At 46.4% G+C, this 233,165-nt stretch overlaps 5 protein-coding genes and 2 long non-coding RNA genes across 19 annotated transcripts; 4 read left to right on the plus strand and 3 right to left on the minus strand.

Annotated features, from left to right (window-relative positions):
• The first annotated feature begins 78,257 nt into the window (after positions 1-78,257).
• LOC310712433 lies at positions 78,258-82,133 on the plus strand. The gene is made up of 2 exons (XR_014528886.1): positions 78,258-80,770; positions 80,999-82,133. It is a non-coding gene; the product is annotated as an uncharacterized lncRNA (long non-coding RNA).
• Positions 78,907-109,945, minus strand: LOC310712380 (sialic acid-binding Ig-like lectin 13). Of its 8 annotated transcripts, XR_014528867.1 has the most exons (12): positions 109,838-109,912; positions 107,163-107,259; positions 104,255-104,370; positions 103,565-103,942; positions 101,593-101,877; positions 100,171-100,218; positions 98,195-98,452; positions 96,104-96,400; positions 91,822-91,921; positions 83,631-83,662; positions 82,310-82,400; positions 78,907-80,461 (listed from the first exon to the last, which is right to left on the minus strand). XR_014528867.1 is itself a non-coding variant. In XM_083515353.1 (11 exons), the coding sequence occupies exons 2-11, from the start codon at positions 107,204-107,206 to the stop codon at positions 80,258-80,260; spliced, it is 1,821 nt and encodes a 606-aa protein (XP_083371479.1). In that variant the 5' UTR covers positions 107,207-107,259; positions 109,838-109,912; the 3' UTR covers positions 78,907-80,257. The 8 variants fall into 8 exon arrangements, 6 of the variants coding, with proteins under 6 accessions (XP_083371479.1, XP_083371483.1, XP_083371480.1 ...); XR_014528866.1 differs by lacking the exon at positions 107,163-107,259 and having other exon boundaries at positions 109,838-109,945; XM_083515353.1 differs by lacking the exon at positions 83,631-83,662.
• Positions 109,946-121,577: 11,632 nt separating this feature from the next.
• LOC310711079 (sialic acid-binding Ig-like lectin 5) lies at positions 121,578-146,310 on the minus strand. Of its 6 annotated transcripts, XM_083512550.1 has the most exons (14): positions 146,274-146,306; positions 142,991-143,043; positions 137,977-138,060; positions 134,159-134,308; positions 132,365-132,778; positions 129,462-129,770; positions 129,299-129,340; positions 128,239-128,490; positions 125,886-125,951; positions 125,511-125,762; positions 124,500-124,808; positions 123,991-124,081; positions 123,135-123,273; positions 121,578-122,961 (listed from the first exon to the last, which is right to left on the minus strand). In XM_083512550.1, the coding sequence occupies exons 4-14, from the start codon at positions 134,238-134,240 to the stop codon at positions 122,764-122,766; spliced, it is 2,154 nt and encodes a 717-aa protein (XP_083368676.1). In that variant the 5' UTR covers positions 134,241-134,308; positions 137,977-138,060; positions 142,991-143,043; positions 146,274-146,306; the 3' UTR covers positions 121,578-122,763. The 6 variants fall into 6 exon arrangements, with proteins under 6 accessions (XP_083368676.1, XP_083368673.1, XP_083368674.1 ...); XM_083512547.1 differs by lacking the exon at positions 142,991-143,043 and having other exon boundaries at positions 146,274-146,310; XM_083512548.1 differs by lacking the exons at positions 142,991-143,043; positions 146,274-146,306 and adding an exon at positions 138,533-138,652 and having other exon boundaries at positions 137,977-138,063.
• Positions 146,311-157,810: 11,500 nt separating this feature from the next.
• Positions 157,811-181,693, plus strand: PPP2R1A (protein phosphatase 2 scaffold subunit Aalpha). The gene is made up of 15 exons (XM_083511343.1): positions 157,811-158,303; positions 162,478-162,568; positions 163,007-163,107; positions 164,123-164,355; positions 164,482-164,629; positions 164,713-164,868; positions 165,192-165,306; positions 166,191-166,261; positions 167,001-167,135; positions 168,122-168,295; positions 168,601-168,661; positions 170,548-170,702; positions 178,486-178,628; positions 178,831-178,922; positions 180,215-181,693. Exons 1-15 carry the CDS (start codon positions 158,151-158,153, stop codon positions 180,229-180,231), a joined length of 1,845 nt encoding a protein of 614 aa, XP_083367469.1. The 5' UTR covers positions 157,811-158,150; the 3' UTR covers positions 180,232-181,693.
• Positions 181,694-185,081: 3,388 nt separating this feature from the next.
• On the plus strand, positions 185,082-191,209 carry LOC310712432. Its single transcript, XR_014528885.1, has 2 exons — positions 185,082-190,199; positions 190,232-191,209. It is a non-coding gene; the product is annotated as an uncharacterized lncRNA (long non-coding RNA).
• On the minus strand, positions 189,454-201,299 carry LOC310712410 (chemerin-like receptor 1). Its single transcript, XM_083515445.1, has 2 exons — positions 200,935-201,299; positions 189,454-192,688 (listed from the first exon to the last, which is right to left on the minus strand). Exon 2 carries the CDS (start codon positions 192,682-192,684, stop codon positions 191,722-191,724), a length of 963 nt encoding a protein of 320 aa, XP_083371571.1. The 5' UTR covers positions 192,685-192,688; positions 200,935-201,299; the 3' UTR covers positions 189,454-191,721.
• A 9,935-nt stretch (positions 201,300-211,234) lies between these two features.
• LOC310712416 (sialic acid-binding Ig-like lectin 14) lies at positions 211,235-222,352 on the plus strand. Its single transcript, XM_083515459.1, has 4 exons — positions 211,235-211,456; positions 212,752-213,165; positions 219,940-220,021; positions 221,988-222,352. Exons 1-4 carry the CDS (start codon positions 211,288-211,290, stop codon positions 222,052-222,054), a joined length of 732 nt encoding a protein of 243 aa, XP_083371585.1. The 5' UTR covers positions 211,235-211,287; the 3' UTR covers positions 222,055-222,352.
• Positions 222,353-233,165: the final 10,813 nt, after the last annotated feature.

Below are 233,165 nucleotides of genomic sequence, written 5' to 3' on the forward strand. Positions count from 1 at the left end.
ACAGGGTGCCTTCACACCACCCCCTTAGAGCACAGTGAAGTTATTTCCAGTGCATTCCACAACACTCCCCCACCCACAGCGGGTCACATCAGCACGGCTTCCTTACAGTAGAATTCATTTCTGTTTGTGCACTCACTAGTGGGTGTTGGCAAAGTGAGGTTGCCTTTGCCCTGTGCAAAGATGTTCACACTTTGGTTAGAGGTGAATCGGGAGCAGCTTAAGGACTTCAGTCGGTGTGAAGCCGGTTTGAGAAACAAGCGAGGCGTCAAGCAGTAATGTAGTGCAAGACGCATATGCATTTTGGATAACATCCTGTGAATGAGGATTAAAAATCCAGCACTGGATAATAAACAGAAGTGTGATCAGAGCCAGTGGCGTAGCGTGGGTTGTCAGCACCCGGGGCAAGGCAAGTAATTTGTGCCCTCTAACCCGTGGATTTGTGCCCCCTAACCCTAACCCCCAGATGTTGTGCCCGGTGCGTCCGGGGCCCCCCTGCATGCCCCACGCTACGCCACTGATCAGAGCCACAGGTTTTTTTGGGGGGGAGGGGCTTTAAGGCAGCAAGATGTAGAAAAGGGGAGTCTCCACAAGTGTAACTTGTCAGAGGGAGAACATGCCAAAGACCAGGAAGCAGCGTTGGCAGTTGCCAAGGCTGGGCTAAAAACAGTCAGACTCCCAATTGCTTATGTATTGCCCAGTGGAGAAGCTTGTGGGTGGGGATTTTAACCAGGAAAATGGTGCAGCAGGGAAAGGGTTAACCTCACTGACTTTAGGTCAGGTTGTCCCCCCCTCCCCTTCTGCAATGTAATAATTCCTGTTCCTGTTTCCCTTATGGCTTTAAGTGCTATTATAATACCCTGTAAACATGTTTTCTAGAATGTATGTACACTGCCCCCCCCTCATGTGGTGTAATAATTTGTCATTGTTTTCATTGTCTTTTAAGATGCCATTTTAATGATATGTCAACATGTTTGCAAACAGTGATGTGTAGCCATAGAATGAATGTATCCCACCCTAGAACTTTTTCTCTTCTGCCCTCCCCTTTATTTCCCCCTCTCCCTCTATGTCAGGTCTTTTAGACAAGGGATGGGGAACCTGTTTTTTTGGGGGGGGGAGGCGGGGACACAGATCCTTATCTCTCCTTACCCCTGCTAGTCACCCACCTTTAAATCACAACATGTCATGATGACATCAGATGACTGATAGTTGGCAGTCCCGCCCACCTGTCAAAGTTGACCCATGGAGGTGATTGGGGTCTGCCACAGGGATCATCCTACCAAAGCAGCACCCAGCAGGATTGAACCCTCCACTCAACCAACTGCTGAGTTGGGTGTTCAATCCTGGGGGCTTCAGGGAACACGCTATAGCCAAGCAGACCCTAGCAGGGTTGAACCCTGCCCATCACCTGGCATCATGCAGTGGCATCAGCTGATGGGCAGGCGAATGTGGTTTGGAGGGAAACAACTTGGACCCCCTGGCAGGCCAGGATTTGTTCATGGACCATGGGCTCCCCACCCATATTTTAGATGATAAGCATTCAGGGATTCATGCTTCTCTCTCTCTAGCCAAAAGAGGAGATACGATGTGTTGTTCAGTCATTTAGTTGTGTCCGACTCTTTGTGACCCCATGGACCAGAGCACGCCAGGCACTCCTGTCCTCCACTGCCTCCCGCAGTTTGATCAAACTCATGCTGGTAGCTTCAAGAACACCATCCAACCATCTCATTCTCTGTCATCCCCTTCTCCTTGTGCCCTCCATCTTTCCCAACATCAGGGTCTTTTCCAGGGAGTCTTCTCTTCTCATGAGGTGGCCTAAGTATTGGAGCCTCAGCTTCAGGATCTGTCCTTCCAGTGAGCGCTCAGGGCTGATTCCCTTTAGAATGGAGAGGTTTGATCTTCTTGCAGTCCATGGGACTCTCAAGAGTCTCCTCCAACACCATAATTCAAAAGCATCAATTCTTCGGCGATCAGCCTTCTTTATGGTCCAGCTCCCACTTCCATGCATCACTACTGGGAAAACCATAGCTTTAGCTATACGGACCTTGGAGATGCAATAGCCATATTCAAATATCTCAAGGGCTGCAAATGGAAGAGGGAACAAGTTTGTTTTCTCCTGCTCTGGAGGGTAGGACTCCAACCAATGGCTTCAAGTTACAAGAAAGGAGATTCCGACTACACATCAGGAAAAACTTTCTGACAGTAAGAGCTGTTTGACAGTGGAATGGAACAGCAGTGCCGACTTGGCCCAGTGTCTGTGGGCACCATGCAGCGTGCCTGGCCCTGGCACTGAAATTTGTGGGTGCCCCATCCCTTCATAGGGAATTTTGTGGGTGCTTGGGCACCCAGAGCCCCAGGGAATAGGCACCTATGCTTAGGAGGTTGTGGACTCTCCTTCCTTGGAGGCTTTGAAGCAGAGGTTGGGTGGCCATCTGCCATGGATGCTTTTAGTGGGGATTCCTGAATTGCAGGGGGTTAGACTAGATGACCCTAGCGGTCCCTTCAAGCTCTACAATTACAGTGGTACCTCGGGTTAAGAACTTAATTCGTTCTGGAGGTCTGTTCTTAACCTGAAACTGTTCTTAACCTGAGGTACCACTTTAGCTAATGGGGCCTCCTGCTGTCACCATGCCGCCGCCGCCCAATTTCTGTTCTCATCCTGAAGCAAAGTTCTTAACCTGAGGTACTATTTCTGGGTTAGCAGAGTCTGTAACTGAGGTGTCTGTAACCTGAAGTGTCTGTAACCTGAGGTACCACTGTATATGATTCTATTATCTCTCTCTCTCCCTCTCTCTCTCACACACACACACACAGAGAGAGAGACAGAGAGAGCGAGAGAGAGCTCCTTTAGGCTCTTTCTGGGGAAAATTGAGATACAAATTTAATAAATCACCACCCTCTTCTTCTCCAATATGGGTATAATTTCACTGAAGAGCAGGTAGCATCATTCAAATGCATAAATACAAAGGCATGGTCCTCTTCCAAATGGAAACCCCAACTGTGGGAGATCCTTAGCCGCAACATTTATCTCACAGTAAGGAGTCCAAGTTGCAATCCCGGAAGCAAGGAATGCCACTCAGACTCTTGGGGAAATATTTCCTCCATTGCAAGGCATCTCCGTAGCATGCAGTTCTCCGCTGCTGCCTGCCAAAGCAGGGATGTGGACATTGTGGCCCTCCAGGTGTCATCGGGTTCCACGTGTCATCACACCCAGCCAGCATGGCCAATGCTCAGTGATGATGGGAGTTGTAGTCTAGCAGCACCCAGAGGGCCACAAGTTAGCCACCCTTGGTGCCAAGAGATCTCTGCCCCTGAGCAACCAGCTAGGCTGTCAGAAAGGCAATTTAAACAGGCCAGCAGAAGAGGGAACACAAGCACAAAGAAAGATTATTTGAGATTGCTACCTTAAAATTGAGGGGGGGAACCCTCCACCCCCTATCTTTAGATTTCTGCTGCCCAGAAATTTACCGGGTGAAGCTTTCCCTCTGCTCCTTTCCAGACTGGTAAAAGCTTTGCCCTACTGAACTTGCATGTGCCTGTCTGCTGCGAAAGCCACAAGTGCAGGCTCACAGTCAAAACTGGGGCAGAGTCAAGTCTATTCCCCCCTCCCCGCTCCTCCTTAAGGAGGAGAGGCAGCCTTGACCTCCCAGTTCAAGGCTGCAGGCCACTGGGGACGGGGTCAGCAGTGCCTGTAATGAGGGCGCCCCCTAGTGGGCCGGAGACTCTCAGTACAATATCACCGTTCCAGAAATGCTGATGTTGGTGAGCTAGTGATGGATGCTAATTACCAGGGGTTTAATTGCTCCTCTTTACACCATTAGCTACGAACCACTCAGCTTCTGGGATAGGGAGAGGATCATTAATATGAGCGATTCCCAGGGAGCTGGGTTGGAAAGAGTGTGGCGGGGAGAGCTCCTCTCTCTCTCTCTCTCTCTCTCTCTCTCTCTCTCTCTCTCTCATCTTTCCGCTTCATTCAGTCCATCTATCTACAGTGTTCACGATGCCCATTTTGTGCTTCCTGCTCTTTCAGCGGCACTGCCAACTCCCCCCCCCATGCACTAGGGAAGTGTTGTGCAATGGTTAGAGCACTGGACTAGGACATTAAATGGTTAGAGCACTGGACTAGGATTAAATGAGGAGGGGGAAATCATTTATTTGCCACCTTGACCTCCTTGGAGATAAAGGTGGATGTAATGTACTGAGTTGAATAGGATCCAAACTGCAGCAGTCTGATTGGTCCTAGAACAATAGGATTCAGAATGCAGCAGTCTGATTGGTCCTAGAACAATAGGATTCAGAATGCAGCAGTCTGATTGGTCCTAGAACAATAGGATTCAGAATACAGCAGTCTGTGAGGCCTCACAGAGGCAATTTGATGAACATAAGCTGTTGCCCTTTATGATCGAATCTAGAGAAAGCCAGATTTGGTGGGATGGAGCCCTGCTTGGATTGGAGAAGGAAAGTTGGATAGATCCTCTTATGCAGGGATGCTCGGGCCTTTGGGATCTGGATTTGGGTCAGGGGGAGAGTGGCGCTCTGAAATATCTTTTGGACTTTAGTTCTGACTATGGAGAATGGGCTGACCTGTCGAGAAGGAATAAAGACATTGTTAGGTTGGAGTTTCCCCGAGATCTACTCCTCAGTGCCAAAGGAAGGAAATTAAGAACAAGATCAGCAGAAGATAAAGTAAAGTATGCCCAAGCCCAGATGGCTCAGTTGGTTAGAGCATGGTGCTGATAACACCAAGGTAGCAGGTTTGATCCCCATATGGGACAGCTGCGTATTCCTGTATTGCAGGGAGTTGGACTAGATGATCCTAGTGGTCCCTTCCAACTCTACAATTCTATGATTCTATGAAAGTGCATGTATAAATATGAAGAAGACCTGCAGAAGGGACATGGAAGAGAGTTAAGAGCCTCGGACAGAAGGTCACCAGGTTGATGGACTATATGGTATTGATAGAAAGGACTGACAGAATCCGAGACCAGGGAGAAGAGACGGTGGAAGAAGATTGAAAAAAGTTTATATATTTTTTTTTAATTTAGAGAAATGTTGCAAAATTAATGAGTGTTAGAAAAATGTTGGAATGAAATTATATGGCTTTAGTAGAAATGTTATAAGGAGTTAAGTATAAATAAGTTTTAGGGTTTTTATGGTAAGATAAGGTTAAAATAAAATAAGATAATTAAATGACAGAAAACAGTGAAAGATGGAAAGGATTTGCTGTAATAATTAATAACTAGAACACAAAAAGGGAGGTGTGAGGAGGTCGATGAAACAAGTTAATGAAAGATAAAGATATGGAAATATTGGATGTGTTTTTAACTGTTTTTGCTTTTGCTTTTGTTTTGATGTATTGTGTCTTTTGCTTTTTTATATGTATTGTAATGTATTGATTTGTATTGTTTATTTTTTCCCTTTATTTTTTACTTTTTTTACTTTTTTCTTTAATTCTTAAACTTTTAATAAACATTGTTTTTTAAAAAAACCAGAATACAGCAGTCTGATTGGTCCTAGAACAATAGGATCCAGAATGCAGCAGTCTGATTGTTCCGCAGGAGCCACCCAATCCAACTCCAGCTGGAAATGAATCCGCAACCTGATTGGCCTACAGGAGAATCCCAGAAATAGCCAATCACGTGGGGCCCATTGTGTAAATAATGTATATAAAGCAGACAGTTCGGGAAAACTTACATTCCTCACTACTATGAGCTGAATAAAGAGCTTGAAATCCACACTTGGCTCCGAGTATATTTCAGTGGAATAGAAATTTAACAAAGAAATATAAATCAATCTTAGCAGCTATGGGAGAGGAGGAATCCTTCACTTGCTCAAGTCCTGGGGATGGGGTCAGACAGGGGAGGCCTCAGTCTGAATCCCCCCCTCAGCCATCAGACCCACTGGGTGGCTTTGTGCTAGTAATAGCCTTTCTCCCCAACCCACCTCACAGGGTTGTTGTGAAGTGGGAAGAGAATCAGCACATGCTACTTAAGTTCTTTAGAAGAAAGAGGCAGGGGTGTAAAGTGAATGGGTGGATTTCTGCCTGCGATACAGTAGTGGCACAGGAGCCCTGGCAGAAAATCAGTTGGCAACCAGGCTTCACCTGAACTCAGAAGTTAATCTGAGCCCAGGGATCAGGAAGTTTAGTCTCGGAAAGGGAACATTTCACCTATGAGATCCTTCCGTCTCAGAATCCTCCACATTTCTCGTCGACATATTAGATCTGTCCACGACATTATTCTTAAAAGGCATGCAATGCAAACCTAGGCATGCTTACCCAGTCATAACTCTCATCAAGTTTAATTATTTAGAGCGTTTGTACCCGGCTCTTCTGCCAAAAAGGCTCCCGGAGCGGCGTACATACAGTCAATATAAAGACCAACTTTGTCCAAAGACTTGCAATCTTAAAATAAATCCAGCACACAAGGGGAAAGGGAAGAGGAAAATCAAAACTCAGGCACCAATTTAGAGAAAGGCACATGAAAATGCTGATGAATTTTCAGAGAGACTTTTAAAAAATTGATTCAGAAATAGGAAGAACTGAGTTTAAGAAGGGGAATGTGAAGGCAAAACTACATCAGTGCATATGGAACGCATTCGATGCACACCTAAGACACGACGTTTCCCTCCAAAGATTCATGGGAATTGTAGCGCCCCCTGTCAAGGAGCTACATTTCCCATCACCTTTAACAAACTACAGCAGCTTCTTGCAAAGTTGCCAATCCTAGGAGCATCGCTCGACGGCTGCAGAATCGAGTGAGGACGCAGTATCAAGGGACGACTCGGTGCATGTGTAAAAGACATCACAGATCAAGCATTACAGCTAGGATTTTCGTCCTACTCGGTGTCACCTCAAAGGCATTGCTTTTCACTCAAGCCGGCTCACACATTCAGCTATCAACTGTCAAGAGCTGGCTAGATGTACTTACCGTATTTTTTGCACCATAACACTCACTTTTTTCCTCCTAGAAAGTAAGGGGAAATGTCTGTGCGTGTTATGGAGCGAATGCCTGCGGGTGGCGGGGGGGATCTGCTGCAGTTGTGAGCAGAGAATCCATGGTTCCCCTTCCTTCCCTCCTCCGTGGTTACAAAGCATGGATCCACATGGATCCTCAGGATTTTTGCATTGGGCTACTCCAAACTCACTGTCAGATCACATGTCTGTGGCCACAGCATGAACCACAAAAATCATTCACCCACTGTTTCGTTTAGAATATTTTTTTCTTGTTTTCCTCCTCTAAAAATTACGTGCGTGTTATGGTCTGGTGCGTGTTATAGAGCGAAAAATACGGTACTTATGTTCAGCTACCCGCATCCCTTTCTACCAAAAGCTCTCCTGTCCCAAGGCCCTATTTGAGTTCTTCTTTCTCCTCCTCCCTCCCTCACCTTCCCTTCGAGTGTTCCTTTAAAAGGAACATGAGAATAACCTGCTGGATCAAGCCAATGGCTCCTTTGGTCTAGTATCCTGTTCTCCAAGTACCGGCGCAAGGTACCAGCGCAACAGCAGCGGGAGGCCCCATTAGCTAAAGTGGTTATATAGTTATATAGTTATAATAGGTTAAGATTATAGAGTAAAGACAAATGAAAGAGGGTAAGGATTTGCTGAAAGGACTTTGTAAACAGGAATACAAAAGGGGAGGTGTGAGGAGGTCAAGGAAATAAGCAAATGAACTTAAAGATATTGAAAAAATGGATTATTTCTTTTTAAGATATTTTTCTTTCTTTTTTCTCTTTTTTATTTTTTTTAACTACCGGTTTTTGGGGTTTCTTTTTTGGTAACTTTCTTGTTAGCTCTTGTTCTTTTTTCTTTTTTGTACGTGTAATAGTTGGTTTAAAAAATAAACCTTATGTTTTGTATGTTTTGTGTAAAATCTTAATAAATATTTTATAAAAAAATATAAATAAATAAAGTGGTGCTTTAGGTTAAGAACAGTTTCAGGTTAAGAATGCACCTCCAGAACGAATTAAGTCTTTAACCCGAGGTACCACTGTACTGTAAAAAAAGAGAGATAGAGAGGACTGGATAAATTCATGGAGGCTGCCAAAGACTACCACCTACAATGCCTGTGTCCTACCTCCACGGTTGGAATGATGCTTCTGAATGTCAGTTGCAGGAAAACACTGGAGGAGGTAGAGCTCTTGTGCTCTGGTCCTGCTTGAGGGTTCCCAACAGGCCGTGCTTTCCCCCCCAAGAAAAATAGGTGCCAGAACTCAACACGAAATTGTTACAGTAAGTTACCGGGCATCTCAGGGCAGCCCTGAACAGATGCCGGTTTGACAGCAGCTGGATTCACCTCCCGTTGAGGTGCTAAAAACCATAGCAAGCTGTCTCCCTAGCTGGTTTGGGGCAGGTCAAATAAATGTGCCCCCGCCTCCTTCGTTCTCTTAGATTTAGGAGGGTGGCTAGGGCATCTCAGAAGCCCCGTACGCAAACAAGTGGGCTTTCAACAGTAGAAGCCTGGCTGGAAAGCTTAAAACCTGCCACCGCTACTTGGGAGATGAAGAAAAGGAAATATGAATTGGCCCTGCCCTGAACAATTGTGGCTAGGAGCTGGGTGGAGTCACGAATCTTTGAAAAAGTGTAGACTCACACACAATGACCAGCTTCCGTTTCGACTTAAAATGTTTGTTTGGGGCTTCTCGGAGTACATAAAGGCTGTTATGTACTGAAGTTCTCACCCTGGGCCAGCAGGGGGATACTGTAGATAGTTATGCAAATAAGGGGTCAAAAATGACGTTCAGTGATTGGATAGTTTTAGAAAATTGTTAGTTACGTTGTACTGGAGCTCTATATAAGCAGGCTGACTGAACCCTTCAGTTCAGTTCTGTTCTGGCCTGTGAATAAACAAGAGCTGTTTGAAGAATCGCTGTGTCGTCTGATATGTTCATCCACAACTTAACAAAGGCAAGAAGCGGCTCAGGACCACAATACCTCAAGGACTGCCTCTTTCCATATGAACCTACCTGGACCCTGAGATCATCTTCTGAGGACCTCCTTCGTGTGACTCCTCCTTGAGAGGTCCAGAGGGTGGCAACATCAGAACAGGCCTTCTCTGCTGTGGCTCCCCATCTGCAGAATGCTCTCCCCAGGGAAGTTTACCTGGCGCCTTCATTATACACCTTTAGGCACCAGGCAAAAACGTTCCTTTTTAACCAGGCCTTTGGTTGACATCCTATACCCTTTTAAAATGTGGCTCTTTTCTGAGGGGGTGTGTGTTATTGAGTTGTTTTTATTCTGATTATACAGCGGTACCTCGGGTTACATATGCTTCAGGTTATATACGCTCCAGGTTACAGACTCTGCTAACCCAGAAAGAGTACCTCAGGTTAAGAACTTTGCTTCAGGATGAGAACAGAAATCGTGCTCCAGCGGCACGGCAGCAGCAGGAGGCCCCATTAGCTAAAGTGGTGCTTCAGGTTAAGAACAGTTTCAGGTTAAGAACGGACCTCCAGAACGAATTAAGTACTTAACCTGAGGTACCACTGTATATGTTGTGATCTTTTCTGTGAACTGCCCTGAGACCTCTGGGTATAGGGTGGTGTATAAACTCAATAAATAAAATAATAATAACAATAACAACAACAACAATAATAATAAAGAAGCAGGTAGGAGGGGGTGCCGGCCCACAATGTGGCCCACCTGAGAAATGCCAGAACTGTGCTCCATGTTCCTTTTTAACCAGGCCTTTGGTTGATCTATTTGACATCCTATACCCTTTTAAAATGTGGCTCTTTTCTGGGGGGGGGGTGTTATTGAGTTTTTATTCTGATTATATATGTTGTGATCTTTTCTGTGAACTACCCTGAGACCTCCGGGTATAGGGTGGTAAAATAAAATAAAATAAAATAAAATAAAATAAAATAAAATAAATAAAATAAAATAAAATAAAATAAAATAATAATTAAAAAAAACAAGCAGGCCGGAGGGGGTGCTGGCCCACAATGTTGCCCACCTGAGAGATGCCAGAACTACCCTCCAGCATGCTCCAGCTGAAAAAAAAGCACTGCCCGCAGGCATCTGGTTGGCCAGTGTGTTAAAAGGATGCTGGGCTAAATGGGAGATTGGCCTCATCCAGCAGGCTCTTTGCACATTGTTGTGTGCTCTCCGTCTTTCTTGCTGTGGGGTCTTTAAAGAGACAGGCACTAACTCCGAGTGACAACTACTACCCTACCCCACCTCTGCTAAATCCTGGCTCACTTCTGTAGCTGGTAGGCATCTAGGAATCCTGCCCCCACTTGGCAGCCTTTCCGCCTGCTGGAAAAAGGCCCCAGAGATGAAGCTTCCAATCCCCCATACGCTAATCACCAAACAGCTGCAGCCGACGCAGCGGGTCAAGGAGTCAAATTCCGCAGTTAGATTTAATAAAGGGGTTGGGGAATTTTATGACTGCTAATAACATCTGTTGCTATAGCAATGAGGCTAATGATAGGGACGTGGTAATCGAATTTCACGCTTCGAGGCTAGATGGGGGCCATTGGGCTGATCTATTGGGGCAAAGGCAGGAGGACCAGGTTAGGTGGGCCCATTGGTCTGGCATGAAGCACCCGAGTGGGTCTGGAAGAGACGGCAGGACCGCCGAGACAGCGAGGAGAGAAAGCATCTTCTGAGATACGCTGCTGGCTCGCTATGCTCACCTTTATGGCAAAAAGAAAAGGTTTAGTGGCGCCGGGCTATAACTCTTGGGTTATTGCTCTTTTCCTTACTCTATTTTGGTGGCAAATCCTGAGCTAAGCAGCCCTTGCAAGAACTCAGCTGCCAGCAAACTAGCAGCCCTGGTTTAGAAAAGGCTTCTCATCACTAATTAAGGGCCTTTCCACAGCATAAATTGCAGGGGTGTGTGTGTCCTGATTGGCCAGGATGAGAGTAAGCCTAGAAATCTCACTATTTGCCCTTGCCTGGTCAACAAGCCCATTGCCCTCTCCTCCCAAAGCTCCTGGCTTCAGATCTAAATCCTTCAACTGATTGCTGGGATTGTCTCTCCTGTTTCACATAACAGTTATGCCTGCTAACAAGCTGTGAAGAAGATGTACCAGCTAGAATGGCCAGAATGGTTGTGCTCTGCCTCCACGGCTGGAAGCAGTAATGCTTCTGAATCATCAGTTGCTGGAAACCACAGGAGGGGAGAGGGCTCTTGGGCTCGGGTCCCACTTGAGGGTTACCCACATGCATCTGGGTGGCCAGTGTGAGAACAGGATACAGGAGGGGTGACCCACTGGCCTGGCCCTGCAAGTTCTCCGAAGAAGAAGAAGAAGAAGAAGAAGAAGAAGAAGAAGAAGAAGAAGAAGGAGGAGGAAGAAGAGTTTGGATTTGATATCCCACTTTACCACTACCCTAAGGAGTCTCAAATAGGAACGCGGGTGGCGCTATGGGTTAAACCACAGAGGACTTGCCGATCAGAAGGTCGGTGGTTCGAATCCCCGCGACGGGGTGAGCTCCCGTTGCTCAGTCCCTGCTCCTGCCAAGCTAGCAGTTCGAAAGCACGTCAAAGTGCAAGTAGATAAATAGGTACCGCTCCGGCGGGAAGGTCAACAGCATTTCCATGCACTGCTCTGGTTCGCCAGAAGCGGCTTAGTCATGCTGGCCACATGACCCGGAAGCTGTACACCGGCTCCCTCGGCCAGTAAAGCGAGATGAGCGCCGCAACCCCAGAGTCGGCCATGACTGGACCTAATGGTCAGGGGTCCCTTTACCTTTAAGGAGTCTCAAAGCAGCTAACATTCTCCTTTCCCTTCCTCCCCCACAACAAACACTCTGTGAGGTGAGTGAGGCTGAGCGACTTCAGAGAAGTGTAACTAGCCCAAGGTCACCCAGCAGCTGCATGTGGAGGAGTGGAGACACGAACTCGGTTCCCCAGATTACGAGTCTGTCACTCTTAACCAGTACACCACACTGGCTCTTATGTTCTTAAGGGCACTTGCCACCTCCCTAAGATTTCATCAGACACCACCAGCACATCATGAAGTTTGGCGAATCCTCGCCGTGATCAACTCCCACCTGGAAACCTATGTCCCCACTGTGGAAGGACGTGTGGATCCAGAGTTAGCCTCCACAGTCACTTATGGGTGCATTTTAATCATCTGTGAAACATTTTATCATATGTGGTGGGAATGCAAATGCATTAAAAAAATATTGGGAATGAATTGGAAAAAAATGTTTAAAATGAATTTTGTCAAACACCCTGAAGCCTTTTTGTTAGGTATCTCGAATCAAGAGCTACCAAAAGAAAAATGGAGATTATTTATGTACACTACAACAGCGGAAAGAATCTTGATTGCACAATATTGGAAGGCGGAAGAAATACCATCAAAGGAACAATGGCAAGAAAAGCTGATGAACTATGCAGAATTGGCTAAGCTAACAGACAAACTACAAGAGGACAAAAAAAAAGGACTTCAAAGGAGTCTGGGAACCATTTACAGTTTTTGCAGAAACAACAGAACGGGACTGGATTGACTGGCAGGATTTGAATAAACTTTCACAACTTCATTTGAGTAACAGATATTTTAGAGAAATAATGAGGGATTTTATTTTTGTGTAGAAGAAGCAGGATACAATAAATAAAACTAAATAACTCAGCAGAGGGGGAGTTGAGGGATGTCCAAAGGAAGGGAGGGAGAATAATTGTAAATAACACGATGAATGAGATTTGTATCATTATAAAATTTAATAAATATTTTCTAAAAAAACCAAACTTATGGGTGCACTGTTAAGACCGTGTTCATGGAAGATATCTTACTCAGCTACAAGTAATCGCCAAAGAGAAGAGAAGAGAGGAGGAGGAGGAGGAGGAGGAGGAGGTTATCCTGTGCCAATGAGGACTAGAAGGTTGCCTCTTCGGAAGAGAGAGAAGGAGAAATCTGGGATTCGCAGGCAGCTGATTTCTGTGCCTAGTGCTACATTCTGTTTTTCCTGCAGCTCCGCAAGAACACTGCCCTTGACAATTGGTTTGGCAGATACGTGCATGAACAGATCCAAGCGGCCAGCACCATGAATGAATGCTGTCTACTAATGATGATCTCTGGCACACAGCCAGGGGGGTGGTAGCGAAGGAGACTAGCCCTACAGTGAGGAATCTTCTGCTCAAAGCAGGGTAACTGGCACAACCGTGTTCCAGATCTCTGTGTGCACACCACGCGTGCAGATGGCAGAATCCGCTGGATGGATGGGTTTATTTTTAACACAGGGTTCTTTGGAATCATGCAAGACTGGACTGCATTTTTCTCTCACTCCCCTGTCCCCTCTGCCCCCACTGAGTTCCCTTGCTTGGCACCAAACCTTCCCCCTATTCCTTGCTATAATAAATGCCTTTTGGCTAAATTGTATCATTTACCCGCTGGAGCAATCTGGGATTCGCATATCTCCGTTCCTTCCCCCAACTCCTGCCCACCCCTGACCGCCTGCCCGCACATCCTAATTTCAATTTAACTGTTGACTTCTTAGGAAATAACTCAGCTGCTGTCTTGCCAAATTTGTCGCCTCTGCTGTTTATATATTATTTGTTTATATTAATGTTTTTGAGGCTGCCTCGCCACCCAAGGGCCTTCAAAGTGGCTGACGAGCTGAAAACACAATGGAACACGAGATCAAGAGATATTAACGCAGAAATAGACAGCGGCGAGACTTGAGCCGCAGCAAAGCCACCTCCAGCTCTGGTGGCTTGGCCCTTCCTGGTCCCTTGGCAGGAGCGACGCCCTCCAAGAACGACCTTGAAGCTGGGCTCAGTGTGCCCTGAAGGTCTTGCACCCTCCATGCTGCTGGGAAGATGAGCCTGAAAGGGCCTCTCCCACTGGCTCTGCTGGCAGAAAGCAGGGAAATGTTATTGTTAAGACTTGGCATCACTGCACAGTGCTTTTGAGGGTCAAAACAACTCACAATTTCCTTAGGAATACAGGAATATACTCAGAATATACTCAATCACAGAATCATAGAACTGTAGAACAGGAATCACAACTAAGGAATCCCAGACAGACAGACAGACAGATCAACCATTGTTTCATGTAACCCATTAATGACTACACTGACTGGCAGCAGCTCTCCAGGGATCCAGGCAAAGGTCTCTCCTAGTCCTGCCTGGAAATGCCAGAATTTGAACCTGGGACCTTCTGTGTGTGAAGCAGGTATTCTGCCACTGAGCCACAGCCCTTCTTGCAATTTGGCTTGCAACAACTCTGCGAGGTAGGTCTGTATTGTACTCTTGCAGGTGGGAGGCTGAGGAGGGGGTGTTTGACAGTAACTTTTTCCAGCCTGCTTTCTCTGCATGCGTAACATTTTTGGGCACAAGTGCCAGTGGTATGTAGGGCAGAGATGAAAGTGGGTGTGGCTAGAGGCAAAACTGGGTGGAGCAACGAATGTGACGCTTAACCTTCGGACAGCTGGCACTGAGCCTGCCACAGGGTCTTTTCAGTGGTGGCTCCCCATTTGCAGAATGCATGACTGTCTTCATCATTAACATTCAGGAGGGATTTTTTTAAAAATGTCCCTGTTTACTCATAAATTTGATGGCTGAAGAATACTGCTCCTTACAACCCCAAAGTCACTGGATGAAATAATGTTTTTTTTAATGGTCACTGCCTTTTGAATGCTTTTGTCTCTGTTTTTATAATGTTTTGGTGTTTTTGAATGCTTTTTTAAAAAAGATTCCTCTCACAGAGCTCGAATTCCCAGAGCTCCCCCATGAAGAGGGATTGCCTGTCAAACCACCCTGAGAGCTGTAGATCTGGAAGGCAAATAGGGGTCTCCTAATGACTTTCAGCACCCTTAACAAACTACAATTCCCAGGATTCTTTGGGGGAAGTCATGTGCTTTCGATGTATGGCATGCAGGCAACCACAATGACCAAATGCTTCGTATGGGAAGCTTGCAAGCAATACCTAAGTGCAATCGAAGTTCTCTCCCCACTTTCAATTCTCGAAACATCCACAGATATTCTCCAGGGTCTCAAAGAGGGGTCTTTCACATGTCACCTGATTATTCTAACTGGCAATGCCAAGGATTGAACCTGGAGCTTTCTAAGTGCAGAATGTGTGGTCCCTTGGGGAGATAAAGTGATGGGGAAAAGCATCTCCTGCTAAATTGATTTCTGCCAGGTTCCTGTTAGAGGCACGGGAGCGTGAAAACGAAAGCAGCGGCTGGCAACCTCATTGGTATGGCTTGCTAGCCATTTGCTGTAGACGTCCAACAGGCAACAGTGGCTGTCAAATTATGCAGACTGCTCACGGGTTGTGGCCAAGGACCCCAGCTCTCACCAGTGCCTGCCTGCCTGCCTGCCCAATGGTCAGGGCTGATGGGCGTTGTAGTCCAATAGCATCAGGACACCATTTGGTTGAGGGAAGGCTATAGCATGGCAGACAAACCAGGGTTGCATCTGGCACTGGCTGCCCCTGCCATGCAGCAGTGCCCTCTGGGTAGGGGACTCTGTTGCTCCCATGCCATTTATTTGCTAAACAAATGGTAAATACTAGTGGCGGTTGCGGCAGACATTTAATTAGGGATTCATTAAGTCCATTGTATTGGAGGAGAAAATCCATAGCAACACTCCAGGAGGAGACGGCAGGAGTTCTGGCTGATTCCCCCTCCCACATGTAAACACAAAAGCATCACATCCTCTATCCCATCTCTGATTGGACCATGTGATCTACTTACCCCACCTGCTGCCAGGACCCCCCAAACTGATGGCATTTAATGCTCACAAACAAACAAACAAACAGGAATGCTTGCTGCTGTCAGTATGCCTTCCTCATTGTGCCACTCACATGGGTGATTTCTTGGAGTGAATGGGGCAGCTGGCCAACTCAGTGCACTATCATAAGCAACTGACGGGGTGGGGTGGGGAATGTAGGGTTGCCATATTTCAAAAAATAAAAACCAGGACACCTCGAAAGTTGTTGAACTTTTTGAGGAATGCCCCTAAATTATTGAGCTTTTCAAAAGAAAAACCTCAAAGTTGATATTTTCTAAGACAAACCCCAAAGTTGTTGAGCGGGGGGAAAAAACAGCATTTTTACGATTGACTTGCCTAAGATCCAGAACAAAGTGCTGCCTTTCGGAAATTCCCACACCCACACACCTGGACATCAATTCGGCCTTTGAAATGTATGGCTGCCCTAGGATGTATGGCAGCCCTAGGAAATGACTTATCAGAGAGCTGTGTAATCATGATTTTTGGCCTCACTCCTCTGTGTTTCTTAGATTCTTCACTTAAACAAGTAAAAAGAAAAAGAGAGGGATAAGGTGGTCTGACTTTTTAAAAGGGCAACATGCTAACGAGCATGTCCAGAGTGCCTTTGCACTGTTATCTACTATATCTGTCTGTCTGTCTATGGGAATATTTCTATACAAACTCATCATGAAATATCAAGGTAGGGTATGCCGCTAAAACTTAAGGCATCATTTTGAAAATAAATAATCGCCAAAGCGACTGGCTAATCAAAAATCAAGTCATTTACAAAGGCCCATCAGCACAGAAACATCTTCAAGAGACGTCTGAAAGTGACAACGGAGGATGTCTGTTGAATCTCTGCTGGATGCGTGTTCCACAGAATGAGACCACCTTCTAGTTGAGGTTGGTTGAGTCTCTGTAACACTTGGAGCAACTAACAATAATCCTCAGAGTGATGGAGCTCGGATATAAGGACTCAAGCGGTTATTAAGGTCTCCCAGTGCCCAAGACGATCAGGGCTTCGCATATCAACACAAGGAAATTGAACCTGGACCAGCTAACGGAGGTGTTTCCTGCTGTCGGCCACCTGCCCCCATCAGCAGTCTCGGCACTGCGTTGTGCACCAGCTGCAGCTTCTGGGCCAGGCCCAAGGGCATAGAGCGCATTGCAGTCATTCAGGCTCAAGGTCACCAATGCATGGACTACAGTGACCAAGTGATCTCTATCCCAATATGGCCATAGCTGGCATAGTAGTAGCCAAGTGGGAGGACAATGAAGGTGCTGTATAGAAGCACCACAGCTCTCTTCGAAAGAAAGAAAGAAAGAAAGAAAGAAAGAAAGAAAGAAAGAAAGAAAAAAGAAAGAAAGAAAGAAAAAATGCATTTCTCTCTTCATAACTGGTAAGGAAGATGAAATCATAACCATATGGAAATGTTAGTTCAGACAGCCCTTGGGGTTATATACCCCATGTTCCCTGTCCAATAGTACAGGTAAAGTTAAGGACCCCTGGATGGTTAAGTCCAGTCAAAGGCGACTATGGAGTTGGGGCGATCATCTCGCTTTCAGGCCGAGGGAGCTGGCATTTGTCCACAGACAGCTTTCTGAACCATGTGGCCAGCATGACTAAACCGCTTCTGGTGCAACGGGACACTGTGATGGAAACCACAGTGCACGGAAATGCTGTTTACCTTCCCGCCCCAGCAGTACCTATTTATCTACTTGCGCTGGTGTGATCCCGAACTGCAAGGTTGGCAGGAGCTGGGACAGAGCAACGGGAGCTCACTCCGTCGTGGGGATTCGAACCACCGACCTTCTGATTGGAAAGCCCAAGAGGCTCAGTGGTTTAGACCACAGCGCCACCCGCAATAGTACAACACTATGAAGAAGCTGTGTTTTGCCTTAAGATTGCTGATAGTAATTTTAAACACCAGGAAGAATTTTCTGACAGTAGTGGAACAGAACCCCTCAGAAGGTGGTGGGTTCTCCTTCCATGGAAATTTTAAAGCAGAGGTAGGAGGGCCTTCTGTCATGAATGCTTTAGTTGCGATTCCTGCATTGCAGAAGACTGGACTAGAGTTGGTCCCTTCCAACTCTACAATTCTATGATGCTAGGAGAAAGGGTGGTGTTGAACATATGCTTTGCCAACAAGTGCAATGGTCACAGGTCAGCCCACAAACTTTGAGGGTGAGATGCATTAGACCAGGGGTCAGAAAACTTTTTCAGCAGGGGGCCGGTCCACTGTCCCTGAGACCTTGTGAAGGACTGGACTATATTTTGGGAAGGGGGAAATGAATTCCTATGCTCCCCTTGCTCAGTCCCTGCTCCTGCCAACCTAGCAGTTCAAAAGCACGTCAAAGTACAAGTAGATAAATAGGTACCACTCCGGCGGGAAGGTAAACGGTGTTTTCGTGCGCTGCTCTGGTTCACCAGAAGTGGCTTAGTCATGCTGGCCACATGACCCAGAAGCTATACGCCGGCTACCTCGGCCAATAAAGCGAGATGAGCGCTGCAACCCCAGAGTCGGCCACGACTGGACCTAATGGTCAGGGGTCCCTCTACCTTTATCACTAGGTTGGGCTTGTGTTCTACTCAACACAGGACTACCCTCTATTTTAAAAGGATGTCAGGGGGTAGTCCTCTGTTTAAAGCTGTCCTTTACTGGAGGGCTGTCTATTTCAAACCTGGCTTAAAGATAAGAAACCATAAAAAGGGAGATCAGGACCCTGGACAGCAGATTGAGTAGACACATGAATCACCTGGTGCAGAGGTCAGCAAACTTTTTCAGCAGGGGGCCGGTCCACTGTCCCTCAGACCTTGTGGGGGGCTGGACTATATTTTGGAGGGGGAAATGAATAAATTCCTATGCCCCACAAATAACCCAGAGATGCATTTTAAATAAAAGCACACTTATGTAAAAAAACCGCTGATTCCCACACCGTCCTAAAGCCAGATTAAGAAGGTGATTGGGCCGCACCCGGCGCCCGGGCCTTAGTTTGCCTAACCATGCATTAGACCGTAAGAAAAGCCCAGTTGGATCAGGGATGGTGGTGGAAGCTGTGGTCCCGCAGTGTCTCGATGGCCAAAGTTTCAACATCCTGGAGACAGGCCTTTGGTCTGATGCGCCCAAGCTATTCTTATGTTCTTATGCTATTCTAAACACACTGCTTTAGAATGATTAGAAGGGCGCCTTGGAGGAAAAACTAAGAGAAGAGACAAGCTTAAAAGCATCATCAAAGATATCTATCACTGGGTTTCATGTGTGGATTTAAAATGCCTGCCCCTCCCTCCTTGCCCCCTGAGGTAGGTTTTCTAAACCTCATTTCCAACAAGATTCAATAGGGGCAAAAAAAGGCTTTCAACAAGATTTGTAATCAGGGTTATAGTTTCAAAAGAAGAGGGAGCGCTCCCTCCTCCCCCTTATTTTTTATTATTATTAATAATAATATTTTGAAGGGGAGTTTCTGATGATTGTTTCTTTGAATTCTGGAGTATAGAAACAGAATCTGCAAAAGAAAGGGAGGGAGAATATAATGAGCCTCGCCGAGTCCTCCTCATTATGCAGTACAAGAGCTCAACCACTTCATTAAACTCGTGCCATACATAGTAATGAAGGTCTTAAGTGGCGTCATGGATGGTGAGCCCAAGATGGTTAACAGGTACAAAGAAGCCATCTCGTACTCAGTCGGCCCAGATGGGAAGAGGAGAGATACTGACGGTAAAAAGGAGGGGGGGGCAGGAAAGTGAAAAAGGAAAGCTCTCTGTGTGTGTGTTGGAATGAAGGTGAAACTTGGAAGCTGGCGGTAAGATAGACAGCTCCTCCTATTCCCATCAGACCCACCCCTTAATTCCACACACCCCACAACATTTTAAATTGTTTTATCTCATGGTGGTAGACTCTGAAGTCCAAAATAAAGTGAGCACAATTGTAAACACACAATCCACCTTTGAAAGAACACAAAAACTTACAGAGGTGGGTTTGGGTTTGGGGGCAGAGATGACAGCTTGAGCAGGAGATTGGGGGTCCAATGATGCTCATGGGACGCTGGGAGCAACCAGCCTGCTCATTTGGAGGAGGAAGAGGCTTTCTATCTTGGTTTTGGCCTGACAATTATTCTCATATTTTTATTTTGAAACCATGCATATGGTTTTCACGGAGAAAGCACAAGAAACCAGATTCTTTGGTTTTGCCATTTCTATCTGATCTTGAGCATAGGGTAACTGCTGGTCCCCCAAAGTGGAAATGTAGTTTTCAGGTAAGGATGCCCGCATCTGTCATTTTTGAGGTGTGCCTTTCAATTTCCCATTTTTCCAGTCTCAAATTCAGTTCAGCACATTTCTGCATGAGTTTGCATTTTTTTGTGGAAAAAGAAAAAAAGTCCTCACAAAAATTCATCGGCATGCTAGTGCACATTCCTCCTAATACGCATTTTTGTGCAAACCGATTTCTCCTAATTGAATGTTGTTTTTGTATGGTTACTTTCACTAATACATGTTTTATTATTTCTTAAAAATGCATCCCATCCCATAATATATGCATATTTGTTAGTATTATCTGGGTGAGAAAGTATATATTGCAAAATTCAGGGAGGTGCAAATTTCAAAGGATAGCTGCATTTTGCTTTGCGAATGGTTTCAGGAAATGCAGATTCGGTGGGTTTCCATCAAAGGGTGAACCGAGTTGAGTTTCCCCTCCATTTGCATCTCTGGAGGCCTCGGTCCAGAGCTTCTGCCCTGATCAATTCCACAGTTTAATGGTGCTGGCAGGTAGGAAAAAGAGAGGAGAGAGCAAAATCTTCCAGTGCACAGATTAAGGATTGGAATTTAATGGTTTAACTAGATTAAACAGATGAAGAGATTAACAGGGTTAGATTAGAAGGATCATTTTAAACACATTAATGTATAAGATTAAGTGCTATCAATTAGCTTGATCCGTCTAAAGGCTAGCAGAGAGGAAGGTGGGTGGATGGGATCAAAGGGGATGAAGAATTAGGATAAACGGTAATAGCTGCACAGGTTAAGTCAATGTTTATTTATTTTCCAGCCCACTCCTGCGGCCCACCGTGTGCCTTTAACTTCTCCTTCTTCAGCTGCACCTAGACTGAGGGTTTATCCACGCTCTGGGGCAGAAAAAAAGTGCTCCGATATGGAGTTTTAAAGCGCAGGCCTATGTCTGGAAACCGAGGGCCAAAAGGTAAATGTAGATAAGCCCTCAGACCTACGCAGAAGTCATAGGGCCACAGGAAGTTGCCTTGCCCTGAGTCCATCTACCTCAGTGTTGTCTGCACTGCCATTGAAATTCTACTCAGTATTGATCCAGAGTAGATTCCAATGTATACCGTATTTTTTGCTCTATAAGACGCACCTAGTTTTTTGAAGAGGAAAACAAGAAAAAAAATATTCTGAATCCCAGAAGCCAGGACAGCAAGCGGGATCACTACATACCGATCCTGCTGGCTGTCCTGGCTTATGGGATAGCCCCACGCCGCCTCTCCCGGGCAACGGGATGAGGGCTCCCCTTGCCCAGGAGAGGCGGCGCACGGCTAAGGCTCCCCTAAGAGCCGTGCTCCCTTTAAATAGCTTCCCTCCTTGGGGAAAAGCCCCCACACATGCTCCACACAGCTCTTTAAAGGGAGCACTGAGCAGAGCCTCCCGCCTGCATTCGCTCCATAAGACGCACACACATTCCCCCTTACTTTTTAGGAAGGGGAAAGTGTGTCTTATAGAGCGAAAAATACGGTAGTTAGCAGAGTAGAAACTTAAACACGTTGCAGGATTCCCAGAAAACAGACCAGAGGCATTTCATCCATCAGAGCTTTACTGCTGCTGAAGGCAAATGAGCATAATGGTCACAAATTCAATACATTCAGGATTGGCACTGTCCATAAGAAATCCAGCTGCAGCAGACTTACCTTAAGCATAACAAACTTATAATAAGACTAAAACCTTAACACTTATATATGGAATACCACACCTGAAAGAAGAGAAAACCCCGGCTCCTTCTGGCCCTACTATTAAAATCAGCACGACCTTGACAGAAAGAGATAACAGAACCAGTTCAGCCAGCTGTACTCAGCTTCTCTGAAGGGATAACCCAAACATCATGAACCTTCTGCTTGTTTCCTTCACAAAGAGAAGCTTCCAGAACCCTCCTGAACGAAGTAGAATAGGAAATATCTCTACACATCAGATCAATACTTTCTGTACAGTGGTGCCCCGCAAGACGAATACCTCGCAAGACAGAAAACTCGCTAGACGAAAGAGTTTTCCGTTTTGGAGGTGCTTCGCAAAACGAATCTCCTATGGGCTTGTTTCGCAAGACGACAATGTCTTGCGAGTTCCTGCTGGTATTTTTTCCCTTCCCCCCCCTTTCCTAAGCAGCTAAGCCCCTTATCAGCTGATCCGATCAGCAGATAAGCTGCTAAAAGCAGCTAATAGCGCTAAGCCGCTTATCAGCTGATCCGATCAGCAGATAAGCCGCTAAAAGCCTCTAAAAGCCGCTAATAGCGCTAATCCGCTAATCCTTCAATGGACTTGCTTCGCAAGACAAAAAAAACCGCTAGACTAAGAGAATCACAGAATGGATTCTTTTTGTCTTGCGAGGCACCACTGTACTAGGAAATGCAACTGACCGCAGCATTCCAGTCAGGAGCCGTTCCCTGTCCTATTTGGGCACTGCTGGGAACTGAATCTGGGACTTTCTGCATGAACGGTAGCTGCAATATCGCTGAGCTACAGCTCTTCCCTTCTACCTTAAGAGGTTCAGCTCTTTCACTGCAGGTGTGACCTTCAGAAATACAGTCTGGCTATGCACGCCTTCCAACTTTTTCTGATGCAAAACCGGGATGCGCTCCCAGGCGACTCATGAGATCTGTGCCTCACTTTCCACCCCCCCCCCCAAAAAAAGGTACGGGGGGGGCAAGATCTTGCACAGTGCCCCAAAAGGAAAGTGCAGTGTGAGAGTGCATGAGAGCATGGCGACCAAGACGGCCGCTGAGATCTCATGAGAAAAAATGGGATGTCTCATCCCCCCCCCCCCCCGGGCATTTAGAAGGCATAGGTACATTTGCTCAGAGGTGCTCTTTCCTTTGTGACTTTGCCACTTCTTTCTAGGATCGATTCTTAGCATACCACGCAACCATTAAAAGCCCAGGAGAACAGGATGGACTTTTTCTAGTATATAAAAGATACAGTGGTACCTTGGTTCTCAAACTTAATCCGTTCCAGAACTCCGTTCCAAAACCAAAGCGGTCCAAAAGCAAGGCACAGTTTCCCATAGAAAGTAATGCAAAATAGATTAATCCATTCCAGACTTTTAAAAACAACCCCTAAAATAGCAATTATAAAATGATTTTTACTATCTAACGAGACCATTGATCCCTAAAATGAAAGCAATAAACAATGTACAGTGGTACCTCGGGTTACAAACGCTTCAGGTTACAGACTCCGCTAACCCTGAAATAGTACCTCTGGTTAAAAACTTTGCTTCAGAATGAGAACAGAAATTGTGTGGCGGTGGCGCAGCGGTAGCAGGAGGCCCCATTAGCTAAAGTGGTGCCTCAAGTTAAGAACAGTTTCAGGTTAAGAACGGACCTCCAGAACGAATTAAATTCTTAACCCGAGGTACCACTGTACTGCAGTCACACAATCAATCAATCAATCAATCAATAGCTGATCTGAGTTCCACACAGACACACACACACACACACACACACAGGAGCCGCAAAAACAAAAACGCAAAATAAATAGCAAAAGCAGACAGACCTCAGCGTAACACTTAAAATGGAAGTGTGGCACTCAAATAGGAAGTGTAAAACTCAAAACGGAGCACGTTTGGCTTCCAAAAAAAGTTTGAAAACCGGAACACTTACTTCCAGGTTTGCAGTGTTTGGGTTCCAAGTTCTTTGAGTACCAATGTACCTCTGTAATGGCAAAGGTGTCTGGAGCACATATCTAGGAAGAGGATGCTATTTTGGGGGGTCCTCCCCAACTGCTACCTGGCAGTGTCAATTCTGTCAGGTTGTAGAGCAGAGGGAAAGCAGGGCTCACCTCTGCTGTGAGACCAGATGCCTTTGGCTTTCCCTGGTTTAATGTATGCCAGGGGGCACTGTGTTTCAGGTTAATGCTGTTGGGGCCTCTTGAGTTCCTGCAGTTGGCACATTGCAGAGCACCAGTGTGCACTTTCGTTTCCCGTTTTTGTTTTGCAGTAATAAAGGACGGTTGCGCTTAGAAGGCCTGCTTCTTCCTGATACGCATTCTTGGGACCCCAAAACAACACCAGAATCTCAATGAAGTGGACCAGCATTGTGACTCAGTATCAGTTTCAGTTTCCTACGTCCCCAATTTGGGAGAAAAGGCCAGTCAGAGAACTGGAACGGAAAGAGAAATGGGAGCAGAATTTTGTCCCAGGCCTGGAGCAGATGTCCTTCCAGTGAATAGGACTGTTGTTTGCTGTTGCTCTTCAGTCTGCAAATGATTCTATTTATTAAGATTTTTATTAGATCTTCATAGCTTTAACCAATTAATTTCAAACTTCAAATTTGTTATGCATTTCTCTTATAATTTGACTTCCCACCTTCCTCTCCATGCTGTTTTATACCCATCTGTTTTGTATACTGCATAATATTGCACATTTCACCTGATAAATATTCCTCTATTACATCACATTTCATTTAATATATATTCCTCTGTTTCATATATTAAATTTCAAATCCTGCCCGTGATTTCATTTGATTCTGATATTTTTGCGAATCATCCAAAAAAGGCTTGAACTCTTCTACATATTGTCCGTCATGTTGATCTCTTATGCAAACGACTCATAATCAATTACTTTCTCCCAATTTGCATTGTGTTCCCTCTGCACTGAAGCAAACAGTGTGGATTAACGTAAGAATAACACTGTTAATAATGTAATTAGTTTATGTAAAAACTCAACCGCTGCAGGTGGCAAGAAAAATGGCATAGTTCCCCTCACCAAACACAAAAAGGCAAACTGCAGCAGAATGGAAACAGCGCTGTGTGTGTGTGTGTGTGTGAGAGAGAGAGAGAGAGAGAGAGAGAGAGTGATTAGGACGGATCAGAATGAAAATTGCTGCAAGGATCTGGCTAGAGAGACAAAACAAATTCCCCACCCCTGTGCTAAACAAGGAAGGTTCTTCCATAACCGTATCGCTCTGGCAGTTTAAGTCATGGTCCCTACCCAGGAAAAAGTCCCAGAGTTGCAATCACTCTGCTGCATTTTGCCTCCACTGGTTGGAGGTTGAGGTCTGCTGAGCGCAGGCTGGACCTTCTCAAAACTGAACTGGAGGATGCAAATTCCCCCTTCTCCCCACCTTTAGCACTGCCCCAAGGAATTTGTGCAACTGGAGTGCTTATTCCCACCTGTGTTAGACCTTGCGCCAGTCGTTCCCTCCATCTCTGTCCTCTGTCCGCGTACGTGTGTGTGTGTGTGTGTGTGTGTGTGTGTGTGTGTCTGGCTGCCATAGGAAATCAATTGGCCAGTTTACTGTCTGGTCGATTCCCAAGTGGTTTCTAGGTTACTTGGGCCATATTGACGCAGCCAGTGCAGCTCTCGGATCAATGGGAAGCCATCAGTGTTGCCTTCATGTCCTTGAAAGAACTGAGCGGCCCGGGCACAGAGAACTTCTGAACCAGGAAGGCCCACTTTGCAGCACCTCCCTTGAGCCGAACAGAGAAGATAAAGATGTGGGGAAGGCCCTGTTTACAGTGTTGACTCCTCATAGCTGTGCCGAGATTATTAGTGCTAATAACTGGCCCATCTGTGGATTGAATGGGGGAGTTCAATAGGGCAACTGATCCCAGAATTCCAAATTAAGTCATCAGTTGTAGAGTTGGAAGGGACCCCAAGGGTCATCTAGTCCAACCCCCTGCAATGCAGGAGTCTCAGCTAAAGCATCCATGACAGGTGGCCATCCAACCTCTGCTTCAAAACCTCCAAACCACCTCTAATGGGAGTCCACCACCTCTAATGGGAGTTCATTCCACTGTCAAATAGCTCTTACTGTCAACAAGTTCTTCCCAATGTTTAGTCAGAATCTCCTTGCTTGTAACTTGAATCCTTTGGACTGAGTCTACCTTTGGGAGCAGGAGAAAACATGCTTGTTCCATCCTCCACGTGACAGCTCTTTAAATGCCTGGGCAAGCAGGAATGTTTTCAAATTCCTCCTTGGAAGTTAACAATGGAGACAGGCGCACCTCACTAAGGATGGCATTCTACAACCAGGGGACTACCACTGAAAAGGCCCTGTCATTGTTTCCCAGTATGTTTCCAAGCACAATTCAAAGTGTTGGTGCTGACCGTTAAAGCCCTAAACAGCCTCAGCCCAGTATACCTGAAGGAACATCTCCACCCCCATCATTCAGCCTGGACACTGCGATCCAGCTCTGAGGGCCTTCTGGCGATTCTCTCACTGCAAGAAGTGAGGTTACAGGGAACCAGGCAGAAGGCCTTCTCGGTAGTGGCGCCTGCTCTGTGGAACACCCTCCCACTAGATGTCAAAGAAACATACAACTATCTGACTTTTAGAAGACATCTGAAGGCAGCCCTCTTTAGGGAAGTTTTTAATTTTTAGTGTTTTATCATGTCTTTAATATTCTGTTGGGAACTACCCAGAGTGGCTGGGGAAACCCAGCCAGATAGGTGGGGTATAAATAATAAATTATTATCATTATTATGGGCCAACACCAGCTGGGCAGCCCTTAGTGGTGACACTGTCACCTACTTGTCAATTGTAGGATCAAAGATGGATGGTATCATCGCAGCTTCACAGCACACCAACATCCCAAACTCCATCCATAGCACACAGACCATCTTGCCAATCCCTTGCCCTCAGTAAAGCTGTTTCTCAGCAAGTTGCTTAACCTTTCTCACAAAATCGGCACTGTTTATCAACATCCTATTGCTGACTGCCCTCTGTGACACCATGGCAGCTCAGCCAACAGCTTGGAATGAGCAGCTTGATAAGAGGCAAATGTAACCTTACTCAAAGGCAGATCTAGGGGAACATGACCCGGTCAGTCACACCAGGTGTGGAGCTTCTGAGGTGCTACAGCAGACCCGGAACTATGAGGTCCAAGGGCACACGCACACAACACCACTGAAATTTGAGGCGCCAAGGTCCACCACTGCCTTACTCTTAAAACAGTTGCATTTCAAATTATGAGGTGTTTGTTCACCTCCAGTATTCAAATTTGAAGTTTCAACGAAAATTTCACACACACACCCCACCGCCCAAAAAAGCACTGGAGAATCTGGGAAGCTCTCCTAAATCTTGAATCGCTTGCAAATAATTAGCTGTGACTCTAACTTTCTTAGAGTGTGGAAATAAAGGACAAGTGCAGCTGTTGAAGTTGCACTCATAATGTTCTCCCGGTGTGCTGCAGTGCGAATGAAGACCAGCCCCTTCTCAGGTGATCCACACTGATCAGCTGTGGAATGGAGAAGGGACAAGTTTCATTTCTATCCTGGTGTGTAGGGAGCTCAGTGACGTAAGGAGGGTGATGGCTTTCTGTGCTCTAGGGAGAGTGCTGGGGGCCAGATTTACAGCCAAGTGAGTCATATTAGACTGGAGGTTCTCTATCCCTGTCATCAATGATCTCCTTGAGGTAAGATGGTAGTTTAAGATAGCAGACCGTCCAAGTGTCCCTATTTTTTAGGGACAGTCCTGGATTTGCAGAAGCCATCCCAGTTTCTGATTTGATCCTGGAAGGTCCCGCTTTTCCTTAGGACATCCTAATTTTCATTGGAGAAATGTTGGAGGGTATGGAATAGGACATCCCTATTTTCATTGGAGAAATGTTGGAGGGGACACCTCTATTTTCATTGCCAAATTTTTGGGGTCTGGTGGGCCAGATTAGACTCACAGGCCAGACCCCCTCTGTAGTCGTATCTCATCCCTGTGAGTTAGCCTAAAAATGGATAAGGAATAGCTAGAATTGAGAGAATAGGGTTTTATGAGTCACTGTTGTAGGCCCAGCCTATATCGAACATACAATGGAGCCCTTTGACTCACTTCCCGCTGGTGCGTGAAAGAAGGAAAAAAGGGGCGGAGGGGGGGAAGAACGGTGCCTGTCAAAAATGATGCATCTCTGCTGCGGTCTAGTTCTCTGTCTCTCAAACCACAGGCGCTGATATTCTCATTGATTTTCATGCTTCCCTCCCACTTGCCAACCCACAGGCTGCAGGAGGAATCCTTCATGCCGCCTTGTCCGCAGGAGAACCGCTCCCACTCAGAACGGAGACTTCCGAGGTGAAATATGGCGAGTCATTATCCTGGGTATTAGAGCCATACACACAGCTCATCACCTCTCCTCATCCCCTTTCCCTCTGACTATCACAAATCTGAGATCTGTCTGTTCTGTCTACAAGCGTTAGAACATACCAAGAGGCCTGCTGGCTCAGGCCAAGGGTCCATCAAATCCACCGTTTGGTTTCCACACTGATCAACCACATGCCTCTGGAAAGTTTGAAGGCAGCAACGACGGCAATGGTTTTGCTCTTGCTTTTGCTCTTAAGAATGTAAGAAGAGTCTCTGTCATGGGCCAGGAGTCAGCTTCACCTGCTGAACAGCAGCCTTGATTGTAGAAAGCCTGAAAGCTGTTGACAAGAAAGAGGAAATCATAAAATTATCACTTTAAAAAATGTCCAACCGTAATTTAAAACATATGGAATGTTAAAACCACAATAGTATAGACTAAAACAAGTTAAAGTGCCTACAAACCTTCATCAAAGATCACAAGGTAGTTGGCAACATTAAAAACAGAAAACAACTATTATTATTATTATTATTATTATTATTATTATTATTATTATTAACCCATCTGGCTGGGTTTCCCCAGCCAATCTGGGCGACTCCCAACAGAATATTAAAAACACGATAAAACACTAAAAATTAAAAACTTCCCTAAACAGGGCTGCCATCAAACGTCTTCTAAAAGTCTAATAGTTGTTTATTTCCTTGACATCTAATGGGAGGGTGTTCCACAGGGTGGGCACCACTACCAAGGAGGCCCTCTGCCTGGTTCCCTGTAACCTCAGTTCTTGCAGTGAGGGAACTACCAGAAGACCCTTGGAGCTGGACCTCAGCGTCTGGGCTGGACAATGGGGGTGGAGACGCTCCTTGAGGTATTATGGGCCGAGGCTGTTTAGGGCTTTAAAGATCAGCACCAACACTGAATTGTGCTCGGAAACATATTGGGAGCCAATGTAGGTCTTTCAGGACCGGTGTTATATGGTCTTGGCTGCCACAACAGGTCACCATTGAATCCCCACCACAACCCAATTTCAATAACATAGCAGTTTGAGAAGTAGGAAAATTGAATTCCAAGAGTGCCGGCCCTACCTTAAGGCAGAGTGAGGTGGCTGCCTCAGGTGACAGATGCTGGCGGGTGAGAAGCTGTGGTGAGATATTGGGAGGACAGCAGGCTCAACAGAGTGCTTTAAAAGTATGGTGTGCTGGTGGCCCAAATTGAAACTCCCTCCCACTGAACATTAGACAGGCACTGTCTCTTTTGCCCACTCACCCACGTTGAGCAAAATATTCCTGCATTGCAGGGGATTGAACCAGCTGGCCTGTATGGTCCCCTCCAACTCTACAAAGACTTTCCTCTCCCAAGAAGCCCTTTCTGTTGAGCTCTTTCCTAGCCTGCATCTCTGTATTGGAATCATTTTTCTGATTCCACTTCATCACGTGTTGTTTGCCACCCTGGGCTCCTTTGGAAGAGTGGGATATAAATTTAATAAATAATACTGATGTGAACAAGGGGCTGCAAATGTGATTCCAAATGCAGCTCAAGGCCGAGATGACACACACAACTCCACTTATCGATAATCCACACAGAGGCGGAGCTAGCTGCTGTGCACCCGGGGGTGAGGCCATAGGGGCGGGGCAAGTGTCCCAGAGGGGTGGGGTCAGCCACCCATGGGGGGTGGAGCAAGCCACCCATGGCGGGCTGCTTCCTGGGTGGGGGGAAGGGAGCTGCGCCACTTTGCCAGCAGCCTTCCTCGCTTTCCTCTTCCTTTTGACAGCTCGTGGGAGGCTTTTCCGCCCCCTGGGAGCAGCCCGGGAGCGGGGGGGGGGGAATGGCATGCTGCCCGCCCACGACTCCCAAGCTCCCCCCGAGCTGTCAAACGAAGGAAGAAGGGGGAAGGCCGCCGGCAAGGCGACACAGCTTCTCCCCTTCCCCCATGGCTCAGGGTAGGCTTAAGAGTAGTGGGCAGGTGGTGTGCCGAATGTCACCCCCCTCAGTGATGATACCCAGGGCAAACCGCCACCCCTGCCCCCCTCTCTTCCTCCATCCCTGAATTCCCACACAGTCCCATTCGAACCTAAAGCAAAAGGGAAGCCAGGGCAAAGAGAAGCCAGTTCTTCCTCGCACAGTGAGTCCAGGGCTGAACCACAAACTGTTCCCTGGTGATCCTGGTCTTCCTCCAGCCTCACACTTTCTTTGCTCCCCACCCCGCCATAACTAATTCTGTGCCTGTTTGCCCCTCCTCCCTCCCTCCCTCCCTCCCTCTGGTCCTGAGCAAATGCTTCTTTGGCCCATCAATATCAATGCATGGATCCGATTGCAACATTACTTAAACCTTGGAGGAAAAATAATTTCAAGGATAAATTATTAATTTGTATCGAACTTGCAGTAATTGTCCTATTAAGTCTAACAAAGCCATATGTTTGGTTGGGGTATTTATTCAAGGCCGTAATCCCCATCGACGTCCTCAATTCTAATTAACGGACGTTTAGCAAACAGGTTCCATAATTGATATACCCCCACCCAAATCGATCACCTTTGTAGAATCCTCCCCCTTCCTTCCACCCCTCTCCATCTGTGTCCCTAACGGCCACTTGGAAGGATAACAATTCATTTTCTTTCTTTCTTTCCTTTTTTTTTTTTAAACAACAACACTAGTTTGCTTTTCACCTGGTTCAAAATGCAGATGCCTTTGGCGTAGGACAGCCAGTTGCAAAGGAAGTTACGGCTTCTGAATTGCATTTAAGGGGGGATTTAAGCAGATGCAGGTTTTTGTCTTGATTTTTAAACTCCTAAACTTCCATGAGTTTTGTCCATGTTTGCATCTGAATCATAGAATTATAGAGTTGGAAGGGACTCCAAAGGTCATCTAGTCCAAGCCCGCGTCGGAAACATGCTGGGAGCCAACGTAGGTCTTTCAGGACCTGTGTTATATGGTCTCAGCTAGGGCTGGGCGATATCTGGCTTTAAACATTGTGATATATCATCAGCTAAACATCACAATGTACAGTGGTACCTCTGGTTACGTACTTAATTCATTCCAGAGGTCCGTTCTTAACCTGAAACTGTTCTTAACCTGAAGCACCACATTAGCTAATGGGGCCTCCTGCTGCCATTGCGCCGCCGCTGCACAATTTCTGTTCCCATCCTGAAGCAAAGTTCTTAACCTGAGGTACTATTTCTGGGTTAGCAGAGTCTGTAACCTGAAGCATATGTAACCTGAGGTACCACTGTACCAATATATCATGATGTCTGAAATAAGGGTGTAACTATGTAAAGGCAAACGGGGTAATGTTCTGGCAACTGCTACTACTTAGGGGTCTAAAACCAATCCATTTTTACTTACCTTTAACATATTGTTACATCTGTTACAGTGCAGAGCAACAGGCGCAGCAGGAATCATGAGAAAAACATGGACAGCTTCACGGTTTTTCAACATATCACAATTTTTTTGCATATTGTCATATATCATGATATCTTGCCATGTCAAATATTATGAAACCGTTATCACAACGTGGACTTCAAACCAATTTTGGATTATATATTGATGCACTGCCCAGCCCTAGTTCCGGCAACCGTATACATTTCAGCAATCCTAAAGTTTGAGAGTCAGTAGCACAGATGTGGTCAAAGTTGTTGTAAACATCCCCATTGAAGAAGATAACTGTGGTGAACCAGACCACGTTGCTGGTTGCGAAGGGGTCCACATAACAGTTCAAGCTTCATTGCCCCCAAAATGTAGGTCCTAGGATGACTCTTGGTTGTCTGAATGGAGAACAGGAAAGGGTATGTGAGTGTCCACAGAAACTAGCCTGCTGTACAATGATTTGCATTTGTTGCTCTGCCCACTTTTGCCGCTAGCCCTGCCCATGTCAGGGACTGGGTAGAGGAGGAATGGTGGAGACCGCCTCCCCAGCCTGACCCTTCCAGAGGAGAAGAAGACACTTCAGAATTACAACAGGGGTTTGAGGGAGGTCACAGCTCAGAGGAAGATGAGAGGGAAAGTTGGGAAATAATGGGAGAGGAGGAGACAGAGCCGGAGCAGTTGGCTGACATGTTATCACTAGAAAGCATTCCAGACCCACCATCTCCCAGAACCCAGCGAGCCTTAAAAGTAGGAGAGCAAAGACCTCGGAGACAGGTGGCCCTGAGCAGCCACCGTAGGGATGGTGGTGCTGTTGGCAAATGAGAGAAGGAGAGTGGAGATTTACTCAGGACAACACCATTATTCCAAAAGGCTTCATTCCCAAGCCTCTCTCTGTAAATATTGAATAAAAAGCAGACGGTAAGGACTTTTCCTTGTTGTCAGGCGACTGCCATCGCAACAGGGGAGGGAGGCAGGGGGATACAGAGAGTCCCTGATGCTTCTGTGGAGCAACCCCTCATTGAGCGGAGGGGGAAGGGGGTAGCCAGGCGAGGGGAGGGCTCAAAGATGCTACTGAGAGCCCAGTGCCTCACCCAGCCCAGCTGGCCAGGAGACAGACATGCCGTTTCCGTTGCCCAGCTTGCACAGAGGGGTGAAACGTAAGGAGGGGAGGCAGAGATTTGGGGTGTCTAAGTTCTTATGTTGGGGAAGAAACCGGAAGGGGCCACTCCCGGAATCTGCAAGTGACTAAGACGGACATGAGCTTTGTGTTTCTGCACTGTAAATAGTTTTGCACCAATAAAACCTGTAAAAGACAGGTCGGAGTCCTGCCTGGTTACTCATGAGCAACCACCACCAGCACCTGACACTTGTCTTATCCATTCCTGGCAACCTGACATGGGGATTGGTTCCTCTGCCCCTGACAGCCCACCATGTGGCCCCCAGGAGTTTGATCAGAAGGGAATTCGGCCCTCGGACAGAAGAAGAGTCCCTCATTCCTGTTCTAGAATATGCCCACAATCCTTTTCAAGGAGTTGTGGTTGCTCAGGGCTGCCCTCGAGAGATGCTAATGCAGAAAAAGCGGTCTCTGGAAGCATGTAGATTTGAAAGCCCCCTGCCTTCTTAGCCACCAGACTCTACATCCTTCAGGTGAACTAACGTGACCGGGAGTGATGGTAGTCTGAGCAGAAAACAGAAGCAGAGTAGTTACCGCAGAAGTACCATTCAAATAGAATTGGTTGTAACGACCCTGCAAAAATACGACCACTCAGGCACTTCTCCTCCTGCTGTTTGTAATAGCTGGTCAGTCCGTCCCCAGTGCTAAGTATTTATTGGAGTGTGTGTGTTTTTATTGCTTGGAAGATGCTGCAGGAGAAGGTCAGAGGTTTACGATGTGGTGATGAAGAAGTTATTATGGAGCTTGCAAGCTAATATTAGCTGAAAATTATCTGGAGTTAATAAACACAGCTTTTAGATATACAAACTCCTGTCAGACGCGGTCAGATCCCGAGGTGCAGAGTGCAAGTGGCAGGATTGGAAGAAGAGAGCGAAGCGGTTGCTTTGGAGCATACCTGCTCCTTGCTTTCTTCTCTCTGTGCAATTATTTCCCTTCTCATACAGAAACTAAGAACAAAAATAAGAAACCAACATGGCGGACTGTTCATGGAAAAATGGAAGCCCCCTCTTTCTTTGGAAGATCTGAAGAAATATCATAATCCGGTGAAATCACAAGCAGTTTTTGAAACAGGAGCAGTGGAAGAAAAATGATAATGTTTGACATAGAAGAAAATGTCTTAGGGGAAATGTTTGTTAGAATGCAGCATGCAGATGGGATGGGATCAAGAACAATATGGAAGGAAGGGCGGGATGTCAAAGTTGAAAGAGAAACGTATAACAGATTTAAAAGCTGGGATTTATATGTAAAGATTTTAAAGTCCGATAAAACATTTGACGCAAACAAAATGCATTGCCCATGCCCAGGTATTATCTCTGGCCCCACCCACCACTAGACCCAGCCCCCAGAAGGGCTAGCCACAAGGTTCCCTCACTGCGAGAAGTGAGGTTACAGGGAACCAGGCAGAGGGCCTTCTTGGTAGTGGCACCCGCCCTGTGGAACGCCCTCCCATCAATTGTCAAAGAGATAAACAACTACCTTACATTTAGAAGACATCTGAAGGCAGGCTTGTATCAAAAAGTTTTTAATGTTTGATGTTTTATTGTGTTTTTAATATCCTGTTGGAAGCCGCCCAGAGCCAGATGGGTGGGGTATAAGTAATAAATAATAATAATAAATTATTATTATGAATTATTACTAGGGCTCAGAAAGTTTCCCGCCCAATGTGGAAAGAACTTCTGTTTTAGCAGAAGATCAAAAATACACAGCCCTTCATGAATCAGGAAAGGGTTTGCATGGAAACCTGCCTGATGGAGCAGGAATTAACCCCCCCCCCTTTGTCAGCTGATGAGTGAGGGTTAAATCCTGCTCACTTCAGTTGTGCTTCTTTGCTGGGAATAGCAGCATGCAACAATGGAGCATTTAGGCCTTCCCTCGTGATGTCACGAGTGATGTCGGCTGAAGGGTAGGTGAGCACGATTTGGGGGAAATGGCCTCAGGGGCCAACTTGGATCCCTGGTGGGCAGGCAGGAGGTTTGCCGCTTTAAAGCACAGTCCCTCTTCCTCATCTAGTCAGTTCGCTTTGGTGGAGCACCACCCCAGAAGCATGAGTAATTCAAGAATAAAACTCAGCACCTCTTGAGGAATACTTAGCTCTGCACCAACATTGGCTCCCAATTCTGTGGAACAGGAATGGCAACGCCAAGGCAGGTTGATGTGTTGCTACAAAGGTGAACAGGGCAAATATGGCAAGGGACGCTTGCACACCCAAAGGGCTGTGGGAGGAGGAGGAGGAGGAGAAGGAGAAAGGGAAGAGTGTCAGGGATTCACAGGCTCACACAAAGGGCAAGCTGCGATGATAGAGGGGAGACAGCCGTAACGCAGAGTCACAACTGTATTAACCTCCAAGCCAGCGATTGCTTGTGACCTGCGCCCTCCCCACGTCAGGGTGCTGGTTCCGCTCCCCCGCCCCAGCCACCGTTCCCATGCAGCTGAATCTTTGTCTCTTCAAGGTTCAACCTAACCCCAAATATTTCTATTATATTCATATTGAGAGGGGAGCAATATAGATAAAACCTCTGACCAAAATTATGTTGTTATGGCAACACCTCAGGCCTAAACCTCTCCGCGCAGCCTGGGAAATATTGTCCAATACATCATGCACCAGGAGACCTGACAGGAAGAAAATTGTCCTTAACCAGCGCCTGTCGGGGTGATTTATAATGTGTTAATTTCCCCGTGACAATAGGGTATTTAACTTCATTTGCTACCAAGTTCCCCCCACATTGTCCCCCCTGGCTAACAGGGGAGATTGTCGGCTTCACCTCTTTGGGGCAAGTTCCTTCTCTTGCTCCCCTCCCCAATTAAAAAAAACAACTATATTTTTCCATACTTGGTTTAATTTAATAATGGGGGAACGGGAGGTCTTTAAGCAGCATTGTGCTGGGCTTACCACATGGCCTCAGCTGCCCCTTTGCCAGGCCCATTGCTGCGATCACTCTATCACTGCCTCAAACCTTCCAGATAGATAGAACATGGGTAGCCCAAGTGATGCTCTCCAGATGATGAGGACTACAACTCCCATGATCCCTGATCATTGGCTGGGGATGATGGGAGTTGTAGTCCACAACAGCTGGAGGGCACTATCTAGATAGATAGATAGACAGATAGACAGACAGACAGATAGATGGATTAGATAGATAGATAGATAGATAGATAGATAGATAGATAGATAGATAGATGATAGATAGATGATAGATAGATAGATAGATAGATAGATAGATAGATAGATAGATGATAGATAGATAGATAGATAGATAGATAGATGATAGATGATAGATGATAGATGATAGATGATAGATGATAGATGATAGATAGATAGATAGATAGATGATAGATAGATAGATAGATAGATAGATAGATAGATAGATAGATAGATGATAGATAGAGATAGATAGATGATAGATAGATAGACAGATTAGATAGATGATAGATAGATAGATAGATAGATAGATAGATAGATAGATAGATAGATAGATAGATGATAGATAGATAGATAGATTATAGATGATAGATAGATAGATGATAGATATAGATAGATAGATAGATAGATAGATAGATAGATAGATAGATAGATAGATGATAGATAGATAGATAGATAGATAGATGATAGATAGATGATAGAGCTTGATGAGCTTAGTTTCTTTGGTTGAAAGCACTGAACACTGATAGTGTCCTTGTAATATCTGTTTAAAGCAGGGATAGGGAATCTGTGGCTCTTCAGATGTTGTTGTGCTCCAGCTCCCACCAGTTCCAGACAGCATAGGCAGTGGTCAGGAACAATAAGGTAAAGGGACCCCTGACCATTAGGTCCAGTCGTGACCGACTCTGGGGTTGCGGCGCTCATCAGCTTATTGGCCAAGGGAGCCTGCGTACAGCTTCCGGGTCATGTGGCCAGCATGACTAAGGCGCTTCTGGCGAACCAGAGCAGCACATGGAAACGCCGTTTACCTTCCTGCCGGAGCGGTACCTATTTATCTACTCACACTTTGACTTGCTTTTGAACTGCTAGGTTATCAGGAGCAGGGACCGAGCAACGGGAGCTCACCCCGTCGCGAGGATTCGAACCGCCAACCTTCTGATCGGCAAGTCCTAGCAACAATACCCCATCCTTTATTTGACAAAGGTACAGGCAGAGGAAAAGTGGAGATTAAGAGGTCCTTCCTCCTACGAGAGAGAGAGAGAGAGAGAGAGAGAGAGAGAGAGAGAGAAGGGCCCACAGAGGTCTTCCTTGGTGCCTACAGAATCCCTTGCCTCCCACCCCCCCAAAAAATGCATTGAAAGAAGCATTCTATTGCAGCCAGTGGAGCAGCTTGCAGCAAGTGCCTAGTTGCCGTACGGGTGTGTGTGAGAGAGTTAGAGAGAGAGAGATCCCACCTTTCAAGGTTATGCCATTTTAGCTAAGGACTGACAAAGCCTGTCAATTTCAGCTTCTCTCAGGGTCTCATTTTTACAATATGAAATTCAGTTTGACAGGTTTCCACATCAGGTAGGGCTGCAATACTTCAAAAAGTAAAAGCCAGGATACCCCGAAAGTTGTTCGGCTTTTTTTTAGACTAACCCTGAAGTTGTAGAACTTTTTTTTTAACAAAAACACAAAAACCTCACGATTTTTCGATTGACTTGCCTAAGATCCAGGGCAAAGTGCCGCCTTCTGGAAATCCTCCCCCCTCCCCGACATCAATTCAGCCTTTGAAATCCCGGTAATCAGGAAGACCCAGCTGCACAAATACAAGATGAGAGACACCTGGCTTACCAGTAGCGCATGTGAAAAGGATAATAGGGGTCTTAGTGGACCACAAGCTTTGCGTGAGTCAGCAGAGTGATGCAGCAACAAACAAAATCGAATGCTATTCTAGGCTGCATCAATAGAAGTATAGTGTCCTGATCAAGGGAAGTAATAGTTGGCATAGAGCTCCACAAAATTCAGATACAGTGGTACCTCGGGTTACATACACTTCAGGTTACAGACTCCGCTAACCCAGAAATTGTGCTTCAGGTTAAGAACTTTGCTTCAGGATGAGAACAGAAATCGTGCTTCAGGTTAAGAACTTTGCTTCAGCATGAGAACAGAAATCGTGCTTCAGCGGCGTGGCAGCAGCAGGAGGCCCCATTAGCTAAAGTGGTGCTTCAGGTTAAGAACAGTTTCAGGTTAAGTACGGACCTCCAGAACAAATTAAGTGCTTAACCCGAGGTACCACTGTAGGTACAAATGCCAGCAGGACAGCTGTTTCCCTTTCTGGTTTGTTGCAGGAAGTGCAAATTAGTTTCACATAAAAATACGAACCTAACCAAATTTCTTCCCAGTCCCTCTCAACTCCCAACTCTTTTGCCATCTGTTGCTTTGTCCAATCTGTTCTCACTCTCAGCCATCTTACATTTTACACCTGCCCCCTTCCTGGGGAGGTCGCCTTCTCCAAGCTCTGATGGCTACAGAACTGCAACAGGGAGGTTCCTCATCTGTGAGGCAACCATCTCATAAAAACACCTTGATGAACCAACTGACTATGCTGGACAATCAACCAGCAAACGTGCCTAACAAAGGAGGTGGGACAAGACCTCTCACAACAAAGGGAAGTTTCCAAAATTCCATCCTATTCTCTCAACATCCTAGTCCTGCTTGGGCATTTATCATACTCACCAACATTTCTCCAATGAAAATAGGGACATCCCCTTCCATAATGATAATTTTACTATTTATACCCCACACATCTTATTGGGTTGCCCCAGCCACTCTGGGCAGCTTCCAACATACAGTGGTACCTCTGCTTATGAACTTAATTTGTTCCGGTGGTCCGTTCTTAACCTGAAACCATTCTTAATCAGAGGTACCACTTTAGCTAATGGGGCCTCCCGCTGCCGCCACGCTACTGCCGCCGCTCAATTTTCGTTCTCATCCTGAGGTAAAGTTCTTAACCCAAGGTACTACTTCCAGGTTAGCAGAGTCTGTAACCCGAAGTGTTTGTAACCTGAGGTGTTTGTAACCCAAGGTACCACTGTATATAAAAACATAATAAAACATTAAACATTTTTTAAAAACCAAAAAACCAAAAAACCCCACTTCCCTATACAGAATTGCCTTCAGACAGCTTGGGGGGTCAGATAACTCCATACCCTCCAACATTTTTCCAGTGAAAATAGGGACATCCTAAGGAAAAGTGGAACATTCCAAGATCAAATCAGAAACCAGGATGGCTTCTCTAAATCAGGGATATCTGTGGAGAATAGGGACACTTGGAGGGTCTGATTTATACTCATGCATATTGCTGGCTCTGCCCATCTCATGCATACAGTGGTACCTCAGGTTGAGAACTTACCGTATTTTTTGCACCATAACACTCACTTTTTTCCTCCTAAAAAGTAAGGGGAAATGTCTGTGCGTGTTATGAGAGCCAGTGTGGTGTAGTCACGTAAGAGCAGTAGTCACGTAATCTGGGAAACCGGGTTCGCGTCTCCGCTCCTCCACATGCAGCTGCTGGGTGACCTTGGGCCAGTCACACTTCTGTGAAGTCTCTCAGCCCCACTCACCTCACAGAGTGTTTGTTGTGGGGGAGGAAGGGAAAGGAGAATGTTAGCCGCTTTGAGACTCCTGAAGGGGAGTGAAAGGCGGGATATCAAATCCAAACTCTTCTTCTTCTTCTTCTTATGGAGGGGATGCCTACGGGTGGCATGCCTACGGATTTTCCTCCTCTAAAAACTACGTGCATGTTATGGTCGGGTGCGTGTTATAGAGCGAAAAATACTGTAATTCGTTCTGGAGGTCCGTTCTTAACCTGAAACTGTTATTAACCTGAAGTACCACTTTAGCTAATGGGGCCTCCTGCTGCCACGTTGCGGGAGCACGATTTCTGTTCTCATCCTGAAGCAAAGTTCTTAACCCGAGCTACTATTTCTAGGTTAGTGGAGTCTGTAACCTGAAGCGTCTGTAACCCGAGGTACCACTGTATTGACTCCTTACTTAATTTAGTATCCTGCAGCAGTGCTATTTTCCTAGAAAAAGAAATGGCAATGGCACTCACCTGAGGTGAGTGCTGGTACTGAGTCCTGGCTGGGGAAAAACAACCCTGCCCTGCGCAATCAAGGCCCTTCTGTGGCCTCCAGCAACTAGTAAGGAGGAAGACAGACTAAAAATGGTAGAGCTGCCCCTCATTTGCCCCAATGCACTAGCCAATACTGCATAGAACTGTTAGGAAAAGATAGAGTGGGCTTCTGAACAACACACCTCCCACCACAGCGCCAACCCCCAGGCTTAGTTTCTCCTATATAACTGAAATGCTGCTGTGTATTTTCTTTGGGGGAAAGTCGAGGGAGCTGCAGTTGGGGGAAAATAATAATAATAATAATAATAATAATAATAATAATAATAATAATAATATTTATACCCCGCCCCATCTGGCTGGGTTTCCCCAGCCACTCTGGACGGCTTCCAACAAAAGATTAAAAATACATTAAAGCACCAGTCATTAAAGAGAAAAGTTGCAGCGGGTCGAAAACCTGCCCTGTTCCTTGTTTATTTGTTTATTTAAAACCTGTACGTCGTCTTTCCACTTATTTCATTAACCAAAAGAGCATTCTTAAAAAGCGCTGAGCAACAGATGAAATAAAAGCATGCCAATACACAATCATGAAAGAAAACATGTAGCATTAAAATCCATTCCAGCTGTCATCAAACCAAAGTAAGAAGAACAAAGTGAGCAAACTAGGCACAGTTGCAGAAAAGGCTCTATTCCCAGTTGCCTGCCCGGAAAATTACCTCTGATCTTGGAGGTAGCATGTAACAGCTTGGAATCAATTTAGTTGAAGGATCGCCTTTCCCCACACATGCCCACTCAACCACTTTGATCAGCAGAACTGGCACTTTTGCCAGCAGCACGTACTGTCTGTTCCATACTTGGAAGGGATCCATCTTCCAGGATGGCAGCTCCTAAACTTTGAAACTCCCTGCCCATTGATAATGGACTTTTTCTATCTTATTTTTGGTGCCCGACAACAAAACTTTAGGCTAACTTTTTTTAAGTCTGCTTTTATTTGTCGTTTTAATGTATATGTTATGTTTAACGTTAACACTTTAGCGGTCTGGATGATAAAACAGTATATGAATCCTGTTAAGCAAAGAAACAAAGAATCTTCATTGCCAAAAGATGGTCTTATTCTCCATTCATTTGTCTAATCCCCCTTTAAAGCTATCCAGCTCGGAGGTCATCCCTGCTTCTTGTGGCAGTGAGTTCCACTGTTTAACTAGGCTGTTCCACTGTTTAGCTTTCCTTCATCCATCCTGTATAAAAATGCATTATATCAGGAAATGCTTTATATCGGTGGGGGTGGGGTGGGTGAGGAGACACTTTGCAAAGCTGTGTTTGGTAGGCAGAATTGCATTTAAAAATGCATGTAGTAAGAGAAATCTGCCCTAAAATGCTTACGAATTTCCATGAGGACTCTTGACTCGTGATGTGGAAATGTGGAGAACTTAACTGCAGCCTGCAAATATGAGAAAGCGTGTTCTCCTTCATGGAGAGCATGGGTTGCAGTGGGGTTAATGGATGACCACCATTGTGATTGGGCCCCTCTGGTTGCTGGGGGGAGTTTGATGTTGCCAAATTTGATTGACAGCCTTAGTTTATATATTCCCTGCACATTGAGCTTCCTCTTTTCGCTGCGCGCATCGGATCACCCGCCCACCCTCCCTAATTTAGGGCTTTTGCGTTTGACCTTGCTATGCCTGTCATGGGGCCGTCTGCTTTGGGGGCAGGGGCCTGGTAGGAATTTTGTCCATTTGGCTGATTGGCTGGCGCCATTTGTTTTTTGCCTACTGCGCAGCAAATCGTCACAACTTGTAAGGTTGCAGTTAGGCATTGGTTAAAAAATTGGTTGGTGGAGGGGCAAGGATTGGCTGTGCCTGCCCCTCCAATGCTGCTGCTGCAAGGGAATTCCATTAAAGGAATCCAGGGGCTCACCATGCTTTTGTCCGCACCCCTGTCAAGGGGACTAGGGCCACGCAAGAGCCCCTGGGAGCATTTGGGGAGAGGTGAGGGTCTGGTACCCAACTCCATTTACTCCCCATAAAATGTTTTCCCTTACTGACTTTGCAGGCTTGCGGATGTCGGTTCTGTCCCTGGGCGGGGAAAGATAGTCGCAACCAATGCCTAAGCAACCACTCACATTTTGTATTTTAATAAAGTTGTGGCCTTAAACAAAATTACGGTGTGAAGTGTGAATTTATTAGGGGTGGCTTGGAGACCTCGACACGCAAGCTGAAATTGTCAGATTCTCCCATCATTAATCTAGAGAACATTCAAATGATCTCTCCCAAGCCTATGTTTTTTAACATTTTAACTCAGCTTCCGACACGCTGCATTCTACTTCTCCCTCCTGTGGCGCAATGGGTCAGTGTGCCTTGCTGTTAACCAGAAGGTTGAGGGTTCGAGCCCACACAGGGATGGCTGTGGGCAGGATTCTTGCATTGCAGGGGGGGGTAGGACAAGAAAACCCCTGGGTTCCTTCCAGTTCTATGATTCTATGTATAATTCACCTCTTCCCTGTCTGGGGAAACTGGGTCTTTGGGCATGTGTGTGTGCCCTCTTTATATGGATTTAAGGTTTTTGAGCTTGCAAAGATTCAAATAAAAAGTCAGGGTGGGGGGGTGGAATGGGGGAAGGGTGTGTTTTGTGTGTGTGCATGCGAATGAGGCGATGGGGAGATACCACTTTGGAAAGCGACGTGGTCGTCAAGGCGTGTCGAGGTCAGGATTAGCGGCTGCCAGCTTTTCAAGTTGGGCTTTCTGTGCCAGCCGGCTCCCCTCTCCTGCTGGGAAGGACGAGGACAGAGGGGCAAAGGGGAGGGTTCTGGCCAGCATCCAAGGCCTGTGGCTTCTGATGATAAGGAAATGGGGCGGAGGGAGGGAGATGCTGCTCAGCTGCCACTGGAACAGAGGCCAGAAGCAAAGCTAGGCATATATAACCAATTTGGTGCCAGCCTGGAGTTACAGCAACAAAATGAAGGGGGTGCAAGGGGGAGGGGGGTACGTGATCCTTTTCCAAAAGCAAAGTAAGAGCTCTGAGGATCCCCAGAGCAAATCTGCTCTTTTTCTTTCTCTTCCCTGCCCAGCCGTGCTCCCTGAACTGCTTTATTTTCTGTGTCTGCATCTTGTCACGTGGGCTGAGATTTACCGCCACTTTTTTGTGGTAGAGCTGCTGCCCTTGAATGGCAAAGCTGGGATTCAACAGGTCCCCCTCTTCTAACATCGATCATACCCTCCAACATTTCCCCAATGAAAAAACGAACATCCTATTCTATTATAATAATTTTATTATTTATAACACAACCATCTGACTTGGTTGCTGCAGCCACCCTGGGCAGATTCTGTTATGTACTGAAGTTCTCACCCTGGGCCAGCAGGGGGATACTGTAGATAGTTTTCACTCAGGTCCACATATGCAAATAAGGAATTGAAAGTGACGTTCAATGATTAGCTAGTTACAGAAAGTTGTTACTGTTGCATTGTAGTGGAGCTCCATATAAGCAGGCTGGATGAACCCTTCAGTTCAGTTCAGTTCTGTTCTGGGTCTGTGAATAAACAAGAGCTGTTTGAAGAATCGCTGTGTTGTCTTGACATGTTCACCTACAACTTAACAGACTCCCATACACACACACACACACACACACACACACACACAATAAAACTACACAGGGTTGCCTTCAGATGTCTTCTAAAGGTTGTATAGTTACTTATTCCCTTGGCTTGGTGGGGGTCACATAACTCCATACCCTCCAACATTTCTCCAATGAAAATAGGGACGTCCTAAGGTAAAGCGGGACATTCCAGGATCAAATAAAAAACTGGGATGACTTCTGTAAATCCAGGACTGTCCCACTTGGAGGGTCTGTGATACCACTTCAACCTCTCCCAAAGAATCCTGGGAGCTGTAGTTTGTTAAGCGTGTTGAGAATAAGTTAGGAGACCCCTACTCCCGTCATAGAACTACAATTTCCCAGAGTTCTCTAGGAAAAGGAATAGATTGTTAGTCCAGTCAGGAATTGTAGTTGTGTGAGGGAATTTTGTTGTTGTTGTTTAGTCGTTTAGTCGTGTCCGACTCTTCATGACCCCATGGACCAGAGCACGCCAGGCACTCCTGTCTTCCACTGCCTCCCGTAGTTTGGTCAAACACATGCTGGTAGCTTTGCGAACACTATCCAACCATCTCGTCCTCTGTCGTCCCCTTCTCCTTGTGCCCTCCATCTTTCCCAACATCAGGGTCTTTTCCAGGGAGTCTTCTCTTCTCATGAGGTGGCCAAAGTATTGGAGCCTCAGCTTCAGGATCTGTCCTTCCAGTGAGCACTCAGGGCTGATTTCCTTCAGAATGGAGAGGTTTGATCTTCTTGCAGTCCATGGGTTTCTCAACAGTCTGCTCCAGCACCATAATTCAAAAGCATCAATTCTTTGGCAATCAGCCTTCTTTATGGTCCAGCTCTCACTTCCATACATCTCTACTGGGAAAACCATAGCTTTTACTATATGGACCTTTGTTGGCAAGGTGATATCTCTGCTTTTTAAGATGCTGTCTAGGTTTGTCATTGCTTTTCTCCCAAGAAGCAGGCGTCTTTTAATTTCGTGGCTGCTGTCACCATCTGCAGTGATCATGGAACCCAAGAAAGTAAAATCTCTGACTGACTGCCTCCTAACAGCTCTCGCCACCCTTAACAAGCAACAGTTCCCATAATTCTTTGGGGGAAGCCCTGATATTCCAGGATCAAATCAGAAATTGGAACGGCTTCTGTAAATCCAAGATTGTCCCTGGTAAATAGGGATGCTTGAAGGGACTGCTATCTGAATCCCTGAGGAGCTGTTCCCAGTCAATGTCAGCTAATGACCTCTTGTGTCTCTCCGGGGCTGAAAATACACCTATTTACCCTGGCATTCAACACCTGAGATGTGTGCTTGCAGGACCCACTCTGTTCCTGTCATCTGTTTAAACTCCTTTTGATTCTGTGTTTTAAATTGCTGTAACCCTCCATGTGACTTGCTGTGGAAAGGTGGGCAATATGTTTAATAATAAGAATAGCATCAGCCTGTTTTATATCAGTGAGGCCTCTCTACAGGGGGAGCCGCAGCTTAGGGCTACAGCCAGACCCTCCAAGTGTCCCTGTTTTCCAGGGACAGTCCCGAATTTACAGAAGCTGACTCAATCTCAGAAGGTTCCACTTTCCCCCAGGATGTCCCTGTTTTCTTGCAAAGTATTGGAAGACACAAGATCTACCCACCCTGGAAGAATGGCAGATGAAGGTGATTGACTACATGGAATTGGCAGAAATGACTGGCAGAATCCGAGACCAGGGAGAAGAGTCGGTGAAAGAAGACTGGAAGAAATTCAAAGACTACTTACAGAAACATTGTAAAATTAATGAATGTTAGAAGGATGTTGGATAGAAACTAAGCGGTTTCCAGCTGTAATGCTTTAAGAGATATGGGGGAAAAAAGAGGTTTCACAAATGGGTAAAAGTTTAATGGTAAGGATTTGCTGAACTAACAAATCGAACTGGAATACAAAGAAGGGAGGTATGAGGAGGTCCGTGGAAATAAGTGTATGGAAGTTATGTTATTGAAAATTAATGTGTGTTTTTAACTGTTTTTTATTTTGTATGTTTATTTTTCTTTTTTCTTGTTATATCTTAAAAACTTTTAATAAATATCTTTTTTTTAAAAAAAGGACGTCCCTGTTTTCATGAGAGAAATGTTGGAGTGCCTGCCATTCCCAACCCTACCTGGAAATGCCAGCGAATGAACCTGGGGCCTTCTTCATGCAAATCATGTGCTCTCCCACCAATCTGCGGTCTCTGTGTGCTGCGACATCTGCCTGCATCGGAAAACAAAGGCACGGTCGTTTCAGAACCGTTGCTTTTGCTCCAGTGCGGATGTCTGCAAGCTTAATCGAAGTGTTTCAATTATATCAGTTAATAGGATCAATTGACAAAGCCGGTGACAGTCCTGGTAAATACTGGGAGCCATTCTTCCTAGCCCACGTGCAATCTCATTACAGCAACAGTAGAAAAGGCAATTGAGCTTCGCCTGTGCAAATTCCTATTAAAATATATAAACAACCCTTAACCATACATATGTAAGATCATACCCGTAGCACTCTATAAGTTAATTAACCTGGAATAACTAACATCCTCTGCTTCAATCCACATAACCGCTAATGTAGATGAGAATCACCATAAGAACGCAAATTGAAAAGTGGGGCGGGGAAGGGAATGCACCCTATATTTCCCACCCCGATTGGGAGTGTGACAAGCTGCTTAAAGGGTGTTAAGGGGTAACTAATCTGCATTGCGTGATCTTCTTGCATGTCCCCCCCCCCCAACCTCCTTTCAGAAATATCCTTGCTGCAGCGCTCCACTAGTTAACCCTGATGGAAATTAATTCCCCACTAGTTTGTCAGTTGGCTTCACTCACACTTCATTTTGTTGGGTCTAAATTGGATGATCCATCACCGCTCCAAAGAGACATGTTCCTTTCCCCGCCGTTAAGCAAAGCACAGAGTAGAAGCGTCATTAAACTATAACTTATTCCGGGCTTTAAAAAGATCGCAGGGAGCATGAAAAGGGGCTCTCTGATCCGTGGAAAGGCAGCGTTCCCTAATGGTCACAGCAGGGATCTTCTGAGCCGGGTCTCCTGGGGACCATCAGTAGCTTTGGAAGGGGAGCAGCCCCCCTGAGCTCTCGTAAAAGGATGCCGGAGGGAGAGAGAGATGGAGGACAATTTATTTCAATCCATATTTTAGTTCGCGGTTCGCGAGATCAGAACCGAGTTAACCATCAGGCGCTCTCTGGTTCATAAAACGAGGACCAAACCACACGTTTTGCAGAAAAGATGCATAGTTTCAGGGGAAGCGCATAGGAAGGCATACAAAAGTGTGCATTTTAAAAGGGGAATGGTTAGAAAATGTATATTTGGGGGGAAATATGGTTTTTTGTGAATGCGGTTTATTTAAAAATAATAAAATGCAGGAAAAGGGATGCGATAGACGTATGAGTGAACACATGTGAAACTGACACAGAATGGAAAGAGGACTGTACCTCTGACATAAAGTATATATCTCTCATAAATAGCATACCCTTCAACATTTCTCTGATGAAAATCCTATATAATAATAATAATAATAATAATAATAATAATAATAATAATATCACTATTTACACCCTACTCATCTGACTGTGTTGCCCCAGTCACTCTGGGCAGCTTCCAACATATATAAAAACATAATAAAACATTAAACTTTTTTTTTAAAAAAAAACTTCCCTAACTGCCTTCAGATGGCAGTTTTCCAATGAAAACAGGGACATCCTACCATACCCGCCAACATTTCTCTGATGAAAATAGGGATGGCCTAAGGAAAAGCGGGAAATTCCGGAATTAAATCAGAAACTTGGATGGCTTCTGTAAATCCAGGACTGGAAAACAGGGACATGTGGAGGGTCTGAAATAGGCCCCAGGTTAAGTCCCTTGTATCTGTGCAAAAAAGGCCTGGGAAGACCTCTGCCGGAGACTTTGCAGAGCCACTGCCCATCATATTAAGTGGTACTGAGCCTGACCAATCGGCTGATTCAGCACAAGACAGATTCATAGCATATGTAGCCAGGATCACTAGCTTAGATTACTTTTTTAAAAAGCATCAAAGGCAATTGCAAGACAGAGCAGCCTTGCCCAGTGGCTATTAGCATCCAAGAGCCTCTATGTTCAGAGGGAGTGTCCAACTAGAATATTAAAAACCCTCTGGATCACCCCCACAAAGATAAACAGCTTTGTTTACTTGAGCCAAGCAAAAGACTAGTGGCATCCGCCCCACTCGAAGAGCAGAAGGGGATTTGGGATAGGGTCTACTTGGCCCACTTTCAAAGCCAGCCTATTGCCTCATTTTGCACCCACAAGGATGCCTTTTCATTTTCCCTTCCTGAAAAGCAAGCTGAGATTTCGCACCCGACACCAGTACCGAGTTCTGTGCTTGGGAGAAGTTGTGCTGCGCAAGTGTGGCAATGAGGATCCTTGCTGCAAAGGGTGCTCTGCGAATGTCGTGTCAGAATCCAGGCTCTGGACCCCACGACGGTGCACACACACATATTTGGAGGCCGAGGGAGAATCTGTGCCGCCTGGCTGAAAACACAAGAAAGCTGCAAGGAGATGCCAGATTGTAAATTCTTCGCCTCCATCTCCTCCCCACCTAATCAATACCTGCTCTTTTTGCCAGAACAACTGAGCTAAAGGAAAGAATCGTAGCTAATGGAGGACAGCGCTTCAGAACTTGCCGCAAGGCCTTTTGATGGCTTGGCATCCGTTCAACCCTGGCTTTTAAGGACACCAGGTGACCCCTTAGGAAGACCTGGCTCCTGGTTCAGGGGTGACGGGCTCCCTGATGGAGATACCTGCAGGAGTGGGGAACCTATACTGAGGGTGCCGACTGCTTCCTGTTTAGCACCGCTAAGGGTTTGCAGGATTTGAACCCTGCTCTCCCAGATCCAGTAGTGATGTATAGAAGTGAGAGCTGGACCATAAAGAAGGCCGAAGAATTGATGCTTTTGAATTATGGTGCTGGAGGAGACTCTTGAGAGTCCCATGGACTGCAAGAAGATCAAACCTATCCATTCTGAAGGAAATCAGCCCTGAGTGCTCACTGGAAGGACAGATCCTGAAGCTGAGACTCCAATATTTTGGCCACTTCATGAGAAGAGAAGACTCCCTGGAAAAGACCCTGATGTTGGGAAAGATGGAGGGCACAAGGAGAAAGGGATGACAGAGGACAAGATGGTTGGATAGTGTTCTCGAAGCTACCAGCATGAGTTTGACCAAACTGTGGGAGGCAGTGGAAGACAGGCGTGCCTGGTGTGCTCTGGTCCATGGGGTCACGAAGAGTCGGATACGACTAATCGACTAAATAACAACTCCTAGATCCAAGTCCAGCACTCTAACCACTGAGCCACCCTTGTCTTTCTACTGCCTTGAGGTGGAGGAGCAGGCTCCTACCCAGACCTGGCCCTGCTGTGCATCGGGGAGAAGGAACCAACTTCAGGAGGGTACCATGATGAAGACAGTAGATTATGGCAGGATCTTATGTCAGATCGATTCAGCTGGACTTCTTAAAAGCGGGGGCAATTTAAGGCTTTGCTTCAGGCACCGTAATGTCTTGGGCTGACCCCTACAAGTCCCAATAGCCAATCCCTGCTGTGGGTAAGGGTGTCACCTTTTAAATCAGCCCTGGTCCTCTTTAAAATCATTGAATTGTAGAGTTAGAAAGGACCACAAGGGTCAGATAGTCCAATCTCCTTCAGTGCAGAAATATTTTGCCCAACGTGGGACTCGAACCCACAACCCTGAGGTTAAGAGTCTCATGCTCTCCCAACTGCCTTTAGCAGAGGTAAGTCAGGCACATCTCTAGATGGTGAGGCCTTTCCTGCCAAGGAGCTCAGCTGTCTCAAAAGCTGAGGGCTTAATTCCTGTTAAGTTGTGGATCACTCCTTCACTTGTGTGATGGATAAGTGTGGATAGGTCATGTCACTTACACGCCACCTTCTAAGTGCCTGATAAGTTGTGGTTTAGTCCTTCCCTCTGTGTGGACAGGTGCCAGTCACTTAAGTGATGGATAAGTGTGGGTAAGCAACATCACTTTGCAGAGAAGTGATATCGCTTACATTTCGCCAGCAAAGTGCCTGCTAAGTTGCGGTTTACTCCTTCTCTCGATTAAGGCGACGCCGGTTATGACGTCATTTGCGACTTCATTGTGTGCATAAATGACCTCACATATGTTTCACCTACTAAATGCTTTTTAAATTGTGGCTTTCTCTTTGCCTCAATCCATCTGAGTGGGTAAATAACATCGTGTAGTTTAGTCACTAGGCGGCACAGGATTTGGTTGCATTTATTTTTTTTTTTTTTTTTTTTAAAAAAATTTTTATTGGGTTTTCAGATTTTAATAAACATACAAACATAAAAAGACACAATAAAACACGTATAATTTCATAAATTTACTTTCATTCCCTTCTTTCCTTGACTTCCCCACACCCCCCTTTCCACCTTCCAATTTCCTTAATTGTCTCAGCAAATTATTTTCTCCCGTCTCTTAAATGTTATTCTTATCTTTTCTTAAAATTTGTTACTTTTTCTTGGCCCAATTTTGCTTATCCAGCTTTATACATTAAATACTTTCTCTAGAGTCGGCCTAAATTCTCTCCCACAAATTCCCTCCTTAAAATGTTAAACCAAAAATCTTATATTCCCATTCTAAATCTCAGATATTCACTACTCTACTCTCCCCTCCCCCCTTCCCCGGTTTCCGTCCCTTCCCAAACCAATGTCCTTAAAGATAAAAAACCATTTTAGCCCGGATTTCTCACATCCGAGGCCCTTAAGCCCCAGTTAGTCTCTCTCCACCAGCTTTGTTGACAGTCCATTTTGTTGGCCTTCTCTTCTCGAGGGGGTTCTGCCATCCACCCCTCGTATTTCCTTCTTTCCAAATCAACCAAGAGCAGTTTCTGGCCAGGATCAATCAGTCTCCCATACTCCAACCTAAAGAAGAAGTCCCAATCATAAATGACTGTTTTTTTATAATCCAATATTCGAGTTATTCCAGGGGCTTCTTCCTTTATCTTTCTCTCCTTCTGCAGATTTGTAATCCACTGGTCATCTTCTTTACTTCCCTTGTTTCCAAAGGTTGCAGGCTCTTGGTTGGTTTTTTCCACTTGCATTTCCTCTCCTCTCTCTTCTTCTTTTTCCCCCAGCTCCAAAGTTATCTTTTCTTCTGCAGCTGCAGAGTTTTTTTCCATCCACTTTGTGTCATCAGCAGAGTTGTTTAGTTCAAGATTGAAGGTCATCAATTGTTCAGTCATAAGAGAACTGTGCTCTTGTAGAGTTCCCACAAGACAAAACATTCTTTCTATCTCCGCCCATACTTTTCCTTCTGCAGCCATTGCAATGACTTTAATTCCCTCCAGGGGGGTTTCTATCTTTTCCAACAGTCTGTTACTTTGTTGTTCACAGTCACCTTGTTTCCAATCAGTTAACTTTTAATGTAACACTTTTAATCCAAAAAGATATTATTAACACAGTTCCAATCTTTAGTCTCCCGTTTGACAGCTCTTTTGACAGCTGTCAAACTCCTTGTTCATTTTCTCGGGCTCACGCACAGGGCACTTCCCGGGTCTAGGGGGGGGGGTCAACCCAGAAAGAAAAGCCTCTGAAATTTCTCTCTCTTCCTCTCCAGCACAAATACTTCTTGATCCAATTTGTGAAAGTTGTCTATTTAAACACCAACGTCTTTTCCGACCTAGTGGTCTCTCTTTGCTTTAGATCCTTTAGTGGGGGGGGGAGTGTGGACTTCCTTTTTAACACGTCCCCCCGATCGTACTTAAATTCAAAAATAAAATCTTTTAGTGCCGAAATTTCCTCTACTCACGGGTTGCATTTTCCAGTCCAATTTCAGAAAGAAAGATAGCGCTCTTCGGTCCTGGCTCGCGGCTTCGCTCCGCCGAGGTAGCGATGGACTCTCAGCACCACGCCGCTCCCCAGTCCACTCCGCAGCCTTTAAAAAGGCTCTTCGCGGGTTGGGGAGGGCGCTTAAGGTGCCCACCGAGTCACGAAGTCCGCAGGCTTCCGCGCCTGCGGTTTTTAAGGGTCCCCGTGTCGCCGGCACGGCAAGACCCGTCCTCGACGGAGCCGACTCCCTCCGGAGCTCGGAGGAAATCCGCCATTACCCGTTCGCGCTATCCCGGAAGTCAGGATTTGGTTGCATTTAGGTGGAGTCAGAAGTTTCTTTCTTTCTTTCTTTCTTTCTTTCTTTCTTTCTTTCTTTCTGGAAAGATGTAAAGGCTCTTGTCTAGCTTCCTGATTGGTATGACCCAGTGGCATAGCGTGGGGGGTGCCAGGGGTGCCGGCCGCACCGGGCGCAACATCTGGGGGGGGGCGCGCTCGCTGCCTCCGGAGTCGCCGAAGAGCCTCGGGCGCAGGCTGTAGCGGAGCCGCATGTCTCGCGGAACCGACGAGCTGTGCGCGCGTCCGGGCTGAAGGCGCCCGGTAGGCAGCGGCTCTCAGCGCTCGCCGCGGAGGATGCGCCAGGCAGCCCCTCCTCACAGCCCCGCCTCCGCCGCTGCTGCTGCAGCTGCTGGGCCGTTGCATTTTCCTCGCCTCTCTGCCCCCCTCCTCCTCCAGGCAAGCGGCGTCGTTTGGGCGGCAGCGCCAGCGGCAACTCGCAGGTTAGGGGTTGGGGGGGCGCAAATTACTTGCCTTGCCCCGGGTGCTGACAACTCACGCTACGCCGCTGGTATGACCTGATTGGTATGAGCTTTCAAAGGCTTTCCCAATCCTTCTAAAATTTTATGGGAGGGGGGTTATTGCTTTATTTTGTTTTTGTTTGTTTGTTTATTTCTTTTGTGCTTTTATCTTGTATTTTTATCTTATGAACCACCCTGAGATCTTTGGAGGAAGGGTGGTATACTACTTCTTCTTCCTCCTCCTCCTCCTCCTCCTCCTCCTCCTCTTCTTCTTCTTCTTCTTTATATGGCCATGACTGCACCAACCTTTCCAGCACCAAACGCACATTAACCATTGAAAGACAGACATACATTCAGGAATCATTCCTGGAGCCCTAACTGACCAATCTGTGTTTGTTTATTTATATTCAGTGGAATCTGTACACTTCACAAACTATGCATTAAAATTTAAGCCAGAATTTCAAAGCAAATTGGCTCCAAAAAGCAAATTGAAAATAGAAATAAAACCAGCAGTACAAACATTATAAAATAAACTTGCACCTTAAAATACATGCCAGCTTTACATGTCTAGGTAAGCAATACAGCAAAGGTCAATGGGCAAGGAGTTGCAGAGTGCAACTGCTTACCAATCATGTCTTCCCTAAAAGAGGGCACGTGTTGCGGTGAGACCTGGAGACTGACCTCCTGGTTGTGGGTGGGTCTATTGGATAGCCGATTGGTAGGTCCCTTATTGCTGGGCTTAATCTGGCCAATGAGGTGCAGTCTAAACGGATCAAGGGACCTATCTATACCTATACACGTGACCCAGAGCTTCCTCTTTTGGCTCATGCATCAGAACACCTACCCACCTCTCCCTATTTTTAGGGCATTTTGCAATTGACCTTGCTATGTGTGTTGTCTGTTGTTGGGACAGGGGCACGGTAGCAATTTTCCCCACTTGGTTGATTGGCTGTTGACATTTGGGTAGCAAATCGTCACAGCTTGTAAGGTTGCGGATAGGCACTGGTTCAGGTGATAGGGATGGGAGAACGGTCTCGCCATCCCTATGTGAAGGGTTTTCCTTTAAAGGAATCCAGGGACTCAGCTTGGTTTGGTCAACCCCCGAGAGAGGCTTGTGCCCCTGCCTGAGTCTAGGGGAGCATCTGGGGAGTGAACAGAGTCTGTTCCAGGGCTTTTCACCTACCTCAGGTGTTCACCCTTGGCTGACCTATGCTGGTGCCCTGGGTCAGCGCTACCTGCAAGGGTGCCGGGAGCTAGTTGAACTAGAGCCTATGCAACTACTCACTTTTCTGTAATCAATAAAGTTGTGGCCTAAATTCTGCCCAAAACCAAAACTAAAATTTGAGTCAAATGTGTGTTTATTTAGGGGGGAGGTCTCTGGGTCTGAACATGCCATACAATGACATGTATATCTGCAGTACAGGTTTAAATGGTGAAAACAGAAGTTTCATTGGCAGCGAGATCTCAAAACCCCACTGAGCATCTGAGGATTTCTTGGTGGAAACCTTGTCACTTGGGTTACTTCCACACTCGCTTGGAACACCCATCCTTTTTTGAACTCACCTTTTACAAAGAATCCAGGCATCATTACCAGCCCATTGCATTTCAGTCTTTCTCGTGTGGTTCACCTCTCTCTTTTCAGACTCCGTGCTTTTCTGTTTAACGTGGACTAGCAAACTGCTGCTTTTCGGTGCTTCGGCACATTAAATGAGAAGCTTTCTTCTATTGGAGTCTGCCTTTAATTACGTCCTGTTCAGCACAAGTAAGCGATTACTAGTGAAATAATCCCTTAACTGACTGTTAGTTCTTGTTTTCTCCTCGCCATTGTGGCGGTGGTGAGGAGAGTGTTATTAAGCGATTGCTCTCATTCATTCCCACTCCTCCTTTTTCAAATCGAGAAATGGAGCTATTTTGCAACTACAGAACAGAAAAATGGTGAGAGACAAGTAGCTAAATTCCCACCCGCCCCCCTCAAAGGGAGCAAGAGATAAGTAAATTAAAGTTTGGCTAAGGACCCCTGGCCATGATGAACAGGAAACAATTAAAGGCAGATGCTGCAGGGAGGTTGCAATTAAAGATGATGAGGACGTTTGCTTAAACAGAAAGTGCTTCTGCGGAAAGGTTTCAGTAGGATCGTGGCCGGAGGATGAGCATTACTAGAAAATATAACGATACATTAAGCGCAGTGTGGAACCATCATTTTAATTCCGTTTCTGGCTAATTGTGGGAAAGCAATGCTTTAGCAGCATTAAAAGCAGCTCGTGGGGAAGTAATATTTGTAAGGTAGAAACTGCCCCCCCATCGCAATGCCGCCATCCCCAGTTTCTTACACACAAGTGGTTACTGTTGTCCCATGATGCAATAATAATACAATAATAATAATGTTTTATTTATACCCCGCCCATCTGGCTTGGTTTTCCCAGCCACTCTGGGCGGCTCTCAACAGAATATTAAAAACACGATCAAACATTAAAAACTTCCCTGATGTCTTCTAAATTCAGATAGTTGGTTCTTTCCTTGACCTCTGTGAGGGAACTGCCAGAAGGCCCTTGGAGGTGGATGTCAGTGTCAGAGTTGGAGCAATAAGGGTGGAGACGCTCCTTCAGGTATACTTGGCCAAGGCCATTTGGGCTTTAAAGGTCAGCACCAACACTTTGAATTGTGCTCAGAAACGTACTGGGAGCCAATGTAGGTCTTTCAAGACTGGTGTTATATGGTCTCAGCGGCCACTCCCAGTCACCAGTCTAGCTGCAGCATTCTGGATTAGTTATAGTTTCCGGGTCACCTTCAAAGGTAGCCCCACGTAGAGCACATTGCTGTAGTCCAAGCGGGAGATAACCAGAGCATGCACCACTCTGGTGACACAGTCCACAAGCAGGTAGGGTCTCAGCCTATGTACCAGATGGAGCTGATAGACAGCTGACCTGGACACAGAATTGACCTGCACCTCCATGGACAGCTGTGAGTCCAAAATGACTCCCAGATGCTGCACCTGGTCCTTCAGGGGCACAGTTACCCCATTCAGGACCAAGGAGGCCTACACACCAGCCCACCCCCTGTCCCCCAAAAACACTACTTCTGCAAGCCAATGCTGTTAGGTATCCATGTGGATCAGGGATGATCATGTGACTCTTCCCTCACCTCTGTCCACATGATAAGCATCCTACCCAGAAGTAGACTGTGGACTAGGTGAATAGACACTCTTGATTGCTGGGTAGCACAACCTTAAAGTGGTGATATTCACACATACATTCCCCAACAGCTGGGGAGTACACCATGGTGCCTTATTACCTGTGATCCAGCCCCATTTGCACAAATCTGCATACATTTGCATATATTAACTTATATGGAGGTTTAAAAATAATTACTAGAACTTCATGGAAGGCAAGCCAATTAATGCCATATCCAAAATCAAATACCCCAATAAATTTTTCAATTAATTTGCACCCAACCCTGATCACTCAGATCAGTTCAATTAATTTTCCTCCATTACCTCTAATTAATTTCCCACCCAGATGATCCAGTTCCTGCTGCAAAATCACTTTCTCTTCCGGTACCCCCATTCATTAACCATCAAATTATTGCCATCCCACATCTTCAAAAAAATTAATTAATTAAGTTAAAAATAAGGTACACCTCATGATTCTTTTCAGGTGCTGGAGGGAGGAGGAATTTTTTACTAAGGAATAAAATTTGCCAGCAATGGTATCTCTTCTTTAAAAAGAAAGAAAGTATTTAGGGTACCTCCAGAATACCAGTATCTCACAGAAGAAATTCAAACACGTCAAAAAGTGTGGATAACTTTAAATGAACATTATATAAATTCATTGATGAAAGGGCTATCCATGGCTACTAGATCTACTCTGGCTCCATGGTTGGGGCAGTAATCACAGACTTGTAGAGTTGGAAGGGACCCCAAGGGTCATCTAGTCCAACCCCCTGCAATGCAGAAATCTCAACTAAGGCACCCATGACAGAAGGTCATCCAATCTCTGCTTTAAAAGCTTTTCTGGGGTTTTTTCTTCTTATGGTCCTTTGTTCTCCCATATAACTGAAGAGCTACTGTGCTTTTCTTTGGAGGATAGTCAAAGGCACTACATTTGAGGGGCAAAGTTGCACAGAGCCCCAAACTTGGCCTGTTTCGTATTTAAAACCTCTGCATCGTCCTTTCTTTTTGCTTTTTCAAAAGGTTTTTATTTATACTTTTCAAGTTTATACATTTCATTAGTTTTCCAGTCAATTTAACATTTCAAAGTTTGACTTCCTTCCCCTTCTTTCTGCAGTTCCTTAAATGTATTTTTTTAATATCTTCTGCATATCCAAATTCATTTAATTTGCTCCTTTAATTATCTACAGTGGTACCTCTGGTTGTGAATGGGATCCGTTCCCCAGGCCCGTTCGCAACATGAAAAGAGCGCAACATGCAGTGGCGCGTCTGCACACGCACAGATTGCGATTCACCGCTTCTGCACATGCGTGTGACATCATTTTGTGATTCTGCGCATGGGCGAATGGTGAATCCCAGAAGTAACCCTTTCTGGCACTTCCTGGTCGCTGCGGGACATAACCTAAAAGAACGTAACATGAATTGGACGTAACATGAGGTATGACTGTACTTCAAGTATATACTCTTATGAAACAGCAGATTATTACAATAATCCTGCTAAAGTTTTTATCTGTTTGCAATTTATCTGTAAATATTCAATAAACCATTTCCATTCTTTTATAAAAAGTTTGTTATCTTGATTTCTTATTTTTCCGGTAAGTTTCGCCATTTCTGCATGTTCCTTAAGTTTTGTATCCATTCTTCCTTCACATAAAAAAGCAACACGATGGCCAGAAACAATAACAATATGAAAAACTTTATGGAATAATTCAAAACATCAAAGCTAACAAACTGAAGTCTCTGAAAGTCCTTAAATGAATCACAGTGCCAGACTTTACCTGGCGGAGAGCAAGCTGTGAAGCTTTGTACAGTAGGACCTCAGGTTAAGAACTTAATTCGTTCTGGAGGTCCGTTCTCAACCTGAAAATGTTCTTAACCTGAGGTACCACTTTAGCTAATGATGCCTCCCGCTGCTGCACGATTTCTGTTCTCATCCTAAAGCAAAGCTCTTAACCAGAGGTACTATTTCTGGGTTAGCGGAGTCTGTAACCTGAAGCATCTGTAACCTGAGGTACCACTGTATAATCAGCAAATGCCCAATTTTGATGTCCAACTCTGAACTCTGCTGAACAGTGTTTCCGGATAACAACTACTGTTTCGTTGAATTCTTCAACAGCCAATTAGTTCAACACTTGTAAGTAGAAAGATATGTCGTTTCTTCATTAACCAATCTTTTTTCGAATAGATATAATGAAAAAGACTCTGGAACAGTGCTCATGCGATTATGTGGCCACTGTGAGAACAGAATGCTAGACTAGATGGGATATGGACCTGATCTAGCACAGCTTTTCTTATGTTCAGAACTTCAGGTTTGTGGAATTAAAGGGAACGAAAGCACTCTGGCACCCTAGCACAAGAATTCCACTTAAAAACAAACAAACAAACCCAGTCTTTTTGCAATGAGGAAAGTGAAAGGGAAATGCGTTTTTAAAAATACCCAACAGTGAAAGGAAACATCTAATATATCAACAGAGGCTTGGGTTAATAACATCTGGAGCACTGCTCTATCAGAACGCTTCACATACCATCAACAACTAATCAAAGGCATCGCAAAAAAGAAGAAGATACCTTTGACACAATTTGGTCTCCTTTTTTCTCTTTCGATGAAGAAGAACAGATTCTTTTAATGACATCCTCATCACAGAGGTGTGTGCGGAAGGGATATATACCGGTAAGTAAACCAGATCGGTAGCTGGGTTCCTATTGAGGATATTTAGCATGCCAACATGACAGTGATGAAGGGTAGACGACTGGAGGGATCATTCTGTGATATTATGGCAGTGGGCAAAGCTGCATGGTAACTTTTGAATAAATGTGCTTTAATATTAAGGGGGGGGATAAAATGTGCAGTGAACAAATGATGAATGAGAAGACGTGAATACCCCCCGCGAGCAAATCAGGATGGGTGCAGGATTGGTGCTCATTGTCATATATCCACAAATCTGAGGAATGAATGCTCAGTTAAGACTCACCATCGCACAAGTTCTGAACAAGTAAATCAGGATGAATGCTCAACAAACAGGCTTCCTTACTTAAACCGCAAGGTGCGCTGGCAGCTGAGCAGCTGCCATTAACGCGCCACAAAGTGAAACCACAAATATCCCCGGGAAGAGGAAACGTTTGCGCTTCCTTTTCTTTTACAGAGACCTTTTAAAGAGAGAAGGAATGGCTCTCTTTTTTTCTGCACAGTGTCATCCCTTGCGAAGTAAATGGAAGCGACATCGGCTCCCTCCTTTCACCTTGGCACTGGCAATCCCAGTTTGCAACGAGCCACGCGCAACAGCGGCCGTGGGAGCCCAGCTGCCACTTGCTGGAAAGGAGTGGCACAGCCCACCACTATGAGGCGAAGGTTTCCATGCCTGCAGTTGTTTTGCCACACTGTGTGTTTAAAGCACTACAATACCACTTTTAGCAGCCACAGCTTCCCCCAAAGAACCCTGGGAATCGTAGTTCGTTAAAGTTGTTAGGAGACCCCCTGTTTTCACAGAGCTGCAATTCCCAGAGTTCTCTGTGAAGTGAGATTGATCGTTCAACAACCCTGGGCTGGACTGGACTGGCATATGTGAACAGAGGTAAAGCCAGTCAGGCAATGGTTGTCAACATTTTTGGCCTGTTGGCACATTCATCTTTTGTTGGAAGCAGCCCAGAGTGGCAGGGGAAACCCAGCCAGATGGGTGGGGTATAAATAATAAATTATTAGTAGTATTAGTACAGTGGTACCTCAGGTTACAAACACTTAGGGTTACAAACGCTTCAGGTTACAGATTCCACTAACCCGGAAGTAGTACCTCAGGTTAAGAACTTTACGTCAGGATGAGAACAGAAATTGCGCGGCGGCGGCAGCGGGAGGCCCCATTAGCTAAAGTGGTACCTCAGGTTAAGAAAAGTTTCAGTTTAAGAACGGACCTCCGGAACGAATTAAGTTCTTAACCAGAGGTACCACTGTATTAGTATTAGTATTTTCACAAACAAGAGTTTGCTTGGCCCTGTGATTGTGGGTGCCCGGAGCTGTGGGTGCCATGCACTGTGCATGGCCATGGCACCAAAATTCGTCGGTGCCCGGCCTCCTCATGGGGAATTTTGTGGGTCCTCAGGCACCCAGGACCCCAGGGAGTTGGCACCTATGTTTCCAGACCAGAGAAATGGTTGTTGGCGTCACAGGTGTGCCAAAACTCTCCCCTTCCTAGCAGCGGGGCTTTTTTCAGCCAGAACTCACTGGAACTCAGTTCCAGCACCTCTCAGGTGGGTGCCATTGCCATTATAAAAGAACAAGGGAAGCGTTCGTGGTGAGTTCTGACAGCCAATGGGAAGATGTACATGCCTACTGCATGCCAGAAGGAGCGCTGGTAATAGCATTTGCACATGCATTCACACACACTCCAGCCAACTGCGGCGTCTGCGGGACCGTGAACCGGCCCATGCCACAAAAACTTTGCCGACCCCTGCTTTAGAGGATATTTCTTTTGGGGGATGCTGGTGAATGTAGCCGCAGCAAAAACGCAAGTGCCTTGCAAAGCACAGGACAGATTTTATCTGCCCTGAAATAGCACTGTTAAGCACCTGCCACATTATTTCCCTCCCCCACCCGAGGCACATGTTTTTTCATATCCGAAGGATCACTGAAATACCAGGCCTCTGCCTCATCCCTTTCGGAGGCAGATGCTTCTCAGTGGTCGGTGACCGATTTCTGTACAAACACTTTTAAGATGTTATGATTATTTTTCCTGTTCGGAGGCCAAATTGACCATTTAAAAAATTAACTCCGCTGCTACCTTTTCCTGTGTTGAAACCCTTTTCATTACACCCTGGAAAATGGATCTTAATTGGATTAGGCACTCATTTGTCAACTAATTAATTGGCTTTCAGAGATACCTGGAGCCATTTCACTTGAAAAGATGGCTATGAATGCAGACAAGAGCTTTTTTTTCTTATGGCGCAATTATCCCATGGTGTGTGGGTGTAACAGAGAGGGGTGGTGGTAAAGAGAAGCAGAACTATTCATTCTTGGGAAAATTTCATACGCTGCCTTGCAACGTACTTACAATATTTCAGACATGACTATACCGTAGCTCAAGAAGGCGGAAGCTCAGGCCTGATGTCCAAAAGGCGGCCCTCTAGAACTCTATTTGTGGCCCCCAGAACTCTCCCCAGGACACACTGGCCCTTCCTACACACTCTGAATGTTTTTTGCCTGGCTGGCATGTGTCCTTGAACTCTGTCCATGCCTCTCGCTTGCCCTGGACTCAACCTCCTGTAAACCCCAAAGAGAAGAACCAATGGTCTTACGTTCTTGCAAGTATTCCAATTGAAAAACAGCCTTTACCAAAGGTGTCATGGGCTTTGAAAACACTCAAACTCAGGACAAAAGGGGGAAATGAGCTAAGAGGAAGGCATGTTTGGCAAACCCTCACCATGATCAACTCCCACCCACAAACCTATGTCCCCAATGTGGAAGGATGTGTGGATCCAGAATTGGCCTCCACAGTCACTTATGGACCAACTGTTAAAACTGTGTTTATGGAAGCAGAGGTGTAGCAAAGTGTTGTTGTTTAGTCATTTAGTTGTGTAACTCTTCATGACCCCATGGACCAGAGCACGCCAGGCACTCCTGTCTTCCACTGCCTCCCGCAGTTTGGTCAAACTCATGCTGGTAGCTTCGAGAACACTGTCCAACCATCTCGTCCTCTGTCATCCCCTTCTCCTTGTGCCCTCCATCTTTCCCAACATCAGGGTCTTTTCCAGGGAGTCTTCTCTTCTCATGAGGTGGCCAAAGTATTGGAGCCTCAGCTTCACAATCTGTCCTTCCAGTGAGCACTCAGGGCTGATTTCCTTCAGAATGGATAGGTTTGATCTTCTTGCAGTCCATGGGACTCTCAAGAGTCTCCTCCAGCACCGTAATTCAAAAGTATCAATTCTTTGGTGGTCAGCCTTCTTTATGGTCCAGTTCTCACTTCCATACATCACTACTGGGACGACCATAGCTTTAACTATACAGATCTTTGTCGGCAAGGTGATGTCTCTGGGGTTTTCCCCCCAGTGCGAAAAAATGCTTGTCAACCCCCCATTGCAATTATTTTTGGGAATGTTACCCAGAGTTGTTGACCTTTTTTTAGGGAGGGTTGGCCGTGAAACAGATACGTCCGCAGATCACACAAATCCACAGGTTGGCCTCCACGGTCACTTAGGGACTAGTACAACAATCTTACTAGGTTACGAGTGATCGCTAAAGAAGAAGAATCCGTAGAAGATCAGCACGGCAGAGAAAGGGTTGCTCTGCTGTTCCTTTCTATGCAAAGAAAGTGGTTTGAGAGAGTTTGGGGGATAGAGGGCCCCTGGGACGGCCCACCTCTGATGGTTTACTGCTTTGCTGCCAACTCACCCCCCCTCGACTAAATTTTCCTGGATGGCACCCAAGGAAAGACAGAACTCGCAAGGGGAGAGAGTGGAACTAATGAGGGTGGCGTGATGGTGCTAATGGCTCTTTTGCAGCCGCCTTCCTGCCTCCATCATCCCTCCTTTGCTTCTGCCTGGACCGTAGCAGCTGGAATAACTTGCAGACAGCTGTGGGAGACTTCCCAGCAATGACTGAGTGATGGAGCGGGGAAGAAACCTTTTGTTGTCAATTGTGTTTCCTGGAAACTGTAGATGAAGACCCAGACTGGCTGCCAAGCTTTTGGTTCTAAGGTGCTGAGTGCCTCTGGGGCACACCAGAGCCTTGCCTGTAAACCACATGTTCTGCAGACAGGCACGTGCACCCCCCTGGCTGTGGTTCTGAGGTTAAGGTTACCTGCTTGTTTTTCGGAGTGGGGAGCGTTTTGTGTATGCTCAGAGGCACTCTTTGTCTTCTTGTTTCAGAGTTTATCTATTCCAGTTTTTATTTATTTCATAAAATCTCCATGCTACATGATTGTTTTTTATACATATATTTTAAAAACTAACCACATCAAAGCTGTTTATGGGGGTGGGTGGGAAATAAAACCCTGAAATTATCAGTTTAAAAAGCAGTTAAAAATGAATTAAACCAGATTAAGTTTAAACCAGATTAAAGACCACGTCAACATGTCTGGGTAGGCAACTTAAGTTCAGTTATCCACATTTACTCATCCGTTTGCCTCCCCCCCCCTTTTTTTAGTCCTCATGGAAATTCATCATCATCTTGTATGCAATTCTGCCTCATACACACATTTCTGAAAAGCAGTCCCTTCCCCCACTATAATGCATTCTTCCACATTGCCTTTAATGAACATATGCAATTGTTTTGCACACATTTCTCTTTAATGTACATGTTTTCGTAAACATAATTTGGCCGGCGAACCGCATTGCAAAATTCGGAAATTTGTGGCTTTCGAAGTGCTTTGGTTCGTGTGTTGCTTTGGGAAGTACAAATTAGGTGAATTCGCATTTACATGTCGACTGAACAAAATTTCTTCCTTATCCATGTTCATACATCAGGATTAAGGCACACTGGCAACTACTGCCTTGCTGTGTTGCCTACTCAGACTGGTAACCACTTTCCAGGGTGTCAGGCAAACGTTGCCCCCCCCCCCATCGTCTACCTGGTTCTTTTAACTGGCGATATCAGGGATTGATCCCTTCTGAATGCAAGCCTAAACCAACAATCCAATGTGGTCCACTGCAGTGGAGGAGATCAGGATCTGCTGTCTGAATCCAATTTCCCTCTCATAGTATAATGGTGTGTGTGTGTGTTGCCTTTTCGTTTTAAATGGAAAGTTACCTTAAAGACTTCTGTCCCTGCTGTCCCTGAGCTTAAGGCGACCTATAAACAATTTAAAATAGCATGCACAACTTGGAAAGGAAAGTGAGCTGCAGATTTGAAGGAGAGGGAGCCACTGGGGTGGGGGTGGTGGCCCCCTCAAATATGGTGGTGAAGATGCAAAAAAGGGAGGCTGTGAATTCCCGGCTCCCTCGAGGGTACCCCGCTCCCCCACTGCCTGAACGGTCAGCTTCCATTTCTTTAAAGTAAGCCTTTAGTCCTTTCGATTGCCTAGCTATAAGGAGGAAAAATCTAAAGGAAAGCGATCAGGCGGCCTTCCATCCAATAGCTCGCTGAGAAGTAATTAAATGACTTTGAACGTATTAGGCTACCTGTATTTATGCTCTGCCGGCTCGACAATTATTCCCTGCCCCCCCCCCCAGGCCTCATCGCCACGTCTCTCTTTACAGGCCCACCCAAAGACTTAGGACTAGCCCTGGACTTGTCTTTTGTACACACATACAGAAAAGGGGGAAAGCGTTCCTGTTTCAAGGTCAGTTTTATCGCCTGTGATATTTCTTAGGGGGTCAGTTGGTTGCGGAGCAGAAGGGTGAGTGGGTCCATATAACATTTTCTCCTTGCTCTGCCTGTTCTGCTCTCTCGAGTATCCCTCCGTAACCCTTGCCTGCCCAAGGCCTCCGACGTCCCTCCCTCCCCGCCACCGCGGGCTGTCGCTTCTCTATGCCCCCTTCCCCAGCCCTTAAACGCTTTGCCATTCCCCCATAACCTCACAATGATTAGTGCCTCATTTGCATTCCATTTGCATAATTAGCACCGTGGCGATTACAAAGCAGATTACAGGGCAATTTCCAAAGGAAAATAAAAATTTAGAACCAATAAGGCACACAGCAGCCGGAGAATTTAATTGGCAAGTGAGAAGTGAGGTCTAGTGGTTAAGTGCTTGCACACCGGGGGGGGGGGGGAGGCTGGCAGCAGCAGCAGCGGAAGAAGAGATGGGAGTTGGGATCCCTGGCTTTCTAGAAGGAGAGTGAGGGCTAGCGGTTAGAGAGAGGTGCATGTCTTTGCTCTGCTGACTCTTACTATGGAGGAGGGGGAGAGAAAGGATGTTTTGGTTAAGTTCCTCCAAACAACCTTGGAGGTTTTTAAGCAGAGGTTGGGTGGCTATCTGTCACGGATGCTCTAGCTGAGATTCCTGCATTGCAGGGGGTTGGACTAGATGACCCCTGGTGTCCCTTCCAACACTCCAATTCTATGATTCCATGAACCTGTTCACTCAGCATCTCCCTCGATTTCCTTGCTCAAACCTTATGTGGTGGTTAGGCTACGGCCATTGAGCCTTTGTTGTGATTTCTTTGCTGGGCAGCACTATGACTACCAGCATTCATCCTACATTCACTCTGAATTGCTTTACAGTGGTACCTTGGATTACATACGCTTCAGGTTACATACGCTTCAGGTTACAGACTCCGCTAACCCAGAAGTAGTACCTCAGGTTAAGAACTTTGCTTCAGGATGAGAACAGAAATCTTGCAGCGGCAGCACAGCGGCAGCAGGAGGCCCCATTAGCTAAAGTGGTGCTTCAGGTTAAGAACAGTTTCAGCTTAAGAACGGATCTCCAGAACAAATTAAGTACTTAACCCGAGGTACCACTGTACTGGGTGTCCACACGTCTTCCAGTTAATCATCCACCCATCCCACACTTTTCAGGGGATTTCCCCATCGCTTTCCAAACAGCAAAAAGCCGTGCATGTATTTGTGTGTGTGTGAATCAAGTGGGTAAAACCACTTCAGTTCTGCAAAACCAAAGGCATGCAATGTGCTTGAATCCCACCTGCAAAATGCTGCGAGGTTGGAGACACCCAATGGAACGCTTGCCAATGCTAGCCTACTGCTTTCCGGAACCTTCTTCTGAGCCGTGGAGAACCTTTTCTCTAGAGTCGGCCTTCGTTCCAACCCTCACTCCAGACATGCTGTATCAACTTGTTGTGCCCATTCTGATGGAGCTTTGGTGGGCTGATTTCTGAACCCAGGAATCACAGAGATAAAAGGGGGAATCAGAAAACCAGCCTGGTCAACTCTAGGTCTCAAAGGAGAATATTCCATAGACATAATGCCATACTCTTTCCAGAAGGGTTGCCAATATACCAGTTCTTTACTGGTCTAGCAGGTAGGAAACAGGAAGCTAAGGAAAATCATTGGACCACCTAGCTCATTACTGTCTGCAGTGACTAATAGTGACTCTCTAGGAGACATTCCCAACCCTATTGGGATATGCTGGGGATTAAACCAGAGACTTTTTGAATACAAAGCAGACACTCCACTGCTGAGCTACAGCCCCTGTAAAACCACGTTCTTCAGGAATACCCAGGAATACTGATATCTAAGAAGCCAGTAAACCCCAGGTTCTGCTGTGACCCAGCTAGATTCTACCATAGTCTCATTCCTGACCTGCCTGATTCTGGGGAATCCAGAGATTAAGCTCTTGAGTGCAACGTCTCAAACCACAGCCTTGGTTCAAGAGTTTCTGGAAGCCCCGATCCAGATGTTGTTGAACTACAAGCCGCATCCATGGCCATTAGCCATGCTGGCGAGGGATGTGGATGTTGTGGTGCAAGAACATCTGGAGGGCATCACACCAGCTTTTTTGCATTAACACATCTGTAGAGATGCAAATTTAGGAAGGCGTTCTATCATTTCAATCGAAATACAGTGCATCTCACCATCATGGGGAAGACAGTGCCCAGGTGACTTGTGTGTCTTCTCGGTCTGCTGCTCAGGTGCTTATTTTTGATGGAGTTTGGCAAATACATTGCAGCGGAATGCTGAAAGAAAGCGTCTGGCGAGGCAGCTGGTTGAAAGGATAAAGAAAACTTGAGGTGCATGACTCATGGCAAACAAAGCCGTTCTGAGAACATGCTTAATATGCGGCCAGAAATGGAGTCAAGGGGTTAACACGCCTTGCTCTGTCCTTAACCAGCTTGAGCTAACTAACTTGATGAAAAAGCAAGACGCACAGCCTAAAAGGAAGTGATCTACTCTATCAGGAGGTAAAGGTAAAGGACCCCTGGACGGTTAAGTCCAGTCCAAGACAACTATGGGGTTGCGGCGCTCATCTCGCTTTAAGGCCGAGGGAGCTGGCGTTTGTCTGCAGACAGCTTTCCGGGTCATGTGGCCATCATGACTAAACCACCTCTGGCACAACGGGACACCATGAGAGTGCCAGAGCACATGGAAAAACCATTTTCCTTCCCGCCGCAGTGGTATCTATTTATCTACTTGCACTGGTATACTTTCAAACTGCTAGGTTGGCAGGAGCTCGGACAGAGCAATGGGAGCTCATCCCATCAAGGGGATTCGAACAGCCAGCCTTCTGATAGGCAAGCCCAAGAGGCTCAGTGGTTTAGACCACAGCGCCACCTGCATCCCACTTTATCAGGAAGAAGAGAAGGAACCAGTGAGGAGGAGGAACAGGTTGCCTTTCTCTCTATCGCCTCCAACTGGTTCAAATAACGTATTGCAAGTCTTGTTACTTTACTCACAACAGCACCCCCTTCTTAGGGTTCCGCCCGCCATCTTTAAACCAGACTTGGACCAGGAAGTCCTTCAGACAGAAAATGTATTCAAACAGGGGACAGTCCTCTGTAAAATAGGACGCATGGCCACCCTAAATGGATGGGAGTTGTACAAAGTCGGTTGGTGTTTGCTCCATACCCAAGATGAAGAATTGTGTGAGGGTGGCATTCCATCATTTCAGTTTAACAGCCTCAAGGTCTGCCTGTCTGCTTGTCCGTCTGTCTGTCTGTCGGTCGGTCTATCTATCTTTACTCATCTAAGTCTCTCAATCTAATGAAGCTATTCTAATCTAATCATGTCTAATCCAGCACTCCCCCGCTCTTATCTTTTCTACCTAAATGATAGCCCTGCAGATTGCCAGCAAAGGATAAAACAGATACAGACTGATAAAAGTTCACAAATGCAGATAGCGAAGACAAGCAGACCGGCTTTAGGTGTCTCCCTAGTGATCAAGGCAGCCTGGACTGAGACAAGAAGCAGAGAGGGCCCCCCCTTTTTTTTGGTGGGCTAGGGGTTGACATGGAAGAGGGATGATTAACAAGGCACAGAAAGTCTGGGAATGATGGAACCAGCTTGCTGTGAAATTGGTGTCGAAGGTTGGGAAATAAAGAGAGGCCGGCTGATGGGTTGGCAGGAAGGAGAGAGGATCAGTGGAGGCTGGTCCACATTTGGGGCAGACGGGGCAGTGTCCCACCAACCTCACTCTGTTCTCACACAGCCCCCAACTGCCTGCCTTCCTACTTGCAACCAGTCGGGGGGGGGTGACCCTGCCTGTCACCTTCCTCTTCCTCCCTTTTGGTGTTGCCCTTGTAGATGCCGGCCAGGAGAATGATATGGGACAAAACGGGAACTTTGCTGTCACTGCCTGTCATTGACTCTAGCGCCACCTACTGTTGGGCTCCCTGCTTTTTGCCCTATCAGTTTCATTGTGCACCGCTGAAGAAGATGTACCCACGGTCAGGCACTCATTACCTGGCTGGGAAAGCAGAGGGGTGTGTGTCTTTGCACCTCTCTGTCTTTGCAAGGGATGTCTGGCATTTGGCAAACGCCCACCTGACTTCCAAAGGAGTGATGCCCACCATGCAGAAGGAGGCAGAGGGCAGAAGTGGCTGGCTGGCAGGCTGGCTGGCTGGGGCGGAATTGCTATTGTAGTTCCCCAGCGATGTGCCTTTCAAACTGATGTTGCACAAAACCCCCGTCTCTGAGCAGTGAGGGCTAACAGTGGTTCCAGCGCTTACCCAGAGTCTGTTTTCCTTGGGCAGAAGCTCAGCAGAGACTGTGGTGTCTTTAGGATATATGGTTTTATGTACACATATATCCAACCTGAGTACAGGATGGAGGGGCTCACAGCATCAGCCCTACAACAGATCTCGCCTCCTCCATAAGGTTCCCAGGAAGATCCCCAAGCCATAGCTTTGAGTTGCAGATAAGCCTCTCTGTCCTCAGCTCCTAGCATCAACCCAAAACTCTCTCTCTCACAGTCCTCCTTGGCCTATTTTTCTCCCTTGCAGGATGACACAGCATCCAACCAAATGAGCTGGCAATAGTCCTCCCCACTCAATTTGTCTCTATGGCAACAGGGCAACCTCTTTGGACATGTAAATGGCAGCACTTCACTAACCAGCTAAGGCATTTACCTGAACAAAGGAACTGGTTCAGCAGGATTGCGCTTATAGATTCTAACCTCGCAGGGTCACAGGTTTGGAAGAGACCCTTGGGCATCATCCAGACTGACCCCCAAATCTATAACACTGCATTCCAAAGCGTCCTTACCAGGATGTAAATCCTACTGAACTGATGGGATTTTCTTATTGGCAGTAAATCTGCTTATCACCAGGCTATACATGCCTCGTTGAGGTTTGTGTACAATGTGGTGCTAAGTAATCACCCAATCAGTGCAAGGATTTATGCTTGTGTAATGGGAATTCCTTTACCTCCACTCCCCATGCATGCTTCCAAAATCTGCTCTGGATTGTTGGGGGGGGGTTACCAGAACAGATTTAGAGATGATGCGAGTGGGAGAGGTAGGGGAATCCTGTTGCACACGGCTAAGTCCTTGCACTGAAGGGATGGTCACTTAGTGCCACATTGGGGACTCAGCTACATTAGCCAAAAAACATGTGTTATAATCATGCGTTATAAACATGCAGCACCAGATGGCGCTGTAGAGCACAAAACTTTTCTATGCGAATTTACACAGTGTTTTTCTTTGGTTATAACAATTTAATTTATGATTTATTTATAGCGGGTTCCCCCCCCCCCTCCGTGTGCAGATCCACCTTGGGTCCAAGCCTGAAGCTAGAATATACTATTGAACTCTGATATTGCCTCTTTCTTGTTGAAGCGGAGTAGAAGGTGCACACAGAAGCAAGCCTACTGTACTAAAGTGAAATTAGCATTATTGTGCCCACTTTTGTTTCTGGCCTCACCCACAACTGTCATACAGCCCCCAGAAGTTTCCCTAGAACAGAATGCGGCCCTCAGGGTGAAAAAATGGTTCAAAAACACCTGTGCTTCCAGGCTGATAGGCTCACCTGCAGAGTCCAGGTGTGGCACAGATTCTCACTGCCAGTGTCACTTGCGACACCCATGTCACAAGACTCTGGCCACCCAGCAGGGAAAGGCAGCCAAATTTGCAACCAGCTGGAGTAAAAAAGACTCCCAGTAAAAAATTATTATTATTATTACTGCTACTACTACTATTATTTACTTATACCCCGCTAATCTGGCCTGGTCTGCCCAGCCACTCTTTGCGGCTCCCAACAGAATATTAAAAACATGATAAAACATTAAAAACTTCCCTAAACAGGGCTGCCTTCAGATGTATTCTAAAAGTCAGTTGTTTATTTCCTTGACATCTGATGGGAGGGCATTCCACAGGGCAGGTGCCACTACTGAGAAGGCCCTCTGCCTGGTTCCCTGTAGCTTTGTTTCTCGCAATGAGGGAACCGCCAGAAGGCCCTCGGAGCTGGACCTCAGTGTCCATGCTGAACGGTGCGGATGGAGACGCTCTTTCAGGTATACTGGGCCGAGGCCGTTTAGGGCTTTAAAGGTCAGCACCGACACTTTGAATAGTGCTTGGAAACATTCTGGGAGCCAATGTCTGTCTTTCAGGACCAGTGTTATATGGTCTCAGCAGCCACTCCCAGTCACCAGTTTAGCTGCTGCATTCTAGATTAGTTGCAGTTTCCAGGTCACCTTCAAAGGTGGCCCCATGTAGAGCGCATTACAGTTGTCCAGGTGGGAGACAACTAGAGCATGCACCACTCTGGCGAGACAGTCCACAGGCAGGTAGGGTCTCATCCTGTGTACCAGATGGAGCTGGTAAACAGCTGCCCTGGACATAGAATTAACCTGCGCCTCCATGGACAGCTGTGAGTCCAAAATGACTCCCAGGCTGTGCACCTGGTCCTTCAGGGGCACAGTTACCCCATTCAGGACCAAGGAGGCCTACACACCTGCCTGCCCCCTGTCCCCCCAAAACAGTACTTCTGTCTGTTTAAAACCAGTCATTGAGCCGGTGGCTGGGTGCTGCTATATTATAAAGGAGTGCTGCATTGTTTGGTATTGCCAGATCTTAAAATTCACCCCTTTGGTTGTCTGTCTCTGCGGAAAAAGCAGGCCGATACAGATTTTCCAGTTTACTATTGTGTTAGGAGGCAGTCAAACGCACGCTGCGACTACGGCTCCCCGGAGGCTAGTTCCGGGGACTTCACAGAGGGCTAATAAATTTGCCAGTGACGCGCTTTTGATTTTGTTTGGGGAATGGAGGAGGGGATCCCGAGCGAGTCGTACATCAGCGTTAATGCCTTCATGAATAAGTGATCAAATAAAAAAAGGGAGAGGAAAGAATCACCCTGAGAACTGTAGTGGCCGTTGGATAAAACTGTTCTCCCCAGAGAGATGGCATTCCCCCCGGAGTGACAAGAAGGAAGAAACACTGGGGAACGGAAGAACAGGAGTGGAAGACTTCAGGTAGCTGGGTGCCGGGCTCTCTGAAACACAGAAGCAGGAGAAATTCAGAGCCAGAGTCTGGATTTGGAGGCAGTGGTGCAGAGGCAGTTTGGGGACTGTCATCTCCCGTCACCTGAGACTAAGGGATGGAAGAGGCATTCGTTAGGAAATTCACACTTCCCCAAAAACAACAGATGCAACCCAAATGCAGCTCTGCTAGGAAATTTCCACTTATCCCACTTGCGTAATGCAGTTCTTCGACCAAAGGACATATAAAATATGTATACTGCTGAAAAGCGGCTGCAAAATAACATACAGAAATCTATGTTGCTTGCAGAAAAATGCGTAGACTTTGAAAAGTTGTGCACAAAAGAGTGTACAATGGGATAAATGCATGCAAAGAAAAGGTGTATGGATATTTGTGCATATATGCCTGCCTGCATAGATATCTGATTGTGTATATATATGTGTGTAAAAAGGTAAAGGGACCCCTGACCTTTAGGTCCAGTCGCGGACGACTCTGGGGTTGCGGCGCTCATCTCGCTTTATTGGCTGAGGGAGCCAGCGTACAGCTTCCGGTTCTTGCGGCCAGCATGACTAAGCTGCTTCTGGCGAACCAGAGCAGTGCACGGAAACGCCGTTTACCTTCCCGCCGGAGCGGTACCTATTTATCTACTTGCACTTTGACATGCTTTCGAACTGCTAGGTTGGCAGGAGCAGGGACTGAGCAATGGGAGCTCACCCCATCACGGGGATTCGAACCGCTGACCTTCTGATCGGCAAGTCCTAAGCTTTGTGGTTTAACCCACAGCGCCACCCATGTCCCACCTATATATGTGTGTGTGTATATATATTTATATATGCGGAAATGGAGTATTCCAAGAAACTCAAGGTAGCATACATGGTTCTTCATCTCCTCATTTGATCCACACGACCCTGTGAGGTAGGATAGGTTGAGAGGCAGAGGCTGGCCCAAGGTTACCCACCCAAGTGAGCTTCATAGCCGAGTAGGGATTTGATCCAGCAGCCCTCAACACAGCCTCTGAGAGCAGCTCTGTCAGCTCAGGCAGGGAGACTGATGGCAAGCGAAGCGGGCGGTAAACCAGCGGAATCCCTAATCTGTTCGAATTGCTTAAGGCCAAGAATGCACAAGCCAAACAAATTCCCCCTTCAACCCTTTGATCTTCAATGGAGGAAGTTCAAACTTTCATTGAAGAATCAGTGAGCAACAGCTACACAGGCAGCACTTTGAGCTGGTGCAGCAGCAGGCCGCCGTAGGGCCAGAACTAAGACCCAGGCTGATGCTGAAGTTGGGTACCTGATGAGGTCCACACCTCAGCAAGAGGCCTCCTTCCAACCAGCAGAAACCCATTACATATACCCTCCAACATTTCTTTGATGAAAATAGGGACATCCCATTCCATAATGATAATTTTACTGTTTATACCCCACACATCTTACTGGGTTGCCCCAGCTACTCTAGGCAGCTTCCAACATATATAAAAACATCATAAAACATCAAACATTAAACAAAACTTCCCTAGAAAGGATTGACTTCAGATGGCTCGGGGGTCAGATAACTCCACAACTTCCAAGATTTCTCCAATGAAAATAGGGACCTCCTAAGGAAAAGTGTTGCTCGGTCCCAGCTCCTGCCATCCTAGCAGTTCGAAAGCACGTCAAAGTGCAAGTAGATAAATAGATACCACTCTGGTGGGAAGGTAAACGGCATTTCTGTGCACTGCTCTGTTTTGCCAGAAGCGGCTTAGTCATGCTGGCCACATGACCCGGAAGCTGTACGCCGGCTCCCTCGGCTAGTAAAGCGAGATGAGCGCTGCAACCCCAGAGTCGACCACAACTGGACCTAATGGTCAGGGGTCCCTTTACCTTTACATAAGGAAGAGTGGGACATTCCGAGATCAAATCAGAAACCGGGACGGCTTCTCTAAATCAGGGACGTCTCTGGAAAATAGGAACACTTGGATCTGATTAGACGGTTGCCTTTCCTCTTTGGCTTTCCTATCTTCATCCTAGGAGATTCTTCAGGAGGTGGGCTTGTGTGTGTCAAGCCACTGTTAAAAGCACGGGAACAGTTAAAAACTGTTAAAAAAATAATAATAAGTAGGTTCACAGGCCATTTGTGATTACAGAATCACACTTTGCAGACGATCAGAGGCACTCTTGTCCATTAGCACTTTCCATGTTTCAGAGAATGGCTGGCGTTCCAAACTGGTTCAGCAAACTGAATGCACATTAGCAGAAAAATGCAGTTAAGGTGTCCCTGGCCTTCACATAAATAAATACCTAGACAGAAGTCAGGCCCTGAAGCATGTTCTGTGTCTGGAGCACAGATCCCCAGGCAATTCCTGACCCCTGCCACAGAATGTTCTCCCACATGCTCTCTGTATGAAAGATTCATGCATTGGCAGACATGCTTGAGGCACACAGGAGAGAGAGAGAGAGAGAGGGAGAGGGAGAGAGAGACAGACCTGGCAGCAGTCACTACAGCTGAGCTCAAAGCATCATAGGCTGGTGAATAGTGCCACCTGCTGGGGCCTCCTGGCCTTGCATCAATGAAGTGTAAAAATGGGTGTAATGGTGGTGGAAAGAGAAGCCAATCTGCAGTTTGTGATGTTCTTAAAATGGAGTGAAGGGGCTGCTGTGCAGACTTACAGGACGATCCTGCGCATGTTTGTTCTGAAGGAAGCCTTGCTGTGTACAATGAGGCTTCCTCCCAGGGAAGTGTACTTCGGACGGAAGCCTAAGGCAGCAACTCTCAACACAATTACCTGGCAGTAAGCCCCACTGAACACAAGGAGACTTACGTAACTTCTGAGCAAAGAAGAACGGGCTTGCACTGTTAGAGTGCAATCTGATATATATATATATATATATATATATATATATATATATATATATGTGTGTGTGTGTGTGTGTGTGTGTGTGTGTGTGTGTCTGCTCTATATTTTCCTTAATCTAAGGCACTTCTGTATGTTACTCTCCCTAATATATGCAGCGCTAGGCACACTTTTGGCACACACCACTTGGCTGGAAAACTGCATAGCAAAATTCAGAGAAGTGTGAATATCAAAGGAAGGCTTCGTTTCAGGCCGCATATTGTTTCAGGAAGTGCAAATGAGATAGATTCACCTTTAAATCAAACCAAATCAAATACTCCCTGATCCCCAGCGAGGCACATTCCCAGGTAAGTGGGTATAGACTTTCAGTTTGTTCTTAATTAAGCACATCTTGCTGCAAAAAGATCTCAGGTTGCGGTACCCAGGGCTGCAGGAAGAGAGAAATGCTTTGAACATACAAGTTATTCACTTAAAAAGCTGGTGCGATTGAAGGTGCCATCATTTTATTACCAACTCTTGGCAACAAAAGTGGATTAAATGTTCTACTGGCACTCTCCAAGGTTTGCCTTTACACCTTACGTTTTTGTTAAATATTTTATATGCATGTCTAAATTAGGAGTTTTCAAATATGTTCATTGTGCAAGTGAGCAGCTTGCCTACTGAGTGCCTACTACAGGTGATGTGGTTTAACTTTCTTCCCCACAACTCTTCCTATCCACAGGTGGTAGTAGTAGTAGTAGTAGTAGTAATAATAATAATAATAATAATAATAATAATAATAATAAATAATTTTATTTATGCCCTGCCCTCCCCAGCCAAGACTGGGTTCAGGGCGGCTAACACCCGATAGAAAAACAAATTGACTGAAATACCACTTAAAAACAAGATTAAAATACAACATTAAAACATTAAAATACAGCCTCATTTCAATGAAAACTCAAATCAAAAACTTTTTGGGGGATGGAAACGTCAAGTCTTCACCAAGGCTAACTATCCAGACTAGTCCTTGCACCTTAAACCTCTTGCCACTTGTAAGTAGAGGTGTGTTGTTTTTTGGTCCACTCTGTGTTCTTTGCATGCAGCGCCGCTTCCATTCCACTGCAGTTCATCTTCTGCCAAAAAGCCACGTTATTCATTTTGCGGTCCACTGTGACATAATCACATAACATATGTTGTTGTTGCATTATTTCCCCCCATACGTTTCCATGCAAAGGAAACACAATGTGATCGGGAAAGGATGCACGATCTATTAAGTATCAATTGCGGACTGAAAGCAACAGCAGCGAATGCCAGTTGCAGTCAGAAGATTGATTGCCATTCTGGACATAGGGCTGATAAGTAAACTTCAGCAATTTCTGCTCCTGTTTCCATTAAAATTCTCTGTAGGCTAGGCTATTAAAGGCAAGTGGAGCTCTGGTGTTGTGGCAACAACAGTCCGTCAGTCTTAGTCCTAGATAAGGGTAGTACTTCTGTCCCAGTTGCACCCAGTGGTCCACCTAGTCCAGCAACCTGTGGGAAACTCGCAAGAAGAACCCGAGTGCAAGAAACCATTCCCCTTTTGTGGTTTCCAGTAACTGGTATTCAGAAGCATTTCTGACTCCAGCCATGGAGGCAGAGTGTAGCCATCAAGGTCAGTAGCCACTGGTAGCTTTTCCCTCCATGAAGTTTCTTTTAAAGCCATCCTAATTGGTGGCCACTGCTGCTTCAAGTGGGAGGGAGTTCCATCGTTCAACAATGCATGAAAAAGTATTGTATCTGTCCTGACTCTGCTAATGTTCCATTGGATGCCCCTGAGTTCAAGTGCTCACAAAGAGGTGGCATCTGAAGGGTTGCAGGTTCTCTATAAGAATGTAAGCTATACATTTGTTGAGTCTCTGCGTGCATCTGGTAACCCTGCGAAACAGCCCTGGCTTGAATGAAGTTATGGGCAATGAGCATTCACACATGCACCTTTCCCTTTGCAGTTCAATGACCCCTTGCATTCCCCTGAAGCACCGCAGAGAGAGCCTCCAGAGAAAATGACCACACATCCATACTAGGGCCAGGGCCTTTTCAGTACTGGCCCCGACTTGGTGGAACGCTCTGTCACAAGAGACTAGGGCCCTGCGGGACTTGACATCTTTCCACAGGGCCTGCAAGACAGAGCTGTTCCACCTGGCCTTTGCTTTGGACTCAGTCTGACCCTTATGTTTCCCCTCCCCTTATGGTTTTGATCTATGGGCTACTTTTAAAATGAGGCTGCATTTTAAATTGCATTTTAACCTGCATTTTAAATTGGTGGGGTTTTTTTCCTAGTATGATTTTGCTGTAATTTTACTGGTGTTAGCCGCCCTGAGCCCGGCTCTGGCCATGGAGGGCGGGGTATAAATAAAAATAAAAATTATTATTATTATTATTATTATTATTATTATTATTATTATACCAGAGACATGGAAGGTCCCTAGTAAATGGTAGAGCACTGAAGTGGCCCATCCTTTTTTATTGCCCAAGATAACATGGGAAGGTCCTGGCCCCACCACCAAAGTCTCTCTTACTTGTGTTTTCGGCGGCACCAGCAAAACAGCGGCTGGGGGTTCAGTCAAGAACCTGCAAGTGCACAAGCTCTCTTGAGATTTCAGTGAGATCTTGAGAGTTCTTGCTGGGAACCATTGGCAGAGGTGGCAGGGCCTGCTGGGTGCCCACAGGGGTGCTGCCAACCACCCAAGTGTCCCTATTTTCCAGGGACGGTCCCGGATTTACAGAAACCGTCCCAATTTCTGATTTGACCCTGGAATGTCCCGCTTTTCCTTAGGATATCCCTGTTTTGATTGGAGAAATGGTGGAGGGTATGGAGTTACATGACCCTCCGAGCCAAGGAGATAAGTAACTATACAGCCTTTAGAAGACACCTGAAGGTAGCCCCGTATAAGGAACTTTTTACAAGTTTAAAGTTTTATTATGTTTCTATATATGTTGTAAGCTGCTCAGAGTGGCTGGGGCAACCCAGACAGATAGGCGGGATATTATAATTATTATTAAATAGGATGGTTATGTAAGCTTTCAGAATGTTTAGAATTACCCAAATGGACAGATATAATAAGACAAAAACCAAAAAGTGACGTGAAAAAGGAATGGGAGTACCTAAACGAATACCTTAAAAGCCAAGGTTTGAGGACAGAAATCTGGCTGAGCCTGGAATAACCTTGTGAAGTGAAAGGGTAAGAAAGAGGGATTTATATCTAGATGCTAGGATAGAGATGATTAGAAAAACAGGAAGATACAATGAGAGGTTAAGGAGGTGCTGTGGGATTGGTGGAAGTCAATGTTTGTTTTCCTTTTTAGTGTTTATATTATTAATTTGTAAGATTTGGATTTGTTTTTCATAAGCTTGTTTTTGTGTTTTGTGTATTGTTATTTTCCATTTTGTTGTTGTTGTTGTTGTTGTTGTGTGGAAAATACTAATAAAATTTACTATTTTTTTAAAAAAAGGATGTCCCTATTTTCATCGAAGAAATGTTGGAGGGGACGGTGCTGTGTCTTGGGGTTCTGCCACCTGAGGTGGCTACCTCAGTCTGTCTCATGGGTGAGCCCCTCCCTTTTAGAGCACATGCTATAGCATGTGTGATAGGAATTTTGAGGTCTTAGATATATGTTAAATGTTCATAAGTGTACCAACCAAGCACGTACATAGATCAGCACAGGAAGGCCGACCTGGAACCATTTTTTATTCCCAAACTGACAAAATGTTTTCTCTGCAAGGTCAAGGAAAATGGAAAAGCCTCCCCATTGTCTTTTCCTTCTCAAATCCTGTCTTAAGGGTATGTCTCTGTTTGAATAGGGTGTGAGCCGGTGACCTGGCCCAGGAACTAAATATTTATCATTACAAAAGACTGGCCAGGCTCCCCAGGCAATCCAATCTAGTAAGCAGGGTATCCAATCAAGTAACCTGCCAGACAGGAGATAAACAACGACAGGAGAAAAACAATATTCAAATTTCTGTTTTAGATGGCCTTTTCTGTGATGTAGGTATGATGTATCTGAGGGGTGGTCTTGGGTTACACCCATTCTGTGATGTATGTATGATGTTTCTGGGGGTGGTCTTGATCTACAGGGTGGCAATTTCAAAAGTCTTTATAAGGCCTTGCACTCCATTGTTCTGGGTTTCTGGCTTCCTCCTCCCTCCTGCATGTGAGGGGAGCACCCTGTTGCAACAGATCAATAAAGATCAAGCTTACTAGCTGCTTTGCTTCTCAATATTCTCTGGTTGGCCTCTGTTATTTTCTCCTACCAATAGAGAACCTAACGCAAGGACTCTATATGGGCTCTTGGATACCCCATAAGGGAAAAGGGCATTTTTTGTTTACAACAGCATGCATGCAGGCATTCCTAACCCCTGACATCTTTAATGATGAAAGACAACTCTGCCTGAGTCCCTAGAAAGTTGCTGCCAGTTTTAATAGATGGACCCATGACCTGCTTCCAAAATGAATAAATATCCAGGTTTGCTTAGGCTGCGTCATTTGCACTGCTTTTATCCTTGGACGGTGTCATCCCTGTCCCTTTCCGGCCAGCTGATGTCACTGTTGCCGTGTGATTTCTCGCACTGACTCATCCTCCTCACACCTTTCCAACAAAGAAAGCTCCTCTCTGCGGATCTTGCAACCGCACTGGCACCATGACATCGCACAGCCAGCAGGCCTGCCTGCAAAATGCACACCACCAGCTGGTTCGACAGTGAGTGGCTATTTATTTATAGAGGAGGCAACGGTCTCATTCTTGCGGCCAGAGGATTGCGCAGCTTGGTTCGTGCCGGGCGGCAAGCGGCGGAAAGGGCCATTGGAAGCTGCACCGTCGCAAAGCATTCCAATACACATTGACAGGTGGAGAGAAGGCTTTATTACTCTCTCCCCAGCACTCACTTTTCTTCCAAAGAAGGCAGGGCAAGATATTTCTCCTTCATTCATTTTGTACTCTCCGTGTCCTGCAATTTCTGAATCATCGTCGGCATCCTTTTTTTATGCTTTGTTTTGCAGGATTTTTTTTAAAAAAACAGCAGGACTATAATCAGTGCTTCTCTGCCCAGGGTATGCAGTACTGGCACTGAATTTTGTTGTTGTTAAAAAGTGTGATACAGTGGCACCTCGGGTTACAGACGCTTCAGGTTACAGGCGCTTCAGGTTACAGACTTCGCTAACCCAGAAATAGTACCTGGGGTTAAGAACTTTGCTTCAGGATGAGAACAGAAATCGCATGGTGGCAGCGGGAGGCCCCATTAGCTAAAGTGGTACCTCAGGTTAAGAACAGTTTCAGGTTAAGAACGGACCTCCAGAACGAATTAAGTTCTTAACCCGAGGTACCACTGTATTTACTGTTACAACTTCATGGTGAGTACCTGCCCCTATTGTTCCAGAAATAAAGCACTGATTATAATGCATTGTTTACAAAACGAGAACACACCTTTTAATCGGAATCGTGCCAACAATGCAGTTAAAGAGTGTGTGTTTATGCTTGTAGCTGGAAAAGACAATTTTTTACTAGGGGCAAGTAAAAAATAAATAAACCAGAAACTAGTCGTACTGTTGGCACAATGCAATCTTTACAGGCATCCAAATGGCCTTGAGGAGGATGTTATTCCCACGCAGGAAGTTATCCTGGGATTCATCTATTAAACCGCAGGGGGTTTGTGGACAAGGCAGCCCCAGCCACATCTTTACCTGCCCATCCCATGCCTGAAGGCAGGCTGAGGTCCCCGTAATGGACTGGCCTCCACTGTATTCCAGCCTGCAAAAGTCAAGACTGCCCCAGAGGCAGCTCTGGCTTTCCATAGGCGATTGGACAAGTGGTTATTTATGAGTCTGTAGTAAATGGCATTTTGTGATATGGCTGGTTGTTTCTTTCTTTAATGGAAAACAACAACACTGGGACTCTAAGGATTCCATTTCAAAGCCTGCAGCAGGCTACAAATCAATGCCTGCACAAAGGCACATGCTGTGAGATGTCACTCTTTGGTTGACTGGCAGGCGGAGCTGCAAGACTTTGTTGATTTTATTCGTTCATTTCGCAATATTTATATGCCGCTCGAATGTCGCAAACCCTCAAAACGGTTTACATAAAGAACAAAATAATAAGATTATTAGCAAATGAAGACAGCTAGAAACAGCTATCCTAAATAAAATATCCTCTCTTGTCCGCATCCTTAGGAGTCTTCAACTAGCTACCACGGTGTTGCAGCCTTAATTCCTGCAATGCCATTCCTATAGAATGAATAACACATATTCAGCCTGAGACCTTATTTCTGAAACACACAGCTGAAATCGAAAAGGCTGCGCTCAGAAGTCCTCTGCGTGCACACAAATTTTTGAAGAGCGCCTGCTCTGCATTGAGGGTTCAACCCTGACATCTCCAGATAGGGACTGCCCACCGCCCAAAACCTTGGAGTTCTGCTACCAGCCAGTGTAGACAGTTCCGAGCTTAATGGACAGATGGCTTGACACAGTAGAAAACATCTTCCTATGTTTTGATGAGACACGAGTGAGGTGGTGTAGAGACCTTGCTCAGGCTCTCACCTCTGCTTTTAGCAAGTTTGACACCCATTGAAAATCAGGGGGTGGAGCTTTTTGCAGGAGAGGGCTCAACTAAGCCTGCAAAGCTCCCTTAAAATAAATGCTCTTTGCTCCAATTGGCCAGAGCTGTTCCAATACATTTTGCTGTTGAGGTATAGGACAAGATGGTACCCCCCGCTTTCTATACAAAGGAACTGCCCAGAGTGGCAGTTGAATCTTACTTCAATACTGGCAAACAGCTAGGAGGCTGCCCCTGCTGCTCCTCAACATTTGCTGCCTGAGCCAACCTTACTCTGCCTAATGTTCAGGCCGGCCTTACTGACAAGAGGTGGTTTCTAAGGATCACAGGTGGGCATCATCTCCCACCCCTGAAGCCTCAGAACCTTTGGCTGGAAGGTTGTACCCAGGGCTTTGCGCATGAAAAGCATGTGCTGTGCCACAAAGCTACAGGCCCCTTTCCCGCTTCCTTCACTTGCTGCAGATCACGTTTCAGAGTAAACAATGGACAGCCTATGCTTCCCCCAAAGGGAGTATAGAGAAATGGACAAGAGCAGGAAGGGTAATTGACACATGCACACTATGAGGAAGGGGTTTCTTCGGAGGGCAGACAGCAGATCAGAACCAGGAGGTGACCTCCTTTGTTCGCAGTGTCAACTAGACTTGAGAAATCCTCTTCAATCTGCCTCTCTGGCTCCTCTTTCAACATCTGCAGACTAGACCTTCTTGATTTCAGCATAATCTGATTTGGATTCTTCTGAAGTGGGTTCTGGTAAACATTTCAGTTCACCAAAGTTGAGAGATGCGTAATGCAACTCTTCGGGGTCGTTGGAGATTTGGTCGGGGTATTCATCAAACTTCTCTTGATCTTCTGGAACGTCCTTGCCTTCGTCTGGATTAGGGACCGTGAGGCTGTTACGCTGTTGGTGAAAAACAACAAGCAAACATTATGCAAAACCCAGGATTGAGCTACTTTAAAGCTTATCCGTAACCTGGACTGCGAAACTTAAGAACAAACAGGTTCTCCCTCCCCCAAATCTTGAGCACGTTCTTCCTTCTTTGCTTTATTTCTAAACTTAAAAGGCCCTCAAAGCTTTTTGCTTTTAAATTAGAAACAAACAAAACTCAGGTTTAATCTCTGTGAATGAATGAAGGGATGCATGGTTATCTGAGGCCATGGAGATGTGCACAAGCCCCATTCCCAGTGTCCTCATGTCTGCCTTTGCTCAGTAATTATTAATTATTATTATTATTATTATTATTATTATTATTATTATTATTATTTATTATTTATTCCCTGCCCATCTGGCTGGGCCTCCCCAGCCACTCTGGGCGGCTTCCATAAAAACCAAAAATACAGTAAAATATCACACGTTAAAAACTTCCCTGAACAGGGCTGCCTTAAGATGTCTTCTGAATGTCAGGTAGTTGTTTATCGCTTTGACATCTGCTGGAAGGGATTTTCCTCATATTGCGCCAGGAACCTATAAACCTTTCCTTGAACACAAGTGGAATGATTTCTGTCCGGAGTTGGGAACTTTTTTTCCACCCAAGGGACACATGCCTTGTGGGAAGCCCTTTGGGGGCAGCATCCCAGTGGCGGGAGTGTAAAAAATCTGTGTAACCATTCTCCAGCCCAACAAGCAAGGTGAAAATTCACAGTTCAAGGAAACATCCCAGGCAGGAAAACTCACTACAGGAGGGTGTAGAGCTGTGAGAGGCATGAGCTGGGTCAATGGGGTCTGGGCAGAGTTCCAGGGGCGGAGGAAGGGGGTGCGGTGGGGGCGGGTTGCCCCAGGTGTCACCACTGGGGGGTGACAAAATGCCGGGTGGCACTCACTGTGGGGCCTGCAGCACACCCGAGCCACATGTCTCACCTGGGAGTGACGCAATGGCTTGGACACCATCAGGCTGCCCCAAATGGTCTGCCCACTGCCTCCCCCCCCCCAGCTGTAGGGCGGCTGAGTGGGAGGAGGCAGGCAGACTCCTCGATAGACCCGCGGAGCGTCCTGCCCTGGCTTGCCCCTCCCCATGGGCGGCTGGCCCCACCCCTGGATGCAGGCCACACACACCGCCCCGGGCGCCCAATCGGCTTGCTCCGCCACTGCAGAGTCCCAAGGGGCTTGGAGGGCCACAATCAGCTTTCAAGACTGAGGTTTCTCTCCCTGCAACGTGCAATCTGATAAAGCAGGGTCCCCCATTGTTCAAGGGATTCAACTGCAAATGTGGCATGAAGCCTTGCAACATTGTGTGGGAATCCCTTGCAGATAACCACAGCACCTGGAGACAGGCGGTCAGGTTGTATATTCACAGCAGTGACCAACAGTAATGACCGCTGGGAGGAGTACAGAGAGAAGAAATGCTGTGCGTTGCATCTGCAGCAGCAAACAACCAGACGCCTTCATCTGCCCCAGCTGCAGCAAAACATGTCTCTCCCCTATCGGTCCCTACAGCCACAGCAGGCACTGTAACTCTCCCAATGGTTTGACTTCACCCTCAAAGGCTTATTCTTTCATCATCTCCTGAGACAGACGGATGCCAACCGAAACTCCCTATGGAGGTCTTCTCTATGCAGCACAAGGAAGGTCAGGGATTGAGCAGGGACAGGGGATGTGTACATAAAAATGATGACTTGGGGGAGTGAGGCTGGCATTTGCCACCGCCACCACCACCCTCCACCCTGCCTGAACACAACTTTGGACTGCATGCTATCAATGTGCTGATGTGGACTTTTTAAACGTGACAGCTGAGAGGCAGGTGCTACAGACCTTGACATCTGGGGAAAGCTCGCTGTGGACGTGAGTCAAGGGCTTTGCGATAGATTCTGAGGCAGTCAAAGGTTTTCTGTCCTTTGGGTACCTGCAGAGAGAAATTTCATCCCCTTTTCATTTAACTGACCTCACGCCACCTCCAGTTGGCTCATGCCACTCCTCAATCCATTTCCCTTTTTCTTTTTAATGTCCAGAACATGCACACAACAGGGACAGGAGTGCTGAATCTTAGCATCGGCTTAAGCTGCAGTGGTGTAAGTTGGTGGAGGCTGGTCTCTTAGGGCAATCCCAGTCAGCCCCCACTTGCCTGCCTTCTTACTTACAAACCTGGCACCAGCCACCACTGGTGGAAGTCAAAACTTGCAATGCTTAGTGTACACAGATGAGAAACTCCAATTTCTTCCCTTGTTACAGGAGCTGTTCCAGACACTCACCATCTGCATTCATACAGCAGTTCATTCTATTTCCCCAGAATTTCCCCAACCATTAATTTTTGCATTATATTCGAGCTCCCACACGATGTGTAAGCCACTCCCAGAATGTAGCCGACTATAGCACAAGTTTAGCGCTCATTTCTCAGTTATTTGCAGAAACATATTTTTTTGCACAAGCAAAAAACACAAAAACAAGCTCTAGACTTTTGCTATATTCTGCTATATTTCTAGAGGTGATACACACAAGCGTAATGTGGAAATTAGCAGGGAAATGTTGGGAGAGCAGAATAGACTGCCATGTGAATGCAGCCACCATCTCCCCAAGGAAATGATCTCATGTCTCTTTTAAGTGCTGTACAAGCCCTAAACTCTGACACCATGCCTGCTATTCCTCATATTCCAAAGGAGATGGGGAACCCTAAAATAAATAAAAAAGAAGGAAAAAAAGTAAGAGTTATACAGGCCAGCAAAGGCCAGGGTGAGGAAAACACAAATATCAATGAGATGGCTTGGCCCCAAATTGTGGGAGAGAGATAAGGCAATGCTGGAATCAAGGCTATGTACATCACAATCTGGTTCTATGCATGTTATTCAGTAGTGAGCTCAGATTTTAAAGCAATCACAGAATCATAGTAGTGGAAAGTGTGTTCTGGATCGCAGCCAGAAAGAGGCAGACAGAAAATCCTGACATCATAAACAAAGAGCTGGAGGAGATGAGGAGAGATGTTACGTGTATATAGAAGCAAAATTTGGAAAGTTTTGATTCGGCTACAAAAGTAGGTGAGATTGTAAGTGACCAAGAAGATTAAAAGGTGGTTAGAAGAGAACAATGATGAATTAGACAACAGGGTGTGAGAGAGAGATGTTCCAGTCAAGAGGCTTACCTGAAGTGGATGGAGAAAATTTAGCAGAAGACCTGGAAAAGATTATTGGCTAGTTTAGTGGGAAGCCTTGTGAATGAGCAACACTGCTTTAAGCAGCTCTGAGAATTAACAGTGTATATTCTTATAAACATGAGGTGCCCTGGTTTGGTTTCAGAACCACAATTCCAAAGATGCTGCTATGCAAACAAAATGGAATAATCCCAAACGGCTAGTCCCTGGTGCAGACATACAAAGCACCTGCCTATCTCTTTGACTGGGGATTACTTTGAGATAAGAGAGAAAGTGGGGGAAATTCTTAACAGATAAAGTAACCAAAGGAAACAAGTACAGTGGTACCTTGGTTCTCAAATGTAATCCGTTCAGGGAGTCCGTTCAACTCCCCAAACGGTTCGAAAACCAAGGCGCGGCTTCCGATTGGCTGCAGGAACTTCCTGCACTCAGTCGGAAGCCGTGGAAGCCATGTTGGACGTTCAGCTTCCGAAAAACATTCGCACACTGGAACACTCACTTCCGGGTTTGCAGCTTTCAGCAGCTAATTTGTTCGGGAGCCAAGCCATTTGACTACCAAGGTATACGGATAACACTTTGAGCTTCTGTTTTGATAGAAATGGTTTTATTGGGGGGGAGGGGGATTAATTGAAAACTTTGCAGTGATTTCCTGGAATTGTTTGAAAGATTATTCATGGGTATGCTCTGTGTTCAGATAAATAAGACAAACAAGACAGAACAGCAAATGCTGCGCTAGTAATCCTCCCACTGATAGAGGAAAATCATTTGCAGTCATGTAGTATATTATTTTCTTCTACTTTCTTCTATGGGGACAGATCTACTCTCTTACCCCAGGCACATTGCCTGAATGCAAACATGACCGAAGTCTATTTTGACCCTAGGACATGCACTGTCATAGTCCTTAGTCCTTTGGTCCAGTAGGGAGAAGAGGAGAGACAGCTTGGGGACTTGCCTGCACCTCTGTACACCGCCGGAAGATGGAGGAGCAGGACTCTGTTATGCCTCCCCGTATTTCTCCATGCTTGGGCCCATGATACAACTTCTTTGCACCTGTTGTATAATTCACCCTCCTGCTCCTTGCTGCAGTTTTCTTGTCTCCATTAGTTACAAGTGTGATCACATGCAGAGGAGGCTGCTCTGCGAGGGCAAATGGGGCACTGCCCCACAGCCTCAGTCTGATCTGAGCCAGGGCCCCACTACCACCTGCCTTCTTACTTACAAACCAGTCCATTGGCAGCCAGCTTCCTCCTCCTTGAGGGACGCGGGTGGCGCTGTGGTCTAAACCACAGAGCCTAGGGCTTGCTGATCAGAAGGTCAGCGGTTCGAATCCCCGTGACGGGGTGAGTTCCCATTGTTTGGTCCCTGCTCCTGCCAACCTAGCAGTTCGAAAGCACGTCAAAGTGCAAGTAGATAAATAGGTACCGCTCCGGCGGGAAGGTAAACGGCGTTTCTGTGCACTGCTCTGGTTCACCAGAAGCGGCTTAGTCATGCTGGCCACATGACCAGCTTTACACCAGCTCCCTCAGCCAGTAAAGCAAGTTGAGCGCTGCAACCCCAGAGTCGTCTGCGACTGTGCCAAACGGTCAGGGGTCCCTTTACCCCCCCTTCCTCCTCCTTACTCAGTGCTGCCTTTGTAGAACTCATCGGGACAAAAGTAGAATTAGTTGGCTCCTCCCACCCAGGGCTCTGGCTCCGCCTTTTTGTTGGGCTCCCTGCCTGCCCCCCTACTGGTTTCATTGGGCACCAGGCACCACTGATTAAATGCATTCTAAAAACACTAAATGGATTTAATTGGGGCATGGAGATTTCAGTTCTATTTGGGATTTGATTGGTTTATTTATTTTGCTAGAACCACAATGTTTAATACTAGAGGTGTTACTAGGACCACAAGACCAGTGGCGTAGCGTGGCTTGTCAGCACCCGGGGCAAGGCAAGTAATTTGCGCCCCCTAACCCGTGGATTTGCGCCCCCTAACCCGTGGATTTGTGCCCCCTAACCCTAACCCCCAGATGTTGCGCCCGGTGCGGCCGGCCCCCCTGCACCCCCCACGCTACGCCACTGCTTCCTGGCAGTTTTATTCTCTTGGCAAACCGCTTTTGTAGCTGTCAAGCGGTTTATAAATTTTAGGATTTTTTTTTTTAAAGGGCATTTTCAGAAAAAGCTGCTCGTGGCTCTCAGCTGTTCCCTCTCAGCTGCTCGCTCCTAGTTTGTGGGAGGGTGGATTTAAGGCGTGACGCGGGGGGGGGGGGTTGCGTGCGAAGAAGGGCAACCTCTCCCCACTCCGCCGCTTTGCTCCACCCTGGCAGGCAGGCTGGCAGGCTGGCTACACGCGACGCGCTCGGAGAGGGCCTCCGGATCGTCCCCCGGGCTGGGCAAGGGCTCGTTCTCACGCAGCGGCTGTTGCGCAGCCTCGCCGCCGCCGCCGCCCTTGCTAATTCGCGTGCGGGGAAAAGCCGCCGGCAGCCCTGGGAGCGCCTCCCTCCGTGCCTTCACACGCAGCTGTGCCAGCCCAGCAGGCGGCTCCCATCCTCCCCGAGCCCCGGCCGGGCTAGCGGGGGTTGTGAGCCACCTGCAGGGAGCCGGGGGTCCTAGCAGGCTCCCTCGGAAGGTGGAGCGGGGCCCTCCTTCGCTGGAGGTTGGATGGCCAGCTGCGAGGAATTCTTAGCAGGCTCGCTCCACCTCCTCCTCCTCCCGACTTTGCAAGGAATTAGCAGGCTCGCTCCACCTCCTCCTCCTCCCGACTTTGCTGCTGCTGCTGCTCGGCTTTTTTCCTCTACCGACGGCACGCTGTGCCTTGCTGCTGCTGCTGCGCAGCTTTTTTCCTCTAACAACGGCGCGCTGTGCCTTGGAGAGGTTCCCGCTTCCTTGAGGGGGGCCGGCCAAACGCACCCCCCAAAATGTTGCGCCCGGTGCGGCTGGCACCCCTGGCACCCCCCACGCTACGCCACTGCACAAGACACAGCAACTGAAGCCTTGTGTAAGTAGTTGCTTCAAATGGGGCAATATAGAATTAACAAACAGGGTGCCTCTGAGCGCATGCAGATTCCAATAACATGTCTTCAGCACCGGCACCAATCTTACAGTCCAGCTACACAAGAATCCATTCCAGGTTTTCCTCTCAGGCTTTCTTCATCCCAGCAGTTTAATTTGCAACTTGATGGTGGCTAGGGCTGCCTTTTTATTGTTACAGTAATTAAAATAACTGGCAGTCTGAAAACCCTGGTGATCTACTGCAAATCACCCAGAGATTTACTAGAAGATCCTGATTTACTTTCTGACTTCTCCTGGGTTGTTACATAACACGATAGAATTTCTCTCCCTCTCGAAAGGTATGCAAGGAAAGTAAGACTACGTTAATAATTCAGGAAATGCATATTGATTTAGGCTGAAGGCACCAGAATTCATTACAAAATTAAAATCGAGGGAGACATTTTCATCTCCAGTTACTACTGTGTCAAACAATCTGCATGCGGGGGAAACAAGCCAACTTGGATTTTTGCAATGTAAAATATGTTGCAGTCTATCAATATATTGACAAGGAAGGGAGAATCTTGATGATGGAGGATTTATTCCTGAGCGAAACTAATGCTTCTGTGGGCTCACGCACCAAATTACAAACAGGGGAGAAAGAGGGAGGGAGGTTTGGAAAACGAGGTCGATATTTTATTAGACTTCATAGAAGGAGACACTTTGATAGGTCAAGAAATGAAGAGTGTTATGGGTCACTTATGTTGGCAGATTGGGTCAGAGTAATGTTTATAACACTTCATGCTTCTAAAGTGTTTCATAAAGGTGTACAATGTTTCTTAAGCAAGCGATGCCTAGAAGACTCCGACTTTATAGACATTAGGCTTGCTGCTCTAAAATCCTATGATTCTAAAAATTGGAGGAAGCATCTAGTAGAGCAGATGCAGAAGGTCCCTGGTTCAGTCTCTAGATTAGCCTTCTTCAACCTGGTGCCCTCCAGAAGCTGGTGCCCATCAGAAGCTGCTTTCGACCAAGTCAGAAACATTGGTCAGTCAGTATCACCTACACTGACTGGCAGCAGCTATTCAGGGTTCCAGGCCAGGAGTTTCCCAACCTGGAGATGCCAGAGATTGAACCTTCACTACTGAGCTGTAATTCCTCTCCAACAAGTCCCTCATCCTCCAGCCAACTTGTTCAAGGGTCAGGGATGATGGGGGCTGAAAGCAAACAACATAAAGAGGGCATCAAGTTGAGGAAAGCTGCCCTAGGCCCTCCAGCTTTTTTTTAAAAATGGAACACCGTGATCAGTGCCAGAGCGCACTGAAATGCCGTTTAACTTCCCACCGCAGCGGCACCTATTTATCTACTTGCACTGGCGTGCTTTTGAACTGCTAGGTTGACAGGAGCTGGGACAAAGCAACAGGAGCTTACCCCGTCGCAGGGATTCAAACCACCGACCTTCTGATCGGCATGCCCAAGAGCAGACATAGGCAAACTCGGCCCTCCCATCATCCCTAGCTAACAGGACCAGTAGTCAGGGATGATGGGAGTTGTAGTCCCAAAATATCTGGAGGGTCGAGTTTGCCTATGCCTGCCCAAGAGTCTCAGTGGTTTAGGCCACAGCACCACCCGCCCTTCTTGTCAGAATATAATACGAGACTAAATAGGTCAGTGGCAAAGTTTGGACAATCAAATCCTGACTCAATAAGCCAAGAAATGCAATGAGTTGCATGCAGTCCCTTTGCCCTCATTTTGTTGCCCTCCCTTACAGAACATAAGAAGAGCTCTGCAGGATCAGGCCCATCATCCCAGCATCTTGTTCTTACAGTGGCTGACTGGATGCCTATGGAAAGTCCACAAGCAGGATCCAAGCACAAGAGCACAATCCCACTCCTGTGGTCTGCAGTGGAAGTAGAACAGGAGAGGGGGTGATCAGCTAACCATGGTTCCCGTGACTTCTGCACCAGGAAACCATGGTTAATGGCTTCCAAACAACCAGGGTATGTAGCCATGGGTGAAAAGTTGACTTATGAAACCAATCTTGTTTCAGTTCCCCCAGTTTGGACTTAACAGAAAGCTGTAGTTCATGCTTCTTGCATTCTCCCTCGGCCTGTGCTGAACACAAAGAGATAAAGAAGAACTCTGCTGGATCAGACCAAAGACCCAGCTAGTCCAGAATCCTGTTCTCACAATGGCCAGCCTAATGCTTTTGGGACGCCTGCAAGCAAGACTTGAGCACAACCACCCTCCCCTCCCTTGTGATAGCCAGCAACTAGTATTCAGAGACATTCTGTCTCCAAGAGCAGAAGAGTTCTGAGTCAGGATATGATTGCATAAACCAGGTTGAGCAGTAAGGCAGATTTCATACGTCTGATTTCTTCCCCACATAAGAAATAGCTTTTGCCAGCTTCCCAATAGATGCCTCAGTATATAAACCGACTGCAACACATTTAACTTGATCAATTATAAATAAGAGCAACTTTGCTCGAGGAAATTAAATAATTTGTTACTGTCAGACAACGAGGTTGCGTACTGATGAACTAAGGGGATTTTTCAGACTTAATAATACTCCCGAGAAGAATAAACTAACTGTATGAGAAACTAATAAAGCCTATATGTGGAGGGATTCATAACAGTTTCTTCATACTTGAATTAAAGGAGAAAGAGGCAGAGGGAGGGAGGAATATATTAGCGAGACTGAGATGTCGCAAACGGCGGATAGACAAAAGAGGAAGAGGTCGGCTTCCATAGGAAATACAAAGGATGTTTGTGCAACTAATCTTAAAGATGCGTCGTTGATGGGCTAAAAAGTTGAAACGGGTCAATAAAAACAGTATAGGTAACATCTGAATGTGCATTTTTGTACCTCTTTAGGCTGCTTTGGTATTGTGCAACCCCTCAGTCTGCTGACCCCCCAAAATTTTTTGAAGCAGGGATGCACTTAATCTTGGGAGCACACCTGCTTGACATGGTGGAAGTCGGTAAAAACAGCACACCTAGAGCAGGCCTCTCAGCCTCATGTCATGCCTTTGCACCTCCAACCCCCTGCTGGCTGCTTTCCCCAAGGTGGTTTATTTTATTTGAGTCCCTAGGGGAGGCAGAGCGGCTGGCTGGAGTTGGCATTTGGGTTGGCTTGAATGCTCAGAAAGCCGCCTCAGGGCTTTCATTGAGGGCTGATCCACCCTTCCTCTTGCCCCGCTGCTTTCTCCTGGAGAAGCCTGTTCCCAATCAGAGCAAACATCATTTGGGGTTTTCTCCGGATTGATGTTTGCTCCGATTGAGCACTAGAGAGTGGGTTTTCCCTGGGAAAGAAGTGGGGCAAGGGGAAAAACTGCTCTGACCCGCGCTATCTAGGCATGGGATGAGCAGAAGTGTGCATGAGTCCAAAGTGTTGTGATTAAGGCAACAACGCTTGCAATAAATTGCCTGAACCAGTGAGGGGCAGTAGGCAGAAAGGTAATGAAGAGCTCATCCACACTTCCAGTTGTCTTGTGCCAAAAATCATGGCATAGGTCCAGGAGGTTTTGCCTTTGCCCTGACACCTTCCCCCAGAAAACCTGTTCTTTAGTGCTGAATCGGAACAAACAGCAATCTGCAGAAAACCTGATTGCCATTTGTTCCTATTCAGCGCTAAGCCACGGGTTTTCTCCTGGGGAATGCAACAGGGCAAACAGAGGTGTGGATGAGCCCTTAGTCTTCCCTCGGTGATTCCTTCTTAAATAACAACCTGCAGATTGTGTTTTCTCCATCAGGCTTTACTTCCTTCCTCCTGCTTCTTCAATCAGTTACCATTCGTGTTAGCCCTTCCTTTGGTTAGGGTTGCCACATTTCAAAAAGTGAAAATCTGGACACAGAAATTGTTGAGCTTTTTTGGCAAAGTCCTGAACTTCTCTCATCCTCTTTTAAAACCATCTAAGCAAGAAGGAGGAGAAAGAGAGAGAAAGCCAACCAGCTTTCTCCCCCCTCCATGTCTAATTTTATGGGGGGGAAACCCCATTCACAGGGAAGGGGTGTCTGTGGCCCTCCCAATGTTTCTCTCATGGCCAGTGGTCAGGGGTGATGGGAAGGGGTATCCAATATCTTATGGAGGTTAATAATAATAGTAGTAATAATTTATTATTTATACCCCACCCATCTGGCTGAGTTTCCCCAGCCACTCTGTTGTGTAGTCCCGGCGGCCACTCCCAGTCACCAGTCTAGCTGCCGCATTCTGGTTTAATTGCAGTTTCTGGGTCACCTTCAAAGGTAGCCCCAGGTTCCCGTATGTTCCCGAATGCTATGCTTCCCATGTGCTTCAGTATAGCGCAAACTCTTTGCACGAGGGGTTGGGAACCTCATATTTAAACCCAGCCAGATGGGTGGGGTAGTATTAGTATTAGTATTAGTATTAGTATTAGTATTAGTATTATTTCATGCTCCCTTATGGGCAGTTCTTCGGAGGCCACATACCAGTACAAAAAAAGCACATTTATATATTCCGCGTATTGCTTTTATTGACTAACATTTTGCCCCGTCTTTAAATATGCCCAAATGCCTAACAAAGGCTAGCAAACCCAACTAATGAAAAGCCAAGGAAATAATAACAAAACTGTAATAACAGAATGTATTCCATGCACACACCCTAATCCAGGGATGGGGAATAGAGCAGCTGCTGGCTCCGGGACCAGATACCTGCCTAATCTGGGCTATTTTACATGCTTCTTGACCACCTGGGCTGAGAGCTCACTCCCCTCCCCACCTGTGCACCCCAATGGCCAGGATCGCTGCAAAACCCTGACAATTCCCAGGCTTCAAATCAGCGGACTGATTGCTGGACAATAGCCATTTGCCAGCAACAGCGGCACTTGCTAGGGTGACACCAAGCGGCTGTGTCATGCCTGATCAGTCCCCCGGAGGAAAGATGAGTGTCTGGAAAGCTCTGCAGAGTAGGCCAGCACAGCACGCAGTTTTTTGCAAGCCAAAAAGCACCACCGCCATCCACCTTCCATGAAGGTGCAAGGCGGTGATTGGCTTGGAATCTGCTCAGCCACAACACTGGTGATGACGTTTCAATGTACTGCCAACGACAGCATTGGGCCCTCTCTCCTGCAGAACATAATACCGAAAAAAATATTCACTCCAGGTGGAGCCTTTCTCTCCATCAACATCCAGCACAAAAGAGACTCCCGCTCTCCTCAAGTACTATGGAAACAGACAGGCGCTAACTGTTACTTACCTTCTGGAAATCAGAACGACAATAACGATCAGCATGACGACAGCCAACATGACGAGGGCACCCATTACGCCACTGATTAGGTTCCTTTTCAGAGAGTCTCCTGTTGGTTCAGAGGAGAACAAGTCTGGTGAAGCCACAGAGAACCAGCTTCTCCATTCCCACCCACACCACAACTCCACCCAATGTTTGAAGTGACTCCATTCTGTTTGTCCCAAAGAGCCAAGAGAACCCAGGGCTATCGATAGGCAGAATGAGGCCAGTGCCCCAGGCAGAAAATGCTAAGGACATCAAAAGAGTATTTCTGGGTCAGGACAATTGCCCAGTCAGGATCCTGTTCTCACATTGGCCACCCAGATACCTCTGGGAATCTGGGAAAGAGAACCTGAGCACAAAAGCACTTTCGCCTCCTGTGGCTTCCAGCAACTGGTATTGAAAAGGATTGCTGCAGCCATGGCAGGAAATGCTAATGCTAATAATAATAATAATAATAATAATATCTTTATTGTCATTGCCCCCTTCGGGGACAACGAAATTACTTGACTGCTCCATAAAAACACTAATTAAACAATACAGTATAATACAGCAAGTGAGATTAGATGACTTTCAAAGTCCGGGCTTCCCATTCAGGGCCGAGATCGCTCTGGAGAAGAAGCTGTTCTTAAGACGGCTCGTTCTTGTCTTCATCGTCCTGTATCTCCGTCCCGACGGCAAGAGCTCGAAGAGACAGTGACCAGGATGCGATGGATCTTTTACTATGTCCAGTGCCTTCCTATGGCACCTTGTGGCATAAATCTGCTCTAAGGTGGAGAGTGGGCAGCCAATAATGCTCTCTGCTGCCTTAACAACCCTGCACAACCCCATCCTGTCCTGGGTAGTACAGCTTCCGTACCACACACATAAGCCATAAGTGAGCACGCTCTCAATGGCACAGTGATAGAAGGCAAGCAGCAGTTTCTCAGAAAGTACAGTCTCTGCTGCGCCTTCTTCACAAGCCCCCTTGTGTTGACACTCCAGGACAGATCCTCTTGTAATTCAATGCCCATGAGGAAGGAAGGCAGTGTGGTAACCAGCAGCCAGAGACGTAGCAAGGTCAGATGATACCCAGTGCAAAAATTTACCCAGTGAGCTTTTTTTAGGGATGGTACCCTAAAGTTGTTGACCTTTTTTTAGGGAGGGTTGGTCGTGAAACAGATACACCCGTAGATTGTGCAAATCCGACCGATGATCACATTTTAAATGCATCTGTGTCAGCACCACCCACAAAAACCCAACCACCCATAGGCGATCGCAGGGGTCAGCAACCTTTTTCAGTCCACCATCCCTCAGACCATGTGGTGGGCCGGAGTATATTTTTTTTTGGGGGGGGGACGAATTCCTATGCCCCACAAATAACCTAGAGATGCATTTTAAATGAAAGGACACATTCTACTCATGTAAAAACCCGCTGATTCCCAGACCGTCCACTGGCTGGATTGAGAAGGCAAGTGGGCCGCATCCGGCCCCCGGGTCTTAGGTTGCCTACCCCTGGGTGATCACATTAAACTGTCCACCAGGGATGCGAGCGCTGTCTGCTGGAGGGTGTGGATGCTACCTGCGGGAATGTGCCAGTCTGATCGTCAGGCATATTTGCACAATCAGCAGGCGAATTTTCACAACAACAATTGCACCAATCATGAAAATCCGCCCATCGGGGGTGTGAGTGCCACCACGACGATCCGCCTGGGTGGATTTTGTCTCACACACACCCAGGCATGGGTGGACCACACCCCCACACACTCCTTGCGATGCCCCTGCCAGCAGCGGCTGGTGCCCATCAAATCAATGAACCCAACAGTGGGGGTTGCCAGAACCAATGACAGGCAGAACCATTTGAGTGTCCATAAAGAAGCAGGTAGGCAGGGAATAGCTGAGAGCAGGTTGAGCTTGTTGGGGCTATGCGGAAGAGGCCCCATGAAACAGCCTCCACTGGCTAATGGAGTCCCCTAGAGCGGTACCTATTTATCTACTTGACGTGCTTTCGAACTGCTAGGTTGGCAGGAGCAGGGACCGAGCAATGGGAGCTCACCCCGTTGCGGAGATTCGAACTGCCGACCTTCTGATTGGCAAATCCTAGGCTCTGTGGTTTAACCCACAGCGCCACCCGCGTCCCTGTAGTAGTAGTAGTAATATATTCTTTATACCCCGCCCATCTGGCTGGGTTTCCCCAGCCACTCTGGGTGGCTCTCAACAGAATATTAAAAACACGATAAAACATCAAACATTAAAAACTTCCCTAAACAGGGAAAAGTTTCAACTGCATCTGTATGAGGAGTAAACCCTACACAGATAGAGAGTGGAGTCCTTATTGCCCTGAAATTGTATTGCCTTGAAGTTGCCCATGAAGCAACAGACTGGACTGATGTGCAAGTCACTGGATCCATCTTCCCAACTATGGTGAGATGTATTGTATTTTATTTAAATCACAGAGCCCCTCTAAATTTGCAGATAGGCATGGAAATTTACATATATGAATTTTATGCAAATATGCCCTCTTTTGCAGAGATGCGCTTCTTCATTCTTGGTTAATGCATCTGTGCCCACCCCAACTTTGGGGCTCACGCCTCTTCCAGTGAAATTCTACACATGCCTACTCAGAAGCAGGTGCCATTGAGTTCATACGAAGGAAGCGGGTGTCATAGAATTGTAGCATGGGGAGGGACCCCAACGGTCATCTAGTCCAACCCCCTGCTATGCAGGAAACCCAAATAAGCATCAGATCGCAATTTGGGCCGCCACTCCATTGCAACAGCTCTCCTAAAGCAGCATCCACCCCATGCATCTCCATCTTCCAGTGATCCGTCTAGCATTAAATGAGCGGTAATTGCCAGCATTATCCCCCATTAAAATAGCACTTAAAATCATTGTGATGATTTTAAAAGATCGAAGGCATTATCTCTTCAATTAAAAAATAAATACATGGAAGTACTGGCGATAATCTCTCCCCCTCCCCCCTCCCCCGGCTATTAGAAGAAAATAATAAACTTTTAATACTTCAGTACTAAATTATTCTAATGGCAATCATTTATCTCTAAAATTAAAGTTATTAACACAGATACACTTAATAAAAACCGCACTTGGGCTTGCCTGCAGGCCAGACGCCAAAAGCGCTTTGGGAGATTGGGTCATAAAAGCCTCATTTTGAAGCACATGACAAGCTGGGTCTTCATTTCAGCCAGGGATCAGCCCCTAGGAGCTGCTTTCAAGGCCACAGGGTGTGAGTAAAGAAATGGGTGCCTCTGAACATGTGCAGAGTGCATTTCCCAGCCCACTGAGACAGAGGTGGGGAAAAGGTAAGCTTCCAGGCCAGTCATCGCAGCTGCCAAGCAATCCCAAAGCATGAGGCCTCTCTTTGCCGCTCAGAATTGAAATAAGGTACTATCACCCTGTCTTTAAGACACAGTTGGATCCTGTCTTCATGCTCTGGCTGGCTTCTTTGGGGTGGGGCAACCAAAAGCTAACCTTAGTTCAATCACTCTGTCATTCTATGGAAGGATTGCAGGGGCAACCAGACCTACTGTTTTGGGACAGGGATCTGAGCACATACTGGAAATGTAGATTTGCACAATTAAAACATGTTAAAGAGCTCTGGTGCCCCAATGCAACAAACCCACTTTTTAAACAATGGACTACTTTTTGCAGTTGGGAAATTGATAGTGAAATGCACCCAACAGAGTGGGGCGGATAAACGTTTAACAGAAAGCCGTGTCGATGCCCCACATGAAAATCAGGACTAAGGCTTGTTGTCCTATCAGTGCCCCATAAACAAACAAGAGCAAATGCTCAATAAAAACTGGGTGTAGTTTAACTACTGTGTTAACTTTCTGCAAGCAAATCAGGATTAATGCTATATAAACAGTTCATCTGTAGCAGCCCTGTGTCCTCAATCTATTACCATCCTGAGAAATGCCGGAACTCAGTTCCGGTAAGTTCCGGATGAAAAAAAGCCCCGAATGTTTGTTAAGACTCACACATTACTGCAGAATTCTGCAGCGGTCTTGACTATCTGAAAAGTATTCAATAAATATGGTGTTCCTCCAAAAGTTGGGGTTTAAGTGCAGCATCACTTGGCAATCCTGTATGTAGTTTGTGAGTGTGCCTAGGGCTGCCATACGACCAGGATTTCAAAGGCTTTCGGGGTGTCCTGGTTTTTACTTTTTGAAATATGGCAACCCTAAGTGTGGCTGCTATCTAAAGCAGGGCTCTAGGTAACTCTATTGGACTGATCTGCATCCCAGAGACTTACCTGAACTAGCCACAAAGAACTTCAAGGGAATCTGTCCGCCGGGGTTGGTTCCAAGGCAGACAATATGCTGCTCTCCATCCAAGTCCCCTGTCAAGTACAGAGTGCTGGTGGCTTCTTCCGTTTTATTCCAGTAAGTGACCTTCATGGTCTCATCTGAGGAGTTCCCCTCCAAGTTCTTCCCATTCACTTGCCACTGAATTCTAGATGCAGGATAGGAACAGATGGAACAGTTGCACTGGAATCCATTGTCATCCCTCCAGCATCGGGAATTATTCTGTTCACATGGCCTGGGGCTGTCTGGAAAAGGATGAAACAGAATGATCAGTGTCAGGATCTTGTGCCAGCCCTTATTCTAGTTTCCTCTTGCTCCAAGAAGGCCAGACTATTACAGTGGTACCTCAGGTTAAGTACTTAATTCGTTCCGGAGGTCTGTTCTTAACCTGAAACTGTTCTTAACCTGAAGCACCACTTTAGCTAATGGGGCCTCCTTCTGCAGCCACGCCGCCAGAGCACAATTTCTGTTCTCATCCTGAAGCAAAGTTCTTAACCTGAAGCACTATTTCTGGGTTAGCAGAGTCTGTAACCTGAAGCGTATGTAACCTGAGGTACCACTGTAGTTCCAACAACATCCCAATCGTCTTTTGGCTCTGTATACCATGTTGGCTATCCTCTCTACACTGTAGCAGTGGGTATGGCTCTCAGGAAAAACCTGGGGATCCACTTTATGAATGCAAAGCATGCGCTCTAACAGTGAAGATGGATTTGAGTTTGTTAGTGTCTCTGGTAACTTCTCTCTCTTACGTCATGGATGTTGGCAAACTGGATTTTTGAAAGGCAGAAATAACATTAGAATTGGAGTTGTCAGAGGTGCACTAGGGAAACTGCCTTTTAATGCTCAGGAACTTTGAAAAGCCTTTGTTGTATTATGGATTTTTATATTATGGATGGATGTTCTGTATTATTTTATCAATACTATTGCTTAATACAAGCTTGCCATGGCCTTTGACTCGAACAATAAACTTATGAACTTGAGCCATCCATTTCCTGGACCCATCTCGATATGGTTTCTGGACCAGATACATCACTCTGGCTGCATTTGTGGCCCTAGCAGCTTTTTTCCTTTTTCACTTTGAGATCAAGAGAGGCAAATTCCCTCTGCTAGGCCAGTAATTCCCAAAATGTGACCAGGAAAGCAAAATCAGATCTGTGAGCCCTGTGATTTTTCTGTGTGGTGGGAATAGAGAGCCTCTGGGCTAATCCACACTTACTCTTGTCCTTCTGCTTTCCCCTGGGGGAAAGAGCTCTTTACCACACAATTGGAGCAAATGGCAATTTGGGTTTTCTCTGAACTGACCTTTGCTCCGATTTAGCACTAAAGAATGGGTTTTCCCTGGAAAGGAGAGGGCCAAGGGAAAACCACTCACATGCCCTTCAAGTGTTGCAATTTCCCCTTGACATCCCACAATTACAGAAGCCATCCCAGCTTCCGATTTGATCCTGGATTGTCCCATTCCCACCCCCTCTAGTGCTGCCCCCAAGCTCCGGAAGGAGGGTGAGTCGTTGCTTGCAGCGGGCACTTGTAGCGGTGTTGTGCTCTGATGAGAGTCATCTGGCTCCTGCAAGAGCATGGCACCCAAAGATGCTCCTGTGCGAACCAGCTAGCTTGCGTGGCAGTGCAGCATCAAAAGACACACGTACTGATTTTCATGGGAGAGTGTGCACTCAGACCTGTCCCTACAAAGCATGAGTCAAGTGGAAAACCACTCAGACCCATGTATTCTAAGCACGAGACAAGAGGGAGTGTGGACAAGCCGTATGTGTCTAACCAAGGCCTGTATGAAGTCTGTGTGAGAAAAACCCCAATAGCATTAGTCATGCAGGAAGAGGTTTCCTGGTGCAACCTGATATCTTTTGCAGCAATATACCTAGCTAATTCCCCATATTTGCCACAACAATGGCCCGTTGTAGCAAGGAGTTCCAGAGTCATCCCCAACATTCCCAATAATATCCTCTACAGTGTCTGCATCTCCTTGGAAGGTTTTATCTCTCAGCAACACCCCACTGCATGAACCCCAGTTTTGTCTTCCTTACATGCTACATAGAGCTGGAAGGTGGCATCAGTCTCGCCCTCTGTGTTCGATGCACGGCATTTGTATCCCTGTTTGTCTGCTATCTTCACATTTGAAATTGTCAGGATATTGGTGCCGGAGGATTGCCAACCAGTGGTCTTTTGTGATTTAGTCACCCAGGCCGCATTGGCTGAGGGGTTGCTCTTTATCTCGCAGAACAACGTGATGGAGTCACCTTCCTGGACTTCGATATGGGAAGCAACTGTGAAGTTTCTCCGACCTGCAAGATTCCAAACAGGACAGTGGGATGCCACAGCGGTTATCAAGCTTCTGGTCTGGCCGCCCTCCCATCCCAGACAAAGAAAACAGTTCTTATCCAACCACCTCCAGATGCAACACAAAATAAAGAGATGGCAGCTTGCTTGTCAGAGGAGGACAATGTTTCAAATAATGGTTGGGCTGCCAAATCTTCTAAATCCCCATTTTGCAGACAGGAAACAAAGGCTGGGTGTTTGCAGCGCCCAATGACAAACAAAGGATCCATGGTAAAAGTGAGAGTCGAATTATTTTTTAAAAAATTCAGTTCCCACTTTTCACTATCTAGGTCCCAAAGTGGTTCACGAAATAAAAAGCATACAATATTTACACCATCTAAAACATAAACTGAACATGAGGGATTGAAACATCAGGAGATTGAAACATCACAGCAACATTCATGGAGCAAAGCCTACTGGGGAAAAAACCATTTGAACCAGGCACCTGAAATATAACAGGGATGATGCCTATCTGGTTTCCACAGGGAGGAAGTTCTGATGAGCTGGGCCCACAAAACTGAAGACACGATTCCTCATTAACATGAGTGGTGCTCAGGTCTCTTTTTCTGAGGAACTCCCCGGAACTCAGTTCCGGCACCTCTCAGGTGGGCACCATTGCCATTCTAAGAGAATGTTCATGGTGAGTTCTGGCACCTCTTTTTCTAGGAAAATGGCACTGGTGGTGCTTCTGATCCATGTGGGAGCAGTAATGCTGCTCCCCAAGGTGGTCTCAGTGATTGACTAGGGACATATGCCTGCCTTGGGGCAAAGCATCACTCTCCTTTGCTCCTCAAGTGTAACATCTTATTTACTGGGCAGTGTTTACTTTCAAGGCATGCAACCAAAGGTGGATTTAGGTGAGCGTGATCAGTGCAGTTGTACTGAGCACTGAGCTTCCAGGGGACCACAGTAGGTGATGCAGCTATGGCATCCACGTGAAGGTGAGAGGCGGAGTGGTGGGTCGGATTTTGGCACACAGAACACCGAAATTTGAGATGCCAAGGTCTGCCACTGGCAGAACCTTATTGTCAGGGACTGGGCAGAGGATGAGGAGTTGTGGAGATTGCCTCCAGGGAGGAGGAAGAGGAAGACAGTATAGATTTACAACAGGGGTTTGAGGGAGGTCGCAGCTCAGAGGCAGATGAGGGGGAAAGTTGGGAAATAATGGGAGAGGAGGAGGCAGAGCCGCAGCAGCAGCTGGCTGATACATTATCACTAGAAAGCATTCCAGACCCACCATCTCCCAGAACCCGGCAAGCCTTGAAAGTAGGAGAGCAAAGAGCTTGAAGACAGAGGGCATGTAGCAGCAGCCATAGAGGAGGTGATGATGATGACAAATGAGGAAGTGGGAGAGAAGTGGGGTGGAGATTCATTTGGGACAATGTCATTATCCAAGATGCTGGGTTCTAGAGCCTCACTCTGTAAAGATTGAAATAAAAAAGGACTGCAAGAAACTTTTCCTCGTCTTTGTACTTTCCTGGGCAACCAGCCAACAGCCGCTGACAGCATCCTTACACTTATCCATGGAAGAATCCATGTTTTAAAAACAAGCAAAATCCACACACAAATAGACTCACATACATTTAGTGCTGCTTGCTCCAAGGAACTGTGGCTACCATGGCTTAGGCAGCCATCTTTATTTTCATGGTCTGTATAATGGCTAACAAATACGTAAAATACTTACTTTCACCAGGACGTTCAAGTATCCCACTGAACCACAGCACCGGTGGGTCTGTAAAAGGCAAGCACAAGCCCTGTGAGGAAGTGGCCCTGTCAAGTGGGAATTTAGCAAAGGCTGGGAGAGATTCTAATCCTAGGATATTGCATTCACAGGTATCTTTCTCTCTAAGTACTTTTGGGGGCCACATCCAACCTGCTTCACCTGCCCACCCAGTCAAGGTTTTGCCACTTTGTCCTCTGATCATCATTGCACAGAGATGGAGAACCTGATGCCTTCCAGATGTCACACTGCACTTCCCATCATTCCTAAGCATCTGCCATGCTGGCTGGGGCTGATGGGAGTTGTAGTCAACCTGGGTGGGGTGGTGGTTCCCCTCTCTGCAACAGATGACCAACACCAGTTAGAATCATAGAGTCTTAGAGTTGGAAGGGGACCCAAGGGTCATATGGGCCAAGCCCCTGCAATGCAGGAATCTCAGCTGAATCATCTGTGATAGATGGCCATCCATTGCCATTTTCCTGTCCGGTACTTTGCATATGGATGGCATTGCTGGTTTAGAAGACCAAAAAAGTGACCTTCTCCAGCATTCTGTTCCTTCCAGCTGGAGGTTATGGTGAGCCTTGCCATATAAAGTGGGGTACTTCTAATCCCCCCCAAAAAATGTGTCATAGGCACTATAGAGGAGGCATGGGGATCCTGTGGCCTTCCAGATTTTTATGGACTCTATCTCCCACCATTCCTCACCACTGGTCATGCTGGTTGGGGCTAAAGGGAGACAGATGCCACCAACATCTGGGGGGCTGCAGGTTGCCCATACCTGTGGCAAAGCCAGCCCTGATGGCAATGTTGTGTCTTCCTGCATTTTTCAGCATCAGTAGTTTTCTACTGCAGAATGCTCCATGCCCGCCCTACTGAACTCAAGTTGCTCTACCCCACATTTGCAGCACATTGATCCGATGGAGACCACACTGTTTCCAGGCAATAGCCAGTTGCTGTTCCACCAAGTAATGGACACAGGAGGAGCTAGCCTCAAATGACAAACTGAGATACACGCTAACGCTTTGTGCTTCTCTAGCCTTGCCTCAGATTGTCTGCTTCATAGTTTTGCCTTGAATTAGCTCGTGACTGTAATTAACTCATAGTTAAGCACACTGGGCTGTCTCGGGTGGCCTCACTCTTCTTGAAACATAACAAGAGGAAGAGGTCCCCCACAAAAGAGATGCCCAGGGGCAAAAGCCAGACAACGGACCTGCCCTCAGAGGCAAGAGAGTGAGTGCCATGGCTCACAACTCTTCTAGGCAAAATTGAGTTAGAGTTTCCTTAACAAGTCTTTTCCCCAAGTCGTTTCAGTTCCAGCTCAGCTAGATTAGAAATTTAGTGTTTAAAACGGCAGCAGCAACAGCAACAACACCCAGAGTCACTCACAGTTGACCTCCAACTGGATCCTCTCCTCTGTTTGCACAGGATGGGTCCCTTGGTTGTAGCTGGCATTGCAGATGAGATTCTGGCCATGGTCTGCAATTGAGGGTATGAAGGTACTGTAAACCTTGATTTCATTTGTCAGCTTGCTTGTGGTCCTCGATGTGTTGACTACAGAAACGCCTCCCCAGGTGAGGTCCACCTCCGAAGAACAACTTCCTGGGGTTGTACAACTGATATTCACTGGATGTCCTGCCCGAAGCTTTCCTGGTATCTGTATTTCAGGTTTCTCTGAATTTATGGAGAGAAAGATGCATAAGTATATAGCGACCTCAACCAGCCTTATATTTGTGATGGCCATTGGCGTCACTTCAGAAAAAGAGATAATGGGTTTCTGATAATTTGTTGTTGCTCTTTAAAGCCATGATCCTTTGCTATATTAGTTCTGTCGGAGACTTGACATGCATCCTTATCGGCACAGCTCTGGAATTCAGAGCACCTTTATAGCAATGCAGAGTATTTTGAGCAAGAAAAGGGGCATGGAAATGGGGACTGATAAGTGATGAGTGGGGAAAGGAGCTTTGCTAATTCCATGGGCAGAAGAATGGGCTGAGGGATGCACCAACATGGAGAGTCGGTCTTTTTTCAGTGAGCATTTGAGCTCATCCACACTTGCGTTTTCCCCACCACTTTCTCCCAGGAAAACCCATTATTTAGCACTGATTCAGAACAAATGGCAAGCAGGTTGCCCCCAGATTGCCCTTTGTTCTGATTTAATGCAGAAGAGCATGCTTTCTGGGGCGGAGTGGTGGGGTCAAGGCAAAGCCACTCAGAGTCCTCCTAGAAAATATGGAACAAGCAGAAAACCACTCAGATACATGCTTTCCAGGCATGGGAAAGACAGAAGTGGGTGTGAGCTCTCTGTTCCATTTCATTTTCATTTTTAATTAATATACTTTCTACATTACTATACGCAAGGCAGTTTACAAGCTGAAGAAACAACAAAGTAGACAGCCAAGATCACACACCTAATAATCTGATCCAATGGGAAAAAAGTCATAATAAGAACATAACTTTAAAACTAACAACTTTTATTAGGGTTGCCATATTTCAGGAAGTGAAACTTTGTCAAAATTGTTGAGCTATTTTTAAGAAAATTCAACAAAATATACACTTCGGACACAGCTTGCCATACATCCAGATTTTCCCAGATGTTCCAGTGATTTCCACCTGGGCACTGTTTCCGATGACCAAATCCTGGACGTATGGCAACTCTAACTTATATCAAATAAAGCAATATTCCATGATCCATTAGAATACAGTGGTACCTCAGAAGTTGAACAGAATCCGTTCCGGAAGTCTGTTCGACTTCCAAAACGTTCAGAAGCTGCATCGGACGTTCAGGTTCCAAAGAACGTTTGCAAACCAGAACACTCACTTCCAGGTTTGCGGCATTTGGGAGCCAAAACGTCCGAGTCACAAGGCATTCCAGAACCAAGGTACAACTGTATAAGAGCAAACAATGCTCAGAATCTCAAGGGCTTTTTCCAGTACTCTGGAAGAAATACAGAAAATTCTTGCAAAGTCAAGTGTTTTCCCAAGCTGTCTTAACGGGTTAGATTAATTGGGGGGTTTTAAGCACAGGTAGATGTGTTGGTTCATACACAGCAGATTTTAATTTTCTGGTGCTTCTCTCTCAGCATAGGTGATACCAATGCTTGCAGAGAGGAGCACAGCGCTGGGCCACACTGGGGGTGCCAGACACCTTTGCACCCGACAAGTGCCAGTTTGTCTGGCTGGGCTCCCCCTGCATGAATGGGCAGGCACTACAGCCTTGCTTGGCTCTGAGACAGGGCAAGGTCGCTCTGCCATGTTGGCGGTGAGGGCAAGAGTGCTGAGACAGGTTCCTTCACCCAAAGGCTCAGGGGCAGAGAGACATACAGACAGCAGAGAGCCGGGCATCCTTCCAGCCACTCACCTGCCACTTTCACTAATGTAGGTAAATCTGAGTAGCTAAATCTTATTGTGCCTTTCTGTATTCTGAAATAGTATGCTCTTTCATCGGAGCTTTTGCGGGCATCGTTGATGGTGAGGGAACAGTCTCCTTGTTCCAAGTCCCCCGACAGAAGGAAGCGATTGAGAGCGAAAGGTTCTATATATTTATTCCTATCATTGGTGGCCACTGCATAATCGGAAGCTCTGCTGCCTACAGTATACCAATATCCATGCAATTCAACACCACTGGTGTCAGTCGATGCTGGGTAAGTGAATTTGCAGGGGATGACGACACAGAACCCCTCCTGTACTCTCACTTCAGGAGGGACCGTCAGGTTGAACCCTGGAAGGCACTGAGCACCTGTGTGGAGGAGACAATAAGAAACTCCATCAGCCTATTCCAGAACACCCACTCCTCCCTGTCCCCCATTACTGGAAAAGACTGGATATTTCAGGGTGTAGACTCTGGGTTCATCCACATTTCCACTTGCCCTGCTCCTTCTCCACTCTTTAGTGCTAAATGGGAGCAAACATCAATCCAGATAAAACTCAAATTGCCATATGCTCCAATTGAGCGCTAAAGAGCAGTTTTTCCTGGCAAGCAGACTAGAGGAAGCATGGATGAGCCCCCTGCATTGTCCCCATAGCTCTGCCCTTTCAGTCTTCTCTTTACCTTCCCATTGCAGGCAGGTTGAAAGCAGTCCGAAAATGAAGGCTCCAAGGGGATAACTCATCTTGTGTCTCCTTCCAAAAGCTCTTTGTCCCTCTGCTGGAAAGGAGCCCAAGAAACTGAAAGAACAAGCAGGAAAAGTGAGTTCAGAAAGAATGGGTCTGCTTTCGAATAATTTGGGAACTATGCCACTCTCCGCCTGTTTTAATGATTTTATTTCTAGATAGAAAAATATAAAGCCCTTAATGATGATGATGATGATATCTAAGGAGTGTGGAGAAAGTAATATAACATAGTTATCAACATTACACAGATGGTGTGAGCAAAAAGTTAAAAACGAAGATGTGTAACTTATAATTATGAGTCTGGATAGACTTGCTGCAACAACAAAGGTTTTAGTGGGCATCTAATACCAGAAGTTGCCAGCCCTAAGTAAGAGCTTTTGGACAGTGGAATAGACTTCTCTGGAGAGGTTGTAGACTCTCTATCCTTGGAGGTCTCTAAGCAGAAGTCAGATGGCCATCTGTCCTGAATGCTTTAGTCAAGATTCCTGCATTGCAGGGGGTTGGACTAGATGACCCTCAGGGTCCCTTCCAACTCTAGTATTTTATGATTCTATCAGGCAAGGAGTGCCAAAGCCTAGGTGCTGCCACACTGAAGTATTGACTCCTTTATTTGAAAGATTTAAATCACCCATAAGTGCATTTGATACACAACACACAAATAACTTGTCCGGTTCGTATGTCAGAAGACAATGAGGAGTATATATTTTTCAGAGCTCCTCCAGACATCCTCCCCCCCCCCCCCCCCCGTGCATTTATGATTATTTGTGCTCATTGTGCTCTCTGGAAAAGTCACACGTGATCCCATTTTCGTATAATATTTTTTTTTAGTTTTCAATTACAATAACCCAATAAAAGCCTCATTGGCAACCCAGTCCGTTAGATGAGGGATAAATTACAGAAGTATTATTATTATTATTATTATTATTATTATTATTATTATTATTATTATTACAGTGGTACCTTGGTTCTCAAACGCCTTGATACTCAAACACCTTGGTTCTGGTTTTCAAATGTTTTTTGGAAGTTGAATATCCAATGTGGCTGTCGGCTACTGTTTCTGGGGCACCTTCACCAATCAGAAGCTGTGCCTTGGTTTTCGATCATTTTGGAAGTCAAACTGTCTTCCGGAACAGATTAAGTTTGGCGCTTTTGTTTTTGCTATTTATTTTGTGTTTTTGTTTTTGAGGCTTTTTCAATTAATTTGTTTTTATGACTGTGTGGAACCCAGTTCAGCTACTGATTGATTAATTGTATGTGGAAATGGATAAAAACCCCCCATCCAAACAATGACTGTCAACAGTGCAGGTAAGAAAAAAAAGTAATTTTAATTTTTATCATCTACAAGACTGTCTTATTTATTTTATACTATAGTACATTGATTATTGCTTTCATTTTATGGATTAATGGTCTCATTAGATCATAAAATTCATGTTAAATTTCTGTTTTAGGGGTTGTTTCTAAAAGTCTGGAACGGATTAATCCATTTTGCATTACTTTCTATGGGAAAGCACACCTTGGTTTTAGAATGCTTTGGTTTTGGAATGGATTTCCAGAACAGATTAATTTTGAGAACCAAGGTACCACTGTATTATTATTATTATTATTATTATTATTATTTACAAAGTCACAAAGCAGGCTGCCACTATTAGATGCCCCTGGGAGTCAGATGAAGGAATGTCAACATTCCTAGTCACTGGGCACTTGCAGATGGGCTGTCTGTGTGCATCATATTTGGTTGTTATCCCACATTTTCCATTGCAAAGATTCCTTCGCCTTTTTGTGATCAGAAAAGTGAAGGAATCGTTGTGTTAGAAAACGTGGGATAATGACCAGATATGATGCATACAAACAGCACAAAAGTCCCATGGAAAAGTGATGGGTAATTGAAACTGGAAAGTGCAGGATGACAACCTTTAGCTGGCAATGCCATGTGTCTGTTGCCCGGACGTATCAGGATCAATGCTCTGTAAACTGGTGATGTCATAGAACCTCCAGCAATATGCAAGCGCTGGGCAAACATATCATGTGTCATCAATAAACAACCAGTCATATACAGTGGTACCTCGGGTTACATACTCTTCAGGTTATATAAGCTTCAGTTTACAGACTCCGCTAACCCAGAAATAGTACCTCGGGTTAAGAACTTTGCTTCAGGATGAGAAAAGAAATCGTGCTCCCGTGGCGCGGCAGCAGCAGGAGGCCCCATTAGCTAAAGTGGTACCTCAGGTTAAGAACAGTTTCAGGTTAAGAACAGACCTCTGGAATGAATTAAGTATGTAACCAGAGGTACCACTGTAGACGAGGGATAAATAATAAAAGTAAAGTGGTACCTCAGTTTTCAAACATAATCCATTCCAGAAGACTGATTTCCAAAACGTTCGAAACCTGAGGTGCAGTCTGCCAATTCAATAGATAGAATTTTGAAAAACAACTGATATACGCAGTGGAAGCCGTTCGACTTCCAAGGCAAGTTCGAAAATGGAAGCATTTACTTCCAGGTTGCTGGTGTTTGAAAACTGAAACATTTGGCAACGGAGACATCCAAAAATTGAGGTTCCACAGTATTGTTGTTGCTGTTGTTGTTATCATTATTATTAAGGATGTCCCTATTTTCACCAGATAAATGTTGGAGTGTATGCATTATTGAACTGAGAGAACTAAATATTACAGCATCTGAACCACACCAAGTAGTTCCTACTGGAGAAATCGACCTAAAGGGCACCCAAAGCCCTTCTGTGGCTGTACATGATAGGAAGAGATTGAAAGTGGTGGAGAAATCACTGAGTCATACTCTGGATCAGCCCAATGGATGCTTCTCCACCTTCCTGTTTCTCACAGTGCCCCCCCCAGATGCCGTTGCCAAACCCATAAGCAGGATGTGAGTGCACATGCCGACACCCACTGTTGCTCTCCAGCAACCGGCATTCAAGGGTAAGTTGCAGCCTTAAAACACAAGATTAAAAACAGTTTTTAATCCACTTAAAACTCAGAAACAAGGTGGGTCCTAGAAATATACACCTCAGGTGTCAAAAGCCAGGGTAAACAGGTGCCTCTTCAGCATTTGAAGAAAGCTGTAATAATAAAGGTGCCAGAGGCAGCTCTGGGGAAGGAGTTTCACAATGTAGGGGCCACCACCAAAAATGCCCTCTCCTGGGCCACCACCACCCTGAGCTTCTGAGGATGGTGGAACAACCAAGATGGCTCCCTTCCTTGCTCTTCAGAGCTAAGAGGGTTGTAGGGAAGGAAGAAGTCTTTCAGGTCAAAGTCATGAAGGGCTTTAAAAACGAACATGTGCAGCTTCCACTGGGTCCAGATACAAACTGACAACATGCCTAGTAGCCACTGCTAGGCTTATCCATGAATTTGCCAATTTCACTTTTAAAGCCAGTGGTTTGGTTTTTTCTTTAAAAAATGTTGAGGGGTACTCTCATTTTGACTCGAGAAAATTAGAATGATATAGTTCAAATCGGGGGAAATAAATACAGTAAATGGACAGAAGTACAAAGAACATGCATAGGGGTAACAACGGAACTGACGAGTCACCATTTTAGAGAAGAAACATTTTTTAAAAAAGTTTCTTCTCCTGTTAGATTCACAAAATGTTTAGGGGTACGCGCCCCCCTGCGTACCCCCAGAAAAAGCACTGTTTAAAACCATTGAAGCTGGTGATCATCACCACATCTTGGGGTACCGAACCTCATAGTTTAACTATGTGCATTGTGAGGAACCTTTTGTCTCTCCAGAATTTCTCAAGGTTCAGCTTCTTTAGATGGCCCTGAGTTCTAGCATTGGCAAGAGAGCGTGAAAAGAAAAATTCTCTAGTCACTTTTTCCACAGCACGTATGGTTTTATAAACCAATATTTTCTTCTTGCCCTGACTTTTTGGGTTTTGTAATACTAAAGCGCCCCCAATGCAGTCACAGAGCAGGCAGCCACTATTAGATGCCCCGGGGGTCAGGTGAAGGAATGTCAACATTCCTAGTCACTGGGCACTTGCAGATAGGCTGTTTGTGTGCATCATATGTGGTCATTATCCCACATTCTCCATTGCAAATATTCCTTCGCCTTTTTGTGATGAGAAAAGCGAAGGAATCATTGCGCTAGAAAACGTGGGATAATGACCAAATATGGTGCATACAAACAGCACAAAAGTCCCATGGAAAAGTGATGGGTAATTGATACTGGAAAGCGCAGGATGACAACCTTTAGCTGGCAATGCCATGTAACTGTTGCCCGGACAGATCAGGATCAATGTTCTATAAACAGGTGATGTCATAGAACCTCCAGCAACATGCAAGCTCTGGGCAAGCATAGCCTGAGTGTCCAATAAACAACCGGTCTGGGAACTACCATCATTCCTCTCTCTTTCTCTCTCTTCCCTTTATTTTTTCATAAAAAATGACTGACTGGTGACCACCATGTTATACAGGAAAGCAGAGAGGAACTAGAGTGATAGGTTACTAAGACAAACACCCCCAAAATGCCTTCTCATAAAGCAAGCTTAATTTGCCCATTCAAATTCCTCTCCTTACCATTCGTTTCCCTGTTGCACAGCAATTCCATACACAGCATTGTATCCCTTGTTGGTCCTACTCAGAGTAAGCTGATCAGAATTAATAGATTTGAACCCTTTGACTCCAGGGTCTTATCTGAGTAGGACTATTGTCAGATACAACCCACAGCCACTAACTGAGGCATCCCTGAGCATAACTATGCAGAACAGTAAACCTTTGTGGGGACATATGCCTAGGGAAATGTGAATGGATGGTAGACTTAAGTCTCATTAAACGGAAGTTGAGTAACCCTGCTTGGGTTGTACTGTAAATGCCATACAGCCAACTCAAACCACACAATACTCTTCCTAGAACATAAAGTTCTTCATGGGCATTTCAAAGTTCTGCAATTATACATGTGAGAGATTTCAAAAGTTCTGCAATTATACATGTGAGAGATTTCAAAACTGCCACCTGAGGTTTTCCCCCCAAAATTAGATCTGTCTCTAAACCTGTTTCAGTACTATTAATCAAAATAGATCTGCACACTTCCTATTCTTATAGGTGGGGTAGAGGTGGGGGTCAGTTACACAAAACTCTTCAGCATTATCTGTGGTACAGAATCCTGTGTGATTTATAAACCTTGCATATACTAACAGCAAGGGCACGAGTCAAAATGAAAATATAATTCTATAGGGTTCCCTCCACTGAGAGGGCAGGAGCATCATACAACAAGACTGGCCTCTTTTGCGACATTATGAAATTGTTTGTCATATAACCAGGAAATTCCAAAACATCTAACAGGCTTAAGCGCTGCGATATCCCACCTGACTAAGCTGAAGAACCACCACTAATTAAGTAAAGAAATGACTGTAGGAATAAGAAAGCAAATTCAATGAGAATTAAACACAGCCAACATTATGCATTTCCAAAGTCCTTTTGGTCTCAGCCCTCTGAAAACGATGGTTTCTAAAGCTCCTTATGTTTTGGCTGAATTTTGTATTCAACAAGAAAAAAAGTATTCTTACCTGCTTACAATGGCAGTAGTGTTCACCCAAACTCTCGCCAGGAGTCCTTCTGCCAATGAGCCTGTCCTGCTCTCTGATCAGAATAGCAACGCTGGGGAGAAGGTCTGCCAGAAATAAATACCTGCAAAAAGCAGAAGTGGTTATGCTTTGCAATCAGTTTTGCAAAGCCGATGGGCCATGAATAGTGCAATATGTGATGATGGGTTGGGCAAGCAATGGGTCACTGGGGATGGTTGTTTGAGCATCAGTGATGCAGGATTTGTCTCAAATGGATCTGGGGCAGGTGGGCCAAGCCTCTCCTTGTGGCAGATACATTCCCAAGTGTTTTGGCAACAGGTGTATATTCTGAACAGCCCGGAAAATGTCTTTTTAACCTGTCCTCAGTTGGTTAGAGCGTGGTGCTGATAACACCAAGGTTGCAGATTCGATCCCTGTATGGGACAGCTACATATTCCTGTATTGCAGAATCATAGCATAGCAGAATCATAGCAGGGGCTGGACTAGATGTTCCTTAGGGTCCCTACCAGCTCTACAGTTCTAATATTCTATTATCTAAATTACAGCGACTGTTACGCTTGAGTTACAGATAGGTAGCCGTGTTGGTCTGCCATAGTCAAAATAAAAAAATTCCTTCCAGTAGCACCTTAAAGACCAACTAAGTTAGTTCTTGGTATGAGCTTTCGTGTGCATGCATCTGAAGAAGTGTGCATGCACACGAAAGCTCATACCGAGAACTAACTTAGTTGGTCTTTAAGGTGCTACTGGAAGGAATTTTTTTATTGTTACGCTTGAGTTACTGTTTCTCTTCTGCTTTGAAGTCTCCTGATCTTCGTAGGAAAGCCAACTTGCTCCTGCAGTTATGTGCCAAATGATAACAAACTGAGGGGAGCAGAGATGGATACTATGCTGGGAAAAGACAGGAAATGCAATATCTATTCAGAGGGAATGCAGAGAGAAAAAGGAAAAATTACAGTTTAAGCAAAAGTTTTAAACAAAAGGGGAAAATACAGTTTATTCACCTTGCCCTCCCCACCCCCACATCAATGGGTTTAAGAGGACATTGCTGTGAGTTGGGTTGTGAGAAGGCTTACGGCCAGTCTAGAATAGAGTTGCCATATTTCAAAAAGTGAAAATCCAAACACAAAAGTTTTGTTGTTGTTGTTGTTTGAACATTTTAGGCAAAATTGCAATTTTTAGGGGAAATCGCCAGAAACGACACTGCCAACATGGGTTACCATACGTCCAAATTTTTTCCTGGACATTTTGAGCGATTTCTGCCCAGACATTTCTTCCAACTGCAGTATTCCAGCTATGTCCAATAAATTCCTGACATATGGCAACCCTAGGAGATGTGATGTTTAATGCATAATTACACTGAATATGTCAAGATTTCAGTTCTTCTTAAATAGTGACTGTGGAGCAGGGGAACATGATCAGGGTATGGGATGGTGGCACAAAGAGAGGAGGATTTAACCCCCCACCCACCCTGGTCCTGATTAAAATTGTCCCCTGCCTAGATAAATCTGTCTGATTTCACTTTGCTTTTTCAAAGGCATTTCCATCCAGCCCCCAGCCATTGCGATTTGTGTGCAAAGTGACATAGATGAGCCCAAATAGGCAAATTCATCTGCAACATTAAATTAAAAATTACACACATTAAAACTCAGAGAGCATCGTTGTGGCCCTTATTTTAACAGCTGCTGCTAGAAAATTTGCAGTCTTTGCAGTCACCGGCTTATCTGGATCTGCAAGGAGAAAAGTCACATAAAGAATCAGCTGAACACCACGGGTGAGATGATGATAATGGGGTGATTAACTCTCCACACAAATCTCTGCAAAAGGAGCCAAACAGCAATACAGGAGCTGGTATTTCAGTATTACCATCTCTGCATGAACACATGTGATTCTGAAAAGGAGTTCTCTTAAAACAGCCCTCAAGTACTGCTGAGAGTGGCACATTAAAACCGCGAACCTGAGAGAGCTCTTCAATATTTTAGAATAGTTAGATGCTGTAGATAAGATGCCATTGTATAGAGAAGTTGGAAAACAATCATACCAGGGGCACAGTTTTCTCATTGCAAGCTGGTTGTTGTTCATTATCAAATAGACATTGTCTCCTTACATCTTTTGCTTCCCTGAGACCTCAGCTTAGTTAACTGTTATAGTGAAAAGTCCATAATCTTAAACCAATGGTTTTCATCCAGCTGATTTCATGCAAATGAAGCAGAACTAAATGAAGGAAGCGGGGGGGGGGGGACGGACACCCATTCAGTATCTGTCTTTAAATGTCCTGAGCCAGGCCTGGGTGAAAATGGAGGGGAGATCTGTGTCAAATCACAAATATGCATTCAAAACATATCCTGGTTCAGAGAAAAATTGCCTAAAGAATTCAGACTGTACAACTTCCAGTGGGCATGAATTGGCTTCAGCCCAAAACTGAATCCCATAAAATTATTGAACTGAAGGTTTAACCTTAAAAACGTCAAGCACAGCAGGGATGAAATTATAACCTTTTGCTTGGAAGAAACTCATTAACATTTGAGTGCTCCATATAATTTTCCTGCCACGTGTTCTTGTTGCGCTGCCCATCTTTGCCCAAATAGTGTTGAAAACTCTTACATGGTCAGTGAGCTATTTATGGGGTCTGTGTCATTTAGACCTGCTGTTCTAGAAGTACTCCTAAAACAAGGATTTACCATCATTTTGAAATAATCTTCTTCCTATTTATTAAATTTGTATACCGCACTTCATCCATAGATACAAAGCCTGTTTCTCTACCACTCAGCCATGGCCCTTCCCCAAGGAGTCTATTGTGTGCATGTAATAATATAGACTGTTATGAGAATTATAGGGTCTAAAATATAAAATAAATGTTCATAAACGTACCAGGCAAACGCATACATAAATATATAAACCACATGTCTGAAACAGTACAGGAAAACAGTCCTAAAGCCATTATGACTCTTTCAGTGACCTCAGATATTCCTCTGCAGTTTGGATGGAAATGGGAACAGCCTCCCCATTTTCTCTATGCTCACAAATCCTGCCTTAAGGGCACATTTGGGTATGAATAGGGTGAGCCTGTGGTCTAAACCAGTGTTTCCCAACCTTGGGCCTCCAGCTGTTTTTGGACTACAATTCCCATCATCCTTGACCACTGGTCTTGCTAGCGAGGGATGATGGAAGTTGTAGTCCAAAAACAGCTGGAGGCCCAAGGTTGGGGAACACTGGTCTAAACCACTGAGCCTCTTGGGCTTGCCGATCAGAAGGTTGGCGATTCGAATCCCCACGACGCAGTGAGCTCCCTTTGCTCGGTCCCTGCTCCTGCCAACCTAGCAGTTCGAAAGCACGCCAAAAAGTGCAAGTAGATAAATAGGTACCACTCTGGCGGGAAGGTAAATGGCGTTTCTGTGCGCTTCTCTTGTTTCGCCAGAAGCGGCTTAGTCATGCTGTACCTTTTGTCTCATGTCTCAGGTTCTACAAATGCTAGAAACTTACTCTTTAACAAAATGAAATCTGTGAGCCTGAAGATTATGGTTCATCCAAGGAGGCTAAGTATCCCCCCCTCCCTTGCCTGTCCTCCCAAAATCTTCCCACTGCCCAACATGTTCTGAAATTCTGCAGAATTTCCTTTCAAGTCTGGGCATTCATATGAACCAAGTCCTCAGCCCAATTTCCTTTAAGTCATGAACTGAGTCTGGTCAATGAGTTTCATCCTATAATAAGGAATATACCAGATGGTCTTAACCAATTCATTTTCCTCAGGCAATCTTCTTCCTAAACTGGGCATATGTCGCCAACAGGATAACAGCAATGGGACCTGTAGCATGATTCATAATTAGGAAGAAAATGGAGGCTTTTTCTCTGTATCATGACTAATGTTGGTTGCATCACTCTTTTTAAAAAAATAAGTAAATTATTTTTATTGCAATTTAAAAATGTTACACATCTTACGCAGCATCTTTTCTCTTTACAACTATATTTATAATCTGTTTTTATTTCATTACATATTCATATTCATCCATTTCCCTATAATGCTTAACTTCCATCTACCTCGTAACAGCTACTTCTCCTCTTTTTATTTCCTTTTCTTTGTACTGTGTTCCAATATATATTTAACCATTTCTTTATCTAGATTCTAGAATCACTCCTCCAATTAATTTTCATTCGGTGAAATTTACTCTAAGCACACCCAAGTTTGGATTTGGGAACGATGTTTAAGCATATAATTTTTAAAACAATCCCATTCATTTTTCACTCTTAAGTTTGAGTGATTTCTTATTGCTTCAGTCATCTTGGCTAGTTCAGCACATTCACATAATTTTTTTTGCGACTCTATTTTAGTTGGGAACTGCTCTCCTTTCTAGTACTTGGCAATTAGTACTCTGGCCACAGTTGTTGCATAAAGAAAAACACTTTTTAAAAAAAATTCTAGGGATGTTTATTGTTAAAAGGCCCAGTAAGAATGCCTCTGGTCTTTTACTGAATGTTTCTTTGAGGATTTTCTTTAATTCTTCATAGATCATGTCCCAGAATTTTTAAATTTTGGGACATGTCCACCACATGTGGAATAGGGTTCCTTCCCCCTGATTACACCTCCAACATGTACTCTTATTATTTTTGTATATTTTAGCCAATTTGACCGGGGTCAGGTACCACCTGTAAATAACATGTCAACATTGGGCTTTAGCCTCCCTTCTGGTGTTCTCAATCCAGAAAACACCACTGTCCCTGCTAAATGCAAGTCTGGGAACAAAGGGTCTCTTGCATAATAAGGAAGAGATAGACACATCAAGATAACTTGATGACTTGCACAGGGACGGCCCACCCATGAGGGAAAGGGAGGTGGTTGCCTCAGGTGGCAGGATCCATAGGGACAGTCCACATCTTAATGTAGATTTTCATTCCCCCATTGTTCCTCATGTAGATCTTCACTAACCCCTTCTTTCCTGGTGGGGAACCATTTTGTGGTGTGCCTCAAGTGCCAACAGAGGTGTCATCTTCTCTAGCTGGTTGAGGGGGCCTGATGTCTTGATGTCATGTGTGCAACGTTGCAAGGAGCTAAGAGGCGGAGCCAAACACCTTATGACAATTAAGGGGGGCTAGCCCCCTCAAAAACTACATTGGGGGGCCAAAACTTCCTTGGCCCCTGGAAGCTGGAGCCGATGGGTGCCAATATGTCTTGGGCCAGCCCTTGCCCTGCACATCTGTATCTCCATGAGACCTGTGCTCTCCAACCCACCACAGATGTGATTTTGATGGAGAAACAGGAGTGTAGAGAGGGCCACTCCTTTATGCCTCTCTCTTTCTCTCTCTCGATTTAAATTGTGCACCAACAGCCCACTGTATAGCTCTTTGGTATGCTTGAAGTGTTTGGCTTTAATGGTGAGATTGGCATGCTGAGACGAGCATCCCTATCTGTCTGTCTCGCCATGTTTGCGCATCTGTATGCATGTGTGAATGAGGGTTGGTGAGTTGTTGTTGTTGTTATATTACAGTTTATTAGACACCTTTCACCCTAAAGTCTTAGGGCAGGTTACAACAATCAAAACACCATATTAACATTAAAACACAGTGTTACACAATATTTAAAACAGTTTTAAACGACTTAAAATCACAAAAATGTTTTTGTGTGTGTGTGTGTTGCACCGACTGCTGCAAGTGACCCTTGGGGCCGAAAAGATTGCCCCCTAACACATTAGCAGATCGGATGATAACATTTCATTGAAAGACTGTTTGCATTTCTAATTATAAGTTAAAAGCGGCATTTCAGCTGACTGAAGATCTTTTGTTAAAGCTCACTGAGTTTCACAAATAAAGCTATGAAGTATGCACTGCTGAGTTCAATGGAATGTACTCCCAGGAAACTATGTTTGTAAGATTGCAGTCATGCTGTTCCTAATAAATTGGGTATTACGTCATGTACTGCTGCTGTCTGGTGTGGGTGAGTGTACATGCATCTATGGCTATATCTATATCTATGGCTATAGCTATAGGACTTGCATTTGTTGGGGGGGGGGGGAGTCTCCTTGGAAACATGGCCCTGCATTTCAAAATTTACCACCATGCTTTCCATCAGATTACCCGATTTGGGAGGTCATTCTGGATGATAACTGTAGGTCCTTTCCTATCTTGTGTTGGTGAGGGCAAAATCTGTAAGAGGAAACCAGCCCAACCTGTTCCTTTGTTAAGGTGGCCAGCTAAGTATGTTTCCATTTAATTAGAATGAGGCTACTCTGTTGCCATAAGGGACAAATGGGGTAACCCCAACCCTCGACTAGATGGATGCAACACCACCTTGTAAAATACAGTGGTACCTCAGGTTAAGTCCTTAATTCGTTCCGGAGGTCCGTTCTTAACCTGAAACTGTACTTAACCTGAAGCACCACTTTAGCTAATGGGGCCTGCTGCTGCTGCCGCGCTGCCGGAGCACGATTTCTCATCCTGGAGCAAAGTTCTTAACCCGAGGTACTATTTCTGGGTTAGCAGAGTCTGTAACCAGAAGCGTATGTAACCCGAGGTACCACTGTAGAGTTTTTGTGTGAGTTTGGCAGATGTCGGAAGCTGGAGACACAGAGGCATGTCTTCCTCTTTGCTAGACCCCAAGCTTCCCTGGAAACCGAATAGAGTAGAAAGCTCTGCTGGAGTTTTAATGCTGCGAGCCCCTCCAGCCTATGTTCAGATTGTATATATGTGCAAAGAAAACAATCTATCCTAAAGGAAAAATAAAAAATTTTCTTCCAGTAGCACCTTAAAGACCAACTGAGTTAGTTCTAGGTATGAGCTTTCGTGTGCATGCACACTTCTTCAGATACACTGAAACAGAAGTTGCCAGATCCTTCTATATAGTGAGAAGGTGGGGAGGGGTATTACTCAGAAGGGTGGTGGGAATGGGAGATAGGCAGAAAGCTGAGATGAGCCTGTTGACGACTCTTAACGACTGCAATAGGTCTTACAGGAAAAGGCCTTTTCCTGTAAGATAGAAGGATCTGGCAACTTCTGTTTCAGTGTATCTGAAGAAGTGTGCATGCACACGAAAGCTCATACCTAGAACTAACTCAGTTGGTCTTTAAGGTGCTACTGGAAGAAATTTTTTTATTTTGACTATGGCAGACCAACACGGCTACCTATCTGTAACTATCCTAAAGGAGCCACCGATCTTCATCCCAAGGGGACCAAATCCTGGGTAAGCTCTGGCACTCCTGAAATCTCTTGCCGCTTTGACATTTGGGAGCACGTGACAATATTTTCATACCAACCGTCAGTTATATTCCCAGGGTGGTTTGCAAAAAAGAATGAAACAATTGAAAAGGGAGACACACACACAGCCACAAAATCAGAACAGCAAAATAAGACACTTGCACCTCCTATCCCAGGCTTCCTCAGCCTCAGCCCTCCAGATGTTTTGAGACAATTCCCATCATCCCTGACCACTGGTCCTGCTAGCTAGGGATCATGGGAGTTGTAGGCCAAAAACATCTGGAGGGCCGAGGTTGAGGAAGCCTGTCCTATCCCAAGCTGTGGTCTTCAGCCAAATTTTATGCAATTGTCCTAGGAAGTGGGGATGGAAACTAATGAACTTAAACTTCAGGACCCCTAATCCCAGAGGGGCCCCAGAAGCAAATTGAGTCCACGTTGCTTAAAAATTTTGCTTCAAAAAGCACATCATGCATGTATATAACATTTCCCTTTCCCTAATTTTCACACACACCCCATAACCCAAAAACTACAAGGCATAGGAAATTTTTATTCAGACCAGTGACTTGTGATATCATCCAGTAAAGCAATTTTCATCAAACTCTGAGATGTGGTGGCTATTTTTTTAAAAAAATAAAAAATGTGTTGATCTGTTGTCGAACAACCCCATTGCAGACCCTCCAAGTGTTCCTATTTTCCAGGGACGTCCCTGATTTAGAAAAGCCATCCCGGTTTCTGATTGATCCTGAAATGTTGGAGGGCATGGGAGGATGTCCCTATTTTCATCAGAGAAATGTTGGGTGGTATGGAGTTATCCGACCCCTGAGCTGTCTGAAGGCAATCCTGTATAGGGAATTTTGTTTAATGTTTCATTACGTTTTTATGTATGTTGGAAGCCGCCGAGAGTGGCTGGGGCAACCCCTTCAGATGTGTGGGGTATAAACAGTAAAACTATCATTGTGGAATGGGGCGTCCCTATTTTCATCGGAGATGAAATGGGGGGTGCCATTGAAGAAGATAACAGCAGTTACCCAAACTTTGTTTCTGGCTGTGAAGGGGTCCCCAATATCAGTTCAAATTTCAGGGCTCCCAATTTAACATAGGTCTGCCACTGCTAAGAAGAGAGCAAAGATTGCCCTCCCATGTCCTAACTCATTGCTTTCTGTCTTTCCTAGAAGAAGAAGCAGAACATATGCCTGCGGTGCTCAGGGTGGGCACGCTCCTGAGGGAGGTGTAGTGTAATAATAATAATAATATTTTTATTTATATCCCGCCCCCAGCCAATGCCGGGCTCAGAGTGGCTACCAACAGAATTTACATAAAATCACAATCAATTAATTGAAATACATTCTAAAATCAATTCATTCTAAAATCAATTCAGTGTCAAATTAATGGCAACCATTGGGTTAGAGTTCTATGAGGATTACAGAAGGAGAGAGGGGGTCAGACTGCACCTTGGCCAAAGGCCTGGTGGAACAGCTCTGTCTTGCAGACCCTGCAGAAAGATGTCTTGCAGGGCCCTAGTCTCTTGTGACAGAGCGTTCCACCAGATTGGAGCCATAGCCTGGCTCTGGTTGAGGCCAGCCTAATCTCCCTGCGGCCTGGGATCTCCAAGATGTTTTTGTTTGAAAACCGTAAGTTCCTCTGTGGGACATACCAGGAGAGACGGTCCCGTAGGTACGAGGGTCCTAGGCCGTATAGGGCTTTGAAGGTTAAAACCAGCAACTTAAACCTGATCCTGTACTCCACCGGGAGCCAGTGCAGCTGGTATAGCACCAGGTGAATGTGATCTCACAGCGAAGACCCCGTAAGGAGTCTCGGTGCAGCATTCTGCACCCGCTGGAGTTTCTGGGTCAGTCTCAAAGGCAGCCCCACGTAGTTACAATACAGTGGTGCCTCACAAGACGAAAAGAATCTGTTCTGTGATTCTCTTCGTCTAGCGGTTTTTTCGTCTTGCGAAGCAAGCCCATTGACGGATTAGCGGATTAGCGCTATTAGCGGCTTTTAGCGGCTTATCGGCTTATCGGATCAGCTGATAAGCGGCTTAGCGGCTTAGAAAAAGGGGGGGGGAGGGAAAAAACAGGCAGGAACTCGCAAGACATTTTCGTCTTGCGAAGCAAGCCCATAGGAGATTTGTTTTGCGAAGCACCTCCAAAACGGAAAACTCTTTCGTCTAGTGAGTTTTCCCTCTTGCGAGGCATTCGTCTTGCGGGGCACCACTGTAATCAAGTCTGGAGGTGACCTCTGTAATCAAGTCTGGAGGTGGATCACAGTGGCTAGGTCAGGGCGAGAGAGGTAAGGAGCCAACTGCTTAGCTTGGCGGAGATGAAAAAATGCCACCTTTGTTATAGCTGCAGTCTGTGCCTCTACGGAAGATTACATATTTTTTTCTAACAGAGCTCCTGCTGACACAGAGCGTTTTGCCATCCTGCCACCTGCAACGTGGCTTTACGTGTAAAGGGTGCCCTCCCAGGCGCGGGATAGCTGCTCAGGTGCCTGGAGCGGTGCGTGTGCCCTGCAGCCGGGGGCAGAGTGACCCGCTCATGGGGGTGGAGCGAGCCACCCATGGCGGACATTCGGGGCGCCTCGTGCCCGCGACTCCCTATCCTCCCCCAAGCTGTCAAAACGAAGGGGGAAGGGGGGAATGCTGCCGGCAAAGTGGCGCAGCTCCCCCGCCCTTACCCCGATGGATCGGGGGAGGCTTGGGAATCGCGGGCAGGCGGCACGCCAAATGTCACCCCCCTCAGTGAGGGCACCCAGGGTGGTCCACCCCCACTGCCCTGCCCCCCCCCCCACGCCCCTTCCTGGAAGGTCATTCTTGGCAGAGATTTCTCAAAAGCGTTTCTAAATGACGCAGCAGTGTTTCAAAATGGGCACTTGATCAGGAAACCTGCTTCCATATTCTTTATGGGGAAGTAGTGTTGAGCAAGGGCATGGCATTGCCCCATTACAGCAATATTACGCCCTGTATTGCAAGTTGCAGTGAGGTGTTGAAATGAGCTTTTTTTTATTTTGTGGTTATTAGCTTTCTTTCGCTTCTGTAACCCCCCTCGTACAGCTCTTAGAAACTACGGTGTTAGGTGGTGTATAAATGGTTAGAATGAATGAATGAATGGATGGCTGGATGGATGCATGCATGAATGAATGAATGAATGAATGTGAAGAGCCTTCCTGGATCAGACCAGAGCAGCTGGGCCCCAAAGGCAGAGCTGGAAGCTGAGTGGACAGAGGCTATTGCAGCTGCATCTGGGCAGGGCAGCAGAGAGGTAGCAAGAGACACAGTCCTGAACAGCTCAAGGACAGCCCAAGTGGGGCAGTGGGTGGGGCACGTTTTCTGACCCATTTGGAGTTTACCCATGCTTCTGTTTATCAAATAAATCTGTACATCACCCTGAGTATTTTATGGAAGAATGGATGCATTTTTGGGGACTATTTTGGACTATTTACAGAAATATTATAGTATAATGAACTCACAATCAGGATTTCAGCTATGAGAAACAGAAGTCATTAGATTATAATTTTGTGGGTATGATAAGATAGAAAATAGGGCACAGCACAAGGGGAGAAAAAACTCCATGGGAAAAGGGGTGGGAAGTTGACAAAAATAAGAGAAGAGACGAAATTTGTGCTATCTGTTGAAAATGTTGAAACTTATTAAAATATAATTGATTAAAATAAATCTGTACATCAGGGATGAGGAACCTTTGGCCCTCCAGATGTTGTTGGATGCAAGCTCTCATCACCTTTGATGGGACCCTGAATCCAGCAACATCTGTAAGTTGTTGAGTCATACTATTTTTTCCCCCTGCATCCGCTACTTGGTTGGAGGTTTTAGAGCCCTATGGTGTTGAATTGCACACCTGCAAGTCCAGACAATGCAACATGCTCCAAAATTGTTGTGTGTGCATCATGACAACCTGGGACCTGGTAAACCAAGGACTGTGGACAATGTTCTCTGTTCACTAGTGCAAGGAATCTTGTGCTAGCAGTGAGAGGGCAAGTTTTAATTTTGTGCAAGAGAGGAATATGGCAGAGAAGGGGCACTAATGTAAACTTGTTGTGCAACAGATCATACGATCTATTGCGTGGCAAAGTTACCAGCTTGAGCATTCTCTTCCACAATGATGCTCTGCTGGCACAAAATATTTTGCCAGTGGAACAAGCGCACCACTTTACCCTAGTACCATATCAGATGCAACCACCTCAAGTGTTTCCCCATATTATCCTTCTCTCCCCTTCCCCAGTGCATACCCATCACTCTGCTTTTGTGCACCCCATTTCTCACAGTCCTCAAAAAGAGTAGCCCCCAAAACTGCTTGCCTGAGAGATGGCAGAGGACAGAGTCAAAATGACAGTGTTATCTCTAAGGGGGTCACAGTAATGGCAGAAAAAGGTTAAGAAGCTTAATCTTTGCCAAGTTCTGTTTGAGGGGGCAGTCGGTACATTCAGGAAGAAATGTCACTGCAGCACTTAGAGAAGATAGGATGAGACAGGAAATGAAAGGTCGAGGGAGGGAAAGTCTATCTAAGGAGTTGCCGCCATAAAGAGAGCCTGAATCAGATTTATGATCCCCAACAGCTTGGGGAGGAAAACAACATACAGTATTCATAAATACAGAGACATGCGTGTATACCACATGTGTGAAAGATTTTTAATTTTTTTTAAAAAATTATTGAATACCAGCAAATGAACCTTGAGCTCTACAAGGGGGGAAATGCATATTCCAGAATCTACCAGAAGCATTCCGCCCCTCCAGCAAAAGAAACTGAGCCTGAGGCAAGCGTGTGAGAGAAAGGAACCAGTGGCAGACTCGGGCTTTCAAAAAAAAATTCAGCAGCGCTTTGTGTGGCAGTCTCCTATTTACCTAATGTTTCATGGCTACACGGGAAGAAATCTGCAAAATGCTTTGGGGGTATGGAAAGGCTATTGAGATGACCATCCTAAACAGAGAAAGGGCAGCTGTTGTACAGAAGCACAAAGCATATTAATTATTTCTCCTTATTAAGGCAGGATACAAGCACGTCAAATAAATAAATAAGAGCCACAGAGCAAAAAAGAGTTAGTGAGATGTACTGGAAATACTTTTTTTAAAAATAGAGCTGTACAACATAGGCTCCCCCCCCCCCTAACCTTTTCAAACAAAATCTTTAGAACAACTTTACCCAACTTGCTGCGCTCTAGATGTTTTGGACTACAAGTCCCAACATCCTTGACCATTGGCCATGTATCCTGGCAGATGATGTAAGCTGCAGTTTAAAACATCTAGAGGGTACCAGGTTGCTGAAGGCTGCTTTAGAAGATGGTGTGCTGTTTTTTCCTACTGAGCAGGGAACGTTCTGTGACACTACAACAGTCCAGCCAATCACTTTGAGGAGGGAAGATGTTCACAGACAAAAAGGCAGGTAGTTGATAGCAGATGATGTCTACCTCATTCAGAGTAAGTTGGTTAACTATGCCCACTGCCATTGCCTTCTTCTGGTTCCTCCTTCCTTGCGTAAAAACAAAGAAACAAGTCAAAAACACCAGATTTACTAAAATGGAAGACCCTTTCCATATCCGGCATATCTAATGCTTCTCCTGTCCAGACAATTTACTTGGTGGACACTAAATCCAGTTTGCTTATTCTTGAAGTCCAGCTCACTTTTCATACCCAGCTCCTCTTGTCAGTCAAATAACCCCTTTCCATCATGATGTGATTGTTCTCCTATTGGGAAACAAGGTGTGTGTTTTTATTCCCGTCTGATTTCTGAATATTCCACAGACTCCTCCACTTGAGGTGGAGGTCCCTTGCTTTTGAATGCCACAGTTGTGTAGTGAACCTCATCTGGTTCCTCAACGCTCGGACTGGGAGGTCTGGGGATCTGCCTGGGTTTCGGGGTCCTCTCTCCAGCTGCTTTAGGCGTGCCAACATGGGGTGATCTTTGACCCTGAAAGGGAAGAGAGATGTTGTGAAAAAGACCCCCCCTTTGCAACATACCTTTAAAGCACTTAAACATCTTGTGCACCTGCTCTCTGTGTTGAAGCACCCCCTCCCCCCCCAAAAAAAAACTTACCTCAGGAGGCCTAAGAGCAGAAGAGCAAAGCTACATTGGATGCATACCTGAGGTAAAAAGTTGCTATAGATCAGGCTGAGGTTGTTGGCTCTCTGCTGCCCACCATTGGCAGAGTTTACATAATTAGCAGAATCCATAGCTTCTGGGATGGCTGCCTTCGGAGTTGCTTTCCTCTTCTTATAAAACCTAAGATCAAAATGGCCAGAACATGGTAAGATTCTCATACACCCCTGTGATTAGAAGACCTGCATGCAGGTCTTTCTCTCTCTTCCTCTACAGCCCTCATCAAAACTCATATCTTGAAGCCAGTGCTGGTCCTACTCAGAGTAGACCTATTGAAAGTCAACCGATATGATCAACGTTGGTTCATTCATTTCAGTGGGTCCACTGAGTAGAACTTAGTTGGACACAACCTGATGGCTTTGGTTTCATTCTAGAAGAAGAAGAGTTTGGATTTGATATCCCGCCTTTCACTCCCTTTTAAGGAGTCTCAAAGCGGCTAACATTCTCCTTTCCCTTCCTCCCCCACAACAAACACTCTGTGAGGTGAGTGGGGCTGAGAGACTTCAAAGAAGTGTGACTGGCCCAAGGTCACCCAGCAGCTGCATGTGGAGGAGCGGAGACGCGAACCCGGTTCCCCAGATTACGAGACTACCGCTCTTAACCACTACACCACACTGGCTAAGTCATCTCCTGTCATCCGTCCCTACAATAACTTTGCATCTCCCATTCCTTCCCAAACTCTAACTAACTGAGCTGTCCAGGCTTGCTGTCCAGGCTTGACTTCTCAGGTTTGACAGAAGTTGCCTGCCAGAAGGTGGTTTCAATGGTCAGGCCAGCAGAACAGTGGCCTGTTGTTGAGAACCAGATGGAGGGAGGGAGATCAGAGAAGGATAAACTCACTTGATCAGGCCCAGGCAGAGCAGGAAGACAACCGCTGCCAGCAAAGCCCCACACAGCCCAGAGAGGAGCAGTGATGAATGGCTTCCTGCGCCTGCAATGATAAACCAAGATCTCAAAGAAAACTGGGATTGGAAATCATGAATCCTGGTCCCCATCCTCCTTCCTTCATTTCCCAAAAGCAGATGATGTTGATGATGATGATGATGATGATGATGATGACAATGATCATCATTTGCTGCTCATTTTATTTTTAAACATCTCCAGGTGGTTTAAACACAAACAGGTAAAATAAATGCAAAAATTAAGATGCTAGTTTTAATTGGCATCATTTTTCAGTAAGGGTGAAATGGGTAGAGACACCATTCTGGCAATCCCCTGCAGAAATAAATGAGGTTCACTTGTAATTAAATGTACTTTAGAATCAGGGTGCATGACTCCAACCTCTTTGGGGTTTTCCAATATCAGCAGGGCTGCAAAAGTCAGGATTTCTCAATCTGGTGGAGTCTCACCTGTTTTCAAGGAACCAAGGAGGAATTGCATGGTGTAGACTCCCAGAGAATTGTTCCCAAGACAGATGATGCTGAGGTCACCATCTGGGCCACCTGTCCAAATTAGGGAGCTGGTGACCTCATTCTTCTGGACTGACGAAGAGACTTTCAGGTCTGCCGTGCTGGTGTTCTCAGCTACAGTCATCCCGCCCACTTGCCAATGGATCTGAGGTCGAGGCTTGGAGTGCAGGGAACAGTTGCAGAGGATGTCATTGTCCTTACGCCAACAGGTAGTGTTTTTCTGGGGAGTTTTGCTGAGCTTGGGGGCATCTGCAGAGAACCAAGTAGCCAAGGTGAAGAACACATTCCGATCTAGCTAATGACTGCACCAGCTGCAATACCACAATTCATCCACTAGAGGCAGCCAGAAGCAGACACTGCTGCCACCCTAGTTCCCTACTCTGTTGAATAAGGTAAAATCCTGCTTCAGCTTGGTTCAGAAGGCAAGGAGTTTCTTTCCCCCTTGTGTCCAGTTTGAAAATAAAAACAGAATTTACAGGAATGCTTTGCAAGAACTTAAGAGCTGTGTCTCATAGCATTTTAGTGTTGGAGGGGATGCCAAGGGTCATCTAGTCCAACCCCCTGCAATGCAAGAATCTCAACTAAAACAGCCATGACAGATGGCCACCCAGCCTCCAAGGAAGGAGAATCCACCACAAACAATGTGGCCTGGGCTTTTCCAGTCACGGGGCAGCAACAATAGCAAAAGAGGCACTGAATGGGTTTCTTCTGCCCATTCTGCTAGTAGAACCCCTTAATGAAAAAGGGAGTTGGCCTCCCTAAATAGGAGCACTACTCTAGGCAGCTATTTGGGTGGGATATAAATCTCACTTGGTGTTTTCACACTGAACCTCAAATGCAGCCCAGCAGAGGACAAGGGGTGTCCTGTAGCATGGGGGATCAGCACCCTTAACATTTCCCCTGCAGCAGGGAGTCCCAGTGGTTGACCCAAACCCTGACTCCCTCACTCACATTCCACAAGGAGGTGGAGAAATCCCTCAGCAGAAGCTATGGCGTTCTGAGCCTGGCACCTGTAGTCACCCTGATCCTCTGCTTTCACATTGACCAGCTCCAACCAGTCATCTGGCAGCTTCTCCAAGGCCCTGCCTTCCTTGAACCAGCTCGTAGTGGCTGCAGGGTTGCTATCGGCCTTGCAGAGCAGCCGCAATAAGTTGCCTTCCTGAACCGTCAACTGGGAGCCACTGGCTACTTCCCTGGGGCAACCTGTAATCACAGGAAAGTGCCGTCATGTCTGGGAAACAGCAGCTGCCCCGCTGAAGCCAGCCTTATCCTCCAGAGGAGAAAGGATCCGTGCGCTGACTTTTGCACCCTAAAACTGTCTGGTACCTCGAGCTAGTGCTGGGTCCCTCCTGTGTGCATGGGTGACATTGAACGTCATTGTCCTTGGGCGATCTGGAACAGACATATCAATGTTGAATCAACAAGAGAAGAGCCTTTACATGGGTGAATGAGAGGCCCGTTGCTGTGCAAGAAAGGGCCTTCTGGTGGCACTGGGACCGGCTAGCTGGAAGGGAGGGAGACCACCAATGGCAAGCAGATCCAGAAGCAATGAGAGGTGGAGCCAGAGACAGGTAGAGCCAACTAAATCCAGCTATATTGCTATTCTCGTCTGCCCTGCTGAGCTCTAGAAGGGTAAAATGGAGACCAAGGAGGAGAAAGCTGGCAGCCCGGGACACCCCTTAGGCTGGTTGTAAGTAAGAAGGCAGCCAGTAGGGGCTGCCTAAGAGTGGACTGAGGTTGGTGGATCAGTGTCCCGTTCACCCCAACGGATCAACCTGTACTGTCCGCTGGAAAGGTAGGGTCAGCAATGACCGTCCAGGAAAGTGCCCTTCCCCTGCCCAGTGTACACAGAGCAGACAGAGCAAGATGAAAAAGCACCATATTTTGACACAAAAACACTGCCCTGTTGAGACTGCAATCTAGACTGCGTCTTTTACCTCCTATTCAGAGCCAGGTCTGCCCTCTATTGTCCATAATCTCAGTGGATTTGGGGTTGTATCCCAGTGCTAATCTGTCACAGAGTAGACTCATTGACATGAATTAACATGCCTAAAGTCCATTGATTTCAATGGATCTACTCGGAGTAAAAGGGACGCAGGTGGCGCTGTGGGTTAAACCACAGAGCCTAGGACTTGCCGATCAGAAGGTCGGCGGTTCGAATCCCTGCAACGGGGTGAGCTCCCGTTGCTTGGTCCCAGCTCCTGCCAACCTAGCAGTTTGAAAGCACGTCAAAGTGCAAGTAGATAAATAGGTACCGCTCCAGCGGGAAGGTAAACGGCGTTTCCGTGCGCTGCTCTGGTTCGCCAGAAGTGGCTTAGTCATGCTGGCCACATGACCCGGAAGCTGTACGCTGGCTCCCTCGGCCAATAAAGCGAGATGAGCACCGCAACCCCAGAGTCGGTCACGACTGGACCTAATGGTCAGGGGTCCCTTTACCTTTACCTTTACTCGGAGTAAAACTTAGCCAGTGACATTCTGCTTGTCAAATGTTTACTTTATTCTGTTCCTATTAGCGTCGTCATTGCTAATCAGATTATTGCATTTTTTGAAAAAGGAAACAGAGGGGAATAGAGAAAGAAGAAGGGCATAAATCCTTTTCTAAGCTACACACACACACACACAGAGAGAGAGAGAGAGAGAGAGAAAGAGTGGGGGGTTTTCTGGGGGGATGCAGGGGGATGCCATACCCCTAAACATTTTGTGAATCTAAGTTTGGCAGTATTTCAATATTAGTAGGGGAAAGAGAGTACCCCTAAAAATTAAAAAAGCACTGTATACACACACAAACACACCATGATGACCAGAAAATTGCTCATAAAAAAGACAATGCAGATTCTCAGTTTGCCAAATGAATATCAGAGTATTGGACTGTGCAACACCCCAACAGCTAAACACAAGGCCCACCTATGAGGCTATCACATGGTACCAAAGAAGGGGAAGAGAAATTACTTTGCAAAACGGCTTAGGTCCCCACAAGCAGCATCCTTATGGCATCCTTGTCATTGGATAAGCAAAGGAACTATGTTCTGCATCTCCAGGTAGCAAACAGTGAGACCATTGCCACCTGGGGATATTCCTTCATGAGATGCTCATTAGACAAAAAGGTCTTGAAGCAACAGAAGATGGGCAGTGGGAAAGGGACATCCAGCCAATCTCCTCCATTGTCCACACAGACCTTTTCTTCTGAAACATCAAAGCCACATCCTACATATCCTGCTTTATGGCAGGACAGATATGTGAACAGAAACTTCTAAGTTTGGCCTTTGCATTTAATATTAGAGAGCTGTCATTCTGATGAGAGGTTGCATAAATATGCCCTCTCCTGGTGAATGAAGATACTTCCACAAATTTCAGACAAGAGTTACTGGTATGTTCAGTGACTTGGAATTTGTGGTTTTGCCCCTGGGGCTGCATTTATGCATCCTGAAACTAACTTCTTAGAAAGCTTCTGCAAATATGTAAGCTCATCATGGGGTTCCTGAACTTGTGATGAAGCTGTCAAAAGCTGCATCTCACACTACTAGGCTGACACACTGCACAATGCAGCCACAGCTGTGTATATTTGCAGAGGTCCCCTTAGTGGAAGCATGCTGGTATTAGTTGCAGGTCAAGCCACTTAGCATACAATAGAGTTTCCCAGGTTAATGCCCCAAGGAACTTCCCGCTCCCCATCTCTTACATTGCACAATCACTGAAATATTCTTCCTGATTGAGCCGTGTAGATTCTCTGCCTGACATTGATACATCCCAGCATCCTCTGATTTAATGCTGGACAGTTGAAGAGTTTCTTTACTGCCCTGCATATGGTTGTTTAGGGTCTTGTTGTTCTTCAGCCATGTCACGGAGGGAATAGGTTTGCCTTGAGCTTCACAAAGCAGGCTGACGGTGTCACCTTCTCGGACCACCAGCTTTTCTTTCTGTGCGGAGAAATCTGTAAGAGAAATGCAATTGGATCACAATTGGTCCTGGGATGCCTGATGCTAAGGAATCCTCATTCAGTGTTGAGATGTTCCTGTGTATTTTGAAGAAGGATGGTTGGCACCAGGTCTGCAGAAGTGGGGATTCAAATCTTTACAATGATTATTAATTATAATGGGTTCAAGACAGCTTTGGGCCATAGTTTTGCAAAAAGAGAGATGATCCCCTCATTTCTCTGCAAGTTCAACTGGCAAGAGAATAATAATAATAATAATAATAATAATAATAATAATAATAATAATATCCACTGTTTTGCCTTCCACTGGGAAGACTTGGGCCCCTTTCTTTTCCTTCTCATTCCACTTTAATACACCACTTAATGCCAACATCGGATTCTAAATGGCTTACAAAGTACAAAAACCAGTTACACAAACATTAAAATATAAACACCCACAATTGAAATAGGCAATAAAACAGTCCTATTAAATAGAAAACCCACGGCAATTAAAAGAAGAGACCCAGGTCAAGAGCCTGAAGGGAGGGTGGGGAGTGAATTTTGGTTCGGGTGCAAAGATGTGTGCATGGCATGGCTGCTGGAAAGACCCACTGAGCCCAGCCCCTCCCTGTTACCATCCAGTTTGTCTTCAACTCCTCCCCCGCCCCAAACCACCATCCTGGGCTCTGCCCCAACTCCCAGCCATCTCTAAAACCCTTCCTCCTGCACAATCCCCACTCTGAGATCCCTGAGCAGCTATTGGCTGCCCAGCAGAGCTCAGTGAGGATGGGGATATGCAAAAACACTAAAGAGTTTTGTATCTCACCAGGGTGTCCAGGCCTTGTGATTCTGATGTCCTGAGGTGGGTCTGAAACATAAGAAAACAGTGAGGGGAGCATGAAAAGAGTAAATTAGCTTGCATGGGCTAGAAAGAACTGTTGGCCATTCATGGGAGGGGGGAGCAGTACTGAGCTATGGGAGCTACTCACAGACCACTTCAAGAGAGATTGTATTCTCAACTGTTCTCCTAACTGCGGGGTAATAGACATGGCAAGTGAGGGCTCTGCCTTGATCCTGCAAAGTGGGTGTGAAGGTGAAGCCAGAAGCAAAGGTCCAGCTCCCATTGCTGTGCTGATGGTTCTGTGCAGTTGCTGCTCCTGGCAAATTACTCCATGAGATCTGAGGCCGGCTCCATGATTTTTTCCATGGGCAGGTCCCTGGCGCCTGGCAGATGAGGGTGACGCTCTTCCCCAAAACCACCTCTGATAAGTTCAGGATTTTTGGCTTCTCTGCCAGCTCTGAGAAAACAAAAGTCCCCAGGATGGGATCAGAAGAAAATTCACAGACTAAAGTAACTAGGGAACAGGACACAGGAGTCCTGAATTATGGATGGTCACCAGCACTACTTTACCCCCCACTTTGTGGCAAATCCTGCCATTCTTTCGTTTGTCCTTTAACAATAACTTTGTGTCTCTCCCTTAGTAGACTGATTCCCCATGCAATGGTCTGCTTTCTCTACCAATTTTGGTCAATGTTTCTGCCCACTGTGGACTCAGCCTGGAGAGAGAGAAATCTTGATGGCTGCCTCTATGCTGCTGAACATGATCCTGAAATTGGAGGATGAAGCCAGATGTGATTTGGGAGACAAGGAAGAAAAGAGGGGGGAAATGACACCTTTAATGCGGCAGCCACAGGAGGGATCTGTCTTTCATCAAAAGAGGAGCGCAGGCTGAGAAGGGGTCACTTAACCCTTGAACTATTTTTTCTGAAGCAAATGGCCACCCACCCAAATTGCTCACTTGCATACAGGGGAATAGGAAGCAGGTCTGCATATCTTTTGCCGTGGGGTGAGGAGCTTGGAGAGGGCAATTTCTAGGGGCTCAGCTATACTGTTGCAAATAAAATGTTTCAAGTGTGTTGCAAAGTGCAATATACAAATGTGACACTAAAAAATAATAATTCCTCAGCGTTTTTTTATATGTGTGTAGATTCCACCTAGGAGACATGGAACAAATCCAGAACTCCCCTGGCCACACTCCCCACCCCCTCCACGCACACACCTTCTTCCTGGAATGGGTTGTTGAACTGTGCCTGGATGGAAAGAGGTGGATGACCATGTAGAAACAGCTGACATTTACCTGAATGCCATGTAGCCGACACAAGCCTGGCTTGCATATCACCTTAACCCTAGATGAACTATTGTTTGAAGGTGAATGCACACTGTGCTGGTGCAGGGGACCCAAATCAAAGGTGTTTTGCTTCTGCCATGTTGCCAAGAGCTAAGCCATGGCTTGGCAGAATGTTAATCTAAACCAGTGGTTCCCAATTAACTAATTACTAAGGACCCCCTATTTTCCAAAAGCCAAGCCACAGTCCCCCTACTTTTGAACATTTTGATAACTCTATGGTAGTTACTTCTGCAAAGCAATTTTTTGAACAAAATGTGGGGTAGCCTTTAATAAGCAAAGCATTTTAGGTGTACTAAAAAAACAAACAGACTAGGGCTGAGAGATATCTGGTATTCAACATTGTGATATATCAGCAGCTAAACATCACCATGTTCTGATATATCACAATGTCTGAAATTGGAGATTGGGCATGGGGATGAGGGAAAGAGCAGCCACAGAGATTGGATGGCTGGGGGGAGGAGAGGAAGTGGAGTCACCCCAACTGCATGGTTTGAGGGGGTGGGGATGCATCAAGCCAAAATCAGGGGGGCAGCCAGTGAAGAAGCACATCCACTGTGGCTGCTGCTTTCCTGCTGACTAAAAAAAGCTGCTCCGAGACAGTGCTAAAACAGACCATAAAATTTGTGAATTACCATGCAAAAATGACAAAAAAATGAGTTGGGGGAAAGGCAAGGGATGGGGCTGCAGAGGCCCTGTGTGTATTCTGCAGACCCCCAGGGGTCCATGGACTCCTAACTGGGAACCACTGATCTAAACTCAGGTTCAAGATTTGTTTCTCTCCAAAAGAAACCATGAGCTGTAGCATAGGCTTGCTTTTTAGCTAACTGCTCATGGTTTGTTTGTGGCTCAGACATTAAGCTGAGGCTTAATCTCCTGTAAAACCACCTGCCCCACACCAGCAAGGGGAAGGTTCTCCACCTCCATACTTAGCCAAATCAAGGCTTAGCTCTGTGCAGAACAGCAGCAGGAGAAACAGGGGAGAAGCAAAGTGCCCCTAATTTTATCCCTGCCCCTCAACCCACTGTGCACTCACCTTAAAACCAGTCAGCTATGGGAAAGTGACCTGAGTTTGAGGCCTGGACAAAGATAAGAGGCACACCTGTTGCTCTGCCCACATCTGCTAGAGGCTCCGTCCATGTGTGCCTCTGGCCCTGCCCACCACTTGCATGTGGCCCCTGGAATGAGGCCCATGAACGAAAGAAATGTCCCCCACCCAAAGCACCCTCTGGTCCTAGAATTCAGGGTGCAGTGGATTAGGACGATGTTCCAGATCTGCACTGAGGCTGATTTCAAAGGTGGCAAGAGAATACCTCTCTGCTTCTCCTGCCATTGAGGAAGCTGTGGAGAGATGCTGGGGGAAGGAGAAGAAGCAGGTGATGGGATGCAGCTGGAAGTGAAGGTGAAAATGCCTCCAGTTTCCTGTTTCTCCAGACTGTCAGCATAGAATCCATGAGAGAGTTCTTCCCTCTAGTGAGCTGTGTAAAGTATTCAGACATTTGGAGATGCAAATGATCTAATTTTGACGTTACAACAATGGAGAGGAACAGGAAGCATGGAGCACTTGTACCTCCTGTCCCTTTCACATCAGCATAATGTCCAGAGGTCTAGGCATATTTGTAGGCAGAGCCTTTCCCCCCTTTACAGCATGAAAGAGCACAAAACAGGGAATGAGGGAGCAAATAAAGAAGTAGGAAACCTCTTACCTGTCACAGAAACACGTGGTAAAATAAAAGAAACACGATAGCTGAATTTTAAGGTTCCTTTCTCAATTCGAAAATAGTACTGCCCTTCATCCTCAAACTTAACATCATTGATGCTAAAGGAACAGTCACCTTCTGATGGATTTCTAGTCAACTGGAAACGATTCCCAGCAAATGAGGCAATGCTTTGATCCTTGTCACTACTGGCAACAACACTACCAACATTTGAGTGCCATTTGTTGTGAATATAGGACCTAGCACCATCGTCCTTAATCCAGTAGACATATAATTCCTCAGGATACCGATCCTCAGAAGTGGGATAAGTGAAGTTGCAGGGAATGTGAACACAGAGACCTCTCTGCACGGTGACAGCCTCTAGCGCTTTAAGATCAAATCCTGGGAATTGACTCTGCAGACCTGCCAAAGGAAAGAAGGAAGGTGTTCACTGGTTTGTGGGCTTAGTGAAGACCAGTTTTGCAGCTGACCCTCTTGCCAGCATACTGTACACCTTGAGAAGAACATTCTGCACAGTCAACAGCACCAAAACATCAAGGGTTGTCTGGAGCAGCGGCACCTGGGGATTGTGGTGGGTCTCCAGTCCCAGGACTTCCCAACCACCCACCACAGTAGCAGGACCTCAGGGGGAAGCGTTTCCTGGGCCAGGGCAAGAAGGAGGAGGACATTCAGGTGTGAGTGTCTAGCAGCTGCCACACGCACTCTCAGTCAGAAGGAGGAAGGTGCTCTCAAGCCCCCTGACCAAGGACCCTGAACCCAGGGATATTCCGGTGCTCCTTAGGCCTCATGCTGGAGCTCTTCCTGCCATTTCTACTCAGGACTCATCATTTCTAAGTTTTCAAATTCTTCACTCTTAAAATAAACCATGAAGTGAGCAAAACCTAGGAGGTACATAAGAAGCAGGGCTGGCCGCAAGAGGTGGCATGGTTGGGTGTCTGTCAAGAGCCCTTATCCCAGTAGGGACTCAATGATAAGAACCCTCTGGAGCTCCTGCAGTGAGGAGGGAGACTCTGTGAGGAAGGGGCATGCGTGGAGGGTGTCTTGATCAAGGACCACCCAAAACCTGGACCTGATCAGAAGCTGCCTTATGCTGAGACCATCCACTGGTCCATCTAGATTTACTCTGATGGGTCATGCCTTTCCAGTGTCCCAGACAGAAACCTCTCCCAGTTTGTGGAGATAAAAAAATTCCTTCCAGTAGCACCTTAAAGACCAACTAAGTTAGTTCTTGGTATGAGCTTTCGTGTGCATGCACACTTCTTCAGATACTTCTTCAGTTTTCTTCTTCAGATTCTTCTTCAGTTTGTGGAGATGCTTGGGTTTAACTTGGGGTTGTTGTTTTTTGCAATTCTTCATTCAATCATTCCCCACCTTTTTCCTGACAGGGACTCATGTTGGCATAGAGATAAAAATAAGAACAGCTAAAAACATTTTTAAAAACCCAATAATTAAAAACAATTAAACATTAAAGCTATATACACACAAACACACACTTTAAAATATACAGATGCTACAATAAAAACAGCACGGCACCAGCCCTTTCATCACAAGTAGTCAGTTTCCAAACTCAGCCTTGGTCCTTCCCTCTTGGAAAGTAAGACTCAGAGGAACACATTTTCTCATTCTGTACACCAAGGGTGGAGAAAATGTGTGCCTTCTAAAGTTGAGGGACTCCAGCTCCCATCTTCCTTGAGCTGAGCTGGCTGGGGCTGATAACATCTAGAGTCTAACAATATCTGGAAAGGCTGAAGGTTCCCCAGTGTTGTCATGAACCAGATCTACCTTTGCAGAGAAAGGCAAGGATCAACAATGTCACCGTCGCCATCGATGAGGCTGGGTTCTTCATCCCCCAGGGAAGGTTCATGAGTTGTATTGTCCTTCTGCCTCTTGGTATCTTTTTTGAACTGGGGGCTTCTTTCTGAGGATGGAGCTCTGGGGCAAAGAAAGAAGAGAAGAGAAGCATGAGGCACTAAGTGAGCAGCGCTGGCTGAAGCAGGGAAGATACTCAGAACCCATAGTTTCAGAAAGAATCAAAATGTGGAAGCAGCATTAGCCACAAAGTCTCTCATTCCAACGCCACAGTCTAGCATGAGCTCAGACGCCAGGCTCGCAAGGGCCACCAGCCCCAGCCTCAGTTTCCCCATTTCTAACATTCCCAGCATGCTTGCGCTCCTGTCTCGGTGACAGCTACGCTGGTCATGTCCACAGAATGCAAAATGGCAGGATTCCCCAAGGATGTGCTCTGTGGGGAGCTGGCATCAGGCACCAGGCCCAGTGGCGGACCAGCTGATTCTCTGATCCTGCCCTCTACTAGCATATGAGCTCAGGAAGCTTTTTCATGAGGGGGTGTGGGACAGCTGAGGGAGTCTCTGTACTGACACACACACACACACACACACACACACACACACACTGAGTGGAGCCAGTCACTTTGCACAGGCACCAGTGGAGTCAAATACATGAGGTAGCTCACACCCTGATGAGAAGGCTGCTGTGGAATCCAAGCTGAAGAGCCAAGTGCAGCTGCTTGTTTGTGTTTTTTGGACAACAATGAGTGAGGAAGAAGGAGAAGACTGAAGAGGAAGAAGGACACAATCGCCCCCCTCCCGGGTGATCCAGGGCTACCCTGACCAGCTCTGGACCAATTCTAGATTGACCCAGAAAAGCTTGATTCCGTTTGGGATCCAGAAGCTATTCAGTCAGGATGCACAGTTTCAATGTCAACGAACATTTTATTTTTATTTTTTTTTGAAAATAATATTTATTACTTTTCCAACAATTTAAACACTACAAAGGAAAAAAAGGAGGGAAAAAAGAACAATACAATACAATACAAAAACACTACATAACACTAACACATTAAACTAACAAAACAAAAACCGTTTAAAACACATCAAACAATTTCAGTATCTTATCTTTCATTCACTTATTTCAACGACCTCCTCACACCTCCCTTTTTGTATTCCCCTTCTGTTAATTGTTTCAGCAATTCCTTTCCATCTTCCTCTGTTTTCTATCCTATAATTATCTTAACACATTCTAACCTTATTTTTTCCTTTAATGCTCTATTAATCTAGTTATACTTAATTCCTTATAACATTTCTACTAAAGCCATATAACTTCATTCCAACATTTTTCTAACATTCATTAATTTTACAGTATTTCTGTAAATAGTCTTTAAACTTTTTCCAGTCTTCTTCCACCGACTCTTCTCCCTGGTCTCAGATTCTGCCAGTCATTTCCACCAGTTCTATATAGTCCATCAACTTCATCTGGCATTCTTCCCGGGTGGGTAAATCTTGTGTCTTCCATTGGTGGTGGTGGTGACACGTTCACTGGGAGATCCAATCCAAAGGATAATGCTGATATATCCAATATTCCCCTATTTGGTGATCTTCTATCCGATGCTCTTTGCTCTAGTCCTCTATCTAATGATCTTCTATCCGATGCTCTTGGCTCTTTTCCAAGTCCCTTCTGCAGATCTTCTTCGTATTTATACAAAAACTTTACTTTATCTTCTACTGATCTTATTTTTATTTTCCTTCCTTTGAAACTGAAGGATAGACCTTGGGGAAACTCCCACCTAAAGATGATTTTATTCCTTCTCAGCAGGGCAACAATATCTCCATAGTTAGACCTAAGATCCAAAAGTTATTTCGGGACGTCTTTAAAAATTTCCACTCTTGACTGTTGTACTTCTAGGTTCTTCTGATAGTGCCAACCCAAAATTCTATCTCTCTCTTCTTTAGTTCGAAGGGTGATCAAGCAGTCTCTTATGCTATTCTTCTCTTTTTTCCCTCCTCTTCCACGTCTGAAGGCCCTCACAATTCTAAACTCTTCTTGACCCAAGTCCAAGTCCCAAAAGTCAGCAAATTCCTGTGTGAGAAAGTCTGTCAAGCTTTCCTTCTCCAATTCAGGTAGGGCTCTGATCCTCAGATTCGTCTGTTTTTCTTTAAGTTCAATCATAGCAAGCGTCAACTTATGTTCATCAAGTTGCCTCTGTAGGGCTGGGACTCTCTCTCTCTCCAGTTGTGTTACTTTACATTCAGCAGCAACGGCTTTCTCCCTGGCTTCCACCGCAGTCTGCGGTATCAAAGTAGATTCCTGTATCAATTTCTGGATGGTTTCTGTATTGGTATTCACCTTTTGTCCCAGATTATTTATACTTTCTGTATTTAAGTCAATTTTAATAGTTGCAGCATCCACTTTTGCATTTGTCGCATCCACTTTCGCATTCCACTTTCGTCAACGAACATTTTAAACATACACATCTCTAGTGTGGTGTAGTGGTTAAGAGCGATAGACTCGTAATCTGGGGAACCGGGTTTGCATCTCCGCTCCTCCACATGCAGCTGCTGGGTGACCTTGGGCCAGTCACACTTCTCTGAAGTCTCTCAGCCCCACTCACTTCACAGAGTGTTTGTTGTGGGGGAGGAAGGGAAAGGAGAACGTTAGCCGCTTTGAGACTCCTTCGGGTAGTGATAAAGCGGGATATCAAATCCAAACTCTTCTTCTTCTTCTAGACATATTCAAAGAGCTCATATTTAACTAATCTCTTCATCCAATGGCCAAATGACATGTGATCCAGGAGATCTCTGTTTCAAAACAGTCGATAGGGTCCCCTGAAATAGATGGGGACCCCAGCATCATCAAGGAAAGGCAGCTGTCTCTGTCCATGTTACTTCCCTCTGTCTCCCTCCATGTTGTTCCTCATTCCTCATCTCTGGTTGCTGATCTCTGGTTGCTATTTGTCGCCCTTGTGAGGCAAATAGCAGCTTGAAGGGGAGGATAAGCCCTCAATGATGTGGAAATGTGGAGAACTAAAGACTGGGGAAACGAGACACTGAGAGAAACCAGGGGGAGTGCTCCAGCAGCGAACTTGAAAGCAAAGACCTGAGCCTAGAAACACAGTGCAAATGCTAGTCCGGATGAGCTCTTTGTTGTGTGTTGTTGCACCTGCATAATAAATGCAAGAAACAGGAGAACGACCCGTCCCAGGACCCTCCTACTCTTGGCTGTGTTTTGTTCTGCAATAGTCGCCCTGGGGGAAAACAGCCTCTTTTGCTCCTTTCACTGAGATTGGGAGAGAAAGAGAGAGAAAAAAGCCTTCTTCAAAACCAGGGCAAGCCCAAGACATTTTGGTGCTTGAGGTGGAGCAGGAAATGGCGCGCGCGCGCACACACACATGCATAGTACCAAAAGCAAAGCAAGTTATTTTGACACAACACCTTAAATGAGCTTTCCGCCTGAAGCAGCTCCCTCACCCTGCCCAATAGTAGGGTTGGCTCTGCTCACCAACCCTCAAAAGAACCTCCCAAACATCTGCTTACTAAACCTCTTCTTGTGAACCTTTACCGCTTTGGGTGGGGTTCAAAGTAAAGACAACTAAGACATTTTGGACGGTGTATGCACCATGCCTTTAAAACACATCTTAAGCACATTTTCTGCCCCAAGGAATGGTAGCTTGCCTCTTACAATTCAGAGCAGCTTTTTTAAAAAAAAAGGACCATTCACAGTATTTGAGGGGGCGGGGGGATGTGCTTTAAATGTATGGTGTTACACACTACAATTCCCTGTCCAGACCCAGAATTTCTCCTGACCTGTCCGTTTCGACTTGCAGCGAGAGATGCACCTCCTGGTTGCCTCTGTCTTTCCGCCTGTGGTCCTGACCCTCGATGAGAATTCTGCTAAACACAGAAGGGGAAATAATAGACAGGAACCAGAAAAGCAGAAGTCTCTGCAAAACGTCTTTTGCAAGCAGGAGGAGGAGGTGGGGGAAGATGGCTTTCTCTGGCATTTCCCCCTTCTATCATATATGAAATCTCAAGATATCACAACTGAAGCTTGACATTAGCTTCACTCTGGGTAGATAAAATATAGTAGAACCCATTGTGGTGTATTGGTTAGGAAAGAGGTCAGTAAACTTTTTCAGCAGGGAGCCAGTACTCTGTCCCTTAGACCTTGTGGGGGGCCTTACTATATTTTGAAAAAAGAAGAAGAATGAATTCCTGCACCCCACAAATAACCCTGAGGTGCATTCTAAATAAAAGGACACATTCTACTCATGTAAAAACATGCTGATTCCTGGACTGTCCACAGGCCAGATTTAGAAGGCGATTGGGACCAGGTCTGGCCCCCGGGCCTTAGTTTGCCTACCCATGGTTAGGATGTTGGTTCAAATCTCCTGTTCAGCCATGATGTTTGCTGGTTGTTCTCAGGCCAGTCTTTCTACCTAACCCACAGCGGAGAGTTGTTGTGAGGATAAAATAGGTCAGAGCAGAGAAACATGTTTGCCAGCCTTAAACTCTTTGCGGAGGGAGGATTGGAATATTAATGTAATAAGCTGGGGGGGCGGGATTTAAAGAAAAGGAAATTCAATGCAGTAACCCTGGCCACTTTCACTAATGCTCTTCCCTCTGAATTTCGGGCATTGTCAAATCCTGGTTCTCCTGACCCTTTAAAAAGGTTTGCTCACACATACACACACACACACTGCAAAAGTGCCATGCCTGGGAAATTCCAGCCACTAGCCATCTCAGTTGGCTCAGAGGCATCTAGCCGTAAAAAAACCCCGAGCACAAGCTGCAAGAAGAAGAAGAGGAGTTTGGATTTGATATCCCGCTTTATCACTACCCTAAGGAGTCCCAAAGTGGCTCACAATCTCCTTTCCCTTCCTCCCCCCACAACAAACACTCTGTGAGGTGAGTGGGGCTGAGAGACTTCAGAGAAGTGTGACTAGCCCAAGATGCAAATTGCCACATGCTAATATGTGCCATAGGCTTGTGCCCCAGGCAGCAAGTAGCTGGAAGCAGGGGGTGGGAATAAATGGACAGCTCTCCCTCATAACACCATTATTCAGGAACACCCAATGCAGCCGAATGTTGGAAGATTCAGGGCAGATAAAAGAATGTGGTGCATAAGGAACTATGGAACGCACTCCCACAGGAAGGAACCCTGTCTGCTAGCATAGATGGCTTTAAAAGAGAATTAGACAAATTCACAGAGGAGAGGGCTGTCAAAGGCTACTAGCCACAATGGGAGATATTCAGTTGCCACTGCCAAAGGCATCATGCCTCTGAATCCAAGTTGCTGAGAACCACAGCTTAAATGGGCATCTAAGTTCCCTACCTTTACCATCAGAATTAAATCCACCATGGATTAGTCCAGTGGGTTGCTAGCTGCAACCACCTCCTGAATTTAGAGCACCAGAACTCTACGGTATGCTAATTTGGGGGGGGGCAGCAGCCAAAGAGGCAGTGCCTCCGTGGGCTCCCCGGCACCACCACCACAGTCTCCCCTGCCTGGGTTGCATGGTGGCAGCTTCCAGCGAGATCTTGCCAAAAGCTGGCACTGCTTCTGGAACCATTTCTGCACCAGCAGCAGAGGCGGTGAGGTGCCCAAGGGGAGATGCCACCTGTGCCCAAGGCAGCTACCTGTCCCCACCTTATGGGTGGGCTGGCCCAGGAGGAGGGGAGATGTAACTGGGAGTGGGAGGGAAAGAGGGGGCAGGATAGTCCAAATGCCATTTCGAAGCAGGCAAGAAAAAACATTCCATCCCACTTGCCTTGGTTGTGGAAAAGAAACAGCATAGAAGGATTTTGGCATACTACACTTGTGAAGAAGAAGAAGAAGAAGAAGAAGAAGAAGAAGAAGAAGAAGAAGAGGAGGAGGAGGAGGAGGAGGAGGAGGAGGAGGAGGAGGAGGAGGAGGAGTTTGGATTTGACATCACTACCCTAAGGAGTCTCAAAGTGGCTTACGTTCTCCTTTCCCTTCCTCCCCCACAACAAACACTCTGTGAGGTGAGTGGGGCTGAGAGAAGTGTGCCTAGCCCAAGGTCACCCAGCAGCTGCATGTGGAGGAGCGGAGACGTGAACCCAGTTCATCAGATTACAAGTCTGCCACTCTTAACCACTACACCACACTGGCTCTCTTGTGGTTCTTGGGAACCATAGCTCTGTGCAGAGAATTGCATGGCTGTGGTGCAGTTGCTTATCTCCACACACCCAGCCTAGGAAACTGCAGTCACCTGGTTTCTTCGAGGAAACCAGGGCGGTTAGAACAATTTTAAACTGATAGCATAGATGTGCCCCCAGGCATGCGTTAAAGGCAAAGATGAAAGTGGGAAATTCAGTTTTGAGGCAATGGCGCAACGTGTCTGCACGCAGATTGGACTTTCCTTGGTGAAAGGATGGTGTGACCATTGAGGAAGGCTGGTGACTGGATGGAAATTGCAAGATAGGCATGCAAATCCTGTCTCAAATCTGGTTTCATAATGCAGCTCTTGCTGCTTCAAAATGCCTCTGACAAAGCTCAGAACAAAGGCCACCAGGCCTGGCTCAGCAAGCCCACGAGAGAGAGCCCTGCGTCCAAATACTGGAGGTGGTCTAATTGGATCCACCTGCGGTCCCCTGCTTGAGACAGCAGGGTGGGCAACTGTGGGGAAAGCAGTGAGGTGACCCTTGAGATTTCTACACAGGGATAAAGAGAAGCCATGACTCATCCAATGTTGACCAACTTTCCGGTCATGTGCCGTGGTCCACCAATGGGTCAGGTCAGCACCTACTTTACAGAGGACAGCCCACTCTTTGAAGGGCGGTCTGGTCCAAGTCTGATTTAAAGGTAATGCATAAGGAGCTGAGATTTAAGAAGGGCATGTATAAGAAATGGAAGAAAGGGGGAATCACGAAGGAAGAGTATACTGAAGCAGCCAACAGCTGCAGGGAGGTCAGGAGGGGAAAAGTCCAGAATGAGGCCAGGCTTGCAAGAGAGGTTAAAAATAGTATTAAAAGGTTTATTTGGCTATGTTCGAAGAAAGAGGAAGAACAAGCAAATTAGTAGATCCTCAATGTGGAGAAGACAGAGAAATGCTGCTGGGCGACAGAGGAAACTGCTCAACACCTACCGTATTTTTTGCTCTATAAGACTCACTTTTTCCTTCCTAAAAAGTAAGGGGAAATGTGTGTGCGTCTTATGGAGCAAATTCAGGCTGTGCAGCTATCCCAGAAGCCAGAACAGCAAGAGGGATTGCTGCTTTCACTGCGTAGCTATCCTTGTTGCTGTTCTGGCTTCTGAGATTCAGAATATATTTTTTCTTGTTTTCCTCCTCCAAAAACTAGGTGTGTCTTGTGGTCTGGTGCGTCTTATAGAGCGAAAAACACGGTACTTTGCATCTGCCTTCCAGACCCTCCAAATGTCCCTATTTTCCAAGGACGTCCCTGATTTAGAGAAGTCATCCTGGTTTCTGATTTGATCCCGGAATGTCCCGCTTTTCCTTAGAATGTCCCTATTTTCATTGGAGAAATGTTGGAGGGCATGGAGTTATCTAACCCCCGAGCTGTTTGAAGGCAATCCTGTATAAGGAAGTTTGTTTTAACGTTTAAGTGGTTTTATTATGTTTTTATATGTGTTGGAAGCTGCCCAGAGTGGCCGGGGCAACCTAGTAAGATGTGTGGGGTATAAATAGTAAAATTTTCCTTATGGAATGGGATGTCCCTGTTTTCATCAGAGAAATGTTGGAGGGTTAGCAGTACCCAACCTGGCAATAACAGCATAAACAATGCAAGGAAGGAGCTGCAGCCCAAGATAGGAAAGGGGGTAGTAAGTGAACACTGAGCTATTTTAAAAGAATTCAAATCTCCAGGGCCTGATGAGCTGCACCCAAGGGAACCAAAGCAGCTTGTGGGTATATTCTCAGAGCCTCTGTCTATAATCTTTGAGAATTCTTAGAGAACAAGTGAGGTCCCTGCAGACTGGAGGCAGGCAAATGTTGTCCTCATCGTCAAAAAAGGGGGAAAAGAAGACAGGTAACTATCAACCTGCCAGCTTGATGTCAATACCTGAAAAGATCCAAGAACAGATAATTAAATGGTCAGTCTGTGAACGCTGAGAAAAATACGTTGTGATTACTAAGACCCAGCATGCGTCTGAGGCCTCTTAGGCCCAGGATGACAACTGTCTGCCGCCAGCTTCACACGATGGGGACAGCCTAACTGCCAAGTTCATGCCTGCTAATTTTTCATTCCAATCCATATGATGTCCAGGAGTGGGGACCAATCAGACGTTTGCAGGGTGTCACCTTCTACACGGGACGTGGGTGGCACTGTGAGTTAAACCACAGAGCCTAGGGCTTGCCGATCAGAAGGTCGGTGGTTCGAATCCCCACGACGGGGTGAGCTCCCATTGCTCAGTCCCTGCTCCATCCAACCTAGCAGTTTGAAAGCACGTCAAAGTGCAAGTAGATAAATAGGTACCGTTCCAGCAGGAAGGTAAACGGTGTTTCCGTGCGCTGCTCTGGTTCACCAGAAGTGGCTTAGTCATGCTGGCCACATGACTCGGAAGCTGTATGCTGGCTCCCTCAGCCAATAAAGCGAGATGAGCGCCTCAACCCCAGAGTCGGTCACGACTGAACCTAATGGTCTCTTTACCTTTACCTTTACCTTTACCTTTACCAATACCTTCTACACATGACTCAGCATATTCCTTACCATCACTTCTGACTTGGATGGATTAAGGAATTCCCCCACCCATCCCTGCTGGCCCATCTTAAACCTGACCTTCACTGAACGGTCGCAGAACAGCGCTTTTCTTCTGGAAAAAAACAGTACTGGTACTCACCATGAAGATGTTACGGTCAGTGCCACATTTTTAACCAGTGGAGGTTTTTTTTTCTAGGAAAAAAAAAGGTGTCAGTACTGAGTACAGCCAGAGACATAGGCGCCGACTCCATGGGGCCTGAGGGGGCCCGAGCCCCCTCAAAAATTCGTTTGGGGGGGCTCAGCCCCCCCAATAATCTCGGGCGGCGGTGGGCGCGTCCGCGCCTTTTATAGGGCGCCCGGCGCGCACCAGCTCGATAACGGGCACCGGCGCGGCGGGGGGCGCCAGGCCGGGGGAGGGGGGCGGCCGGCCTGTCTCCTTGGCAACCCCATTGAGCAGCGCCGGCTCCCCCGGGAGGGCCATCCCCCCGCGCCGCCGATCGCCAACACCGCCGACGCTGTGGCTGCCCGAGCCCGACCCGGAGCCCGAGCCTGAGCCCGAGCCCAAGCCCGTCAGTCAGTCAGTCAGGAAGGAAGGAGAAATGAGGAGGGAGACGAGGGAGGAAAATTGCGCGCAGGGTGAAGAAAGGAGAAGGGCGAACGAGACGAGCTTCCAACCCAAAAAAGGGCTGGAAGACTGGGAGGATGAAGGATCGGGAAAGAAAGCGACGCCTTCCCCGCCCGCGACGTCGCCCGCTTGTCATTGGCAGCGCAGCGGGCGCCCAGAGGGGCTGGGCACCGGCGCAGGGCCGCTCCGCAGCTGCGGAGGACAGCTGCGCGGCTAGCAAGGTGCGCTGCGTAGAGCACGGCCCTTGTGTGGCCCGGTGGCCAGGCAAGCTCGGGCGGGGACCCCCATGCGAATCTAAGACGGGAGAAGAGGGCAGAGCAAAGGGGGTCCCTTCCCCAACCTCCGGCTCTGAGACTTCCCTGCGCCCCAGAAAAGCGAAAGGATTTTCTCTTCTTCTTTTTTTTATAAATATTTTATTAAGTTTTCAAATACAAAGTTAGAAACATACACTGAAGAAAAAAGTAAAAGAACAAGAAAAAGAAAAAAAGAAAAAGAAGAAAAGAAAACCAACCATTCAACACATTTTTTATATAACTAACTGGACTTCCTCGCATCTCCCTTACCCTGCATTCTTTATAATAAAGATATCAGCAAATTATTACCTTGTTTCGTACCTTATTTTGTACTTTTCAAATACTATACCTCTAAATTTAACATACTTTTCATCAGTTACTTATATCTTAAATTAAACATAGTACCTTAGATTTTGACCTTTTCTTACTTAAAATATAATTTCCTGTTTCCCAAATCTAATTGCTGAAGCTATAGTTTCCGAATCGTGTAAATTTTTAACATTCATACAACTTATATTGTTTTTGTAAATAGTCCTTAAATTTTTTCCAGTCCTCTTCCGTTGTTTCTTCTCCCAAATCTCGGATTCTGCCAGTCATTTCAGCCAGTTCCATGTAGTCCATCAATTGCGTCTGCCACTCTTCCAGTGTGGGCAAATCTTGTGTCTTCCAATATTTTGCGATAAGTATTCTTGATGCTGTAGTTGCATACATAAAGAAAGTTCTATCCTTCTTTAACACTTTCTGGCCAACAATGCCCAAGAGGAAGGCCTCTGGTTTCTTGGGAAAGGTATACTTAAATACCTTTTTTAACTCATTATAGATCATTTCCCAGAAGGCCTTCACTTTTGGACAAGTCCACCAGAGGTGAAAGAATGTCCCTTCAGCCTCCTTACATTTCCAACATTTATTATCAGACAGGTGATATATTTTTGCAAGCTTGACTGGGGTCATGTACCACCTATAAATCATTTTCATAATATTTTCCTTCAAGGCATTACATGCCGTGAATTTCATTCCGGTGGTCCATAACCTTTCCCAGTCCTCAAACATGATGTTATACCCAATATCCTGAGCCCATTTTATCATGGCTCCATCCTCTTGCAGAAAACTCTTTGCCTGCCCTGCCCATATCTCGTTTTTGCTTTTTAATTCCACACACGCACCCTTCGGACTTCGTGGCAATCGGGCGCGCGGGTGCGTTTCCTAAGAGAGTGGGGACCCCCGCCTCCTCCCCACCTGCTCCCTCGCCAGCCAGCCAGCCGCGCGCCCTAGCCGTAGAGCCCCGGCCGTCCCCGTCGTGCAATCGGCTGAATCTCCCTTCAGCAGGCCGTGCTCACAACTCGGCCCAGGGACCCCCCAGCAGCGGATCTCCGGTCAGCTGAAGAATCCGGCAACAAGCCCCCTCCTCCCCAATCGCTCCGCCGAAATACACTCCAAAACCCCCCAGATAGGCCGCCGGCCGCCAAGTCTAGTGGCGCCCTGAGCGAGGGTCTCTCCCCAACACCGCCACCTCGAACTGCGTTCTCCCGGCTACCCGAGCGAACCAGCAGCAGGACCCCGGTATGGGCCCCCCCCCAATATTTTTTATAAGTCGGCGCCCCTGGCCAGAGAAAAAGAACTGCCAGAGCAGAATTCAAAAGTGCCACAACTAAAACAGGCATGAGGCATATTGGCATCATGAAGCAAAACCACGAAACTAACCGATAAAGACAGTATCAAAACAGCAGCCAAGAACAGCAATGCAACAGGCAAGAAAATGCCCACACAACCAATGGTCTGGGTGAAGGTGACATATCTGCTTCTTCAGATATGTGGGGCTGAAATTTGGATGGGTTGAAAAAGATGGGGTTGGGCAGACCATGACATCCCTAACTCTGAATGCAAACGAGAGAGGAGACCCTGCTGCTCCTTCACCTGCCCAAATCCCCTTCCAGTCGAGGTAGGAATTTGGGGTGGCACCATTGCACCTTGTAGTCTGCTCTGCCAATTGTTACCCAGTTATAAAAATATAATAAAACACCCAAGGTTCAGAACTTCCCCATGCAGGGCTGCCTTCAGGGGTCTTCTAAAAGTTGCATAGTTATTTATCTCATTGACATCTGGTGGGAGGGCGTTCCACAGGGCAGGCAGTGGTTAGAGCGCCGGATTATTAGGAACCAGTGGCGTGGCGTGGGGGGTGCAGGGGGGGCCGGCTGCACCGGGCACAACATCTGGGGGTTAGGGTTAGGGGCGCAAATCCATGGGGTAGGGGGTGCAAATTACTTGCCTTGCCCCGGGTGCTGACAACCCACGCTACGCCACTGTTAGGAACCCAGGAAACAGGGGTTCAAGTCCCCACTCAGCCACAAAGCTCACTGGGGGACAGTGCTCAGGCGCTGCCTCTCAACCTCATCTCCCTCTCAGGGTTGTTGAGGGGATGAAAAGGGGAGGGGGGAACCATGTATGCCATCTTGAGCTCCTTGGAGGAAAAGGTGAGCTGTAAATGAAACAAACAAACCACTTACCTGGACAGCTTGAACATTCCAGGGGCATCTGCTTGCAAGGGACAAGAGAGAGAGACTCCAGTAGGCTTATGACGCTCTTTCTGACAGTAATCTCTTTTGCTTGGTTCAGTTCCTGTTTTATTTGCAAATTGAGCACAGGGCAAAGTTCCTTACAGAGAAAGGTGTTTTGTTTTGCCTTCCGTTTTAAAAACTGCACCAGTTTCACTGAAAGCAAGGAGCGTGACCTTGAAACCCACCTGCCCGTTGCAAACCTGAGGTCCGGCTGGCATGAACTTTCTTCGTGCTCAGCCCCCAGCTCAGCAGGTCCTGCTGGTAGGAGCCCCCAGGCGCGATAACAATTGATTTCCAGGCATCCCCAAACACGGCCCTCCAGATGTTTTGAGACTACAACTCCCATCATCCCTAGCTAACAGGACCAGTGCCCAGGGATAGTGGGAATTGTAGTCCCAAAACAGCTGGAGGGCCGGGTTTGGGGGTACCTGATTTAGACACTAGCACCCCTTACCAGTGGCGGCACTTCATGCTCCGGCACCGGGGGGGCAGAGAGCAGGGGGGGCAAAGAGCAGGCGGGGGCGGGGCTGGCGCGTGTCCTGGGGGCATGTCGCGCATCGCCTGTGGGGGCGTGGCGCCCAGCGCAGGCGGGGGGGCAGCCGCGATGGCACACCACAGGGATTGTGCTGCCAGGGGCAATGCGCTCCCCCCACACTCCTCTTCCTCCCCCAGTGCCCCTTACATACCCATATTATCGTTTTCCTATTTGCTTCCTGTTCTTTTCCATGCTTTTTCTAACTGTTTTCTTCGGGTGTTTTTTGTTTTATTGCGGAAGGCAATTAATAAGAAATAAATAATCATCTTTCACTATCCCAAGCCAGGTGTGGGCAACCTCAAGCCCAGGGGCCAAATGAGGCCATCTATGCCTCTCTGGTTCTCTCCTGGAACTCTCCCCACACCAAGCCCCTCCTCAGCCACACCCCCTTTGCCCAGGCCACACCCCTCTCCCTCCTTGATTTGCACCCTGCTTGGGTCTGTTTTCCTGGCTGGAATGCACAACAATGCCTCTTGCTTGCTGGCATGTGGGTGAATGTAGAAACCAGCCTAGTTGTGCAAAGGTAAAATATACATTGGCTGCTCCAACCACTTTAGCTCTGGCCCTACTCAGCACTGGCATGTGGCCCTTGGAAGGCTAACCCAAAGGTAAGGTGGCCCTTGTGCTGGAAAAGTTTCCTCCACCCCTGACTTAAAGAAAAACATAGTGTTTATAAGGTTGCAAGGAAATCAGACACCTAGAACACTCCCACTCAGAAGTGGTTCCCCCGCTTCTTGCATATTCTGGAAATAAACAACATTCTGCTTTTTGTAAAAATTAGGGTTGCCATATTTCAAGCAGGGGTATTTTTGGCCAAAGTCGTTGAGCTTTTTCTAGTTCTGCCCCCAGAGCTATTTTTATGAAACATCAGCAAAAGCGGCATGGGCTGCCATACATCCAGATTTTCCCAGACATTTTACAGATTCCCGCCCAGACACTGTTAGAGACAACTGGATTCCCAGATGTATGCAAACCCTAGTAAAGAATACTGTTAGTTATTAGGGTGCAAGAGAAAGGTAAGGCCGATCGCTGAATTCTCGGTTCCTCAAACAGATGTTCCTCTGGGAACCGTCTTGTTTGTGGTGTGAAAAATGTCAATGTGAGGGATTTCAGCAACTTCTGTTGGTTATTCAAATTAGATTTTCTCTTCCCCTTTGTGGGGAAGGTGGTGACAGTGACTGTAAGATGGGACGACTGAGGGAGAAAGTAGCCTCATTAAGCAAGAGCTGCTTTGATCAACAGAGATAAAGAGCTTGGAAATCAATGGCTGAAGGGGACATTTTAGTGTAGATTTGCATCCAGAATGCAGATTTGATAGTCAGTTGTCCATAGCCTCCAACATTTTACAGAAGAAATTAGTATTGTAGATTTCAGGGGTCCGCCTGTATGATCCCCATGGGTCCCTTCCAAAGTTAAAATCTTTAAGAGGAAACCTGCTATACCACTCACATTAGTCTTTTTGTAAGATAATGGTGTGAGCTGGCCAGTTAAGTACAGCCATTTACATATCCAAACAGGTTGCCCTGTTGCCATAGAGACAAACAGGTGGGCTTTTTCCCACCTCACCTGACTGGATGTTACATCATCCTAGGATAGAGAACTATAGACCAATGAAGGGTCCTTTCCATGAAAGGAATCAGATTGCATGCTTTTGTCTTAATGCAAAATATTTCAGGTTTTTGCAGAGTTTGGATTTTTGGATAATCAGCAATATCACAGAGCAATCTGAGGCATGTTTACGCAGAAGTAAGGCACTTCTTACTAGGAACTGTGTTTAGAAGTGCAGTCTTAGCCACTGTATAAAGTGCTGAGTCATGGATTATGAAGTTTTTGTGCATGTTATCACATTGATGCGCAACCACCGAGCGGGGCGAGATTCCTGGGGTTCTGGGTGCTTATTCGGGGTTCATGTTTCCTTTGGAATGAGGCACAGCGGAGACTGCAGTGTCTTTATAATAGATGGTTTTTAGGGCTGCCATATTCTGAAGAGCAAAAAAGAGGAAGCCATGACGACTCTCATTTTAAATACCCCTGCTATATATAGGATATAGAAGCTGTGATATATTGCTGAGGGAGGGGACGGGAGAAAAGAAGAGAAAGGCAAGTCTTCAACCACTAGTTATGTCTATGTCTCATCCAGAAAGGAAAGCCGGAGACATTTTGGCAAATATTAAAAATCCACCCAGACAGAAATTTTACCCCTGAAAAAGAGGATGTGTCCTGGAATAAGAGGACACATGGCAACCCTAGCATATATATAGCCTGAGCCTACAGTGGAGGGGCTCACAGCATAAAACCCCAAGAGAGTCTAGTTTTCCCCATAGCTGCAGTCTTGGATTCAATCAGAAACCAAACATTGCTCTGATTCTCTGGCTTGCCAGCCTGTTACTTTTCTGCTTCTAGCTCACATCACTCAATTCTCAACTCTCACCTTTTGTCCTACCTGCAATTTGGCGGGGGGGGGGGCTACCCATTTTCTGTCTCGCACAGAGCCCCTTCCTTTGTTCCCTTAGTGGTCCATTACCTAGGTTATCACTTCACCAGGAAACTAGCTTGGCTATGACAACAACTGGAAGGTGGCCCAGGCATTCAGCTGAACCCACACCCAAAAAACTCCTAACAATATCCTTAGCAGCAACCCTTACTTGCAATATAGGAACTATATATGAACTTCCCTATATTAGAAGAGAAGTCTGTTTTGTTCCCTTTATACTGCTGAGCTGAGGGCTGATGGGTAACGGACTGCTGCACAGAATGTATTTATAACTGGAGAAAAAATGGAACTGGGGACTTTTTTGCTCACAGTTAAAGTATTAGCACAACAAGCTAGGGAGAGGTGAATCGTCATCAATTTTTGCTTCGATGACTGGCCAGTGTGTTAATCTTATATGCAAACTGCCATGAACTCTTCTTCTTAGGTTTCATCACCATTCATGATACTAGCATCCCCATTCCAGTATGACCCCGAAGAAATTGAATTGCAGGGCTTTTCCGTCAGCTATGATGAAAGACCAGCAATGTTTGGTCCCACCTCTTCTTTTCAGTTGGTCATTACAGTGATACCTCGCGTTAAGAACTTAATTCATTCTGGAGGTCCGTTCTTAACCTGAAACTGTTCTTAACCTGAAGCACCACTTTAGCTAATGGGGCCTCCCACTGCTGCCACCACGCGATTTCTGTTCTCATCCTGAAGCAAAGTTCTTAACCCGAGGTACTATTTCTGGGTTAGCAGAGTCTGCAACCTGAAGCGTCTGTAACCCAAGGTACCACTGTACAAGAACTCTGCAATTTAAGTAATAGTGCCTGAGTTTGAGTTCTTCCTCCTCCCTCCCAATCCTTTTTTTCTTTTATGTCATGTCCTTTAAGATTGTAAGCTTGAAGGCAAGAGCTATCTTATCAATGTCATTTGTGAACGGCTTTGCAAGACTTTTCTTGGGGGCAGGCACTGAAATAATGGAATAAAATGCATTAAGCAAATAACTAAATGATAAATAATGCTTATGTGAATAAACATTTGCCAACCATGGATGATTAATTAGGCTCTAGTCTGCAAAAGCTTATGCTGCAATGCATCTCTTAGTCTTAAAGATGCCACACAAGACTCATTCTTATCATGTGCAATAATAATATTCATATAACCATTCCTCATTGTATAAAAGATTAAGCACGCATTGAGGTCAATACCATTTGCAGTGGTGCCATCAGGACTTTGGAGCATTTTGAAATACATGAAGATACACACATTGCCACCTAAAGAGAAGGTGGAGGGCATAAGACCATTAAGTGGAAATAACATTAGACCATTGCCTAAATACAGGAGTGGACAGATTTCAGGCTTGCAAGATCTCCTTCAGATTTTTTACTAGCCTGGTAGGGCTGCACAATATATCACTATATTGTTCAAAACTGGTTTGAAGTCCATATTGTGATATTGGCTTCATAATTTTTGACCTGGCAATATATCACAAATCATGCTCTGTGTGTGTGTGTGTGTGTGTGTGTGTACGCACGCGCGCGCTATGCAAAAACCACAATAGGGGAAAAACTGTGAAGCCAGCCAATGTCTCTGTATAGCTCCATCCTTATTTCAGGCATTGTGATATATTGGTATTTTGGTATATCACAATGTTGAAAACCAGATATCGTCCAGCCCTAGAGCCTGGCGCAAAAGTCATACACTTAGAAATAAAGATTTTTTTCTGAGTTCAAGAACAGAATAGAGCTGACAGTCCTTCACAAAAATCCCCTTCTGGTTACTCCATAGGAACATTATTATGCCAAACCACTGGTCCATATAGGTAAGGTAAAGGTAAAGGCCCCTTGAATGGTTAAGTCCAGCCAAATTTCAGGCTGAGGGAACTGGCGTTTGTCCACAGACAGCTTTCCAGGTCATGACTAAACCACTTCTGGCAGAACGGGGAGCCAGAGAGCATTGAAATGCCATTTACCTTCCCACCACAGCAGTATCTATTTATCTACTTGTGTTGGTATGCTTTCAAACAGCTAGGTTGGCAATTGGTCCATATAGCTCAGTATCGTCTACACTGGCTGGCAGTGCCTCTACAGGATTTTAGACAGAGAGTGGCTCCCAGGCCCTACCTGGAGCTGTTGGGGATTGAACCTGGGATCTTCTGCATGCAAAACAGATGCTCTGTCCCTGAGCTATGGCCCTTCCCCCATCAGACATAGGAACACAGGAAGCTGCCTTATCCTGAGCCAGGCCATTGGTCCATCTAGATCAGTACTGTCGACCCTGACCAGCAGCAGCACTCCAGGGTTCTAGATAGTCATTCCCAAAGATGCTGGGGATTTAATCTGGCATGCCAAGGAGATGCTCTACCACCAACCTACAGCCCTTCCTCAAACATATTCGTCACTTGAGCAGTATAATTTTTCAGCTCACGTGGTGTAGTGGTTAGAATGCCAGACTAGGACCGGGGAGACCTGGGTTCAAATCCCCACTTGGCCATGAAGCTCATTGGGTGACCTTGGACCAGTCAGTTCCTCTCAGCCTAACCTACCTCAAAGGGTTGTTGTACTGATTAAATAAGGATGGACAGAACCATGTGCACTGCCCTGAACTCCTTGGAGAAAAGGGATATACCACTGTTAAACAAGCTAGCGTAAGAAATCCTTGCTGATCTACTTGCAAATCAGCCAGCAGATCCAGATCTACTGTCTCCTCCAGACCGATCCAATGATTTGCAAAGGTTGCCCAGCTTTGTGTGTGTGTGTGTGTTTCAAACCCTCATAAATTATATAGCTCCTATTTTTCCTCCAGTGCGCCTAATATATGTCAGCCCCGTCCATTTCTGCAGCAGCAATCAGATAACAGTGAAAAGGGGAAAACAAGACAGCCTACAAGCTGAGTTTCACTGGCATTCAAATTCTGCACCAGATAACCCATCTGTGGAGAATTATAAGTAGGCAGGGGAGAGAGGGGAGGGAAGCAGAAGATGAAAAGCCCTATATATTTGTATGGAAATGCAGCCAATTGCACACTGCAGGGGACCGTCCTCTGATGTGCTGTTTCCTGTGTTGAGAAAGAAGGCAGAAGCTAGAACAAAAAATGGGTATGGAGAAGTTCCAGCCCACAAGGCTATACTAGTCTGGCTGGAAGAAGACGGAAGAAGAAGGGGGCCATCTGGGGATGAGAAAACCAAAATGAGGCACAAGTGCACAGTAACTTCCTGCACACAACTCAATAAGCCTGTGTGTGTGTTTCCCCACAAATGACCCTCAACCCCAAGTTCAGGCAAAATAGCCCAGAGTTGATTGATGCTGTTGCCAAAGTGTGCTTGCATAAGCATGGCCTCAAAAAGGAAAGTTAATCTCGTGCTTTCCGTGTGAATACATGCCATAGCAAAGGTAAAGATACAGGTTAAAAGGGTGGCGCTGTGGTCTAAACCACTGAGCCTCTTGGGCTTGCCAATCAGGTCAGCGGTTCGAATCCCTGCAACAGGGTGAGCTCCCATTGCTCTGTCCTAGCTCCTGCCAACCTAGCAGTTTGAAAGCATGCCACTGCGAGTAGATAAATAGGTACCGCTGTGGCAGGAAGGTTAACGGTGTTTCCATGCGCTGCTCTGGTTTCCGTCATGGTGTTCTGTTGCACCAGAAGCAGTTTAGTCATGCTGGCTGCATGACCCGGAAAGCTGTCTGTGGACAAATGCCGGCTCCCTCGGCCTGAAAGCAAGATGAGCGCTGCAAACCCATAGTTGCCTTTGACTGGACTTAACCATCCAGTGGTCCTTTACCTTATCTTTACCTTTACATGCCATAGCAGAGGTGTAGCTTGGGGGGCAGGGGGCGTACTGGGCACCACACTGTGGGGCCTGCAGTGCGCCCGTGCCACACATCTCTCCTGGGCGTGATGCGGTGGCTTGGGCGCCTGCAGGCTCTACGCTGCCCAAAATGGCAGCGTGGGGCTTGCGTCTGCCCACCGCCTTCCCCTCAGCCGCCCTACAGAAGAGGGGGAGGTGGCAGATAGACTGCAAGCAAGCTCAGTGGTGTAGCCTGCCATGGCTCACCCCACCTTCCTGGGCACCGAAGCAATTAGTTACGCTGCTGTGCCATAGGTTTAAAGCATATGACTCTCCACCCCCCAAATCATGGGAACTGTAGTTTAAGGGTGCTGTTGGGTGGACTACAGTTCCCAGGATTTTTGTGAGAGGGTGTTATGTGCTTTAAATTTACGGCACACATGCAGAATGTTTGCTCCTACCTTTCCTTCAAGGAGTTCAGGGCAGAATACGAGGTTTCCTTGATCGCCTTTCGGGGGAATATTATGATTATATTCATACCCCACCTTTCCTGCAAGGACCTCCGTGTGGCATACATGGTTCCTCTCCTCCATTTTATCCTCGCGACAGCCCTGTAAGGTAGGTAAGGCTGAGAGGCAGTGACTGGCTCAAGGTTACCCAGTGAACTTCATGGCAGAGTGGGGATTCAAACCCTGGTCTCCGAGGTGCCCATCCAAGTTGCTATCCTGAAATATACTTGGAGTCGAGAGTGGATTTCATGCTCTTTATTCAGCTCATAGTGGTGAGGAGGAATGGAAGTTCCCCCAGAATGTCTGCTTTATATACATTATTTACACAATGGGCCCCACGTGATTGGCTAATTCCGGGATTTTCCTGTAGGCCAATCAGGTTGCGGATTCACTTCCACCTGGAGCTGGATTGGGTGGCTCCTGTGGACCAATCAGACTGCTGCATTCTGGGTCCTATTGTTCTAGGACCAATCAGACTGCTGCATTTTGGATCCTATTCAACTCAGTACATAACATATCCACTGCAACGCACTGGCTCTTGTAAAAACAACAGGAGGCAACAGGATATTCTGCCATCCGATGCTGGCTGTTTCGCCCTCATGGGCAGTCCGGCCCTGAGAGAGAGGTCCTTCTTGGTAGTGGCATGGCTGTAGAATGCCTCCTCAGAAAAAGTAACATGGCACTTCCCTCATGGTCTTTTTAGCGCAGTGCGAAAGCCCTTTTGATTCACCCTGGCCTTTTCAACGACTAGTATTTTTAAGCGAAACTTGGGCTCTCTTTGTGTAAAGCTGTGTTTTATTTTACTGAGTGGCAAATGCTGCTTTTCCGCCTACAGAAAGAAAGGCAAAGATAACTTTTGTGCTGCATTTTAGGAGTTTTGCTGATGCTTTTACTTATTACCTTGTCGGTTAATATTGCATTCTGTTCTTTGCCCTGACAGACCCACAAGTAATATGGATGACCCTATAACTCTCATCATAAATAAAAGATGGTTTTTATTCAACTACCAGTGTGAATGTAGTTTACTCCAGATTCTGTTTCCATGGTAACCTTGACATTCACAATTTTGCTTCTGTAGCGTCTACAGGCATCATTCTATAGGCATATCCCCCAACATTTCTCTGATGGAAATAGGAATGTCCTGTTCCATCATGATCATCAGCATCATCATCATTCCTCACCCATCTGACTGGGTTCCCCCAGCCACTCTGGACAACTAACAACATAAAACATAAAAACATAATAAAAAATTAAACATTTTTTTTTTTAAATCCTTACCTACTGGTATATAGGACTGCCTTCAGATGTCTTCTAAAGCTTGTGTGGTTACTTATCTCCTTGGCTCAGGAGTTGTATAATACCCTCCAACACTACTCTGTTGAAAATAGGGACGTCCTAAGGAAAAGCGGGACACTCTGCGATCAAATCAGAAACCGGGACGGCTTCTGTAAATCCAGGGCTGTCCCTGGAAAATAGGGACACTTGGAGGGTCTGTCCTTGGGGACTCTTGTCTCAGCAAGCCTGTCTGGTCAGTTCACTCCTGACTGCGGTGCAGGCTCTCCATTGGATAGGTTTGCCATACGTCTGGAATCTCCCAGACATAGCTGGTATTCAGTCCTCGTAAACAGTGTCTGGGTGGAAATCGCTGAAATGTCCAGGAAAATCCGGACGTATGGCAGCCCATGTTGGTTGTGTAGATTTTGATGGATTTTGTGTCCGGATCTTCACTTTTAAAAATATAGCAACCCTACCACTGCGGCAAAGGGGGCACTGCCTCACCTAGCTCAGCCTGTCCTCAGCCAACCCTCACTCACCTACCTCCTTATTTACAACTAGTCCAGGGGTTCCTACTGGCTGTCACCCTCTGCTCCTCCTTAGTCACAGCGTTGCCTCTTGTAGAACTCAGCAGGGAAGAGGATCCAAGTAAAACCAGAATGATTTGGCTTTGCCTTTCATTGGCTCTGGGTCCCTGCTTTCTGCTCTACCAATCCCAATGGGCACCAGGCTCTATTGTTAGGTTAGTTGGCTTATATTTCTGGAAGGCATTGCTGGGTTATTGGGAGTCAACTGGTGTTGGTGTTCTTGCTATTATCTAGAGCAGAGGTTTCCAACTCTTGATGTGCGAGCTCCATTCAGACGTTCTGCTGAGAGGTTGCAGAACAGCTGAACATATTTGTGTTTGGCCATGCAGCTTCATTCGTGTTTGTTTTAACCCAATGACTGAGATCAACTTCAAAGATCTTTTGATCCAATGGGCGATGGTCTATATGGTTGTGCTTGTTTAAAAAACTGTTGCTAATTGTGTTCTGTACGTTGTAAAAATGCTCTGGTATATTTTTTTATTTGCTGTCTATTTAAGATGTTTTAACAAAGTTGTAAACTGCTTAGAGTTTAAACTGACGTGGTATATAAATTGTCCAAAAAAAATATTTTTTAAAAATGAGCAATGCCTGTGCTTTCAATGGGGGGTGGGAAGAACAGTTTATTAGATGGTCTACAAAGACCCCAGAAAATTTTCAAGTGATCCGTAAAAAAAACAAGAAACCCTGACCTAGAAGTAATTTGGGTTGCTTGCAGGTAGTTTGTGAGTAGTCATTAGAGTAGAGGTAGACAACATGATGTCCTCCAGTTGTTTTTGCTTCAGGCCTGTTTTCAAGATTACCAGGTTGTTAGGGAATTGCAGCTATCATAGGGCCTGCAAGAAACTGTAAATGTTGCTGGGATCAGGAGCTGTGTTTGGACCTCTGAGGTCATTTGCAATGTTCTCCTCTCGTCAGTGCAGCACCAGAGGAGCTGAAGATGTTGTATAATTCTGTTTGGCATGCATTCAGTGAGACACACGCAGAGTTCATTATCAATACATAAGCGCACACATATGTGCACACATTTCGTTTATAAATGATTTTGTTGCTTGCATTTTATTCATCGAATGGGGCTGGTTCAACAATGGATGGCAGATCCACTGTGCAGACTAGACGGAACATTGCCACAGTCGGAGAAGAACCACTGGTGCAGGATGAAAACTGCCAGTACATTTTAGCAAGTAGCACGTAAGCGGCACACAAAACACCACCAAACCACTCTACATTCTAAATCTTATATTAATAATCCAAAAATTGAGAGAGTTATGTACAAGATCTACTACAGAAGCCACAAACAGAAAACTCATTCAGTCTTTAGAGTTCCTTTACCCAGGCTCCTGTGGATATCAACAAAGGTAAGTTTGATCAAATGAAGTGTCGGTGATGTTATGCACAAGAGTTAGACAGGGTGCCGGCGTTTGTCACCTGTTTCGCCCATGAGGAGTCTCGGGCTTCTTCAGTAAATTCTCCCTCACGCTTTTGATACATTTATAAACATTCAAGTCCATATGTTACATTTCTTCTTAGATTAAGCTACAATGTTTAATTTCTTTCTTCAGGAAATTCTCCCTCAAGATTTTGGTGCATTTACATACATTCAACTTCATTTGTTAAGTTCTTTCTTGACAAGTTTATTCATTTACTAAGCCTGGCTAAAGGAACTCTAAAGACTGAATCTTCCTTTTGGACACAATTTGAATGAGTTTTCTGTTTGTGGCTTCTGTAGTAGATCTGTAGTAGATCTATATTTTTGGATTATTAATATAATATTTAGAACGTAGAATGGTATGGTAGTGTTTTGTGTGCAGCTTATTTGCTGCTTATTTTATACTGGTGTACTATGAGAATAGGCAACATCGGTTCATTTCTTTAGTACATTTTAGCAAAGCTAAGCAGGGGCAGGTATAGTTTCAAATGGGATGAGGAGCTATGTATTGAGATTTCTGTATTGCAGGGGATTGGACTAGATGACCCCTGGGGTCCCTTCCAATTCTATGGTGAATAGCGGTTACATATGCAACACTTTTATGTATTGCATTTTTTTAGTTTATCCTATTATCCCGCAAAGATGACATCATATGTCTGCGTTTTAAAATTGCGCCACAATATACAGTGACGTCATAAGAGAACTCCGTCGCCCGGCGGGCAGGAATAACGCGCGGTTGCTTCGACAACGCGTGTACACGCTGTCCGACCCCTTCTAATTTTCCATCTCCGCCTCTTCAGTGAAGCAAATGCCTACGATTTGATACTCTTCATTGTCGCTCAAAAATGAACAGCCAATCGTCTTCCAAAGCATGGAGGGCGGGATTTCGGTTCCATCCAATAGCGTGCCAAGGATGGAGGGGCATTTCCTTTGAGAGCCCGCAGAGCCGAATTGACTGCGAATACAAATGTAAAATTCAACCCATGATAGGGTGACGGAGGTGGGGATAGAGTATATCTAGCCAATGGCTATAAGAAAGAGGTGGGTTTTAAGGGCACCCGTTCCCAATGCTTTTTACTGAGTGGTCTAATTCTGAATGTCTAATCCAATGGGCAGCAAGAGAGAGGATGACTGATAGAAGGCTATTTCAAACAGGAGTACAGAAGAGGTGGGGCGTGCTAGAAACAAGCCAATTAGCTTCAGGAATAGTTGAGAGTGACATACCAAGCAGCCAATGGCTTTTGAGCCGCCCCTGCAAGGCGTCTGTGCGAACCCCGCGCACCCTTCAGAGCCGAAGCCGGGAGGTAAGATGGCGGCCGCCGACGGAGATGACTCCCTTTACCCTATTGCTGTGCTGATCGATGAGCTGCGGAACGAAGACGTTCAGGTACGGCTCGCGTCAACCGAGGCCTCCCTGGGCGTAAGGGAAAGCGACCGGAGTTTATTCGGGCAGCCGGGGCCCGAAAGCCGCGCCTTGGGTTACAGTAGCCAATCAGCGGCCACTTTTCATCCGAGAACCCCGCGTGTGAGCGATCAGAAGCTCAACCGGATTGGCTGTAAGGATTTTCATTTGAGAAGGCGAGGAGCAGGGTGTTGGCTGATGGAAGGGTCCGTATTATTCAGTGACTCTCCCCTTCGTCCGTGTTGCGAGCAGCCACGTGATTGGCTGGGCGACCTGTTTGTCTAGTATGGGGGTTAATCAAAACAAATAGGAGGAGTATCGCCTTTTCCTTTAATAAATATATTGATGGAATGGCGAGAGGAGGCTCCTGATTGGGTCGAGCCTCGCCTATTCATTATACGGGTGTTTCCTGACCAATCAAGGAAGCGTCTTGATCTGATCTCCAGGTCAGGGGTCTCATGCCCGTCACGCTACGGCTTTTCCAGGGGGTTGTTAGGCTAAGGACATAGACGAGGAAGTGGTGCATAGCTGATTGTCATGGAGAGGAGCCAGTCATGGGGGCGGGGAGATCTCAGTAGGGGTGCCATCTTTGAGGTAGCCTTACTATGAATGTGGGGTGCGTGACTGCTCCCCCCCTTCTCTCTCTTATCTACTTGGGCTTCTGGTTTTAAGGAATGCATAGTTTTGGAATTTGTGATTAATGCTAGCTAGCATGGTGCCTGCCCATTGGGAATGGCTGCATCCCTCAATACCTCCCATAATATAGTACTTTGTTTGGTGATACAATAGATGTGTTTGGGCCCCAAACAGCTTCAGTGATGGAATTGTTTGAGGGCTAGCAGAGGTGGCAACCGAGGTGCATCTAAAATAGCTGTTCCTTGGTATTTTGTATGTAAAACAGCTACACTGTAAGCTGTTGTTTGTAGAACAACACAGAACAAGGTCTCTGCCCTGAGGAGTTAACAGTCTAAAAGCCAGTAAAGGGTTGGGGGAGGGAAATGGAAAGGTTCATTGGAAGAATATGTACATGTGCTATTTCCCAGCTGTGATTTGATGTGATGAAAAGGGCTTCAGGGTGTCACTTAGGGGTTTTCTGTTTTGGATGTAAAATGTGTTTAATTACTTGACGGTTGTAAACCGGCTTTCCTTCCTTACTTTTATCCCTTGTTATCGTTGTTGATTCTTACTCTTTAAGCTGTTGTCCCCTGTTGAATTTAGAGAGTAAGACCTACCTCTTCGTGTAAATTAGTTTCCCGTGTTACATTACATTAAGGTATTATAGAAAGGTATGGGAGATGGGGGGGGGGTGTGCAGTGCAGTGCATACATGTAGCATGAGATAGGTGTCATTAAGGCTCTCCATCTTTATTAATTTAGAATATTTGTGAGTTGCACTATGAGACATTTTCTAGGGGGCTTGCAAGAAAAAACAAGAACAAGTTATAATAATTTCTGCTATCAATATAGTAACAAAAGCTTCAGAACTATATATAAATATAGACTGAGCAGAGGATCACAACTATGCAACATTAAATTAAATGCACCACAGAGGAATTAAAATTTTGCAGAGTTATAAAAGTAGATACTAAAAGCCCTGGGGAAAAGGAAATCTTTTCCAAGTGCTGCAAATACCTTAAAATAGATGCCTTCCCTGGGGAAGGCACTTCACAGGTGGTGATGGTGAGGCTGCTGAGAAGGCCTTTCCTTCCTCATTTGGCAAGAGCCCTTTGAGAAAAGCATCAGATGACAACTCAAGGCATATGTAGGTAGGTACATGTGGGGAGAGGTGCTCCTTCAGATGCCAGCGTCAAAATCAGCACTTAAAATTGGGCTCAGGGGTGGAACAAAAGTCAGTGGAGATTTTTATCATTTATTTTATTCAGCTTCAAAACCACCCTTCATCCGAAGATCACAAGGCGGTTTACAATATAAAAACAGAAAAATACATATCATAATGACAAACAAAAATATGATGGAGTACTGGCATAATATATACACCTGCCCCAGATGATACAGAATATGGCTACAGGGGTACTAACTGAAGTTTCATATGATACACATTGCAGGAATAAATTCAGTAGGTTATCAGGGCTTGAAAACTAGCCCACACATGCCCAAGGTCATAGCTAGTGTGCCAGCCTAAACAAGTGAAATCTTTTTTCTCTGTGCGTTTTCTACAGTAATAATAATATTAATAATACTAGAAAAACAAATCAATATTGTTCTCTGCTACATGGCTTGGGCCAGTGGCATGTTGGGACTGCTCTGGCTGTCTAGTCCAGAGCTGCCCTTGATATGGTGGGTGTTGGGATCCCCTAGAACAATCCTGGGCACGCTCAACAACAAAGCTGAGGTCACCTCTTGATATGGGCAGCGAGACAGCAGGGTGGGCAGTATAGCAGCAGAATTTCCAGTTTGTCCTAATTGTCCTGCACAAAGTTCAAACACAGCAGATTGCCACTTAAATAGATGAAAAGCCTGGAGGAAGACCACATCATTCTCTCCACCCAGCCCTCCAATCTATTCTGATTCCAAACCGGAGTTCCCAGGAGGGCCACAGCTGGGAGAGAGTAATTTCTCCAAGCTCACCTACCCTCAGTAATATAGTTGAGATCAACGGTGCTAAAGTAATAGATTGGAGGAATTTTACTACAGCATCAGCAGACCAGAGGCCAGGTTGGCAAGGTGGCCAGAGATATTTTCATTGAGGGAGAGATTGGAAGAGGGGATAGGTGTAATATACCTAATCATCTTCTCTGGTATGTCAAACACTCAACACCAGGGGTCTGCAACCTAAACCAGTGCGGAGCAGATCGGGGAGCGCCTTCCGCGATGCTGGCCAGTTTCCCATTGGCTGCAGAAAGCTCCTGCAGCCAATGGGAAGCTGCGCACACCTCCTTTGCGCCAGAAGGAGCGCCGGAAATAGCATTTGTGCATGTGTGTGCGCGCGCATACACACTCCGGCCCACCTCGGCATATGCGGGACCATGAAACAGCCCAAACCACAAAAACTTTGCCAGCCCCTGCTCAGCACTGTTCCACCCCACCCCCCTTCACAGTAGGCAATCTTGTAGGGGTATCCCTGCCTCTCTCCAGGTCATTCAAAGAGTTTCCCTTTACCCAGCAAAGCAAGAACAACTATGAGTTGCTGCTTTGGGGGCTTTCCTTTTAACTATTCAAAGCAGTGGGATTCACAAGCAATAGTTTAATGGCACTGCGTGCTAAATGAGTGAAGAAGTAAACTGAAAGGGGGTGTTAATGAGAAAACACCTTTTGCCCTCAACTATTACTGGGCCCGCCTGACTAAACTCATTGTTCTAGATGGCTTCATGATGTTATCTCATAGTCCCCTCAAAAATGAAAATGGATCTGCCCTTTGGTGTTGCTGCCTGATGATGATCTGCCACCAGTCGTAGTCTTCCAGAAATCACTTTTCTGACAGGGATGGTGGATGATTAATTGGGTGATTCATAACAGGAAACAGCCCATCTCAGCAATTGGGTGTTTTATTTATTGAACTGTATAGATAATATTTATGTTCCACTCATACAGTATTGCTGCTCCCAGGACAGCTGCTAATACTTTTTTCTTTTCAAAAATGGGCTGGAAGTTAGTGCAGTTGCGTTAAAACAAACAGGTGTTTCTATTGGCTGGTTCCACTTGGCAAACTAGCAGGCATGTTTTTGGAAAACATAGGTAGTCCAGTATTCCTTGCAGCACATTACAGCAATCTAGTGAGTGCACAGCTAATTATGTCCAGGCTTTCTCTGTCCAGGAAGTGTCCCATTTGGTACCCTCAATTTGCCACACTGGCTGCATATCGTAGTGTAAAAATGATAATTAGGCCACCCACTTTTGTGGATTTATTTGCAAAGTACATTTGTTCTGTATGTAATCAAGAGTGTAATCTCTGAAATATTTCCTCCCCTTTCTCGCTCCCACAAGTTATGGCCTGTTTATTTCAGAGTTGGGAAAAGCCATACCTCCCATGGACCTTTCCTTGAGCGTCATGCCTGTTTTCTGACTACATACCACTTAAACTTGCTATTGCTATATTGATTGTACTCCAGTGACATCTTATGAAGAATCAGGGTTGCCTGGCAAATTAGTGGCTCACCTTTAAAAAATATGTTATTTTGATTTCTTTCTCCTCTATGCAGCTTCGTCTGAACAGCATCAAGAAACTCTCTACCATTGCACTAGCCCTGGGAGTTGAGAGGACACGCAGTGAGCTTTTGCCTTTTCTCACAGGTAATGAAGAGACCAGGAACTCTGATTTTAGGGAATAAGAATTGAGTCTAGGGGCTGTGATGCATGTGAGTTTGAATTGCAGCTTGGGCGGTACCCCAAATCCCTTTCCCAAAGCTGTAGTGATTTCCTTTTTAGGGCTGCAGTATATACGTGCTCAGCGGCACTTGAGACTCTTGCAGAATTTTAAATCCTTTTCAAAGCTTTGCTGATGAATGCAGCCTTGCCAAAAGAAAGGGACTGCATCCTTGTTGAATTTAGTTGGTTCAAGATTGTGCTGATGGTATTGCTTGTGCCCAAGGTGTACTTATTTCCTGCACTGGAGGGCAATAGTTCACATCTTCAAGTTCTCACATCATGTTAGCTTCCAGATTCTGTTCTCTTGACAATGCAGATTTTTGTCTTGATTTGCTTTAATTGCTTTTTTTTCTCTCCCCACAGACACTATTTATGATGAGGATGAAGTGCTACTTGCTCTGGCAGAACAGCTGGGAACCTTCACAGCTCTGGTTGGGGGCCCTGAATATGTCCATTGCTTGCTGGTAAGCCCAGTGAATGACTGGGGAAGAGTGCTCTCCACAGTGGGAGAATGTGAGATTTTCTAACACCTTGTTCCTTTCAAACTTTGGTGGGGGAAGTGTTGGTCATTAGCAGATTTGAGGGTGGTCCTAGTTTGGATTCTGAATTATACTGCCCACTAGTAAAAAGGATATGTTGTAAAATGGTAGCACGCATCCACCCTTTGCCTGCTTCTAAAGTGCAGCTTAATGGTATATGGCATACCTTTCAAATTGGCTTCCAACAATGTTGCCCCAAAACAACAGATGCTGTAACCTTGTATTTGGACTCTTTGCACAGTTGACATCCACTCTCACACACCAATACAGGTCGCACCCCTTGCTTTCCAAATCTTCTTCCTTCTCTTCATACTTCTTTGAAAACAGAATTTATGTATTTCCATAAATCACACAGGGGCCAAAGATTGTAACAGGGGCATGCTGTCTTAGAAGACTGTTTTCTTCCTTAAGGGATTTGCTGATTTATTGTAAAAAATATTTATAAATTGTATTTTGGCCCTAGAGGGGGAATCCAATGCAGTGTACAAAACCAAAATATCTAAACTTAGTTTCGTGTGTGTGTGTGTGTGTGTACATATACATATACACATACTGCCTTGGGGACCCTTGCTAGATTATCAGTAAACTAGATTATGAATGGAGCAGAACATACCTAGAAACCTGGAGAAGTGGAATTAACTCACATACTAAAAGCTATTAAAAACCCATGTGGAACGGAAAGCTGACATGGAGCCAGTCTTGCATTCCCTTGAGAGGAAGTTGCATAGACAGGATGCCACATCTTTAGATGATTTATCTAGCTTTCAGAACATCACATTTTTCTTCAGATTTCCCCCCTCCATTTCTGTTACTACTTACTGTAATAAGAAACCTGCAAAAGGTCAGGCAGTAACACATTTGGTGTTGCAACACTCTTTGATATGCTAAGCTGCAGACATTGCATTTAATGTGTAATGTATCCTCCCTCTTTGTGCTGCAGCCTCCACTCGAGAGCCTTGCTACTGTTGAGGAGACAGTGGTCCGGGACAAAGCGGTGGAGTCTCTGCGAGCCATCTCCCATGAACACTCTCCATCTGACCTTGAGGCCCACTTTGTTCCCCTCGTGAAGCGCCTGGCAGGAGGTGACTGGTTCACCTCTCGCACCTCTGCTTGTGGCCTCTTCAGTGTCTGTTACCCTCGAGTCTCCAGTTCGGTCAAAGCTGAGCTCCGACAGTAAGTGAGATGCTTTACATTAAGGTCTGGGGGCTGTTGGTTGGGTCACCCATGTCAAAGGGTGAGAGACACCAATTCAGACGGCTCTATATTTCCCAGCTAACAGTCCTTATCCCTTTCCTCCAGGTACTTCCGGAACTTGTGCTCAGATGACACTCCGATGGTCAGGCGAGCAGCAGCCTCTAAACTGGGTGAATTCGCAAAGGTCTTGGAGCTGGAACATGTCAAGAGCGAGATCATCCCCATGTTCTCTAACTTGGCCTCTGATGAGCAGGTCTGTGTGATGTCACCTTGCTTTCTGGGAGAGGGCTGGGCCAGACTAGAACACATGTAACCCACCTCATGTCTCTCATACAGGACTCTGTGCGTTTGTTAGCTGTGGAGGCCTGTGTTAATATTGCACAGCTCCTGCCCCAGGAGGACCTGGAATCGTTGGTGATGCCAACACTACGGCAAGCAGCAGAGGACAAATCTTGGCGGGTCCGTTACATGGTGGCTGACAAGTTCACGGAGGTTAGTACGAATCCATGCAGTGCTTGTGTGGTATTCATTTTATTTTTAAGATTTATACCCAGCCTTTTGATCAAATCATCTGGAACTCAGACGTTGTGTGTGTGTATACACACATTATTTCTTTTTTAGAAAAACCTCTCCATTCAACTTATTAAAAAAATGTTGCAAAAACTCACTTCGTGCTCTTATTCCTCTGGTCAGAAGCAGTGTCCTTTCCTCTTATTTCTACAGTTCCTGGGTATTTCTCAGTTGGAGCACAAGTCCTTTTTGGCAGGGATCCATTTGGGATCATCATCATATATTTTGCCTTTTCTTGCCCATAGCTCCAGAAAGCTGTCGGTCCAGAAATCACAAAAACTGACTTGGTCCCAGCATTCCAGAACCTGATGAAAGACTGTGAAGCTGAAGTGCGGGCTGCTGCCTCCCACAAAGTCAAAGGTCAGTTGCAGTCACAATGCCTGTGGTGGCGGCTTGTGCTTTCCAATTGTTTGGAATCAAAACTATTGATTCTCTGAGGGGTGCTCCTGCCCCATCCGTGTTCTCACTTATCGGAAGTCCTGTAAACAGCGGTTCATGTTTTGTGCTACAAATACTGCTATTTCTGTTCTGGAAAAGGTAAATTCAACACTCAAATAATTCAAATATTGCAAATCAGATTTTCATTGTTGTATATACCTTTTGTTCCCTCTACATGGCTTTATTCTGAACTTGTTATTTGACATCTTGAAGAAGCTAGGGAGAGGGACAATGTAAGTGATAGAAAAGGAATGCTTATAAGAGGTAAAATGTTTAAAGGGAAAGTGAAATGGCTCTACCATTCACAACACTCAAGGTCTGTGTGCTGGAGCCATTTAAAAATGACACCTACTATTTTTCAAGCCTTATTTACATAGCTATGATAGTTGGACACAGGCTTAGAATATAACTGATATACAGTAAAATACAAGCCTTGCTTCCTGTGATTTGGTGTGGCTGTAGTACAGATACAAGACTCCACACATAGGTCAGGAAAAAAAGGTAGCACATGACATAGTTCTATAATGCCGCAACAACTAACCTTTAAACAGCCAAATGACACTCTCTATAGAAACGAGAGACTTGTCTAAATTCAGTTGCAGGAAGATGTGTTTTTGGAGGTCAGTAATTTGTACATTATGGTGTGTTAGGAAGTCTGACAGTGGAGTGATGATGCCTAATGGACTACTAGATTAACTCAGAGCTCATATCTTCCTGATGAGCTCCTTTGTTAGCCAGAGAAACAGCATTCCCCTCACCACTTTGGTTGTGAAGCCCTAACAACGTGATTACTATTTTTCCTTAAGAGTTCTGTGAAAACCTGTCTGCTGATTGCCGTGAAAATGTCATTATGACCCAGATCTTGCCCTGCATTAAGGTATGTTCCAGGACGCGATAATCTCTAGTGAGTCTTGAGCTTGTTTTTTGAAGCATTTGTCGGCTTGCAATAACAGTACAATTAAGGGCTGAAGAAACCATGGAGGCAAGTGTCTCACTGTTAAAGCAGGGGGCGACTTAACTATTTGTTTGTTTATTAAATTTATATACTGCCCGTCACCTGACAATCACAGGGCAATTTACATTATAAAGCAGGGGTCAGCAAACTTTTTCAGCAGGGGGCCAGTCCACTGTCCGTCAGACCTTGTGGGGGGCAGGACTATTTTTTTGGGGGGGTGAGCAAATTCCTATGCCCCACAAATAACCCAGAGATGCATTTTAAATAAAAGCACACATTCTGCTCATGTAAAAACACCAGGTAGGCCCCATAAATAACCCAGAGATGCATTTAACATAAAAGGACACATTCTACTCATGTAAAAACACAATGATTCCTGGACCGTCCGCGGACCGGATTTAGAAGGCGATTGGGTTGGCTCTGGCCCCCGGGCCTTAGTTTGCTTACCCATGGTATAAAGGTTGCTTGTAATAGAATAAGGAAGTAAGACAGGTATGCTTTGCAGATGGGTTGAAGAGTTACTGCATATACATTTGTGTTCGGTGTGTCCCATTTGCTTGTATTTTATGTTTGTCAGCCACCCAGAGTTCAGTGTTTCTGGTTGGCCTCACAGCAAGCAAGTAAATTTCTGTTTGTTTGTTTGTTTTTGTTTTTAATTCAGGAACTCGTGTCGGATGCCAATCAACATGTAAAATCAGCTTTGGCATCTGTGATTATGGGATTGTCTCCCATTTTGGGCAAAGACAACACGATTGAACACCTTCTGCCTCTCTTCTTGGCTCAGCTCAAAGATGAGGTGAGTGGACCCCCCCCCCCCAATCGTTTTTCTTTGGTCCACTTGTTAACAGTTCTGTGTCAAACTGTTCAGAATTAGGAGCATTTCTCTGCCTTGATCTCCTGAAGTTGCATTATTTCGTGGCTGCTTCACTCCCTTGCCTCGGAAGTGCTAAATATACCCTTCCCCAACGTGGTGTCCTCCAGATGTGGTTGACTTACAACTCTCATCATCCCTGACCATTGGCCTTCCTGGCTGGGGCTGATGGAGTTAGGATCCAACAGTGTCTGAAGGGCGCCAGGTTGGCTACTGGGGGAGTTGTTACGTAAGATTAGCTGATTAGTTTCTGCACACTGCAAATGTAAATTAACTATGCGGTGTGTGTCCCCCCCCTCCCCCCCCCCGGAATTCTGGGAACTCAGCTGGAGTCATAAATGACCGATTTCTCTAATGAGAGGCCATAGAAAAGTAATAGAGTACATGCTTTATATGTTTAGGGTTCCAGGTTCAGTGCTAAGTAGCTGGGACTGGAAAGATTTGTGAAGAAACTCAATAATGAACGGGATGGACCTATGTAGGTTCCCACATAGTACCACCCCTACCCTTGATTTTTGTGTTCAAGGGCTTATATGGCCAAATCAGGCCCGTTTAAATCAGGGTTGGTATCTTCCATCTCTGAAATGGGAGGCTGTGCCCATTATGGTCTGAAGGCGCATGAGGTCACCACCTTGCTGATGCTAAGCAAGTCTGAGTCTTGTCAGCGCCTAGATAGTTGATTGCCTGGGAGCCACATGTACGCCACCTTGGGATTTTTGATGGAAGGAAGCTGGGGTAGTAAGAAAATAAATCAAAGCCACCTCACCAAGTCAAAAGGTTGCAAGCCTAGTTTAGATGTGGTGGAAGATGATACGCAAGTATTTGCAGTCGTCTAGAAGAGTGGGTGGATTTTAGGGGTTGCATCTGGGAGGTGGAACTGCCCTCTGATCTCACTGTTCACATTTCTGCAGTGCCCGGAAGTCAGACTCAATATAATCTCTAACCTGGACTGTGTGAATGAGGTGATTGGCATCCGGCAGCTGTCCCAGTCCCTGCTGCCAGCCATTGTGGAGTTGGCAGAGGATGCCAAGTGGCGTGTGCGACTGGCCATCATCGAGTACATGCCCCTGTTGGCTGGGCAGCTAGTAAGTGCATCTTTGGCTTTTGCGTATGAGTTTGACATGCTGGGAGAACACAGTGATCAAATATTCTTGGGTCAGCTGGGCCTGGGTTGCCGCAGGCACATTGTTTGGCTTTGTGAAAGCTTTTATATGTGTTCCACCTTGTGGGAACTGCTAGTTACTGCCCATTCACAACCTTTGTACTGGTTTGCTCCCTACCTGCCATATGAGCGAGACCACTTTCTCCGTGTTTTGTTTCTGACTGTAAGAATCCCATAAACAGCATTATCACAAGTTAATCTGAGCTCTCTGCAATTTCCCCTCTGTAGGGTGTGGAATTCTTTGACGAGAAGCTAAATTCCCTTTGCATGGCATGGTTGGTGGATCACGGTAAGGCTCTTAAGTTGAAACATTTTCTTTCCTCCCTTAACCCTTTTCCTCCCTGTTGTTACATTTGCATTTGTTCAAATAAAGGAAGGTAGAATGCCACATTTGGACAAGAATTAGAGGGGCAGTCTCTCCGTGTTAACTAGAGGGGTGATTTTTATCACCCTTATTTGTAGGGGAAAGGGCTGTAGAGAGGAAGGGAGACCAAGAGCACATGCTAAAGTGGCTCTTTGAATTATGGCCCAGGTGCTTTATATCTCTTTAAAATATCAAGCACTTTATATCCAACTAGTGATCTCTAACATGGAAAGTATATTTCAAAGCTAATGGGATCTATTATGAAAGCTCCTGTTCCAGCAGAGAGAATTGGCTCATCTAAGCTTTTAGTGCAGGAATAAAAGTTGTATTTTTTTATATTGAATGGGAGAGTTCTTTTTCAGCCACAGGAGCAATTAAGCTCAAGTTCAATGCTATTATTTCACAATGATGGAGAGGCAATGTAGCTCGTTTCCATGGTGGTTTGCTGCATTAACTCCATAGCCTAGTTTACATGTGCTATGGTTTATATAAGCCACAGAAAACCTCGTGCTTGTGGCACATCTCAGAAGGTTCTGCTTTGTTTTACATCAGATAACAGACTAAACTGTGTTATTAATGATGGTTTTTTGAAAGCATAGTTAAGGTTAACCATTGCTTGTCCAAGTTCAGATGACACTGCAGGCTGTGGCAAACATACAGTGGTAGAAAAAAGGCTTCTGAACCACTTTGCTGCCATATCAGAGGGGAAGCATGAGACCGTGAAGCCTTCTGAGGCTTGCTCTTGTAACACTAAACTATGGTTTAGTGCAGGTAGCCAATGCTAGGAGTCCCAGCAACACCTGAAGAGCACCAGTTCTTCCCATCACATCTAGACAGCATGGCCAGTGGTTAGGGATGATGGGAGTCGCAGTTCAGGAACATCCACATCGGCTACCCCTGGTTTAGCAATGTCTGAACCAGACAAATGTGTAGTCAATAACAGATGTTCACTAATTAAAATTTCTTTTAGTCATTTTGTGTGGAGGGGGAATAATGTAACTAAAATTTAAATATCTGGGGCCATTAGGGGCTGTTGAAAAACTACGAGGCCCAAAAGCTTTATAAACAAAAGCTGCTGCTTTTTTACCCATTTCCTTCTGCCTTAAAAAACAAAACATAAAACCTTTCAGTCATTCGATGCATCCAGAATGATTCAGAAGTGAACTTGTGCCTTTCAGTCTCGTCTCCACCGAATAAAATGTGTGACCAATGACCAATTCAAATTGTTAAATGAGCTATCAATTTATGAAATCTGTGAAAGCCTATCTTCCCTCATTTCCAGCCCAGAATATCACTGCTAATTTCAAATGTTTTCATGGAAGGGATGCTTAACCAGTGACAAATGCCATGTTAGAGTGGATGTAAATTGCCAGTGGAAAGATGCCTATTGTTCTTTGGAGCGGAGCTCTGAAATCTGTCGCACCTCCATCTCCTGCTTTGAATTTTAATGGGGCAGGAAACAAGTGATATGTATAAGGCATAGGAGTACAATCCCAACTCAGTCCTTGCAGCATTTGTGGTCTAAAATTGAGCTGGGTTTCTCTTGTTTTCCAATGCAAAGCATAGAGGGCTTTCGACATAGGCTAAGGGCCTAGAGTGCTATCCACCCCTCCCATTGTCCGAATTTGGTTTGGGCTCGGGACAGACCTGGTGCACGACCTTAATAAGCACCCACACATGCATGAAAATCTTGCAAACTTCAGAGTGGGTGGGTGGCTTCCTTTGCCAAATGTGCTGAAGAAGTTGGACAATAGCATTAGTTCAGACTGTTCTCACCGTTTAACCTGTGCTGACACTGCTCTCCTCTCCAGTCTACGCTATCCGAGAGGCCGCTACCAGCAACCTCAAGAAGCTTGTGGAGAAGTTTGGCAAGGACTGGGCCCATGCCACCATCATCCCCAAGGTGCTGGCCATGTCCAACGACCCCAACTACTTGCACCGCATGACCACGCTCTTCTGCATCAATGTGAGTTGGGGCAAGGGTGGGGTAGAGGAGGACGTGGGGATGAACTCAGGGCAAAGGGAATAAAGTGTTCACCACTATGCAAGAGCTGCCATACTGCATTAAAAATGTCCTCCTTTTCTCCTCTTCCGTCACCTATAAAGTCATTAATCATTCTAATATTGCCACATCCCATATTCTGTTAAATGATTTAGACCTAGAAGGAACTTCAGTTCCATTTGGATGCAGCTAAAATTCTTGCTCCAGATAATAAATTGCTCTCCAGTATTTTAGTGGAATTTTCCATTTCTGCATGATTACTTCATGTAACTGTTTTCTGAATCAAAATTAACTGGGGTGCATAGTTTAAATTTTGTGTGCAGAATTTTTTTAAATTTTAATTTTGTGTGCAGAACTTTGGATTTGCTCCCCCCCCCCCATGTAAACTAACTTCAGTGTAAACCACTGAGGAAGAAGAGGGTGATGGGGGGCATTGGAAAGGGATGGACTCCTATGCCAGGTACAAAAGAGCTCCCCCACCCCTACCCCGATGAGATTTTCTGCTTTTCAAACTTGAGAGTAAAAACTTTCAGGTTCCAGATTCCCGCCCCCCCCCCTTAACATACAAGTTGGATTGCCTGTCTCTAAGTTCTGTTGAAATCAGTGGTCTGAAGTTAGTCCTTTCCATTCATTTTCCATGGTTCTATTCTGAGGTTGATTAGCATTGGATACACCAGAGTTGTTCTTTTTTATCACCAAGTACTCACAGAGGTGTTTTGCATAGGAATAAGCTGCCCAGGGAAGTCCATTAGGAGACATTGGGTTGTCGATTGGTTTAGATATTGGGCATCATGCTTTGAGAGGAGGAGGAGAGTCCTCAAACTGCTCCTTTATTGAGTGCTTCTTCTAGAAATCCTATGGGACAGATTAATTATGCTCTTTCTGTGAAACATGTTGAGAAATTTTAGGGGTGCTTTACTTGTTTAGTGGAAAACCCCAGTGGTGAAACCTCCCATGCTTTCTGAGGGCTAGGGCATCGTTTTAGCTCCATCGGCAAGCATGGCATTCAAAGTAAGGAGCAACACTGACCTAGCAGCCAAAGGAAGCTCAAAGTCTCCCACTGTCAGAGCTGCTTGAAGATCCTAGCTCACAGAGGATCACGCTAGCCAGCGGTCATTAAGTAAAAGTCTTTATTGAATTACAGTTTCCATTCTCACGCTGCTGCGCGCAACTCTACGCCTAGTAGCTAGGTCGGCGAAGCTCCGTCTGAGTCTCCGCCCTGTGTGCACCAACTTAATATCCTAGCCTTGCTCCACCTTTTCCTCCTGACTGTCCTCCTCTGGGTCCCTCTACCCCCCGGGGCTTCTTCCTTCCGGGATTCTTCTGACGCTGACCCAGACCCTCCTGCCTCCTTGCGCCGGGCTTTAGGACCTGGCTCTCTTTCGGGGCTGCTTACTGCGCCGCCTTCCTCTGCATTTGAACTTGGCGCGCGCGCCCAACCTTCCACTTTCCTCTCAACCGTTTCTTCGCTCCCCGATGGAGGTGTGGCCATCCCCGACTCATGTCCTCCCTCCTGTGGAGGTGTGGCCACTCCTGACTCATGTCCTCCCTCCTGTGGTGAGCTGCCAGCGCTTCCCCCCTGGCTCCCTTCCTCTTCCCTGCTTCCTGGCGGTGACGCTGGTCCCGATTTCCAGCTGCTCCCCCCTGAGTCCTCTCTGGCTCTGTCTTCCTGGGGTGCCCCCCTAGACTCCCCCCTTGCCCTCGCCACTGGTGCTCCTTTCTGTGAATCCTCTGATTCACTGGAAAGACTAGGAGATCTCGGGTCGTCGTCGTCACTCATCTTTTCTTCTGCCTCCTCCCCTTCGCTCTCTGTTTCCTCCCTTGCCCGTGCTTCTGCTCCTAAACCCCTGACATCCATCCCCCCCTCGAAGCCCCCCATTCCCCCCTCCCCTCCTTCCGGTGCTGGAGCTGGGGGCTGCTGTTGCAAAGGGACGAACGTCGGGTATCGGTCGCTTCCCGTGGCAGGCCTCCATCTGAAGTCTCCCGGGTCTTCCTCCCCGCTCTCGTCGACGACAGTCACCTCCGCTTCCATCTCTGTGCCGCCGTGCTCGAAACCAGGGTCGTCCCCGAAAACGTCCATGTCCGTCTCTCCCTCACTTCCTCCTGTCGGTGTTGCTCGTCCTGGGCCTTCCAGCCACCGTCTGCGCCACTGCTCCTCTGGCCTATCGTCCCACCAATACGAGGGTTCTGATGCAGATCCCGAGGGTGACCCCTCCGGGGAACGGACGTCTTGTGTCGGGTCCTCGTCCGAGTCGAACCCCCGGAAAGTGCTGGCCGAAAGTGTGGGCGTGAAAAGCCAGTCGTCAAAATATTCTGCTGGCATAGGTCTATGGGGAAAGAGGGCATGAAACTCGTCTTTGAGGAGAGGTTCGTCCAAGGCGTAGCCCGGCACCCAGCTGTTCGCACTGGCCGGGGTGCCCTCCTTGGCGAGAAAGTATTCTACCCCCTCTTCCCCCCATCTGGAGTCCAAAATCTCAGTGACTTCGTTGATGCGCTCCTTCTGTGCCACTTCCGCGTGCCCTGTTCTGTCTCTGACCGGACTCGGCGCTGTTCCGGGTTCCTGGAACCTGTGCGGTGCCTTGTAGGGAGTGAGCACCGATCTGTGGAATACCGGATGCATTCTGGAACCCTCCGGAAGTGCCAGTCTGAAAGCTACCGGGTTGACCTGCTCTTCGACTTGGTAGGGCCCCAGTTGCTTATGCCCTAGTTTCTTCTTGGCCAACGACCTGGCCGGCACTGCGTGGGCTGCTAACCAAACCCAGTCTCCCACGTGGAGCTCTTCTCCAACCCTTCTGTGCTTGTCTGCTTGTACCTTGTATGCGTGCTTGGCCAGCTCCAGGTGGCGCCTCAGCTGATCGTGGACCTCCTGCAGCTCCGACGCGAACGCATCTGCTGTCTGCGGCTCCCCCTCCCCCATTCTTTCCAGTCCCGGGAAGGTTCTGGGGTGCCTCCCGTTGTTGGCGAAGAACGGCGTGACCCCCGTGGACACGTGCTTCGTGTTGTTGTAGGCGAACTCGGCAAGCGGTAGGTAATCCACCCACGTCGCAGGCTGTTGATTGGCATAACATCTCAGGTACTGCTGCATGATGGCATTGACCCGCTCCGCTTGCCCGTTGGTCTGCGGGTGTCTCGCCGACGCCAGGTTGATCTTGACGTTCAGGAAGCCCATCAGCTTCTGCCAGAAATTCGAGATGAACTGCCGCCCCCGGTCGGACAGAATAGACCGTGGCAGACCATGAACCTTGAACACGTGGTCTATGAACAGTTTGGCGGTTTGCTCCGCCGTGGCCACCTTCGCACACGGAATGAAATGCGCCATCTTGGAAAACAGGTCCACCACCACCAGCACTGCCGTCTTGCCCCTTGAGCTGGGCAGATCCGTGACAAAGTCCAGAGCCACCCTTTCCCAAGGTTCGACCGGAGTTTGCAGTGGTTCCAACAGTCCGGCCGGCGGTTTGTGCACTGGTTTGGCCCTCTGGCAGGTGTCGCACCTCGCCACGTAGTCTGCGACCTCCCCTCTCATTCCAGGCCACCAGAAATCCCTGGCTACTAATTCCACCGTCTTCTCCTTGCCAAAGTGCCCGGCCGTGGGCGCGTCGTGCAGCTGCTGCAGCACCTTGGCTCGAAGTTCGTCTCCCGGCACGTAGATGGCCCCTTTTCGGATGAGCAATCCATCTCGTAGCCGGAAACCGTCGGCCGCTGCCTTGCCCCTTTGCACCTCTGCCATCTTAGCTTGTGCGAAGGAGTCCTCCTGCAACGCACGTCGCACCGCCTCTAGGTCCACGGTCGCCGCGGCGCACGCCCACACTGCTGGTGCGAAGATGTGCATGGCGGCCGCTGGCGTTGCGTCCTCCAGATACTGTGGCTTACGGGAGAGAGCGTCTGCCATGATGTTGGTGTCCCCCGGGACATACTCTATTCGGAAGTCGAAGTTTGCAAAGAACTCAGCCCAACGTATCTGCCTCTGGTTCAGGAACTGTGCCGTGCGCCAGTGCTCTAGATTCTTGTGGTCCGTGCAAACCTGCACCGTGTGCTTGGCGCCGATCAGAAAGTGCCTCCACGCCTTGAACGCTGCGTGAATGGCCAGCAACTCCCTGTCCCAGATGGTGTAGTTCTGTTCGGACTTGCTGAGCTTCCTGGAGTAAAACGCTCCCGGTCGCCACACCCCCTGCGGGTCTTTCTGCAACAGGACCGCCCCCACGGCTCTGTCCGAGGCGTCTGTCTCCACCCTCATCGGCTTGCTGGGGTTGACATGAAGCAGCTGCTCTTCCGACGCGAAGAGACGCTTGAGTGCCTGAAAGGACTGCTCCGCCTGCGCTGTCCAAACGAACTTCTTCTTCTTGGAGCTAAGCGTGTCAGTGATGGCCGCTGTCTGCATCGCGAAGCCCTTGATAAACTTGCGATAGAAGTTCGCAAAGCCGACAAACTGTTGGACCTCCTTCCGGTTGCGCGGACTCTTCCAATCCAACACCGCTCGAACCTTGGCGCTGTCCATGGCGAGCCCCTTGTCAGACAGCTTGTAGCCCAGAAAATCCACCTCCGGCACGTCAAATTGGCACTTCTCCAGCTTGGCGTAGAGCCTATGTTGCTTTAGCCTGCTCAGCACTTCCTTGACGTGTCCGTCATGCTCCTGCTGCGACTCCGAAAAGATCAGGATGTCATCTAAGAAACAGACGCACGTCTTGTAGAGAAGTCCCGCCAACACGTGATGCATAAACGCTTGAAAAACGTGGGAGCCATTTTGCAATCCAAAAGGCATAACTCTATATTCGTAGGTCCCCAGTGGCGTGAACATGGCTGTCTTCCACTCATCACCCTCCCGCATGCGAATGAGGTTGTACGCCCCCCGCAGGTCCAACTTGGTGAACACTTTGCCCTTCCGTACCTTTGCGAGGAGGTCGTCAATACGGGGCATGGGGAAGTCCGATGGCCTAGTCAGACTGTTCAAAATCCTGTAATCCACTACCAGTCTTTTCTGGGGCGTGTCCCGCTTCTTAACAAAGAATACGGGACTGCCCCCCACTGCCCTGGACTCCCGGATGAAGCCGCGTTGCAAATTATGGTCAATGAACTCTTTGAGTTCCTGCAGTTCGTCCTCTGACATGGAATACAGTTTCCCTTTAGGCAGCGCCGCCCCCGGCAGCAGGTCAATTTTGCAGTCATATGGTCTGTGAGGGGGTAGCCTGTCTGCCTCCTTCTCGCAGAAAACTTCCAAAAATTCAGCGTACTTGTGTGGAATCGCTTGCAGCGTGCCTAGCAGCAGCTGTGACTCCTCTTCCTCTCCTTCCTGCCTGGGCACGATGCAGTGTTCAGCACAAAAGGAAGAGCCGAAGGTCAGCTGCCTCTGGTACCAAGCCATCGCTGGGCTGTGCTTGTCCAGCCAACTCATGCCCAATACAATGGGCGTGTCAGATAGTCGAGTGACGTTGAAGCTGATGATTTCTCTGTGATTCCCAAGTCGCATCACCATTGGTGGCGTCTGCTTCACCACTTGCCCCCCGAGCAGCTCCCTGCCATCCACCGTGACAACCTGCAGGGGCAGTGTGGCCGGCAGCAACTGCACAGCGTGCCTGTCGACAAAGTCCTGCCCTATAAAGTCCGCATTGCTGCCTGAGTCAATGGTGATTGGCACATCCATGGTGATTCCATTGGGCAGTTGGAGAGACGCTGTGAGCCTCACTACTGGTTTGGGCGGGAGGGGGTTCACGGGCTGTAAAATCGCTGGGGACTGCGTCACTAACACGTCTGGCTGGGCCCCAGTGCCTCTTCCTCCAGCCAGACAGCCTCGTTTCCCTGCTGTGGTCCTCCTTGCTGTGTTGCTGCAGTCACCATTGCTGAGGCTGCAGTGAGCTTGTGGGGCCTCTGGGGACACTCTTTCGCCATATGCCCTGGCTCCTCACAGACGTAACACTTCCTGTTCCCTCTAGGAGGCTTCGCTTTCACTGCTGCTGGTGCTAGGGCTCTGGTTGCTGACTGAGCCCTTGCACCTCCCACCTCCATAGGTTCGGCTCCTCCTCCTGGCGGAGGCGTGGATTGCGCCCGCGCTGCTTCCCTGGGAAAGAAGGAGGGGCTCCCGGCTGGTTCGCGCCCTCCACGCCCTTCGTCCCTGTTCCACGGACGTCCTTCCAGCCTCACCCCCACTGCCAGTGCCCTCTGAACGACCTCCTGGGTGGTTCGGGGTCTCTCCCCCCTGGCGATCTCATCTTTAATCGAGTTATGCAGCCCCTCCCAAAAGAGGTCTCTTACAGGAGCCGAATCTCTGTCCCATTCCAGGGCACTGACCAAGGCGAAAAAGCGGGCATGGTACTGCCTGACGCTGGCCCTCCCTTGTCTCAGCCCATGCACCTCCTTCCGTGCAAGATCCACGTCAATACTTGATAAAAAACACCCATCCATTGCTTTAATAAAGGCATCTGCATTCTGTAGCGCCGGATCCTTATCTCTCCATAAATTGCGTAGCCATGCTCTCGCATCCCCATGCAGATGGGACATGATGAACCCCACTCTCTCCTGTTCATCTCTAAAGTCTTTATGCAGCAGTTGCAGTGCGCACAGTACGTCGGCTCTAAAGTTGGGATACTGTTGCAGGTTCCCATCGAAGTGAGAGACCAGCCCGCCTGTCCGTCTCGCCAACCCAATGCCCTCCTGCCGGGGTGTCTGCTTTGTCAGCACGTCTAACCTGACCTGGAGATCCCTGCAGGCTGCGGCTGCTTCCTCCTCCCTCTTCCTGGATGCTAGAGCCTCGGCGTTCAGTTGTGCCACCGCGCTTCTGAGTTCCTCTATCTGCTGCTCAGCCGTCATGTCGTCTGCCGTTCGTGAGCTTGCTAGTAGGCACCTGTGTTTCTCCCCTCCTCGAGGCTGTAGATGCCCACAAGTGGAGACGGAGCTTACTGTCAGAGCTGCTTGAAGATCCTAGCTCACAGAGGATCACGCTAGCCAGCGGTCATTAAGTAAAAGTCTTTATTGAATTACAGTTTCCATTCTCACGCTGCTGCGCGCAACTCTACGCCTAGTAGCTAGGTCGGCGAAGCTCCGTCTGAGTCTCCGCCCTGTGTGCACCAACTTAATATCCTAGCCTTGCTCCACCTTTTCCTCCTGACTGTCCTCCTCTGGGTCCCTCTACCCCCCGGGGCTTCTTCCTTCCGGGATTCTTCTGACGCTGACCCAGACCCTCCTGCCTCCTTGCGCCGGGCTTTAGGACCTGGCTCTCTTTCGGGGCTGCTTACTGCGCCGCCTTCCTCTGCATTTGAACTTGGCGCGCGCGCCCAACCTTCCACTTTCCTCTCAACCGTTTCTTCGCTCCCCGATGGAGGTGTGGCCATCCCCGACTCATGTCCTCCCTCCTGTGGAGGTGTGGCCACTCCTGACTCATGTCCTCCCTCCTGTGGTGAGCTGCCAGCGCTTCCCCCCTGGCTCCCTTCCTCTTCCCTGCTTCCTGGCGGTGACGCTGGTCCCGATTTCCAGCTGCTCCCCCCTGAGTCCTCTCTGGCTCTGTCTTCCTGGGGTGCCCCCCTAGACTCCCCCCTTGCCCTCGCCACTGGTGCTCCTTTCTGTGAATCCTCTGATTCACTGGAAAGACTAGGAGATCTCGGGTCGTCGTCGTCACTCATCTTTTCTTCTGCCTCCTCCCCTTCGCTCTCTGTTTCCTCCCTTGCCCGTGCTTCTGCTCCTAAACCCCTGACACCCACGTACCCTGTGGATCCCACTTGATCATGATCCAGCTCCATTGTGCCTTTTCCTTTGCTAGGTGCTGTCAGAGGTGTGTGGGCAGGAGATCACCACCAAGCACATGCTTCCCACTGTGTTGCGGATGGCAGGCGACGCCGTAGCAAACGTCCGCTTCAATGTGGCCAAGTCCCTTCAGAAAATTGGACCAATCCTGGACAACAGGTATGACAGATCACTGGGGGCACCATTGCACCTGACGCCTTTATGGCAGCAGTCCCGAAACTCCCCCCCGATTGGAGGATGCATTTATGGGGAGGGGGGAAGTGGGAGAAGCACTTTGGGCCTTTGAAGACCTTTGGATTTACTGCCCTTGCTGTCCACTCACTTTTTCCTACTCATCCCTCTGCCACTCTTATCCCCACAGCACCCTTCAGAATGAGGTGAAGCCAGTGCTGGAGAAACTAACACAGGACCCCGATGTGGATGTCAAATACTTCGCCCAGGAGGCGCTGACTGGTGAGTCAGGAACGTCCTTTTCCCCAACGAGATCAACCGCACCTTGTGTCAAGACAAAACACTTGCTTGCCAGCTCCGCAACTAGGAAGGATGTGCTTGTCAGCCTGAGGCCTTCTCCTCTTAACCTCTGTTCCCGAGGTGCCTTGGAGCTTGCTCCTGTCCCAGATTTGAGACGGGTGCAAACTCTCTTGGTAGAGTGCCCGAGTGTTTCTCCTGACACTTGAATTATTCCAGCCAAAGGGAAGAGGAGTGAGGAGGAAAAGGCATTGCTGCTACAAGGGGAGACTTTCTTTACCAGCTCCATGATCAGCAGGGTAGGAGGGAGAGGTGTACATAAAAGAGAGCTTGGATGGGGAAGCATACAGACCTTGTGGTTTGCTTGAATTTGGAGCAAGGGCTGTGAAAGAGGAGCCCTCCTGGGTGAGACTAAATGCCTATCTAGTCCATCCTCCTGGTCCCCACTGTGGTGAACCACATGCCTGTAGGAAGCTCACAAGCAGGCCCTGGGGCATGTTGCTGCTTCCCAGTAGCCTGGAGCCACTGATCATGGAGATAGGTTATAGCCCTTATGACTACTGCCTCTTGGTAGCCTTGGTGTCATATTATATGGTCATGAATTCCACTATGTGCGGTGTAAAGTATTTCCTATTGTTTGTTCTGACTCTCCCACCTTCCAGCTTCAGTAGATGGTCCTTGGAGAGGGAGAGAAATGCTGCGCTTTCCATTTTCTTCACCGCACATAATTCCATAGGTTTGCTTTCTAAACAAAAAAGGCCCAAGCATTGTAAACTTCCTTTGTTTTGGCAGTAGCTCTCACATCTTCCTTCAATCCCCACCCTCAGGTAGTTTGATTTGTCCTTTTTGTAACCCTGTAGCTGAATATTTGTCAGGTTAGTTTGCACAATCCATTCGATTCCTCCTGGCTCAGTACTATTGTCTAAGTGGGTGGGCTGACTCCATGGGGGAGAGATTGGTGGTTGAGGTGACACGGAGATTACGGCTTAATGGCTTCTGATGACTCATTAATACCTACAAGCTGCCGGCTCCTGTCGCAGCAATCAACCAACAAGGACAAGAGGGTGGAGCAGCAGCCCTCTTGCTTTTCCTGGCTGTACAGTCACTTGTCTCTGGACTTGATGGTCCCTCACAATAGATGTTCATAATTGCATATGGGATTGTTCATGCAAGAAAGAAACCCAGCCATCTGGAAATCTGGCGGTGGAGGAATTTGTATGCGACTTTCTGCAAGTAACCCTTGGAATTTAACTCATTTTCTTTCTCTCTTTTCACAGTGTTGGCACTGGTTTGAGCCCTAGGAGCCCCGACGCTGTTGTCTCTTCCACTTGGGCCCCAATTGGACCGATCTTTCTCTCCCCCTCCCCATTTCCCTGCATGTCGATGGCCAGCCCCAGCCCCCACCCCAAGTGGATCCATATGGTGATATTGGTCAGTGGCTGACTCTGGAGTGCACTTCCCTCTTCCACTCTTAGCTCCATGTTCTGAAACCTTCCTCGGCAGCTGTAATACTTCCTACCTATCTCATCTTAGCCGGGTTCCATCTTTAGTTTTGTTGTGCCACCAGGTGGCAGCAAATGGCAGCCTCTCCCTCACCCCCCTCCCTCCAGTCCTGCCTCCTGGTGCAAGCTCATGAGAGGCAGAGCAGCCCCTTCAAACCTACACTTGGCATGATCAATGTGAACACTCTGGGGAGGCAAAGTGCTTGGGGCTTCTGTAACCTTTTGGCCACGGTTTGCATGAGAACTTCCCCACAGTGCTGTATGTAGCTGTGCATGAGGTATTGATTTGGCCTTCCTCTTGATGAACTTTGCTCAGTGGGCAGCCAGATTGCCTCTGCCACTCTCCCATCCCAGCGATTTAAAAAGTCCCAGCGATTTAAAAAGTCCCCTCCATTCAGTGTCTCTAACACCACTTAATCAGATAGAGCATCAGTTACAAAACTAACTAGTTCTCAGGGGGTTCCTTTGTTAGCAAACTTCTCTAATGCTCTAAGTTGAACGCAGCAGAGGCCTCTCCCCTCCAGCCCCAGAGAGGGGGAGGAGGGGGTGCTTAAATCCCTATTGTTTTTCTCACCAAACTCACTACTATTCTTTCTCAGTTCAGGTCCCCCTCGTACCCTGTGTTTTGTGCTGGAAGGAGCTTCTGTAGGTAGCATGTTGGGAGAAGCAGCTCTTTGCAGAAAATATTACTTTGGGGCGGTGAAGGATATGAACCCAGCAGGAAGTGTTGCCTTGGGTCCTCAGCATTTGGGAGACTGCCTCTAGGCTAAATGTTTGTCAAACACACATCCGGTATCTCAGCCAGGCTTTTCAAGCTTGGCCCTTCCTAAATTTGGAGGGGTAAAGGGATGCTTTTATGAAGACATCGGTCGGCAGGAGGGGCAATCAGGTCACTGTCTCCTGCAATGCTTGGACTATCCAGTGTGGCATATTAGCCGATTGGAATCTCCAGCATCTATCATGAAAAACCACCACCAACTTCCTCTTTCCCTCCCCTTAGTCTGCCCTGATTATGTCCTGAACCCTCTTTTTTTTTTTTTTTTTTAGTTCCCAGCTGCTGCCTCTGTGGTTCTTGCACTGAACAAGTATCTAAATGTGTTTTCTAACCACACACCCCTTAACACAAACACACACAAACCCCCTCTGTTAGTGGCATGTAATTTTAAAACTCTTGAATTTTTTTTTAAATTTTTTTTTGGTGTACACTTGTTTTTCCCCCCTCCTCTCTACGATTAATAAAATGCTCGATCGTTATTTGGCATCTCATTCACTTTGGTCTGGGGTGACGGGAACAGAGTAAAACTATTTGAGACAGGAGTGGGGAAAACTTGGGCCTGTGGGCCTGAATTCAGCCTTCCAGGCTTCTTTATCCATCCCTCAAGATGCTACACTCGCACACCAGTTAGCCCTGCTCTGTATCCTCCTAGAGTGCTTTCGCCTGTATGGAATGTGTACTTGAACTGTGATCATGCCTCTTGCTCACCCAAATGGAGACAGGCTGGGGGTGGGAGGGCAGGAGAGATGTAGCAATTTCTGGCCTTTGCACTGCTGGGCAAAAATTCACATTTGCTGCTTCACCCACTGGCCCCACACAGTCCTTGCAGGATGCCCACAGCAGAACGTGGCTTTCCAGAAGAAACAGGTTCCCTGGCCACTGCTTTAGTGAGAAGTAGTTGCAGGAAGCCTGTCGCCTCTAGGTTATAGCTCTGTATTTGTATTCACTTCTGTACATCTCAGTTGGGCTTTGTGCAAGAGAAATCATCCTGCAGAATTGGGACCCAAGACTCATAGGTTGTGAACCCTAAGCAAATACTTCTCTGCACTAGAGAACAAATCCCTCTATATAACAAGCTTCTGTTATCTGGAGAGCCTCAGGTTTCCTCTTGGCATTTGCCGACTACATAGACTCAGATATCGCCACTTTGCATGTCGTCTTCTCTGGATGTCTTAATTATTTTTAGTGCCCCTTTTCATTATCCCATCACTGAACTACAGTTGACAGTTCCTGTTGTTGGAGAGGAGCTCAACAATGGAATCCAGTGAACAACCCGTACTACAGCACTTTTGGAGGGCTTCATTTCTAAGAATTGCAGGCCTTTTTCCAGATCTTGGCAGGATGGGAACAGTTGTGGTTGGGGGTTAGAAAAAGAGTGAATTGGGGCTTCTGGTCCTGCCTGCCTTAATGGAGGCAGCCCTCAGGACAGCAGGGGATTGGCAAACGAAAAATAAGGATGACACAGTAAATCACCTTTGCAAATTCCGTCCAGGGGTGGGGAGAATGGGCTTCACTTGCAGTTTGTCTAAGCACCTGGTTCTCGCTCTGGCATGAGATGTGGGAGGCAGGGAGACGCTGGTGAAAACCCTCCTACACCGCCATTAAGAAGCAGAAGTTCTCTGTTGAATTGGATGTTAAATCTGCTTTAAAATACTGGTGCATGAGGGAAAAGGATTGCGACAACATACTGTGGAATATACCAGCTACATGGGTCAAAGGTTTGAATTGAGAAGATTTTCTTCGGAGTAAGACGGAGAGGGAAGCCCACATTTTCTTTTCTATAGGATTTGGCAACCCTCTCCAGAATATAAGATAAAAAGATATTTACAAGTGAGGAAGGGATGTTGGAGTAATACTGATACTAACAAGCAAAAATGGAAACACTGAAATGAAAGGGGGAGGGAAAGCTCAAGTATGACAGTATTGGAAAGGCAAGAGTAGTTCTCCATTTAAAAACTACAGATGAGGAAAACTCAGATTTGTGTGTGCTACTGATGGAACGTAATCTAAGATAAAGTTTAATTAGGCCATAAATCTCTTGCTGGAAGGAAAATAATTTGGGGGCTGTGATAAGAATGCTGCAGAGTTGGAAAGGATTAAATCTTCAGCACATTTGAAAACTGCCCACCTTTTCTAAGGCTGAGGGGGAAATGGCAAAGATCTGCAACATGTTTTACTAGTGAGGCAGAATGGTTTCTAGCAGACTGTCGCCTGTTCCAAACCATTGAAGCAAGGGACGGAGAGAGATAAGAGCCCTGAGAAACTTTGAGATTCAGTTCTGCCCCAAGCCACGATGGGAGAAAACAATAGCTGGGAAGTTAGAGACAACAGCATATATGGACAGAAGGAATCTCCATGGATATAACAGTTTTCACACGCGGGGCAGAATAAAGATAATAGTTTGAGTTCCTCATTTGAAGCTTTATAAATTTATATATTGTGACATCATAAATGGAAATAATTATGTAGCTGCTGACTAAGGGATTATTATTATAACTAAAATGTAACTGACATTAATTAAGATTATGGATCACAGTGACATAAGATCAGAAATGCACCCAAACCATGCGGGGAGCCACTTTAACTAAAATGTATTAATTGATAGTTGATTGGCACCTTGATAATGGTATATAATTTGGGAATTAATTCTTACTGTTATAATTTGGCTATTGTTGGGGATATATTGGAAAACTAATTTTTAAAAAAGTATTGAAAAACCACAGTGAACTGGGGAAGGAGGGGGACGTTCTGTCCTTTAGACTAGTTCTGAAGAACTACCCCCTTCTACTTTCCGTGTACTCAGCTCTGTGTGTTCTCTCTATTTTGCTGAGCAAATATTCTTTCCATCTCCTTTGGGAGGAGAGAGCTCTTTTAGAGCTGGAACAGCTTCAATTTCTGGAGGGGCTTTGATAACAAACAACTACTATTCCTTGGTGTCACTGCATTAAATTTTCATTTATTTAGCCAAATTTTTGTATTCTGGTCATGCTTTGGCAGAATGCTTGGAAGAGAAACCAACAGGTTTTGCCAAATGTCATTGTTAAGAGATAATAATTAAAAAATATCTGGCTGTTATGCAGCTGGGCTTAATTTTCAAGCATCTGGTGGCAAAATTCAACATGTAGAGGTTAAGGCAAACAACTGGACCTGTTGTGGGAATTATGAGGACATTCCAACAAGGAATGTGGGGTATTTTGCCTGAGAGGATCAGCAGGGGGAGAGAGCATAGGATAGTTTGTCATGGACGCGGAAAAACCCCACATTCCAGCTGTTGAAGGTGTGTCTCGAAGGCTGTGCCCTAACACCCATGATTAGTGCTTCTGAGCATGCACAAAGTGCCTTCCCACTTGACCCTGAAGTCCGAAGTGAGGGGAAAGTTTCAGGGCTGACAGTCGGACGTAACACAGCAGTCATTCAAGAAACGGAAGTTGTGAGTTGATGTCATAACCAGAAACCCACCAAATGCACCCCACTTAGCTTTCCAGGTGGACACGGGTGGCGCTGTGGGTTAAACCACAGAGCCTAGGACTTGCTGATCAGAAGGTCGGCAGTTCGAATCCCCGTGAGCTCCCGTTGCTCAGTCCCAGCTCCTGCCAACCTAGCAGTTTGAAAGCACGTCAAAGTGCAAGTAGATAAATAGGTACTGCTCTGGCAGGAAGGTAAACGGTGTTTCCGTGCACTGCTCTGGTTCGCCAGAAGTGGCTTAGTCATGCTGGCCACATGACCCAGATGCTGTACGCCAGCTCCCTCAGCCAGTAAAGTGGGATGAGTGCCGCAGTCTTGGAGTCGGCCACGACTGGACCTAATGGTCAGGGGTCCCTTTACCTTTTAGCTTTCCATAGAGGAGCACAAGAGAAATCTGCAGTCTTTGTAACATTTGCTTTATTGACAAGCACACAAGCAGATCACGAGTGGAGGCAAACAGGCAAGTCTTCAAGGCAACAATCTCCAGAGCTACATGGCCTTCAGCCTAAGGTGCTCTCCCTTCAAGCAACACTAGCTTATTCTCTCCACACCCCCTGCCCCTCTCTAGGACCCTTTCAGCTGTAAAAGCGCTATCATATGCAGACCACCTGTCTCTGCGCTCTCGAATTGCCCATTTAGGAACATCTACAGCCATCAAAGGAGCACTTAAGGCTCTCTGGATAACAATCCTTGAGTCCAATTAGGCATCACTGATAGACCATGCTGAAAGCCCCATTTGCAGTGCACAATGAGCTTGCAATATTCTAACCAGAGGACATGGAAAATGAGTGGACTCATTCTATGATTTCTGGACTCCGGCTCAGAGGGATAAGCTGTTGTCAAGCTGGAGGCATTATGGTTCTTTGTTCAAAACTGAGTTGAACTTGAGGACAGGAAATCCCAAAAAGGCATCTCTGAAGCTGCTTTCGGAAGTCTGGCCCTACTGCCTTGTGTCAAATGGCAATACAAACTTAGACTTGTTAGCTCTTAAAACTAATAGCTGTGGTGGTAATGGGGCAAGGCCAGGGGTGGAGCTTGTGGTTTTGTCGGATCTGGAAGTAGAGCCTACTTCAAAGCCTCCCTAGTCACAGAGAAGCAAGCAAGCTGTTTAGATTTGAAAGCCAGTCTTGTTCCTTGCATTTCTGGCAACTTCCCCTCTCCCAAATCAGCCAGGTCAGTACTTTGCTGATTAGTGACATCAACTAATTCAACTGTGAAATTTAACAATAATTAATAAAAGTGTTGCGGATTAGGGAGCTCCATGCAAAGGGAAAAGGCTGGCACATGTTAAATTGCTGGGCCCTCTGCCTGTATTGAGATGCTGGCAAGCCGATATTCCTTTCACTGCAATGTGCCTGAACAGCATGCAAATAATGGGACCTTCCCACTTTGCCTGGAGCCAGTCCTGAGACCTGTGGGTACAGGGTGGTATGCAGATTGAATTAATAATAATAATAATAATAGTGGTACCTCGGGTTACAGACGCTTCATGTTACAGACTCCGCTAACCCAGAAATGGTACCTCGGGTTAAGAACTTTGCTTAAGGATGAGAACAGAAATAGCATGGCGGCGGCACAGCAGCAGGAGGAGGCCCCATTAGCTAAAGTGGTACCTCAGGTTAAGAACAGTTTCAGATTTAGAACAGACCTCCAGAATGAATTAAGTTCGTAACTCAAGGCACCACTGTAATAATTTAAAGGTACACTGGTGATTCTTCTTCCTCATCTCACTTCTCAGCCGTGCAGAGTTGGCACCAGCGGATTCTGGGAGGAGGAGCCTAAGCCGAGATGGCCCAGATCCTGGTTCCTTGGGGACCACTGACCTGAAAGCAGGAGGAAGCAGTGGTTCAATCAAGCCTATTGCTGCAGGTATTTTAGCAGCAGAACCCCCACTCCAATGCATTTGGCTTTGTCACTGGATGCTGTTTTCAGCACCGAGAGTTCAATCTGGGTGCTGGCCAGAGGGGAGCATTGGGCAACATTCTCTGGTTAGGTCCTTGCCAATGTCATAGCTTTCCGTTTTCTGTGGGCCCAATCCAGAGGGAAAGATGAGCAGAGGGCGCCACTCCTTTCTCGCTGTTCATGGCCTCACCAGGAGCAGGTGAGCATGCAGTCACCAATGGAGGCTCATTCATTAGGGCAAAGGATGCGCTGAACAACTAGCTTCTGCCTCCCCTTCACCAACTCTCGCCTGCCTACCTCCCTGCCTGCTTGCCTTGCTTAACAACCTGCCCCAAAGGTGGCCCTGCCCATTAACTTCCTCCTCCCAAGTGCTGTCCTTGCAGCCAGGAGGAGGAACAAACTCTGGGACGCTTGCTGAGAAAGCGGCAAAGTCTACAGTGCGGGTTGAGCCTTGTGACTCTTCAGACTTCCAGCTACATCTCTCGATCTCTTTGCCGCCGCCACAAACCCTGAAAGAGACAAGGCACACTTGACGCATGATGCCACAAATTGCTGCCTGCTTAAAAGCTTATGCGGAGGAAAAAAGCAAAGCAAAAACTGCTTCTATCCTTGCTCGATAGAGCCCTAATGCCCTTTAATACACACTCGCAAGTGATTGCATAAGGGGTATGGGAGTTGTGAGGGGAAGCAGGAGGGGAACAACCTCGTTTCTGGAGGGGGGTATCAGAGCAGGCCCAACAGGAATGGCCCTACCATCGGGCAGAGTGAGGCAGCTGCCCTGGTTGGCAGTGGCCGTGAAGCTAACCTGCTGCATCTGGCAGCGGTGGAGGCTGCAGTTCCTCCCACAGCTAGTATTTCAGTTCTCAGCTGCCACTTGAGTTGAGTTCTGTTCATTGGAACGGTCAGTGCAAAGTCATCTTGTCCTTGGCAAAAGGCAGCAAAACGTCTTGGGCATCGCATGAGTCAGGCATCAGAGACGGCAGGCACAGTGTCGACAGCAATGAGGTGGGCAGTGTTTCCTGTTACGGGTACGCAAAAGTCATTTCTTTTCATCTCTGTAAACATCGGTTTTGATGAGCAGGAGTCTCAAACAATCCCACAGAGATCTTGATTGGTAATCAAAATGTGCAGATGCAAGCTGAAGAGAAGTCGTGGGGGAACGGTGTATAGAAAGGGAAATTATACTTCTCTTGGAACAGGGTTTGCAAAGGCCACCAGCGATGTCAAATGACTGAAAGAGCATTTTGAACATTCTCCCATGTTGCGTGTAGGGTTGCCACCTTTATTCTGGCAAAATACAGGACGGGGTGGGGGTGGGGGGGGTTGGAGGGAATCCCCCCCCCCCAAGCTGGTGCTGAAGTGTCTTCAAAGCAATCCATTACAATCTATTTCAACCTAACAGGATGGCCTCTCTGGAATTTGTTGCACATACATACACATGAATTTGTAAATCTGTCTGTGCTTGGCTATTCAGAGCTTAAATACATGACCTTTCACACACCCCTTTCAAACAGATGCGTTTGGAGCAGATCTCTTAACTTGGCACAGATTGAGAGAGAAGACCTGAAATACAGGACAAAACTGTATCAATACAGGATGTAGCGTTTCACATTGAAATACAGGACAATCCTGTATTTATGCAGGGCAGGTGGCAACTCTAGCTGCATGTGTTCAGTGCATCCGCGCAGCAGTTTCTTCTGTAATTATCAAGTTTCTAGCCCTCATTGTTGCAAGCAAAATGAAAACAAACAAAATGCAATCTGGGGGTGTTAAAAAGCTGAGAAACTGGGGTTGCTGGTGTTTCAGGGAATCTAGTCATTATGCCAGTTCCCCATAACCCACCACCTCTTTGTGAAAAAATCCTCTTCACACTTAATTGCCTTCCTCCATCCAGCTGCAGTAGATGTTCTCTCTACACCAGGGGTGGGAAGCTGGTGATGGTCCTGATGTTGCTGTACTGCAGTTCCAATTATCGCTGAACATCAGGCATACTGAGTGGGGCTGATGGACTGCAATGTCATCTTGAGGTCCAATGCTAATAAATAAATAAATTAATAATAATAATAATAATAATAATAATAATAATAATAATAATAATAATTCTCCCTTTCTACTCTACACACACACAGACACACACAAAACACTCCCTTATCTTTCAGTCAGCAGCTGGGTTGGGATGGAACGGTCCCCCATTTTTGCATTCCCCCTCAATAAAAACATTTGCAATGGTCAGATAATTTGCTGGACCACGAGTTAGCTCAGCTGGTTAGAGTGTGGTTCTAACAAGGCCAAGATCAAGGGTTCGATCCCCTTATGGGCCACCTGCATATTCATGCATTGCAGGGAGTTGGACTAGATGATGCTCAGGTTCCCTTCCAACTGCATTTCTATGATTCTATGAAATGCCCCTGGGGATTATAAACAGACACAAGTAGACCAAATTTGAAAAATGAGGAATTTGCTAAAAAATCATCAAATGCACTTTGTGTATGAGAGAGAAAAGAAATAACCCAAAACCACACAAAAAAAGCAGGTGCTGGTGCTGAATCAGTTAAGACAGACTTAAAAGCATTTTGAGTTAAAAGCATTGAGGGAAAGACTGTGGCTCAGGACTGAAGCAGCTGCCCTGATTGCAGCAGCTCCCAAGTTCACTCCCTGGGATCTCTACATAGGGTTGAGAGAGACTCCCTTTCTGAAACCCTGGAGAGCTGCTGCCAGTCCGTGCAGGCCATAGGGAGTTGGATGGGCCAATAGTCTGACTCAGTGTAAGGCAGCTCCGTACATTCCATGCGAGTGATTGAAAAGCACTCCCCCACCCCAATTTATTGGTACACCATTAAGAAAAAAAATAACTCTTTACGAAACACCTATAAAAACTGTAGATTGCATGCACTATTTTAGAAGAGGCACACACAAGGAGAGGGGGAGTTAGGCAAGACAACTCCCTGCTGAATTATAGTTCTGTGTTATTTAGTAGGTAGTAGCAATTTTGTATTCTTCGCCTCCAGCCTCCATCTTTGGCTGGCCATGGTCTAAAAGTGGGGCTCTCCTCCTGGGCCCAATTTCACCACAAAGCAGCGATGTGGCAGGTTTCCACACTACAAAAAGCTGATCCAACACCCTGTAAACTAAATGTTCTCAAGTTGTGGTTCATAAACCATTGGTGGTCCATCAGCTCCATCCAAGTGGTCCATGGGAAAGTTGCAAAAGGGTTGAGAAGATGTACAGTACTTCATTTTTCCAGGGATGGCAATGGAGACTATTTTGAGCAGCATCTTCAAGAACAAATGCAGAAGCAGGCTAATTGCTGAATAAGATCCAAGGGTAAAGCTGGCAAACGTCACACCCAACTTCACAGAACTTTGCTCACTAAAACAGGGACAGCTGTTGCATTAGAGAGGCAAGGATGTAGTTCCTGATCTGGTTGCCTTCCAGATGTTGTTGTCACTACAGCTTCCATTGCCCCTGACTGTCCACCATGTTGGAAGGTTCTGATGGAAATCAGAGTCATAATGATATCTGGAGGGCATGAGGTTGGGGAACGCTGCCCTGGAGTAAGTCCAATTGATCACAATAGGACTTAAATCTCAGTAGATATGGATCGGGGCATACCAAGGGGTTGGTAAGGTTGGTCCACACCAAGGACTCAGGCCCGGGGCGGGGCACAAAAATCATGCCTTGCCACTCTGGCTCAGAGTGGCTGAGTCCACCTGCCCATCTGTGTGCTCTCCAGTCTGCTCATCTGCTTCTCTGGATGGCCAGGCAAGGCACATAGGCTCATCTTGGTGGAGGAATTTGGCTGCTGGCATGGGCCATCACAGAGCAGACCTGACCCCAACGGCCATGGGGGAATTCATTGGTGGAGCGAGCAAGCGTTTTGAGTTTCTGGCTCATGGTCTCTCCCAGTTTTAGAGGTGCCAATACTGCCCCTTGCCAAGGGTACGAGGGACGAGGGGGTGGGCACCAATGCAGCTCTGTGCCAAGGGAACTTAGGTACACCTCTGGGCAGGATTACACAGCACACTGGTGATCAGGACTAAGAGGCATTGAGGAGGGCTGAGAAGTCCCAGGTTGGCAGAGTTGTGTGCATTTAGCAATGCTGACAACACAAGGGCAGTGTAAAATGTCTTACCTTGTGTCAGGGACTAACTGGACATAGAGGAGTGGTGGGAGGCACCAGCCGGGGAACCCCCAAGGGAAACCCCAGAGGAAGAAGGCTCCGAGCCTGGGAGTCAGTGATGGGACACTAAAGAGAGGTCAGCAGGAGAGGCAGGGCTGGATGCTGAAGGGGCAATGGAGTTTAGTGAGCAGGGAGAGCCGGTGACAGGAAGCAGTTCAGACTCCAAGGCTGAAGCTGCTGAAGAATCCAGTGAGTCTGCTTCTCCTACTGTGGCAAGCTCTCTTCCCCCCTGGTCTCCAAGAACACACAGAATAAAGAGGAGGACAGAGACCAGAGGTGCGCAGACACAGTTTGAGACTGCTTGGGAAACATCTGGGAGAGGAGGAGCCTTAGAAAGAGTGGGAGACAGGGACCTTCAGTCTGGGCAACTGCTCCATAGAGGCAAGACCTGCTGGGAAGGGTTGCTGAGTTGTCTGCCATTTCCTTGAATAAAAAGTTGACTTTACTGGCAACGGAGCCTTGTGTCTTTCGTCCTGACCTGTGTCTGACTCCAGCCCTGACACCTTGTGAGTCCCAGCCTTATTTTTAAAATGTCCAGTTTCTAGCCCTTGTGATTGCAAAAAAAAAAAAAAAGGCTTGAAGATCGATGGGCAATATCTAGGGAAATCTCAGGATTCAAGAAAGGGAAGCCTGAGCAGTATTTCTAATTGTCAGAGGTGAGCTTTCATTACCTAATTCCTTGTCCCTCCTTATAACGAGCAGGAATAGGATAATTCTCCTCTCTTTTTAACCTTGAAAAAGACGTATGTCAGTTTTGCAGAATTGAATATAGGCTGCAGAATGTCACTGCATGGGACCTTGCTGCAGAATGTTGTATCTAAATGCACAGTATACACAGGTCTGTGTTTAGGGATCCTCTCGTCTCCAGCTGCACAGTCAATGGAGCACTGTGCTGAGATATCGTGACTTTAAAAAGAAGAGTGCCTTCTCTGGTTTCTGCAAAACTGGCAGTTGCTTATCTCAAACACTGGTGGCCACTGGTGCCTCTTCAAAAGCTGTCTTGAAGACCTGCAGCAAGGACCTCCTCACTGCATCCTTGAACTCCTGCCCCACAAAGACATAGAGCAAGGGGTTGATGCAGCTGTTGAACAAGGCCAGACACTTGGAAAGAGGGATGGCCACCAGGTGCACAGCATCTGGAACAGCATCCATAGAGATCCTTGCCAGAGCCAGGGCATGGTAGGGCAGCCAGCAGAGGAAGAAACAGAAGACCACCCTGGTAACCACCAAGAAGGGCTTGCTGGACTTGTTGAGCTTCTTCTTGTGCATGGTCACCACCAGGATGGTGTAGGAGATGGAGATGACCAGCAAGGGCAGTAGGAACTGGTAGAGAAAGATGCAGATGGTGAGGACTTCTGCTTCCTGCCAGTCCTGGAAGATGTCCAGGTTGTTGCAGGAGCTCCGGTTATTCTTCTCCACTGAGATCTCAGTGAAGAAGTAAGAGCTGGGGACGAAGAAGGTGAGGGAGATCATCCAGAGGAGCCCGCAAGTCCCCCATGTGAGGCGCGGGGTCCGATAGTTCTGGCACCAGACGGGGGCCACCACCAGCACGCAGCGGTCCACGCTGATGGAGCTGAGTAGCAGGACACCGCTGCACACGCTCAGCCCAAAAAGGCAGTTGGCCACCTTGCAGGCCACTGAGCCAAAGGGCCAGTGCAGGTCCAGGGCCAAGTTCAACACTGTGACGAAGATTAGGGAGGTGGAAGCCAAGTCTGCCAAGGCAAGGTTGAAGAACCAAATGGTGTTGGAGGTCCAGCGGAGCTTCCAGCCGGTGACCCACAACACTATCCCATTCCCAGTCACCCCAGCTAGGAAGATGAAGCTGAAGATCACTCCAGTGATGATCTTTACAGTGCTGCGCACAGTGGCTTCCTCCAGGACCAGAGAGGATGAGGAGACATTGCCTGCTGGGCTTGTTGACATCTCCCTGCCAAAGAGAGAAGGAGAGAAAACCCATTAATTATAAATTTTATATAGTGCCATCACTTATGTTGGGGTGGAGAGCTCATTGGTTGGGCTCCAACTCCCATCAGCCCTAGTTAGCATGGCCAAAGGTCAGAGATGATGGGAGCTGTCGCCCAGCAACAGCTGGAGGGCCACAGGTATCCCATCCCTGTACTAGTGTATCATGGATGGCCAAACAGTCGCAGGTGGAATAGGTCATGGGTTCCCAAATTGTGGTTCATGGACCACCAGTGGTCTAGCAGCTTCATTCAGGTTGTCCACAGTGTGTGGATTTGTAGTTGAAGAAAAGAGATGGTGCATTCCTTGCATGAATCATACACACTGGTTTTGATTGTATTTTTTATTGCTTCTTCCATTTCTTATATTGTATTTTACTGCAATGCAATCTGAATTCTAGGGAATGCAATATTTAAGAAAGAAAAGAAGCAACAGTAATGCAATTTAGAATCATGCAGCATCTAGCACATTACAATTGTTGCAAAAGGCAGAAATAGTGATCCACCAATACCCTCTGCAATTGTCAAGTGGTCTGTGGGGAAAGGAGGTTTGGAAACCACTGGAATAAGTTGTAGTGGTTTGAGGTTCCCCCTGGATCTATGGGCCCAGATGTGGCACTGAGTGGGGCATGAGCTCGTCCCATGCTTTCCTGCAGCACATAGTTAAAACTATGGAATATGCAGAGATGGCCACAGGTTTGGATGATGTTAGAAGGGGATTAGACAAAATCACGGAGGGTACTAGCCATGGTGACTATGCTGTCAAGTGTCAGCATACCTATGAATGCCTGAAGCTGTGAATCACAGGTGAGCAGAGTGTTGATGCCCACAGATTGCAGGCTTCCCCAAAACATCTGGTTGGCCTCTGGGAGAATAGGAGGCTGGACCAGAGCGGCCTTTAGTCTGATCCAGGAAGGTTATTCTTAAGTTCCTGTGCTGAGTGCTCATTGCAAAGCCACATCAAGGCTAAGGGAGCTGTCCAGGGTTAGGTGCTGTAATTTCCCCAATAGCAGCACTTTCTCATACTCTGGACTTGGGGTACATGAGGTCCTTGGCCATCACTGCACCACCTAAATGATAAGCACCATCAACTTCATCATTATTTTGGGCAGGGATAAAAGGGCGACAGGGTGTCTTCTGCATCCTCGCTGCAGCTTTTCAACCCCTCACCCTCCTCTTTCCGTTCACAGCCACTCTATCCAATGCAAGAGTCTGCAGCCCAAAGGGAAAACTCAGCCCTCCATGTACTCAGCCACTAAAATCTAGGTGGCTTGTAAGAGTAGAATAAGGAGGTATATGGGTGAGTGGTCCTTCTAGCTTTTGCTATAGTATGAGTTGCATGGAAATGCAAACAATAAGACACAACACACCCATGCTCTCTTATCTTGATCATATTCATATGGTGTACACATGGAAAAACCCACAAGAGAGATTAACATTTGAGATTAACATTTTTGTTTGATCCACCATGCATTCAGCATGCATTCAGGAAAGGTTGCCTGACTGGAGGGGCCAGGATTTCTGGGTTTTCTTCCAGAGGAGAACCCTGTACTCCCTTTTCAGTTCTGTTCCACCACTCCTTTCTCCCACCCACCCACCCACCCACCCACCACCCTTTGCAATTACTTTAATATATATATATATATATATATATATATATATATATATATATATATATATATATATATATATATATCAGTAAGTGAAATTCTCAAGGGCAATCTCTGTTGCTCTGGTTACAGCACAACTTCTTTCTAGCTGGGAATATTACGCAGAGCAGAGGAGAGGGAGGAGCGTGAGCTGGAGGGCAGCTTGGATGAATGAAGCACCGTTCAAAGCAGAAAGTTGCATAAGGGGTTGTAGAGATGTTCTGTTGCCAAGAGATGGGAAGAGGCAGAGCAGGCAAAGCTGCCATGGTGGGAGTTGGTCAGTGATGACACATGCCAAGCCCACATGGGGGCAGTTCTCCTGCACCCAAACCCCACAGTGCCGCTCTCTCTAAATTCAGCATTCGTGTTGAAGGCAAACATGTAGGAATATGTTAATGACGTAGATCGGGGAAAAGGTACTGGTGGATCTAATCTCTCCTTTCAGATTTGCAAGCACAAATGTAGAAAATCGTGAGAGCTTTTTTGAAATCATAGCACATTTTATTTATTTTTATTTTCTGCATTCACAACCCACCTTTCCTGTAAGGAACTCCAGGTGACATACATGGTTCTCTTCCACCTCACAACAACCCTGTGAGGTGGGCAAGTGACTGGCCCCAAATCACCCAGTTTGCTTCCTGGCTGTGTGGAGATTTGAACCCTGGTCTTCCAAGTCCTAGTCCGACACTCTAACCACTACAACACACTGAATTTTCAGCTTGTAACATTGTTAATAGCGTTCAGAGTTCAGCTGTGCAATGATAATTTTGATGGTGGGGGGGGGGGGTTAATATAAGACTATTCTTGAATCCAGAATTTTGGCATTTCAGATTTGGAGGAGAGAGAAAAATCTGCTGTATCTCTCTCGGATGAGAACTTAGGTTTTCGGCTCCGCTTCTTGCATCCCTGCTGGAGATCACCATCTGTATGCAATCTTGTTATGCAACACTCCTGCGGCTGTATAAATAACATAGCTATTGTTGCGTCTGGCCTGCTGGGTACGGCTGTAACCTAGAAGCTCTCTGCGTGTGGGTGGTACGCATTGTGCAACCTTTCTCAAAACTCATTCCAGCTGCTGTTTAAATGCCCCGAGACATACAACCTGGAAACAGCAAAATAAAAAAGGTATGCAGGTAGCTGGGGGTTGCAAGACCACCATGTTTTACTAACCCCCTGCTCTTCTGCTGTTAACAGCAGCCCAGCACAGAAGTTAAGCAGGTGAAAATTCCACACTCTGTGTCAGGGAAAACTGTTCTCAACCGACTGTGTACTGAGTACAAAAAGCTAGGCCAGTGAAAAGAAAAGTCACCAGTCCGCAGGAGGTTTTGAAAACGGCACCTTTCCCCCGTTTCTTGATGATATATGAAAAAGGAACTGGACCATCATTTTGCAGCAAAACGCCCATGTTTACATTTTGCGCCCTGTTACTTTAACATCGACTTCGTTGGACTGCTCATGTTGTTCGGATGCCTGGAACAAGCGCGAATTCAGGACGAAAGGGAAAAACGAGCTAAGATGAAATCCTCACCGTGATCAACTCCCGCCCAGAAACCTATGTCCCCACTGTAGAAGGATGTGCGGATCCAAAATTGGCCTCCACAGTCACTTAGAGACACACTGTTAAGACCTCAGGGAAGACACTCTTACTCAGCTACCAGTGATCACCGAGGAAGAAGACGACTTCTTGCAACTGGCTACCTTACCAGAATCGCACTTCATGCCATGACGTTGATGGGACAAGGGCAGGAATCCGCAGGCTGCCAGATATTGTTGGACTACAATACTGTCACGCGACAAATACATCATATTCATTTAGTAAGGCCTTTAATGTCATGGCACCGCTAATGTGGAGCTACTAAATTAGACAGGCACCTCCAATTCTGGCGGTCTGACTGGATATAACGCACCTTCCTTCATCGTTTACAAGGGCAGCACAGAACAGAGTTAGCGGGGTGCATCTCTGTAAAGAACTAAGAAGAAGATGACTGCGAAGATGCTGCTTGTCTCCTTTTGCGCCTCGCTTGTCCCTTCGTGTCAATAACTACGGCCGAATTTCCAGGGTCCCGTCCCCCGACCCCCAGCTCTCTAGAAAGGGAAGCGAAACCCCAAGAGCGCATTTGCCCCTTCAGATGCGCGCCGCAATCCCTTTCTGCTCCAATCTTGCTCCAATATTTCCGGCACCACCTTAAAGGCAGGAATTCTTTACATTTCCATGGAGAGCGGACAGAAGTCGGGGAAGTGATCAGGCCAAGCCACGGAGGGCTTGCAGCGCGAGCTGGAACTGTTCAAAGCGCAGTGTGCCTCCTCTTTTTTTAAAGCTTCCTTATTTATTAAAGCTGGAGCCTGGAGGGGAACTGGGAAAGGGGATTCTTATTGGTGCATGGAGGCAGATGTTCAACCGGTGTGGTTTTTCTCAGCATTCCCTCCTCCATGGGGGGTGGGCGAGCTCGACCTGTTGAACTATCCTGCCTCTTATGCCTAGATAGCTCAATTGGCTAGAGAGTGGTGTTGACAACGCCAAGGTTGCAGGTTCAATCCTCGTATGGGACAGCCGCTTATTCCTGCCTGGCAGGAGGTTGGACTAGATGATCCTTGGGGTCTCTGCCAATTCTGGTTCGATGTAGCCACCGGTGGTGGGTATGTGCGCCAATACTGGCGCTCGGTTGCCCAGGCAGCGGGCGGGGCGCGCCTTGCCCCTGCTATTCAGCCCGTTAGCTGCCTACATGCGGGCGTCTCCTTCTGCATGAGGCTCATCAGTCAACCTCCCCGCGACGGGGCGGGAGATCTGCAGGCAGGCTCGCCCGCTCCCATTCCTGCGCCCTCGTCCCCGGTGGCGACGGCGGGAGGTTTGCTAATAATGACGGATTAGGATGAGCCAGCCGGCCCCGCGGGCCGCTTTGGGACACCGGAGCCGTCGGGGGAGCGCAGGGCCACGTGCTCCGGAGCCGCCAAGGCCCATTAGGCGCGCTAATTGATGCGCGCCCAGCTGCTTCAACGCACGCACAGCTAACAAACGCCAGGCGCGCCGCCGGCGAGCTGTTAATTCATTAAGCGCTTTCTCTCCAGACAAGGCGGAAGAAAGAGTTGGCCGGGGAGGAAAAGGTTTAATCGAGGCTTGAGAACACAGCGCGACGCCCTCCGATTTATTAACTCCCGCTCTGACCACTGGACGCCACTCCCGTCGCCTTGGTGAGAAGACGACGAAGGGATCTCGGTCCTTCGGACTTTTCGTCTTAAATCCGTATCCCTACCTCCGCCTCCCCTTTTGTAAGAAGGGTATCCGCTCCAATATCTATTGCCTAATAAAATCTAATCATGTTATTGCACTGATCAGTGTTGCGGCGCAGAAAAATCTTGCGCTGCTTAATTTTTCCGCGGGAAAGAAAATTCCCTTTTATAAGTTCATTAGTAACCATGAGTGGGTGCCAGCTGTGAGTACAATATTAGGCAAGCTTTGTACTTTCAAACTGTTTAGCCTAAATACAAGTAAAATAAACCTTGTTAAATTAGATTACTCTCTAGGGCAGGTAGCCAGGATAGTGCTCTCCAGATTTCACCCCCCGTCAGCCCCAACCAGCAAGTGTCAGAAAATTATGGGAGTTCAATACTTAAGCAGAAGTATAAATATTTAAAGAACCAGAAGGGGAAGTTGAAGGAAGTCACGGGGAGGTGGGGTTTCATTTTCTTTTATATGACAAATGTTATATTGTGTTGTTTGATTCAATATAAAACTAAAAAACCAATAAAATCTTCAAAAAAAGAAAAATAAATTATGGGAATTCAGCATCATCTGGAGGGTCCACATTGGCTAACCTTGTTTTAGGGCATCCCCTTACCCCCGATGCAAACTGGTTTGTTTCTGATTTGTTACACTATGGAAATTATCCTAATTTGCCTGACAATAATATCTGGGCGGGATGCGGGTGGCGCTGTGGGTTAAACCACAGAGCCTAGGACTTGCCGATCAGAAGGTTGACTGTTTGAATCCCCATGACGGGGTGAGCTCCCGTTGCTCGGTCCCAGCTCCTGCCCACCTAGCAGTTCAAAAGCACATCAGAGTGCAAGTAGATAAATAGGTACCGCTCCAGCGGGAAGGTAAATGGCGTTTCTGTGCGCTGCTCTGGTTCGCCAGAAGCGGCTTAGTCATGCTGGCCACATGACCCGGAAGCTGTACGCTGGCTCCCTCGGCCAATAAAGCGAGATGAGCGATGCAACCCCAGAGTCAGCCACGACTGGACCTAATGGTCAGGGGTCCCTTTACCTTTACCTTATTACCTATTATCTGGGCATTTTTCCAGTTCAAAATTTTCCTGAAAATGGGAAATATCCCTCCTTTTTCCCAAGGTGCCCAATTCAAGGTGGTTATGTTGATATACAAAGCATGCCAGTAGATAAATAGGTACTGCTGTGGCAGGAAGGTAAACGGCGTTTACTTGTGCTCTGGTTTCCATCATGGTGTTCTGTTGCACCAGAACTGGTTTAGTCATGCTGGCCACATGACCCAGAAAGCTGTCTGTGGACAAACGCAGGCTCCCTCGACCTGAAAGCGAGATGAGCGCCGTAACCCCATAGTCGCCTTTGACTGGACTTAACCATCCAGGGGTCCTTTACCTTACCTTACCTACAAAGCAGCTTGTTTCTCAAACAACTGAAGAGTGGGGGAGACTCTTGCTGATGGTACCACAATCCTTTGGGATCCCAGGGACCGTGGTGCACAGGAGAGCCTTCTCTGTAGTGGCCCCTTGCAATGGAACTCCCTCACTTCAGCGAGCCACTTGGCACTTTCATTGTACTCTTAGGACTCAGTTTCATCTTGTCCTGTTGCTTTCACCCCCAGGGAAAACCACTCTTTAGTGCTCAATTGGAGCAAACAACAGTTCAAGTTTTATCCATATTGACATTTGTTCCGAATTAGTGCTAAAGAGTTGGTTTTCCCCAAGAAAGGAGTGGTGTGAGGGGTAAACCACTCAGACCCCTGCCTAGACAGCTTGGGTCAAGTGGAAAACTGTTTAGAACTGTGCTTCCCCTCCACTTCTGCGCTCTAGTAATTTGTGTTGCTTTAATTACAGTTCTAAGTGACATTTTAATGACATACAATGTGAGTCAGGGCTTTTTTTTCCAGCCAGAACTCACCCCAGAATTCAGTTCCAGAACCTCTCAGGTGGGCGCCACTGCCATTATAAGAGAACAAGGAAGGTGTTCATGGTGAGATTCCTGCATTGCAGGGGTTGGACTAGATGACCCTTGGGGTCCCAACTCTACAATTCTATGATTCTCTCTCCATTTATGCTCCTCAAGCAGCAGCATACCAAACAGAGCAGAAGCTGCTCCACATACTGTAGAATTCCTATACGGAGAGCAATTTACCTGCAGGGAACAGAATTAACCCCCCAGGTGTGAGAGTCCCTCTCCCCTAAACACAAACACACACAAACAAACACACACACACACACACACACACCAGTTTCCCTGTGTGGAAATGCTTTCCGGGCAGAAATTTTGTGACCTGTGAAGTTGCTCTTTAGAACAAGCATTGAAGGGTCCCAAGATCTAGGGAAGAATTGTGGCCTCTTTGCCTTTGGGTTTCCTTAAAAAAGAAATGAAAGCAGAGAATGGATCCTCCATATTCAGAATCGGTGTACCCTTGTGGGATGCTAGGTGGGAACAAAGAACAAGGGGTTCCAATCACTTTCTTGCTTTGATTGTGAGTGTCTCAAAGACATTTGACTTGTCGCTGTTGAAGGCAAAGCACCAGGCAGCATGGACTTTAAGTCACATCTAATAGGATGATTTATATAGAGTTCCTTTCGGCAGCAATCACATACTCATTTACCTGGGAATAGGAACCACTGAACTTACTTCTGAGTAGACATGTATAGGGATTAACAACCCAAACACTTATGTCTGCCTCTGCCTCAGTTTCCCCATCTATGAAATGGTCCTGTTACCACCTGTTATCTGTGGCCATGTTACAGCGCCAGATTTCTAACCCCAAAGCATCTCCAAAGGTAGGGGGGGAAATACACCTGTGTGTTAAAAGGATGCATCTTATATATCCTTTTCTAGCACAGGGGAATGTGTGCAGGATCATGTATGGAGAGGGGGAAAGAAGGAAGACTGAACACTGTCCCTACCCACTTTTTAATTTGGACCTAAATCCATTGAAAGAGATGGTTTTACAAAGTTGGATCTCTCCCCAGTTATGGTTTTTAAAAGGTAATTACTCTTGTAATAATTCGGTGGATAGGGCTTTAGAAAGGCTTTTGTCGTCAGGTTGTTAATTATTATCCATCGCTAGAAACAGGTGGTTTTACAAAGTTCCGTACCTCCTTACGCATGAAAAAGGCAATTATTATTATTATAATGACAAGTTTGGTGGAGATGGTCTTGGAAAGGCTTTTGTTGTTACACTGGTTAGTCATGTCCACTCACTTCAGTGGGTCTACTCTGAGTAAGACTAGCATGGAATACAATCCATTATCTCCCCATCACCATCCTAAGGAGCTGGTGTATAAGAGGGAAGGGAGGAGGAGAAAATCCCTTTGGGGATCAAGCTGTCTTACCTTGCTGCAGGTCTGGTCAGTCTCTTCAACAGGTTAGAAAGGTAGTGAGCTCTGGCTGCCGCCTCCTCCTCTGTCCATCTGCCGGCAGAAGGTGTGGGTGATTTTCTGCTAGCTCCAGAAGAAGAGTGGAAGATGCTTTGATCCCGACCCAGTAGGATGACCTAAGCCCAGTGCTGTGGGCAATGAAGCTGATGCTCCGTCTATTACTGAAAAGCCCCCAAGTACTGAGTGTTAGAGAAGCGGATTAGCTGTTCCCTGCAAGGTGATGCGGGGCTCGCTGGCATATCTTTGTCTTCCTGTGCGTGAGGGAGATGTGGAGCGTGTGAGACACGGGGAGAGAGCACGAGAGCAAGTGCTGAAGCTGGAAGGAGCAAGCCGGTCTATAAGGTAGCAAGAAACTCAGCTGCCCAATAGAATTGATGCAATAGGGAGCGGGGGTGTCTCCCTCGCAGACAATGGATGGGTTAATGCAGCCTCCCCCAACGCAATGTTTTGGACTACAACTCCTGTCTGCAGCAGCCAGCATGGGCGATGGTCAAGGGTGATGGTTCCTGCCTCAAAAATCTGGAGGGCCCCATGTTCAAAGGAAAGAAGAAAAACTGTGCAAGTGCAACCCCCCCCCTTCCAGCTCTTACTCTGCCTTTTCCTCTCTTTCAGCTGCACCATGGTGATGAACAACCCTGGACTTAAAAGAAGGATGCAACACAGGTGCAAGTGACAGTTCAGGCATTAGCTTGCTTTCTGATAATCTGAGTGATAGTTGTTCTCAGTGGCATCGCAAGGGGGGCAGGCAGTGCGCCCCGGGTGCCGTGTCTGGAGGGGTGACAAGAAGGCACCCCGCGGTGTGCTTGCCCCACCACCCCTGGGCGCGGCAGCGCGAGCAGCCATTGTGCCACCACAGCCACATGTGGAGGATCCTCCGTGGCTGCAGCCGTGGGAAGAGGATCCCGCCACCGTCAGTACAGTGTTTGAGGGGCACCAGTGGCAAACCGCTATGTACAACGCCTGCGCAGTGCTGCATGCATGCGCTGCATGTAGCAACACTGCACATGTGCTGTACATAGCGGTTTGCCCCCAGCGCTGCCCAAGCACTGTGCAGACAGAGGTGGGATCCCTCCACCACCGCTGCAGCCGCAAGCCGCTACATGCAACGCATGTGCGGTGTCACTATGTACAGTGCATGCATGCGACAGCAAAGAGAAAAAGAACAAAGGACAATAGTCCCACTTCACAGAACACAGTAACACAAACATCCTGTCTTCATCACTTCCCACTCTGTGGAGTCAAAACATACACCGTCATGTGATAGACAAAAATCCCATGACTGCAATCATAGATCAGGAATTCTAACAGGCGCAACGTGTGCGCAGCCAGCGGTTTGCCCCACCCCGGGTGTCAGCCTTCGTTCGCCCCTAGAATCATAGAGTTGGAATAGACCACAAGGGCCATCGAGTCCAACCCCCTGCCAAGCAGGAAACACCATCAGAGCACTCCTGACATATGGTTGTCAAGCCTCTGCTTAAAGACCTCCAAAGAAGGAGACTCCACCACACTCCTTGGCAGCAAATTCCACTGTCGAACGGTGTTGTTGTTGTTGGAGGCATGCAGCGGAGGTGAAGATAAAGATAACAACATTTCATTATCTTGCAGCCGGAGGACACCGCCCTGTTGACAATTTATAGCCTTCCTTTTGCAAACAGACCACTTACAACAGGCATAGGCAAACTCGGCCCTCCAGATGTTTTTGGGACTACAACTCCCATCATCCCTAGCTAACAGGACCAGTGGTCAGGGATGATGGGAGTTGTAGTCCCAAAATATCTGGAGGGCCAAGTTTGCCTATGCCTGACTTACAATATGAAACCACACTGAAATGCAGACAGAAAAGAAATGATAAAATGATATCCTGGATAGCTCAGTTGGCGAGAGTGTGGTGCTGATAATGTCAAGGTTGCAGGTTCAATCCCCATATGGGACAGTTGCATTGCAGGGGGCTTGGCTAGATGACCCTGAGGTCCCTACAATTCTATGATATTTGACAAATCACACTTTTACAGGATTGTTGTAAGGGCCAGTGGACTAACTCGGCCCAGTATACCTGAAGAAGCGTCTCCACCCCCATTGTTCAGCCTGGACACAGAGGTCCAGTGCTAAGGGCCTTCTGGTGGTTCCTTCACTGCAAGAAGTGAAGTTACAGAGAACCAGGCAGAGGGCGTCCTCGGTTGTGGCGCACGCCCTGTGGAATGCCCTCCCATCAGATGTCAAGGAAGTAAACTACTACAGTGGTACCTCGGGTTACAGACTCTTCAGGTTACAGACTCCACTAACCCAGAAATAGTAGGATAGGAACTTTGCTTCAGGATGAGAACAGAAATCACGTGGCAGCGGCAGCAGGAGGCCCCATTAGCTAAAGTGGTGCTTCAGGTTAAGAACAGTTTCAGGTTAAGAACGGACCTCCAGAATGAATTAATTCTTAACCCGAGGTACCACTGTATCTTACTTTTATAAGACATCTGAAAGCAGCCCCTTTTAGGGAAGTTTTTAATGTTTGATCTTTTATCATGCTTTTAGTATTCTGTTGGGAGCCGCCCAGAATGACTGTGGAAACCCAGCCAGATGGGCAGGGTATAAATAAATTAATAATAATAATAATAATAATAATAATAATAATAATACAAATTGCATGAAGAAATTGAAAAAATGCATTATCATGGTACCAAAATACGTTTTCTTGGCTACAATAAACTAACACAGCTACCCACTTGGAAATGTTAAATATGTGGAAATTCACGCGCAAGCTTCTGAGCTACACTGGCTTCAGAGTAATCAAAAGTTGCCTCGAAGGTTTTATGTAAAACTCACCTTTTTCCCCATAAGAGGACTCCAGGCCTTTAACAACCACTCAGCAGGCAGAAGTTTAAAAGGTATAGCTTTTCCTGCTGTGGATGGAATTTTACTGCTGGAGAAAGTTTTGGTTCTTGAAATTCTGGCTGCTTTTGAATGCTCGAGTTTACATGGGGGGGGGGGGTGGTAACACCCACTTCCCACATAAACCATTTTGCACAAACCACTTCCTGACGTTTCTTCCTTGCTCCCGTATTACCATGCTTGGGGTGTTAATAGTGTTCTCCTGACAGATCATGGTCTACAACAGGAAACAGAGGCAGCCCTCTTTGAGAAAAGGGATGGCCTGTAAGAAGGGAGGACTGTTGTCTTTTCCCCTCACAAAAGCAACTTGCTTTTTTAACGGATGCCTGGACAGGAATGATCTAACAGGGCAGCAGCTCTGCCTCTCCTTCGGGGGAAAAGCTGCACCTGTAACTTTTCTGCCTGAAATATAGCTGGTAAAAGGTCAAAGCTTTCTTTGGGGAGGGGGCCAGGAGATCCTACATGGAGAGGGAAGGAAAAGAGCAGAGAAGCATCAGATCAGCTGAGGAGGAGGTCTAAAATACTCGGGTGATCAACAATAAAAGATACAACTAGCCTGCTCCATTCTTGTGCCTTAACAGCAGCTTGATCTGCAGAAACCAGCAAGTCGAGCTTTTCATATGACAGAGAGAAACACGATAACCTGATAATGCTTTTGGAATAAGCTGCTGTCCTTAAAGGTGCAGTAGCAGCGATTGGCAAACTAAAGGTGGCAGCCCTGAAAATACATTTGAATCCCCTTTGTTTTTGAACCCTGGGGTTCCCTTGCTGGTTTCTGCTGGTGCTGCTCAGTACATAATAGCAGTTTTACGGCTGCCTAAACACCAAGAATAATGGGAACTGTAATTTATCCTTCACAGAACTACAATTCCCAGCATCCTTAAACTACAGTTCCTAGGGTTCTCAGGACAGGGTCCTTGTCAGCATCCGTCTGTCTCGAGAGACAATGGAGTGCGCCTCCTGGGGGGGGGGGTGTCAAACCGCTGGAGAATAACAGCGCCTGTTGTGGCTGCAGAGACCGGTAACTTGAAACTGTTGCCTCCCACGTTATTTTTGCCCTGTTTGCCTGAATCTCTGTGGTGTTCAAGCACCTGTTTTTGTTTATGCCTTTCCCCCAGTACCAATTCCTGCTTTTCAGCCAACCAAACCCTAGCAAGAGCAAAGCTTGGAGGTTCAACGACTTTTCCTGTTCCTCTGAACGACTCTTTCATATTTTCAACAGCAGCCGGGGGATAGAATCTGAGGCAAAAACCCTTGCCTGGTTCCAAATCGCCCAATGCTTCATGTTTAGTGTGACTCACTGAATTACTTCCTTGAATCATTCTGAAATAAAAATAAAACATATATATTCTTGTTCCTCTGGACAATTCTTTAAGGTTTTCAATGGGAGCCAAGGGGGATAGCATCTGAGGCAACATACCGGCCTTCTTACAAATCGCCCAATTCCTCATAGTTAGCGCTACTTACTCTGAATCACTTCCCCGGATAATTTTTAAAAAGATGTATTACCTCTGGAGTTTGTATTTTTATTTACGAAGTACTGGCAAACCCTTAGGACTTCTCTCCAAGGTACAAGGCCAGGCCTCTTTTGTGAGGTAAAAGGAACGCAGTTGCCTCAGGCAGTGATGTTGGGGGGGAATGTTATTTATTAGCTTTTTATTTTAATTTTATTTGAAAGGGAAGGGGTGCTGCTGTTTGAATTTAGCACAAGTAGAAGCCAGTTAGATCAGACCAAAGGCTTATCTGGTCCAGCTTCCTGTTTTCCCACTGCAATTGAATAGATGCGTCTGGGAAGCCTGCAAATAGGACATCAGTTCAATAGCTAGAGACAAACCCTCCAAGTGTCCCTATTTTCCTGGGACAGTCCTGGATTTTCAGCAGCTGTCCTGGTTTCTGATTTGATCCCGGAATGTCCCTCTTTTTCTTAGAATGTCCTTATTTTCATTGGAGAAATATTGGAGGGTATGGTAGCAGGGGCGTAGGAAGGGGTGTGGCGGGCTACTGTTTGCCCCAGGTGTCATCCTAGAGGGGGGTGACAAAATGGCACACTGCAAGGGGTGGCACTTACCGCAGGGCCTGGCTTGCAGCCTGCCCGAGCCACGCGTCTCTCCTGGGAGTGACGCGGTGTGTCACAGTCCGGTTCACGGGCGATCAAAGTCCCAGCTGGGGACATTGGGACTGGGGGCAAAATGGCGGGGAGGGAGCGGGAACAGGAGCCCAGAAGCCAGGAGTCAGGAAGCCCAGAGTCCGAAGGTCAGAGAGCTGGGAGTCAAGAAGCCAAGGGTCCAAGGGTCAGGAAGCAAGAAGTCATGAAGTCAAGGGTCCGAGGATCAAGGAGCAAAACGCAGCAAGACAGGAAACATATTGCTGTGGCAAAGAGCTGAAGGGAAATGCTGACCTTATATCCCTTCCCGGTCTTGCCAGCAGGTGCTGTGAGTTACCAATTGGCCACACTTGTGTGGCCGCGCCTTGCCTCTTCAGAACAAACGTAGGAAGGCCCCAGTCCTGCAAAGTCCTACTGGTCACAGGGCCTGGCTCCTGCACGTACTCCTGACACAGTAGCTCAGGGCCCCGCACTGTCTGAAATGGCAGCATGGGGCTTGCATCTGCCAGGTAGACTCCATGGGCAGCTTGCCACACCTTCCCCCTGCGGACTACCGCAGCACGCCTGTGGGTGACACATCCCACCCCCGCTGCTCCAGGTGCCAGAGTAGCTAAGCCCCTGTATGGTAGAATGTCCCCATTTTCACTGGATAAATTTTGGAAGGTATGGAGTCATCCGCCTCCCAAGCCATCAAAAGGCAACCCTATATAGGGAAGTTTAATGTTTTGTTATGTTTTTATATATGTTGGAAGTTGCCCAGAGTGGCTGGGATAACCCAGTAAGTTGTGTGGGGTATAAATAGTAAAATTATCATTATGTAAGAGGAAGAACAAACAAGTAGTAGCTTCTTGGTGTGGAGAAAACAGAGAAATACTGCTAGGCGACAGAGGAAACTGCTCAACTCCTACTTTGCCTCTGTCTTCCAGACCCTCCAAGTGTCCCTATTTTCCAAGGACATCCCTGATTTAGAGAAGCCGTCCCGGTTTCTGATTTGATCCTGGAACGTCCCACTTTTCCTTAGGATGTCCCTATTTTTATTGGAGAAATGTTGGAGGGGATGTAGTTATCTGACCCCCGAGCTGTTTGAAGGCAATTCTGCATAGGGAAGTTTTCCAAAAAAAGTTTAATGTTTTATTATGGGATGTCCCTATTCTCATAGGAGAAATGATGGAGGGTATGCACACTGCAACTCATGACACTGCAGCACAGTGCGTGCATGCTGGGCACCCACAGTGGTGGTCCTAATTTATCTATTCCTCTTTTAAACCTCTCCGTGCTAGTAGCCTGCTTATGTCAGGAATTGTGCTTGCAGATTAAAGACCTTTCTGTGAAGTTCACTAAAAATTGCTTAAGATGCATTCGCAGGTGGTGAAATTTGGTGGACGCCTCCTTCTTCAGAAAATGAAAACTCTGAGACAGTTCCTCAAAAATATCTGAGAAATTAGAGTTCACCTCGAGGTGGAACCACAAATTACAGTCATTGAATGTATTTGGTGTCTGAAATCTGTGGACGCATCTCTCTTTTGCCACGAGAGGGCAGCATGCTTATGTTCCATTTCATCTGTAAAGCGTGGCAGAGCTTTAATGTTACCGGTACATCTAAACTTCAAAACTAAACATCAAGGGGGTGGCATGTTTGCTATTCATAGATCTGCCTTGCTCATTCATATATAAAATGTGTGTGTGTGTGTGTGTGTGTGTGTGTGTGTGTGTGTGTGTGCATGGTGCTCCAATTTTAAAAAATAAAGGTCGATCTTTAGGGATAAAAAAATGGATGTACCGTCCTATATTAGAAGCAAAAAAACATGTTTTGATGAATTGGAAGAGCCACAAAAAGATTCCATTGAGCACATGGATTTATAATATGGACAGATTAGCTACATACGAACGAATTGCATGTCGGCGCAAAATAAGAAGGGATAAATATGAAGAAATCTGGAACGAATATTAAAGCGATAAGGCGGATAGTGGTGGGAAGTAGAGGGAGGAGAGAGAGAGATGGGAAAATATTGTTTAAAAAGGTGTAGTCATAGGTATATCAGTGTATTCAAATCTGAATTGTCAAATTGTGTTATTATTGTTATTATGGTTTTTGTTGTATGTGTCTTTTGTGGTTGATGTTTGTATCGAGAAAATGATTAAACCTTTTTTTTTAAAAAAAAAAGGTAAATCTGTTTGTGGGAGCTTAATGCTCACATGTGACTCCTCAAGTGTTTTCTCTCTCTCCAAATATCATCCCCCGAAGGAATTGCTGCTCCGGTGTTTCTAAAGGCCAGGGAAATGAACTTGATTTCCAGGAGCAGGAGAGAGGAATTTCTTCTCAAATACACATTGTGGGTGGGTGGGTGGGTGGGTGAGAGAGAGAGAGAGAGAGAGAGAGAGAGAGAGAGAGTCATCAGAGCCAGAGTAAAGGCTGGAATTTGAGGTATCCTTTGTGTGCATTTCCTGCCAACCTAGCAGTTCGAAAGCACGCCAGTGCAAGTAGATAAATAGGTACCGCTCCGGCGGAAAGGTAAACGGTGTTTCCATGCGCTACTCTGGTTTGCCAGAAGTGGCTTAGTCATGCTGACCACATGACCCGGAAGCTGTACGCCGGCTCCCTCGGCCAATAAAGCGAAATGAGTGCCGCAACCCCAGAGTCGGTCACGACTGGACCTAATGGTCAGGGGTCCCTTTACTTTACCTTGTGTACATTATGAGTCCTTTTTTGCTCAAAAACTCCTCTCCTCTTCAGGCCCGTCTGACCCATAGAGGCTAGTGGTGTGGGGAGCCACAGTACCAAGTTCTGGAGGGTGCCAGGTGAGAGTCCGGGGAACACTGGATGAGCACGCTGAGTGAGTGAGAGTGCGTGCCCCGCTCCTGACGAGCGTCGGCTCGGTTTTTTTCCCTTTTAGCCTGCAGGTGCCGAATTCTGCAGGGCGCCAGAAGGCTAAAAGGGAAAAAAACCGAGCCAACGCTCAGTGGGGGTGGCGCGCACACCCTGGCTCACTCGGTGCAGGCCTGCTGGCTCGGTGTGCTGCCTGCCGTGGCCACCGCGGCATGAAGCGGCCAGCTGAGCTGGGAGTCACGGCGTCCAGCCTCCACATCTTCTCCGCTGGAGGAGCCGCCCTCCAGCCACTGCCCGCCTCCTCCAGCCCTAAAAACAGATCAAAAACTATGGGAAAGGGGGGGCAGAGGGATCTTTGCACCATGGCGCCGGATATGCTTAAGACAGCCCTGCTCCTCTTAAGATATTGTGCTATAGCAGCATAGCCTTCTACACATCTGCAGGGCTATTGTAAGAGCTCAAAATCTGCTGTGGTGATTGTATTGCAGGCTGTGGTAGAACAGCCTAAGCGACAAAGAAAATTGTGACAACTGTGAAGACTAGCAAATATGTTACTTGTGGACCAGACTCTACTTCATCAGATACAATCAGAGCTTCAGGAATCACGTGATGAGCTTACACGTTACAAAGCTTTCAAAGAAGACTGCTCATGATGACATAAATTTCACCCAGATGGTGAAACTAAAAAATTTCATTGGCTGAAAGTAGTCGATGCCTCGAACTTGTAGACAAATCTAGCCACCAGAGGGCATGGTCATGCAGTTTTTAATAGCAATGGGCAAGCTTCACATATAGAACAAGAGGTGAGTAGGGAAAGTGTCTAATTCTTACCATTGTTTTGGGTAAAAGGAGACAAATCCTATCCCACCTCACCTCCCTGTGCTCCATTGCCTCAAGTGCTTTTATCCCAACTTCCAGTTACCATCCCTGTAAAATACTCTTTTGAATTACAGTGGTGCCTGGGGTTACATATGCTTCAGGTTACATACGCTTCAGGTTACAGAAGAAGAAGAAGAAGAAGAAGAAGAAGAAGAAGAGGAGGAGGAGGAGTTTGGATTTGATATCCCGCCTTTCACTCCCTTTAAGGAGTCTCAAAGCGGCTAACATTCTCCTTTCCCTTCCTCCTCCACAACAAACACTCTGTGAGGTGAGTGGGGCTGAGAGACTTCAAAGAAGTGTGACTGGCCCAAGGTCACCCAGCAGCTGCATGTGGAGGAGCGGAGACGCGAACCCAGTTCCCCAGATTAGGAGTCTACCGCTCTTAACCACTACACCACACTGGCTCCGCTAACCCAGAAAAAGAACAGACCACCGGAACAAATTAAATACTTAACCTGAGGTACCACTGTATTTTCATTTGACACCAAAAAATTGCCCAGCTTCGGAATGAGGAATATGAGTTGGGTTTGTGCAAAGGAGTCCACATAAAAGTCCTTGCTTCTGCATTTTATGGACCTTTGACTACAGGCAGTCTGTTTTTATGAGGCTGGTGTTTGTTAGGGCTGCCATATGTCCAAACATTACAGTGGTACCTCGGGTTACAGACACTTCAGATTACAGACATTTCTGGTTACAGACTCCACTAACCCAGAAATAGTACCTCGGGTTAAGAACTTTGCTTCAGAATGAGAACAGAAATCGTGCAGCGGCGGTGCGGCGGCAGTGGGAGGCCCCATTAGCTAAAGTGGTACCTCAGGTTAAGAACAGTTTCAGGTTAAGAACGGACCTCCAGAACGAATTAAGTTCTTAACCTGAAGTACCACTGTACTGGGATTGACGTCTGGGTGGAATTTCCAAAAGGTGGTGCTTTGCCCTGGATCTTAGGCAAGTCAATCAAAAGCTCAACAACTTTCGGAGCATCCTGGTTTTTCCTTTTTGAAATATGGCAACCCTAGTGTTTTAGTGTTTGTTTTAGTGAGTTTTCCTTCCTCTATTTCTCTACACCTGTGCCTTAAGCAGCAACCCTCTGCCCTGGCTTCTGCAGCCACTTGCTGCTTTCTCTTCTGCCTCTTTCCTCTTCCCCTTTCTTTTTTCTCCTTCTGCAACTCTTGCCCATTCTCTCTGACTTTCCTCCAGATTCCTCCACTGAGGCACCCAGAGAAGGCTACACACCTCGCCTGCCACCCAGAGCAGAGGAGAGGCCTGGGGGACAAGCAGACAGGTGGGTGGATTCCTAATCCCTTTGAGCCAGAGTGGAGAGACACAATTTTTGCACCCCTAGATACACCCCTAGATACACCCCTAGATACACCCTGCTCTTGATTCACAGGTGTCAAGCAGTCCGTTCTCAGATCCCTTCTTCTGTGGCCATTTGTTGCTTTTGGAACCCAATAAGAGGAACCGAACTGTGATAGTTCAGCTGGTCTCTTCCCCTCTTTGCACCTGACCCTAACGGGAGATGCAACTGAGTGAGGTTTCCAGGGCTTGCTGTTTGAGCTGCAAGACAGGACCACTGAGCACAGTAGGCTTTCTGACCTCCCCTTCATTAAAGAAAATGCTCAAGGTGGGTCTCCTTGGCAGGTCACCTGTTCAAGGGCATCACAGCTGGAAAGGGTGGCAAGGGGAAAAGAGCTTGAAGCTTCCAAACGTTTCCAGGAAGACTGGAAGTTTGGTCTCCTCTATAATGACAGCGGCAATCCTGATCCTCTCCCTGCTCTGCAAAGGTGAGCATGACAAGGTGGATGTGTTCTTAGTCAGAAGGGAGATGGGCTCTGGAACAGGGGTAGGATGGTACTCTGATTGAAGAACCGGGTTTGCTGGCATTTGAGGGGCGGGTGCTCCTTGATTCAGCCTTGCATCTAGATTCCCAGGAGGTGATGGTGGTCAGGAATGCCTTTGCCCAGCTTAGTAGAGATGCTTGGAGAGGGCCTTCTTGGTGGCTGCTCCCAGACTTTGGAACCCCCTCCCTAGAGAAAATAGACTGGCTCCCTCCTCCTCGTCCTTCCACTAGCCGGTGAGGAACAGATTTTGGGAACTGACTGTTTTAAATGAAAGGACTGGTGCTGTGCTATTTTTATTTTGTACGTATATATTTTGTTTGTATATATAGAGAGAGACAGACAGACAGACAGTGTGTTTTTTTTTTAAAAAAATGTTTAATTGTTGCTTAATTATTGGGATTTCCCCCTGTACTTCCAACTGTTCATATTTTATCTGTAAACCACCTTGAGTCCCTGTCAGGGGGAAAAGTGGAGTATCAATAAATATATAATAATAAAAACAAGCTGGTGTGTCAGCTGTGCCCATTCCTGTGTAGACTAGGCTACAGAAATAATTCTAAACATCAGATAGTTGTTTATTTCCTTGACATCTGATGGGAGAGTGTTCCACAAGGCAGGCACCACTACCGAGAAGGCTCTCTGCCTGGTTCCCTGTAACCTCACATCTCACAGTGAGGGAACCGCCAGAAGGCCCTCGGAGCTGGACCTCAGTGTCTGGGCTGAATGATGGGGGTGGAAATGTTCCTTCAGGTATACGGGTCCGAGGCTGTTTAGGGCTTCAAAGGTCAGCACCAACACTTTGAATTGTGCTTGGAAACGTACTGGGAGCCAATGTAGGTCTTTCAAGACAATAAGTGCCTGTTTTGGGCCCTCTATATATCCTTCAGAGGCTTCCCCTCAGTTCATCCTTGTCATGCTCCAAAACTGCCACCCCTACATTCTCTGTCCCTTTATTGGCTCTACTGATGTTCATAGGGCCAATAAGGAGCTATGGAGATTACTAGGACAACTGAGAACGGTGTGTGTGTGTGTGTGTCTGACATCAGGTTCCCCTTGCCAATATCGGTTCTCTCTCTAACCTGGCAGATAGAGCTCTGATGCATCCCATGACCCCCTCAGATGCCTCCCCAAGGACTATAGGACTGTACCCTCATGTACAGAATGGGGGTGGATGGCAAACTCGAAATATCAGATAATTTTAACCCGTTAATTTCTCCCCCTTTTACTTCCTCTGGCAGGTATGGTGAGTCAGCTAAGCCCTAGCTTTACACTGACAATGCCTGCCTCTGTCTATGTGCAGAGAGGCCTCTATGTTCACCCTCCCTGCCAGTTCACCTACAACAATCAGCACCAGAACAGTTCAGAGAAGCTATTTGGTTACTGGTTTAAGAATGCGGAGACAAGACACTATCTTCCCTCTTCCAAACGCTATGTCAAAGGTGATCTTGTGGCCACCAACGATGAGAGCCGGAGAATCGACCCCTCCATCAAGAACCGTTTCCAGTTAGAAGGGAACCCAGAGCAAGGCGACTGCTCCTTCAGCATCAATGATGTCCAGTTAGAAGATGAGGGGCAATACTTCTTTAGAATTGAGAAAGGACAGGAAGTCCTCTATAGCTATGTGGATGCTTCATTTCAGCTTCTTGTGACAGGTAGGTGGGTTTTCCATTCCTCCTCTGCTTACTGCTCCTTGTTGTTCAGGGGATGGTGCAGGGCGCTCAAGCCCTAAGCCTTTTGCAGTGGACCTGGTACCTCTTGCTCCCTTAATAATTCAAATTATTTTGCTTATTAGTTGGTTAGATGCAGTGCAAAACATGATGCTGATGTAAGTCCAGTCAGGCACCATCTTGATTTACCAGAGCCAGCTGGGAATTTGCACATGCGGTTTTTATTCAAGTTTGTGTCATGTACCTGTGCCTTGCATCCCATAAGTTTCTCACAATGCCCTTGGTTCCTTGACTAGTTTGTTTTTATTTGATGCTTCGTGGTTAGAGAAAAGTCTTCTTGTATATAACTATGTCAGGTACAGCCTCGCCTCTCCCTGGAACCAGAAAGGAGAGAGAAAAATGCAAATTGGTTTGTTTGCATAAGATGCTTACTTGATTTACAGTGGTACCTCGGGTTAAGAACTTAATTCGTTCTGGAGGTCTGTTCTTAACCTGAAACTGTTCTTAACCTGAAGCACCACTTTAGCTAATGGGGCCTCCTGCTGCCACTGCTCTGCCGCTGCACGATTTCTGTTCTCATCCCGAAGCAAAGTTCTTAACCTGAGATAATATTTCTGGGTTAGCGGAGTCTGTAACCTGAAGCGTATGTAACCTGAAGTGTATGTAACCCGAGGTACCACTGTATTTTGGTTCATAGAATTGTAGGGCTGGAATTATCATGATTATGTCATGATTATGCAGAGCTCTCCATAGAGTAGAAGGGGACAGGTCTCTGCCCCTAAGTGCTTGCAATCTGTAACTCCCTGGAAGAAGGACAGCATAATGGAGTCCAGGTATCAACAGGGCAAGAAAGAATATGCATTATTTCAGTTACAGGAAGAGTAAAATGTGAGGACTAGGGGTTGGGCCAAGGACTTCAGAGAAAAGGTGGATCTGGAGGAAGCTCCCAGAGTAAGTCAAAAGAAAGAGGCTATTCTCTTCTGGGAGGCAATTCTTTTCATAAGGGACATTAAAGTGGGGAACCTGGAATTGCTGGAAAGAGGAGAGAGTGCTTGGAGACCCCATCCAAAACCTCCTGGTCAACTGAGCCCAAAACATAGATCAGCTCTCCATGGAGTCATCAGCACAGTGTGGAAGCTGGACTTTGCAAATCACCACAACACTCTGCTTAAGTGACATGGGCAAAGCTTTCACCTGCAAAATCAGGCATCCTGCATTGCAGGCTATTTGCAAGTGGACTAAACAGGACAAAAGGGTCTCACAACCTATGTTCCTAACACTATACCGCTGCTTGACTTTTGTGTGTTTAAACTCTGCTCTCGGGGGGGCTCTCTCCCTCTGGAGTGTGCAAAGCCCCATGTTTCGAATCAAGGAGCCGAGCCAATTCTTTCGTTATTTGTCCCACACATGTGAGTCACAAGGATTCATATCTTTCTTCCCACATAAGAACACTCTGCTGTTTCACATCCTATTCAAACACTATGAAGTTGGGGGGTGGGGGTGGGGGGAGGAAGGGAGCTTAGTGATTCTACAGAGGTCCCTGAGAGGTTCACCACAGTAAACCCTCTGTAACAAAAAAAAGAAAATTCTCATAAAAATTAATCAGCACCCTAGTGTGAATTTCTCCTAATAAACATATTTTTGTGTGTAATATTGACTAGTATAGTGGGTTTTTTAAAAAAATATATCTGTATTACTTTTCTGTAATACAGTGGTACCTCTGGTTATGTACTTAATTCATTCCAGAGGTCCGTTCTTAACCTGAAACTGCTCTTAACCTGAGGAACCACTTTAGCTAATGGGGCCTCCCACTGCCGCCGCACGATTTCTGTTCTCATCCTGAAGCAAAGTTCTTAACCTGAGGTATTATTTCTGGGTTAGCAGAGTCTGTAACCTGAAGTGTATGTAACCTGAAGCGTATGTAACCCGAGGTACCACTGTATATCCATTTTTCTATACCTTAGTTGGCTGGAAAGCTTCATCTCGAGGATTGAAGAAGAGTGAATTTTGAAGGGCAGCTCTGTTTCGGTTTGTGGGTTGGTTCAGAAAGTGTGAATTAGGTAGCTTCTCGTTAAAATACCAACAAAACCAATCCCCTCCCCAGCCCTAGTCCCAACAGACTCTCAAGGCATCGTCTCCTTAAAACAATCCCAGCAGCATCTTATTTACGGGACCGCCTCTCCTGGTATGCCCCGCAGAGGACTTTAAGGTCCATGAATAACCATAGTTTAGAGGTCCCGGGCCCTAAGGAAGTCAGACTATCCTCCACCAGGGCCAGGGTCTTTTCAGTGATGGCTCCGACCTGGTGGAATGCTCTGTCCCATGAGACTATGGCCCTTCAGGATTTAACCTCCTCCCGTCGGGCCTGTAAGACAGAGCTATTCCTCCCGGCCTTTAATTTGAATTCAGCCTGATCTTTTATTTCCCTTCTCTTCCCTCTCCCTCCCCTTTTATGAAGATTACCCGCTCCGAGACCCCACAGCTAATTCTGGCCTCCTCGCTGGCCCAAGTAGAGCTAATTCAGCCGGCTAGCGCTGGTGATTATCTAATGCTTATTAGATGGATTTCCCCTAAATTGATTTCTGAACTTTTAATTTTATTGTTATTCATGTTTTTATACTGTATTTTATGCTGCTTTTACAATTAAGTGTTTTAAATTTGTTGTTAGCCATCCTGAGCCTGTTTTTTGAACCAGGAAGGGTGGGGTATAAATACAAAATTATTATTATTTTATTATATAGTATAATCTCTGTGTTAGATAACATTTTCAGCATTGCTTGTTGTCATCTGCAGTGCGCCCTCTACTGCTCTGTTGCGCCATCACAGGCAGAGATTCCCTCCCTGTATATAATTAATTCTCCCTCACTCCGCCCCTTCCTTTCCAGATGTCCTTGGGCTCAGCAGCACCCAGACAAATGCCACATGTTGGCACGAACACAATGACTTCCTCTGTACCCAGTGGCGTAGCGTGGGGGGTGCAGGGGGTGCCAGCCGCACCGGGCGCAACATTTTTGGGGGCGCACTCGCAGCTCTCTGCCCCTACCTGGTTCACACACTCTCTCTCACAGTGCTGGCTGTGCGAATCCGAGCTGCCAGGTCGCCGCCCACTGTGCGGAGCGGAGAGAGAGCGAGGGAGGGACTATCTGGGGGAGGGACAGTGCAGCAAGCTTCGGGCCACGCAGGGCTCTTCCGACGGCGCCGAGCCCTTTGCGGAGGCTGCGTCGCCCGTACTTCAGAAAGCGGTGCGTGAAGTTTCCCCGCAGCGGCCAGCCGGCCCCGGAGCACGTGCAGAGCGCCGATTCCCCCTGGGCGATCCCGGCCGGCAGTCCAGTCGGCGACAGCGCCGGCGCCGCGCTCCTTCCTCCCTGCGAGCGCCCCGTCGAGGGAGGCTGGTCCTCCGTGCCAGGCGCGGCCGAGCGCGCCTGCCCGCCTCCTCCCGGCCATCGGGGGAGGGACCCAGGACGGGGAGCCACCCCGGGCGGAGGCGGAGTCGCGCAGGGGAAAGGCCGCCCGCGCTCTCCGCGGCCCTCTGCACATGCTTGAGGGCGCCGCGGCCTCACTCCTCCAACGAAAACCAGATCCAGGGAAGGAAGCCCCGCGCAGCTGAGAAAGAGGCTCCGCGAGCATGTGCAGAGCGCCCGCCTGCCCGCCGGGACTGCGAGAGAGAGCCAACGGGCAGCCGGGGGGGGGGGCAAGAGTCGCCCGGGCTCCCCGCTTCCTTCTGGAGGGGAGATGGCGCTTGCCCAACCCAAAGCAAAGTGGAGGAAGAAAGTCTCTTCCCGGCTTCGTCCCCTTCCCAATATTCGATTTTTGAAACCTGTGTCTAGGGCGGGTATAGCAGCGAAGAGCTTGGCCGCTCCTTCAAGGGGGCCCGAATCTGGAGACTGCAGGCGAAGCCTCCCCAATGCCCAAAGGGCGAGGCTGATTTTAGTACTATAAAAATCCAAGGCTCCTAGCCCACCCACCGCCAGTGGCGTAGCGTGGGGGGGTGCAGGGGGGGCCGGCCGCAACATCTGGGGGTTAGGGTTAGGGGGCGCAAATCCACGGGTTAGGGGGCGCAAATTACTTGCCTTGCCCCGGGTGCTGACAACCCACGCTACGCCACTGTCTGTACCTGCTCCCTGCACCCCAGCCCTCCAGGCCAGCTCCAGTGGCATTTGGGTGGGGAGGTCCTCAGTGGGAATGATACTAATGGGAACCTGCAGGTCTCTTCCTGGGTCCGAGGGAAGGAGGTCACCAGCTTCTTAAACTGGACAGGAACCCTAGATGGAGACCTTACCATCATCTGCCTTGGGATAAGCCCTTTTGGAAACCACACTCTGCAGTTTCTGCTAAACTCCACTACAACAGGTAATAAAGTGGACGCCAGACTTTAGAGGTTGCATCCAACTAAGTTCTACTCAGAGAAGTCCCATTGGATAGACCTAAGCTGATCAGGTCCATTAATTTTAATGGCTCCACTCTAGGTAGGGCTGGACTTGGATACAACCTTAGGAATTTTAAGGACTGCTTAAGCACAGTGGGGATTCAAATGACTATTTGTGGGTGTTGTTGTTGTTGTTTAGTTGTTTAGTTATGTCCGACTCTTCGTGACCCCATGGAACAGAGCACGCCAGGCACTCCTGTCTTCCACTGCCTCCCACGGTTTGGTCAGACTCATGTTTGTAGCTTCGAGAACACTGTCCAACCATCTCGTCCTCTGTCGTCCCCTTCTCCTTGTACCCTCAGTCTTTTCTTGTACCATCAGGGTCTTTTCCAGGGAGCCTTCTCTTCTCATGAGGTGGCCAAAGTATTGGACCCTCAGCTTCAGGATCTGTCTTTCCAGTGAGCACTCAGGGCTGATTTCCTTAAGAATGGAGAGGTTGATCTTCTTGCAGTCCATGGGACTCTCAAGTGTCTCCTCCAGCACCATAATTCAAAAGCCTAAATTCTTCAGCGATCAGCCTTCTTTATGGTCCAGCTCTCACTTCCATACATCACTACTGGGAAAACCATAGCTTTTACTATATGGACCTTTGTCGGCAAGGTGAAGTCTCTGCTTTTTAAGATGCTGTCTAGGTTTGTCATTGCTTTTCTCCCAAGAAGCAGGCGTCTTTTAATTTCGTGGCTGCTGTCACCATCTGCAGTGATCATGGGGCCCAAGAAAGTAAAATAGCTTGTCTAACTGATGTAAGGACCTTTTAATGAACACATACAGGCCACATTTGATCATCTGATTGTTGTTCATTCCTTCCTTCATTATTTTATTTGTTTCCCTCTTTTCCACAAAAGAAATCATGATCAAAGCGGCTTGTAACAACGGAAACAGGAACACAGTGGTATCTTGGTTTCCAAACTCAATCCATTCTGGAAGTCCATTTGACTTCCAAAATGTTAGCAAACCAAGGCGTGGCTTCTGAGTGGTCCCAGAAACAAGGCTGACAGTCGAAACTGATGTTCGGCTTCCAAAAAACCCGGAACACTTATTTCCAGATTTGCGGCATTTGGGAGCCGATTTGTTTGGGAGCCAAACCCTTCAGGAGCCAAGGGACCACTGTACATCTCAAAATCAAGCGTTGCAAGAGCAATTTCATAGTAAAACTGCAACATAATAGCAAATATAACAGCATATTTTAAAACCACAAAATTCCAATACTATAAATATAGCAAGATTGCATTAGCAACTTTACATCTCCTGGCAATAGGAAAAGTAACAAGAGAGCACGGCAGTTTCACCAGTTTCACTTGCAACTGTACCTTCAGCAAAAGCACAATTTCAAAGAGTCTATTTACTCAGGCTACTAAAGGTAACCCAGTTTACCTCAGGATCAAGGCATTTTTCTGGGACCCATATTAGCTTCTGCATTTGAATTGCAAATTATGTGGCTAGTTTAAGCCAGCTGGAATATTGCTTTTTAAAAAGAAGTTAAACCAGGAAAGTGAATTGGAGATAAAACGAAGGATACTGCTTCTCTGCAGGGATTCATGTGTTTATTTTGTTTATGTGTTTATTCTGTTTTGACCAGTCTTCATAAAAATAAAAATCCCAAGAGCAGTTTCTACCTCCCTCCTGTTAAATTAACAAAATACACAATAAAGCAGTAAAACATATACTGACAATCAAGTAAATAGTCCTGCCATTACAGAATCCAAACCATTAAAGAAAACTAGGGCAGGAATCCTAATATAAAACCAAACAGCACTACTCTGGCTTAAAGAGCTGTGTTTTCATGCTGTGCCATGCCTGAAACTCAACAAGGAGGGAGCCAACTGTACCCTTAGGGGAGACAGTTCCATGGATGGGGTAACACAACTGAAAAGGTCCTCTGCACATTACAGCCCCATGAGCTATGCACATCAGTGGGATCAGAGGGTCTCCTCTGTAGATCTTAAAGCACAGGCTAGCGGATAGTGAGAGAAGAGTTCCTGCAAGTATACGATACTTGCTAGAGTGCTTCTCTGGCTCTTTGGAACCAGAGCACAAACTTGGCTTTTCTATTTGTTGTGATGAGAATGAGAGTCTGAGCTTTGGGCTTCTGCACTGCCCAGGCTTCTTTGTATGGGAGAGAAGGAAGCTCAAACCTTTTGTTTGGGGCTTATAACAAAACCACAGTTTCCTGTTCAGAATATGAGGAACTGTAGTTTGTACAAACCACAATCACCAAGATCCAGATTCCTGGATGCTCTCATGGTGGTGATGGTCTATACTAGAGTCCTGGGGTTCTCTAAACATTATTGTGCTTCTCTGATCTTCTTTTCAATCTTTCTTTATCCTCACAGGAGCCCATAATGAGGGCCTGATTGTAGAGTCCGGACAATTGAACGATACTTTTCTCTTCCTGTTAGCCCTTTTCCTGATGAAGTAAGTGGTTCTTCTTCTGGCTTTGATACTTGCCTTGGCAGTCAGTTTGACTGAAAAACAAGACAGATATTGAGGAAATGACAACAGCAACAATCAGTCAATCAATTCATTACAATCAATAGGTCAGAAATAAAAAAAGTGTACTGTACACAAGAATCTCAGAGCAAAACAGAATTCCACATGCAACATAAGAGCCATCACATAAAACTACAGTAATTTCGAATTAGTCCCTGAACATGGCCGTTCATTGCTACTTGTAGAAATTTAGCTACTGCCAGTGACTTCTCTGGGTCTTAATCTTCCATTAGGTATTTAACATAAAATGGAACTGACCTCCCCACGAGTTTGGTCAGCAAAGGGACAATGGTATGCTGTTCATCTCCGGCATAGAAATTACAGAACAGGAGGACATGTTTTATAGAGTCTACTTCCCGAGTAGGTGATGCAGGTGGCATTATGGTCTAAACCAGTGTTTCCCAAACGTTTTTGGGCAACGGCACACCTGTGTACTAAAAAAAAATCTCGCGGCACACCACCATTAAAGCCCCGCCCCGTGACGTCAGCGCGCAGCGTCACGCCGGGAGGGACGCACAAAAGTGAACGTTTTTTCCCTCGGCAGCTCCTCTCAGCTGCGCTCAATCCGCCTCCGCGCAGGCTGAGGGAGGGAGGGAGGGGCGCGTGTGACCCGTCTCTGCTGGGAGACCAAACCCAGCGAGACAGAGTCGCGCGGAGGCGCCCAGGCAGCGCTGCCGGCTGCGAGGAGGAGCGCCAGGCAGCAGCAGGAGGCGCGGCCTCTCCTCGCCGCCCCCGCCCCGCCTCTCGCCGCCCAACTCGCCCGCCTCCCTCCAGGCATCTCGCGGCACACCAGCCGGTGTCTCACGGCACACTCGTGTGCCGGGGAACACCGGTTGGGAAACACTGGTCTAAACCACTGAGCCTCTTGGGCTTGCCGATCGGAAGGTCAGCGGTTCGAATCCTCATAATGAGGTGAGCTCCCGTTGCTCTGTCCCAGCTCCTGCCAACCTAGCTGTTCGAAAGCATGCCAGTGCGAGTAGATAAATAGGTACCTCTGTGGCGGGAAGCTAAACGGCATTTCTGTGCACTCTGGTATCCATCACGGTGTTCTGTTGCACCAAAAGCAGTTTAGTCATGTTGGTCACATGACCTGGAAAGCTGTCTGGACAAATGCCGGCTTCCTCGGCCTGAAAGCGAGATGAGCGCTGCAACCCCATAGTCACCTTTGACTGGACTTAACCGTCCAGGGGTCCTTTCCCTTTCCCTTTTACCTTACTTCCCGAGTACTAAAAGGGGGGAAAGGGTGCCATCGTACCTGTCCTGTAGCACAATAGCAGTAAGAATTTACCCACCCTCCTCCTCAGTCCTCAAAGCATTGTTTTCCAAGCTGGGGAAAAAAGTATAAATCAGCAGCGTATTAGCGAAATATTGGAGCACATCACCTATTGAGCTAAAATGACAAAGGTTGCAATTGTATGTTCAGTTAACTAGAGACTATGTTCTTAATTAGGGGATGTGGGTGGCGCTGTGGTGTAAACCACTGAGCCTTGGGCTTGCCGATCAGTAGGTCGGTCCCTGCTCCTGCCCACCTAGCAGTTCGAAAGCACATCAAGTGCAAGTAGATAAATAGGTACCACTCTGGTGGGAAGGTAAACGGTGTTTCCGTGCACTGCTCTGGTTTCGCTCTGGACAAATGCTGGCTCCCTCGGCCTATAGAACAAGATGAGCGCTGCAACCCCAGAGTTGTCTGAGACTGGACCTAATGGTCAGGGGTACCTTTACCTAAGGGGTACCTTTCTTAATTTGTGCTTGGATTGTTGTCACAGTTCATTGACTATGTTGTGAGCCACTTTGGATGCAAGTATGAGGGAATGGGGCATACAAATACAAACTGATGATCCACACCCGGCTCTTCTTATATTCTTAATCTCTCCATTGTATTGTTCTTTAGGGTGTTGATATGCTGTTTCTTCTTTCTGACGCTTTTTGGGATCCGAACAAGAGGAAGGTTCCACTGATGCAAGAGGTTCCAATGAAGTGCTAAGGAGGATGCATGTTTTTCCTCCGTGGGAAAGGCAATGCGATCACATGCACATGTGGCCATGCTTGAATTCTGCTGCCTCAAGGAATGACATCGTGCCAATGCAGAGAGAAGCCCCAAGGCACACATACAAGGTCACATGCACCCAAGATTAATCCGAACGAGCTGCAGCTTTGGGGGCTCATGCCTCTTAATTACAAATGTAGATTAGCTTTTCAGTTCCATATGCAGCCATGTACTAGAATAGTTTTTACCAGACTTCATGCACTCAGCTTGTAAATGTAGTGTTGGACTATTATGTGACCAGCCCACATGAGGTCAATCGAGTGCTGGATTTACGTATAAGCTAAACAAGCTATAGCTTAGGGCCCCACTCTCTTGGGGGAGCCCAAATTTTTTTTAAAGGAAAACAAAACTGGATGTACATTTCCAAAATATAAGATAAAAAAACCAAATAAAATAAAACCTACATAGAGCAACAGTGTTTTGTGTTGTGTAGGCTCCTATGATGCGAGTAATGGGCCCCGCCTGCTAGTCTGCTCCCTAAAATATCACTGGTTTGCTCGTTTCTATATATAGGGTGCCTGAATTCTGCATGTGCAAATGGCTTTAGATACCTATTAGGTCCATAAATTAGCATATAGCATATATTCAACACAAAAAACAGAGGCAATTTGCTATTGACAAAGGACAGCTAGACATATAAAGGGCCCCATTACCTTCAGTAACTTAGAGCCTCATCAAACCTAAATCCAGCCTTGGGTCATTCTGGGTACCCTGTTTTGAAGCGGGAGAATCTATCCCAAGACCCATTGCAGAATCTTTGTAACTCCCGAGTAGTTGCCGCAATACCCAGTCCCTGTTCATTGCTCATGTTACCACAAACATCTTCCCATGCTGCTCCAATATTGCCCCTTCCCACTAAACATTTACTGTTTTATCTTTTTGTAAAGTGCTTTGTGGTTTTTAACAAATGGTGTATAAATTTTATGGACTGACTGGCTGAATATATAAATAAAATCACTTTTAAAAATTAGCTCTGTAAGCAGCATTTTAATGTGTGCTATCCCCTAAATTTAATACCAGCTGTCCTGAGACAACTACCTCACTGCTTCTCAGGTGTGGACCAGCCCTGACCAAGAGAGAAGGAAACAACTGGAAAGGGGAAAGAACTGGCAGACAAGCAGAATGAAAAACACTTCCGGTCGGTGCCAGCGCTTAATGGCGGTCCTAGCCCCGAGTTCCGGGGAAGGACTGCTTCGCAAGTTCGGGTCTTACCTGCTACGGCAAGCGGGGGACCCCTAAAATCCCAGGCGCTGAAGCCTGAGAACAAGGAGACTCGGTGGGCACCTTTGCGCCCCCCGGTACCGTGAAAGCGACACCGGGAGCGAGCGCGGTGCTGAGAGTCGCTACCCAGCCTGCGAAGTGAAGCCGCGTCGCCATTAGCGGAGAGCGCCGATTCCTTCCTGAAAAGAAAATTCGGACTGAATTCCCGTGAGTAAGACTTGAAAAATAACTGGGACCCTCTAAACTTTAAAATTTGAACTAAAAACGGGGGAGATCTAAACAAAGGAAGTCTGCCTCCCCCCGACTGCATGAAAGTGAAAGCAACGGAGCTCTAAACTTGCATCCGTTTAAACCAGCTCTTTAATCAGCTAAACCGGACATTTGGACCTTTGATCTCCCCTCCAGCTAGCAGGGCAGAGGGGAGGTGAATTGGACTAATAATTGCATGATCTACTGGAAGTTAAAAATCTCTGCCGTCTCACCCATCTGAAAGCATGAAACGGTCTGCCTTTTTTTTTTTTTTTTTTTAGCACACTGAACTGACTTTTCCCTGTAAAGTGATATTTTGATACAAAGTTCCCACAGTGTCTGGCTACTCTGTAGTATAAGAAGAAATAATACAAACTGGATAACTGTGGCAGCTTAAAGCTACAAGCTTTCTAGCAATATTGATTTGGACTGTGTTAAGCTCTTGTTTTGTATTCTGGACAATCTCCCCTGTTTTTTGGTACTTGGAACATTGTTCTATGGCCATTTTGATTTGCTCCCTCTAGAGGATAAAGTAAAGTTTGCCACAGCTTGACAGTGGAACTTTCCAAGGGAGAAAATTCCCGTGGGAAGTGACCTTGACATGAGTGGCCCACAAGAAGAGATAGTCACAAGAGCTAAGACCAAGCACCATCAGCAACAACAACAGCTGCAGCAACAACAGGCAAAGAAAAGAGGATCAATTTCAGGCCCAACAACTGGAGCAGCAGGAACAGCAGGACAAGATAAAGGGACAGCCGTCTCTATGGAAGCTGTGACAGATGCGCTGCTTAAGATCAACCAAACTTTGGAGTCTTTAACAAAACAGACCTCAGAGAACACACTAAAATTAGCAGAAATTTCAGTAAGATTAAACCAGAATACAGAATCTATAAATAAACTGGTGGAGGAAAATGCCACTACGCGTCAAATTGCGGAAGATGCCAAGGCTACGGCGGGAGAGACACAGGAGAAATTAGAGCCGATTGCCAAGAAGGTCTATGAGCATGACTCAACTTTGGCCTTGTGGGACTTACAGAGGAAAGAGAGAAACTTAAAATTAAGACTGATCCCGGAGAACGAAAGAGACAACCTTGTGGAATATCTGACACGGGAGTTTGTGGATTGCTGGGACCTTGAGGAAGACGAATTCAAAATTACGACTGCTTTTAGATTGGGAAAAAAGCAAGACAGAAAGACCCCGAGAGACTGTTTGATTACATTCAGATCCAAGGAGGAAAGAGACAAAATATTAAGACTACACTTTGAAAAGGCCTTGCAAATTGGAAATTCAACTGCACAGTTCTTCAAAGACATCCCAAAACATATTTTGGATTTAAGAAACTTCTACAAGGACTTAGCTCTTCTGCTAAAGAAAAATTCCATCCGTTTCAGGTGGGAGTTCCCACAAGGACTGTCATTTGACTACAAGTTAAAGAAGGTAAAAATAAAGACAATTCAAGATAAAGAAAATTTTTTGGCAAGATATCAGGAGGAGCTACAGAAGGGGATTGTGGACGTACTTGGAGAACAGAGGAGAGCACTGGAGATCCTGAATCTCTCGACTGGACAAAAACCACCACCATCAGAAGAAGAGCAACAACTTGGAGCTGTTGGAGGAGCCTTAGAAAAATAACAAGATGGCTCTGCAATTCCTTAGTTGGAATTGTAATGGACTCAATGTGCCTTTGAGGAGAAGACAAGTATTTCACATACTGAATAGAGAACAATTGGATTTGATATGTCTACAAGAAACTCACATAACCAGAGCCCACAGGAGACTACTTATAAATAAAAGGCTAGGACAAGAATTTATCTCATCAGACAAAGTCAAGAAGAGAGGAGTTGTAATATATGTTAAGGAAAAATGGGCTCCAAAAATGATATTTAAGGATGAACAAGGGAGATATCTGGCAGTGGAAATACAAATTCAAGGAGAAAAATTTTTAGTGGTTGGAATTTATGCGCCAAATGAAGGCAAATCGGACTTTTTTAAGAGACTTCATGAAACTCTTTCTGACTATTTGGATTACAATATGATAATCATGGGAGACATGAATGGTGTGGTCTCCACCAACATGGACAAGGCACAAAGACTAACAGTTAGTAAAGAAGGGAGACTCCCTAAGACTTTTTTTGAAATGACAGAAAATATGGACTTGATAGACATATGGAGAACAAGGAACCCTCTGGAGAGAGAGGGAACCTTCTTCTCCCAAGCAATGACGACCTGGACCAGAATTGATCAAATTTGGGTTACTAGTGGAATGGCTCCAAAGATTAAGAAAGTGGAAATCTGCCCAAAAACTTGCTCCGACCATAACGCCGTGAAGATGGAGATGAAACTTACAACAACTGGTCAATTCAGATGGAGAATGAATGACACCCTCTTTCGGGACAAGGAGATTCTTATGAAGGCCCAAAAGACTTTAAAAGATTATTTCGAAATAAATATGAGGACCGACGTGGAGAAAAGAGTGATCTGGGATGCAAGTAAAGCGGTCATGAGAGGATGCTTGATTCAACAAAATTCAATAAAGAGGAAAAAACAAAACGAGAAAAAAGAGAAGCTATTGGAAATGATAAAGGAAGGAGAGAGAAAATTAAGAACAAAACCAAAATCTCAGGACATCTTAAGAGAGATCAAGTTATATCAAACACAATATATGGAATTGATGAACCAAGAGATTGAATGGAAGATAAAGCAAATGAAGCAAAAGACTTTTGAATCAGCAAATAAATGTGGTAAACTCTTGGCATGGCAATTGAAGAAAAGGCAGAAACTAAATACAGTTACAAGCCTGGAGGTGGATGGAAAGAATATATCTAAACCTAATGAAATTAGAAACTGCTTCGTAAGTTATTTCAAAAAGCTTTACACTCAAGGCCCCCAAAATGAAGAAGATATAGACAAATTCCTGGGAAAATATGGATTACAAAACATCTCTCATCAAAGTAAGATGGACTTGAACCAGAGAATCTCAGAACAAGAGATAGAGGCTGCCATTCAGAATATGCAACTGGGCAAATCTCCGGGACCAGATGGACTGACTTCCAGATACTACAAATCGCTGAAGGAATGGCTGACTCAACCACTAAGAGAAGTTTGTAATGAGATCCTTGAGGGAAAAAGGGCCCCTGAATCGTGGCAAGAGGCATATATTTCACTCATACCAAAGTCAGAGACTGAAAAGACCCAACTTAAGAACTACCGCCCAATATCACTCCTCAATGTGGATTACAAAATTTTTGCAGACATTTTGGCAAAAAGATTTAAAAGAGTATTGATGGAGAAGATTCATAAGGACCAAGCAGGTTTTCTCCCCAAAAGACACCTGGCAGACAATGTAAGGAATGTAATAGACATTCTGGAAAAGCTAGAGGTGAATATAAACACTAAAGCAGTACTGATTTTTGTGGACGCGGAGAAGGCCTTTGACAACATTTCTTGGAGTTTTATGAGAAAGAATCTTCATGGGATGGGGGTAGGCCAGGGTTTTGAGAATGGTATGGCTGCAATATATTCTGAACAAAAAGCTAAACTGATTGTAAATAATGTTATGACGGAGGAACTTAAGATAGAAAAAGGAACACGACAGGGGTGCCCGATTTCCCCATTACTTTTTATTTCAGTTCTGGAGGTGTTGCTGAACATGATAAGAAATGACCAGCAGGTTAAAGGTGTGCAGGTCGGAGCTAAACATTACAAGTTAAGAGCGTTCGCAGATGACCTGGTATTGACTTTGCAAGAGCCAAACACTAGTACAAAAAAGGTTTTAGAAATAATACAACAGTTTGGCCAGGTAGCTGGATTTAAGTTGAACAAGCAAAAAACTAAAGTTTTAGGGAAAAACTTAACAGATATGGAAAAGGAGAAATTTCAAGAGGAAACAGGTTTGACTGTGGTAAAGAAGGTGAAATACCTAGGGGTTTATTTAACATCTAAAAATCTGAATTTGTACAAGGATAATTATGAAAAATGTTGGTCAGAAATTAAAAAAGATCTAGAAATATGGTCAAATTTGAAACTGTCAATGCTAGGCCGAATCGCTGTGATTAAAATGAATGTATTGCCTAGAATGCTTTTTCTGTTTCAGACCTTGCAGATTCTCGACAAGATGGAATGTTTCAAGAGGTGGCAGAAAGATATTTCGAAATTTGTCTGGCAGGGCAAAAAGCCCAGAATTAAATTCAAAATATTAACAGATGCCAAAGAAAGAGGGGGTTTTGCCCTGCCGGACTTAAAATTGTACTACGAGGCAGCAGCTTTCTGCTGGCTGAAAGAATGGATGCTCCTCGAGAACACTGATATCTTGGATCTGGAAGGTTTTAACAATGCTTTTGGTTGGCATGCATATCTTTGGTATGATAAAGTAAACAGCGCTTTTAAAAATCACATTGTTAGGAAAGCATTGATTAATGTTTGGATAAGATATAAAGATCTATTGGAAAATAAAACCCCTAGATGGGTGTCACCAGTGGAGGCCAAAGCAGTGAAGAGACTCAATACGGAGGCCGGATGGCCGAAGTATTGGGAAATCTTAGAACAGGATGGAGACAAGTTCAGACTACAAAGTCAGGAGAAATTGAAGCATAAAGTTGGAAACTGGTTTCAATATCGTCAAATAATGGAATTTTTTAAACAGGACAGGAAAATTGGTTTCCAGGTGGAAAAATCAAAATTAGAAACTGAACTGTTAGAACCCAATACTAAGATTTTATCTAGAATGTATAACTTGCTGTTGAAATGGAACACACAGGATGAAACAGTAAAATCTGCTATGATTAAGTGGGCTCAGGATGTTGGACATAACATCATGTCAGCTGACTGGGAATGGTTATGGAACACCGGTATTAAATTTACGGCATGTAATGCCTTAAAGGAAAACATTATGAAAATGGTATACAGGTGGTACATGACCCCAGTCAAGCTGGCAAAAATCTACCATTTGCCTGATAATAAATGTTGGAAGTGTAAAGAGACTGAAGGTACCTTTTATCACCTTTGGTGGACTTGCCCGAAGATTAAGGCCTTCTGGGAAATGATCTATAATGAAATAAAAAAGGTACTTAAATGTACCTTTCCCAAAAAGCCAGAGGCCTTTCTTCTGGGCATTGTCGGCCAATTGGTGACAAAGAAGGATAGAACTTTTTTTATGTATGCTACAACAGCGGCAAGAATACTCATCGCAAAGTATTGGAAGACACAAGATTTACCCACTCTGGAAGAATGGCAGATGAAAGTGATGGACTATATGACAATGGCCGAGATGACAGGCAGAATCCGTGACCAACGAAAAGAGACGGTGGAAGAAGACTGGAGAAAATTTAAAAGTTATCTGAAGGACTATTATAAACTTAATGAATGTTAAAAATGTCGTGGTTTTTAGAAACAAGGGGGTACAGGGATATACGGTTAGAAGATAGAAAAGGACTAAGCTGACAGAGATTTGAAAGCAATAATTGGGAGTTGCTAGTTGAAGTATGGACATTGGGATGCAGAGAGGGGGGGTATGGGGAAGTCCAAGAAAAGAGGTTTATAAGAAAATATGTACGAAACTATGCGTGTTTGTTTGTCATTTTCATTGTTTGTTTGTCTTTTTAAAACGTTGTAAAACCAATAAAAATTTTATAAAAAAAAAAAGACAAGCAGAATGAAAAACAGCTGCATTGGTGACTCTGATCACATGGGAGTTCCTTCGTGACTTAGCTCTGGGTTCCCCCTTTGAGAGATGTTCAAATGCCCCTGGATATGGTCCAACAGTTAAGAACGAGGTCAGAGTCCTCCTGGATCAGAGACCTGGGATGTAGCTGTGTTTTTCGTTCCCTTTCATGTGTTTTTCTCCTTCACACTCATCTTTTCTTTTCCCTCAGCTGGGATGAAACAATAAGGACATAAGAACTGATGTGGTGGGGAATACCAAGGCTCATTCTCTTATCTTTCAGCTGAGATGTCCTGGGCGATGCAGACTCTATTGGGCAGTTGAATATGCATGTGTACTCCATCTGTTTCCCTCCTTCCCACCCTCTCTGCGGTCCCGGGCACTGGCAATCCGCGCTATGCCACTGGCCCCACATACGGCATGTTGCAACATTCCAATCTGGAAGTTACCAGAGCAATGGAGTACAGTGCCCTAAGTTATCTCTGTCCAAGGGAGCCTGTAGATGAGGGAACAAATGTAACTGGAAATATTAGGCCCACACAGCCACTAAGGCTACCTGAGCCTCCAGTGCCAGTGTTGGCTTTAGAAGAAGGTTCAAGCCTGTTCTTTCAAGACAAGTGCAGTCCCATCTAGAACAGGCCGTTTCTTTATTTCCCAGACTTGAGAACACATAAAACATTTGTCTTTTAAGGATTTAGCATATTTGCTGTGGCCCAGAGTTAGGAGAGTAGGCTTGTTTTGCACAAATAAGCTCTTAGCTTCAATTCCTGGCATCTAGTGAGGGAAGTGAACCTCTATCAACAGTTTATCAGGGCTGGAACTGAACTTGAGCAGCATCAGAAGCAACGGCTATTTTGTATTTTGATACTGTGTTGCCATTATGCAAAACTATGGTGCAGCCACATTTAGAACATTTGTGGTCAGGGCCGGATTGAGGTTTCATGAGGCCCTAAACTACTGAAGGTAATGGGGCCCTTTATATGCCCACCTGTCCTTTGTCAACAACAAATTGTCTCTGTTTTTTTGTGTTGAATATATGCTATATGGTAATTTATGGAACTAATAGGTATCTAAAGGCATTTGCACATAACAGTCCATGCAGAATGTAGGCACCCTATATATAGAAATTAGTAAACCAGTGATATTAGGGAGCAGGCTAACAGGCGGGGCCCATTACTTACATCATAGGAGCCTACACAACACAAAACACTGCTGCTGTATGTAGGTTTTATTTTATTTGGGTTTTTTTTTATCTTATATTTTGGAAATGTGCATCCAGTTGTTGTTTCTCCTTTAATTTTTTTTGGATGCCCCCAAGAGAGTGGGGCCCTAAGCTATAGCTTGTTTAGCTTACATGTAAATGCAGCACGGACTGTGGTACACTTCTGGTCACGTCACCTCAGGAAAGATCATGCAGAGTTGAAAAGAGGAACCAGAATGATGAAGCGGTTTTGAGAAAAGATGAGTAAGAAGGGATCTGATGCAAGTTTAAAAAATTTAATGTGACATAGAGAAAAGTGGGAAAGGAAAAGCTTTTCTCTCACTCACATAGCACTACAACTTGTGGACATGCCTGGATAGCTCAGTTGGCCAGAGCATGGTGCTGATAACGCCAAGGTTGCAGGTTCGGTCTCCATATGGGATGGCTACATATTCCTGAATTGCAAGAGGTTGAACTAGACCAGGGGTCAGCAAACTTTTTCAGCAGGGGACCGTTCCACTGTCCCTCAGACCTGGGAGGGGGGGCGGACTAAATTTTGAAAAGAAAAAAAAAATGAACGAATTCCTATGCCCCACAAATAACCCGGAGATGCATTTTAAATAAAAGCACACATTCTGCTCCTGTAAAAACGTCAGGCAGGCCCCACAAATAATCCAGAGATGCATTTTAAATTTTAGATTTTGGAACGCAGAAATAAAGAAAACCATAAAATCATCAATTCCAGCACGTGGGGGGGGGGTACCTAAATTATATAATTTGGTATCTGTATTAGTAATTGTATTATATATTGGTAGTGTTATAATGAGGCTATTATTGGATTGTAGTTGAAAATTAATAAAAATTATCATCAGAAAAAGATAGAAGAAATTATTTTATGCAGAACATAGTTAAACTATGGAACTCTCTCTCATGGGAAGCTGTGGTGGCACACCCTAAGAGGGTCAAACCCTTTACTGTCAAGGGTTTTTGTTTTGCTTTTGTCTGAGCTTACTGTTTCTGCTTCAGGGATAAGAGTCAGCAAGACGTGGGGCTACCTGGGATGTAACATCCCTCAAACCACCCCATCAATGACTTCTGGAACAGGTGTTGAGTTGAGTGATTTAATATTTGTATTCTGCTTTTCCAGCAACAAAGGTTGAGCTCAAAGGGGTTCACAATGATCACGGTAGCATTAAAAACACCCACAAATATTGCAATCCCTATAATATCAACCACAAAAGTATATAAAGCAAACAGCAACAAACCCATCAAAACAATAGAATTCAAAGAAGTCATAGTAACTCGTAGTATTGCCAGAATACTTCCTAATCACATGGGAGGATTAAGATTCCAGCATTCCATGGGGTTGGGGTTGGACTAGATGACCCTCCAGGTTCTTTCCGGTTTTAAAATTCTGTGATTCTAGGCTAGCCAGCTCATGGCTACTAAGGGTCTAAGCAGGGGTCAGCAAACTTTTTCAGCAGGGGGCCGGTCCACTGTCCCTCAGACCTTGTGGGGGGCTGGATTATATTTTGATTTTTTTTTTTTAAATGAACGAATTCCTATGCTCCACAAATAACCCAGAGATGCATTTTAAATAAAAGGACACATTCTATTCATGTAAAAACACGCTGATTATGGGACCATCCGTGGGCCAGATTGAGAAGGCAATTGGGGCAGATTCTGGGCCTTAGTTTGCCTACCCTTGGTCTAAAGTATGTTGGGGATAATTCAGATGGAAATTCCCAGGTGTCAAAAAAGGTTATTTATGTATGCCACTACTGCAGACCATGTTTTGTTAGCCCCAAAATGGAAACGAGTGAGCTCCCAACTAAAGAAGAATGGCAACTTAAGCTGATGGACTATGTACAGCTTGCAGACTTAACATATAGGATAAGAGAACAGGAAGAACATACATTTAGAGAAGATTGGGAAATGCTGGAAGATTGGCATATACGGGGGGAAATTGTGTACACTTGAAAACATTGGCAGAATTGAGATAGTTTCAACAGCGTAGATAAGTTTTGACGGATGTAACAATGGACTACCGAATGGTTTAGTTTATGTAAAATATTCAGGGATTTATGATATGCAGAATGAACCATGGAAAGACAAGAAGGGAAGTCACTGATATCTTGAGGATGTTTATATGAGTCTTCTAAATTGTAAAAAAGAAAATTTAACAAAAATTATATATAAAAAATAAAGTATCTAAATCTTCTGGATGGGGTCTAAACTTCAGTGGAGGCCCTGACCAGTCAGGTGCTATGTACTTCCCAGTTGGAGTCGCTCTGTTCTTATTCCCTGGAACTCCCAGTCACTGAATGGGGGTAGTATCTTATCTTGCTTGTGTTACATTATTCCGCTTTAAAACTGTTTCACTGCTTTTCATTTTGTATTACACCCGCTACTTAATAAAAGCACTGAACTTCTCTCCGCTGGTGTTGTTATTGCTGCTGAATTCAAAAGAACTCTTGTCTTTGGCAAAACTTTCAGATGGGTGATTTGTCATAACATCTATATTCTTTTGTTTCCTTTTTATTATTTCCTATTAAGATCCTGCCTAGTGCTTATTTTGTTTACTCTGCTTGAAAGGACATGGTCCTAGTGAGAAAGGACCCAAAGAAATGATCTTGCTTGTTTCCCAAATTCTAAGTTTCTCTTTCTAGCATTTATGCAGAACCCATCCTT

This window comes from Podarcis liolepis (genome assembly GCF_965112155.1).
Source record: "Podarcis liolepis genome assembly, chromosome: 7".
Taxonomy (NCBI): Eukaryota; Metazoa; Chordata; class Lepidosauria; order Squamata; family Lacertidae; genus Podarcis; species Podarcis liolepis.

Excerpts from the sequence above, each read along its gene's own strand:
- LOC310712380 (XM_083515353.1), bottom strand. The coding sequence starts at position 107,206 with ATGTGCACTCACATCCTGCTTATGGGTTTGGCAACGGCATCTGG. Across the intron at positions 103,943-104,254 it reads AACCTGCCTGCAATGGGAAG|GTGCTCAGTGCCTTCCAGGG; the intron begins GTAAAGAGAAGA and ends TCCTCCACACAG. Across the intron at positions 100,219-101,592 it reads GATCCAGTTGGAGGTCAACT|ACCCACCGGTGCTGTGGTTC; the intron begins GTGAGTGACTCT and ends TGCCTTTTACAG.
- LOC310711079 (XM_083512547.1), bottom strand. The coding sequence starts at position 146,301 with ATGCCCCTGGAATGTTCAAGCTGTCCAG. Across the intron at positions 128,491-129,298 it reads CACAAGGCCTGGACACCCTG|ATTTCTCCGCACAGAAAGAA; the intron begins GTGAGATACAAA and ends TTTCTCTTACAG. Across the intron at positions 124,809-125,510 it reads TCTCCACCTCCTTGTGGAAT|ATGCCCCCAAGCTCAGCAAA; the intron begins GTGAGTGAGGGA and ends GGTTCTCTGCAG.
- PPP2R1A (XM_083511343.1), top strand. The coding sequence starts at position 158,151 with ATGGCTTTTGAGCCGCCCCTGCAAGGCGTCTGTGCGAACCCCGCGCAC. Across the intron at positions 167,136-168,121 it reads TGGCTCAGCTCAAAGATGAG|TGCCCGGAAGTCAGACTCAA; the intron begins GTGAGTGGACCC and ends ACATTTCTGCAG. Across the intron at positions 178,629-178,830 it reads GGACCAATCCTGGACAACAG|CACCCTTCAGAATGAGGTGA; the intron begins GTATGACAGATC and ends TTATCCCCACAG.
- LOC310712410 (XM_083515445.1), bottom strand. The coding sequence starts at position 192,684 with ATGTCAACAAGCCCAGCAGGCAATGTCTCCTCATCCTCTCTGGTCCTG.
- LOC310712416 (XM_083515459.1), top strand. The coding sequence starts at position 211,288 with ATGCTCAAGGTGGGTCTCCTTGGCAGGTCACCTGTTCAAGGGCATCAC. Across the intron at positions 213,166-219,939 it reads ATTTCAGCTTCTTGTGACAG|GAGCCCATAATGAGGGCCTG; the intron begins GTAGGTGGGTTT and ends TTATCCTCACAG. Across the intron at positions 220,022-221,987 it reads TTAGCCCTTTTCCTGATGAA|GGTGTTGATATGCTGTTTCT; the intron begins GTAAGTGGTTCT and ends ATTGTTCTTTAG.